This window comes from Coffea arabica, chromosome 11c (genome assembly GCF_036785885.1).
Source record: "Coffea arabica cultivar ET-39 chromosome 11c, Coffea Arabica ET-39 HiFi, whole genome shotgun sequence".
Lineage (NCBI taxonomy): Eukaryota > Viridiplantae > Streptophyta > Magnoliopsida > Gentianales > Rubiaceae > Coffea > Coffea arabica.
In genome coordinates, this window is record NC_092330.1 from 43,424,995 (window position 1) to 43,634,834 (window position 209,840).

The following is a 209,840-nucleotide window of genomic DNA, read 5'->3' on the forward strand; positions in this document are numbered from 1 at the left end:
GTATTTGAGTCGCTCGCGAGCCGCGAAACACCCCTGACCCCTACTTTGTGATTGGTGGACTCGAGATGGGCTGGGGTTTTTGCTCTCCTTGGTGGGTTGCTTTGCTTATTTTCCTTTTTTTTTTTCTGTGTGTGTATTTTGCATTTTGTTTTTTCATTAAAATGCTTTCAGGTAATAATATGTTTTTTTTTTTCTGTGCCCTTGTGAGCAATAATCGATAATGTTGTCAATTGTATAAAACATCGTACAAATAGGGTCATGGAGTTAAATGAATGATAATGATAAATTTTTTTTTATATACATCAAATCGTTATAATAAAATTTTATACAAAAATTCCTAAAAATAGGAATCAAAACGAAAATCTTGCAATGGATTGCCTAATGATCTTCCTCTTTTTTTTTTACGGTAATGATAACATATCTGTAATCTAATTTATTCTAATTTAGGGAAGGAGAGTTTAAAGAAACTGTGTATAAATGTCACAGAGAAGACATTTCACTATGTCATATCAATGTTGATTGATTCTATACACCTAATTAATAAGAATATACAGTGGAAAATAAAAATTATAAGGTGGAGGCCTGAGAGTTAAAATCGAGTCCCTAGCTTGTGTAGCAAAAGAATTGCCGTATGTTGATGTCATATATGTGTGACTAATTATCTGGAGGGCCATTTGGTGCCGGAAATGGGTACTGCCATATTGGCGGTGGTGGAGCGGATGGGTTATGGCCTATGGGCATAGTTATTAAAATCAACCCCAGCATCAACTTGGCAAGATGATCCCGTTGGCCAATGGTTCAACTCACTGGTTAAAAAATATATATATAAAATGATTAAATAAACATATAAATTATAATATAAGTACAGAAATTTTTAAATGTTAACAAGTTATAACCTATTCATATTTTTGTTCATCTAATTTTCGAATCGCTTTTCAATTTTGCTCATCTAATTGTCAAAAAGATGACAATAACAATGTTGGTATGGTTGATCAAATTAAAAAATTGGGTAAAAAGGTAATTTCAAAATCTGTTGGGTTCATAAAAAATCGACAGTTTAGCAGGTCATTGATTCGACCGTCCAAGTCAAACGGTTCAAAGCGAGTCATCTGTGATTTCGATCCAATTGCTAAACCAGTCCGGTTCATGGTGGATCCACCGGATCGAGCCGAATTTAATACCTATGGTTATGGGGAAATGTGTGCGAGTTTGAGCAGTGCATATTACATGATGAAGCTAGAGCTACAGCTAGAGCAACGGAGAGGGAGAAAGATGGGGGGGGGGGGGGGAGAGATTAAAATTGGAAGAGAAAGATTATACACTCAAAACCACACAACCGAATGAGCTTTTGCTTAAGTTTTATGTATGTAATAAGAAATGCTGCTTTATCCTATAAAATGTTGCTACATAGTGTGAGTACTATTTTATTTTTAAATAATCGCGTTCCATATCATTGACACTGAATTTTAATTTTTTTTTATGTTCCAGCTTTACCTAAATGTAGAACATCTATCTAACTAATTCACAGGGTCGACTGCTTTGGACAAGCACAGATAAACACTAGAGTTGTAGTTGTTGACGTCCAAAAATGAAGAGAGGGGTAACCACCGATAAACCCCAGATGGTTACCGCTATGTGGTCATGTGCGCACGTGACTGGATTGGATTCTCGCCTCAAGAAGAATAATTTAAGGCGCATCCACTGCTCCTTAAATTATTCTTCTTGAGGCGAGAATCCAATCCAGTCACGTAAGAAATGTTTATTTTATGTCCCAGCAAGGCGTTGAGATAATTGAAGCGAAAGACAAAAGAAGCGACATTCTCCACCACCAATCACCGTTAAAGAATGTTTGCCTAATGCTTCCAATTTCCAAATCGAAGCCCTGCGCTAGTCATCATATATCTTCGAGGCTAGCATTTCCGGCCTCTAAAAATCTGCAATTGGAACCAAGCTGTGTCTTGTCATTGTCCAACCATCTGTTCAGGGACGTTCCTCTTCTTCATTATTTTTCTTTTTTCTTTTAGTTCATTATGGAGTGAAAAAAGGGTGTACTTGAGATGTAGCAAAAGTATTACTACTATTTACACCGGCACTGGAGAGAAGGAACATCCAAATCCAAATGATTATAATCCTGTTTCACAGGACACTTTCCCAAGATAACAACAAAATTAGTTGCTAGGTGAACTATGCACTGCAATCAGGATATTGAGCACATACATTCCACTCTCCAAGTTTTATATAACTGAGAACCTGATATACTCGATATGTTCCACTATTGCCATCATGAAGCGGCTTTGATTTGTAAAAAGGTTTTGGTTTCCCTTTTTCCCTTTCCTCAACGTATATGTGATCAATTTCCATGACCATAGCCCATTGAATTGCTTCGAGTGCGAATGTTTCTACGATCATAAACGGGATTTCCAGGGTCCAATGGCTTTATCACCATAGCTTCCCGCCGCCTGTCCTGCTGCACTGCTCCAAACACAATCTCATTGGTTTTCTCGGGACTTTGCTCAAAGTAGGTGTGGGGGGCTGATGAATGATGCTGATGACGGTGTTGCTGTTTCTGCATCTGCTGCAGAGGCTGCTGCTGAAAGTTTCCATCCCAGCCACTATAGAAAGCATGGCTTTCTCGGAGCTGCTGCATCTTATTTTCAGAATCCTTTGACATGAATGCATAGGTTTTCCTCGGAGTAGGGGTTCTGGCTTCAATTGATGGGGGCTCATCTTCATCTGGTACTTCGTAGCTGTCTTGTACAGGCCAACCTTGTGAATACTTCTGCTGCTGTTCTTGTGGTTGAGACTGATAATTCCATGATTTTCTTTGGAACCAAGGAAATAGTCCACCCAAAATTTCTAAGGCAGATGCTCCAGTTTGTCCCAGCAGCCTCCCTAGGGATCCAAAAAAACTTTCTTCTTGCTTGTCCTCTTCGTCTTCAGTTGGAATCAGTGGTGGCCTTACTGATGACTTCACTGGCATTTGATATGGATTTTCAGAGCTTGGTTTCAGCAAGCTCTCATCCTTCTAAGGAAAAATGACAGATTCAGAAAATGGATAATACAGGATTTTGGCACCAAAGACAAACTATTAGCAAACATGTTTGTGATCTCCAAGTGCTCATTTTATCAGACACAAGGTTTATGAGATAAGTGAGCGTAGGAATTCCCAGGGGCACGACAAATGGGATACATAATACACTTGCATGATTTAGAACAAGATTGATGCATGTTGGTATATGGTCCGGATTTCTTTCCAAGTGTTCAGAGAATTTCAATTTTCATATATCTATTTCTTCTAGGAAATAGATACCAAATGATAACTTCAACATGAAAAGTTAAAGAGTTTCAGGACAACAGCGTCAAGAGTCTTGCAACTTACATTCTGAGAAGACACTATGGTACCAACTCGACGTTGCAGCAGTGCTAGCATGTATCCAAAGAAGCCAGCCGCCACAAGCACTGCAATACCTGCAATCCATTGAACTTTGTCATGATAAATCTGTCAGTTGTTGAACACTACAGATTAAAAATGCTACAGGAAATTTACCTAAAGGAAAGCCACTTCCATACTGATATGCACAATCATCAAAATGAAGATGAATCTCACGGATTGCCTGATTTCCTCTGTCTATAACTAGGAGGGAGCAGCTGCTTCCTATATAGACCACATCAAAATCATTAGAAAATTTTGCATCCTCACTTGGTCCATCTATATGCCCCCCTCCACGAGCCTTTTTCCCTCCGGCAATTGTTGTAATTCCTGCGAAAAGAAGTACCAGTTAGATGCTTCCATATTTCACACCCATGAGCTCACAAGATCTCTGTTCCAAGAGGGACTACTGTTACCAAATGCTACACATCTAGAAATTAAGCAGGCCAACTTGTTACCAAATAAAATAAAATGGGGTGATGTATGCCCTGCACTTTATGACTAAAATCAATGAGAATTTCAGTGATGCTCAATGGCATCTTTAATATTAGGTCTTTTCAAAGCTTAATGAAAAGATTGCCAGATTACCGGAGTCACTTATCTTCCTGATTGCCATATTGTCAGTATCAGCAATGTAAATGTTTCCCCTGTCATCAAGGGTAAGCCCCTTCGGATGGTTCAACCTTGCTTCCCTTAGTCTCCCATCTATATGTCCTGAATAACCTTCAGCAGATCCAGCAACCAGCTTTGGTCTGCTATCTGAAATTTATCCACATGTATTAGAAGTCGTTCTTAATCAGCACAATAGCACAAATCACTTCACATCTAGGTAGTACATGGAATGCTAAAAGTTTAAAAATAAAAAATGGAAGTTTTCACAGATGTTGGATGATGGCAACATTACGATAGCTAATCACTAATCAACATGAGGGAGGTCAGAAGATCTTGTTCCATCATATGAAGGAAAATATGCACCAGCAATGAGCTATCAACATAAAAAGCTTATCAATGACCGCTTGTAGTAAAGAACTTTTTCATGCGAGTCCTGCAGTTGCCAATCAAAGGACGATTCAAGTAAGTTGGACTACCATTAATTGTGTGGTTGTGTGAGCAAATAATCATTGTTACGACCATAAAGTAGGATTCATCCTCCAACATGGATAACAAGTTAACTAAAAGCGCAAGAAGACAATGTAAGCATTAGCCGAAACAGAGAATTTTCAAGATTATGGAAGGAAGCTTACACAGTGATAGTGAGGAAGAGATCCTGTACAGATTACTATTAGCAGAGTCCAATATCAGAAGCTCTCCACTGGGCAATACTTCCAGAGAGTACGGCTCAATACCCAGCTTACTTCCATCAAACACAGTTTCCACCGTGTACCCACTCTCAAATTTCATCATCGGACGGCCAGAAATTGCTGTAACATCAGAATTCTGGTGAGACCCACAACCCCGGATGAAAACCTTCCCCAGAGAAGAAAAACGAAAAAGAAAAACAAATCCAAGCAAATCCAGTGCAGTGGTTTTCAGAAGAAAAATAACAAAGAGATCTGTACCTGTCTTAGTGGTAGCTTTCAGTGACTTCACCCATTTCATCAGCATTGAAATTGCATTCGAGAGAAACCCATTTACTATTCCTGCCCAAAATTAGCATTCCAGCATCAAAACCAAAGAAGCAAAAAGCCACCACAAAATTACTAAATTACAAACACATTTTCACACCCATTTATGCCTGCAAACATATACTAATTCAAGAGAAATTTTCAAGTCATTCAGGGCCTCTTCTTCTGGACTCCCCGTCCCCATTCCCCTTCGCAAGTACATATAAAACAATATGAAGAAAGGATATTTTGAGCTGAAAAACAGAAACAGATCAAAATGCAGGAAGCTTGTCGAACCCAAAAAGGAAAAAAAAAATAAAAGAAAAGAGAATTTACTCACTGGCTGGTGAAGAAGAAGAAGCTGAAGCAGAAGCAGAAGCAAAAGAACCAGAAAGCAGCAAAAAAGCGAGGATCGAAAGCGTAACATTTCTACCCATGAGTCTCGCTCAGACCGGAAAAATGATTGGTAAAAAAGCAGAGAAGTTGGGATATTCCAGCTTAGGAGAAGAATGTGGGTACTGAAGCTGAAGCCCTAGTATCAAGAATGTGGTTTTAGTGAAAAAGAGGAGAAACCAGAGAGCAGAGCGATGGGGTTTGGTTGTGGGTTCTGAGAATATTTGCTTTTTACTACAGGGAAAAGAAACGGGGAAAAAGTGTACGGGGGGATTTTGAGGGAAAGGAGGAGGAGTGAAGTGAAGGGGGAAACAAATGAATGAAAGAGACAAAAGAGAGGGAGAAAGGGCGGTGGGCTAGTACAAGAGAAGGAAGGGTGCCAGTGCAAGTGGGAGAACAGAATCATATGCTGTGAATCTGTGAAATGCGCCATGCATCATCATCACCTTTACTCTACTCTCTGTCCGTGCGTGCCTGTGTGTGTGTGTGAAAAACCAACCTAGATTTGCATACCTAAAACCAAAAATACTTCTCTACTGAAGTTTTTAGAATGTGCGCTTTAAAAAATCAAAAAAAAGGAAAAAAAAAAAAAAAAAAAAAAGAACTTATTGCTCTCTCTTGTACGCACTAGCCATTGCTTTACCTTGTCCTGCTTGCTATGCTCCCACGCTAACCGGACCACACTTTCTGTTCGTTATTATTATTAATTTTTTTTTTGGTTGAAAAATCCTGCCACACTTTTATGTGGGCTTAGAAAATTGCCAATGCATGCTCGGGCTTAGAAGAACCGCAGGCAAATCTTGTGATAGAACTGTTTTGGAATTTCAACTTGCTTTGATGTTCTTTTGCTAGAGATGCTGCATATACGCGCATTAAGGTTGAGAAGTCATATAGATTCGAATATTCAAAAATGGGAGACTACTTTATCAGTTCTCTAATCTAATGGTATTAAAAGAAGGGAGAACTTTAAGGAGGACTCGAGACTCGACGAGCTAAAAGGGGCAACCAAAAAAAAAAAAAAAAGTGGCCTCTTTTTTTTTTTTTAGTACTATTTCCTTATTTAGACCAATTAATCCAAACAGGGCCTTAGCAAATCCCGCTAGTAAGTATAATATTGTTGTTGCCACGATGCCTCCACACTAGTGGAACTCCTGAACCATTTTAATTTTTCATTAGGTTTGGACCATATTGAATAATAGGAGGAGGAAGTTATTTCGTTCCTAAAGGTTTGTGATCGAAATTTGACAAATATATATATATATATATATATAAAAGGTTCATATTGCATTTTGCGTGTCGTTTTCCGCATCATCATACGTGAAATTCATAAAATTTTATTTTATAATTATATATTATCGAAAGAAAATTATATCGTATTCATACAAAGAATACTTCTCGTACATTGTACATAAAATCAGCTTGAACAAGTTTCCTAACCATTCGGGCCCGTGTCCGATTGAATAGGCCCAACTTTCACCTGCCTCTGCATTTGATTTGACACGGAGAGGCTGTGTTGGGAAAGAAACAGCGTAAGATGACAGCGTTGCATTACCAATTTACCATGCTCCGTCGCCCCGCACGTAGAAAATGAGAGTTCTGCCAAACGCATTTCTTGTGGTTTTGCTAGCAATTCTTAATTAGAGAATTAAGCAAATTTAATTAAATTAATAATGTAACTAAGTTAGAGAGTTAATAAATGTAAATGTTCACATTTATATAACAAATTATCTTTATTATCTGTTAATATGTCGAGACACTTGTTAAAAAAAAAAAACCCCGTATTAAACACAGAATCAACAGAAAAGGATAATCTTTCTTGCATCATTGATAATTTTGTCGTGACATATCCTATGGACCTACTTGTTTTCTGGATTTGTATAAACCTTCTAAGTATCCTCAACGCATCTTTCTAAAGTTGATTATTATCTTGGATGGTTTTTCGCTGTATGTCGCAGAAATTAGGTCCATTTTGCAATGACATTACTCTAAAACTAAATATAGTTTTTTTTAAAAACATGTTTTCCACTTTGTTTCTTCTCCCTCTTTTTATATCGAATATATAAATTTACAAAAAAATGTTATACTTTTTTTGTTTTTTTGAAATATGCAATCCAAACAAACTGTATTGTAGTCTACCACTGCTATTTCGCAACTCGCAACTGAATTTGGAGGCAACTGAACGATGACCTCTTATGAATTCTTTGAAAGTGCGTAAGATCCAAGTGTTATATATATATATATATATATCTTTATGAACAAAAAAAAACTCAATTTTTCTTAGTAACTATTGAACCTAATTTCCTTGAGCCAAAAAAAAAAAAAACTGTATTTGGACTAATTCTCTAGGGCCCCAGCCGGCTTATTTCCCACGAGGACGAGGCCCATGTCCAGGTAATTGACATGAACCTTCCCTAGGCCGAAATGAATGAAATGTGCTCCATTCTCAAGCAAGGTGACCAAAGGGACGGACTGTGGGCCTCCTACCACAACAGAACACCGCATTTCTATTTCCTAGGCTGATCCGTTCGAATATAAAGATTCGGGTTTCCAACCGAACTTAAGATCCAAGAAAAACCATTAAATCTCAGGGAAGGAGAACAGTTTATGGATTTTGCAAGTATCATTCTGGTGAATGGGGAGGCAAGTTCCCCTTCATCTGCACAATAGTAAATTTCTTGTATATTATAGCTTAGAGTGTCGCTTTTTTAAATTTAAAAAGAAGATATGTTAAGAGGCCAAAAGCTACCTTGAAACTTTTCTGCTTGAAAATGGTTCTGACATAATCAGCAGACTTCGAATGGGGTGGATGGAACCTCATAGCATATTGTAGGTTTTCTATTTAGTTTCTGCCCAAAACCGACTAAAGTTTGTCGACAAGCTACTTTTAGAAACAAATTCACCTCATTTCATTTGTGCCTTCGGAAGATTTTTTATTTTTACCGTAACACCTGAACAGCGACAACAAGAACTCAGCAGCTCTATATGACAATTAATGGTGGAAAGAACACTTCATATATAAGCAAGACAGGTTTCTATACAAATAATGCAGAGCCTTCTGACCTATTCGGCACCGCCCATGAAAATTCACAGAGCTATACTAGGTACATCTGGTCCGATAGATGCTCCTGCCCTAAATTGTTATCATACTCGCACCAGGCAAAACGTGCAGTTGAGGGTCTACCGTTTGTATCAGAAAAAATTGTCAAAAGCAACCTGAAATTCTGCGGTATTCCTAGGTTTTGGAGTTGAGGCAGTAGCAAGACCTTTGAGCAATCTCAAAACGTCAACAGTGTCGTCAAGGTAATACTTGGCCTTGCTGGGCTTTTGCCCAACAGTACAAGCAAAGATCTCAGGAGCTGAAGGGAGGGAAGGACCTGAGACAATGGTTAATATGCTCTCAAACATGTCTTCATCCGATCTATCATCTCCAATGCACATTACAAACTCTGGTGGCTTCCCTTGATTCACCAACATGCTGAGAATCTTCTCCGCAACTAAGCCCTTGGTCACTCCCTGAAGGCAGAGTGAAATTGGTCAATTAGTATCTGTTCGCAGCGCAGAAGGAATTCACTGACTTTGACAACGGATATTGACCTTTTAAGAATTATTCCTTAAGAACTTCAGAAGAACTCCACTCACTTAACAACGGTTATGTGGGTTATGTGTTGTCCTTTTCTTTTTCACATTTAACTCAATCTCAGAATGCACATGACCCATTATTGTGATTGGGTGGGCGGCTGCATGAGAGAGAGAGAGAGAGAGAGAGAGAGAGACAACTGTCATACCTGTGGCTTGACTTCGACAATATGCTGGCCCCTCTTCACGACTGCAGGTTCATTTGCAAGGACATTTTCCAAATGATCCAACAGTTCCTTAGCCTGGCATGACCCAAAGTCTGGACCAGCTTCCTGATGATGCCACACCAATGCACTTTCTTTCGTTTCTATGCTTGAGCCATCGGTTGCCTCTGTATATAGTTTCATAATTGGTTCCACAATTTCCTTCCAATCAAGATTAGCCGCCAAAGATTCCCAATCAGAAGATTTGTTCCACCTGCATTCAAAGATATCAATGTACGTCTCATTTCAAATACCACCTAAACTAGGAGTTAAGAACAGAACAATGCGATCTCTACCTTAGAAAATATCCATGCTCAGCAGCTATTCCTAAATTGTTACAAGGAGAAAGCCATTCACCTAAGGAAGTCCTCCCTCTCCCACTAACTATGAATACTGTGTTCTTAGGATCACTGCTCAGAGCATCCAACAATGCAATAACGTCGGGGCTTGGTGCCTCAATAATTGAGGAATGAGGTACAATAGTGCCATCATAGTCCAAGAATATTGCTCTCCTGTTTGTCCGTTTATATGATGAAACAATGTGTTCGTTAGAGAGCTTCCTAAAACTCGGAGAAAGCGAAATAACTCTAAAACCCAGGCCTAAGCCAATGCCCCAGGAGCGCTTATTGTAGTGGTCCTTACATGCCCTCTCCAAGTCCTGCAAGAAGCTACGGGCCCAATAAGCTACATCATGTGAACTCACGTACCGGTAGTGTTTCTCATGGCGGAGTTGCTTTTCTGATTCAGACATGGAAATTGCTGTATTCAGGGCCTCAGCCACTGCTTCAATATCCCATGGATTCACCCTAATTGCTCCACTAAGAGAAGGTGAACAGCCAATAAACTCAGACACAACAAGCATGCTTGTCCGAGGAGATTCCATTTTGGCACTACCCAAGGCTTCATCCATAGAGGGAGAGCCCTGCCTGCATACTATATACTTGTATGGGACCAAGTTCATCCCATCCCTCACAGCATTTACTATGCAACATTCAGCCATGGCATAATAAGCAGTTTTCTCAAAGCGAGCAACAGGACGATCAATCACAATTACTGGCTCATACCCGGGGTAACCATAAGCTTCATTGATCCTTCTAGCAGTTGAATATGTCTCCTTCTTTGCTTCCTGAACATCTTTCCCAGAGCTCCTAGCAGGATTAACTATCTGAACCAAAACTACTTTGCCATGCAAAGAAGGGTGTTGTTGCAGAAGCTGTTCAAAGGCTAGCAATTTCAAGCTGATGCCTTTGAAAATGTCCATATCATCAACACCAATAATTAACTTTTTCCCATGGAATTGGTCTTCAATCTCTTTGACCTTCTCAAATGTAGACGGAAGATTCAACACAGATTCAAGTCTTCCCATATGAACACCCACAGGCAAAATTTTAATGTACACTGTGCGCCCAAAGTACTCAAGCCCAATGTGTCCGCGTTTAGATTCATAGTCAAGGCCTAGCATTCTACTACAGCATGAGAGAAAATGGCGGGCATAGTCAAATGTATGAAAACCAATCAGATCAGAATTCAGCAATCCTTTCAGAATTTCATCCCGGACGGGCAGAGTTCGGTATATCTCAGAAGAAGGAAAAGGACTGTGGAGGAAAAATCCAAGCTTCACTCGATGGTATCGCTTCCTCAAAAATGTAGGGAGAATCATGAGGTGATAATCATGGACCCAGATAAAATCATCATCAGGATTGACAACTTCCATAACCTTATCTGCAAATAATTTATTTGCACAGACATAGGCCTGCCAAAGCTGACGGTCAAAGCGATCCCCATGATCTGGGCAAATGGGTAGCATGTAATGAAAAAGAGGCCAGAGTTGTTGCTTACAGAAACCATGATAAAACCTTTTCTGAATGTCAAGAGGTAAAAAAGTTGGCAAACATTTAAATTCATCCAGTAGTCTCTGTGCAACTTCTTCCTGTTCACTGGCTTCTACTTCAACCTTCAAAGAACCCACATATATAACCTCAGTATCGGGTGAAAACCCATCCTTCAATTGCAACAGAAGTGAATCCTCATCAAAGTTAAAGGACCATTTTGCAGTCTCGCTGTCCCTTCTAGCATGCAAAGGCAACATATTTGCTACAATTATTTTTCTCTCTCGACAAACTGATGATGTACCATCTGAATCTCCATCATTGCTGCCATAACTATCAGAGATGATTCCAGGGACAGACATCAGCCTTGGAAGAGCTCTAGGAGTTTGAGGGATGTGTGGCAATTCTCCAGATGTGAAGTCCAAAAAGCTTGAACCCGATCTTGATACCATCATTCAGAACAGAATATCCTTCTAAAGGGTCATAAAGCCACTAATTAACACCGAACACCCTGCTCCCAAGTGTCCTCCAATAATTTAGACACAAGCCTTGTCTAACTGCTAAAAAAAAAGCAAAAAAAAAAAAAGAATGATCAACATTGTGCTTTTGCTGTATTAATCTATGATTTATAGATAGAACAGCTCCAAAAGTAATTTGGAAAAAAGAAAAAAGGTGTGATGCTGCAAATTTGAATCTCGTAGTCCCGTCACAGAGATAAAATCAAGCTATCAGCAATAACTTATTCAAGAGTAAATATGTTAAAAATAGAGCAGAATCTACATATTACAAGCATTTATATGGCTGCTTTGAAAGCCACCCAAAGAATGGTGTGGAATAGGTTTAGGTAGCAAAGGCAGAACTTCAAAGAAAGTACCAAAAGAAAAAGCAAAGCAAGCTTAGTTAACTTTAGTGTGCATAATTCATCACAGAAATAGTGGCTAATTACATTTTATACCCCATCCACTGAAGCGAAAAGAAAACAAAAAAGAAAAAGTTCAAACACCAAAAATTCACTAACCAGATCAGGCATCAAAGGAACAAAAAACAAGTTTTACACCTGACAACTACAGCTGATATGAAATTACACTAAATAAGCATAATCGGGATAAATCAACCAAGTATAGCACATATCTTTGGCTAACTTTGCATTAGAGATTGATAAAAACTAAGTAACCATTACATTTGAAATCCCACTTAACCAACACTACAACAAACCAAGCAGAAATTAACAAGGTGGCCAGGTTTTCCAATCATCATGAGCAAAGCCATCCTATACACAGAATAGGTAAAAACATGAAAAGGCAGATATAATCCAGTTAATTTATAACAAGTTCACCATCCTCAAAATTTTATTACTTGAGGAGGAAAAGAATTAAAAGACATCCAAACCTTTTCTGGTCAGGAACCCCTGGCCCTATCAGAGGTCTGGAACAAGATCAGATGACTCATCTTAGGTAGGTACACACAGCCAATGAAGATCAAGGCAAGTCTTACAGAAGGAGACTATGCTATCTAAGCAAGATGGAGCATTATCAAAGAAATTCTAGCAGAAAAAATAGATTATCACTTTTCCTGGTTCTGTAGGAGGTAAGACAGCTTCTAAAAGAAAGTAGACTTCTTGTTTGATGGAACGAGGAAATGGAAGCCTGTGTTGCTTTGTGTACTTTTTAAGCACAAATCAGACATGTGAACTTGCAACATTTAGCGAGTTAATAAAGGATAAAGAGTAATGCTAAAGAAGAAATTCACAAAAATTGAACCTTTTAATGTAACAATTTAACATAATGCAGGTCACACTAACCATTCTCATGCTACTCTAAAGGAAACGAAATCATGTCTCTTGGACAGATAAACATTTCCTACCGAGTATACAACTATTATAATATAGTGTTGCGGTATTTTTCCAAAAGGGAAATTGGAAAGGAATGAGTTTGGCATGGACATTTGCTCACTTAGAGTCTATCCAAACCACTATGTTCAAGACAAAAAGCAATATTGCAAAATATATGTGTTTGTGTGTATACATATATATATGTACATGTATATGTATATGCACTGTACACGCATGCACACATGTATAAGACGAATTACTTAGATGCGATGTGAAAAACTAGTTTCAAACAATGTAGAATTGAACAAAATTTGCAGAAACAAATTTACATTCTGCAAATCATATATGGAAAAATAATTCTGCTCATGGATTGAAAGTGTGTGCATCAACCAGGACCATCTAAAACTCCATTCCATGGGGGAAAAAAAATCTGAAGCATAATCTAGCAAAGAAATGTAGTACCACTTGTAAGCAAAGTATCTTAGGAAGACTTGATAATTGTGGCATAAATTTTAGAATAGAATACAGACTTGAACAATAAAACGTTAGACCCAGTAGTTATAAATCAAACAAATATGCAAACTAGTCATCATATACGTCCCCTGCAACCAACTGAACAATATCACCAGTAAGGTAGGTGTACATAAAATGAGAGGAAACGACTAAATCACATGGTCCACAACAATGACCTTGAACTAAATGCAGCCTAGGGTAAAAATTATCAACTTTACAACATTAAACCTCTGACAATAAGGGTATAAATGTTTCTTCCAAAGCACTTAATGCCTCCGGAAATTTTCATTTCTAAGTTTTCAAATGGATATGAAACTGAAGTTGAATTGTTGTCCCTAGTTTATGTTGTCGTTTCCAGAGCCACCTCATTTGCAACTCTGTCAACAACTAATATATCACGTGAGCCTGAAAGTGACAAATGTATTGATACGTCATTAAAGAAAGAATCCAGCAACCGATGTATCAGAAGTACCATACCATGCATGAGACAAATGCAGTAGAAGAAATGACACGACGGTTTCACATCTCGAAGCTACCTGCTCATTAAGTGCTTTATTGAAGACCACATTTCCCTTACCTTTTCAACATGAAATCCTACGTACTCACAGACCTTCATGACCATATCACAACCATAAGAGATATCTCTAAAAATCCAAGTGCAAGTTTACAACCCATTGATCATCATATCTTTCTATACACTTGAACCAGATATTCATACACATTTCCAAACTTCTGCCAAAGTAGCTCCATTTAAGCTATGCTTTTACAAAAATCTGTTAATACAATCCCTGACCTAGGAAAGGATATAGCCATAAGAACAAATTTACTGGATTGCATTTTCAGAGCCAGCTCCCACAAGAGTCCTGCATTATTAACTCTCTAACGAGCCAGCTCAGTTGCAACGCTGCCAACAACTAATATATCACATAAGCCTGAAAGTGACAAAAGTATCAATACATCATTAAAGAAAGAATCCAGCAACCATTTATCGAGAGTACTGTGCCACGCATGAGAGAAATGCAGTAGAAGAAACGACACGAGGGTCTCACATATCGAAGCTACCTGCTGATTAAGTGCTCCACTGAAAGTCACATTTCTCTTGACTTTTCAACATGAAATCCACTTACTCACAAACCTCCCTGACCATATCATAAACCATAAAAAATATCTCTAGAAATCCAAGCGCAAATCTACAACCCACTAATCATCACATTTTTCTAAACACTTCAACATGATATTCACGCACATTCCCAACCTTCAGCCAGAGTAGCTCCATTTAAGCTATCCTTTTACAAAAATCTGTTGACCTAGAAAAAGGTATCGACATAAGAAAAAATTTAATGTATTACATTTTTGCAGCCAGCTCCCACAAAAGTCCTGCATTACTGACTCTCTGATCAGGAAAGAATCAAATTCAAGGAGATTTTCTTTCACCTTCACAAAAGCTAAAGTTATCACATTTCAACAAATTAGAACCTAAATTTGATAAAGACATCTAACAGTGAACTACCAACCGAAAATAGAAAAGAAAGACAAAAAAAAAGCGAGTGATTTAATAGGAAAATGGTATGCGAAATGTCATAAAATTAAGTCAAAACTATATTCAAGGACATCTCAAAACTTGTCAATTCTAAGTTCTAGAACTGAAATTCTCACCTTAAAAAAGAATTCAGAATTATTGTTTAATAACTCAAGCTGATTCCAACCCTAAAAATTGTTGAATTTCCTGCAAAAACAAAATTCACATCAACAGATTTCAGATTTCAAAATTCATATATCTTTCACTGAGTCGTCACAAGACTGAAAACACGCGAACAAAAATTCCAAACAGAAAAGGAAACCACGAAAAAGACTCTAATTTCATTCAGCTCTCTCGTTTTTCCCAGCATGCAATTCTCTTTCTTTTGCTGCCGCAAATTTCTACGCTCACGGCATAAAAATTCAACCAGAATTATCACGAATTTATATGCCAAGAGAGCCAAGAAAATAAACAAAAGCAGATCAGATATATTAGCAGAATAAAGGAAACCAGTTAACCTGATAACAAGATTCCGACGTCCAGTGGGAGATGAACCTGCTTACGTCAACAACCGGCGGCGAAGATATCTAGAGAGAGAAAGTAAGAGAGAGATAGGTGGAGAGTTTAATATTTTTCTTGAGAAGTGGAGTGGGGAAGGAAAGATATAGCAGTGCAGTAGTTTTTCCGGAGAGAGAGTGAAGTCCTAGTAGTAGAGAGAGAAATGTGGATAATGATAATCTGGAAAAAGTTCTATTATTTTATTTTATTTATTTATTTATTGTCCATTGCCAAGTAAGCGTACAAGCGGTGCAGCGCGTGGAAGTATGTAAGAAAGATGTGAGATTAGAGTCGCCCTGGCTCTGGTTAGTTGGATTTAACCCTGGTTTCGGATCGCACTTTTGTTTCCCTCCCTCTTACATGGTCTTCGTTAACAATTACCATTCCCTTTCCAATTTATTTCTGTCATACCCTCCGTTACATTTTAATTTAACCAAAAAGTCAATTTTGAGAGAAGATTGTTTGAAATAATTACTATAACGCATTTTTTGGATGTGATAAAATATATGTGAGATAAAAATGATGGTTAAAAAGAGAAAAATGTGTGTTAAAAAATGTATTTACAATTCATGCAAATAATTCCTATCGAAACCCATATTTCTAATTCCTCATTTTATGATTCATCTTTATTTTTCCTTTCTAATCATGCATCTTGCATGACAAATTTATGGATGTCATACTCAATCTCTTCAACATTTTTTCTTGTATTGTTGTTTCGTGTTTTGTGATTAGGTTGACGGGGTTCAATAACAAAAAACATATTTGGCGAAAGCCAAAATTGAAACATCTAACGTGAGAAACTATTACCTTGGCCAACATTTGATTTCTCTTGACATCTTGGTTTGAAAAAACAATTTTGTTGATAAATACCAAACAGAACATTATGCTTGTAAAGAGATGCATTTCAATGAGAGAAAAGAAATTGAGCTAATTTTTTTTATTTCTTAAAAAGTTCTCTAATTGAAGTAATGTCTGTTAAGAAAATGAGCACTGCTAATTTCTACTATACTCGTGATCCAAATGAAGTGATTAGTAGTACTTAATAGATGATTGTTACTAACACTGTGCTAAATGGGATAGGGTATTATTAGTAGTTTATCGAGTAGGAGAATCTTGGGGATGTTGCATTGGATAGTGAGTCAGAAATGATTGGAAATAGGAAATCTTAAATTCAAAGCTTAAATAGAAGAGAAAGTAGACGAGCCTCGTGTAAATTTTAGGTCGATCAAAGGGTAGTCCTGTTCAACGAAATCGAAACATTTACTATTTGCCAGAGGAGACACAGCTAGCTTAATAAACAAGGTTATCCTCTAAACAGCATGTTTGGGTCTCGTTTATATAGGTCATGAGCCTATTGATCTCCGTTCCTAACATTATGGAGCTCATCAACAAGGGTGTGTTTGGATTGCAGATTTTCAAAGAAAAATTGTTACGTTTTTCGCGAACACATTTTTCAATCATCTTATTACCTCACATATATCAAATCGTTACAGTAATTTTTCTATAAAAAAATTCAGAAAAATACAATCCAAACAAAATTCTGACGTCTCTATGCGACGGACAGATGTCTCGGGGGAGGTTTGGACCCGAATTGGTAGGAACATACGACACTAACTATATCATTTGGGCCAATTTTTTTTTTTATTACCAAAGCCCAAGAGCTTTTGACAACAGTTTTACTAACCCTTAATCCTGTGAGAACCCCAAAAGCCGGTATCTTTTGAGGTATCATTTGGGCCAATTCAAGAGACATAAATTGCACACTTGCCTTCTACAGCTTATGGCAATTAAAATTTCAAGTGCCCTTTCTTTGAGAGAAAGCAAAATGTCCAGGCAGGAAGGAATTCTTTGCCCGACAGCTAAAGCTTCTTCTTATTCTCTATTTTCTTTATGTAGCTTCAAGCAACACATCAACTTCGTCTCCCTTTTTTTTATTTTTTTTTGGACAACTCAACTACTATCCCCAAGGGATTTTCTTTTTATTGTTATTGTTGGTGGATAAGATATCACGTGAACATTTATCAAGCAGGCATGCATTGATTACATAGGCAGGCATATCCGCCAGAACAACTTCTCCAACTTGCAGAAGCTGGGTGAATTATTTTTCTTCATCGATTCTTACCTTCCTAAGATTTCCATCGACACCAGATCAAGTATGTAGCACATAATTTTAGTTTAGTAGGGGAATTCAAGATAAGATCCTACCCCAATATTGGAGTAAATGAGATACACCTTTTGGGGTATGGACTGAAATTGCATCCAATTAAATTATGCCGTCTGTCCCAAGCTGGCCTCTTGCTTTAGACTACAGTTTAACAAATGTCAGTTCTCATCTGGAAGAATCGAAGCATATTTTGCATTGTACTGCTGCAAATAAGCCCCAAACATGGAAAATGGGATTAGTTGTTTCTGCACAAAATATTTCATGTGTTCGATTCTTGTTACTGTGCGGACTATAGTTTCATTATATTCGTTCTTTCCCTTACTGCGTCTAAGTTCTGCACTTCTTCAGCTATGCCGGTGGCATGTGAAAATATTGTCCTTCTTATTGGAGGACGAAATTTTATTTCCGCGATTTCTTGGTGTTGAGTTTCTATGATATGCGCACAATCACAAGGGATATGCGCACAATCACAATATAATTTATTACTCCCTCCCTTTTTTTTATAACTCACGTTTAAGGTTTTGCACACCAATTAAGAAAAGTTTTTCATTGCTTAAATCTGTACACTACTTTCTTTTTGTACCCTCATTAATTGTCCAATTCACCCATGTTTTCTCTCACTAGAGTACTAAATGGTGCTGTTTTACTAGGCCAAAAGCAATGCAAACTAAGAGTAGTAATTAAGAACCATGTATTGGAAAAGAGAGATAAAAGGGTAAAATTGTGAAAAAATAATTAATACTGTATGGGGATAATAAAACGACAGATAAAAGTACACTAGAGTAAATTTCTTAAACGTCAGTTATAAAAAAAGGGAGGGAGTATTAACATAGGCTGTTGTTTATGGGGCAATTAAGTGAAGCTTAAGCATTGATTAAAAAAATTTTTAAACAAATATAATACACTATATAGCACAAGCACCAAGATTTGCATATTGAGGGCACAAAAGTTTGTACGTGGTAGAGCTAAGGAAAAATGTAATTATTAGTAGAACTTCTCACAAAAACAAAGTTTAGATCTCGTTTAGATTGCAAGTTTTTCAAAAAACTTTTTAAAATATTTTTTTAATTATATATTTATCTCACATGCATAACTTCGTTACACTATTTTTTGCTATAAAAGTTTAGATCTTGTTTAGATTGTGAGTTTTTCTCTTGATGTGTTTTTTGATTATATTTTTACCTCACATACATAACATAACGTCATTGCACTATTTTTGCTACCAAAGCTTCAATCCAAACGGACTCTTAATTGTTTTAAAACCTACTTACAAATTTTTAATTCTAGTATTTCTACAGAGTATAACCAAGGATGGAAGTATTCATAACTATTTTATTCATTTTTGTATTATCAGATATGCCCCAGAGTGGTAGACAGGTTGGCTTTTAATATGCTCAGCAGATGCATTCCAAACTGGGCGTACATTGAATATCTATATCTATATGTATTTAGGAAGGGGTTTTTAGCAGAAACCCTCTCAATGACTTCTAAACTTCTCATTCTTTTTTCTAGATTTTTGTATTTATTTTAATACATAAAATGTAGTTGGTTATAACCCACCTTATCACCCATCAATATTCCCACTATCTCACCCCCACTATCTCACTATCTTAACTCATCCTACAACCACTCCTACAAATTCTCTATTCCCACTATCTCACTCCCATTCTCTCTCAGTTTCTTATTTGTTTTTTATTCTCTATTCATTTTGTAAATTTATTGATTTTGTTTCTTTTATGAGCAGTAGTGGAAGATATTATGTGCAGAAACTCCAGCAAAACTCAATCTTCTTGCGGATAGTTGGAAGTATATTCTTGCCAACTTAATTTTTCAGGTCGGTCCCCTCTACTTTTTAAGTATGTTTTGCTTTTTGTCATGAATGATATTGCATTGATTTTCTGATTATCCATTATTTCTGAAAATTTTGTACAAAATCTTGTCAAAAATCCTTTTGGCAAAATTGCATTCTAGCCTTTCTTTTTTTTTATCATTTTCTCTCTGCATTGACTGCAATAATTTTCACTTCACTTTTAATGGGTGGGCTTTCAAAATTGGTAGAAAGAGAGTTTATTAGCATTCAAATAACTGTTATGTGTTGCATCTTTTTGCGATGTTAAAGAAGGCATGAAACTTCTTGAAGGATGGTATCCTACTTTTTAGCGTTTGAATCACAATATTACCTTCATTTTTTGTATTTTTGTATTTTTGCATCCACTGGATTAGAAAAAACGCGTCATTCTAAGCTTAGATTATGTTCAGCAGTGATGCCAAAGACCTAACGATATCTATATGGAAAAAAAATTCAAGGGACATAATTATATATCATACCAGATATCAGGAAACTAATTGCATAAAGAAAATAATCCTAACTCATATTTCGGCGCTCTACCTGACTTAAGACGGCGATTTTTTTAAAAAATCTGATTTCTCTTGGTATTTGAAAAATTCCGAATTCTAACTGAACTTAAACCAAAAGAATAAATTAAAAATTATAGAGGCTGCCAAATTAAAAGACAATATTGAATTGAATATTAAAAAATGGTTTAAACATAGTAGGGACTACGAACCAAAATCTTTGCAAAACAATTCTGTATCCAAAAAATTAAAAAAAAAACCTATAAAAACAAACTCATTTTCCCCAAAAAAAAAAAAAAGAAAAGAAAAGAAGCCTATAAGAACATACGCCCTTTTCTAAATTTAATAATTTATCTACATTATGAACATATTATAAACTAATACATTCCTTTTTATTTAATATTAAAAATTGATTTTAATATACAAGTGATAGCAGAGGGAATGATACAGTTAGCGACATGTGAAAAAGTCGAAAAGGACAAAAGCAATTAGAGGGATAATTTCGCACAAAATTCGTGGGTCAAAGTGCAATTTGAGGTATAGATGGGAGGCATTTTAGTGCATTTATTGGTTTGTTTTCAATAAGTGGTGGTTGGTTTTGCGGGGTTTGGGGGGTCTACATGTACCAAAATATATTTATATAGGGATTAGTTCATTAACTATGGGTGCTAATAACAATTCTATTGGTGCGTAATTTTCATTTGATTACAACACAATTGTATTAAATTCTATTGATGCTACTTCTATATTAATTATTGTATTTTTTTGTTAACAATTCTCATACAATGTATCACTTACTACGCATAAAATAAATACAAAAACTATTTATTTTTGATTTAATATATATATTTTTTCTAGATCAAATAAATGAAAATATTGCCTCTCTTCAAGTTCGACAGCCATCCGCATCACCAATACTTTTGCGTGATCATGATAAATATGCAGTTTTTTATATCGTCAAAGATCGTGCATTTTCATTTGTAGTACATACTCCACAAAATTCAACATAGTTCATTAAATCATCAATTTTGGCTTTCGTACTAAAAGTGGATTGGTGTGAAGAATGTTCGCACCTTCAAGAAAGATTATCAAATCGAATGCTTAGTATTTGTAAGTATTTCGTTTTAACAACATTCAATTACATTCATTTGTAGAAATATATCATTCCCCTTTTTAATATAAATTTTAATTTTTTTTTCAAGATCCATCTTTCGAAAAAAGACAGTTCTTGAATGATATACACATTCTATTATATTTCAAACTATTGTTAAACAGATATTACATTTAAATTTTGTTGGTTCAATTTTTTCACCTTTATTTGTTCACCATTTTATTTTTTTCAATAATGTCAGCACCGTGCGTAGCACGGGTATTCACACCAGTTATGTACTTAACGAAAAAAAGGTACTACTAAAAGTCTTTGGAATTTAGGCCCCGTCTGGCAAGTGAATTTTTTAGATATTTGTTTCAAACTTTAATGTAACTTACTATAAAAGTTGTAGAAAAAATTTTTAAATATGTAATTTTTGAATATTTTGGTGTGTATAGTTTATAATTTTTAAAATTTTTTTTGAGATTATTGTAATTAAAATTATTAAAAAATTTTATAACTGATAAATTTGACCAAAAACTTGCTTACAAACAAGGCCTTAATGTCAGCTGGTAAAACAAGCTTTTTGATAGGTAGAATAGCAATTATTGCATTATTTGATAATGAGAAAAAAAAATTTAAAAGAGAGTGGGCGCGTATTATTTTGCTCAACTAATTAAATGCCGCCACCACCACTTTTCCCAGCATGGAAGATGCTGGGGTGTAACTGTAAGCGTGACCAAACAAGACACGCCGCAACTCGGCCACCATTTCCTTGCTGGCAACAAATGGATATGGTTGAATTCGAAATTTGGTTGCACCTGTTCCAACATTTAGCCTCGTTTCTTGGCCTCTTTCTAAGTCATGATTATCCACCTAACGGGCAAAAACAGTTCTCACCTCCTATTTCACCCATTGTCTCCTTCGTTTCGTTTTCCTTTGCTTTCTATCATTTTCTCTTTATTATTTATTTTTTTATTTGTTTCTGCCAAAAAAAAAAACTAAGTTCATGTTGGTTGATTTTTTGTTTTGAAAAAAAAAAAGAGCAAAGGATAGGTTAGTCCATTTGCAGACATTCAAACTTACAATGGTTTGATTAGGGCCGTGTTATATTATGCATCATAACATAGATCATAGGTGAACCACACTTTGCACTTCTAATCCTGACTTTAAGCTTGAACCAAGGTGTATCAAAATCTCTATGCACAAAAGCTCAATAAGAATTGAGATGGTAAACAGCCAAGCTAAAGTTTTGATAGTTATGCATGTAATAAGAATTGGTAGGAACAGTTTTGCTAAAAAAAAAAAAATATGGTAGCAATGGAACACCCAATTTCTTACTTCATTTTGAAGTTTCAAAACACGCTTTTTGTTAAGAGAAGAGAAAAATTCAACAAAAATTATCCACTATTTAAGATTAAAAAAAATCATTAGTAACATTTCTGTGTGAACTGGCTTAGTTGCAAAGTATACTGTAACAATTTAATATATGTAAGGTAAAAAGATGATTCAAAAAGTGTCCTCATAAATTTCTTTAATAAATTACTGTCATTTGCATCTTTAATAAATCTCTACGCAATTTTTCAAAAGTAAACTTTCTTTAAGGAAATTGATACTCCCTTCATCCCACTTTGATAGTCTTGTTTTCCTTTTTCATCTGTCCCAAATTGTAGTCCACTTTTCCATTAAGAAATGTAATAATCTTTCAAATTATCTAAAATACCCTTATTAAATATCTTATTATTAATACATTGTTATTAAATACTAACCCACTACATTGAATACATTGAGCTTTTCCAATACTAACCCATTAGCTGTAACTGGTATTAATTGGCACTCTTCGTGATTAGCATAAGGGTATTTTACGAAATTATTAATCTAAATTTATGTTTCCAACCAAATTAATTACACTTTCTTAATCTGTGTGAAAAAAAAAATCAAGACTAACAAAACGCGACGGAGGGAGTATATAAATAACTTTTGATGTGAAACAATCAAATTACAAAATTCAATCTATTAATTGAGACACTAAATAACTACTAAAACTACCAGGTACAATAAACTTACCCTTTTTTCCAAGTGCTAATCTCATGACCGGCAAGAATCATATACTCCAAGTAGACGTTTAATTGTATACTAGTGAAAAATGCACACCCTATGGGTGTCCAAATTAAGAAAAAATCACGTTGCTTTTATTAAAATGAATAGAAGTTTTTTTTTTGCCAAAAAAAAAAAGAAAAAGAAGTTTTGACTTTTCTTGACAGACAAATAAAAAAGAAATAGAAGTTATTGAGTGTGCAAGTTATTAAAAATTACTAAATTATGCAGTTATTCCTAGTAAATCTTTGCCTTTTATAAGGGTAAAATTCAAAAAATAAAAAAATGATACAAAATTTTAACACTCCCCCCTCCCCCCCCCCCCCCCCCCCCCAAAAAACAAAAAAAAATCCCCCTTATGCTTTATATATAGAAAGCTAGTATAGTTTTTCTTAAAGAGGTTTGATTTATTTATTTTTTTGGAAGAAGATAAAGGTCAATGTTGGACCCGTCAGTGGCACAGAAGTAAATTTAACGAGAATGAGGCCATAAAACGAGAACATCCTCCAATGTGGGTAGCTATCATAGCGACATGGATATGGACTCACTCGCACCATTTTCCTCGTCCACCCACTCTGTCTTACGGACACCTCCCACGTGTAAATGACCACTTCCCCAAACCACGACCAATCTACGTGGACCCCCCTTTGCATGCTTCGCCAGTCCCCACTAAACCAATTAGATTAGCCCCTCAATCTTCTTCCCACCAACAAAACGGTGGGTCCGGGTCAGGTTCAAGATAATCCAGTCATGTGTATCCACATCGGCAGGCTCGTGCTTTGCAACATTGTTTTGTCACGTGAGTGTCATGTGACAGTGATTGACTCTCCGTGTGGATTTCTTGGTTTTCTGTTTTTCTTTTTAACATTTTTTTCTCCCTTTCTTTTTGTTTTTAGTACCTTTTTTTTTTAAATGAATTTTGCACAATCCATTTCTGCTTTTTTGTTGACCGCAAGAATCAAATATTTAAGCTATATAAGAAGCTGAAAAATGTTATAACTATCGTATGTTTATTGCCACCAAAATCACTATCTTCTCAAATATAAGAGTTTGGTTTTTTATTTGTTATCATTTTATCAAAGCTAAAATTTTTTGTATCTATACGTTAGATTTGAAAAATTTTTGAATTGTCTCATCAAGTCTCGACATTAGTTTTGAATTTAAACCAATTGGATAGCGGATTTGAGGGAATGGACATGCACGAATATTTATAAAGCAATTCATACAATTGATCAAATATGATGATTTATGATTCATAGTGTAATCTTTTATATTTTATAACTCTATTAAATCTAATAAATTTTACGTGGCATGTTCTATGTATTTTCTGCCATTAGTCCAATTTTTCTTGCCAAAGAAACCATACTGGATGATTTCCATATAGTTTATTAATAATATTGGCTTTTATTTTTATATAAAAAAAAATCACTGTCTTCTCAGAAGCCCAATGGAGTATAGAAGACCTTCCATTAGTGTAAATATATATTTTTATTTTATTAGAGAGTATGAATGCTACAATACACATTTCTTATTTAATTTTTATTTTTATTTTTGCAAATGTGATATACGTGTTATCTTATTTGTGTAAAGAAATATGGTTACTAGTATAAGGAAGAAATTTTTTTTAAAAATATATATAGGGGAAGAACTAAGGATAAAATACAGTACCATTACATTTCCAACTAAATTCCCAAGCCATTTTTCCTTTTTGCTTTTTAATACCTGAAACGGCAAATTTGAAAGCAGTCGAACAGGGTACTACAGGACCGGTGTTATTAATGCGGGAAGATGATCCAACCGTCTGCAATGAATTTCTTGGTTGAGAAGAAATTGGTTCGGTATAGTCTTCGTTTACGTAATTCCTGATTCGCCGATGCCCAGGTTTAGCGTGAACCGAACCTTCAATAGAATTCATATGTGATCATCCAACTTACCCCGTTTAAATATTTAACCTTGATCTTAAAATATTGGTTAAGATCGAGTGGCTAACAGCGTTTACCTTCATAACCATCTTCATGCTGCAGCTTTTGCCATTTCAGTTTACCTAATTGCATCTTGGAAGCTGATCCCAATTTTACAAGTCAAGTGTTCTGGAAAATGCTCATGACGACCTTTAGAATTTGTAATTATGTTACGTTTTAACCAAAAGTGTGGAGCAACAAGAGTCTTAATTGGAAAACAATTATACGTTAGACGTCATTTTTGGGTTAATTTTAGTGATGAGTTGATACGGGAAATGGATAATGGAGTTTGCATTTTGGGTTAATTTAATCGTCATTCACATAGTGTTTTTGGAGTGTAAATAATAAAAATTGGAGTTTAAATGACATTTTCAAAATTTAAAGGAGATGCTAAATTTACATCATTTCATGTGGAAGTTATATCTTGCGCAAGTTTTAATGTTATTACTGCATTAAAGATGTAGATTTCAAATAATGGTGTGAATTTAGTTCCTCCAAAAGTAAATCATGTTTAATTCCACAGAAAATGTCATTATATCCGTTAAACTTAGAATACCAAAATAAAATGGAGAGAAAAACATTTTCTACTTCGTATCTACTTCCACCCCTTAAGCCCTCTTTTGCAATATTAGATAAAATATGGTAAGAGTGGTATCCTCTAGGGTTGTAAACGAGTCGAGTCGAGTATAGTTTTGGCTTAATCGAGTCGAATCTTGACTTAATTTTATTGAACTCGAACTTGAGCTCGAGCTCGAAAAAAAATAAAAAATAATTATTGTATTTTTAAAAAAATGATATTTTTTCTTAATAAATAATAAATATATTAAGGATATATATATAATTTTACTATTAAAATTTAAAAATATAAAAATATATATAGACTTAAAATAAAATATATATATACTTAAAATAAAAAAATTAAATAAATAAATAAATATATATATTTATTTATTTATTTATACTTGAGCTTGCGACAACGAGCTTAATATTTTGAGTTCGAATTCAAGCTCGATTTCGACTCGAGCTAGCTCGAACTCGACTCGAGCGGCTCGGTTTGTTTGTAGCCATAGTATTCCCTACATCTTCACGAATAATCTCTTGCAACTCTTCCTTTATATCATTCCCTCTCATCTCCCATAAACCATATACATGATCTAAAATTATGGAATGATATGATAAGTCATAATTGAATATCAATTACGGGAATTGTTTTTTTTAGAGACAATAGAATTTTCATGAATTTCATATAGCTGACAATAGGGGTGCAAACGAATCGAGTCGAGTCGAGTCGATCTTTGGTCTAATCAAGCCGAGTCTCAAGTTAATTTTATGAAACTCGAACTTCAGCTCGAGCTCAACCAGCTCAAAATGTCAAGTTCGAACTTGACCAACTCAAAATGTCAAGTTCGAACTTGACTAGTTCAAAATGTCAAGTTCGAGCTCAAGTTAACAAAAATAGTTGTTTTATTTTTAAAAAAACAACAAATAATTATTTTATTTTAAAAATGAATAAAATAATAACTTTTAATAAATAATAAAATATTAGGAATATATATGTAATTTTACTATTAAAATAAAAATAATTAATATATATATATATATATATAATCGAACTAGCGAGCGGCTAGCGAACTAATGAGTTTGATATTTTTGAACTCGAATTCGACTTGATTATCTCAAACTCGACTCGAGTTCGATATTGACCGATCTCGACACAAACTCATATTCGAGTCACTCACGATCGGCTCGCAAGCGGTTCGATTCGTTTTCAGCCTTACTGACAACAATATCCTTACTGCTACACAAAGTGGTAATGCCTTGGGGAATAACTTAATAATTAATATTTTTAACAACTCAGTTGGATTGCATTTTTTCAGAATTTTTGGAAGTTTATTTTACACAAAAATTATATTAGAGCACTATTTTGAGATGTAATTATTGTGTAACAAATAACTAAGAAATATGTTAAGACAATATTCTTAAAAGGTGAAAAAATATATTTTTGTAAAAAAAAAAATCCAAACAAGACGACATGTCATTGTCCACGTGTAATTTTGGTGGATTTCAAAATCCATAACCCTAGATATTACTTAACACATAAAACAGAAAACGTCCTTTTTATTGATAAAAAAAAATAAAAAACTCTATACATTTGAACTATAGTAGTAATTATTTGTATGGCAACTTTTTAATGCTAGAAAAATATTCATAACATAGCTCTGTCTCTCTCTCGTAAATTGTCAACTCTTACGTTACTCCTACTCTTGGGAGGAATCAACTAGATCAAAGGGAAACTAGAGTGATTCACGTCGGTCCAAACATAGCCAAATAAAATAAAAATAAAAATAAAAAAAAGTGTGAGTCGGTGCAGAATCCAAATCTAAATCTAAAATAAGAAGAAGGGATGCAAATAGGTCAGATGCAGTGTGTATATTTGGTGGGGCCGACATTATCCACAAACGCCGCATTTCGCGGCAACTTCTTAGAAGGTGGCGTGTGGGCTGATGAAAGGATGGTCATAGGATTGGGCTTCGTCTCTATCCAAAACCAACAAACGGGCCCACTCTTTTTTTGAAACATTGGAATGTTCCGATTTCCAAACGTGGCTTTCAAACACTCTTTTTTTTTCCTTTTTTTTTTTTTCGTTATCTCTCGCGTTCTTTCATCACTTTTTCTTTTTATCCCAAATGTCTCTCCTAACTTGATGACCAAAAGTCAATTATAATGCTTTACCTTACTCTAGTCTTCTTTCTTTTTGAAAAGTCAATTATTTTTCAGGTTATAGCATCAATGACTAGTTCAGGAAGGAAATGATTAGGAATTATCTCTACAAATACTTCACAGAAACTTTGAAGGGGCATACTTCATTTTCACTAAAAATCTATTAGATCCAGGAGTTATTAATTTTTCTTAGCGTTTCCCTTAAAGGTATCTAGTTTCCAAAAGGGAAGCAAGTAATTTTAAAAATCTATATATAAGACTAATATTCGATCAATGCCCTAATTTAAGGGTTTTTTCTCAATTGATTTTTTTGAACTTCTGTCTTTGAAAGTCAGTCGTGTGATGTTTTCAACTGTTTATTTATTCAAAGTTACAAGGTCCCTACTTATTTAATTTGGATTGTGACTTTTTTTCCAAAAAAAAAAAAATCAGAATCAGTTGAGAATATGTCCTAAAGATTCAACTATGTACATTGTTATGAAGCGTCTGATATTTAATACTCTTAAGTCTTAATTTTTTTTTTTTTTTGGGATCATTCTTGAGTCTTAACTCACTGCAAGTTCTGGGCGATGGAAGGAAACATAAGCTTAGTTCTGTTGCAATGAGCAATGACATGCTTGGTAAGTTGACTGTCACGGACACCATCATGCATGAAACAAAGGTAAGTGTGGAGCATGTCGACAAACATAAGAATTAGGAAAAGAAGAGAGAGAGAGAGAGAGGGGTAGAAACTTTCATAATTTCTCCATCTTTGTCTGGTTGACTTCTTTTTTCAGTCGAATCAATTATCAGACATATTGTTGCATTGTTAGTGCACTTGCTTGAAATCGACATTAGAACGTAGGGAAAGTGATTGATAGTTCATCATTCCTTTATGCTAGCTTGACTAGTCTGCTTTCACACCGTGGTGCATTTGGTTATGGTACCTGGTTTCAGTAAATATTGCATGAAAAAAAGATCCATGATTCCATTCCTCCGGAAATATTGAGAGACGGATAGAGTTTGAATTGAAATTACTAAATGACAAGTTATCGAAGCATATTTGTTATCAAACTTAAATGAAGATGAAAAGGATGGCGGTGATACAGAGTATTAACAAGAAAATCAAAATGATGGCTAAAAAAGAAACATGGGTTAAGAAAGATTACATTATGATTCTAATTGTGCAACAAAAAAAAAAAAAAGGAATTTTGGGATATAAAAACTATAATCAAATTTGCCTAAAGACATAGAATGTAGTCTCTAATGTTGCTTTTGGTTGCTCCATGTTGGTATTTTTGATACGTTAGATTATTTTAGCATCAACAAGATTGCATCTATTTATATTGAATTTGGTTAATGACATTGGTCAATTTAGACACTAGATTTAGGCAAAAAAAAGAAACAAAAAATTGAGGATAAACATTAGGTTGAATGCAAATGTTAATTGTCATTATTGATTTGCACAAGAAGCTTTAGGGCAGCAAAGTTGGGCTTTCAAAATTGCGAGAATACGGGGATTAAGTTGAAATAGCTTATTGATTTCGTTAGGATAGTGGTTATGTCGATTGCAGTAGTTGCAATGTGGAAGAAATTCATAAGCAAGTTTTGCCCCCGTCTAACTAACAAAGAGGGTATTCTAGGGTTGTTGAGGACAAATTTAGTATAGTGGATCTATACTGTTATTGAAATGCTAATAGTAGCGAAGCTAGGTATAATTTTTTAAATGAGAGGAGAGCTATCTGTAATAGTTATAAATCTCAGGAGATGTTTTTGAAATTATCCCTTAAATATATTAGCCTGTTTTCATAAACTCATGACTCTTGCAACATGAATTTTTCTGGCAAATTTCTCAGACTTGAATTTAAAGTTTCATTAGACGGCACGGTCCATGCCTGCATTCATGAATGATAACATGCCATGTGAATGATACTTGCGAACAAGGAAAGCTTTGCCTTTGCCATGGGCGGCAAATGGTTGATGCTGCACATAAGTAGATGGAGCCGATTTTGTTGACTTTTCATTTTCCACATCGGAGAGAATCCACAATCAATTTCTTTATCCTTGCCTGATCAAGAAAATGAAGATAAGCTCGCCAGAATTTCAGTCGGCAAGGGGCCAGGCAATTCCTGATTCCCTCTCTCTCTCTCTCTCTGTATATATTATATTTATCACTCTCTCTCTCTCTTTTTTCCTTTTTGGGTTGGATGCTGAAACTCTCCTGCATTTCTAACCAACGGTGGGTCGACTGCAAGTCAACACATTAAGCGAAACCATGTGAGAGACAGACAAGGGTTTTATGACCGACCAGAATCCAGCTAATCCAAAGCTTGCATGCGAGAACTCATGTCTGGTTTTATAATATGGGACTCTTGCATCTCAATGGGGCAGATGCAACTATCTTTAACATACCACAATTTCAAAGAAATGCATAACTGAATACAAAATCATTTGATTTACAAATATTTGACCAAAGCAATCCACATTGTATCGAACAGCTTTTACAAACCACCAACCACCCCTCCCCCCGAATTATGCTTGATTATTTCCCACATTCATCCATGTTCAATTGAATTTTGTTAGTAAAAGAATTGTGTTTCACACTGGCTCACGAGACAGAGAAAAGAGTATTTAATATGTAAATAAGGATCGAAAACCGATAAACTTTTGAGTCAAAATTGGATTCTTAACTTGCATATTGGGTCTTTTTAATGAGCTCTCTAAGAATGCTTCTCTTTAACAAGTGGTATCAGAACTTCTAATTGCGAGTTTGGACTATTTTATTGGTAAGTGAATTCTTCTCGAAGTTGGACTTGTAAAATTCTTTGTGTTTGGACTACTCATTGGCAAGTGAATTTTTCACGGAGTTGGCCAATGAAATTCTCTTCTTGGCGATGGATCAAGATATCAAGGAGTTTGGTTGGTGTTGGATCAAGTGTGCCATGGGTTTGGCAAGGGTTCAAAATCCAGTATGCATGTTGAAGAAAAGTAGATCCATGGTTAGAAGAAGAATTAATCTTGGGTGTTCAGGTGGGCTTGTATTGAATATTAAAGTGGGTTTGAAAAAGAATTTGTAAATTTGGATTCAATGTAAGGGTTTATTCATGAAGGGAAGATTATTAGATACATGAATAAAAGAATTGTGTTCCGTATTGGTTCGAGAAATGAAAAAAAAAGATTAATATGTAAATAAGAACCAGGATTTAACAATTTAAAAATGTTAGGTAAATATTTAACCTCAATAGGAAAATATTAGGAGCGATGCGCAAATGTCACCTGAAAAAAGTGTATATTAGGAGCGATGGGCAAGGTCTGGACCGCACCTAGCTTTTCACTTTTAAACAGGACTAGGTTACTCCAATAAGTGAACACGTTTGCACTATTGGGCTCTTTTACAGACGATTGGATTTTGTTATTGGGCCCAACCTCTAGTGACTTTCCATCACATAAAAGATGGGAAAGATGGAGACTTCCCAATGGATTGTCTATTCGCCGAAAAAAGCTGGCTGCCTTAGAACACAACCCGTAACATTCGTGAGTGGGTCGATATTTTGCCTGACCAACTCACAGTGACCTCAATTTTTGACTAAGTGTGGTTGAGAGCTAGAAGACATGGATGGATGAAGCACCCATCCATGTCTTTCCAACAATTTTGGAACAGTTGCCGTACCAGGCTAGGCAGCCCGCTATGAGGTGTCTCTCAGCGCTTCTGCCTCCCTGCCAGCCCCGAAAACATTTGACCGGGGAAGGAATGACGAGGCAATCGAATTGGCTGTGGCCCAGACTCAGAAAGAATTTTAAACTCTCATGCGTTGACTCGCATCCTTCACCAGTCACGTTTTAATATTTTCTCTCGCCCTTTTCCCGTTTCTATACAATTACAGATATCCTAATTCAAGATTCATGCCTTTGGGTGCAGACATCGCCTCTAATTAAAGAGGCTTTGATAAGTCACGGCCTGGACAAAAACTTTGCTGCATTATATTTTCAAATGGATCCATGAAGGCCGACCGAAGGTGGCTCCAACTGTACTCGTCCTGCCCTTCTTTTATGATGAAACAAATGTCACTCGAAACAACAATCTAACCCCGCAAGTTTCATGTTAAAACAACTCGTTTCTTTGATTTTCTTCTATAACACTTAGAAACACATGTACAGGATGCATCACTGTCCTCTACCATCCAAAATCAGATGTGGTAAACCATTCCCACCTCCAGAGTTGATGCATGAGGCACAGTAAATGCATAGGTAGGGGATCTGCAGTTTTTCCTCAAGAAATCATAGCCGTAGTTTATTGCTAGTTTCTTGATTAAGCTAGATCCTTGTTTTGTTTTCACGTACGAGTGCCCCAGTATGTAAGCTATCCCAGCTTCCCTAGCTTCCATAAGTTCTCTCAACTCCTCACGTGCACTGCTGTCGATCTTTGGGCTCTCGGGTATAACGAACCTTACCTTTTTCCTCAGCTTGGTGACTGGTGGAGATCTTATTTCCCTAGGCTCCGATGTGCCAGCTAAGGAAGTGTTCTCGGATTCATCGAACCGCAAGTGGATCCCGTCTAAATGAGTTGAAGGGCTTCCAACCACAGCCATTTCGTCACATTCCTTTGTCACATCGTCGTCTGTGCAATTTGGACTGGACTTTCCAGTCCGTATGAACTCAGCAATGCTGCATACAAGGTCATTTTCAAACACCAGATCATCCTTGTGAGCATCGCGATAACCATACCGGACAATAACCCGATACATCCGATACTCTTTTGGGCCAATGTGTCCCACAAGGAACCGTTCTTCATGTTTAACATGAGGAATTGGGACAGATTTTACACAAAGAAACACCAGGACCTGATGAAAAGCTGGAAGGTTGGTGACAAAATGCGAGAAAATTGCTGGGATTCCAGATACAAGTTCCGTGTGTATAAGGCCAATGCCACGAACCCTTACAATACCTAGGCTGGGACCCAAGCTCAGTAGCCAGTCAACAGAAACCTTATTTTCAACATCGAACTCGTACTTCTTGAGTGTGCCATAGTGCCAAACACACATCACTATCATGAACAAGAATGAAAGGGCAACGGGTACCCATGCTCCTTCTAAAAACTTGATTAGTGAAGCAGAGAAGTAAAGCGCTTCAACTGTGCCAAAGAACACTACAAAGCATATTGCAAGGATCACATTCCGGTGCCAGCATAACACGATAATCAGAGACATCAAACAGGTTGTGACGAGCATGACTGTTATAACAGCCAAACCTGATTTAAACAAAAGAAAGCTGTGTCATAAAATGAAAAAGAGAAACTTTTCAGTAAAAATGCAGGGTTTCTGAGTTAGCAGGTAATAAATCACTGCTTTAATCAGCACACAGGCATAATAGAAAATCGAAATTCTAGAGACACCTGAAGCTCATGCACTATCTAGCTTACAGCACAACGATCAGACAAGGGTAGGAAGAAGAAGAGGTGGGTGAGCAACCACAACAAGGACTAAGACATCAGATTTCTGTTTCGTGAAGTAGCTTTCTGTGAAGGATAAGAGCAAGGAGCTAAAGAATAAGCACAGCTTGCATCAAGAACAACCTTAAACTTGAATTTTGGCATAATGAACATAAAACGTGAAGTAACTTTCATACCTAACACAAGTGATGAATTTTTTTGCAATGTTGTATGCCACAATTATTTTTTGTTTCTTTGATGGCCATACCTGAAGCGTTACCCAAGCGTTTGGTGTCTCTGAACCCAATGGTAACAGCCAAGCATAATAGCATCAAGGTCCAGTTAATCTCTGGGATGTAAATCTGCCCGTGTATTTTGGATGATGTGTGCACTATTTTGACTCGGGGAAAGCAACCCAGAGCAGAACATTGTTTTATAATAGAAAAGGTTCCTGTTATAATAGCTTGGCTCCCAACAACTGCAGCAAGTATGGCAATTACCAGTACTGGCCACCTTAATTTCTCTGAAAAGAAGATTTTGAGGATAAGTGAGCTAACTAGCCTGTAGAAACTCTATGATATTGACAGCCATGTCTTAAGATCTCAGACTACATACCTGGTACAGAAACGTAAAATCCAATGTGGTAGTCATTCTGAATAATATGATGTTGAGAAAGATAAGCAGCCTGACCCATGTATGCAAGGATTAGTGATGGATACACCATCGTTGTGAAAGCAATCTGCAAAACCACAAGCCTCTATTAAACAATCCTGCACTTTACCACAAAGGTAAAATATCTATACTTGACTATTTTACTCACTAGCTTTGTTGCTTACAACATGTATTGCAGCCAAGAAGTAGTTGATTAACTAACTAAAAAATAGATTGAGAATAATCATGAAAAAGCCAATGCTTCATAAATTTTAGCCAATGAATCTACAAACAATATCTATTTTCTGACAGCAGATTCTTACTCTTTTAATAGTAGAGAAGGGGTAATAAAAGCAAAGAATGCTTCATCAACCAAGAATTTATGATTGATTATACAGTGAAGATGCACAATGCTTTAGCCTGGCACATGAAAGCACAGTTGACATATATAGAAAGCTAAATGAGGTGTAATTACTTCAAGTTGACTCCTCTATAGACTTGGCAATATAAGTGAATCCTCGACAAGAAAGCAAGACTACCTATGCTAAAGTGAAATTACACAATGACTATGACATCCGAAGCAAAACGAAGAAAAAAATATTTAACGTCAAAATCCACAGACTATGAAAGGTTTAGATGTATAAATGTCTAAGCCAAGCAGCCAACCTATACAGAATTATGCTGCCATAAACTGAGTGCCTTGAAGTTATAAATCTTCTATTCTATGAGAGCAGTATACCTGTATTGACAACTGGGAAAAATGTCCTAGATCAGCAAACATAGCTTCTGAACCTGAATAGAGGACAAATGTATTATGTTATTACAGGAAAAAGAAAAGGAGAAGAAAACATAAAGGGACCAACAATAAATTGCAATAACTACACAAATCAGTCAACAAACTTGCCTGTTATGCACAGCAGAATCCCGCCCAATGACATCCAACCTCCTCTTTGGGTTTTCTTCAGGAATTTGTACATGTAATATGGAGACAGTGCTTGATAGACCCGAGGGTTCCAATAAAAGATATTATACAAGCCAATGGAACTGATGCACAAAAGCCATGTTATCACCACAGGCGCAAACAAGAACCCGACCCTGTGGGTGCCATAATGTTGAAGGGCAAACAAGCCTATCAGTATGATACAAGCAACTGGAACTTCTATATCTGCAAAAAGACATAGTTAGGAGGTCGTTTTCCATGTCACTTAATGAAGAATTTTAAGAACATGCATTAGCTTTAAGTGATAAATTAATATCAATTATCTTGACTGTATCACGACTCAGCTCATAAAGAGAGAATCTTGACTAAGAAAGGGCTGGAACATAAGACATCAAAATACTTTTTTGGTAATACATCATCCTCTTTTGTCAGGCCAAATTATGCTTTCTCGAATAAAAGAGTTTGTTGATCTTGCCCATGCCATGAAGCTCCATATATTCAATGTACTTTAAGGAAGCCTGTGCCAGCACTTCCAGAATTTTTGCAGCAACATTAAGCTATGCCTAATGGGAAATGTTACAAAGGCCTTGAAGTCTACAGAATTCAACTGTCACTATGATCAACTTTTTGCAGCATTGTCAATACCAAACATCGAAGGAACGATCAAATGAATATGGTTTTTAATTCCCAACCAGAAACCATGCTTCCCACCTTTTCATGATTTGAGAATACCACGCATCTACTTAAACTCAACGCATGAAGCTCTTAAAAGTGTATTGTCCACCACAAATGAATATTTGGCCGTGTGCTACCCACTAGTAAAAAGTTTTGGCATTTCTTAATGGTGAGGCTCCTAACTCTTAAGATAGCATGTGTTCAAGTTGAGTACATGCTGGTCACAGGCATACCTTTCTCAAATGGTAGTAGGTACCAAAAAACTAGGTGAACATCAGATTTTACCTATTAATGGGTGACTTTTACCCTAGTGTTAATACGCTCTAAGCAATTGCACATTCCGCCTGTGAAGAATATTTTATCATTGATATGCATGTACTTAATAGTTTACTGATATTTTCCTGCTGCAATAAAAGACTTCAGTTGGTTCCCTGTCACTAATTTTTAGAAGTCCTAAGGGTATCCTGTTTCTCTCAAATATCATTGATAAGCATCTACTTAAGAGTTTACTCATATTTTCCTGCTGCAATAAAAGACTTCAGTTGGTTCCCTGTCACTTAATTTTCAGAAGTCCCAAGGGTATCCTGTTTCTCTCAAACTACTTTTTCCTTTCAAAATGAGGGCATGAAAAGAGAAAAGAGAAAAGAGAACTGGCACAAGTTTGGTGATAGTTGATATTTGTAATGAACTCATTTCAACAAAAATTATGACTAGGATCAGAAGTTGTTGTCTTAGTATACGTTCGACGTACAAAAGATAGAGTTCAAAATGATGAATCTTAATGAAGAAATGAATAGTTAGACACCAAAAACATTATTTAAGGCAATACGAATTAATCTTACACTTGTGATGCTCTTTTGCAGTGGCCAGTTCAACACCAGAAACTGCAGAAAAAACTGCACAGAGGAACATACGTGTAAACTCGTTGAAGAAATACAACAAAATAGAATCGCTCAAAATTAAGCAGGGGAAGAACCTTAAAATTAGAAAATACCTGAAATAGCAGGTGTAAGAATACCATCACCAATCACCATACAAGCTCCAATTAGAGCCAATACAAGCAAAAATCTCTGCAGCACTCTATGCTTCTCAAGAGTGGATTTCAGCCTTGCCCCAAAAGTAGTTGGGGCAGGACTTATGATATCTTTCTTGTAGCTTGACAATTCTTCATCAGCCGACTGACAATTAGGCAATGCATTCACTCTGGCATGTCTGCATAGCAGTGAATACAGAGCAAATGTGCCACCTTCACCGTTATCATCAGCTTTGAGCACAATGAAAACATACTTGAGCAAAGGAACTAAAGTCAGTGTCCAGAACACAAAAGACAGAACCCCAAAGATTTCTTCGTTGGTCTCTGAATGCTTAATATCTTCAGCAAAAGTACTCTTGTAAACATACAATGGTGAGGTACTTAAATCTCCATAAACCACACCTAAACTCTGATACGCCAGTGTTAAAACAATTCTCCAAGACTCTTTCTGCAACCAAAAAGAAATTCCCAAATAACCAATCACAAAAAATCCAAATGGGATCCCTTTAAAACCAATAAAAATCCAAATTTTAACTGGAAGGAACTCACCTTGACAGGATTTTGAGACACCCCAGTCTCCAGATCCATGATAAGTCCTCAAATTTTCAAGAAAACCATTTTCTGCAAAGAAACTACTCAGTAGCTAGCCAAAGGCAAAATACCCTCCCTAGTAAGGAACTTTCAAGAGATAAACACACGCTGACACGCACAATATCACACGCCAAATTGTATAACACCAAGACTGTATTTTTTTATTCAGTTAATTAGGACCATGTACTCCAAAGATACAGAGCAGTTGAACAACCCCCTATTTTAACTCGAAGGAAGTAGAAAGCACGAAAAGCCACAAGCAAAAGTGTTTCTGCTCTTAAAGAAACTGGAATCAAAGCATCAAGATTTTAGAATATTTTGCATTTGACGCTGAAAGGAGTTTTCTCTTTGTTGCTTGCTTTGCTTGGTTGCTTGTTGGTTCGTGGGATTTTACAGTTTTTACTTCAATGGTTTGTATCTTTTTTCATGTAAATATTTGTTATTTCTTTATTTTTGGTATGTATATTTGTTTTCTTATTATTTATTTTATACAAGGGATGATCTCAGTCTCGGACCGCTTGGCCCATGAGAGGGAAAGTGGAGGGTGTCAAGCGTCAACGTGTACCATGAAGTGAATTCAAGTAGAGCAGACAATACAGGTATCATCAGATGGTGGAATGGACGGATGGAAATTGGATAGATAGATTAAAAAAAAAAAACAAGCGGAAATAGCAAATGTAGTTTTGGTAGTTAATATGAATAAATCAAGATGTAGAGGCAGAAGTTGAGATGAGAGGGATGCTGTGTGATTTATTTAGTTGACTCTTTGTTGCCAGGAAAGTGATAGGTTGCTTGCTGTTTTATTACTCGCTAAAGTAAACACCATTTTTTTTATAACAGTGCAACTATTAATGTGCTTGTCCACAAGTTATGAAATGGTAAAAAAAAAAAAAAGCATTAAATGTGAAAGACTAGTTTAATGAGGTAACCTAAACAACAAAGAAAAGATAGAGAAGCCAATGGGTAGAGTTGATTCTAATGGTTAAAGTCTCCTTTTTCACAGCACACTTCTAGTACAAACGCCAGTAGGATGGTGAGAGACGCGTGTTACACGATTTGCTTAATTACATTTCGTGGAAAGACTTTAGTAAAGAAATTATGGCTTTTGAATTGATTTGTTTTTTGGACACTGACACTATGTATATTTCTTTACACTGATCGGTCTAAATACATGTTATCATGATTAAAACAAATAATTTATATTTGAATATAAATATTACGTGTCATGTACCCGTAGTTAATCTTTTTCATGTGGATTCTAAATGATGATTATATTCTTAGTTAGTTCGCGTTAGTGTAATTAGGGATATAATCGAGCCAAGTCAAGCTCGAGTATTGCTATACTCGAGTTCGACTCGATCCTTATGTAACTAGGCTCGAGCTCGGTTCGAGGTCGATCGAGCCTAAAAAATTGTAACTCGAGGCTTGACTCGAGAAAATCCCTTTAAACTCGAGACTCGACTCGATAGATCTTGACCTGTAGTCAAGCTGAGTTTAATCAAACTTTTTGACTCGACTCGGAAAATATATAATTCTGTCATTATAGAATTTTATTATAAAGAAGAGTATATTGTTTTTAGTATAAATTATACCCATAACGGTCATTTTATAATTATAATATATATATTATTTAAATTATATATACTATTTTAATATATCCCGATTCGACGAGTAGCTCGACGAACCACAAGCCCCAAAATACTAACTCGAAACTCGACTCAAAAATACATTCGAGTAACTTGAGACTCCGTTCGAATTCGGTCAAATCGAATTCAAGCCAAGCCATTGACCGAGCGACTTGCGAGTAATTCGGCTCGCATACATCCCTACGTGTAATGCAATTTTACATAGACCGGGCAAATCTCGTCCTTAATTTATTAAAATTTGTTTTTCACAAGAAATTCTAAAATGTAAATGATAATACAGAAACTTATTTCATGTCCTCGTGTTTCTTTCCTCCCCTTTTTTAATTTTTTTCCTTTTTCCTTCTAATATCAGGAAAAGTGCAGCACGTTACCCTCAAATCAACAGATAAGGCTTGGATTATTGGCCCCCCCCCCCCCCCCCAAGATGCCAAGGCAAGCTCCGGTCTTTTGTGCGAGATAAAAATAAATAAACAATAATGAACATAATGACCAGTTATTTTCATGTGGGTTGGTCTCTTCCACGAAGTAACTCGAATAATTAATTAGCATTTAAATCTATAAATGCGGTACAGTGAGGATCTGCCGACCTATTTGGTATACTTGCATTATTTCGTCTGTGCAACATTTTTATCAGTATACTAATACTTTAGTTAGGTATGTAGCTGACAAGTTTTTTGTCAAGTTTATCTGTTATAATTTTTTTAACAATTTTAGCTACAGTAATCTTAAAAAAAATTTTAAAATTTTAAAATTATACATTTCAAAATATTCAAAAATTTATACGCTTCAAAAATTTTCCTACAACTTCTACAATAAATTATAGTAAAGTTTTAGACAAACATCCAAAAAATTTATTTGCCAAACGAGGCCATAGTTCTGTTAGGTATGTAGTGCAACTTTAGTTCGAAACATATTTTACAAGTTTATTAATGCTTATCAGCTTTGGCCTTAAAAAAATGCACTCTTTAGTATAAATGCTAGATGACTTAATATATCTATATATATGTATGTAACCAACAAAAGCAATAAACTTGATTGATCAATAGAAGCAATATATTTTATCTATACATACAAAAGCAGTATGGACTTTATTGATCAAGAAATAAGCGTATGCACAAGTTCTTCTTCTCCATATTTTATTCTCCATTAGCGTGTTCGATGCCATCATGCATGTATCTTCCTCCTTCCTTCTTATACAGTCAAATGGAGATTCTGGGAAATGTCACAGAAGATAAAATACTTGATTAGTCAGAAACAATAAGTAGATCACGACTGTCTAACAAATTTTGTAAGACCAAAGGGAGTACAATCATTGAGACAATTATTAAGTGGCTTTCAAGGGTAACATCAAACTCCACGCTTAACTTGTTAGTTTGGATTTTATATATGAATTCAAGGCATGCAAATCAAGGACAGGACCCGATCAGCAGCCATACCATACGTGATCCGGTTCAAGCAATCAAGTAAATAATTGAGTTTGAGTTGGTATATAATCAATTCAAAATCTTACTCATGTCCTCTTATATTCTATACAATGAATGTTAACTATTTATATCAAAACATATGCATTGATTGTATACTCTTTCTGTACTAAATAAGTAGTATGTGTTAATATGAAATATGTAGGTCAGTTATGTATTATGTCATTCTTTTTTTGTTAGGTTTCCGCAAAGAGTGGATCTCGCAGACTAATCTCCTGCCTCCCGCAACTTGTTGGCAGCGAGACTCGAACCAGGGGGGACAACACCCCATCTTCAACAACCCCATTATGTATTATGTCATTGGATAAACTGGCTTCAATCTAAAATCTGAAAAGCAAAAGTAAATAAATAAAAGCTTTAATTAAAATGAAAATGGGCAAACCCTTGATTATGTGTTGGTGAAAAGTTCAACTCCATGTGTAGCCTCGTCTTCGCATTAGAAATTTAGAGTACGCTGTTTACATTTTGCCGGTGTCTCTATTGTTAAATCTGATATGGAATGAATACCTTTGCTAAAAGGAAGACTTTTTTCGATAAAAATCAAAAGAAAACAAAAGAGAAAAGAGAAGGAATACAGCACAGTATTACTTTGTTTGGATAGAGTATTATTTCAAACAATTATTTGAGACAATTACTATAATATTTTTTGTGATATGATGTATGCGAGATAAAAATATGGTTAGTAATATAAAAAAATTAGTTGAGAAATGTGTTTATGATGCAAGCGAAATATTAAATTTGATATCCAAATATACTTCACTTTTTTTTTTTTTTTTGAAGAACTACTGGCACCAGCCACCAAAGGTTGGTGCTTTCTCTTCCGAGTCTGAGTGGTTTTCTACTAATAGCAATATTGACAATTCATTCTTTTCTTGTCAATTTTACTTTCCATTCTTGAATGATGGGTTCACCATCCTTGTTTTAAAGAGGGTCCCCGACATGATACGTATTCTTACAAGTTAGCTCCCACGCAGGGGGTACTTGTATGTATCACAATTATAGAAACAATAGATAAGGTATAAGCCCACAAACACGGAACTTTCAACTTTCGAGGACCTATGACGTAATACGATCAATCTTGTCTGGCTTGTTTTAATGAAGTGAAAACTGACTCCCCTTTTTCTTTTTCGCCACCCCAACGCCATTCCAACAACATTTGTCTCCTCTTTCTTCATCAGCTTACCTTCGCATGATCAGCTACCGGAACATCAATTACATTTGACCAAAATTTCGATAGAACTGATTTATTGGATCTAGTCTTTTGTCAAAGCTGAGGAAACTCAGACTTTTTGGAATAAATAAATCTAATTCTCCGAACAACCTTCAAAAATCGGCAACTTTTTAAGGCGTCCAGGAGACTTATCTACCTATCAACCCAACCCCCCAATGGATCTAGTAGTCCTAGTTTCTTTTTATTGTGCATTTAATGTTTGAAGGGTATGAATAAATGTTAAGCCACTCGATCTATGGAATTTATTCAGGTTGTATTTTGATTGTATTTTTTTAGATTTTTTTGTAGAAAAATTACTGTAACGATTTGATATATGTGAGGTTAAAAGGTGATTGGGAAATGTGTTCACCGAAAACATAGCAATTTTTCTTTGAAAAATCACTGTCCAAACAACGCCTCGAGTTTTTGCCAACAACAGTACTCGAGAATTTTTTTTCCCCCTTGCAAGTTTGTTTGAGAATTTCATAAAACGCTAGTAATTAGTTATTTGACAATGTTCAGAATCAATAAAATATGAAGAGTCGCACGTAAATTTTTTTTAAAATTTCCAATCTAATACAGGATGTGAATTTATAAATGTGTTTCGTCTATCTATTGGTTTCAACAAAGGGCAAAAACAAACAGGAGTTAAAAAAAAAAAAAAAAGTGTTTCCTCTATTTATGTTTGCGCGTCCAACAAAGGGTGATGTGACTACATAGAATGATAGGAACCTACCTTAATTAGGTAATTCAATGTTCAATTACTACTATTAGTCTGGGAGCCGGCCGGCCCAGCCGGGAGGGTTGATTGTTCAAAAGAGCGTGACGTGATATTTAGCGAGTCTGCGGGATTGCTCCTGTTCAAGACATATTTTATGGGGCATCCATTTTATATCTCAACCTATTACATCTGGCCAGCCGTTCTATTTTATCTCAACCTATTACATTGGGCCAGCTTGCTTTTATAATTGTCTTGCCATTCACGGTTATGAGGGATAATATCAGAGAGATTTCTCTTAATATCCCTTAACACATTTAAAATTTTAAAAATATCACTTATCATCAATATTTTTGTTGTTTGTGTAACAAAATTAATAAAAATCCCAAACAACCCCTTTGCTCAGTTTGTTAAATAAAAATATTCCTAAACCACTTTGTTTACTCCGCAAAAAAATCACCACCTAAAAGGTAATCTCTAGTTATACTCCATAAATAAATATATTTATAAATAAATATATTAGCAGCAATTATACACTTAAAACTAATTTCTTATTAATTTTTTTCCCAACATTTTCTCAATGGGTGGTCTAAACCTTTAACTTATACTAAATCATTATGAAAGTCAACTCATGATAAACAGAGAAATCATACCTCACCTTGTCATAATCACAAAAAGAAAAAGGCGATTAATATTCAATTTATTACAATTTACAATAAAGAATCGCACAGTCATCCAGAAAAAAGAGTAAAAAAGAATGTTGGAGAAAGGGAAAATAAGAAAAAAGTGACTTTTGATTCCTTTTCTTTAATTTTTGGGCTCTATTTATTTGATATGTGAATTATGTACGAGTGAGGGTTGTTATAATCATTTTGCAATTATTAGGGAAAATAAGTAATGTTTTTAGATCTAGGGTGGTAAGTAATATTAAAAGAAATCTCCGCCGGGGAGGGGGGGGGGGGTTCTCATATTATCCCAAGTTATAAACTATATTTCCCCATTCATGTGAAACTAAAGGGATTGGTGTAAACTTTTTTTTGTGTCATTTTATGTTCACAAGAAATTACCCTTGAAAACTATCCAGTTCCAACTTCCAACATATCCTTCTTCCAACTATATGTATTTCTTATTTTTTTGCTTACTATTAAATAATTATTTGTGTATACAAGGATTGTTAGATGATCAAAGAGGCAAGTAAAATTAAGATCCCAGATTCCTAGTGTGGGGCGGCCAATTTGAGAACACAAATATCCATCCATGTACTTGTATAATCAAGAGGATGGTACTCCGTGATCATATACAAAATCGCAATATAATTTTCTTGCAGGGCCCATGATTCAGTTTAAGTTCCTTATTTCGTGAATTGAATGTGTTGAAAGCGACGTTCAAAAGGAAAAACCCACCTTCTTGAAGGACCTCTTATTTTTCCTCTGTGAATGAGGTATTGTGGCCAGAAATTGGTGAAGCAAAGATAAGAACGACTTTTTCTTTGTTTTGGTTTCTCTCTTAGTTACCGCGTATGAATTCTGAAGAAACAACAGCTCAAGAAATTCTGAAGATGATGGAGAAAAATGAGTATAAAACAGAAGACGTGGATACAAGTCTTTTCATATTAATTCTTGAGTTTCTACCTTCCATGCAGGAATATCAGAACTAAAATGTAGAGAAATTAACAACATATATCGACTCGTTTGGATTGCATTTTCTTGAATTTTTTTATAAAAAAATTACTGTAGCGATTTAATATTTATAAGAGAAAAAAATAATAGAAAAATGTGATCACAAAAAACGACGTAATTTTTTGATAAAATAAAAAATGGCTGTCCAAACGGGCCGTGGAAAAACAAAAAAAAGTTTCTCCATCTCTGAACATCTTTGTCAACCCCCACTATTTACCGATTTTTTTTTCGGGGGAAATATTTTATCAAAATGATTAGACATCAAAGTCATTGTTTAATTAGGGAGGAAAATTCAACTGCTATCCGCTACGTAAGGTAATCCTAATTAATTTCCACTTTCCTCTAAAATCAACCAATTAAAGAGAGTTGTCTAAGACTGAAGTCACTCGGAAAATATCCTATGGTTTCCCAGAATTACCAACTCGAAATCGCACAACTTTTTCAACAATCGTTTGTTGGTTAGCCACAAGAGAAAATTTATCAACGACGAGGACATGAATCATCTGGAGGAAAAGGAACAAAAAAAAATTAAAAAAGAAAGCTGTGCAGGTGGCACTCATATCATATGGATGCAACAGGCAAATGTAGGAGCCATAAGTTGACGAGTTTTGCTGGAAAGAAAAAGGGTCCACCTTCACGGAAATATGACGCGCCAATGATGGGGTGCGATGCACGAAACCACAGTAAGCGGTGGAAATTGGCGCGTTATGGAGTATCTTTCTGGAGGTCAAATTAATGTCTACACCAAACGAAAGATTGAGAATTTGCACCTTCCTTTCCTTTCTTTACTTTATACGCGCTCTCACCACTCGGTGGATTGTGACAGCTCTTTTCACTTTATAAACAAAAATGTGGCTCGACCGCTTATCACTCCTTTTTATCAGACTGTATTGATTGAGAATTGACTAAGCCCCACGTCGGAAAGAGCAAAACGACGTAGTAGCACAGTAGAAAGCTCCTGATTTCCGATGCTTTTTACTATTTGTGGCCGGCTCTCCCCAACATATCGTAATGCACTACTGTGTTTTTTGATATTGTTATGATTTGGACAGCAGATTATTTAAAACAATTATTATAAAACTTTTTATGACGCAATATCTATAAAATAAAAAAAAAATTTAAAGAGATGTTTATGTTGCATGAAAATGATTTTCCACAAATAATACCCATCCAAACAAGAGACATTAATGTATGCATATCACCATTTTTTCCCCAAGAATAAGAGAATGGGATATTTTCTTCATCTTTAATGCTTTCCTTCTATTGTTGAATTTAGGACAATTAGGGGAATTGTTCGTTTCCTTGGCCACCTTTATCTCTTCTTTCCCCACCTCTCTCTCTCTCTCTCTCAAAACGCGTCATCTATTTGTCCCAATTCCTTCGTAATTCAAACATTGAGTGTGTTTGGATTACACATTATTTCATCTTATTTACATACGCTGATTTACTTGCATCATCAACATATTTTTCAATCATATTTTTATCTCACATACATCAAATCAAAAAAATGATACAGTATATTTTTTATAAAATTATTTCAAATAATTTACCATCCAACCACACTCATTGCTACTTCATGCACTGTGCAAGTTTTGATACAAACCTTGGGTTAATCTTTCACTGTGGGCACTTTAGTTAGATATATATATATTTTTTATTTGGCACTAGGTTGTCATTCTCAAAGATGCACAAGTGGGCTTATCTCTAATTGACTTATCTAATTAACTTAATGTGATAAAAAGAAAATTTGGAGATATGCCAGAAAACCCTATAATAGGAAATTTCGTATCCTCTACACTTCTGCTTGGAATATATTAATGTTACGTTTAAACAAAGTCTCTGGGGAGCATGATGATGGATGGTGTGGCTTCTAACTCGTCTTAAACTATTGGCGGAAAAAGATATCCAATGCATTATTGGTCATGACAGAGACATAATTAGGTGAAGACTGTGTTATTGTTATGCAAGCCCGGTGAGTTTGTGGTGCACGTAACTTGGAAATAGCTAATAATTAATAGCACGGAACATGAAGCATTCCTTTTGGCCATGCACCGTTCGGGAATTGACATGACCACATAAGAGGGTGCAGTTATAGTCAAGTTTTATTTTCTTCATGAGGATCACAGATTATTTGGCCCATGCTAGCTTATGTGATGTGCTATATTTACCAGCTACTTAATCGTTGTCCTTGAAGGTCTTAAAGCATCTTCCTCTGAAAAGAAGGACTGGAAATGTGTTTCCCCTTCCCATCGAGAAATCTAATTCTTTTCCTCTTTGTGGAAAAATAAAACATGTAATAGTCGTCTTGGCTAATATGTTATGACAGAAAATTTACGCCTGGGTGGGTTGAAATAAAAAGTGAACAATCCCATTCAATCGTTAGGTACAACGTTGGAGCCACCAAAGAGCAAAAGTCTATGCTTGGAGCAGTGGCCAAACAAACATTGGACAATTATGGGGATGGCCCGGCGTTTCGTCCGTCGACCTCCATTTCGTTGTTGGCAATTTCTTTTGGCCTGCCTCTCCCTTTCAACAAAAATTTAGGTATACCATGATCCGGCTTTTAGACAAGTTTGGTGATATTTATTTAGAGAAAAGTGAGTATAATAGTACAAGAATGCTTAACTTTAATAATGGAATTGATGGGTTCGGCTTAAGCCTGCTCATATATATATAGGTAAGGATAGGAATTTTTCTTTTGGTTGTGACAATAAAAAAATATGTCTAACAAGATGCGCTTTACGTTCATAGTAGAGAAATTTGGTCATGCATGTTCTAGCTACAAACATGTTATGATGTATCCTGACTTGGAATGACTATAGCTACAAAAAAAAAAAAAAAAAATTAGCAAATTAGTTAGAGTCAAGGAATTAATCACAGAATAGTTAGTAGGATTTTCTAGCCTTTTTTTTTTTTTTTTCCTTAATTGAAGTTGATAGAAAGACTTGGAATGACTATAGCTAGTGGATAAATATGGTGGTAACAATTATGTACACATGGGAAGTATACATAGAGCTCGAGATAGTTGCATAGCACTCCATCTTGTAAGGGTAAACTTGGGATAAAAGTGATGACATAATTTTTTACGCATGAAGTGTAATTTAAGAAGATTAGCTTTCAATTTACACTAAAAAGGCCCTCTCCTCCCTTATACGATATATAGTATAGATAGATGTTAGAAAAAGTATTTTTATAAGCAGTTGTTAGAAATTCGGTACCTGTAAAGTTGAGTTATTATTAAGAATCAGATATTTTGGGCTTAAATTTCGTCTTAAAAAAGAACGCAAAACCTACAATGACGGACGTTGTAAAGCTTGATGTTGCTTATATGTAAAGATGACCAAGACAAAGCAAGTATTTCAGCTAAATATCAATTAACTTGTGATTTAGTTTAAAAAAAAAAAAAGGAAAGAGGAGAACCCGAAATGAATGGAAGGCACGTCCAAAACAATAGGCGGCTTTTCTGAAAAAACAATGAGAACAAGTCCAAATGCCAGCCGACTCGAATGAATGCAGACAAAAAAAAAAAATTCTTGGCTGTTACCTAAAATTTGCGTGCCTGCATGGCATTAGATCACAGCAACCTAAATTTTATGGGGAAGTGGTGGTGCTGCGTGACGAGCCTCAGGAATGTTCTTGTTCATTCTTTACTTGCGCGGACGCCAAAGGAAGTCGATGAACAATGCCAGCAAAAGGCTCATCACACGTGGTGGACTACCTTCACTCCGATCCACCCTTTAGACGGTGGTCCAATCTTGTGACAACGACCCGTTGCTTGTCTCTTTATCTGCTGATGATAGGCCCTCTTCTCTCAGAAAATTCATGATGGTGGGCTGCCGACGAATAGATGCTATTTCCCAATGGCCACAATAATAAGAGGACAAACTGATTCGGGATTATGACGCTTCAAGAAGTCACCCTGTCTGGCAAAGCCCATACCATTAATGGAGCTAAGTCACTCCTTCCTTCAGCAACTTGGGTTACAAATTCAGTCGAATACGAAAACCGCTCCAGCCCCACCCCACCCCCATACCCACAAAAAAAAGAAAAAAAGGGGTCTTACGAATGCAGCAGCTAGAGAATGTCAGTGCTGCTGCCATCTAAGATTTTGGTCTCTTCACGATTTTGAAGGATGCATGATGCATGCACGATCCCTTGTGTTCGCATCTTTGAAGCACCACTCGAATGGGAAGTAATTCACGAAAGAGAAGCCAAAAGAAATCTATGAACCTAATCAGCAGTTATATGCAGAAGCATGAGGCGTATATAAATCAGCAGTTTTCCTGACTACAACATAAGAAAGACGGAAGTTTTGACGACATGCCCCAGCGTGCTTCTTAAGTTTAAGATCATCAATCAAAATGCAACACAGCCACAACCAAAGAATTTGGAAAAGAGGCTACCATCCAGCCCAAAAGTACAGGAAAGCAAGGATGTCTCTTGGGGTGAGTTACGACAATCATGCTTTGCAAACTTGATACACGTAATCTTGCACTCATACCTTGCAGAAGCCAACATTAGTGCGAGGGAACATGCATTTATACAGTTTGGACCCAACAGAGACATTGGCCGTATCAATATAGCAAATAATAGTAAGCAGTATCTCTTCATTGGCCTTGCTCAACTTTCAAACAATACTACACTTTCCAGACAATCTCTCGTGCCTCTAAAAAAAAGAATAGGCACAAAGATTCCAGAAAAGCGTGCCAAATTGAAATCAAATTAAGCTTCGGTAGAGTATCACCATCAGACCATATATGTCATCCCTACTTGCACTATGTTCGTGTGAGGAACTCTCATAGTTGCAGCACCTCCTCTGCAGTTCCTCCTCAGGAACCCATAGAAGTAGTTTATGACAAGTTTCTTGATGAACCAAGAGCTTTTCTTTGCTCTCACATCACCGTGCCCAATCAAGTATGTAAATCCTGAATCAGTGGCTTCCTTAAGGTCCGACAGCTCATACTCTAGACTAGGATCTTCATCTACTGACATGACACTGGCTGGCAGTGCAGGAACAGACTCTTGTGACGACAAAGTTTCTTCTTCTTCCAGCCTCTGGTCATGCATCAATGGGATCCTGAGCTCCCCAATGCCATCGCCATCCTGTGGTCCAGATTCCCTTGACATCATGGAAATTCTATCAAACTCGGGTTCTTGCAGACTGCTCTCCAGTGCAAACTCCTGAGCTTCCTTTCTCAAAAATTTCTCAAGGCTCTCCACAAGAAGCTGCTCAAATGCATTGTGATCATCTTTCCTCACATCTTTATACCCATATCGGGCAACACATCGGAACATATGATAATCTTTTGGACAAACCCTTCGAAACAGAAATCTTTCATCCTGAGGTACAACTGGCACGGGGACATATTTAATGCAGATGAACACAATTGTGGAGTGGATAGCTGGAAGTTCCAGTAAGAACCGCCCAAAAACAGAGGGAATGCCTTGAACGAGTTCATTATAAAGTAATCCAACACCTGGCACTCTTACAGTTCCTAAGGTAGACCCAAGCTCAAGCATGAAGTCCATTGAGATCTTCTCTCGAACCTCACTCTGATACTTCAGTACGCTTCCGTAGTTCCAGGTGTACATTATACAAAGAAAGAAAGTGGCAAAGACAAGTGGAAGCCAACCCCCCTCCATGATCTTGGATAGAACAGCAGACAAGTAAATGAGCTCCACAGTTCCAAATACAAGTGGAAAACATAGGGCCAGGAACAAGTTAGTTTGCCAAATCAGAAGCATCACGAGTGTCACCAAGCTAGTGCTGACAATCATAACACCAACTTCAGCAATGCCTGCAAAGAATAATTGACAATTTAATTTTATAAGACTTGCAAACTACATGTATATACAAACGTGTATGCACATTGGCAACACTGATCGCAACCGTAAAGTGGAAAAACTAGAAGTTAGCTGAAATTTAATGGTTAAAGGCCATGCTGAAATAGAAAAGGCAAACTCAAACGTCAGGTCTATGTAACAGGGTTTTAGTCTGCACTGAAGTATGAAAGATTTTGCGCAAAACTATAGAAGCAGTAAGAACAATGAAAAACTCAGTCATCTGCTGATAGATAACCACTCAGGCTCCAGAAAGGGGATAAGTTGACAATTCAGAGAAGAAACCAGCTGGCAGTCTTCACATCAAAATAAAAAGTCAATGTGCACTTTTAGATCACTTGCAGAAAATGGATGCTTCCACATGATGCTGTGGTTCGGAAAGAAAGCAAATTTTCAAATTCGGATGTTTGTAAACAAGATTTTCTGATTTAAATTTACAAAAATGCTTTAGTAATAATTTTATATGGGCTTTTAGGGAATTTATGTCACTTCAGTCCATAAAACCAACTTTGAGGAGATGAGATAATTGAGTATGAAGAACCAATCTGAAAGCTTAAAAGAAGAAATCTTACCATATGCATTAGCTATATCTGTAGTGCTCCTAAAAGCAGCAACCACAAGTATACACATAATCATCAGAAACCAATTGATTACAGGGATATAAATTTGGCCCATCAGTTTCCTTGAGGTGTGAACTATCTTCAACCTGGGAAAGCATCCAAGAGCCATGGATTGCTTGATGCATGAAAATGAAGCAGATATCATGGCCTGACTGGCAATGATAGCAGCAATTGTGGCTAACACAAAAACTGGCCAGAAAAGACTCTCTGCTTGTTCACAAAAATGGAAATGTTCAAAGGATGGGTACATGAAACAAAAATGGGTATTTAACTATTTGAAAATGAAGAAAGCACTTTGGATGACACTGGGTATATACATCTCAGCAAGCATTACCTGGGACAGAATTATAAAATATCCTATTAGCTGAATCAGGGTGTCTGCTAAGGTAGGCCGCTTGTCCCATATATGCTAGAAGAAGGCAGGGAAATACCACACCCGTGAAAGCAATCTGGAAAAGTCAGTTACATAACAAAAATAATCTATATAAATGCATCCAAAGAAAAGCTTTATAAGCAGTCAAAGGATGATTGAGTTGGGGTTGTGATTACAGAAACCTGTATCGACTGCACAGAGAAATGCCCTAAATCTGCAAACATAGCTTCTGCTCCTGCAATCATTGAGTACAGTATGCAATTAGGAATCAATTTCGGCCAAGTCAGTGCTGTACTTTGAAACCAAAGAAGTAGACAAACACAAACATTCCCTCAGCAGTTAAAACAAAAATTGAAAGAAAAACAAGAATCATGATAACATGTTTGGGCTTTCTTAAACATCCTATTATGTGCTATTACTGAGCAAAACTTAACCTCAATATAGCAGGAGGAAGATGATCTTGAAATAGGAATGGCAGTCATACATGATATAACCATCAAAAGAAGGAACGTTGATCGTTCAGCCAGCTGCTTCATGTGATTAACCATGCTATGGGCGTTATCTTCCTTAAATTACTGATTTTGAAATCAATATCATAGTAATGACTTCTTCTACAATACATTCCTATAAAAGAGTGATTGTGGTTTTGTAGTGAAGCATATAGGATATAGCACTCTTATAGACAGAGAAAATGGAGAGAATACATGTGCACATGCTAACTTGAAAGGAGATCGAGTGGATACATTACTTGAATATTCATTTAACCAGTCACATCAGAAATTACTAATTCAGCTGGATTAGTAAAATACACAAGGTTTGGTCTATTGCACATAAAAAAGAAAAACCACCCACTTAGTCAAGAAAAGGGAGGAAGAACATGAAAGCATGCAAGTAATGGATAGAAAGAGTACTTGAGAATCTCCATTTATAGTTAATTGCACCTCATTAGCTTTTAGAATTCAAATAGGAGGATGAAGGAAGAGATACTAGACAAATACCGCGAAGCAACCAAGGAGAAGGCGAGAGAGACACAAAGGGAAAAGAAGGAAAGGAGAGGATGCATCTAATCTCGTGACTCATCCAAATCTTTCTGTCCTTGCATCATCAGCCTTTTGAGTAGGCAAGTCATATACCGTAAGTCAAACAAAGTACCTCAATGAAGAGAGGATGATTACCAGACAATCCTTTATTTCAATTAGTTGCAGGAATCCTCTAATCAGCTCTACACAGTGATGCTCTCCCCAAACTCACATAATAATACAAACTTTTAAATTACTAACTGCAGTATTTTACTTTTCTTCTTCCTTTGGCCATAGGAATAATCTTAAAACCTTGTGTTCATCAACAATGGTGCATCTACTTCCAGAGTCTTCTTCGACAATGATACAACCATGGAAGGAAGGTTTTCTTACATTACAAACCAAGCAAACTCATAGGTCACTTAAAAACGAATTGCACAAGAGCATTCAGACTCGATTTACCTGTAATGCATAAAACACAACCACCAAGGGCAGACCAGGCCCTACTCGAATTCTTTCTGAAGAAAAGATAGATGTAAGCTGGATTAAATGCCCTTACAACAGTAATGTCATACGTGATCAGGTTGTAGAGTCCAATAGATCCCAAACTAAAGAACCATAAAGAAAGGGCAGGAGCAAATGTTACGCCAACTTTACTTGTCCCAAAACGCTGTATGCTGAATAATGCGATGAGGATAACAATTGAAGTGATAACAAGAGCTCCTGCAAACAGAATCACAAAATCTCAAGAGGGTCAGAAGGATTCACATGTGCAGCCCGCTATGTACTGAGCAGCTGCATCCACGCTTCAAACCTTGGGCACTAATTACCCCCAATTTGCCATATTACTTGCTAAAAGAAGCCTAAAGTAACTAAAATTTTTTAATCCTAAAATAGGTTATCTGTTTGGGCAAAACACGATTATATGGATGGTTTCAATCTATTAAGCTTGGTTGGCTCATTTCATTATCTTGTGCTACAAGCCTACATATAGAGATGATGATCACTATACGTATGCTGTTGCAGACATAAAAAGTGAAAGAATATTAGTCAGTTATCAAATTAAGAAGCTCATTTACCTGTGCCAAATCCCTTGATTTCACCTTGCAGACCACTCACAGCAGACATGACTGCAGAAAAAAGTATTTTTAGGAAACAAACAGAAGGGCTAGCAGCGTTACATGTTATCACAAAATTAAGTTTATTAGTAAGGTGTCAAAAAAGCAAAACATCATTCTAAGCATCCTAATACATCGAACATAGTTGTCAGACTTGTCCTATGGCCAAATCACCAAATAATTTTTTTTTTCATTTCTTTAACAGAACCATTGTATTTTGATCTAAGTCAACTAACTTTTGCTTGGTGCATCATCATTAATGCATTATTTTTTCTCGATATTCAAGAAAAATTAATGTTCATGACTGACCTCAGGAACTTACCTCAGTACCAAACTTTAAATGCATCTTAAATATATCAAGTGAACTTATCCTTACATCACTTCTATTTCAAGGAGTATCATAATCATCTAACCTATGAACTAAATTCCTCACTCCAAAGAATAGCTTTCTGATCTTGGATCCTTCTTCCCCGTTTATTCTTACAGAAGTAAGAGAACTATTGAACCAAGAAAGACCAGGGTACTTGACAATGTAAGTGAGAGATGGTTCCAGAAAAGCGCATGTGTCATGCTAATAGTTAGGCAGTTGGAATTGATCAACATGGATGTTCAATTATTGTGCAACACTGAAGTGTGATTTATTTGACTAATTTATCCGAGAAGGATAATATTTTGCCCACAAGCTAAGCTTACTTGAGGGAAAGTTGGGGTTATGACTCAGTACCTGATATTGCAGGAGTCAAAATGCCATCTCCTATTACCATGGATGTTCCTGTCAGAACCAACAGCAATAGGATGGTTTTCAGCCAGGACTTGTGTTCCAGAGCATCTTTTATATTCAAAGCCCTTTCAAGTTCCGGAGTGGGCAGTTTGAGCTTAAAACTAGAGATGTACTCATCAGCCTGCTGACGATTGGGAAGAAGATTAACTTTTGCATATCTACAGATCAATGAATATAATGCAAATGTTCCTCCTGCCAGTAAATCAAAAATCACAATGAAAAGCCAGGGCTGAAAAGATCAGCAGGTTATACAACAATGAAACGTTTTTATGCAAAAAATACATACCTTCGCCGTTGTCATTGGCCTTCAGCACTATAAAGACATACTTCATTAATGGAATGAGAGCAATGGTGTACATCACTAGTGATAGAGCCCCTAAGACATCAACTTCTGACGTGATGGTCACCTTGCTGAACACATCAGAGAAGACATATAAAGGGCTCGTGCCCATGTCACCATACACCACACCAAGAGTTTGAAATGCCAAGGCAAGAGTTTGCCAAAGAGAAGCATCCTGAATTGTTAAAGCAAAAGATTATTTGGCAAAGGATAGAGTATCTACTTAGGTCATTAACCCTAATAAGAAATGGTCAACAAAAGATAATACTAGAAGAACTTATGTTTACATTTGCATCCTTTAGCTAGTAATTGAACAAATTGCCCCTTTCTAGAGTTCTTACTGGATTTCAACCAATAACTTAAACCGAACAATAAGAACTGAAAAGTTTGAACAGCCAAGTAAATAAAGTAGTTTCGTCTAAGTAAAATATGTAACAAGGCAGCAAGGAGAATGTTGTCCTTTCAGGATGTTTTTGTAGAAGTTCCCTCCAATGTCTGCTGGAAATAAAATTGCAGTACAAGTCCTACAATAGCCTCCAAACTTATAAGTCAATTTTCTGGATTAATTTAATCAGTTGAATATTCAAAGCTAAGCCACCAACTCAAAAGACAATAAACTATTGTCGTTGATATTGGGCTTCGTGTCTAAATTTTGATTAATATGTACAATTCAGGCTATAGAGGTGTACAGCCACCCCAGAAAGTCACTGAGATAGGAGTTGGAACAAGTGTTGCAAAAGTGTTTTACCCCAAGTCCACAGATTATGGCTCCTAATCTGATGAAGGTTGGAAGAAACACATCCTACTACCTTGAATTAGAGATTGGAGATTGGCATGCAAGAGATAAAAGCTTGATGTGGTTACATGTAGGATGATTTGAGCTTTTGGCCACGATATTCCTATTCCTTTTTTGGCATTTAATTATAAAATCAATGCTTCAAAGTTTACCCAAACATAGGACACTTGGCAAGACAGCCACTTCATGTTGCTTAATCTGATATCTACTGTCATGGAGAAATTCTAAATGCCCAGAGATGATCACTTGAAATGTCAGCGGGCTTCTGTACCCAATGCCAATAATGCATCTTACCTCACTAACTGTCACAGAAACCTGTTTAATTTAACACCATATAGATCCTTAACCAAACCAATTCAAGCATGCTCATATATCGCAAAGTTCTTAGCAAAAAGATCAAATTGCATTACATCAGTTGGAAAACAAGTGAAACATTAATTCCAAGTTTGATAGTCATTTCATTTTGTCCTCCCCTCCCAGAAGTGATGCAGTCCTTTTGACAAAATCTTAACTTTGGAAGTAGGAATGACTTTCCTCACTTTTCAAGTGTATCAGCTGAATGCTCAATACAACTCGAGGCCTAAAAGTTAATCCGCAATTTAAGAGACTTCCCCTGCATGTGATTTGCCATGGGGAAAGTAGTATTTGAACGATGATTGATCACAATATCAGTTTGGGACTTGTAATTGCCCCAGTAGGTAGATTTAAGCCAAGACCAGTCACAGAAATTTTAAGCCTGAAACAGCGACTCATAACAGACATAGATTCTGCTGATTGTGGCCTTGTCAAATTATATTGCAAGCAGTACAAAACCTTCATTTCATTTCACATCACAAAAGAATACCAATCCCCACCCAAAACTTTATACATTAGAATAGACTCGAGTATCTTTTCCTAACATGCTTAATTTGAGTTTAATGTTCGGATGCTCCAGTGTCCAAGTACGCTGATGATTCCATTTTACTAATGAAATGCAACTACTCAAAATTAATTGTCAGCACATAGAGAGAAATCTAGAGAACTTAAAATTATGGTGACCTTTTTATGATTGCCATGAGCTCCAGCAATCTCCATAGCTTCAACATCAAAAGAATCAACTCTCTTGGGCTTCTTGACAAGCCTTCTTCTAATAGATCCATACCCTTCTCTAATATCCTGATCCCCACCCAAGGACCAAGGTGGTGACTTGGAGTCCACTTCACTGCCATCCACCCACCTTGACTCCCCACCTCCACTGCTACTAGTACTACGCAACAACCTCACGCTACTACTCTCTTCAATCTCTTCTTTCATGGCTCCTTCTCAAGCTGCTCTGCAATTCCAACCAGCAGACAATGACTTCTAACTATGAAAAATGGCTCAAAATATCACCTTTCAGTCATTTTCCGACATAATCTGCAAAGCTCACTTGCCAGGTTACCCAGCTGTTCAGATAAAGGCTCTCTTAATTGGTTGGTGTAGTTAATCTAGTCAGAATCAAGGCCTTACACGAACCCTTTTGCCCTGAATGTTGCAGCAGGAAGGATGAAAGATCCAAACTTTGATTGGTGCCACCGTGGCGGCAATCTGGGCTCTGTATGGGGTAACTTTTTGGTGGTATTATACCCAGAATGGCTTTGATGACCAATGAATAACAGAATATGTTCGCCATTCTTGGATCCGACGGACGTTAGCATATGCTAATAGCTCACCCAGTCAGCCGCACTAAATGACAAACTGGGACAGAATTCGCAGTAGTGTATTCCACCAATTCTACTTACCAGTCTCTATTATTTATTGGTGAAAATTTGGGAATAATAAATAGTGACTAATGAGCCAGAAAAAGGAGTGGTAATTAGAAGAATTTTTTTCCCTTTTCTCCTTTTATCTTATACATACTATTTACCAGATATTCAATTTGGTAAAAAGAATTTGGGAATTTGGAAATCGATTTTTCAAGATAAATATTCAATTGTCGTCCCAACTTTAGTTGATAAATTAGATATTGGTACTTGGATTTTGGCCGAAAAACTGAAAATTCGGTAATGTCAAAATTCAAAATAGCAATAATAAGTTAAATTATTTGAACCTTCTCTAAAAGAATTGTTACACCAAAATAATGTTCCATGTATTTTTTTTTCCAACAAAATGCAATCAATTTAGCTAGTAATACTTCACTATACTATTAGTTAGTAGTTAGTAGTTATCTAATTACCCATTATGAATTAGTATTTAACATGTACAACTAATATTTCTACCAAATATATATATATATATATAACTAATATATATACCATTATATTATAAAAGTTTTAGAATTTCGACCAATAATCAGTAATTTGATAATGTATATTTAATATCTATTTCCAAATTGTTTTAGCAAAAATTATTATATAACTTGTTTTATAACGTGACGTAGGTGAGATAAAATTTTGTTAAAAAAATTCGACATTGTTTTAGGTCCATTTTCATCAAAATCACTTTAATACGCAGCCATGCATCAATTATGGTTGGACATTTTCTCCTCCCGTCCTAGTCAAATCAATGGCAAATATAATAATTTCTCCAAATATTTTATCTGTGCTTGGTCAGTAATTCATGACGAGTCCTCCGAAAGCAATAGAATTTCTTAACTTGAAATCTAAGAGCAAGTATTCCCATGAACAACGTTCGCCTCATTTAACTACATGAAAAAATTAACAGTACAAGTCATTTGATTATCGGCGATGAAAGCACGGCGAACAGGCCAGAAACAAATGCAGTCACCATTGCCATCAGGGCGACTCTAATGTTCTCATGTGTAGTAGGAAAACTGTGCCATAAGAAGTATTCACCTTCCGACGGTGAAAACTTAAATCGTAAAAAGACTGCTGCTGAGGAGTATCCCAAGGCAATCATATCAACAATTACAAAGACAATAAAAGATGGTTTGTGTCTTAGAACTGCCATGCCTTTATTGGGACCGTCACTATTTTCATAGCCTCTTGGAACAGTAAAACCAGCCGCAAAAGTGACTGTTACATCTAGCGGAGTGAAATTAGCAAAATTGAAGGCATTCTTATCTGCATGGATGTGACTTATGAGATTACAGCCATCCAAATTTTTAGTAGCAGCATAAAGATGGAGAGGAGTATTTCCATCAAGGTCCCCCTCATTGATTGATGAGTTCAGAAGCCCAAACGTTGTCTAAGATGAAGTCCAACAATTGTTTCTGTTCTTTTGCCACAGCAAGATGAAGAATGTTCTGGTTATCGCCATTGCACGTCTCCCAACAATCCGGGCAGTGCGATAAAATTTCTTTTACCACATTTAAATGCCCATACTTCACTGCTACATGTAGGGCAGTCTTGGACGTTTTGGATTTAGTCATGGATTTAACCGTGTAAGACCTGATATAGGCCACAGACTTATCTGCTGAGAGTAGTAATTTTATAACTTCCTCGTGACCAAGTTTTGCAGCAATATGTAATGCAGTCTGTCCATCACGATCTGCCTCCTTCGTGAGATTTGGCAACTTGCCTGATAGCAATTTCACGCATTCTGTGCAATCATCAGATTGAAAATATTTTCTCACTGATTCAAGATTCACTTCTATAACAACTCCATGTTGACTAAGAGAAGAACAATCAAGAATTTCAAAATTGTCAAGGGATTCCTACGCATCTATCCATACAACTATCAGTTGGACTAAAAAAAATTTAACTCATAAAACCACCATTTTTGTTTGTTTTAACTAAGATGATTACTGAACAGAGACTAGAGAGAGTTTAAGACATAATATGCTCTTCAATTTATTCTAAGCTAAGCATTACCTAAGGAGTTCCCCATTGCTGCACGATGCAAAGCCGTTGTAAAATGAGGACCATGATAAGATGGTGACTTACAAGTTCCTAAAATCAGATCCACAATATCGTGATATCCCCTCTCAACAGCAAGATAAAGAGGGCTCTCCCCTGCCTTGTTCCGGGGCTGTGGAAGCTCATCATCTTCTTTTACCAAGAGTTCCACAATGTCATAGCAGTTTGTCCTTACAGCCAAATGCAGGGCTGTGTCTCTATTGTCATTAGGCAGTCTAAGCATCTTTATCCACCCTTCAGAGCTATGTTTATCAGGCTTTTCACCATTTTTTGCGCAATCAATAAGAGCGCGCACGACACCAGAGTACCGGTTTCTAGCAGCTACATGCAGGGCAGTATTGCCTTTTGCATTTTGTTTGCACAGCAAGGAGTGGTTTATTCCAAGAATCTGCTCAACAGCATATGAAGAGTCACAGAATTGTGCTAATATGTGAAGGACTGTATTTTGGTTCGGAGTAAGCTGAGAATCAAGTTGATCTGCACACCGTCTGATAACATCTGAATCACCCGATTGGGCTGCTTTGTATAATTGAGGATCCATCTGCCTTTTCTGAATAAGTAGCTTTTGCACCACCTATTTATTGTCAAAGTAGATCGCAGAAGGGATGGATGACCTGACATGGGAAGCTTTCAAGAAATTTCTTGCATGAAAATTTTCTACGCTATTGAGAAAAGATCGACTAGTAAATGAATGACCACAGTGAATGGAGGACAGAGGCTAATCGAGCTGAGGTGAGTGTGAAACCAAGAAAACCAAGGAAAGCAACCAAAAATGAAAGATTATCAGGAGGGAAATGCCCAGGAAACAAGAAAGAAGAGAAATGACCTCGAAAAAGCCAGGAAATTTTAGTGTTGATGACTTGATGGTGGATCGAGGTCAAAGATGGCAGGCAATTACGATTTTCTGATTTTTTTTTTCTTTTTGTCAGACATTCTTCTATCTTTTACTTCATCTTGACACATGAAATCCACATACTGGGCATGGCCACAGCGAGAAAATTACGTTTGAGTGTACAGTCATTCTTAGCTGAGTAATTTTTAAAAAATATATATATATATATCGTGACATTTTTTTTTATATGTCGCAGGTAAGATAAAAAGGTAATTTAAAATTATGTTAATTATATTAATAAATAAATGTTGATAAATAAACTGCAGTCCAAATAGTTTCCAAGGCAGTAGAACTTTGCCAACTAGCTATGCAGTCCAATCTTGAATTTCCATGATTGATAGTCAACTTTTAAAAGTTTCAAGAATTGGTTGATCAAGGTGCAATAGCTCCTGAAACACACATAGTTAGAGAGAGGCAACTAAGTCACAGCTGACCATATGACTTTGCCAGTTCGAAGCATAGATGTCCCAGCAATATCATTAGACACATCATCAAGTTGCACAAGATTTAAGCGACATTCTGAAAAAGGGAAGGAAAAATCCATGAAACAATTGTCTGCCAGTTAATCATATTTCAAAGCATGGAAAAACAACAAAATCATAAGCCAGAATGTCATATTCCGTCCAAATATTTACCCCATTTGGCAAGTGAGTTTTTTAGGTGTTTGTTTAAAATTTTATTGTAACTTATATTGTAGAAAATTTTTTTGAAGTGTGTAAATTTGTGGATATTTTGAAGTGTATAGTTTAAAAATTTCGAGAAGTTTTTTGAGATTACTAATAATTAGTTGTTAAAAAACTTGTAACGGACAAACTGGGTAAAAAAAGCTTGTTTTCCAAACAAGGCTGCAAAAGGCCTTTTACATGATTCAATTGATAGCAGCGTTTCTCAAAACCAAATCAAACAGAATTGTGCAAATCACTGCAGCTCTACTATCTTCCATCAATAAGAAAGGTACTTTATGCCTAACTAAATGTTTTTTCCTTGTGGAATTCCATATGTGTGATTCTACTTCGGATCAAAACTCAAAGATCTAAATAATCTTATCACCCTTCAATTTATTTATTTCTTTTCCTACCTTTTGACCCCTATTCTATGATATGATAGTAAAAAGGGGAGAGGTTGCAGCTAATGTGAACAATTTGTGTCATTTTATGGACTTCTAAATTTATATTTAAAAAACTAATTTTTACCCTAATCACCTAATTATATTTGCCAACATAATCACTCTAAGTATTGTACCTACTAAATTAACTATGACTTTATTTTGGAAAATATTCCTAATAGATCAAAGTTCTTTAATGAAAATTTTACATATGAAATTTATTTACGTAAAAACATAATTTATATATTTATGGAAAATAAAATTATTTCGAAATTGCACTGGGACAGATTCAAACAGTACAACCGCGTAACCATACCAATTAGCCCAGGGCCCAATAAATTACTGGGCCATCCTGGACTTTATAAGATGGTCCATTTAAAATGGCCCAAAAATTTAACAGTACAAAACCAACACCCATTCTTCATGCTCGAAGCCCAGCTGTACCAAATCAATAAATTCTCTTTTCAACTTCCAGAATTTCGTCTTGTCATTTTCTCTCTCCTAGGGTTTTATAAAGATTTTTCTCCATTTTCCACCATCAACTAGCTAAAGCTGCACTCCCACTCTCTGTCTACCTGTAAGCTGTCTTTCTCTTTTTATCTCTCTGTTTATGAATTCGTAAAAGAGGAACGTAGGAAGCGTTTATCTGATTGTTTGTACGCAAAGATTCCATGGTGTTTTGATTAACGCTTCGATTTTTTTTTTATGAAGAGAAAATGTCGAGGGTATACGTTGGGAATTTGGACCAGCGGGTGACGGAGAGGGATCTTGAGGATGAGTTCCGCTTCTATGGTGTCCTTCGCAGGTAAATTTCACGGTTTTTTTCTAGATCGTCCATTATTTTTGCCTTTTTTTTTTTTAATTCAAGCTTTACAAAAAGGGAGTTGGGTGCCAATGGAATTCTTGCAATAGCCGGTAGTCTAGGGGCAGATGAAATTTGGCTTTATATCAATGGGTGCCTTCAGCGGTTGTGTTAAAATGGTTGGTTATTGTCTGTTGAGGTGTTCGATTAATATTTTGGGACCTTGAGTTGGCCCCCCCCCCCCCCCCCGGGGGGGAGGTTGAGGGGAAGAGAGAGGATACTCAATGCAAGTCTTTCTGCGCAGACACAGGCAAGAATTAGAATATATACAAATTGCAAAGAATGGAAAGAATCCCCTAATGATTGGAATAGAAGGCTTGATTTTTGGTCATTTACAAGAACTACTTGTTAGCCTGTGCTGGCCATATTTTAGATGTATGGATTCGGTTGGTTGATTATGTCTGCACATGATTAGTGCTTATCATGCTAGACGGACTCTCTCCTAGCTGTTCTACAGTAATTCCTTCCCCACCCCTGGCTCCCTGGGTTTCTTCTAGTTTTGTCCTGTTGGTGTTTCACTAATTTATCAATGCTAGATGCTTTTCATGGTTTTAATTGGTGGCTTTTTGTGGTACTTTGTTTGTAAAACGAACCCAGTGTATGGGTTGCTCGAAGACCACCAGGTTATGCTTTTGTTGAGTTTGATGATCGCCGGGATGCTGAAGATGCAATTCGGGCACTGGATGGTAAGCATCCATGCAATTTTTCAAAAATGCACTTCAATATGATTTTGATCCTCCTTTGTGTGTAGAAGTTGTATAATTATGTACAATGTAGAATCTCAACGAGGCCTAGTATGGTTTTACAATCCGGGCTCTTCATGTTTTCTTGTTTCAGTGGAGAATTTAGGTGAGATTTTGTGGTCATGGCACTTTTTGTATTGTCTGAAAAGCATGGAGATTTTTTTAATGCTAAAATTACTCATAATTGTAGGAAAATTGTGCTGTAAGCTTAGTGAATCAACGCTGATGTGGTTCTTTTTTCCCATTCCACTTCCTTGTGGTCTTGAAATTTCAGTAGCATGGCACAGTAGTAAACAAAAAAAATGCCATGTTGCAGTAACAATTGTTTTCCATTCCTTTTGTACAGGGGATTCTAAATTGATTTTTGAATTTTTTGGAGTTTCATTGTTATGCTATTTTGCACTAATATTATGTTTTTTGTGTTTTTTAATTGGCAGCTGTAAACCATAGATCAAGTGGGATGTTTGTTTGTTTTAATTTTCCTACTTGTCAATTTCAGGATTTTCATTGCTTGAGATTCTCCTCTCTCTATCCCCCCCCCCCTTAAATTACCTGTTATGCTTTCTTTTATTGTTCTTTAAAATCTTTTGAAAGTTGTTATTTAGTGAGAATTCGATTTAACAGGTAAAAATGGATGGCGTGTGGAGCTGTCGCACAACTCTAAGGGAGGTGGTGGAGGCCGTGGTGGTCGTGGTCGTGGTCGTGGTGGGGATGATCTGAAGTGCTATGAATGTGGTGAACCTGGTCATTTTGCGCGCGAGTGTCGCTTGCGCATTGGCCCACGAGGATTAGGTAGTGGAAGACGTCGAAGTCCAAGCCCTCGGTATCGCAGGAGTCCAAGTTATGGGAGGAGGTGTGTTTATTAAGTTTTATTAATGTTAAAGTTCATGAGCTGCTCCATTTGTATTTTTGTTTAAGCACACGTTGAATTCTCACTTCCAACTGATTTCTAAAAAGCAATTGTGCTGACTTACTGGAAAAAGGTCTACAGCATTCAGTAATATGTTTTGGTTTTTCTAGCCAACAATTAGCATCCTTTTGGGTTTTAATATCACATATTGTATTGGTCATTCTTGCATAAAATTTGTAAAACTGCATTATCTTTTTTGGCTCAGCGTTGAATTTTAAGATCATTATAATTTTGTTCCGTTTTTTGTTTTGTTTGCGTCATGTATAATTTACATGGGGATGGTGATAGTTGTAAATCAAAGGTTATCAATGGAAAAGTTGGGATGAAGTTTGTGGAATGGCAACTCAAATACGTATAGGGGTTTGTTGTTGCTACTGATTTGTACAACAAGAGTTCTTGCTGCTTATGGCAGGAGTTACAGTCCCAGGAGAAGATCACCAAAGCCCAGAAGCATATCTCCTAGGCGAGGGCGAAGCCCCAGCAGGTCTCCTGATTATCGCCGTGGTCATCGGGATTCACCTCATGGTAACAGGTATGTGAGATTGATTATTAGACATGCTCATAGAATCTTTCTTTGTTTTCTTATCATTATGTAGTCACTAGTAATTTTTTTTTCCCCTTGTGCAGTGTGTCACCTCGTCGTGGCTATAGTAACTACAGCAGATCACCGGCCCATCGTCGTGGTCATCGTGAATCACCCTATGCCAATGGGTATGTCATGTGCTTTGAAATCTACATTATGTGGTTCCACTTGGTCCTAGCTAGATAAATATTACTCTGCTTGAACTGAACTGAAATTTGACCAAGGTTGAGCCAGAGTTGCTGTCTGGTTTGAGGAGCTGCTAATATGAGCCCAGCTTTAATCTAATCGAAGTTTAATGTGTTTTGCAGGGATTGATGACAGAGGAGTATCAGACTACCAGCAGGAGGGATGTGATTTTTCTGCATTTTAGGCTGATAGGCTTGATGAAGAACAAGAATAGTTATAATTTAGTTAATGACTGGTCAATGGATGTCTTCGAACTTGGATTTTGGTTTTGCTTCTGCTGCATATAGATGCCAAAAAGTAATGCTTTGCACTGCACTTTGCCGTCAACTTGCTCTCTTCGGCTTACCAAAATGCTGGAGGTTTATTTATATTGAAAAAAGTTGCTATTAATCCATTTTTAAGTGCTATAGTGATAATTGTGTCCTAAGATGCTTATACTTTTCTTTTTTTGAGGTATGATTTCGGCTAAGACTGCATCGCTCTGCATCGTATCGCCTCTTCTCGCTTCTTAGTCCATGGTTTTCCACGATCTGCTTCTCTGCATTTCTACATCTAATTGCTGTAGTATCTTGAGCTTAAATGAGTTCGACTTCATGATCCGAAACTGCAAGCAATTAAATTTGGTCGATCCAAGTTTTCATGCATTAGAGCTTCATCATGTAAGATCCTTTCCTGCCAGCTGTTGGAGCACTTCGCTGCTTTGTGTTCTCCAAAGACTCGAGCTGCAGAGTCATGTACCACCACATCATGTTGTCATCTGCACTTAAAGTGGCATCAGCTCTCTTTATGCATCCACCTTGAAAATCAGTGAGTGTCCTGTTGTGAGAACAGCCCCACTTAGCTGCTCTTATTTTCCTCTGCTTTGGTTGCTAATCAAGTGCTGTCCTTAACCTACTATTGTGGTATGATACTAAGATATGAGCCAGCTTGTTTGCTCCTACAATTGCTTGTCTGGGGGTCTTCCAGGGTTCTGTTCAGATCCACCTTCTTACCTGTGTCACTCGCCATTTACCGATGCGCTTCCAGTCCCATGATCCTGCATATGCCCGACTCATTGTGCTAGGAAGTTCAATTTTAGTTAAGAAATACTTGTAATATATCAGACCTGTTTTTATGGTGATTTGCATGACTAGGAGCACGAGGTGCTGCTATTCAAGGTGGAATAGCAATTTTGCATTCAACACCTCCTACTCCTGTATTTACATGGCAATTTTGGCCGAGACAAAAGGTCTTTTCTACTGGTAATTGGGTTCTTTACTCCAGCTATTTAATAGCATTTCAACAAATATTTCTCGAAATGACCTGTGGGTAAAGAACAATTGTTGAAATGCTATGGCTTGTGGGTATAGCATTTCTATAGCATTTCAATGGCCTGTGGGTAAAGCATTTCTATGGCTTGTGGGGGTTGTTATCCGGTTGAACAATTGTCCGGAGTTTCAGTGGTGTTTTCAATTTCAAGAATTGTGCGAAACATTTATTATCAAGGATAATTCTTTCCACCAGTGGCTTCTTTCTATTGTATCCGGTACGTATTTGTGTTTTTCTCTTTGTGGTTTATTGGACGAGGAAGGCGGAACAGTACCAGCTTCCAATGAAAGATGCCTCGGAGAGGTGGAATGGTATTTAATATGCCTCGTGTATTTTGTGGTTGGGATAGTCACGGGGTAAGAGTAGTAGGATGTAACTGCATTTACTCCTGCGTCTTTTGCCACCAAATTTAAAAGGCCAACCTTACATTATTATTGCCTGTTGAATGTAAAACAGATGTGTTTCTTAATGGTCTCGCACCAGCTCGAATCTCCTACATTCAGAAAGCAAACCCAGGCTTAGGACAGGAAAGAAAAAAAGAAGGGAAAACTTAAGTTGCGAGAGAAAGGGGGAAGGATTTAGCATACCCAGGCTTAGGACGGGAAAGAAAAGAAGGAAAAACTTTTAAGTTATGAGAGAGAAGGGGAAGGATTGTTTATGTTGTTTGGGAGTTGAAAATTAATGGAATGATTTTGGTCGTGGAATTTTAGAAGTCATAAAATATTTATTCAAGACCTTTTTAAGGATAAAATAGGCATTATGAAAAAATTTGACAAGATTCCTCAAAGTTTCCTTCTATTTCCGTTCAATTTGGGCAAAAAAGTTTTGGCTAATGTAGCATTGCATTTCATCCTCCTGATTTCTGAATCCTTCCATTTCCTTTCTTTTCTTTTTTACTTAAAACTAACAAACAAAAGAAAACTGCCTCTCTCTTGTTTCCCATTCTTTTATGTCCGGACGCCCCAACTCCCAAACGAAATTGTTGAACATCAATGGCTATTTGGCTTTTCAAAATAATAAGTGGAATTTTTAAAGCAAGAACAAAAAAAAAAAAGGATTTCGTACCATTTTTAGGTGGCTGCAAAAATTGAATTTCTTATTACTGCCATAGCTAGTTTGGTCACTGCGAATATCTCGTTGACACCAGAAGCAAAAGTACCCAAACCCACTAGGTAGCAAGGTTTATGTTCAAAAGGGGCTAAGGGTCAGCAAACACTTCCACGGCAATGTGGAATCTGGCTGACTAACTCAGAGAAAACAATCACAGTATTCAAGAAGAAAGAGTTCTTTTTGCTAATATGATAAGTTGTTGTACGTTTTGCACAAAACAGCTAACAAAGTAAAACTCTGTGGGAAGTAAATGTAGAAATTTGCATATACTCCTCCAAATCTCTTCAAAATGTGCTCGATTAACAGATTTTGGTCCCCGAAAACATAATTCCAACCAAATCTGTTCCGACGCCTAACTGATGCCTAGAAGGCAAATTGTGAGATCTGAGGCAACTCCTACTTTAAATGCCGAAAAATCCTTTGTCAATTTGCTTTTGAATCGATGACCTTCTTTGCAAAAGATGGCAAACAGAAAGCTGCAGAATGGATCTTTTTTTTTGTAGAAAGCAGACAGAAGAAATCAAAGAGAGCCACATCATCGTACAAAAAGAAAGAAGCTCAAAGGCAACTTTAATCTAGAATGATACCTCAGAGTTGTAGAACTTCAACGGTTTCATAGTTTTGGAACGGCCATCATTTGCATCAATTGGGTTGATTGGATGCTTGAAATCTACTGGTGGCCCCTCAGTAGAACAGAGCATGAAACCAATCACTCCACTGTAATGGAAATCAATAACAGTGTTAAGAGAGAAAACTTTACAGCAGGAAACAAACTAGAGATTAAATAATATCAAACAGGATAGTCCGTTTCTTTTGAGGACTTTATCAATATACAACACACCAAGTAACAAAGAAATGCAGCCCCAATTGACAGAGCCCTGGCAGTGAGAAATGTACACATGCAAGGCGGAAAGAAAGAAACAATGCCTTGGGTAAGTAGGAACTGTAGTCCATGCATAGTTGACTGATCCCTTGAAGATCTGCCTGCAGTTTGCAACAATATCTTCGATAATGTGCATGTGAAGCCATATACTTTCAGCCTGTGTACATACAACTCCACCAGGACGCAGAGCTTTTGCAACTGACTCAAAGAACGGCTTCTCAAACAACTCTTGTGCTGGGCCTGAATGCCAGAAAACTAACTCACAAAACTATCTCACAAGGAGAACAAGGAAGCAAAGGGCTTTAACAGAACGTTACCAATAGGATCAGAAGAATCTACTATAATCGCATCATAAGTTCCTTCAGGAACAGCCTTCAAAAATGCAACTCCTGTAAGGATAAGCAACAGCCGGTGAAGAAAAGCACTCAACAAAGAGAGGACAAAGATAGAATTTTCTGAATAAGGCAAGAGGAATCGAGATGTACCATCACCAATATGAAGGACTACACGTGGATCCTCAAATCCAACAGCAACATCAGGGAAAAACTGTTTGGATACCTGAATAGCAAAAGAACATACTCACTGCTCCCAAATCCAATCAGAACTAGGCGTTTATAATTTGTTTAAGCAGGGATCACAAATAAATCTTGTTCCGTGAATTTGTTCCAGTAGTAGAAAAATAACCAACTAATGTGATAAATGTGTCCACCATTCTTGAATAAGAATAACTAGCACCTAATTATGCAAAACCAACAACCAAAGGGAATGAAACAAAGAAACTTTACAAAATGGTGAAAAAACAAATAGGGGGAAAAAAAGACATTGAGAAGTAAAGAGGACATAGAGAGGCAATGGAATGAACAAAAGAAGACACCATGACTCACATCAACTACCATCTTATCAATCTCACAGATGTCTATCTGTTCAACAGACGAATGACGAGCAACTTCACGCAGGACACCCCCATCTCCTCCACCAATAACCAAAACCTGTTAACATGCAGATTCAAAAATTAAAATAGTGGACATAAAACTAATCAAAATATTTCCCCACTGCCAATGTGGAGTTTGCCTAGAAACTTGGACATGAAAAGATATAGACAGAGATGCCCCAAGGCAATGGATGCAAAAGATGCGCTGTTTTACATCATTGAGCATATTTTCTCATACTTGTTAGTTACACATCTAAACCACCAACTAAGTTGCAGAAATTTAAGTAAAGGCAACAATTTCTCCAATTTCATCCTCGATAGACAGCATTAAGTAACTTATCCAGTACAAAACCATGTACTTCATCCAGAACTCATAAATACATGGTCTTTATGCAACCACAAGCTTTTTGTGGACCTTTTATTGCCAATTGCCCATTGCCACTGTAGATTTGATCTCATATACAAAATTGAATAGAAACTGAAAGGCACAAGAAACTCCAGTACAACTCCTAGCTTAGGTCGAAACTCATCAAACTGACCTTCTTTGGGCTTGGAATAGAGCAGAGAGGAAGATGCGCAATCATTTCTTGATATGCACATTCATCTCTCTCGGTTAGTTGAATTACTCCATCCAAAACAAGCACCTTCCCGTAGGTTGATGCCTGCAGCAACAGCCAAAGAAAATTTAGGCACAAAGCTTTGCTCAAGATAATCACACTTATAACGGGGACCAGGAGGAGGTTTGTTTGAAATTAGGACATTTTTAAATACCTGAAAGACCATGACATTCTGGTAATCAGATTTTCCCTGGAATAGTATCTTTTCTACCTTTAGCGAGTGTGCCTCTCCTGCAACTCAAAACATTTAATCATTAAAGAGTTCCAAGCTCTTAACATACAATTGTCACAGACCTATTTAAAAAGAAAATAAACCACAGCTCAACTGCTAAGTCTCAACACAGGACTATTACTTACTAAAATAAAAGTACCTTCAGTTATTACCAAAAACAGCAGAGGACTGAATACATGTAACAAAATATTGAAGTTTGTCAAACTTCGCACCGAGGTATGGATTTTGAAAAGGCCCATACGAAAAGAAAAAGGATTTGAAGAAGAAACTAAAGGATAGAAACAATGAGTAGGAAAATGGTACTTCGTAACTGTCAAAAAAACATGGCACATAGACAATGAGATTCTAAAACATTTGGGACCATCTATTTCTCTTTTTTATCTCCTGTGAAAATGGATGCTTCTTTGGGATTGGAATACAACATTAACAGTCAAACAGATAATACACCAAGGATAACCCTTAACACCATATTTATCTGTTGAGCAATTCATAGAACTACTTGCCAAGGTACACGACTAGTTTGATATAGTAGCTAAATTTCTAACAGAAATACAGGAAAGTTTTGACTGTTTGAGACTCAAAAATGAAAAGCATTTTGTTGCTACCAGAGATACATCGTTTCTACGTCCGAATGTAGCTATTTGAGAACCAGTCAACGCAATGATGACAGCCATAGCTTTCCTTTTTTGGCTCCAAAAAAATTTTTTTTTTTCTGAAATAATACCGCAACTATGATGCTTCATTCAACAAAGTGATGACAGCTATAGCTATCTTTTTTCCCCGATTTTTTTTCTGAAATAATACCGCAGCTATGATGCTTACTAGACAATTATTACTCCTCGTTACACTCGCTACCTTCTAAACAGAATAGAACATCAGGTTATCTGAAAAACAATTACCACAATAATGAATACATAAAAACAAGAAAACCTAAACACCCAAAAAAACGGACAACAAAGAAAGCATTTTTACACAACAACTAAACCAAAGACTCATGTTTATGATTCTCCGCACCCATATCAATGAAAAGGGAAAAAACCAACAAAAAACCCTAGTTATAATCAATTAACACAATCTCTCTACAGCTCAAAGACAGACATGCTTAAACAAACAATAGAGAAACCCCATGGTTCAAATCAATTAATCAAACTCTTTCCAGCTCAAAACACGCAACCAACGTGCTAAAATAAATTCAGAACTACGAAAATAAAAGCAATAGGTGAAAATAAAGTAAAGAATAGGCTTAAGAATAAAAAACAGACCAGGCCACATTGGGCTGATCTCAGAAAACCATCCAGGAATAACAGAAGAAACGCCGTCGGGAAGCTGCGCCGCCTCCTCTTGACTATTGCTATTCACAGCATCAGCCATTCCAACAGAAGAAACACCGTTGCCCACTTGTTCTCCTCCTTCTTCACGGGCTCTTTTCACTGGTAATTCAGTCACCAACTGCTCGGCCATTTATTCTGCAGAAGCTATCTGTAAAGAAAGGAGCGCGTTTTTTTTTTTTTTTTTTTTTTTTTTGGGATCCGGTGGGCGGGCGGGTGTGTGGGAGGAGTGATTGGGAAGGAAGTGGCGTGAACGTGACCGCACGCAAAAAATCCCACCACAGTACCTTTTTTCTTTAGAATCTTGTGGTTATTCCCCCTTTTTTTTTTTTTTTTGGGTGGGGGGGGGGGGGGGGATGAAAGATTGCGTAGAATCTGCTTACTCCAAACGCGGTTCTCTCTTTAAAGTTTGGGAATGATGCCAATATTTTGTTTGTGAGTCACATGGAACCATGCTCCATTCAAGATAAACTCTAGTAAAATTTTTAGTCACATTACAAGGTAAATTCTTGAAATTAATAATTTTCCTATTGAGATTTCAATTTTAATTATTTTATCCCCAAACAAAGACTTCGTTCCAAAAAAAAAAATTCTAAATTTTAAAAGGAGAAATGCATAATTAGAGTTGGATTGAATGTAACTGTAAAACTTATTTAAGACAAGTATTTTCTATTTTAGCTACTATTGAAGTTGTGGATAGTGAGTAATTTAAAACAGGTATTTCATAGTAGTAAAGCTGTAATTACCAAATCTATTAATTAGGTCTCGTATGTCTAATGATTTCGATGATTTTTTTATGGGGGGGGGGGGGGGTGTGGGGTCAAGAAGCAGCATGTTCAGAATTGGTGTACTTGTAACACTAGTTTAAGGGAATTTTTTGGTCAAATAGCATGAGTGTGCAATTAGTTTTGTTGTTTCAGGCATACAATACGATTATGTGAATGATGTTTCTTTCAAACAGCATTAGGATGATACTCTATTTGGGGGGGGGGGGGGGGCGGTCAAATTGATTGGGATAGTTGTGTCACGTGAAGGGCTTACTTAATTAGTGATAATCTATTTAAATCTAGGAATTACTCTTGGAATAGTTTATAGTAATTAATTCGACTGCCGATTCTTTAGATTATTTGTGGTCAATCCGGGAATCGACATACTACAACGACTCTCTTAGTTCTATGTTTTACTAGCAGTAGTAGTAGAGTATTATAGAAGGAAGGAAGGAAGGAAGGAAATACTCGATTAGTGGAAAAATTAGTGGGAAAAAAAAAGGCAGAATATAAAATGATAGGGTACTCGATTAGGGTTTGCTTTTCTGGTTGTGTGGGCCCTTGGAGATTTGATTGGATTGGAGGTGGGGATCGATGCTCTTTTGTTGTCAGAGATCCAGAATATCAAGATACCCCGCGTCCGTTGTTTTCCGGTTTGCTCTTACTCAATCAGAATCAGATTTTGGGCTTTGGGCCCACAAGTCCTTTTTTTTTTTTTTTTTTTTTTTTTGTAGAACTGTTTTCTTTTCCTTTTATTTTAACCCGTTGTCCCTTTCTTGAGTTTTACTTGCATCATTTGTTGTCCTTTTGGGTCCATCGTTCATAAAATGCAAGCATGATTTACTATCAATTCTTTTATTTTTTTCTCTTTTTCTTTTTTCATTTATAATTAATTAACGAAGGCGTAACTGCACCACTATATATATATATTTTTTAAAAAAAGTCCCTCTTCCCTTTATTGTTCCTATTCTTTTGCAGAAATTCAGTACGTTGAACTCTGAAATGATCACTGTGTATGTTATTGATTCTTGACTCAAGAAAAAAGAACTCTGAAATGACCACTATTACAATCCCAATTTCATATTATAGGAGATGAATGATGTTCACATTCATCATGTAGAACTTTCCTCGAAAGGGACTCTGCTTTCAGTAAACTTTCCTCTTGTGGTGGCTGGAATTCCACCATGCTCAATCATGAATTTCATTTTGATTGTGATAATCATTGGCTCTGATGCCTGCGTTCTCCTCATCTTTTAACTCTTACATAAACATCATTCATTCCGGCCTCCAAGTTTTCTAGTCAACTTTCTGGTTTCCAATATGCTCCACCACAAAGAACTTTTGTAGCAGTTTATTGGTTATGAATCCTTAATTTCCTTGTAATTATGGAGCTTTAGCTCTGTACCCTGTCTGCATGAATGGAAAAAAGTAACTCGTCTTGGTGACAAAAATATGTGTGGCCGGTGCATGCCCTTCATTATGGTTCTTTGACTGATGCACCTTTTATTTCCGGTGTTGAAACTTTGTACCATCTAATGTAATACATTATTATTTGTGGGTCTAGAATGACATTGAAGAAAAAGGCTTCAATTGACTGTTTTTGGATTGTAAATTATTTGGGACAATACTGTAGTAATTTTTTGATGTGATGTATACGAGATAAAAAGGTGATCGAAAAATGTATTTATTATACAAACAAGTCAGTGTGTGTAAATAAAATGTAAATAATGTGCATTCCAAACACATTATTTAACCTAAAATCCGGACTTCAAATGCTACTTACCTTGCTCCTCCTTCTACCCCAACCTCAAACCCTATTCCCCACCCCACAAAAAAAAAAAAAAAACTACTATTTAGGTCCTTCTTGAAATTTAAATGACACATAAAGAAGCACTTATGATATACTTATTTTTAATAAAAATACTTTTAAGTTATCAAAAATTGGACTATTTAAGTTATGAAAAATTAATTTCTAAAAACTCTAAAAGTATTTGTAGTGTTTAAAGGGGCTAATTGATCAGAATATAGACGAAAAAAAAAAAGGTCAGACAACTACGGTTCTGACATGGCATTTGTATATATCTATGGGTGCCGGGCTGACAACACACCAATTTTTTTTTTATAAGTTGTCAGGTGCCGGGCTGTGTCAGCCCGGCACCTGACACCACTATTTTTTTTTTTAAGTTGTCACAGCTCGGCGCCATCAAAGCATCCCAAACCAAAGATATCCATTTTGTGTTTTGGTTGAGAAAGAGAGAGACCCGAAAAGTTGTGTTGCATGAAGATTAATTTGAATAGGGCACTATATAATCTGATAAAGGTCAACCAAAATAAAAAATTTGACAAAGAAAGTGTCAAAATTGGCATGGAATTGAATCTAGTATGTACCCTTGCAGAGTTCAATATTATTATAACTAAGTATTGACGGATTCCAACTCAAGTTGCATATGTTGCTGCTGATTCAGGAAACGGGGTAGCCGGAAATTATACACAGCAAAAAAAAGAGGTAAATAGGAAAAGTAAACAAAATTACTAGCTGGGCTTATTTTAGTTTAGATCAATGAGAATGGTGCTTGTAACTTTTGCTATAAGTATGAGTCAAAATTTGAATCGGTATAGAAAAAAAAAAAAAAAAAAACACACATTTGACATTCAACTTTTACAAACACGCAAAAGGTGAAAAATTTTTTTTTTTGGGTCAAGGCATCTTGACAAAAATTTTTATAATATTTTGGATTGAGCATTATTTCTCCAATTTTATTTGTTTACAACATCATTACAATTTTCAATACACCTTTTTATCTTCCCAATTACCTTTTTATCTCACATACATCACATCACAAAAAGTGTTATAGTAAAAATATCCCAAATAACTTACAATCCATTTAAATGCATTTGATTGAACCTCTTAAATTTAACTAATTCCACAACTAATTAAACTAATTAATCCACTACACTAATTAAATTAATTGTTTACCAAATAACATAAACTAATTATCAACTAACTTAACAAATAAAGTGAATTGCATTAAACTAATATCACTAGTTTCGAAATTAAGCTATGCTAATTACATTAATTTTATGTATTTATTATATTAGCATGGGTATTATTTCAAATACTTCAATTGCCCCGACTAAATGGTTATCTTAATCAAAACTCAATTGCACAAATTCATTCAATTAATCCATTCAATTAATTAATCTCGCCAAATACATCTAAATTCATTTAATCGGACCTCTTAAAATTAATTAATTCAATTAATTAAACTAATATATCCTATTGGCTAATTAAACTAATCATATACTAAACAACATAAACTAATTCATTTAAATTCATTTAATCGAAATTCATTTAAACTAATTAAACTAATAACATAAACTAACCTCGCCAAATACATCTAAATTCATTTAATCGAACCTCTTAAATTTAACTAATTCCACAATTAATTAAACTAATTAATCGACTAAACTAATTCAAATAATTGTTTACTAAATAACATAAACTAATTATCAACTAATTTGCATAATAAAGTAAATTGTATTAAACTAATAACACTAATATCTATACTTAAGTTATGCTAAATACATCAATTTTAGTTAAACTAATTTAATTAATCCATTAAACAACTAATTAAACTACTCAAACTAATTTTATCATTAAACTAATTCAACTAAATAATCCATTGCAGCTTTTGTTTTTTTGTCCGTGGCTAGCCACAGCTTTTTTTTTTATGCGTAGCTAGCCATGGGATGCTAAGGTGAGATTCCACCAGCTAAGAAGCACCACTTATTAGTCGACATCTCATAAATACAAAAACTCTGCGGCTTCTTAACAATTGAATCAGAAGACAGAAAATTGAATTAGCTTTAAAAAGCTGTCAGGTACCGGGCTGATACAGCCCGGCACCTGACAATGAAGTTTTTTTTCAAAAGCTGTCAGGTGCCGGGCTGACTCTTGGTCAAAAAAATTTTTAAAAAAAATTTGGTGTGTCAGGTGCCGGGCTGACACAGCCCGGCACCCATAAATTTATACAAATCCCATGCCAGAACCGTAGTTGTCTGACCTTTTTTTTTCTCGTCTATATTCTGATCAATTAGCCGTTTAAAGGTGTTATTTTTTATAAACGCAACGCAACCTTAAAAGAGCTTTAGTAGTTTGGAATATGGATCCAAGGTCTCGGTTTGGTTTGAGTTCGTTGTTGTGTGATGAGGAAGTACCGAGGCTCTCTTGGACGCCAAAACAATTAGACGAATGAAAGCCCATAGATGAATCAGTACCAGGCCAGATTAGTGGCCCATATTGATGCATTCCACTTGAAAGATAGTTGATACCAAGAACTTGGGTCATCTCTGACGTAGTTCATCCTTTAGAGGGATCCGTATCGGTCGGAATATGCCCGAGCGAATGTAGAATCATGGTGTACTACTACAGGCTTCGGCCCCTCGGTGACCAAACACCTGAGTTCGGCCACCATCGCCACGCCAATCCCAGATGCTGATAGAATACAATATGGGGATAATTCTGACAATTTCATCGAGCTCCCCTGAAATTTAAAAAATTATACATACCTCCCTTATTATTTCAAATGATAATTTGCCCTTAAATATTTTAATGAAATTTCTTATTTGACAGATTTTTTTTTTGTTAAAATTACGCTGTATTCTTTTTTGGCAATTATTTTATGATTTTTTGTACATGAAGTAATTTTGTTTTCAATTAATTTGTTTAGAAAGTAGATTATTTATCAAATATATTTATTTATATTATTAATACATTTTCTAACCACCTTTTATAAAAAAAATACTATAATATTTTTTCAAAAAATTTACTATCCAAACACATGCACTGTATTTTTTTTTTGAGTCGGAAAGGTATCCCTCCCCCTAATATATCCCTCTAATTTAAATAAAAAGGTCAAAAGAAAGAATTGCAAAACGACGTGGTATCAGACTAAGCGTCGCAGCTATCACTCTTGCACTGCGACATCGATCCGAAGTTCCAAACGCCGTCGTCCGGGAAACACGGTACATTTATCCCGCAGCAAACCTGTATCCGAAAACGCTACTAAAGTAAAAACCAATTTTCGTCTGCTCCAGTTGTCTGGCTCCTCATCATCGGAAACGGACTAAACCTTCCCGTCGCGGAAGTCAGTGGAGTTTCTCTTCTTGCTTCAATTCTTTTAGTCGATAATTTTGAATTTCGAAAATATAAACCCTAGTCCACAAGGCACCCCACCGCACTCGAATTCATCGGCTTCCTTCTGGAAATTGCACTTCTTAATGATAATTTTACTGTAATTTTTGTTTCAAAAATCAGGTTCTTCAATTGGACTTTCAGGCTAGAGCAGCTGATTCAGCTCCGGGAATTTTCTTCCACCGCTCTCCTCATGGTAATTTTCCAAATTAACGAATTCAACTTCTTTATTGGAATCTTAATTTTGATGATTTATGTTGTATATCGTATAATATCATTCTAAAATTAACTTGCTGAAGTAAAGTTTAGGTTTTTATTGTTTTAAGGCTTTTGTGCTTTCTATTGCCAGCTGTTATGACTATGTTTATTGCTTTGTGAATTAATATGTTCGCTTATGGAAAATAGATGGTCGTAGTAGTTTTATGCTTATCTACTGTGTCGTAAATTTCAAAGTGACAATAGATTTATTGGTCGCAGGCTACCCTTGCTGATTCATTCCTGGCAGATCTTGAGGAATTGTCTGATAATGAAGCTGATAGTCTTGTGAGTGCTTTTTTTCTTCACATTTCACGGCTTTCACCATTTATGCTTTCTTTGTTCCTCAAAGATGCATGAATTTTCTGTTGGACGATGACATTTGCCTTGAGTTTTGGGATTTAATTGGGTATGTGCTTTTTCAGAATGAGGATAATGGGGATGCCGAGCAAATGGAAGAAGATGTTGATGGGGACTTGGCAGACATCGAAGCTCTGAATTATGATGACCTGGACAGTGTCTCCAAGCTACAGAAGACACAGCGGTATAATGATATAATGCAGGTTAGCTAAAATTTTTATTTGATCATCATTTCATTTTCGTGTTACAACTCCATTATTACATTTTTTCCCACTTATGGTTGATCTGCATATTGCCTTGGATAAATTAGTTGTTGGTTCTTATGTTGCAGAAAGTTGAAGATGCACTTGAGAAGGGGTCTGACATTTCCAATCAAAGCATTGTTTTGGAGGATGATCCTGAGTATCAGTTGATTGTAGACTGCAATGCATTGTCAGTTGATATTGAGAATGAAATTGTCATAATCCACAATTTTATTCGTGATAAGTATCGCTTGAAGTTTCCAGAACTAGAATCTCTGGTTCATCACCCGATTGATTATGCTCGTGTGGTTAAGAAAATTGGAAATGAGATGGATCTTACCCTTGTTGATCTTGAAGGTCTTCTGCCTTCGGCCATTATCATGGTTATTTCAGTTACTGCATCAACTACCAGTGGAAAGCCACTTCCAGATGAAGTCTTGCAGAAGACAATTGATGCATGTGATAGAGCTCTCACTCTAGATTCAGCCAAGAAAAAGGTCCTTGATTTTGTGGAGAGTCGGATGGGGTATATTGCTCCTAATGTTTCGGCTATTGTTGGAACTGCAGTTGCTGCAAAACTCATGGGAACGGCTGGTGGTCTTTCTGCGCTGGCAAGGATGCCTGCTTGCAATGTCCAGCTTCTTGGTGCCAAGAGGAAGACCTTAGCAGGGTTTTCAACGGCAAATTCCCAAATCCATGTTGGTTATCTTGAGCAAACTGAAATATTTCAGAGTACGCCACCTACCTTGAGAAAACGTGCCTGTCGACTCTTGGCTGCAAAGTCTACCTTGGCAGCACGTATAGACTCTATAAAAGGTGATTCAACTGGGAAAGTGGGAAGATCTTTACGTGATGAAATTCTCAAAAAGATAGAGAAATGGCAAGAACCCCCTCCTGCAAAGCAGCCTAAACCTCTGCCTGTTCCTGATTCTGAGCCCAAGAAAAAGAGAGGTGGTCGAAGGCTGCGGAAGACGAAAGAGAGGTATTGCAGATTTTTTTCTTTCTCTACGGATTAATTAAAGTTAGCTTTCTTCGGTTTGAAAGTTTCAGAGTTAATGTATTTCTTTACTTTGATTCAGATATGCTTTGACAGACATGAGGAAGCTGGCAAATAGGATGGCTTTTGGAGTTCCTGAAGAGAGCTCTTTGGGTAATGATCATCATCCACCTAAAATTCATCGATGAATGCGATTCGAGTCATCTATCTACTTTATAGAGTTGCTATTGTAAATTGCTCGAAGCTGAATGTTCAGTTTTAGACATAAAGTAATGCAAGTGCTTGCTGCCAATCATGGTAGTTTATGTTACAAGCAAATAGATTATACTTCTGATTTCATGCTTGGAATCTTGAAAAAGAGGAGAGGAATCAATGTTCGTAAGTGGTAACTTAGAACAAGGTCATAATGGTTATGCTTTGCCTGTTGGGAAAGCAGTGAAGCTTTGAGATTATGACATCAAAGTGTTTCCCCTTCGTGGTAAAAACGTGCTTATGCAAATATGTGCTGCTATTTGCGTGTCTAATATGTCTGGCTGTTCCATCTATTACCTTATTTTGAAAGACATATAAAAGCAAATCTGTGTTGCTACTTATGTTCAGAAGGTCCATGCATGTATAATTTTTGTGCTACGACTATTCTGTCATGGGATGGAGTCCTTCTCACTGTTTATATTGTCCATGGGAATAGGTGATGGGCTTGGCGAAGGGTATGGAATGCTTGGTCAAGCTGGTAGTGGAAAATTGCGTGTATCAGCTGGTCCTAGCAAGCTTTCTGCAAAAGTAGCTAAGAAGTACGTCTCTTCTTGCCTCTTCATCTGTTTCTGATTCCTCCTAGTGGATCTAAATTGCAGCATTTTTTCCGTCCTTAAAAAATTATTTTCTGCTCATTGGCGATCATTCTGATTTCTACGTGTAGTTTTCGGCCTTATAGTCTTCATATGTTTCTAGGTTCAAGGAAAAGCAGTATGGAAGCAGTGGTGCTACCTCAGGACTTACCTCCAGTTTAGCCTTCACACCTGTGCAGGTTTGATGCATTACTGACTATTTAATCTCCTAGTAACTCTTGAGCCTCACTATTTGTAAAGTAATCAGCATGAATCAAGCAACCAGATGGCTTAGGTACTTTCTTAGGTCTTGAGGGTAGTGTTATCTTTTCTACTCCCATTATTTATCAGTTTCTCATCTGAGCAAAGGCATAAGATTGAACAAATCTAGAAACTTGAAGTCAGAAGAATATGATTCTTCTTTTAAATGGTTGTCCTTTTGTCCATATGGACTTTGGTAAGAATCCTTTAAGAGAGTTCTTTTATCAGTTGCAGTTTATAGTTCTCTATTTAGACCTTTTAAGCATAAGCTGCTTCATGTAGAAAATGAACTGTGAGGTGTGTTGGACTGTTAGTGGCCTTGTGCTATGAGTTGGTGTCGAACTATGATGCAAAGATTCTGTTATGCATGATAGAACTTAGAAGATACAGTGAAGTTACATAAACTTCTCAAACTAAGTCATCTTTTTAACTATTTAAATGGATGAAGTAGCCAATCTGTCTGTTTTGGGGATGTGATATGATTTTGTTTTTGCCTATGGGCTCGAAACAAAATGGTTGTTGTTTTTTTCCCCTTTTTTCTTTTGGGTGGCTGGAACAATTTTTTTGTCCTCGCATATGTAATAAATACATGCCTAGTATTGTTGCTTTCAGTCGATACTTGTCTAGTATTGTTGCTTTAAGTCGATCTTTGTTCTCTTTCTCCTCCTTAGAGGCCCAATGCTCCTTCACCTTTTGTTGAAGATCTTGCTTTTTATGTTTCATAGGGGATTGAGCTTAGCAATCCTCAAGCACTTGCAAATCAGCTTGGAAGTGGAACTCAAAGCACCTATTTCTCGGAAACTGGTACATTTTCAAAGATAAAGCGGACATGAATGAAGCATTTGGAGGCACGCAGTGGTTTCAATATTCAATTTTCCTTTACTTTCATGAGATTCAGACGATGGATGGTGATTTTCTTGGGAGTAAGAGGTTTTATGTAGGCACCACTTCGTGAATACGAGAGGTTCCTAGTATTGGTTGACTGTACATACTTTTTACCTGATGTAACCTTCTCGGGATGCTGATCACATTGTAGGATTATGTTGTTGCACTTGATCATTTATTTGACTAAGTGTGTCCATTTATGTGTTTGAGTTTTGAAGATTTTGGTAATTATCACCGTGTAAAGGTCTGTGACTGAAGAAGATTATTTTACCAGTACGAGGCATAGTTTGCATGGCTGGCAAGACAACCCCTTTTTTTTTTCTTTTGGGTTGAGAACTCAAAAGAAAATTTAGGCCTTGTTTGGATTGTTTGTTTCCGTCAAAAAATATTATCGTTTTCCGTGATCATATTTCCCTATCATCTTTTTTCTTCACATATATCAAATCACTACAGTAATTTTTCCATGAAAAATGACGGAAAATGCAATCTAAACACAACTTTATTTAAATTACAAAATCATCGGGGCAATCTTCTTAAAGAAGTGGCTAATTTGATCCACCTGTGTTAGAATATGAAGGTTTAATGACAAAAACTCCCTTTATGATTTGGCAGAGTTGCAGTTTACTCCTTAAAATAATTACGTGCATGGTGATTTTGGACAGAGAATTTTAGTCTTCCAATTAAAATTCAATAAAAAATATTTTATTGTAAAAAATCAAATCTTGTAATTTGAACATCAAAAGAATCTGGGATAATTTTAGAAGCCTACCCTGAGGTTTCTAATAATTTCACTGAGCTCCTCTGAAGTTTGAAAAATTATACTTATCTCCCTTGATTTGATAGTTTTGGTAACAAAATTTGAAAATAATATTGATTTGGTCAATTTTTTTTAATGAATACCCAAAAATGTCCTTGTGTAATGGGTTTTAATTTATGTTCCTATACAATTATAAGATTATCTAATATCATTATAAAAAAAAGGTGCCAAATTGTTCATGTCCATACCTACTATTTGATAAACAACTATAATAATAATTTTATCATTATGATAGGATACTTTTGATGGTACTTTTTTTATTATGGATTTAGATTTATAAAATAGAAAAGAAAATATTGAAATAATTCATTTAGAGTTTATGAATTTTTCGGGTAGTGAAATTATCATAATTTGGTAGTGATTTTGGGCCTTACTATTAATTTTAGTACTAAAAAATAGAAAACAAAGATCAGCAAAAACATTGGATTACATATAAAATTAATTTGTTAAAAAAATCACTAGTTCGATATTTGGTTACAATAAAAACTAGAAGTAATAGTGGTAGTTCAACAGTTTTATTGGCGACAAATTAAAAAAAAAAGGAATTAGAAGGAAAAAGAATGCAAAAATAATTTTCAAACTCATTCTAAGTATAAACATATCAAATATTTAAGGGTAAAATTATTATTTTAAATGATAAGAGGGGTGTGTGTAATTTTTCAAACCTCGAGAAAGCTAGTAAAATTGTCAAGAACCTCAGGGAGGTTTCTAAAATTATCCCAAAGGGTCTTTCCTTATAAGCTATGTAGAAGGGTATTTTCATCAATTCAGATGTTTTAATTAACATAGGTATAAAAGAGCGAATGCCATGCCTCAAGATTGTGTACTTTTGATGATGTGGCCAAGCGTGATTGGTTGGACAGTGTTCGTCCAACTTCGTTCTCCAATTCGTTTGCTTTCCGTTCTTTCTTTGCTTCGTTTCTTATTTTTTCTTCTTAGTTGTTAGCGGACTAAGACTAAGTACCGTCGTTTTATAATAATATAACGATATAAATAATAATATAATATAAACATAAAGGAATAAAACTAAGACTGGAACTGTACGATAGTACTCAAAACTGATAATGTTAGGGTGAATAGAGTGTGAAGAGTGGTTGTTATGGCGCATTGTAACATTGTAGCAGGTGTGATGTCTTTTCTTTCAATGTCAAACGTTATTTCAATGTCAAACGTTAGGTGGTCAGCTGAATAAAGGGAAACCAAAATGGCAATTTTACCCTGCCTATCTTGTCGCAATTACCCAATGTGCCTTAAAGACTATATTCTATTCAATGGCCTGTTAGTGTCAATTTCTTCTTCCTTGCACACTGTGCAATGCTGACACAGAATGACCTTCGGCTCTTCCTTCTTTGCTTTTGGATGGCTCTTCCTTCTTTGCTTTTGGATGATGATGATTGATGACGACATTCATTGAAGCATTTCCGTCCAGTCTTGGTCAGCCTATCATGAGTCTCCCGTTGGATTTTGGGAGGCCCGCATTATGATCGGTGCTGTTTGAACCAATCTTCTTCGAGCTTATTTCCCTCGCCTTCCTTTGTATTGCTTTGTTGCTGTTTTGCTGCTTATTACAACCTTGCTCGTTCCTCTGCAACTTTTGGCTAGCTGGTGGTACGCATACTTGCTCTCCCTGCATTATGAACTCCCTGTTGTTTTTTCCCCCGTTGCTTTGTTTTTGTTTCTTTCCTCGCGATTCTATATTACGTTTGTATTGCTTTTTGGAATCTTTTTCTTTCTCTTGCTTTCTTTCTCTTGCTTAGAATATCCTCTGCTAGAATCTTTTGCCTTCTCTTTGTTGTACTTTGTCTCGTGTCATGCTTACTTCTCAATTCTGTCTGTTGTTTTAACAGCAAGGGATCCTGTGCGGCTTGTTGTTGCTATTCCATTCGCTGAGGTGTGCCTGTTTGGCCGTTTGCTTGAGGTGTCGTATATTCCCTTCTTCTCCTTTTTCCTTGCCTTTTCTTGCTATCTCCCTGTTCTGTAACTTTGTTTGCTTTTAGTTTGCGCTCGTTTGTTTTGTCTATCACGCATGCAGTTTTTCCCTCTTCTTCCTTTGTTGCATGCTACTGTGCTTGTAGTTTTCTACGGCCACCTTATTCGTTTACTTGTGCACTTCTTTTCTCTACGTTTTTTTTATGCTCACCAGTTGTATGATATTTTGTTGCCTACCATTCATATTTTATCTCTTATTACTAAACTTCGTCCTGCCATTCTTCCTTGCTTAGTTGCTGCTTCTTAGCTTGGTGGCTGCTTATTTAGTAGCTTTTACTACCTTATTCTTGCATGGTTGCTCGCTTACTTAGTATCTGGGATTAGATGGATAGAAACGCCTTGCGCCGAAAAAAATACGCAGAAATGGCACCTGCCAAGAAAGCTGCATTTTTGAGTTCTCTGCGACAAGCTAGAGCTGAGAAGAAAAAACAAAATTATTCTCGCTCTCGCCTTCAAAAGGTTCCTCTTCCTCGTGTGGAATCTACTGTCTGTTTTGCCTATGGTCATGATAGACCTTCTGTTAATGAGGATGAACCTCCTGTCGTTTCTAATATACTAGAAACTCAAGAGTGCTTGCTTCCGGTTGAGAGTGTTGTTACAGGGGGTGGAGAGTTCCGCTGCACTCCTGATGTATCTCATTTGCTCAATACTCATGCTTCGCCTTCTTCTATAAAAAATATGCCTTCCAGATCTGCGCCATCTGTTACTGAAGGTATTATTTAATTAGGTTGTTTTCTGCTGCATTTGCATTTTCCTCTTCCATCTTATTGCTGCTCCTCTGCCTTCCTATTGATTACTATGCACTCTGTGTTGCTAAAAATAAGCTCCCTTTTGTTTGAACCCTGCAATGCTCCTATTTAGTATTTGGAGCCTTACAAGCCTTTCCTATTCAGAATTACATCCTGATGAGTTATGCCCGTTTTAGTTTATAGCAACTGTGTCTTCTTGACCTCATAGTCCTCCCAGCTGCAAATTTTGTTTTCCATATATTGCCTGATTTGCAAAAAAAATGCATCCTCCATCACCGAGTCCTTCCTCAGATTCGACTTTCCTTTAGAACAGTCCTTCTCTCCAATGATCCTTGTTTAGCTCTTTTTTCGCTATAACTTGCAGCCCCACTGCTTTCTTTTTCGCCTCCTGAACACCTTTTCCTGTTGATAACTAAATGTCCATATGCAAAGGTCTACACAGCTTTGCCAATTGTCTTATTGAATCTTATTATCCACAGAAACCTCTTCTTTTTTGACAAGCAATTTTAACCAACCTACATCGGCCTCGGCTCACCACAGAAGGAAAAAAAATAGGAATACTCCTCTTGATCCGACCTTTGCAATTTCTGCACATAGCAAGAATCGTAGTAACTCTCCCACCGTGAGAACAGAAAATGCAGGTTTAGTGTTGCTTCTCGCTTAACTTTGCCTTTGTTTAGGATTCCTTATTGCCTGTTTATACACAGTCTTACCTCAACCTGTTTACAAACCGCATGCAAACAACCACAGGGAGAAAACGGAGGCGTGGTCAGCCAAATCTTTCCCTCGTGAACAATATTCCTGACGAGTCTTTGGCTTTGCCTGATGCTCCTGATTGTGGCCATTGTGGAGCGAAAAGATTCCATTTGGAACCGCCTAATTTTTGCTGCGCAGGAGGAGAAATTTCTATTGTTGCTCCTCCTATGCCTTATGATTTGAAGCGGTTATTCATTGGTAACGATGAGGAGAGCTTCCATTTTAGGAATAATGCTCGCACTTACAACAATAACTTAGGCTTCACATCATTTGCTGCTAAATATGATTCTGAACTGACAAAGAACACCAAAGGTGTTTACACTTTTCGTGTTCAAGGTCAGGTTTATCATTTTCTTAATGGCCTTGTCCGGTCAGACGATAGATCATCTGGAATTCAGCTATACTTCTTCGACACTGATGAAGAATTAGCAAAGAGAGCTGCTACTTCTGATAAGTTGCGAGTAACCACATTAAGACTCCTTATGCGCATTCTTAGCGACAATCCTTATGCTAAGTTCTTCAGAAACCTTAGGCATGTTCCAAACATTAACAACCTGAACATTGTACTTAGTTGTTATCCCGCCCTTGACCAGCGAGTTTATAACCTTCCTTCTGCGTCCCAAGTTGCAGCAATATGGACTGAAAATCAAGATGAATCAGACCATACGGGAGCTCATATTCAAGTCTATACTCATTCAAACAGCAGCTATAGAATTAAACATTACTATGGCTGTTATGATCCATTGCAATACCCTATTTTGTTTCCCCGTGGTGAATGTGGGTGGCACCCTGGAATTAAAAGAGCTCGAAAAAGAAAAAGAAGAGAGGATTCCTGTGAGGAAGATATCGACATTCATCCTTCTTCGGTCGATTCTCCATCAACTTTATTCGCCCGTGAACAAAGAGGCAAGTTATTTGTTCCCGGTTCTAGCCAATTGCTTGTACCCATTCTTTTTACATTATAAGATACCATCAACCTAAATAACTACTCATCATTTTTCTCTAGCTGCTGATCGTTCAAAAAATGAGGAAGACACAGTGTCAGCTAGGGAATACTACTGTTACAGATTTCAGATCAGGGATGATGACGAATCAATGTTGCTGCACACACTTAGACTATTACAACAGTATGCAGTAGATGGTTATGTTAAGATTGAAACGTCTAGACTTGATTTTCATAGAAACCGACAGAACAACATTCGTTCTGAGGTTCTTCAAGGAGTCCTAGACAGTGTTTCTATAGGCCAGACCGATGCTTGTAAAGTTGGCCGCAGAACCATATTACCAGCTTCCTTTATAGGTGGACCACGGGACATGAGGCGTCGATATCTTGATGCAATGTCCCTTGTGCAAAAGTATGGCAAACCGGACATCTTTCTTACTATGACCTGCAACCCAGCATGGAAGGAAATTCAAGATAATCTAGAGTACCATGAAAAACCTCAGGACAGACCGGACCTTCTGGCTAGAGTTTTTAGAGCCAAGTTTGAATTGCTAAAATCAGAACTTGTGACCAAACAAATCTTTGGAGAAGTTGCAGCCTATGTTTATGTGATTGAGTTCCAGAAACGTGGATTCCCACATGCGCATATGCTACTAATTTTGAAGCCTGAATACAAGCTCCTAAATCCAGAATCATATGATAGAGTGGTCTGCGCTGAAATACCTGATCGTTCTAAACATCCTCACCTATATTCGCTTGTTGTGAAGCATATGATTCATGGTCCTTGTGGTGATATGGATAGAACTTGCCCTTGTATGAAAGATGGCCGTTGTAAATATCACTACCCAAAGAGTTTTTGTTGCCAAACGACTCATGCTGAAGATAGTTATCCACAATACAGGAGGAGGGATGATGGTAGAAAAATCACAGTCCGAAGGCATACTCTTGATAACAGATGGGTTGTGTCTTATAGTCCCTATCTGTTAGCTACATTTGACTGCCATATCAATGTAGAAATTTGCTCGACTGTTAAATTGGTGAAGTACATGTATAAGTATGTTTTCAAAGGCCATGACTCAATCAGTTTTAGAGTCGTTTCACACCATGCCTCTGATGACACTGATGAAATAAAGGAATTTCAGCAAGGCAGATGGATTTCACCTCCTGAAGCTTTTTGGCGCATTTTTGAATTTCGCTTAAGTGAAATAACTCCAGCAGTCTATACTCTCCAGATCCACCTTCCAGACCAACAGTTTATTTCTTTCAACAAAAACTCTGATCTATTGCAATTATTGAGGAAAGTTGATTTTTCAAAAACCATGTTAACTGAATTTTTCCATATGAACAAAACAAATGTGGTTGCGCAGAACCTTAAATGTCTTTACAAGGATTTTCCTCAATTTTTTGTTTGGTCTCCTAAATATAAAAGATGGACTGAGAGGAAGCGTCGAAAAGTGATTGGTAGAATGGTTACTGTTAGTCCAGCAGATGGAAAAAGATACTACTTGAGACTTCTTCTGAATCATGTTCATGGCCCAACTTCTTTTGACGATATTTTGACGGTTGCTGATCAGAAGCTGAATTCCTTTAGAGGAGCTGCTTTAGCATTAGGCCTTTTGCAATCTGATACTTACATAGATGATACACTCCAAGAAGCCGTGGCCTTCCAGATGCCATCTTCCTTAAGATTGCTATTTGCCACTTTGCTTGTTCATTGTTCTCCAGTAAATCCTCAGCTCCTGTGGGAAAAATTTCGCCATGACCTCTCTACAGATTATCAGCACGAACACTCATTTTCTGTTCTTACTCCTTCAGAGATCATAACAAGAACGCTACAAGACATTAACAGATCATTGGAGCAGATGGGAAAAAGAATTACTGATTACCAATTAGCTTCAGATGATTTCCATTCTCCTTTCCATAAACGATTGACACAGGAGATCGAAAGCGAAAGAGGATTGCATGTTGCTCCAGAGGATCTCTTACTCTCTCTCAGATTGAACTCTGAACAGAAAAATGCTTATGACCGAATTCTTGCAGCGTGTTTTTCTGCTCAAGGCGAAGCTTTTTTTATTGATGGTCCAGGAGGGACCGGTAAAACATTCTTATACCGATCACTGCTTGCTACATTAAGATCACAGGGTTACATTGCCATTGCTGTAGCCACTTCTGGAATTGCAGCTTCTATTCTTCCTGGAGGGCGAACAGCACACTCAAGATTTAAGATACCACTGGACTTTTCAAAGAATAAAGCTTGTCAACTTAGCAAACAAAGCAGTGTTGCCAAGTTGCTTTTAGAGTGTAAGCTTATTCTTTGGGATGAAGCATCAATGGCTAAGCGAGAAACGATTGAGGCATTTGACGATCTACTTAAAGATATAATGGATTCTAATTTGCCTTTTGGAGGAAAAGTTGTAGTTTTTGGTGGAGACTTTCGCCAAACTTTGCCGGTTATTGAACGAGCAACAAAGCATGCCCTCATAGAATCAAGCTTTCCTAACTCTGTTCTCTGGTCTAAGTTACACAAACTGAAACTCATGCAGAATATGAGAGCCATGTTAGATCCTGCTTTCTCTGAGTTCTTATTAAGAATAGGCGAGGGAAGAGAGCCTGTAGATGCACATGGCCAAATCACTTTACTACCTGATATAGTTATCCCTTATTATGATAAAGATCAATCTTTAAACAGGTTAGCAACTACATACAGTTATACTTTATCTAGCTTATTCTTTATTTTCAGCCCTGTCTTTCATTGATTCTAGCTACTTATAACTCTAAACAGGTTAGTTGAGAGTGTTTTCCCAGATTTGCAGCTATATTCTAAGCATCCTTATAGGATGATAAATAGATGCATCCTTGCTCCCAAAAATAGCTCAGTTGATGAGCTGAATGAGCTATTAATAAACAAATTTCCTGGAAAACTTCAAGTTTATATTAGTTCAGATCGGACTGTTGAGCAGCGGCACCAAGGCGACTATGAAGATTTTCTAAATTCGCAGAATCCAAAAGGACTTCCTCCTCATAAGTTGCTGCTAAAAGAAAGCTGTCCTATTATGCTTTTAAGGAATTTAAATCCTAATGAAGGATTGTGTAATGGGACAAGGTTAATATGTAGAGAGCTTAGCTTGAATATCATTTCTGCAGAAATTGTTTTTGGCATTCATGCTGGCAAAAGAGTCTTCATCCCAAAAATACCTCTTCAGACCTCTGACAACGAAAGGAATGGGATTCCGTTCATAAGAACTCAATTTCCTGTCCGCCTTTGTTTTGCTTTAACCATTAATAAGGCACAGGGACAAACTCTTGACTATGTGGGTCTTTACTTGCGTGAACCTGTTTTTTCCCACGGACAGCTTTACGTTGCACTTTCTAGAGCTAGAACTGCTGCTGACCTTAAAGTTCTTCTTGTTCCTGGAACTTTTGATGAGAAAAAGATTGACTGCAAAACTAGGAACGTTGTCTTTAATGAAATCTTTCATTTGACTCAGCAGTAAAGATTCTGTCTAATTCAAGTATATTTTTGAATGAGGTACACATACATATTTATCTTTCTTTAACAAATATACTCTTACACTTAACCTGTGTACTAATACTTAGTTATGTATATTTTGCTTTCATACAGAATGGCTAACTTGCTGCCTATCCAAGACATTGTCCCTTTCATGAAGAATTGGAGTTGCATCATCACTGTTCAAGAAAAGCAACAGATCACTGACTCAAAGGGAACGCCAACAAAAAAACAAAAATTTATCTTCTATGATACACAGGTTAATGCCCCTTTGTACCCGTTCTCTTTCCTATGGTTGTGATAACAAAATTTCCTGTTTTTTAGCTAATGCTATACTCGCTGCTTCTGTATCCCAGGGATCAAAAGTGGAAGCAATAATCTTCAATGCTGATATTCCTAAAATGAGTCCGCTCTTACGTGTTTACAAAAAATACAAGATCACGAATGCTGAAGTGAAGCCTATCCCAGCAAAATTTCAGACAAGTGAGCTCACTATCCAATGGGTGATCAGCACTAAAACTGTCATTCAAGAAATAAATGATGATCCTACTGAAATCATGCCTGTGAAGTTTACCTATACAAAATTTACTAATTTAGTGCATCATATGGATGAGAAGAATAAATCAGTTGGTAAGTCTCTCGAGAAATTAATATTGCTGTACTTACACTGTTATTAGTACCTCTTCCATGATGGTGGTTCTCTCTTTACAGATGTGCTAGGCGTTGTGATTGCTGCACTAGACATGAAGACGTTGAATAGAAACTCAAAAGAATCAAATGTTCAAAAGTTTGTCCTTCTTGATGAAGAGTGAGCATCTCATTTCTTATCTTAATCGCAAATGTGAATTAAATTATTACCTACTTATTACTTATATTAATAATCATTACAGGTGTCAAACTGTATTGCTATCTTTATGGGATGACTTTCTTACTAATGAAGGACAGCAGCTACTGTCTAACCTCCACAACTATCCTGTCATTATTGCACGCCGAATTAAAGTCAATAATTACAATGGTATTTTTTGCTTTTATACATTGAAATATTTTTTCCCTCACCTTCTTATATATACATTTCACAAAATCAGTTATCATAACACTGATGTTTTTTCTGCAGGTGTTGCATTGGGTACTTGGTTTGATTCTGTCATACTTGTTGATCCACCTGTACAGGAAGCAAGAGAGCTGAAGAACTGGTATATTGTACTCCAATAATCTGTTTCTATCTCATAAAACTTCAACTTCAGATGATTTTCCCTTCTTACACCTTCTCTGTGTTTTTCTCATTGTACAGGGCACTTCGAAATTCTAAAACAATTGCAGATCTTCTTGATAAGAGAGACTACATGAAGTATAATCCTACAATTTCTCTCAGAGTTGATCAAAAAGCTACCTTAATTTGCAATGTTAACCCATCACAGAAGGTCTTAAAACATTCTTTCCCACTTTTCCTTTACAATTTGCTATCGCCATTTTACATTTTTTTTTGTCATGATTGTTAATATTGCAGACAACTTGGGTCAGAGCACGCTTCTACTTTCAACACATATTGCAAAAATACTGGTATATGAGTTGTAAGAATTGCTATCGAGCCACAGCAGCAGATTATGAAGTTGAATTTACCTGCAACTCGTGCAAGGAGAAGCAACCAGCTGTACCCAGGTGATATTTCATAAGTCATCATTGTGTAAATTTTTCTTAATCATGTATAATGATAAATTCTCCAAAATACTAATTCTCTCTGTATTTACTATTCTTCCAGATGTCGCTTTGATGTTGATTTAGTTGACAGCAGTGGATCTATACCAGCTTCCATATTTGGAGAACTGGCTGAGAAGCTTTTAACATTCACCTCTGTTGAAGCAATGCAGCATTTTAATGAGGTTTTATTTTGTCTAAAAAAGTTGTTGACAGATCTATTATAACATTACTGATGCTTTTTCCCCTCTCGTTCTCAGAATGTTGAGCTCCCTCTTGACCTTGTTCATGAACAACTGATATCAAAGACTTTTCTCATTCATATAAAACCAGTCCAAGCACAGCTAGCAGATGCTAGGCAACGTTACACAGTTATATATTACTATGAAGCTGATCATGCTACCAGTTCAGTTCAGGTAGCAAGCGAGGCAAAAGATGATTTGCCACTACTTAATGACCAATCCAGAACGCTGGAACTAGCTGATACAGGTAAGCACGCACATACTGTAAACTTAATTTAAATTTCTTATTCAATTACTTCCTGTTTAAATATTTAGTTTTGCTGCTGGTAATAGTCTTATTTTGCAGTTATATCATGTTTCGCTTTCTATTTAATAAATTTAGAAAAGACACAGGAAAGGTCCATAAGAACAGATCCACATTAACTTTTTTATGTTACGCTCTTTTTCCACCCCCAAATATCTTTCCAGCTCATCTCTAAATTAATTTTGAAATTATATTCTGTTCAATGGTTTTGACGGAGTAGCTATACATATTATTTCTTGCTTTTCTGTTTTATCTTTACTATTGCCTTCTTAGCACAGATGATTGTGCATTACAGTTATATATAATACTGGAAAATCCTATTTTAGTTGTGCTTAAAATATATATGCTTTGTCATTACTTTTCCATTGCACATGCTGTGTGTATCTATTTAGAGTATGCATAGAATGGTGTGGTTGAATTTACAAGTGTCGTTAACACTTACTGTTAAAATTACTCATGTATATCTCAGTTTTGCAGCGAAACCACAAATTTGTATACTGTCATTACCTTCACTGCAGCATTCACTTTTTTGTTGTGCTTACTTTCACTGGTGTATAGAGTTCCAAAAGTCCTTGCTCCCAAATTACATTTTGTTCAGTGCAAGAAATCCTCTTACACAGTTAGCAAAAAAATGACTGTCACAACTGTGTACATTTGTCCAAACTCCTAACTTTGTTGTTTTTTAGCCCATCTCGCCTTCTATTTTATTTGCTATATCAGTTCCAAATTTTCCCTTCTTCTTGCATTTATTTGCCTCAAGTATTTTGTGCAGCATGCATCCAATGAAAAATGATATTCTTTCTTAGTTTTTGTGCCAAGGTCCTGTAGAAAAACGAAACCTTTTTTTTTATGCAGGTTTGTCTCATGTTTTTAATACCTATTCTGTGCTAACCTTATTCTTAGTCCTGGTACAAAGCAAGACACTTGCATCATTCTCACTGGCTTTAAGACTACTTAAGTTTCTTGTATGTTTACCCTTTTACGTTTTAACTACGTGTGCTCTGTTTTCATGTACGGTTACTTATTTGCTATTTCTTAACCAATTCTTTGTTATGTAACTTGTTCCAGAGCAAAATCCTGTGCCTTCAAAGACTCGCATGCGCCTTTCTGACAAATTTGGTGAATTAGACAAGCTGGACGCAGGCACCTCTCCAGATGAACCCACCAGCTCTGCCAAAAAATCAAAGCTAACCTAGAGCAGAGTTATTCATTTTTTGCCTTCGTAAGATAGATGCGCCTTACCAATGGTTTGAACTCCTACATTTTGCCAAGTTCCTTACACAGGACGCTGCCTTTTTTATGAACCCTCTTCTTTTGTACGTATGTATTAGTCAACCAGCTCCTTTGCACGCATCTACTGTCCTCGACAGTCAACTTTATCTACTATTAGTTCTCTACAGGCCTCCTTATTATTCCGTTGCTACTTTCTAAAACTTTCTCATTCATTCAAATTACAGCTTCTATTGCTTACAGCAATAGCTTATCTGGTCACCACTGATATCTCCTAGCTTGCTACAATGTGAATTTTCAGATACACATAAACAATATACTACACTCTCTTTCACAGAACCTTCTTCCAAAAATTAAATCAATTAGAACGCGGAAAAAAAACTTTAAGCAAAAAAAATCTCAAACGTACGCATAAAAACGAAATATACAGATCCCACACATTAACATGAATCTTCTCTCACCCTGCTCCTTTAGCGTGCTAGCAAGAAGCTTCTGATACTTGCCTCCTTCAAACTTAACTTTTGCAATTCTCTCTTTTTTCTGAGCAATTATTGCTCTCTTTCTCTAGAATATCAATCAACCAACCAACCTCTGCATCTTACGAGCTTTGCTAGCCTTTTTACCTAACGACATAGACTCAGAGATCAGACTACAAGAAAAAATATAGATAATAGTCAACATTGCTATTCAAAACTTTAGGTACTTAGCAATTAACTTCAGAAGTACTACCTGCTCAGCATTGGTATAGGTTCCCTCCTCTGAAATATCAGAAGTTCCATCAGCTAACATATGTCGACAGCGCTCGCGTGTCTCATACAACTTATCCCTCACATCAGCAAGTATAACACGATATGGTTCATTTGGTGCAAGGTGTTTCCAGAATCCTACCATGTTAAATTCAATGTTCATAAATCTTGAAGCAGAAAGTTTAATTTTAAGACACACATCCTTCTTATTCATTGTCCAACAACTAGAGACCAAATGATGGTTTGAGCAGTTAAAAAATAGCGACAATGGTTCTGATGCATTTTTTTTTATGCCAATAAAAGGGATGATTATTATTATACTTGAACCTCAAACTCAGTTTCAAAAGGTTGTTTCGCAGAACAAATGGTCCTTATTGAATAAACGCCTACAACAAATTCTGGGAGTTGCTTCCCTACTCACCTATGTAGTGCTTTGCATCTCTGTTGCCTCTTTCCCCAAATATTTCTCCAAGTACACATCTTTCTGGGAGTTGCTTCCCTACTCAGCTATGTAGTGATTTTACACATCTTTCCCTGTTTCCTTTATCTGTTTTTGTCATTTTTCTTATGAAGACTCAAAGGTGGTTCACTATCACAAGTTATTCATGTCAGTCTGCACAAACTTCACATCAGTTGTCTTTCATTCATAAATAAGTTCGTGAACCTACTATTGCTCTCAGCCTCCCCAGACTTCAATTGTATTGACTTTTAACAAATCTCTACTGCCCACTCATTTTTAACTGCTGTTCATTGCTATTTATACCACATCCTACCCCACTATACTTCCTAATATGTATCCCTAACAAGCTCGTTTCCTTTCAACCATCTTCGCCGGTTCTTCCTTTTCTTCTCTATAAAATCTATCATCTAAACTCTTTCTTATTTATACCATTATTCCTAGAATCCTTTTTGCTGCATTTATCCAGCTCGATGGCAATCAACATTCAGGACAATAATTCCTCCAAACAATCACCTAATACTCCCAATGTCACTGAAGGATGCTTTTTGTTCAGATGCAGCCAGCATGAAAAGGTAAAATTTTTTCTCACATGTATAAATATAAGCACCCACAAAGAAACTTCTATTCTGCAACTTCATCTGTTCCGCTTTCAACTTGCAGATTCTCGCCTCCACCTTTCACTATATCTTGAAACTGCACAACAAAACTAGCATCACTATTGTTCAAGGAAATGAAACTTGGAATGTTCAGGTTGCGAACCAAAAATTTGGAGCTGGATGGCCAGAATTTGAAAAAAATAACTTGCTTGACAGAGACAGCTATATCCTCCTACGCCACATTGGCAACTTAAATTTTGACATTATTCAGTTCACAGAGCTTAAAATGCACACTTATCTTAGATGGACAGTTCCTCTTGTTAATATTTTGCAATTGCAATATTCTGCAAATATTCATGGTCAGTATAACTAGTCTGCTTTTCCATACCGAGGGTACATAGACATTTATTCTCCTTCTTAACTCGATCGTTCTCATCTCAGGTGATATCAAGCCACCATATATTCTATATCAGCATGTATCCTCTTCCATCAAACCAGATATAACTCATGACATTATGAATTCTACATCTTTTTACCAGATTTACGACAAAAAGAACAGAGCCAAATTCGTGAGTCTCAACTTTTTGCACATTGTTATTTGTGTGTTTTTATTATGGTTTTTCCTCACTATTTTCCTTTTCCTTCCGTGCTAGAAAATACCAAAGTTCGTTGCCGTTTTTCTAAATGAAAAAAAAACCCCAGAACTCACTCTCAGAGCTGGATATAAACTTTTTCAAGTAAAGATAAAGGGCCGAGAGTTCACCGACAATTGGACTTCCTTTGTTTACCAGCACGATTTGCAGCTGAATGAGAAGTTAGTCTTCATACCTGAAGCAGAAAATTCATTTACCGTCCAAGTTTACAAGACAGATGGATCCGAAAAAATTTTCCCCTGGTATCATAACTACTATGTACATTCTTATCTTTGATCTGTAAACATTCTTATCTTTGATCTGTAATTTGTTAGCTTTATTGACGTACCAATCCAAATGCTATTCATATTATCTTCCTCCATTTTAATCACCAACTTATTTTCATTCTTCATGTCACTACACCTCCTGTCCCTTTTTGCACCTAATCAATTCAATATTCACTTCCCATAAAACTCTCAACCTGTGCAACCTAAATAATTACAAACCCTTACTCCTTCCCATCGACTCTACTTTATCACTTTCATTATTAAATAAGCAAATTTCAATGAAGAATGACAGCGCCGCCTACAAATGCAACTTGGATTCAACTTGCAGCTGATGAATGTGCCTGTGTGCGTTTTTTTTTTAAATGCAGAGGTGCAAATTGGGCCGTGCATTTGTAAGCCTGAGTGTTTTGCTGTATGGAACCCACTAAAGACCTAGAGCTTGAAATCAATTTTAAATATTTTTTTTTGTTTTTGAAAATACGATGATCTGAAAAATACTCTCTCAAATTAACATCATAATAAATATAAATTGAAATAATGATAATAATAATAATAATAATTTGTAATTGAATTACATCTATCAAAAGCTTACAAATTGAAAAATCCAATAAAAATAATTGGACCTCATACTTGAATGCCAAGGCCAGACCAAATTTGGTCATTATGAGCATTGTATAAAACTAAGTGACTAACAATAGCACAAGCGGAAGACAAAGTTCCATCTCTTCGTTTCTTTCGCTCCTCGTATCACGCGATGAGCAATTTGTAGGCCGTTTTAAGTTTCCCCCCTCCCAAGTATGTATATGACGAATTTGTGAGCTGCTTCCTCCTACATCATGGCAGCAATAATTGAACGAATGGCCGCCTATCTTCCATGACAAACTTTCCGGTTTAACTTTCCTTGTTATTTCGGATTTGGCTTTGTCATTTACACTGGACAAATCCTATTCTGAGCATCCTTTCGCATTTGCTTCTTGTAGTATTAATCAGTGGCGCTGCAATGTTGCACTGAAAAAACAGTCCTTACTATCCCTCACGTTCTTTTGTCCACAACTCCATTCAACAATATTAAAAAAAAATATACAAACTCATCAGAATATATCCAAAGCATGTTACCTTCCAAATAAAATATCCAAAATTATTAACACCAGATTAGCAAATTCCCAAAGATATTCAGTCTATACGTTATGCATTTCACAAATTTGTTAGCAACAAAAATACCAAGGCCCAATAATAAACAAAACAAAATGTCACGTAACTATGATTTACCATAGTTCCAGGACCAATATCAAGTCAAACGTTGATTTTTATCTAACCACCATACACCTGCTACTATACAGTCCCAGACTTTCTCCTTTCCTAAACTTGCCTAATGCAATCAAAACACTTTCAAAACCTGGCCACTATACACCTGCCAGCCCTTACCTAAATAGCCACGTCCTCTCCCCTACTCTGCAATTTCAGATTTCACATGTATATCCTCACGAGATTGTCAGACACCAGTGCTCTATCATTTATCTGTTTCCAATAAATACATGAATCACTTACCTCTCTTCTATATCACAATACATCTCTGTCAAAACCATTTACAACCGAATTCATAAATTCTCCTGAACCAGTTTTTTCCTTACCCGCTGAACTCCCTTGCTCTTCAGGTAATCTTTTTTCCCCTCTTTTTCGTTTTTCTCCATTTTATCTGCCGATTTTCCCCTCTTCAAATTATCCTCCTTCTACTTTTCCCAACTCTATGTTTTCCCTTCCTTTATAATTTTTTTATGCGTCCATCTATATAATAATTCTGTGCTGAATTTCATAATCAAGTTTCAGCAAACAAAGCCACTCTGCATCTTCTTCCTTTATATTTGCCCTCCTACTTCTATTCTCTGTTTGACTTTTAAATACGGTAATTACTTATAATCTAACCTTAATTATTCATAATTTTCCCGCAGCCTTTCCCCCCATGGAAAATACTATGGTTCCGCTCTCGACCATTGATCCAGATCTCCAAGATTGGACAACAGTTGTCCAGGTTATTGAAAAAACCCATGTCATCCGTTTCGGTGGACCTCAAACACATTATCGGCAATATGCACTTGCTGATCCACAGGTTTCATTATATTTTTTTAAAAGCATTTTTCCCCTCCTACGTTTAGCTTTTAACAAAAACTAACCATCTTAAAATACAGGGACTTACAGTTAATATGCATGTGCCTGCACAATATCTTCAACAACTAGATAGTCTTCTTTTACCTTTTAAGACATACTACATATCAAATGCCATTGTCCGTCCATCCCTTGCTGATATCCCTGCCGGACACTACTCATACTACTGGGTTGCCGCCAAGCAAACACGCATTCGCCACATTCATCAGCTGCAACGACCTTGTCTTCCACTTTCTTTCCACTTACACCCCTTTGCCATGTTGGACACACTTGCAAATACAAATCGTTTGATAAGTATACAAACCATTCCCAATTTCACTGATTTATTTCGCCCGTAAAAAAATTAACCTTGTTCTACCATTTATTTTACATTGCTTCCTATATCTGACTTCAATAGATATCATGGGGAAAGTTCTGCATGTCCTACCTAGAAGAGAAACAACTGTTCGCGGAAAATTGTCCATCAGTAGAGATTATGTAATTGCTGATCCCAGGTTACCATCCATTTTTAAAATTCACATAATCATCATCCCTTTCAACTATGCTACAACCACAACAATTATCAATCTTTTTTTTATTGCTTATACAGTCTCCGCCCATTGCTTCTCACTCTCTGTAATCAAATTGAAGAAACCAATGGACCTATTATTGCTTCCCAACCTGAAGACTTTCCCGTTCTTATTGCTATCAGGATCAAAGTCACAACCAAAAACTGTAAGCAAACATATTTCTCGCTTCCCTTGATATTTTTATCGCTTTTCCTTCCCTTGCCAACTTTTTCCCCTCACAACAGATCTTAGCTTGTCAACTGAAAGATCATCAGTCATTCTCATAAATCCAGACGTTCAAGAGGCAGTCGACATGCATAGCTGGTAACTTTCCAATGTTTACATCACCTACTTTTACTATTAAATTTCATCACTAATTTTTCTATCCATCAATCAGGTTTTCTGCTAATTCTACCCAACCAACACAGCTTCTATCCACCACGAGTTATGCTAATCCCAATGCCCTCCTTCCGCCTCCCAATGATGATCAAATCATGCATATTGCCACTGCAAAACAAATTGTAACTCTCCCAACTCATCTTTTATTCAATTCTATTCTATTCGCATTTACTTTATCGCTGCTTACATTCAACTCCTATACCTGATTAATAGGAAGTTGGGACGGCATGGATTAAAGGCTCTGCTCAAATAGACCATCAAGATAATAAAATGTACCACATGATATGTCCCAATTGTCATGAACCTCATTACTCTACATCTATAATCCATACATTCTGTCAGCATTGCGAACACGTTGTACACCTGTTGCCCAGGTTCTTCCATTATTTATAAATCCTGAACTTCACGACCCACCAAATTCCATCTTCCTATAACCAGTGCCACTTTTCCCTTTACAGAGCATGTATTTCACTTTCACTTTCGGATGCAACTGGTTCCCTGTATGCCACCGCCATCGATTCTCAAGCTGAAAAATTACTTGGATATTCAACATATGAGCTTTATCATGCATACCAGCAGGTAAATATTCATTCCCTTTATTAGATCTCAAAATTTTTAACCCGCCTTTTCCATTCTAACCATTCACATTGTTCTTCTTTTCTTTGACTTTCAAGCAGAATAATAATACTGCCAGCCTCATTGCACCCAAATTGCACGGACGAACCATTATTTCCTGCATCCAACCTCCTCCTCCTACGACCAGGCTGTCTCAAGAAGCTGCATTCAACATTATAACTTCCTACTTTTTGGATGACCTTCTACACATTCACCGCCTCGACTTCGACAGGCTAAACATTCACGATGACAACTAAATTTGTTCCCCTTTTCCCAGACTCCCGCTAATACTCCTGTATAATATATTCCCCCTTTATACTACTACGTTTCATGCCTGCAGATTAACTAAGCATGTACACCACCGTGCTCTTCTTCTTACCATATCACCTCGGTTATCCCTCTCTCCCTTCCCATTTTCAGTTATAACCATTTACTCTGATGCCGAACAATTAATAACTAAGTTCATCAAGTGTTATAATCTTTATTACACAAGGCAGAAACAAGCTATTTCAATGGAAATTTAATAGCTACCTATCTTATTTCAATCCTTTTTACAATGAATTCTCATTTTCCCACTGATTATCTGTGACTATCACAATACTGCAACACATATAACTACGGCAAACATCCACAAAATATACTTTCCACTTTCCACATCAATTTTTACTATTCAAATCAAAATGCACTCAACACAACCAAGTTTTCCCCACACAAAATCCCTCCTTACCACTTCCTACAAACAATCCTACACATTTTCTGGGCAATCTTTAAACTTATACCGCGCATCGCGCGGTAAACACCTCCTAGTATTCAACCTGATGAGTGTGACTGAAATAGAGGGTACGGTGCGAAGAAATAAGCGACAGAGAATAGACCACACAACTTTGGATCAAATGGTAAGGGAGTTTTTGTCTTTAAGCCAAATATGAACAACGAAAGTTTTGGTTAAACGGTGCTGGTCTGACCATCCGCATCGCATGACATTTTTAATGTTTACGGTCAGATTTGCAAGTCTTCAGTTTTAAAACTGCAGGTTGATTCTCTGATCGTTCTCGGCTGATGGGCTTGATCAAGGGAGGCAACATAATTATAATTATGCGAGATATTATTTTTTTTTATAATAATTATGTGCGATATTATAAACTAAGGTATTTTATAATAATGTTAATGTTGTGATCCAAATTTGAGGCTTGAGCTTAATCCATTAGTTTCTTAGCTGCTAGGCTTGAAGTTGAAGAATTGGAAATCATAAACCGCCATGTAAATGTAGCCTGTGACAATTGTAATTTCATTTGGTCCAGAATTTCCTCTATCATGTTTTATATTAAAAAAAACTATAGAATGTGTTTGGATTGCATTTTTCATGAATTTTTCGTTGGAAAATTACTGTAGCGATTTAATGTATGTGAGGTAAAAAGGTAGTAGGAAAATGTGTTCACGAAAAACAAGATCATTTTTCAGTTTACGGTGTCAGTTTAAATCTTAACAAAAAAAAAGGGGGGGGGGGGAATATAAGTTTAAAATTGTGAAGCAATTATGTTGCCCAACTTTTGACAAGTCATCCCATGTTAAAAGGATTATTCCATGATTACTGGAGAAATGATCTTGTGGAAGATGTAAGATTAGGGGCTCCAAGATTACAACATTACACGACGAGATAACAAGACAAGACCGGTATCTACGTCTTCCTTTTGGAGCTCAGCAAACTGAAATCCCAGTTACCAAACATGACAATGCGGTGCAGGAGTAGCATTTAGTCATTCAACTGTTTTCGTCCACTTGAACAATAGGACAAGAGTTATATTAGTCATCAAAATTCAAAGATAAGCTTTGATCCGCCCCGGGCTTACTGCGTGCTAGCATTCCAACGGTTCTGACCCAATACATAACGACAACAAACAAAGAGCTCATCGTAATGCTGGCACCCTATTCTTGCAATCTTATCTACTTTATTGATTGAAATAAAAGGATAAGCCCACTAATTATCAATCATGCTTCTTTTCATACTTGCTGTCAGCAAAAAGCGTTGCAACCAAACCCAAAATGTTTGGTAAGTCATCCCATCCCACTCAGCTCTTCACCATCGCGTGCAACCAATTTCCATATTCTCGGAGTTTACTATTATTATTATTATTAGCTCCGTCTTGCGTGGGATGTCAATTTTTTATACATATGATGGTTTTATTTGACAAGCAAGTTTCTAGTCAAAATTTTTATCTGTTATAAATTTTTTAACAATTTTAATTACAATAATCTCAAAAGAAAATTTAAATTACACATTTCAAAATATTCAAAAATTTATGTATTTAAAAATTTTTTTTTTACAATTTCTATGATAAATTACAGTAAAGTTTTAGACGGACCCTCGTCGGCAAAAAGCGTTGCAACCAAACCCAAAATGTTTGGTAAGTCATCCCATCCCATTCAGCTCTTCACCATCGTGTGCAACCAATTTCCATATTCTCGGAGTTTACTATTATTATTATTATTAGCTCCGTCTTGCGTGGGATGTCAATTTTTATACATATGATGGTCTCGTTTGACAAACAAGTTTCTAGTCAAAGTTTTTATCTGCTATAAAATTTTTAATAATTTTAATTACAATAATTCAAAAAATATTTTAAAAATTTTAAACTATGCATTTCAAAATATTCAAAAATTTATGTACTTAAAAAAATTTTTCTACAACTTCTACGATAAATTATAGTAAAATTTTAAACGAATAATCAAAAAACTCACGGAGCCCGATATTTGTTAATCAACTTTTTAAATTAAGCATATTAAATTACTATAATATACTCCCTCCGTCCCACTTTGATAGTCTTGTTTTCCTTTTTGGTCTGTCTCAAATTGTAGTCAACTTTCCCATTAAGAAATGTAATGATCTTTCAAATTGTCTACAATACCCTTATTAAATATCTTGTTATTAATACATTGTTATTAAATACTAACCCATTACATTGAATACATTGAGTTTTTCCAATGCACTCTTCGTTATTAGCATAAGGGTATTTTAGAAAATTATTAATCTAAATTTATGTTTCCAATCAAATTAATTACACTTTCTTAATTTGTGTGAAAAAAAAATCAAGACTAAGTAAACGGGACGGAGGGAGTATATTTTTATAAAAACTCTTAGAAAATTGTAATCCAATCATGATCCATTTGACATTTTTTTAATCATTCCTTCTCTCTCATTCATATCTCCTATGTCTATTATATTCATCCTTCCACTGTCCCGGATAAAGAAAAAGATACCAACTCGATACGACTCTTCTCCAGAAAAGAAATTTACAAAAAACCGGAAGAAAATTTTTTTTTTCAAAAAAGGTTGGTGCAGCTACGAATAAGTAGTCTTGACTTCTCAGAGTTTATTTTATTGGATTGAAGGCTAGGAGAAGAATGGCGGCTAAAAGGGTCTCATCGCTTCTGCTCTCTCGTTCTTTTACGTCTTCTCTTGCTTCCCGGCTAACCGGAGGTATTCATTCATACACCTGTCTATGTATGTTCACGCATGTATAGCATTCTATGTACGATCCTCGACAGTATTTGGATGAAACGTGTAAGTATTCAAGTGAAGTTGTGTTGGGAGACGTTAAAGTGAAGTGGATGATTTTTGTCGTTTCATGTGTCTGATCGGTGATCGCCCGTCTATCTCTGTTTTCATCACTTTCCGTTCTTTTCTAGTAATTTGTTTATCCATCACATATGTTTTGTTTTTAGATCTTTTTATCTTCTTTAATCATGTATATGATGAAACCGATCTATGTTGGGATAGACAGGTTCATTGTGACTCTGTACTGTGGTGCACTGTTGAAATTTTTGGTCAAAGATGAGAAGCTAGAAAGGCAAATAGTGAATGACTGACGTATGATGCAGCAGAGCAATTTGTAAATTTTTAGCAGAGTTCTTATTTGGACTGCTTTTGAAATGTGAAATAATTTACTTGGAAAATATATTTCCTGCATTCATTCATGGGGTTCAGTGTATATTCATTTGGATGACTACGTAAAACAGGGATTTTCTGATTGCCTTCCTGTAATATGCAACCTGATCTGGTTTTCTTGTCATGAAATTTACCGGCAAAAAATTAGATGATGTCAGATGCACAAAAGCGACAGTTAACACACGATGATGGATTTTACAATTAGCTGCCAAATATGATGTCGATTTTTGTAAAGGTCTTTTCTTGACAATTGATTACAAACTTAATGCCTTTGTACTGTTTACTCTGTTCTCTCAAGCTAGATTGTGATAATGTGATACTTAGATTCTAATATGCCATTGAGAGTAGCTGTTGCCTGATTCATCTGTTAAACTAAGTCGTTGACTATTTTGCTCAGGAAAAAGTGCTTGCCAAGCAAGAGCAATTTCTCGGTATAGCACTGCTGCTGCTCTCGAGGAGCCAATTAAGCCACCGGTTAATGTGGAATACACTAAGCTTCTCATTAATGGTCAATTTGTTGATGCAGCCTCAGGTGTGATTTTTGTCGCAATGATTGCCATTATGTGTACTCCTCTTCCATCGCCTTTTACTATGTTTTTAGTTTTTGCTTTCTTCTCACTACCAGGGAAGACATTTCCAACTCTGGACCCTAGAACAGGGGAAGTGATTGCGCATGTTGCTGAAGGTGATGCAGAAGATGTCAACAGAGCTGTGGCTGCTGCTCGCAAGGCTTTTGATGAAGGACCCTGGCCCAAGCTGACTGCTTATGTAATCAATTGTCTTCCTCGTTCTTGAATGATTTCAATGGAGAACTATTTTGATTATGTTTATTGCTCGTGGTGCAGGATCGGCAAAGAATATTGCTACGCTTCGCTGATTTAGTCGAGAAGCATAACGACGAAATTGCAGCACTAGAGACTTGGGATAATGGCAAGCCATATGAACAAGCAGCTAAAATTGAAGTTCCTATGTTTGTGCGCCTCATGCGATATTATGCTGGTAGGTACATTGGGCTCTCTGCCAATTTTGTTGTTCTATGTGGCATCGCATGATTTTTAATCTATCTGCTCTTCAGGTTGGGCCGACAAGATTCATGGGATGACCGTTCCTGCTGATGGACCTTATCATGTTCAAACTCTGCATGAACCCATTGGTGTTGCTGGACAAATTATTCCGTGGAACTTCCCTCTCCTAATGTATGCTTGGAAGGTTGGGCCTGCATTAGCATGTGGCAACACCGTTGTGCTCAAGACAGCAGAGCAGACACCATTATCTGCTCTATATGTGACAAAGCTGTTGCATGAGGTAACTGTCAAACCCAGATCTTCGTTAGTGAATGAACAACTGTTCATTTCAAGTAATGTTGCTTTACTTTTCCAATCCTGTGATACGGAACAGAATTTAAGTTTGTTATCTCATTTTTTCATTGCCTCTTTTACAGGCTGGGCTTCCATCAGGTGTTCTGAATGTGGTGTCTGGCTTTGGTCCAACAGCTGGCGCAGCTCTTTGCAGCCATATGGATGTGGACAAGGTAAAATATAGTGTCTCCGTAACTGACTGAGGTTTGCTGCAGATATTTTAAAAGAATGCTTGTATAGCCTAATTTTGAGAGTTACATGCTTTCCTTTATTTTAGTCCCTTAGCTAAACAACTCGAGAGAAAAGATCATTCCACTACCTTTCCGTTGGTGGCTACTGGTATTTCTAGGTGCTACTTAATATCATGGGTGTTAAATGCCTTTGTCTACTGTTTGGATTATAAAGAGTGCAATTATTCTAACTTTGGTCATCCTGTTTATCACTGTTCTTTATACTTTAGTAAGTTTGGTTCCTCTCTACTTTCAGCTTGCCTTCACTGGATCAACAGAAACTGGAAAGATTATTCTTGAATTGTCTGCTAGAAGCAACCTTAAGCCAGTGACTTTGGAACTTGGAGGCAAATCTCCTTTTATTGTTTGTGAGGATGCTGATGTGGACAATGCTGTCGAGCTAGCCCACTTTGCACTTTTCTTTAACCAGGTATCTACTATCTACTACTTCTTGCTCCTCAATCTGGTAGGTCGTGGAAGATAAGTTCTACTGATAGTCTAAGCATGTTCTACTTAATTCTCAGGGACAATGTTGCTGTGCTGGCTCCCGCACATATGTTCATGAACGTGTTTATGATGAATTTGTGGAGAAAGCCACTGCACGTGCATTGAAACGCAGTGTTGGAGATCCATTCAGGCAAGAAATAGAACAAGGTCCTCAGGTAAACTTCTGATTTGCTGTGACGGACATTCACCAACAAAAGACTGATCATTACATATGCTGTCTCTAATTTAACTATTTCTTGGAAGAGTGCAACATAGTTCATTTAATTGCTTTCCTCAGATACATGCAAAGCAGAGATACAGAGAACTGCCAAAATATTGTATTAGAAAGACCAGCAATTATTTTCCTTAATGGCATAAAAATGCAAAAAATTCCTTCTTTTCTTTGTCTTCAACTGAAAAATAAATTCAGCATTTATGTGCCAGGTTGACTCAGAACAGTTTGAGAAAATTTTGAGATATATTAGAGCTGGAGTCGATAGCGGTGCTACCCTTGAAACTGGAGGTGACAGACTGGGTGAAAAGGGGTACTACATTAAGCCTACTGTTTTCTCTAATGTTCAGGTAAGTCTCTTCGGTGGAGAAACCTGTAAATTTGCCACTGGAAGTTTCTGTATGTCATTACATTGATGCTCGCTGCAACGTGTAGGATGACATGCTGATTGCTAAGGAAGAGATTTTTGGTCCTGTTCAAACAATCCTGAAATATAAGTATGTTCAGGGAGAATTTTTGACATTCATTCTGTTATACGAGACAGCCGCAGATAAAATTTCTAATCTCTCCTACATGCATTTTTGCAGGGATCTTGATGAAGTGACAAGGAGGGCAAATAGCAGTCGATATGGTCTGGCTGCGGGGGTCTTTACGCAGAATCTTGACACGGCCAACACACTGATGCGAGCATTGAGAGCTGGGACAGTATGGATCAATTGCTTTGATACATTTGATGCAGCAATTCCTTTTGGTGGGTACAAGATGAGCGGGCAGGGAAGAGAAAAGGGTGAATACAGTCTCAAGAACTACTTGCAAGTGAAGGCTGTCGTTACTCCATTGAAGAATCCAGCATGGTTGTGAAATCCTTCTCGTTTGTTTTCTGTTTCTTGGGGGGAGAAAAAAAGTAAATAAACGGGGGCCATCCAAATCTTGGCGCGCAAGTGCAATGTGGTTGATAATGATGATAGTATCTTAGGTTGCTATTAGCGCTTGAGACATTTGACTATTGGTTCTTTCTCTTGGACGGAAAGTTTGAGTTGAAGTTTTACTCCGTTTTCAAATCTTTTAATGGTCCCGTTTTTGACAAAGAGTTCTGGCTAGGATTGTAATCTATGCAAGCACCTGGGTCAAAAACTCGACTTGAACTCGTATTGATCGAGTTCGAGTCGTTTAATAGATCCTAACGAGTCGAGATTAAGTATCCAATAGTAAGACTCGAAAGCTCGTCAAGTCTTATCGAGTTTTTTAATTTTAATTTTTAATATATTATTATTATGAAATTATTCTTGTGCTCACCAGAGTAGTTAAATTTACGAAATGTTTTAGATTGTATGAAATTTTTTGAAATGTTTTTTCGCTTAGAAATTACCAAAAAAAATGAAATTTCCAAATCTTTTTTATTCGAATTCGATAAAACTCGTTTTGACTCGAATCCATGCAAGTGGAGTTCAAGTTCTATAAGCAATGCATTGGGCGCGAACTTGAGTTCCAATAACACTGTTCGCTCGATCTCGAGTATCCTTCTTGTAAGTCGTGTCAAACTCGAGTATGCCAATACTCAAACTCGACTCAATTACATCTCTAATTCTGACGTTAGTGAATTTTTCTGAGACGTTGGGGCAGTCACCTCCGAAAGGGTCCAAGATTATTGGGCCCGAATGAGGTCACTATGATGTTAGTGAATTTTTCTGGGCCGTCGGGGCAGTCACTAGACTGAGGCCACTAGACGGCCGGAATTGACCCCAGAAATGAGAAAACAAGAAGAATCTGGGCAACTAGCCGGTCAAGCGCGGACTATTCTTTTAGGTTTCTTGTTTCTCACGGGTTAATTTTGGACTCACGTATCTTGTCGGCCCAGTAACTCACGCATCTTGATACATGTGAATTGTTCATTTCTTTTCTTTCTTCTTTCGCATTTGTATTCCTACTTGAACTAAGACTTTCATCCCATATATGAATATGAAAGTTACAGGTGGTTATATTTTAGGTAACTACAAATCAGACTTAAACCTATCATTTCAAGAGTCTCATGAAATCTTTGACGAGAAGGGAAAAATAAAGAGCTAGCAGTTGGATAGTCTATTTTTGCAAGCGTTTGGTGGCCTACCTTCTGGACCGAAAGACATCTCCTAACTTAACTACTAAATCCCTGGACCGAAGCGTCAAGAAAATTTCAAATGACAGCTGGCAATCAGGTCCAAGATAACATACAGAACCAACTTCCATCCCATGGCCCACCGCCTGACCTTTTTAACAATTTCTGGGCCTAGTTACAACCAATGAATGCCATGGCCCATCAAGAGTATCTGACTTTTCTCCCTTCCTTCCCAAGTAGAAAAGGGAACACGGAAAAGAGGAGGTGAGCATAGCATTAGAAATCTTTCTTCAGGACTCACTGCACAAGGAGATAAAGGGGTTTTTTTTTTTTTTTTTTCAATACTCGGTATTTGTCTGGACAGACGAGGATTACATCACCATCGGACCAAACGAGTGCACTACACATCCGTCTGGATTTAGAGAGCCACACCTGTAACAATTAGTGGGAGGCAAGGTTTGAACTCTTGTCTCCCATCCCACCAAGCCTTAAAGGCTTGATGGTAGCCAATTCCTTTATTGGGAGTTGGTTGAGCCTATGAGCTGTTCAGAAATGCATTTTTTTAATACCTTCAATCAATGGCCATATGAATGTTATAAAGAATGTTGTCCCCCCCCCCTCCTCTTCCCCAACCCCCACCACAAAAAAGAAGAGAAGAGAAATGTTGTACAATATTATTAATTTCAAACGAAGAATACAACATCTAGGCCTAAGCTTGTCACTTCTTCCAAGGTTGCATTTGCCACCTTAATTTTACTCTGAACTATGAAAATAAATAAAAATGCAAAGACTGCTATTTGGCAGTGGTGCATTCTGGTGGTAGGACTTTGTATCTGGATTTATCTTGGCAATAGGAGTAAAACATATGCTTTCCTCTTGCCCATTCCAATCCTGTCGTTTGTAGCTGTGACAATTTAGCAAACTCTTGTCCATCCACAGGATCCAGGCTTGATACGCTCCTCTTTGAGCATGCAGCTGAGTTCTCACGAATGCAGCCTTCCATCTCGATTCCTCGCAGCGATGTCGCGAACGGAGCATAGCTGTAATTCACAGGATATTTTCCTCCATGAGTAGCCCATTTTGATCCATCCCAGATTGTTACATAAGCTGACATTGGTTTTGATGGATAGGCTGATGATATTGCCCCATTATGAATTACTTCTCTCACGGGAACGTTATCCACAAGAAATCTGCAGCATCGATTCATCAACCATTTTAGGTTAATATTACTTGTTTACTGTCCTGTTCCGCACAAATGTATTTGATGAAAAAAAGAAGAAGCAAAAGCAGAGAAGTTAAGGGGTCATCTTACACTATGTGATGATTATTCCAGAGGATGCTGTACTCATGGAAAGCTTGTGTTGGATCAAACCAGAGGTAAAATTTCTCTTCCCTTCCTGTGCCGACACTTCCATTGCCGTATAAATTTGTCTGCAGAACCCATTGTCTTCTCTTCTCATGGCCAAGCAATTCGAAATCAATTTCGTCATGGTTGTGAGGGAAAAGGTCTTGATTAGACAGCTGAACATGGAAAATATGTTTGTATCAGACAACAGAACGGCGACACTATCCACATTTACTTATTCTCGTTCAGGAAGTCGAGCTGTCAAGTTTGCCGGCTAAAAACCATTCACAACTAGGATATGAACGAGAAAAGGCAAATTTAGCTGTTGAGCGCTTCTTGTTTGACAGCAAATTGAAGTGTTGAACGTCAAATTTGAAGAAAAGGAGAAAACCAGCAGGGAGTAGGGGATTCTTACATAGAAGGCTGTTACAATCCCAGAGGTAAAGCCAGCAGGGAGTTTCATTGCAGCACTGAAGAAGCCATAGTAGTATCTGTTTTTTGATACTAAACCAGACCCTGTACTTGGAAGAAGCGAGAAATGAGAAACGCGAAGGCAAAAATCATGACAAAATGTTTTTATGGGGACCATTGTTACTAAAAACCGATAAATTCCAATCTCCATGTTCCGTTACCTGAGGATTTGTCCAAAATAAGATCAGCACTGGTCCCGTTGTTCGTAAGATGGACATTTGAACCCCCATAAAACACATTATAACCTTGACTAACTGAAATCCGACGAAATTGGTCCGTAACCCGCTCAACATTTGGAGGTGTATAGACTGGACCTCGCGATGAGACTAGTATCAGCATCCAAAGTTTCAGCAATCCAAAGAAGGCAAATTTCTTGTGCAGACCAGCCATTCTTTGATTCTCGCTGTGGACTAAGAGTTTCGCAAAATTCATCTATTTATTACGCGGGAAGGCGCGAAACAACCTTAATCTCTGCTTAGTTGTTGCAAGCTGGCTGTATCTACCAAGAATCCCATTTTGTCTGTGATGTTTGGGCCATGATGACACTGATTTGGAATTCATGTGGGGTGAATATGACGTGCTTGGAAAGTCTTCTATGGTCCGTCAGCAATCGAGTGGAGGCCAGGTTACAAAGCAGCAACAATAAATGTCCATGGCTGTACAGAGCTGTGAGGCGGCAGTCTAATTGTTGCTTTCGTAAATATGTCAATGTTCTATTATCATACATCAGCACAGGGTTTTCTTTGCCTAAATTCCGTTAATAGTTTGCTCAAAGGAACAATATGATATTACCTACCAAGAACTGCGTAAAAAAGTCGGAAAATGACTGTTGCATCATCATCTAAAACTGCATTCGTCACTTCTCAAACAGCTGTTAATTGGTAAGATCATTAGCTCAAACATATCGCAAGTGGTCCTATTTGATCTCAATTGATGGTGAGTATGATGCCTAACCTGACCTTATTCGTTGGTCTTTTTTGCATAATAGCGTGTTTGGGTCATGATTTTTCCCTAGAAAGAGTTGGTTTCGACTGCTCAAGACTCGATGCCAATTTGAGAAAAACAGAAAATATTGGAAGTAACATGGTGAAGCTATGATGTTATCAAATCATAACTAGATGGAAAGTTTTGGTCAGTTTTTGGCTAAAACAAGAAAGGAACAATGCTTTCACAAGGGCCGAATTAATCCATCAGTACATGATTGACACAAAGCAGCTAAATGATAAAACTAACCGACGTGAAACCACGGTTAGAACAGCCAAAAGGTCATATGATCAAAAGCCCCGGAAGAGTATTCCCAAGGGTCTGAAAGCGTCCTCAATAATTAGGCATTTGCAACGTTAATTAAGTTCGATGGAAGCACTGGCTTGACATGAAGCTAAAGAGACATATAGGTACCAATCAATCGTGCATTAATGACATTCTTGGACCCTAGAGTTTTGTGGCAATTCCGTTAACAAGTGCCAGAAGAGCAAAAGCCCCGGAAAATTGGGGTCGTCTCCATTATCTGGAGATTAGACGTTAATAATTAAGCAGCCATTGTAGCTAGCTAGTCGGCTGCCTAAATTATTGAATCTATACTATAGTATGGAAGCAATAGCAATAATGAATCCATAAGCATAATTAGGAGTTAGGATCTTAAAAAGCTCTAGTATTGCTTCCCGTTTCTTTTTACACCCCCAACATGTACATGGGAGTTGGCACCGCTTTCTTCATTTATTCTTGGACGCGTTTCTCAAAGTTTTGCGAGATCATCCTCCCAGATTCTTACAGGTTACAACCATACTGGAGAATATGACAATTTGAAAAGGAATTTTTTGGAGGAAGAAGCCTGCTAATTATTGGACCATATACGGAGGAAAACTTCTAGAGCTCCATTATGGTACTTTCAATTTACCAAGGCAAAGCAACTGCAGACGGGATTCTCCATCCATTATATCTGTTCAATGCAAAATTATATATAGTTCTACTTATTAATACTGCTAATGAGTCACATAACATTGACCCTTTTTCTTCTCTTAGAGGCTTAGAGCAAGGCAATGCACTTTGTTCACATGTATTGATGACTTCTTAGTGCATTGAATTGGCAATTTATTAATGCTGATACTAAGAAAATAACTAGGATTTACTCCTTTTGAGTAACTATGAGGAAACAGTAGTATGGCGTATCTTTGATGATTTACTCACCACAAATGCTAAAATATGACAAAACTTCGAATCTGCTCATCGTGAGATTGTGGATTAGTAGTAAATGGAGAGATTAATGTGGTGGTGATGTCGTAAATGGTAGTAGTAAACTCTAGTTGTGCTTTGCTTTTCAGGTGGAGCTGTGTTTAAACATGAAAGTTATTTTTGACTGCCTTAAGAATGATACCTTTATTGTTTTTATTTTTTTGTGTGTTTCAATGGATTTTATTCGTCATAGCCCTCAAGTCTTTGTATCTTTTTTATTATTTTTTTCACTTATGGATATTTCAATCTTTCTGTCAAATTAATTCTCTAAGACTGTATAGAGCTTTATCCCAAGAATACACCTACACAGCGAGGCAGCAAAGGCGAGCCTTTTGGATTCCATTTTTTTACAGCACGAATCCACTTCCCCTTCCGACCCCATTGCAAGTTAGGATTTGATCTTTGTCAAAGTTTATGCAACAGCATCCATTCCCAGCTAATGAAAGTAGCTCAAATTCATGTATAGATTTGTGACACTACCTGCTATTTTGTCAAATAATTTTTGACTTGTATCATAGACATATTTTTCAATCTATTTTTTTTAATATTTTTAATTAATTTTTTTTATCTCGCATACATCACATCATAAAATGTGTTACCGTACTTATTCCAAGTAATACTCTATCCAAACACTCTGTCACCAAGATTCAGCCAAACTGTATACTGCCACTTAATTGAGGTACTCTTAGGTGAAAACTTTACAACTAAAAAGTTGTTGACATTGGTGATGAATAATATGCGAGAGCAGACCTTCCTGGTGAAGGTATCCGATGCCAAATTCAGACGACCCCACTGTCAAAAAATTTAATGTAATACGTACAATTGCGACCTCTATCTCAAAGAGTAATAAAATATTACTGCAAGCAAGGTTTGTAAAATCGGGATCCTACATAGGATCGATTTTAATTTCACATGATCGGATCGTAGAATCGTAAGATCCTACCAAAAGCTCTTAATTGCAATAAAAGGTTGCAATTCTTTGATAAATTACAAATATACCACAAATATTTTCATTTACTTATAAAATGGAGTTTCGTATTTCACAAAATTACAAAAAAATTGTAGGATCGTACGATCCTACCGATCCTGCTACGATTCTATGCGATCCTACAAAAATTAATATAATTTGCGACTCTGCATACGATCCGGATTGATTTTGATTATTCGGATCGCGATTTTGACAACTATGACTACAAGTCTTTTGAGAATTGGCGTTTTTGAATGTCCATCTTTTTTTCATTAGCCTATTTTCCAATTCAAAGTTACGCTTTATGCCAGTGGCCGTGGATCGGAATTTTTACCAATTTATTTTCCCAAGGAATCTATTAGTTCTCTATCCATCCATCATCATACATAAAGAAACTACTCTAAAGTTTTATCTACATCAGAAATTAAGCAAACCCAATTGTACAATCCAAAAACAGCTGTGGTGTGATCCTTAGTAGCAGCTAAGTTGCATAAGTTAATCAAGTCCCACATCGGTGTCTGGGGGAGTTTGGGGTTAGGATATTAATCTCCTCAGGAACCACGTAAGTTATCGATTTTTGTGATTTTCTGTGGATTAAAGTTAGTAAACTATTCTAAAAGTCTTTAGGCTTTGGTAAAAAAGCGATTCCTGGCACAAGCTCCAGGCTGTATGTAGTCTATGATGATGATGATATTTTTCCTTCAACACCATTATACAATTCCAATTATAACACAATAGTAACCGAATTATGCAAATTATGGACTTCATTCCTAGCTAATGACGTCATGGGGAACATATTCAAGTTTATTATAGTATGCCATTTTCTTTTGCATTTGTGATAAAACTTATCTAATGTATAGTTTCTTATCACAACAATAGAAATTCAAGTTCTTTTATTTATTTATTTTTTTTTGAAATTATCAAATGAAAACATTCATTAAAATACACCAGATTCCACGTTCATACACTCCCATCCCTAGGTAATAATGGTGCCTCGATATGCATGATGAGATGTCGGCTACACGTCCGTCCCTTCGTGTATCCTCCAGTCCTGCCCCACGAGCTCGAGTTTATCTCGTTATTTTCTTGCCCACAAAAAAGAGTTTTTTTTCCCCATTACATGGCATCCTCTCATTGGCAGAAGAACATCCTCCGAAGCCTCCTCGTCCCATCTCCATGTCAAACCCATCACTCTAAGCCACGTTGTCGGTTGTATTTCCGCGTTAGATCCTCATCAACCGATAAGAGTTCAACACGTGTCCCATTGCAACCTCAAAGAATGACCACCCAATGTATTACTGTATATAAGAGTATCAGCCATACACCAAATCCATCCCCCAACCGAAAAAGTCATAAACTTCCCAAAGTCAAACATAGAAGCTCTTCTCCTTGCTTTCCTTCCTTTGTAGTTTGTACAGGTCGGAATTTTATCAGATTTTCTTTCCCAAAAACAAAATAGTAGTAGAAAATTTGCTACCGTCCTGATCTTAAGCTGTGCACTTCAATGACATATAATTCTGATGTATTCACTCGCCGGATATTGAATTTTCCGGCAATCCGTCCTTGTGAATTTGTATCTTTCTCTAGCCTTCTTACTTCCCTGATCAATTTAGGCCGTACCATTTGTGAATACAAGTCGAAGACTTTTTTCGTTAATATAAAAAATGCGAGAAATGCAATACGTTTTGTCGAAAATCTCCTCATTTTTCTTGAAGAAATCCCATTAGGGATTTCGACATGCGTCACTAATTCTGCTACTCTGAGCTTGTCTGAGCTCCACTTCATCTTGCAAAAAGTTCAGTACCTGTTGGAAGACTGTACAAGAGATGACGCTAGGCTGTGGATGCTGGCGCAGTCGCAGATTACTGCAGATGAATTCCGGGTTCTGATCAGAGCTATGGGAGTGGCCTTGGATGTTCTGCCTTTGGAGGAAATGGAACTTGGTGACGAAGTTAATGGCTTAGTTGAGTTTGTAAAAGATCAGGCTTTGGCACTGAAGTTTGAAACAGAAGTTGATGATCAGAGATTCCTGAGGAAGGTGTTTTGGATATTGGATCATTTTGGGGGTGGAATTGATCCAAAACCAAGTGATGTAAGAAAGGTTCTGGAGTATCTTGGGATTGGAAGTTGGAGTGAATGCAACAGAGAGGTAAAGTTCTTGGAGGATGAGATTGGGTTAGAATCGCAGTCTGAAAAGAAGAGTAACATTAGACTTCTCAACAGCCTAATGGGGTTCATGATCTACTGCCGGTCGATACTGTTCGAATATGTGGATAAGGTGACAAGTAAGCGAACTGATAATCTTGGTAGTTGTGATACCGTCAGATGCTTGAATGCTGATGATTTTCGATGTCCAATTACGTTGGAACTCATGTCTGATCCAGTTACAATAGCTACAGGTCACACGTATGAGCGATCTTCAATTCTGAAATGGTTCAGAGCTGGAAACCGCACCTGTCCCAAGACAGGCCAGAGGCTTCTCTGCACAGATTTTGTGCCCAATGCAGCTCTGAAGCAGCTTATCAAGGGATTTTGCTCAGAAAAAGGCATCCACTTTGCTGATTCAGTTGGGCGTAGTCGTGATGTTACAAAGGCAGTTGTTGCGGGTAGCAAAGTATCTGAGCAGGCCGTGCGATTGCTCGCTAATTTTCTCGTTGGCAGGCTTGTGGGTTGCAATAATCAAGAGCAGAACAGAGCTGCTTATGAGATTCGTTTGCTCACCAAAACAAGCATTTTTAATCGGTCTTGTTTGGTTGAAGCTGGTACAATCCCGCCTCTGTTGAATCTTCTGTTTTCATGTGATCCATCGCTGCAAGAGAATGCCATGGCATCTCTGTTAAATCTTTCAAAGTTTTCGAAAAGCAGGAAAATAATTGTTGAGAATGGAGGTTTGATTTTGATACTTGATGTTTTGAAGTGCGGACTGAAAGTGGAAGCTCGACAGCATGCAGCTGGTGCATTCTTTTACCTTGCTTCAGCTGAAGAATACCGGCAACTAATTGGGGAGATTCCAGATGCAATTCCTTCTCTGGTGGAGCTCGTCAGGGATGGGACAGATCGTGGCAAGAAGAATGCACTTGTCACGATATTCGGCCTCCTTCTATGTCCTGAGAACCACAGGAGAGTGTTTGCTGCTGGATTAGTCCCATTGCTGGTTGATCTGATCAGTTCTTGTGAAAGAGAAGATCTTGTAACAGATTCTCTAGCAGTTTTAGCAAATCTTGCTGATAATCCTGATGGAACTACTTCCATCCTGTCTTCTGGAGCTTTACCAATGATTGTGGAGGTTCTTGGTTCTTCCTCTTCAATGGCTGCAAGAGAATATTGCGTCTCCTTGCTCCTCTCCTTTTGCACCCATGGCGGAGCAGATGCGGTTATTGTTTTAGTGAAGAACCCATCTCTTATGGGAGCGTTATATTCCCAACTCACTGAAGGCACAACTCGTGCCAGCAAGAAGGCCAGTTCACTCATCAAAATCCTACACAATTTCAACGAAAAGAGCACATTTGGCTTCTCAAATCCAGTTCTTCCACAGGAAAGGTTCATTCACGTTTGGTAATCTACGCAACATATTCAATGTTGCATTCTTTTCAAGCCTCTTATCTTGTAAACAGCACTTGGTACATAGTTCCTTGTGTTATTGTTGGTCAGATTGAATAGTGACGTTAGCTCGGTTTTTTCAAGAGCTTGTCACAGAAAGCTTCGGTTTTTTAAGTGAAGCTGGATATTATACACAATTTGTACAAAGAATACTTTCCCTTTCTAATAACATTTACAAATGTATTTGCAGTACGTGAACATGTCAGTCTTTACAAATACGTTTTGTATCTCAATATTTTGCCTGTCCTGAAATTGATTGTCATTTGTCAAGTAAAACAAATCCTCTTGTTTGTGGTGGCTGTGTTTTCCTTTCTAGCTAACTCCTAAGGTCCTTCTTGCTTATTCATCATATTCATCGGAATCTTGAAGTATACAATTTCGAGTCAAGCTGAATCTCATCAAAGCTTGTCCATGCTCATATTTCCATCGATATTAGTGGACCTGCACATATTTTTATGAGAAGTCATGCCTGAGAAAGTCTGTATTGATACTGGGTTTCAATCATTTCCAGACATTAGTTGTAAAATGTTGGTCTAACTGAATTGGCTCTCATTGAGATGTCAAGGGCTTCCTCCAGTCTTCCAACCACATGTTTCATTCTTGGCCTCTGCTGCTTGAGCCCTGTGCATGACAAAGCTAGCTTAAATACGAGCTCAAAAGCTTCAAATGAGTAATCCCCATGAAGTTTGGAATCAGCAAACTCGGTCATATTCCCACCTCTTATGACGCTTTTGGCCTGGCAATTGACAGACATAGTAGAAATATAAACATAAAGCCAACGAAATTATGCAGACATTTAAGTATGAAAAATGACTGCATTTTATCTCGTACCACTTTGTTCAGATGCACAGGCTTCTGCAGGTCCATGTTAATAACTCTTTGCCCTGATAGAAGTTGTAGCAGTACTATCCCAAAACTGTAGACATCGCCTGAGGAATTAACATGGCGGTTTTTTCGGTACTCAGGATCTACATAACCAAATGTTCCCCTTACTTCCGAGCTTACAAACGATTGGCCCATGCTCATAACCTTAGATAACCCAAAGTCCGACAGTTTTGCTTGAAAGTTAGCACAGATGAGAATATTTGTTGGCTGCAAGCGATTACAGTGGATAAGTGAAAACGGTTTTGGAATATAGAGGACAATACCTAGCGAATGTAGAGTTGAAAGTTACCTTAATATCACGGTGAACAATACAACCTCCTGGATATGTGTGGAGAAAGCCAAGGCCCCTACCACAATCTATTGCAATATTTAACCTTTGGATCCAAGACAGAGTTTTTTCTTTTCCTGTTTACCACAATACGCAGAGGAGAAGAATAGATTCAGTGAAGGCCTTTACTTCCCATAAAAAATGCTGCAAGTTGAAATTCACATACCGAATAGCCATTGTGAAAGATTTCCATTGTGACATAGCTCATACACTAGAAAACACTCATCATCTCCATCACAGTGACCTAGCAAGGCAACCAGGTTTGGATGTTTGATGTGGGAGAGGCTTTTAACCTCCCTGACAAATGTATCCATGTGCCCATCGTTGATTATATGCTTGACGGCGATGCGCTGACCATCTGATAGAATGCCTTTATACACCTTTCCTGGTAAAATTGCAAAAGTCCACTTTCATGAAAAAACGTTTGCTGAACGAAGTCCTGATTTACACAGGATCACTGAAGTATTATCAAAAAAAAAAAAAAATGTGAGAGAGAGTCTTCAGATGAACAAATAGAAATTTGATTATGCATAGTAATTAATTAGATTTTTATCGGATCATATTAGTTTTATATTAACCTTTGCTTCTAAAAGATTATCAACTGCTATTAACTTACAGCTATACAGAAGAATCCACTATGCCTTCTATCTGACATTGTATGCCTTAAAGGAATCAAGAAACAGCTATGTTTACAATGTGGATCAAGTCTTTTAGTTTTTCCATTTATGCATCACTTAGAAGTAGTATTTTACTCACCAGCTATGCCTTGGCCAATTAAGTTTAAGTCACTGAGATTATTGGTGGCAGAATAAACCTCTTTTATTGAAATAGTTACGCATCTGGATTCTCCATCGAGTGAATTATCCGAAACTGTCAAATGGAGACAAGGAATTATTATTCACAGCTCTAATCTATACAAAGTAATGTCACCAAAGTTGTTCAAAGGGAGTACCTTCATTTCCTTGGGGAGATCCTTTCGTATTTTTCCTCAACAAAACAAAACATGCAATAGTGACAATGGCTGCAATCCCCACTACCCCACCAATTAGAATCCAAAAATCTGCAACCAGCAGAAGTTTAGAAACAACGCATGATTTCTGTAAATGCATCAAATGATTGAAGTTGACCTCAAATTTAGAATTACCTGTTGTCAACTTTCTTTTCTTTCGACCGTGACTTGCTTGATCATTCAAATCATATGCTGGCAACATTGTATCTTGTCAGTGATAAAAATGAATGCAAAATTATACAAGCAACAAGACTGGGTAAAGAAGATTAAACAGTCAGCGATTACTGGTGAATTTGGCAACTTTAATACCTATATTCGGGCTACCATCTTCAAGACAGTTAGATATTGCCTGGAACCAGTGATCATCATTAATTCTTTGGCTAATCAGAGAAATCAGGACCGCAAATCTGCAATTGTCAGGTTGAGAATTCCTCATCTCATTGCTGCTGTTGGATGATGTATTCATCCCTCTCCAACTCATTGAACACTGGTTGCAATACTGATCTGATCCACCATCTGAACCCACCAGCTTGCAGCTCTCGCGCAAGCTGTTTAATCTGTTTCCAAGCTTTGTATCAATATCAGTTACAGAATAATCAGAGCAGGCCCCAAGTCCATTTGTTAGCTTCTGAATGCCACAGTCAAAAGCATCTGGATCACTATTCTTCATTGATGACAAGCAGTCATTTTGCTCAGTGGAGTTGAGAAAGATTTGTCCACTTTGATTTGCCCGCTGTGCCAATCCATACAAGTATCCCTTAAACGGGATTTCACAGCAATTGTTGGTTAAAAATCCATCCCAGCTTCCGTTTCTACAATTTGAATTCCTCCCAGGTGAGGAATTTTGTATGCCTATAATACAATTACCATCCGGACCCCGAGCAATTGAAGAGACTATTGTACAAGAAAGTACTAGGAGATAAACAAGTAATGCATGTTGACTGAGAGATTTCATTTTGTTCAAGGCTTTAGAGCAGATAGTATTCAACAAATGTTCAGTTGAAGATTCTTGAAATTTGAAGCGTTGCATGTGTTAAACCAACAAACTAATATGAAGATGATGAATTGGGACCGGTGGTTTCATTAATACATAAAAGTTGAAAAAAAAGAGCAACGAGGAGACTAGGTAAAGAAAACTAATTGATTTAATAATGTCCAAGGGTAGAAAGAGCAATAAAAAAAGGACTTGCAAAATATGCAGAAGGCAAATGGCTTGAATATATATGTGCACTAGTTCTAACTTGTTTTACGAGGAATTTGTCATTTTAGAGTATTTTAAAGCATTTGTTATGCATAGTCCAGGAAGTAAAACACATTGATTGAGTCCAACTATAAATATAGCATTTTACATGCTCTAATTTCCGAATGCAGCACAATACCTGGGACAAATTGCCGAACATAGCAAAGGAAAAGCATATGGGAAAACGATGAGAACAATATCTTTGTGCCATTGGTTAGAAAGTAGGAGCTTGCCAGTTACCCCAGTAGATCACAAAATATAAAACAAATTATCATTTATCTATTCTCAATGTAAACAATGGAGACTTCACTCAATTATCATTATCATTTTTCTTTCTTTTTTTTTTTATCCTTTTGGCTGGCTTGGTCATTTTCAACTTTTCTTTTTGATACACATTTGGTAGTAGATGCATGGTAAGAATTGAACAAAGTATTTGCTTTAGGAAGGTCTATGGCACTTAAGTGTGGGGGCGTTTCTCGTCCACGGGTGTAGGTAAGGGTTCGAAACCCCTTGTCTACATTTCTTATCCAAGATTTTTTGAAATATTTTTTCAAATAGTTTAGTTCTTTCCGAATTTTTGTATAATTTAGTTGGGTCCATTTCCATCTCCATCTCCATCTCCATCCCTTACGTACGAGACTACTAGTTGTTGTAAAGACATTATTGTTTTTTTTCGCCTTGGCTCTGAATGAGACCTTTTCTCATAGGGGAATAGAAAAAGATCGGTCATGCAATTGTACAATCATTAGAATATTTCACCCTGCAAATCTTTTCTGGGAAATATTAAGCTGCCCTATAGTAATATCGCCTTGAGGCCCTTGACTGAAGAACAAATTATTACATCTAGTGGGATAAAACAATCTTTCAAGTTTTGGCCTTCTTCTTTCGGCACCAGCTTGATTCTCTTTCTTCTATTAAGCGCAATGATAAGGCTCATCTCTAGTTAGACATACAAACCATAACATTCTTGACTTGGACTGAGACCTATTGCCCAGATACAGCGAAATAAATACAATTTTCGTGATTTGCAGAGTGAATTCTTCTAATCCTATAATATCCCACTAACTGGACTTATCTCTTCTTCTACATGCAACACCGGAGCAAGGAAAGTTGGCAATTGGCAGTGCTTTGCTTGTCTTCGTCTACAGGAATCACATAAAATGGGATTAAAATCCCACAAAATTGGAACCCTGGTCGCATGAACATTTTAAGAAGGGAATCAGACATGAATCTGCAGAAGGGATTGTGTTCCGCAGGAATGATGAACAGATTCTTCACCTGCAATTTCTTACAAAACCTTGAGTAATTCCGGCTAGTAGGCCTCTGTTAGTCTCGCGGACATGAGAGTGAAATTCCAGGAACAGAGCTCAATGTAATGTTTGGCGATCCCGCATTAAAAACGTGTTTAGATGCACAGCCGATCCAAAATGCTGGGCCAATGACAAAGTTCTGAGACGAAGAAGAAAAGTCGATAATTTGATTCTGGAGTCATTCACTCTTTATGCACATCTCACTTTCAACCTTTTACACATTTTTTAGAGAGTACAACAAAATCGTACAAATGTAATCAAACAACTACTTGATTAGACTCGTCTACGTTCTCAAATAAAAATTTTAATGTAGGTGACTTAAACTTTGGTATGAATAGGTGAAAAACAAAATCATATTTATGGCAAAAGAATTGCAAACTTTATTAATTTTTTTTGGTACTAAGATTACAAAGAATTCACAATTATGGGAGTAATAGGTGAGAATTACAACTCAATAATCCTCGAATTGACTTCATTATTCCAAAACAAAACATTCATATCTAGCCTAAAACAATTTGCTAATTAGACGAATTAGGAAAAGGAAAAAGATTAAAAGCTTGCATTTACGTAGACAAATGTAGTGTTAAGCCAAAGCAAGCCGGATGCGCTGCTCAAAACTCAACGACCATGACTGAGGTCAACAGATTCCGTACCATTGAATGATCTTCCCAGCTCGTACAAATCAGGATTCAGGAGACGCCACCGTTTCCTCTGAAATCTCCCCACGACTCCAATTATCTCGCCATTCGGGAAAGGGTAATGTTGACCACCGGCTCCGCCTACCGAATTTCTCTTTAAAAGATCCAAACTCTTAAGTAGCCAAACAGCCCACCGGAGCCCCGGGGAAAGGGGATTTTGTTTTTTCTTTCATTTTTTAACAGCCCTCACAACCTCCAATTCCGATGGTTGTTTCCGGCACGACCACCGCTGCCGCCGGTGGCGACACAGAATCAGCAACCACTCTTTTAATCCCCAAACCACCCTCCGACAATCCCAAAATCCCAGAAGACTCCTTCCATCTAGCTTACATTGTATACTTCACACTAGGGGCGGGCTACCTTCTCCCATGGAACGCTTTCATCACAGCAGTTGATTACTTCATCTACCTCTACCCCGACGCGTCAGTCGACCGAGTTTACGCTATAGTTTACATGATAGTGGGCTTAATTTCCCTGCTTTTGATCATAGCATTCGAGCACAAATCAAGCTCTTTTGTCAGGATCAATGCTGGGCTAGTCCTGTTTGCGCTGGCTTTACTGGCAGTGCCATTAATGGATGTCTGGTATGTGAAGGGGAAAGTTGGCGTGTATGGCGGGTACTATGTGACTGTGTGTTTGGTGGGGCTTTGTGGGATTGCTGATGCATTGGTTCAGGGGAGTATTATTGGATCTGCTGGTGAATTGCCTGAAAGATACATGCAAGCTGTCGTTGCTGGAACTGCTGCTTCTGGTAAGTATTGAACTTTCTTCTTCTTTTTTTGTCAATAATGATTTTTGGTGAACTTGTGAGTTGTGTTCTGGTTTTTGACTTTGTCGGTAAGTGAGATTATTGCACTTTGAGCTATGGCATTGATGTTAAGATTGTAAAGTTGCATCCTTTATTTAGAATTGATTGAATTAGTACATAATCTGATGCAAATGATATGGTGTTTTTGCATTTTGAGAATTGTGATCTGCTATCTGGTCAAGTTCTACTTTTTTTATACTGGTAGCAAATAAACTTGTGTCTTCTATCGAAGTTTAGTTCTTTTGCTAGCATAGATCTATGATAGAACATCACGCAGTTGACTTGTTGAGTTTAACGTAGTACTTTGTGGTTTATGCTGTTCTTGCTAAAGAGTTTGCTGGTTGAATACTATTACGATCTCTTCAAAAGTAGACTTATTTACTAGTGATAGAGTGCTGTAATCAACATGTCTGGACTTTTGACTCTGGTTTTGGCTACAGCTGCATTTGTTGATTTTTGTTTATAGTACTATTTTGTTTCTTACTGTTGATGGTAAATTCTGTGTGGTGCTTTTGAGACGTAAGGTTATGCTGTCTTGAAGCTGTTTAACGTGAAAGCAAATGTTAACTGGAGTAATATGACTATTTGCTTGTTGACATTAAAACCTGTCTGATACTCTGATTCTTTCAGACTTTCACTAGTGAGATATTTTCAATAATCTCCAAATTGTTGACATGGGATGGGAAGTGATATCTCTGAATGCTCCTCCCTCCTTGTTTTCTTTTTTGGTGTATGGTTAAGGAAGTTGCTTACCATGTCACCCGATTATGGATAATTTTTGTTGTTGGTGTCTCTGTGGAATGCACTGGTGTACGGTTTTCATGTATGGAGGCACTCTATAAACATAGGCTGGTGTCAGGTCATGACAGAGGGGAGGGGACTAACTCATTTGTATTGGTAAGGCCATGGATAATAAGGTAAATAGGTAGATGGAGGGTGTCAGTTCAGGACTGAGGGGAGGAGACCAACCCAGTCATTTAGTTTATGGGATAGATAATAAGATAGACAGATAGATAGACTGAAATTTAGAAAATGACCAAAAAAAGGAAGAGCGATGATTTGCTTGAAGAGAAAAGTTATCAACCAGTCCTGTTCTAAATGTTAAGGCCCTTGAAGAGTATATGTTCTTAGAAAAGGAAAGAGTTAACTTGATGAGAGATCCTGGATGTGACATTCCAGATTTGGGCTGTGCTTGGACTTACAGATTAGTAGCAGGTCACTTTTAAAAGTCATATTTGGCAATACAACAATGCGTGAAACAACTACCATTGAGTTCGTTAGTCCGAAAAAGGCAATGAAACAACTAACAATCCATATGGTTTTCAGGAATCATGTCTTCCTGATGGAGCTGGTAAGTAAATGATTCCAGGATGCTTGTCCATGAGCAAATGAAACCTTTTTGAGCAAGTTCTCCCGTGCAAAAAGTGCTGGCATGTCAGGGGCAAATGCAGAATTGGTTCCCAATTTGCCCCTGGTGGTAAAGCTTGGAACTTTGTGAATCACTTGCACTATCAGAGTCTCACTGTTGACCTGGCTTGCATAGTTTCCAAGCCACATGTCAGCGGAGAACTTAATCTATCTTAATCATTTTACTGAAGATCGTACACTAGATCTGTCTACCTTTCTAACGAATCTGTTAGAGGTTAATTCTTAAGCATCTTTTCAGCGCTCTAGCATGCATTGAATTAGCATTGTTTGCTTCAATGGCTTTACTACAGCCAAATGCAAACCATCCATAATTCCGATGAGAAAAATTTGGTATTATTAGCCTAATTTTTTTGAAAAAGTTATAACTCAACCATTTAATTCTTAAACTGTGCAAACAGGTGTCCTTGTATCGTTGCTCAGAATCTTAACCAAAGCTGTATATCCACAAGATTCACATGGGCTCAGAAGCAGTGCAAATCTGTATTTCATTGTTAGCATCGCTGTGATGGTTGTTTGCATTATCCTCTATAATGTGGCCCATAAACTTCCAGTTATAAAGTACTACAATGAATTGAAAACTCAAGCTGTGAATGATGAGGAGGAAGAGAAAGGTGACTTAACTAGAGATCTGTGGAGATCAACTTTATGGGACATTGTTGGGACCATCAAATGGCATGGGTTTGGAATTTGCATCATCTATGTTGTGACGTTGTGCATATTTCCTGGATACATCACAGAGGATGTGCATTCTGTTCTTCTCAAAGACTGGTACCCCATAATCTTGATTACAGGCTACAACGTGTTTGATCTGGTTGGCAAGTGTCTAACTTCATTGTATGTCCTTGAGAATGCGAAGGTTGCAATAGGTGCCTCCTTTGCTAGGTTGCTCTTCTTGCCTCTTTTCTATGGATGTATGCATGGTCCCAAATTCTTTAGAACGGAGTTTCCTGTTACACTACTAACCTGTCTTTTGGGTCTCACAAATGGCTACTTGACCAGCGTACTAATGATTTTGACTCCCAGAACAGTAGTATTGCAACATGCAGAAACTGCAGGGATTGTTCTTGTGTTGTTCTTGGTGGCTGGTCTTGCAATTGGATCTGTTGTGTCTTGGTTTTGGGTCATATGACTTATCAGCCGCTAGTCTTACGTTGCTGTAATCAATATGGAATGCTTCAGCCTGCAGTTTGCCATGTCTTAATCTACTGGTGTTCATATTGGCCTGTAAACTCTGTTCATAGCAGTATCAGGATTCCTTGAACCTGAAGTAGGAATTCGTATTTCTGATGTTTGCATACAATTTCTCAAATATATAATTCTGGTTATCTAACCATTGATGATAAAACCACTCTCTATGCTTTTAGTTTCTTCGTTTCGTCCCATTGATTATTTTTTCTCTCGATTGTGCTGAATTTTAAATTGATTGTAGTTTGCCTATTCAATTTTCAAAAAATGCTCTTGGTTATGGAGGCTGTCTTTTGTATTCGTATTCAGGCTTATCCATTCATATTGACTTTAAACTCTTAAGCTGTAGACGTTTAAAGTGTAAGAGCTTGGCGTCTTCATGCTGAGAACTTTTACCTCCCCCCCGCCCCCCCCCCCCCCCCCCCCAAACAAAAAAAAAAATCCCCAAAACCAACAACAACCAAAAAATGAACCCCTCATCATACTTATCACTTCTGTCACTTTGTTGGGTGAGTTGGATTCGATTCAATTGGTTTGAACTCTGACGTCTCATTTGCCCGATTTTAAACTAAAATTTCACCCTCGGTCTCTGATCTTTGGCAGGCTCGACCTATCACCTGCAATTTTTCTGGCAGATGATATTTTGAGGTTTGTTTTCACTTATTGACCTCCCTTGCATTCTGCATCTTCAAATTTATACGGATCTCATAATGTCATACTTCTGATATTCTTTTTGGTACTAAATAGACAATTGCTCCCTCCTCCTAGATGCGATGAAACATGTTTAGAATCGCATAGCTGTTTTGTATCCTTTGCTCTTAACTCTTGCCAAGTTGGTTCTAGCTTTCTGTAACCAACGTTGTCAACTGTTGAATAGGCGGAACTGACATAGCCTGTTGAATGTGAATCATCAGTTTATGGTTCCTTGAATTAATTTGTCAGCCTGAAGCTCCCGAGTCCCCCCGGATATAATATTGAGTTCTTGTTGGTCCTGTTTTCAGATTTTAGTTGCCTTTTTTTCTTTTCTTGGACCAATTTAGCCAACCGGCACAGTGGTTTTCAACTGATTTTGTAGATGGTATTTTGGATTAAAACTCAGCTTATGCTTTGCAGGAGTTGGTGAATTCTAATTTCCTTCTATATCACGTGCTTATTCTTTGTGTGCGCGCACGCGCGTGCTATATATCAGGGAGTAGGGGTGTGCAAAATCGAAAATTTCCGATGTACCGACCGAATTTGAATTGAATTCGAAATTTTCAAAATCGGTAAATCGGAAATCGGAATCGAATTCAGGTTTTCCGAATTCATATATTTCGAATTTGGTTCGAATTCGGTAATGGAGTTTTTCAAATCGGAATTTGAATTTCGATTTCGATTTTAAATTCATTTTTAATGTATAAATATATTTTTTATACATGTAATATAAAATTTATACTATATAATATTATATTATATTTATATAATATATAAATTTTTCCGAATTCGGTGAAATCGGAATTTACCAAATTCCGAATTGAATTCGGTACGAATTTGAATTCAGAATTGGTGAATTCGAAATCGAATTCGGTCGAATTATCAGGTACCAAAATTTCGAAAAATTCCAAATTCAAACTTTCGAATTATCGATTTCGAATTCGATGCACACCCCTATCACGGAGAAAATCAGCAAAATAGAAGAGTGTCAAGTAAATCTTATACTATATTGCTAGTTAGGTTACTAACTTAGAGTAAAGATTTTTCATGAAGACTCATTAATTATTTGGGTATACGCCAAGCTCAATGCAACTAAACATGATTAATTAATTGATTTGTAGGACATGATGAATCTGTTCGTTGCAAATCAAACAATTCATTTGGATTCTCTACAAAGCTAGTAACAATTGAATTGTTCTATCTATTTAAACTTAAGAACAGCAGCAAAATCTTGTGATCTCTTTTGCCCATTGTGGTTTTCTTCTTATTACCTATTCTGTTCGAATTTCCAAAAATTTTAAAATAATGAGTTGGAAAGACTTGCGATTTGGAAATTATATAATCATGCTTAGTTAGTAGACTATCTAAGCAAGCAACTCGAGTCATGTCATTAATTTATAACTTCTTCTTCATTGAAGATGGGATACCTAATCAATTTTGGGAAATCACATAATAGATGAGGACCTGAATATAAAGTCTACTGAGGTTTGACGGTAAAAATCTATCTTCGTACCTTTGGGCTGGCTGGATGTTTAATCTACGACAGAAATAATGGATTAACAAAAAAACAGGAAAAAAGTGAAAGTGGCGGTGAAAAGATGTTGGGAACAAATTGATAAATCAGAACAATATATAAAGTGCTCGCCGTCTCTTGCCATGGGGCTCCGCTGAACAATTTGTACTTTATTTGAATTTTAAAAGAAAACCAAAAAAGAATCATTTGTACGTCGATTTGATGAGCCTTAACGCACTTAAAACGCAAGTTGTGGACCCCAACGGTTTAACACTTTCCTTCTCAAAATCGTAACCGAAGTTTCTACGGCTGCGACGCTTTAATGGACCCGGACGGACACCGCATGCCATGCCGCTGAAGTCTGATGTCTCTATACCACGAGGAAGTCAGGGGTCCATCCCAAAATTCTCAGACGACTATTTGACCTCTTGTCTCCCCCACCTCCCCGCCTCTCGGTCTCTCTCTCATCCAACTTTCATGGTACCAATATGTAGTGGTATGATTTTACCTCAGTGCCCCTGCTCCTTCTGCATCCAACTTAAGTTACTATATATACATGATGCCCTAAGAGGAGCCTTTCGTTTAATTTCACAATGGGTAATTTTTTTTCTGTGCAATTAATTACAAAATATAATTCAGTTTCAATTTATTGCTCAAAAAATATACTAGTATTAAAGTTAATTCATGCAGTACAGATTAGTAAATTGTCATGTACGTATATTGAAGATAATATTTCTGCTTTCTTAATCTGATTTACGTGACAATCTTTTCAACAAATGTAACGGAAGTTTAGATATTATGTAATCATATTTGGTTGATTACATATGCATCCCTTGTTAATTTGTCACTAGTGTTTTGACCCGTGCTATGCACGGGTTATATTTCAAATCAAAATAATATTTTATATATTTATATATTGTGTTACAAAATAATAAATATATATAATAAAATTTTTAAAGAAATGCATGCTTAATATCTTGAAAAAAATTGTAATTTATAATGATTTACATGATAAAAGAATTGTTAACGCATTTAAGGAGAGAGTTAGGTTGGGTGGTAAGGTGAGAAGAGTTTTCTAAAAAAAAGTCAATTTATCAATATCCAACAAAACATATTACTATGTTATACCCATATATCAAAACTTGTAATACAAAAAAATAAATTATAACCAATTTATTTTCTTCCATTTTTAGAAAAAAAAAAAGATCTTTCTCCTATCTTGTGCCCCTAAATTTGTTGAATGTATTTCGATTAACATTTTTCATAAACTTTAACGTATATTTTAAAGAAAATTCTCCGTACTATGTGTTTTTAGTGTTCTTAAAATTATTAAAAATCACTATCATTTCTCTCTTTTCTTATACGCCAGTTAGTCATCAGATGCCTCCTACGACTTTTATACCTTCTACCATGGTACCACCCTTTCTATTATTATTATTTTTTTGTCATCTCTGTCATATCCCTGCAATCCCTGTAATCCATATTTCTTCTTCAACCTTTCCTGCTACTTTTTAACACCTCACCATTTTCTTCCCTCGCTCCTCCCCCTATACCTAACATATAAATTCATATTCCTACGATTCAATATATTTAACTTTACCTATCATAATAAAAATATAAAATTAAAAATTAATTACAATGGTTGCAATTATTAGTATCTAAAAATGGAAACGAAAAACTGACAATATCTATAATATCCTCAAGTACTACAATCAATTCATATATATATATATATATATATATATATATATATATATATTTTAACATAGCAAATACATATTTATATATGAAGACAGTAATAAGAATACATAAAATAACTAATGATATCAAAAGTTATCATTAGTGTTTGGGTTTTACACTCTTATTCAAATCTAATGTTAAATTACAAATTAAGTAGTATTTTAAGGTTGAATGTTCTACATCTTTCTCTTAAACTATAATATTACTTTTTTAAAATTTTTTGGTAGAACTGGTGTTGTTATTATCATTATTTTTTATCAAAAATGAATATTTCAAAAGGCCAGTGGTACTTTGTTTTTTATTTAGTGATTTCATAATTTAGATTTCATGAATGGTACCATTCTTGATTTTTTAAATCCACGACATTATTTCCTTTTTGTTTTCTATTTAATTTTGCCCTTTTACTTAGGAATGCTAAGTTTAAAGAAAAAATATTATCATTTACTTTTTTACTTTTATTAAGTTTGGCAATATTTTATTTTTATTTACCCTCCCACTAATAAACTTCAAACCAAATTCCTATATAAGCGGAGCTACTACTTTTTTAAATTAGAAAGGCATGGGAGCCACTTCTTACTTAAGAAAATGTTATTTGCACTCAATTTTTTATTATTTGCAATTCCATCACTTATTTTATCATATAGTCTAATTATTGAAACTTATATGATCAAAATGATTATTGGAGTGTGAATAACAAAAATTGAGTGTAAATAATCTTACTTATTTAAATTAATAAGAAAGCATGAATGGATGTTATATTTGTTATCTTTTCTTATGGTCTTATGGAAGTTTTAATTGTTGTAAAATTATAAATAACACAAGGCAATCGAAAACGTGATGGGTTGAAGTTCAACACCCCCTTAACTTTATATTTAGCTGCACTTTACCCTTCAACTTTACATTTAGTTGTACATTTGTGATTTTTTTGAAACGTGATTGTAATTTGCAAAACTCATTTGTAGGGGTGGTTATAGGGTTAGTTTGGGGATAAATATTTTTTAATTATAAAAATGTAACATTGTATTAAAATAGCATACGAATAAGCATTTGTCTTTAAATATGGAGTAAAAAGGATTTAAAGTATAAATAACAAAGTATAAACAGTTTATGAAGTAGATAGTAAAAATGTTTTAAATTTTAAATTTGATTGGTGATAGGGTTAGTTATAACCCACTACTTTTTATGTATTAAAATAAATACAAAAATCTAGAAAAAAGAATGAGAAGTTTAGAAGCCATTTAGAGGGTCTCTGATAAAAACCCCTTCCTCAATACATATAGATATAGATATTCGTGTAAAAATATACTAAAAAAAGTTTCCCAATTTTTAAAATATGATATTTGCAATGCTTTTTTTTTTTTAAATAAATGTAACCGTTCTGTAAGTTTAGGTAGCTGTCTTTTAGTAATTATATATATATATATATATATATATATATATATATATATATATATCTGTTGTTCTTCGACTAGGTCTTATTGTTCATAGTGTACTGCAAAAAAAAAAAAAAATTCTTTATTACCAAAGTTTGCTCTCTAACTAGCTATATCGATATTATTGCCTATTCATTAATTTGAAAATCTTTGTTCTTGTAATGGTATCATCCATGATTTAAAAGAACTCTTTTTGTGCGCTTTTTGATTGCTATATTGATATCAACTGTCTTGCATTAAATCAAATCCTAATCTATAGCCAATTATAACAAATTTTGTCTATTTTTTGTCTTGATTGCAATAGAATTTATAGTAGTTTTTTTTTCCAGATGTGATGGTGATTGGTTACGAGTAAGATAATTGGAGAGAAACTTCAATCAGGATTTCTATATTGAGGTAATTCCATAAAATTTGTGTTAAACTCTATAAATTCTATTGTAAACTAACTTATTGTCTGCAAATGACACGTTCAATTAAAATTAAACACTTATTGCTTTTCAATTGTAAGATGTTTAAAAATAATAAAAGATTAACAAAACATCGAACAACTATTTGTCTATATATATATATATATATATATATTGTTGTGAGGATCTATGTCTTACACTGGTTTTTTCTTGATGTAAAAACAACAATAATATCAAGTTTTGCTTATGGTCAACCTCAAAGGTAGCAAAAAGTATATTTTTGTCAAGTTTTTTATTCTTATATTTAGTAATTAAAGTTTTAGTATGAAATTTGAAATTTGTATTTTCAGAAATTAAATTCAAAATTTTATATATGTCAAAGCAATACGGAAGAAAAGTATAGAATTCCTTAGGTATATGAATTAGGTATTTTTTGGGGGTTTTTTTCTAAATTTTTTTGTAGTGATGTATATGAAAAACTTTTTATTTTTTATGGTTAAGTATTTTAAGGGATATTTTTGAGGATGTATTTAGGAGTATTTTTAGAATTAAAAAAATTTTGTGTTGTTTTGGAAAATTAAAACATTGCAACTCATTACCGCCACCCAAACTCTGCCATCTCCTCTCTTCCTCATCCTCTATTTTTCTCCCTCCTTCCCTTTCTTTCTTTGCCTTCAATAAAACCCTAACCGAAAAATGGGAAAAGAGAAGGATGAGGGTTCTGATAGGAAAGAACATAAGAGAAAGGAGGAGGAGGGGGGATGGGGATGGAGATAAAAAAAAAGAAGAAAGGGAATAAAGAATGAGAGAAAGAAGAAAGAGAAGAGAAAAGGGAAGTGATAGTGATAATAGTGAGAAATAACGGTGATAGATAGCAATGAAGTACTAATTGTGGTACGTGAAGGGTGATGGTAGGTAAAAGTAAAAAAGATATAATTTTATTTATTTATTAAGAGTATTTAATTGTATCTGAGATGTATGTATTTTTAAAATTTTTTATTGAAAATCCCACAAACAAAAACAAATTTTCACAAGTCTCAATCCATGCGGAGTTCAATTGGTATATCACAAAATTGATGGGAGAATTATAGGAAACTCATGTCCATAAAAATGTTGAATCATTTAGTAATTAGTTTTATTGGTTAATTTGTGAAAATAAAAAATAAAAAAATTCAATTCCGGCAGGGAAAATTAAGGAAATCACACGGTGCAACTTTTCCCTGCCTTCCTCGGGATGTAGACATTTTCCCGATTAAAGCAAAATAAGAATCCGTAACCAAAACAAGGACATTTCCGTCATTTCACACACTCATAACCCCAGCACAGCCACCATACCCTGGCGCCTCCCGAGGACCCCACCCCACAACCACGAAAACGTAAAACACTGCACAAGTGTACCAAATTATAAAAAAAAAAAAAAAAAAAACAGAGCATTTGTTCAAGACATTCAACTTTCTCAATTTGGTCTCAATCTCCAGAAACAAAAACCCCTCTCAAATCTTGACCCCTCTTTCCCTCTCTCACTTACTTTCCCTCTCACACACTCACACACTTGTCCCCTCTCACTCTGTAATTTCATTACTGACGTTACACGAACAAAGCTTTCCCCACTTCAGTTTTCCGTCGAAGCTTAACAACCGATCCCCAAAGACCCCTAAAACCCTTTCTTTGATTGTTATACCAAGTTCTTCCTGACAAATTGACTATCGATTGGTCTGCATTTGCCACCAACGTATGATGCCGTGTGGTTTTGTAGCTGGAATTGTTTGTTGGTGGTGCAAAGTGGTTTGTTTTTGCGGTTTTAGCTAGAAATGGACGGGAAATTTGGTGGGTTTGTTATTGATCTTAATGAGACACCGTTGTCTTCTCCTCGCGAAACGATTTTGGATGACAACGACGACGTTGTGATAATTGAACGGCCTCCAGCGCCGGCTGTGGGGCTGGTTGAGGTGGGGAAGAGGAATGGAGCTGCTGCGGCAGCTGGTGGTGGTCCTTCGGTGGTGTGTGTAGGGTGTGGAGATGGGTTTAAAGGTAAGATTGTGGGGAATACTGAGGAGATGAAGAATTGGAAGTGTTTCAAGTGTTTGCTTAGAAATGGCAGCGGAAGCACCCGTGGCCGAGGTAGTGGTGGTGGTGGAGGTGGAGGAGGTAGAAGTGTGGGACTATTGGATATAAATGCCTCGCCTCCGAGGGAGGCGGAGGTGGAGGTAGAGGGGGTTCACGTGGGCCCTGGTGTTGATACGGCAGCTGCCTTGGCGAGGCGAGGTGGCGGGGACAGGAGTCACGGCGACAAGTATGAATTTTTTGTTTGTTACTTTAGCAGTTTTTGATATCTTTAGAGATTAATTCTGGGATTATCAGATAATGAATAAAAGTTTTTGAGCTTAAAGTTTAGGTTTTTGGCGGTTCCTTGTGTGTTGAAATTTTATTCTTTACTCGCTAGTTTTTTGGCGTGGGTGAGTTTGTTGTATCTGATTGGTGTACATTGTTCAATAATTTTTGAAGGGCAGTTGTATTGCTGGAGTGCAACTATATTTCCAGATAATTATGAGTTTATAATGCAATTGGCTCACCTCAAGAATGCAGATTTATTATGTATGTGCCTTGTGATGGATGTTCTTTGCCATTCATGGTAGAGGCCAGTGCATTTTACTCTAATGTGCGCCATTTTATGCTCGCTTTTATAAGTTTTCTGTTTTTGCTTAGATAAAGCTACTAGCTGGCGCTCTGGTGCTATGTAGCGCATAAATATAAAGTCATCCGTAAGTTGTGTACATGTTTGCCTGGACAGATTTTGACAATTAACTTCGGAGATGATATTTTTGGTGCTTTAATTTGTATCACTGTGTGGTTTTCATCTGCCTTAGGTTGCTGCCTTGGTAATGTAGCTATACAAATGAACTGGACTCACTAACAGTAGCAACATTAGCATGTGATTCAGGTGACTTCAGATGGCAGCAGTAATGTCAATAGGAGGATCTACTACAGTTGTTTGTGCCTTCAATCTATTATTTCTTATGGATACAAGTCAGTGGCAATATAAAAGAAGACAATGTTAAGTCAGAGATCTGTTTAGACCCATGGACATGCAATGATATGTGCTGAATAATCAAAGTTAGAATGCCAGATTATTGGCCTTAAACATGAACAGTGAATCTCTATCCATGTTTTCTTGCCTTTTCAATTACCCCTATTTGATTGTCAAAGACCTCTTTTGCATGAATTATCTCTGAGAGCGTTAGGTGATGGACTGTTGGGCTGCATCTGTAATAATTTTGTGAGTGAAGTACCAGTGAGACAAACAAGGGATATGAAACCCTTCTTTAGTTTTATTGGAAAAATGAATTTCATGAATCTGATTATGAAATACATGCGCAATAGCTGTGGTAGTGCCTGTTAAGAAACTAGAGGTTTTTGGCAATGCAAAAATGTAGGTTTGATGATCTTTTCCTATGTATTTGGAGCCTCCTAGGTCAGTGAGATCTGATTTGTTTGAAATAAGAATTGTTGCTTGACCTTTTGCCCTACGTACTCTGACATCAGTTAAGAGGAAGAAGAGTTGCTCAACTCTTAGTTCTTAATAGTAATAGTTTTTAGCTTTGTTTGGTTATTGGAATAGCATCATGGGAAAGTCAATGCTGATAAAAAATAGTTCACCCATATTTTTTCCCTAAGTGTGAGGAGATTCTTCAACGGAGTAAAGATATAAGGTGCTTATTTAATGCTACAAGGATATTGCATATCATCATTAAGTTGTGTTGATGCCAGATGTAATTGTTTGGTATTAAGTGAAAAAAGTTTCTTGATTATCTCATTAATTGAGATGTTTGATCCTTTCCTAATATGTGTCAATTGCCATAGACTGCAGGTTATTGGTCACTCTTCCTATTCTGCCCGTCCAATAAATCTTTTTTCAGCATTTTCAAATATGTTGCCTCCTGAGAAAAGATATCATCTTCAGAAGGCCCCACAGATCCCAGCAGATATTGGTAAATCAGGTACAGGTGATCTTGTGAATCATGGTGGACTTTCTGATACAAACTCGAATAGGAATAGTCCAGGATTCACATGTGAAGGGATACTTCAGGGCAGTCATTCTACATCAACAAATTATCTTCCTCAGAGTCCAAATGACATCTATCTTCAGAGTCTTAGAGAATACGTTGCTGAAAAAAAAGGTGTCTTAGGTGAAGGTTGGCGTGTGGAATTTGAGTTTTGCGATAAAAGGCTGAAAACTTTTGCTGTTTACATTGCCCCAAAAGGAAGTAGGTTTGAATCAATCTCTGATGTTGCAGAACATCTGGGTTTGCCCTCAAATTCTCATCTTCCACAATCTGAGAATGCAGAAAATGGGTTGGTTCCTCTCCAGAATGGATCTCATCTTTATCAAAGAAGGAAGGAATCATCAGGGGACACGAAATCTAGCAACTCTCGACCTCGTTCAAGTATTCCGAAGAGCAGCAGCTTGCTGAGCGTGAACACTTGCCTGGTAATTATACAAGAAGCGCCAAGGGTGGCCTTTTGAGAAGAGGCTACCTTGGGTTCCTCTATGTAGATGTATTGAATGTCTGCATTCACCTTCCTTTAACTCCCTTTCCCGTGACATTAGTGTTAGAAAATGTTCCCCTTGATCTTACATCATCTTCTAGGAAAAAGTTACATGATAAATGCTATTTATTGTCATTCCAGGATGGATTGCCTTTGCAGTTTGAGGACTTTTATCTTATAACAGCAGGCGTCATTGATTCACGTCCAACTTACCACAATGCTAACCAGATCTGGCCTGTAGGTTACAGATCTAGATGGCATGATAAGGTCACTGGGTCCCTCTTTTTATTTGAGGTTAGAGATGGTGGTGATTCTGGACCGGTATTCATGGTTCAAAGATATCCATGCTCGACACAGTCAATCCCTGTTGGTTCAACAGTCCTCACCAGGCCAAAGTTCAGCTCTTGGAATGGGGAAGGCACTGCTGGGAAAGATGATTTGGCAACATTTGGTACTATTGATGACGAGAGTGTTTCAATTCACATGATGCTGACAGAAAGTAGCCCACCTCATCTGGATGCTGATACCTCTTCTAAGAAGATGGGGAGTCAAGGGCTTGATGCTCAGAAGGCAAATCTCTCCTCACCTGATTCTTTTTCTCAAAAATCTGGAGACTTGGTGTCCAATTTACTTGGAGATAGGGACAGCATTGGTGAATTTAATGTGGAAGGAAGATCGATATCTTATGTATGGGACATGGTCTCTGAAACTTTTCTGCATGCTTGCCATGAAGCATATAAGCAAAAAGGCACAATTCGGTTTGGATGTGATCATGAATATTATAGAGGCCAAGTAAAAAATCTGGACAATCCAGATGCTTTATCAAAGTATTCTCATTTTGCTGGCCCTGTTGTCATGCCATATTTAATTCAGAGGGATACTGAGTTTGACTCCACTTGTCAATTGATTGCAAAGTGGTTGGAACAGGAAAGATTTGGACTTAATGAGGAATTTGTGCAGGAGATCATAGAACAGCTTCCAGGTGTTAGTGGCTGTTTAGAATATAAGCCTTTGACTAAACGCAAGCATCATTCAACACAACAAACGGTCAGGAGTGGGTTCCTCCAGGCTAAAAGGAAGAGTGATGCACAAAGTCAGATGGAATCGGATAGTTACTATATAAACTTAATAAGACCCGGAAGGCTGCCAAAGTACTCAGCATTAAGAGGTCAATTTCCTCAAGGCAAGCCACTTTGCTCGAAACTTCCTGCTTATTTGATAGGTGATGCTCTACAGGTAACATGAATTACTGCTATGCTGGATTAGAATAAATTTAGCCTTGTAATTACCTCTGACTAATTCTCTTTTGACTGTCAGACTTGGGAATTCTTTTGGCGTTTCTTTGAAGTTTTAGAGCTGCAAGAAGCTTTCACTTTCCAGGAACTTGAAGCGGAATTGATTAATCCATGGCTTGATGTGCCAAATCTGTCAGAAAAATCAGGCAATGTAATTCGTGGTGCTGGAGATGGCTCTTCTAGAAGGGAGAGTGAAGTCTCACGAGTCAGAGCCTATACTGGTTCTTACAGATGTACTGGCATTGTATTGTCCAAGATTCACAGCTCATTACTGAAAGTGCTTGTAGGCGAGCTGCTTTCAAAAGTTGCTGTGTACGTGGATCCTAAGTTTGATGCTGGAGAACCTAGATCAAGACGAGGCAGGAAAAAAGATGCAGAGTATACAGCTTTGTTCATGAAAATGAAGCTTGATATGATGCCTATCAACAGTCTTACTTGGCCTGAAATTGCACGGAGATTCATTTTGGCAGTGTTATCGATGGAGGGTAACCTTGATTCAGCAGAGATTGCTTGCCGTGAGAGTGGCAAAGTTTTCCATTGCCTGCGAGGTGATGGTGGAACTCTTTGTGGCTCTCTAACAGGGGTTGCAGCATTGGAGGCAGATGCAGTTGTGAGATTGACTTTCTGTGCTTATAGTATTTATGTATTTCTATCATTTGCTTCAATATTACTTTGAGCCGCTCAACTTTCAGTATAGCAAAATTTGTTCAACTGTTCTTTTAGCTTTAGAAAGTGTTATACAACTTGCAATTGTATTGGTTAGTCAAAACACGAACTCCTGAAGCATGTGGTTTTCAGCTTCTTGCAGAGGCAACAAGGCAAATATTTGGTTCACTGACAGCTAAAGGTGAGGCAATGTGCACGGATGCATATAAATCTGATGCAGTGGGTGCTTCAAAAACAGTGGAGATGGATACTGGTGAAGTCCCTGCATGGGCACAAGTGCTTGAGCCTGTGAGAAAGCTTCCCACAAATGTTGGAGCTCGAATTAGGAGGTGTGTCAACGAAGCTTTGCTGCGGAATCCACCTGAATGGGCAAAGAAGATATTGGAGCATTCTATAAGCAAGGAAGTCTACAAAGGAAATGCATCAGGGCCAACAAAGGTGTAGTTTTTTAAAATTAATTAATTTATTGTTATTGTTGTTTAGCGCTAAAAAAGCTGTCTCTCTGTCTTATGTTTAAATTATCTTTGTCTAATCAATTTTAATTTAAAGTGAAAATTTTCTTTCTTCTTCCTCTTTTTTCCAATTCTCTGTGGGGTCTGGTTTCACTTCGATATCTGATGGTCTTATAATGTTTGTTATTCATCATTTACAGAGAGCAGTTATCTCAGTGCTGGATGATGTCAATCGTGAGAAACCACAGCAAAAGCCTGAGAAGAAAGAAAAGATGAAGACCTTTAACAATATGCCTGATCTTATTATGAAACAATGTCGGATTGTGCTAAGGCGAGCTGCAGCAGCAGACGAAGATAGAGTCTTTTGCAATCTGCTGGGAAAAACGTTGTTGAATCCTAATGATAATGACGACGAGGGACTTCTTGGTTATCCTACAATGGTTTCTCGTCCTTTGGATTTTAGGACTATTGATTTGAGATTGGCTGCTGGGGTCTATGGGGGATCTCATGAAGCCTTTGCTGACGATGTTCGAGAGGTAATTTTTTTGGCTCAAGTTTTCCTGTACTGAGCTATACTTGGTTTCGTCTATAATTTTTTAGTATAGATGGAGAACATTTTTGTTGCTGGTTATTTCGAGATGAGTTTTTAATGGGAAATTGCATGTTTTTCAACTTCCACAGATTTCTTCTTGTTTATTACAGTTTTTTTTCCCCCATTGTATTTTGTCATTGTGCTTCACATGTACTTACAAATATGGGAATAGGAATTCTGGAAATTTTTGCTTTTGGATGCAAAAGCAGCAAGGAGCTTAAACAGTTCCTGCCCTTTTGGAAGCAATACAAACTTGATGTAATGTTTACATTGTAAGCAAATGGAAATGTTTTCATGGCCATTCTTCATTCATTATTTTATGTTTCTGGTGAGCATTTCAAGACTTAGCATTTTTTTTCTTTTGACATTTCTATTCTCCCGTTTAAGAGTCTCGTGCTCTAATTATGGTCTAAGCAATTACTTTGCACTTTCAGAAGCACAAATCCGCTTGTGGTTGTGATGGTCTAAAGTATGAATTTTGTTAAAGGAAAAATTGTTGATAACATATAAGAAAATCTTATGGTCGTAAAACTTAGATATGACCATCGGTAGTGTCCTTTGCTTGAGACTTGTTAGCCAGGAATAGTGTAAAATCTTCACCCAGCAAACATAGAAACACGTAATTTCATGCATTGTGGTTTTCTACTTTGCATAAGTTAGTTTCCTGGCATTTTTATGCTTTTTGAGTTTTATAAAATATTATCTTCAGTATATGCAATGGGAATGTGAAGATGGATGATTGTTTTGTTGTTATTCCCAGGTTTGGCATAATATACACACTGCATATAAAGGACAAAGCGATTTGATTGATCTAGCTGAAACATTATCCCAGCAATTTGAAGATCTATATGAGAAAGAGGTTTGTTGTAATTATCTTTTCTATCTCCTTATATTTCTATTTATATTACTCTGACTTGGAAACCTTGACCAATGGAACAGTCTTTGTTTATTTTTGCCTTCTATTGTGTCACTTTAGATAGAAAGAAGCCCCAAGAATACGTTTTTGGGATTACCGCATTAATTATAATTATTAATATTCTAGGTTAAAAGCGGTCTCAATCTGCATTTTTCAACTGCATTATATTTTTCCTTCTTTTAAGTTGCATAATTTGTTGACTGATTTAGGTCTGCGCAAAGCATTTTACTTCTTTGTCTTCTAATTATTTTACATCTTTTCTAGGTTCTCAACCTTATTCAGAAAACTATGGTGCTTGCTGGCATTCAGCCTACAAGCAGTGAATCTGATAATCAGAGAGATGAGATGCTTGCATCTGTGAGTGAGAGCTCACTTCCCAAAGCTCCTTGGGAGGAGGGGATCTGTAAAGTTTGTGGCATGGATAAAGATGATGACAATGTACTATTGTGTGATAGTTGTGATTCTGAGTATCATACTTATTGCTTGAATCCTCCACTTGTAAGAATTCCTGAGGGAAACTGGTATTGCCCTTCTTGTATTGCTGGTCAATCCATGTCTAACAGTGCTCCTTATGGCACTCAAGTTGTAAACCGATATGGAAGAAGAATACACCAGAGGAAATATTTACACCCGATTTTGGAGATGCTGGCTCAACTGGCAAATACCATGGAACTAAAGGACTACTGGGAGTTTAGTGTTGAGGAGGTTAGGCCTTCAGCAACTTGTCTGTACATTCACAATTTTGTCCAGTAAAAACTTGCTGCCTGGGAATAAAGTTTATTTTGATAATGCATTATATCTTCTGTTATTTATGATTGTTTCAGCGTGAATTAGTTTGCATCACATAATGAAGTAGGAGTTAGCTTTCCCTGAGCTTGGTCTTCTTTGTTGATATTACAGAATATGTTGTCTGATTATACATGATGCGCTTTTGTATTCTGGGGCTCATTTTCTCCTTTGCATTTGCTTTTCCTTTCTGCAAATGATGATTTCCTTTTGTAGTTTATGGAATTGTGTCCACTAACCACTGTCTCTGGAAAAATGGAAGGTAGTTGAATTGATACTAGACGAATAAAATCATTCTTAAGGTGACTAGAGACAGCAATGGTGATACAGTGTTCATCACCAGAGGACCTGCTGTCTGCGGGTGTACCTACCCGCTTTCTTTTCTTTTTGGCCTCTTGAAGTTATACATCCTTTGCAATACAGCATTTTTTTTCTGTAATTGTATCATGTTATTGGATTGCATCTATATTTTTGGTCCTCTACTTCTGTAATTTTCTTGAGCTTCTAGTTTTCTGACTTTTCAGTAAGCTGATTATCGTAACAAAGAATTGCTGGTGGCTGAATTCAGATTCTTGACCAGCAGGGTGATCAATTTTATTAATCAAGCTAATTCTGGTCAACTAAATTCAAATATATGGCTTCGATGCTTTAGTTATAGGATGTAGTTCTTTTACTCCAGTTGAATTCACTTTTATTTTTTTCGGCAACTAGCTCACAAATTAGAAGGATTTACAGTTAGCTAGATATCTTTGACTGTTACACCGCACACATCAGAAACATGGCCAGTCGATCTACACTGTAAAAACTCAGACACCACACTTCCCTTGGCATGCAAATAGATGTTGACGTACATTGTTACTACCCAAATTATCCTGGCTAGTTTTGTCTGCTGAGCTTAGGATGGAAGTTTTGCTGCTCTTCTTTGATATCAATTTGCATCCTAGTTTACTTGTGGATCCTTTTTTTTTTTTTTTTCAAACAGTTTGCTTCTGATCTAATATGAGCTGATTAAAGAGTATTTTCCAACTTAATATGAATAAGTCTGTTTTCTCCTTGTTGCAGAGAATTTCGCTTTTGAAGTTCTTGTGTGATGAGGCATTGAATTCAGCCATCATTTGTGACCATATTGAACGAAGCAGCACTAGATTTGGTGATTTACAGCAGAAATTGCGTTCCCTCAATTCTGAACGGAAACTTTTGAAATTCAAGGAAGAAAATTTGGTTGCAAACATGGCAAAGACAAAGGGCCATGTGCAGGGTGGAAGTGGAGAATCGGAGTTGAATGAGATGGCATCTCTGCCTGCTGACGATGGGAAATTTAAGGCACAGTTGACTAATAGCAGCAAGGTTTCACCCTTTGGTAGCTTAATTAAGATGGAGGATGGTCAACAGGCCAAAGATCAAAGTGATTATAGTTCAACAAGCATGTTGGAGAAGCAATATCCTACCGTAAACACTCAAGTTTCAAAGGCTTCTCTTGCAGTTAATCAACTACGAGGTCAGCCTTCTGGAATAGATCTTATTCAATCAAGCTATATTAAAGGATCTAAGTGCAAGAATGAGTTGGCAACGTCTATTCAACAAAAAGATGATCAAAGTGAAGACAATGGTGGGACTAATATTGATGAATCCCAGGAGTTGGGATGTGGTAGTTCCAGTGTTTCAATTCTATCTACAGGTCAGCTAATGCCAGAAAACAAATTGTCTGCCACATCGAGTGAACATGCATTCGTGCATATGCCTTCCTCTCCGGTTCACCAGTGTTCTACCCATGCCAATGATGGTCTTTCACAAGAGTGCGATGCTCAATTGAGCAACCTTAAGAGCGAGATAACTCGTTTGCAGGACTCAATAGATACACTTGAGTCGGAACTCCTCAGGACATCTGTAAGGAAGGAATTCTTGGGAAGGGATGCTGATGGCAGACTCTATTGGGGTTTTGGCAGGCCCAGTGCTTGTCCACAGATATTGGTCAATGCGAGTTTGAAAGCAGAACAGGTGGTTGAACCAAAGAGTTTCTTCCATAACTTTAATTCATGGATGTCTTATAGTGCTGGCACTGATGTTGAAGAACTCATGAATTGGCTGGATGATGGAGACACAAGGGAGAGAGAATTGAAAGAAGCTATTTTACAGTGGCAAGGTAATAAATCCATGGACAGCAGTCATCCTGACAATGATATCCTGGATGGAGGACCGGTCATTTCCAATAACATATCTAGTGCAGGAAAAGCTAGAGATTCTGATTTTCTAGTCACGAAAGCTGTGAGTGCAATGGAAAAATGTTTTGGTCCTTGCTTGGAGATATGGACTAACGATATGCATAATAATCTTCAGAAAAGTAGATCTCCTGACGAAGGTAGAATGTACAGGTGCGAGTGCTTGGAATTGATATGGCCTTCTAGGAACCATTGCTTCTCATGTCACAGGACATTTCCTAATAGTGAAGAACTTACAGAGCATGCTGGTGAAAAATGCAAAACCTTTTCTACTCTTTGTCCAAGTAGCCAGATAAGTGAACAATCCTCAGAGCATAAAAATATGTTGAGGAATGAAAAGTCAGCAGAGAAATGCTCTGGCAGTATGAGCACTAGTTTGACATCTTTGAGCGAGAAATATGGTAATGGATCTAGTTTCCTTGATCATTCACTGGAACCAGAGTGCCCATTTAATTTTCAGGAGATTTTGTCAAAATTCAAAGTTGAAAATTCACTTACAGAATTGGTAAAGGAAATAGGATTAATTGGTTCCAATGGTGTTGTATCCTTTGTGCCTGGTAAATCTCCTTATCTTGATGACGCTTCACTGACCTTGGCCCCAACAACTGATAATGCAATTGGCCTAGGAGATGTACCTTCAGTATCAGAAAGTCAGCAGCAGCAATCTGACCATGGAGCTAATACTGGGGTGAGTGCAAATGAAATTTCAGGTTATCTGCAAGGCAGCAAACTTGACAAGCGTGAGGGCGTAGGAAAACCTGAGTTTGCAAAACCCATGCTTCTAAGTCAAAGGGGTCAATCTGCTTCTACAAAGGAAAGAAACTCAGTGCTTGGCATATATAAGAGATGTGTGATTCGTGAATCCTCATTGATTCCAAAAGTAGGCAAAGCTTCTGAAATTCTTAGGTGTCTGAAAATTAACTTGCTTGACATGGATGCTGCTCTCCCTGATGCTTCTCTCAGGGCATCAAGATCACACTCAAACAGAAGATGTGCCTGGCGAACATTTGTAAAATCTGCCAAGAGCTTATATGAGGTTAGTTGCTAACTTTGGCTTTTAGTCCTGCTAATTCTTTTATTAGCTGATATAACTTTGGATTTTTCTTGTCATCTTTGAGAGACCTAATATAAGCATTGATGAAACTTATGCATGCATGTTAACTGGTATGAAAGGTACACTATGAATTTGTGGTAGCTGTTTGTAACATTATTACCAAAATGTGTCAGTTTAACTGGAACTTTAAAAGAATTCTTTGTTGGATTATGACATCTTTGAAAAAGAAATGGCAAAAGAGTTTTTCTGAACTAATGATGTGGGCATGAGCTTGAATATACCTTCAAGTTGAGATCACTATTTGGAAACAGGAATTTAGATGGGAATAGGTTTAATGTTTGCTTAATCATGTCAAGGTTACTTGGCTAGCCAAGTTGCAGCCCTACAGTGATTTACCTGTATTAGCACAGTGACTGACATGCTTTACCTTGAAATTCTATGTATTTGGATTTGGAATTCCTATTGAAAAGGAGTTGACATTTTATCTTGAATGATGTTGGCCCCCTTTCTATGGTTCGTACTCGTTTATGCTGTTCTTTCATCTTTGAGAATGGGTTACGAAGTAAGTTGTTTGCCCTTGTTCTTGGGTTGCATATACGTACTTGTTTCCTATTTATCCTAATATCCTTGATAAGACAATGAATTGAGTAACGTCTCCTTTGATAAAATGATCAACATAATAATTTTCCTGAGCTCAGACACCACGCATGTCTACAAGTCATGAATGTATTATCTATGTTCTAAAGAAAGTTATTGGCTTCCTTGACCTCGTGGTTTTGAGGGTTTAGCTTTCTTGTCTTCCAGATGGTTCAAGCTACAATCGTACTTGAGGACACAATCAAAACGGAATACCTAAGAAATGACTGGTGGTACTGGTCGTCCCCTTCAGCTGCAGCTAATATTTCAACTCTCTCTGCACTTGCTCTTCGCATATACTCCTTGGATTCTGCAATATTATATGAGAAACCTACTTTGACTCATGACCCAATGGAAACAACTCTTGATTGCAAATCCGAGAAGGAAGCTCTGCAAAGTTCAGGCCCAACTAATAACTTGAAGCCTAGCAATCAGCTGATGCAAAAGATGCCTGATTCAGATTCTGGAGAGAATTCAAAACCAAGGACCAGAGCAAGCAAGCGAAGGAGAGATTCTGGAGTTTAATTTTCGATATGTACCTTCCTCTCTTTAGGAGAGCGAAGGTAGTCTGAGCAGAGTTTATTCCATTGGCATGGTGGACTCCAATGTGCTTAAGCCTCTCTCTATTGGTGTTCGGCAAGGTACTAAGAGCTCTTTATCTGGTCACTGATTTGACTACAATCTGAGAGTAACTGGTTTCTGGTGGATAGCCTGCAAATTATCAGGCATCCTTGTGCAGCTATTCGTTTGTTGCTAATTTATTCTGAGAAGCAAAGAAACTTCATGGCCTTGCTCTCCCTGGTCTGCTGGGTAAAGATGTCTACCACGACAGAGAACTTGGAGCAAGCTCGGACGGATTTTTGCTCAGAATTGTGTTCTGGCTGCCCTTTTACAAGGTAGATCAAGTTTTGCATAGTGGAAGTACAAATTAGGCAAAGCGAGATGTTTTCATATAAACAAAACAGTCAAAGAAACGAGGCATAGGAAACAAGTCAACGTCGTCATGTACATAGATAGGAAACTGAGCAGGTGTAGGTTTGTGTATATATTGAGAGAGATTTCATCATCTTACGTGTCCTATTGAGAGACTGGAACTAATTATTTCGCATTCGCTAATAGAAAGAAGTTTTAGACACATCCCTTTATCTCTATTGTTCTCCCAGGATTAGTTCTGGAAGAGCCGTCGTAGATAGGTTTTGCAGGGGGGGGGGGGGATTCATTTCCTAGCTGAAACTCATTTTTATCTTCTAAATACATAACATCAAAGGAAGGTAAGAGGAACAAAGACAATTTTTTAGCCACAATGTTGAGGTATAATTTCACGTTTCACTGCACAAACACAACATTCTCGAAAGTCTGTCCCAAGGGATGAATTGACAGTAAAAAACCCGCCTGACTGCCCGGAATAATAACAGATTGCCCTCTTTCGGCTGCCACATTCTATCAACCCGCGAGCCAACTCTCTAATGGTCAATGGGAAACAAGGCTGAAACATTATCAGCTTTTTATCAGCTGATTTTATCGAGCCCAGCACGGTCTGTAAGTGTGGAAACACAATTGGGTTTCCTTTTTATAGCGCGCCTCATGGGAATGCGCCCAATCAAATGAATAAACATAAAATTACATCGTGTTGGAACTAACGGCAAAGTGGCTATGCGAGTACGCTTAATGCTTTGCCATATGGTTTTGGTGCTTCAACTCCTTCGGGACCATTCCCTTGCCTTGTGGCTTTGGTCCTTCAACTTCGTTCTTGAAAGGCGTTTTTATCCTATTTTATTTGTTTATAATAATACTGCGAAGAAGATTAGTGTCAAAGACGTCATTTTGTTTGTGACGTACATCATGCAAGGCACAAGAGCTTGTGTCATTCATGGAAGGCGTAGAATAGTTCAGTATGCTTCAGCTAATTCTGTGAAGAAGCAAACCATAGACCAACCGGTAAAAGTACATTATAGCCTTGCTTTAGGAGAAGCTTCCATAGTAGAAAATAAACAAATATGGGGTAAATGTGAATTACATTTAACGACGAAGGCATAGCAGCGGCTAAACAAACATGGAAAAATTGTGAATGCATTTAACAAAGAGGTTACGAAGATACTGGCAACGAGCGTCGGCTTGACATCCCGCCCTTTTATCTTAGCAAGTAGCATATAGATATCGATGTAGAATACCATCTGCCTGCTAGTAGTGCAAGATGGACTTCGAGAATATAACGCTAAACAAAGTCAGTCTGGCAGAAGGGACCATCCTCAAGATTAACAACACGTGCTTTAGCCCATCCTAAATCATGTCCTAGACCGCAAAGCCAGACCCGTTTCTACTCTCTTAATCTCGAATATTAGCATCCTCCACATCTTCAGCACAAACATTTCAGCTTCCTCATCTAATATAGCCTGGAGCCTATTCAACATCTCAGTTGCCTCTACATGTTCCCTGGTGCTGGACATTATGTACTCTACCAATGAGGGCTCTTCCTCTCCCAGAAATTCTGTAATCTTCTTAGAGATCCAAGGTTTCATTCTCTCATGCAACGCATTCTGTCAAAAAAGTTGACATGACAGCAAAACTTCAAAATGCAATCAAATAGGAAAATAATTCACAACTATATTAAAGCTAACACATTAGACGCTCCAAATCTTTTAAATGGCTGAAAACCATAAACTTGAGAACAACATCTTCCATAGGACCTGCCCAAGCCTCGTGGGTAAAATGAATAAAAGATCCAGTTTTCTAGTAGGAAAATAACAAGGAGACTTTAGCAATAAAAAGGATCTTACACTTCTTGCGGTGACTGACTAACAGGATACAAAAAGAAGAATAAACATTGTGGTTTCTAACTTTTCTTTGTTTCTTTCCTGAGCTTTAGGATCAGCACAAAGACTTGAAAGGCCAAGTCACTGTTTTCAAACCGACCAGGTAAAAGCAATATGCAACACACTCAGCAAGCTAATAAAAATGTAACAAATAGTGCATTAGGAGGCATGTTCACCTTATCATAAGTTGCCCAGTTTATCCCATACGAAAATAACTCATCTTTGGTCTTTGGAATCATATCAATCAACTGTTTGGCATCCAAGAGCTTCTGATTATCTGGGGCCTTCACTTTATCAAGTCCAGGTTCTCGTACCCTGTCCCGGTCCAAACTCTCTTTCCTACTCTCTTCTCTGGTGCGTGTAAAATCATCGCCATTTCTGTCCCTATCCCTCTGGCTTGATCTATCATGAGACCTCCTACATTTTTCCTTTTCCAAATCAGGCTTCTCATCCTTAGAATTATTATTTGATATGCGTCTTACAGACTCTGTTGCCACTGCTAAATTAGAAGGTGGTGCTTCAGAAACTAATGAGTGGATAGCCAGCTGTTCCTCTGTTGAGTAATCAATTGGAACTAGAGGTCTCATCTTCTTTTCCTTGTGCATGTCCTCATCCTCATCTTGGTCAAATACAGAAGGAACAGTGGTTCTTTTCCCCGATCCTTGCAGACCAAAGCCCAATTTTCTAGATGGAGCATTGCTATTTTGCCGTGCATCATTTGTAGAAAGAGAAGCCATCAATGACAGATCAGCAATACCATTTTGCACAGTCCCATCACCTAACACTTTAACACAAATCTTGTTATAAAACATCAAAAAAAATTAAATTCAAAAAGTACGAAGAAAATGAGCTAGCTAACTAACCAATACCATTATTCACACCTAAATCATGATCAGAAGTCTGTTCAATGGCCTTATCCTTGCTTCCACAATTGTTTTCTTCAGGTAAAACAGTTCCATCACGTCCATTGCCAGATAAAAGCCTTAATTCCTCCTCCTGTTCTTTCTTCTTCCGCTCTTCCTCAGCCATCCTCTTGGCCTCAGCAACCTCTTCTTCTTCTTTCAATCTATCACCCATGTCTTCTTCCTTTTCCCTTTGTCTCCTCCTCCTTTCCTCCTCACTATCCCTATACTTCTTCTTCTTGCTATAACCATCATCTCTTTCACGCTCTTGATTTGCTATCTCTGATCTGCGCTCCTGTGCCCGGTTCTTCTCCCTCTCTCTTTCTCTCTTCCGCCAGTGTTCTCGCTCTTTTTCTCTAGCTTCCCACTCTTTTTCACGTGCCTTAAACCTACGCTCATCATCCCGTATTCTATATTCTCTCTCCTTCTCTCGCTTAGCTCGTTCTTGTTCACGTTCTCTCTCATACCTTTCTAGTTCTTTCTCCTTTTCTCGCTTGAGTTCTCGGTCACGGTCTCTGCTTCTCCTATCATGCCTTCTTTCACGATCTGGTGAACTTGTTTCAGATCTATCCTGCTCTCCTGATGGTTTGCTTTCACCAGGCATCTCATTTTCGTATTTGTCTTCAACAGCATCTGCAAAATGATTGTGAAGCAATTCAAACATTAAAAATATCATAGATTCATATGACAGACGCAAGTTTAAAATTTTCATGCTATTGTCAACATACGTACCAGCTTTTGTAGTATCTGCATCCATTTCTCCATCCTTTGATCTAGCAGAACCTTCCAAGTTGGAGCTAGATGAACCATCAGCAGCAATCTGAGGAGGTGGTGGAGGTAAAGGTCTGTTTTTCAACCTCTCCTCTATCAGGCCCGTGAGCTTCTCCAAAGCCTCTTGATCACCTTTTCTATCATCATCAGTTACAAGGCCAAAGCTGGAAGCATCCCTATTCTCATCATTCTTTGTGTTATTGTCATCTTTTTCTGAATCTCCTGTAGCAGACTTTGATGATTCCAAAGAGGGCTTTGACGCATCTTTCTGTTTATCAGCAGATAAAACTCCACCTCTCTTTGTGCTCTCGGTACTACTTTCGGTTTCAGTTTCATTGACATTCTTCAAGCTTTCTCGTTTTTTTCGAACAAAATCGTCTAGATAATCCCGAGTTGCTTGATTATAGTTTAACTGAGAGGGCATATCAGATATTAGCAGTGTCATATGTTATCTTATCCAAAGTACTGCTCTATTTCCGGGTTACATTAGGGATGGAAAGAGGAAAAGGGAGAGCTTTCTAACTGGAGTAAGAGCCAGCTGATAACTTCAGAAGCAGGACTTGACAAAAACATCTATGATTACCCTATAGGGGAAAAAAAAAAAGAAGAAGAAGAACAAGCCAATGCAATATTTGTATGTCTATGCATGCTTAGAGGCTAGTGGAAAAACAAATTAATATCACATCCAGGTGTGAGATCTATCTTACAACTTAAGATGTGAAAATCCATCAATTCTAATAGCACAGATTAAACACTACCACGAATTCAAAAGCACACATGAAAAAGATGCTTGATGATTTTTAACACTCATTTTGCCAATCTACCTACCCCTTTTTTTTTTGCCATTGTGTGTGTGTAGAAATAGAGAGAGGGTGTGTGTGTGTGTGTGAGAGAGAGAGAGAGAGAGAAAGTACCATCAACTCCTGTCCATCAATGTTTAATTTACTGAGAAGCCGAATTGCACGAAGAACCCCTTCAGCAGACTCAAATTCACAGAATCCAAAACCTTTAAAAGTTCCATCCGTAGGATTTTGAGGACGTCTCCAACTCTTCACCGGCCCACATAACTTGGAAAATTACATGCACATATACAGATGTCAATGCAAGTATACACGTCAAAACTCAATTGAATAAAAAATGGGAAAGCTGTAGCTTGAGATAATCATAATTTGATTATACAAATGAATCCCATTAATAAGGTCACGTACTTCCAACAGAGAAAGAATGAAGTCGTTTTCCACTGTTGAAGCTATCTTGCCCACATAAAGAGTTGTTTGCTTCTCTGTGGATGCAACACTTGGGACAACAGCCGGCCGAACAACAGCAGGAATGATTGGAGCTCGAGGACCAGCAATGGGAGGACGAGGCAGTGGGGGGAGGACGCCACCTGCAGCCAGTGGACGTGTAGGATATGCTGGTCGAGCCATAGGTGCAAAAGGAGACGGATAACGAAGAATTCCTGCATCAACGAATCAAGATCTATGCAACTCTATCAGAGAATGCTGATAGCTAATAGCAATTTTAAGTTCTGAAAATATATTAAAAATGGGAATAAAAAGACTTTCACAAGTATAATCAAACTTTGTTACCAAACATTACAAGCAATTAGAGATGGCAGCACAGGAATGACAACACTCACCAGCTGAACAGATAACCTGAAGCAAAATCAAGGAGACATTGAATTTATAAATTATGAATGTGAAGCTGGACTTGGCTTATGCTCCCACTTGAAAACAGTAGCGTTCTAAACCTACCCCGTAAAGCAATTGTGCAAAATTTACATTGAGACTGGTTGCGTCATGTTCACATTGATACAATATATTATAACCAACAAATTTTGACCTTCGTTAGTACTAAATATAGCAACCATCTTCAACCTGATGTCATATGCAGTAAACAAAATTCAGAAAATTAAAAACAATTCATATAATTGGAGAGATTGTGATACCTTGGTATCCAGAGGCAAGAAGCAATCAGTTGTTAACATGGTCTGCTGCCGGCAATACATGAATCAAGATCCGAATAAATGAAATAAAGTATCCTTACATCTAAAAGAACTATCCTATTAGAGTAAAGAGAGCAGAACCAGACATTATTGGACAAAAGATATTTGTTGCTAGATGACATCTTTCCATCATGTTCATTTAGATTAACAAGAAACATTTTCTTTCTCCATTTCTACAAATTAATGCCCACACAAGAATCAAAAGAATGAAGCAAATTTTTGTGCATACCAAAAAAGTAGTTGGAGATTGGGATAGTCAGTACACTCTAAAAAAACTCCATGTGAAGCCTTCTTCACCCTTTCTCACCGTAATCAGTCAAGAAACTGTAGGAGAAAACATCCTGTCATCGATACCCCTCATCCAACTAACACCAATCCTACCTTCTCACCAATTTTCAAACCCAGTTTCAATTAACACATATTTACAAATTGAAGCTCACTGCAGAAGTAAATACACGAATACCCATAGACATTAAGAAGCAAAGTAACATCCAGTCAACTAACATCCATAAATATGCAAGTGGCCACCTTATTCTTTTTGCTACTTATTTACAATTATTTACTATTAATTTCCTTAAAACTAATTCAATAAAACCATGCCAGAATCCATAAAAATTTAGCCTTTTCCAGATAGGTCAGTTTCCTACTACTTATTGACAAGTATTGACTTCCGTAACTAATCCAATCAGACCATACCAAATTTGATAAAGCTAGCGCCTATTTGCAGCCAAAACAACTAGAATCAGTTCAGTTACTTCAGTAAGCTAGCAATACATAGGCTCGAATCAGCTTTTTTTTACGCAAAAAGGAATGAAACAATTTGTTGATAAATTGACGTGTGAATTTACCCACCCGGAGGAGGAATGACGCCCTGAGGAGCAGACTGGGGGATAGCCGGGTAACCATTTGGCAGAGGTGCATACGGAGCCCTAATTGGCTGGCCTTGGGGAGCATAAGAAAGCGGCGGAATAACTGGAGGAACAGATGATGCCACCGGAACCTGCCCCGCCCCCGTAACAGATGGCGGCGGCGGCGGCAACATGCCAGGAAGCTGAGGCAGTGCGCTCACACCCGGAGGCGGCACCCCAACGGGTGCCTGATAACCAGGGTTGAGAGGAATTGGCGAGAACTGAGGTAAAGGAGTGGTTGCAGGACGGAAGGAAGGTGCAGTTGGCGGAACAACAGCACCGGGCTGGATCGAAGGCGGAGCTATGAGTGAAGTCTGCGGCGGCGGCGGGGGTGTGGTTTGGTTTGGGTTTGGATTAGGGTTTGGAGGAAGAATTGAGGACTGCTTAGGTACCGATGAATCGAGTTGTGTGTTGGGACTAACGGATTCGGACTGTAAAGAGTTGGACTCTGGTGCTGGTGGCGGCGGTGGTGTTGTGGTTTCTGCTGAGGTAGAAGACAACGGTTCCGCCATTGATACCTAATTGCATTCGACTGGAGCTTTTTCACGTTTATTTTGGAATTTTGTCCCGCAAAACTTTTTTGCTACCGTGTTTATTTGTGCAGCGCCTGCTACTTATTCCTATGTGACGTCGTTCATTCTACTTTGCCACGTGTTTTAGTTTTTGAATTGTTTCGCTACGAATAGGATTATACCTGGCAAAACACATGTATAAGTGCAAGTGTTTGTAGTAGCGCTTTCTAAAGTAGCAGCTCAACCCTGCAAATTAGAAGGCTATTAACTTTAGATTCACTGGATTTGTTTGGATGGGAGTTTACTTGGATGATTTATTTGAGATGATTAGTGTAATACTTTTTGTAATATGATATATGTGAGATAAAAAAGTGATTGAAATTTATGAAACAAATTAATTTGTCTCAAATAATTTCAATTCATTCTGTTGAAAAAAGGGGTTAATTACACTTTGCCTGCCTGAACTTGGGCCCTCGTAACATTTTATCCCCTAAACTCCAAATATATACATTTTACCCCTCATGATCAACTTTTTACTGAATTAAAATGAAGTTATATTTTTTATGACCAAAATATCGCTACCTAATTCTTAAACACACGTAATAAATATCCATTTTTTTAATAGTTGCTAATGTATCCAAACACAATTACAATATACATTTTGATCTTTTAACACTAAAATGAATTAAATAATTCACAATAAAGAAGTCTAAGGAAATCAATGTATTATCTTAATGCTGATAGCAGTACTTATTTTAAATTGAATAAATTTAATTAGTGCATTAGGAATGAAATATATTTGCTTAAATTCTTTTATTGTAGCAATTTTTAATATGTTTTATATGCGATAAAAAATGTATTGAAAAACGTATTTATAAATGTTTTAACTTTTTAAAATGTAGAATTCAAACAAAATATAAAGCAAGATATGAATGTACTATAAAATCACCAAATAACATCTTATTGACTCATGAAAATCTTGTAAAATTTGCAAGGTAAATGAAAATTATTAGAACTAATCCACATACAATTTAAACGAAGAAAGATAAGCGATGAAAAACTTGTGCAGATGTTTTAGAAATTTTTAAATTCTTTTTTTATCAACAATACAAAATTTCAATTCTTTGGTATTATACCATCTTTTATTTTTAATTTTCTAAAACATGCGACCTTGTGTTTTTTCTAATAAGATGTTTCATATTCCAATTAAAAGTATAACACTAGTTTAGAACTAACATGTAAGGGCATTAATGTTATTTTGTTAAAATTTTGGATGGAGAATTTATCATTAATATTTGACTAGTCAATGTGGGGGTAAAGTGTATATATTTAAAAGTTAGGTGGGCAAAGTGTTATAAATAGTCAAGTTCAAGGGGGTAAACTGTAATTAATCTAAAAAAACTTTAGATTCGCAGTGGATAGGAAAATGGCAAATTTTGTCCTTAAACATTTTTCTAGAGTAAATTTAGTTCCTAATTTTTATTCTGTCAATTTAATACATAAACTTAATTTTCAGATCCAATTAAAACCTCTATGGTGGCGCCACCACCTAAAAACATTTTGGGTCCTAATTTAACAATTAAACAAGAGCATTTTGAAAACTTTGAATTATCTCCTCTCTCCACTACCAACCTCTATCACCAACCACCCACCTCCTCCTTCTCATTCCATCTCTCCCTCCCCACCCTCTTTTCCCCACCTTTGAGTTTACATTGTAATTGAGAAAGTAGAAGAAGAAACCTGCAAATGCTGTGAAAGACAAAAAAGTACTGTAATTCTTCTGCTTCCTTCAATAATCATGTTAGTGGGAACGGGACTAGGGAGTAAGGGAGATTCAATTGCCATTCTCGTCGTTTCCTGCTTTTGTTCATTCTTTCCTAATGTAATGCTATCAATTTCCCTACATTTGGCGAAAATTTAAAGAATTGCCAACAAGATATTCTGGAATCTTAAGCTATTTCTACGGTCTAGCCTATCTTCGAAAATTCCTCAAAAAAAAATATAAAGCCTATCTTAGAGAAATGGACTAGGAATATGATTTCTTCTGTTCCATTGGCTTTTTCTAATGTTTCTAATGTCATTATATATTTGGGTTTGGAATTGTAGGTGAGTGGGTTCCCAATATTCTAGCCCTTAAAGCTATTTATGTGATATGTTGAGCAAGTTGATTTCCCTTGCGTCAAAGTCCACCTTCCTCTTGCAATTTGCGGCCTTTGAGACTTAAAACTCCACATTTAGTCCATACCCCAGAGTCTTTGCAGCCTTGCGGACAATGGAGAGATGTTAGGTGAAAGTACTTGATCTCCTTAGACATCACATCTTTGGTGAGTTAATGGTGTAGGTTAATAGGAAAAGGGATGGTTGAGGAAAGTAGCCGACAGGCAGAGGAAGGCAGGCAGTGGTAGCTGTGGCAAGAAGGGATGAGGTAGAATAAGGGTTAAGAAGTTAATTAAAAAATTTAAAAATATCTTAAAAAGATTTTAAATTTAAAAATGTCCCAAATACTAATGATTTTTTTAATTTACTCGGTTTGACTACAATTCATACTTGAAGTTCCCGAAATACACTTATTTGACTATTCAATTGGAAATTCAATCGTTTTTAGATGGTAGCATCGCCACAAAATAATTTAATTGGATTCAAAAATTAAATTTAAGGAGCAAATTGGGCAAAAATAAAAGTGAGAAGACTAAATCGACTGTAGAAAAAAATTTAGGGACGAATGGGCCATTTTCCAAAAAATACGTTTGTCAATGGTTCCATAAATTTAAGTACAGTTCTCATCTTAATGTAACCATAAATCGGCTGAAACAACACTAAAGGTCTGTTTGATAACATAAAAAAAGTACTGAATTTGAACTTTTTCAGACATTCAAATGTTTTGAATGTTGATAAATGAAAATCCATTTGCTGAACTTGTTAAGCAGTGCTAAACTTGTATGTTATTTTTTCATTACAAAATCCTAACTGAATGCTTAATTCTGATAATAATCAATAGACTTTCTTTACTTATCTTATCTTATCTACCAAATCTATCATTGTTTATTAATTATGTTCAAAATTCTTATATAATTAAACAATCTGATATTCTCTATCTAATGATTTTCTATTTCTCTTTTCTCCCTTTTGAATGACTTTCACTTCTTTTCTATACTCCTCATATAATATAATTTATCTTTTATATTAATTTGATTTAAAAATAAATATTGTCATTTTCATACCTAAATTTTAGCTAATTAAATCATAGGTTCTATTTCTTTTTTGGGTGAAAAGATAAAAGGGCAAAATTGTCAAATTTAACTTACTAAGCATTCAGTTATAAATATTTATCAAACAGTATAAATAGGTTTAGCATTAAAATTTGGACATTCATATATTTATTTTCAGTGCTTAAAATTTAGCAAATTAATTATTTCAGTATTCAGATTTCAGAATTCAGACTTCAGAATTCAGATTCAGTTTTATCAAATGGAACCTAAGACACCTAATTAACAATATAATGAAACTTACCTAAAGTAGTCTTTAATCGTGGATGGCTAATGGAAAAGTTTATAGGCCAATGAAATCTAGAAATGTAGAATTAGGAAAGAGGTTGTTGTGAATGTATTTATTGTATTGTTTCTATTCTGGGTAGTTAAAAAGATTGAATTTGGTTATATGTATATAAAATCAAAAATTGATCAGAATGGTTGCAAAAATTGGCATCTGACAATGCAAATAAAAAACTAATAATATCTTATAATACCCTCAACATCCGCACAAGAAATAATAAAATTACACAAAATAATCAATAATATCTAAAGTTATTCTTAGTAGTTGGGTAGAAATGAGATTAGATATATACAAATAGAACTAGACACAGTTTATAATCAAATATTCTATATTTTTCTTTTAAACTATAATGTTACTTATTTTTTACTTTAGTAGGATTGGTGTTGTTTTTATTATTTTTTTATAAAAAGTTTTAAATAAAAATTTTCAAAGGATATATTGTTACTTATTTTAAAAATTTGTTTACTTTTAGTAGGACGGGTGTTGTATTTATTATTTTTATCAAAAATAATGATTTAAAATAAAATTTTGTATTTTGAAGGGTCAACAGGACTCTGTTTTATGAATTTAATGATTTTTTTAAATTTAGGTTTTGGAAATAATATCACCATTATTGATTTTGTAAGTCCATGACCAATGAAGATTATTTATTTTTTGATACAATTCATCCTTTTAGTTAGGTTTACTAAGTACAATTTTTTATTTCTTTTAAATCCATGACCAATGAATTTTTACTTTTAGTATGGATTAGGATATTTCATCTTTATTTACTCTCTCATGAATGAATTTCAAATCAAATTTCTATATCAATGTGGCCATTTCGTATATTTTTAATTCAAAAAACATGAGAGGATATTTATTAGTTAAAAAAAATTCAAAATTTCATAAAAAAAAAAAGAATAAGGAGTTGCAAGCATTATGACTTCATCATCCTAAAAATCCCTTTTGCAATTTATATGGACTCGTGTTAAAGGCACATCTAATGTGTGTGCAATTAGAAAACAATAAAAAATGAATCAATTTTGTATAAGTATTTTTTTTATATACCAAAAAATTTATATAAAATTTTCATGAATGAAATTTGGTTTATATTGCTACAGTATTTTGGTAGTTATAATATTTAGGGTGATTATGAGTAGGTATATTGACAAAATATGATTAGGTGATTGGAATCAAAATAAATTTTATAAGAATAAAATTGAAAGTTCAAAAGATGACAAAAAGTATTTATACCAACTGCCATTGTTCAAGCATTATATTGTATAGATGCTTGAAAACTTACCTACCTCTAGCCTCAAGGATAAAGCAACTCTCTCTCTACCATGCAGGGAAGTATGAGTTTTTCTCCCCTCGTCCTCGCATATCGTCTAATATGAGAGATTACCTGAATGACAATTTATAATTCCTTTAAAGGCTACAGGAGGTGGGCTTATAAAAGTTTGCTGATCTCTTCAAACAAAAGCTTGGAATGACTCTCGACAAGGTTGATGAAATGAATTCTCTTGTTGCCGGTGCAAATTTTTTGCTTATGGTGGGATTCCTAAAGTACAAAGATATGTTAATATGATTAGTATTCTTTTTGCAAGTAACAAAATACAAGTGTATATGCACATACTCGTGCTTTTTGCGTGCCATTTCTTTTCTCAAGTCAATCTGAAGTAAGTGGTTTGTATTGAGGATAAATTCCCTTTTTTATGAGCTCTCTATATGATGTTTTAGCCATGTTTACTTGAGCTTGCACTGTAAGATCTTGGACTTCTTCGATTTGTATCATCATGTGTGGCCTTCTTTATTGACCTCCTTACCTTGAGTGCTGGGACCTAATGGACGCATCAGTTCTGGTGAATGACGAACATATAAATTGTCTTGCATTCTCTTTGAATTGGCAGCCAGCAAAATAGGTTCTCTTGGATTCTGATTCTGATACTAAACATCTGAAGCAATTGTGAAAAGCCTATTTGTGCAGGCATGCTGTTAAACCTATACTATACTAGATTACTCAGCCAATCAAGTACGTAGTACGTACAATTCCATTTTATTTTGAGGTGGAAGAGCCTCGCCGCGAAAAGACAGCAGCTAACATATAGTAGACAGGCCATCTTAAAGATACTTGAGAGACCGAGCTCACACACTTCGAATTGACATTGCATGATTAGGTAGCTTCTAGAAAATGGGAACAAGAGATTTCAGGGTCGAACCGGACTTTGTTAATGCTTCTATTGCTGATCTTTCATGAATGAAAATTATTTTTGAGTTCAAGAAAATAAGAAAATGGTTCCAACCCTCCTTTATTCTTTATGCTTTTTAAATCTCACGTCTCTCTTATTAAAGAAAAATTTTCTCTTTAAAAGGAAGTTTTGTGGAAAATTTTTACATAAAGCTGTTGGGGTTGGCTCTTTGTCTTTGCAATGGTTGTGACGGTAAGTCTTTGGTAAATCCTGTGAAGTTTTAACTATAGTATCAAGCATAATTAATTTGGACTATATACATTTATTCCAAAAAGACGGGCCCATTCTTGGCGGACCAGGACCAGGCCTTAGCCTGCGACAAGCCCCAAACATTTAAAATCACGAAATTCATTTTCTTTCTCCCTCAAATTGCAAGGTAGACCAAAGAACTGCCATTTATTCTGCTGGAGACTGCCACCTGTACCAGTCTACCATTCTTCCCTGTCGATAGAAAATTTTCCACCATTTTTACTCCCTCACGTCCTCCGCGACACTCCTCTACAATCATTCACAGTAGGAAAAAACAAAAAAAAGAAAGAAAGAAGAAGAAACAAACAAATTGCAGAGTAATTGACTATCAAACATTAGATAGAACCTATACATACCGAGCATCCGCGTATGTATAGATGTAAAAATTGGATGCATGGCCGGCGAAGGGGCGAAAAGTGGGGGCCCACTACAGTTGGATTCAAAGGACTGGGACAAACTACTGGGGGAGAGGGAGGGGGCGGGGGCGGGGGCGGAGCCACTGTCTTTGGTGGCGGTGCCCGGGAAATCGCCGCAGGCTAAGGAGATGGATGAAAAAGTAAGTAATGATCAACCAGTCAGTGACTTGCGAAATATGACGGACAAGCAACTCCAACAATCGGCGGATAGGATTAGAAGAATTTTACCGACTTTGTCCTTGACATTGAAAGACGGTGGCGAGAAGCTTAAGCGCAGCCTCCAACTCCATGAGGATGAATTCAAGCGCCGGCGTCTCCTCCCCCTCCAAAAGGTTGAATTTTTATTGGTTTGCTTTTTTTTTTTTTTTTTTTGTACCTCAATTTTGGAGGATTAGTGGAAAATGTATGTGGAAATAAGTGTACATGCGAGTGTATTTCTGCTGAAAAGTCTGAAATTAGGTCCTTGACATTTCACTTTCTATTGTTATCTTTTGAATTTTAGGGGCTCCCTAAGTAGTTTAGTGTTTACTTTTAAAACTTAACTCTTTTTTTATAGAGTCTTAAACAAATCATAAATCACCGGTCCAAAATTTTTCTGAAATTGAAATTGATTTTCATGATTACCAATTTCTAGTCTCAGTACTCTTGGTTCTACCTATATGGTCAGTATGTAAACCAGCACAAATTATACAAAGAGGGCTAGCTGGATTCTTTCCTGTAGTTGTCAGTGTTGTCTAATTTGTGATTTAGAAGACCAATCATATTTGTTGATTGAAATTTTTGGTTTATGATTACGCAGAAAAATCCAGGTCACAACAAGTATATTCATAATAAAATCGAGTTGTATGATGAAATGGCTGTTGTGGTTGGGAAAGATCTGGCCACCGGGTCTTTTGCAAAATCATTTGTTGATCTGGAAACTCCATTTGTTCCTAAGACAAGTATGGAGACAAGTGAAGAGACAAGTGTAGAACAAAAGAATGTGACTAGTGCAAGATCCTCAGATGTGAGAGCAACATCATCGGGAACCCAACAACATCGTAAAAGAAATCGCAGCAATGAAGTCATTGAAAAGATGTCTCAACAACTTGGAGAAGTGGCAGCTGCTTTGAACAAAATTAGTGCAAACAAACTTGATATCAACCAACTACATGATGAGATTATGAAGATAGAAGGTTATAGCGAAGAATTTCTGGACTTGGTATTCGATCATTTGGTGCAAAATGAGAAGCTAGGAAAAGCATTTATGGCGAAGAGTCACAGACTTCGTTTGATTTATCTCGAGAGGTTCAAGAAAGATTGGGGCGTCGAATAAAGTACGTGAACTGAATTATGCAATTGCCTTGTCAGAATAATTGTTTCTTGTATGGCCTGAGTTATAATAGGTTGTGCTTCACGAGTGTACTTGATGCTTCTCTCATGTATTAAGATATTTATTTTTTCCTGTTGTGTTTTAGCACCATTGAACCTTGGAGGTGATCTAGAAGTGGAAAAAAGGAGGGCTGACTGAATACCTTGCCACTTGCCGTGGCCTTGGGAATTGTAGGTGCAGGCCAACTGGATTTGTTCAAAGCTCTAGTCACTAAGTTTTTTCCAGTAAAACGTTCACATGAACATTGGTGACGTGTTGTACAGATGTTTCCTTTTGTAACCATGATTTACTACTTGGGCAACTGATATTTTTGGGACCATTTTTCATTTGGAGATGTGATTTTCGTTTTTGTTGAGCAGTATTTTATATTTTGGCTTATATTTGCTTTCAATTTGCCTTCAATATCATGCCAAATCTAGGCCGAAGATGTTTGGTCCACTCCACTAGCTTGTTCTTGTACATCTTCTCCTTTGTCATTTTCATCCTCAGAAAACTTTTTTTGACCGTCTAAGGATTGCATTGATTTGCTTCCTCTGATCAGAAATTTGCCCCTGGAAAAAAATCTTTAGGCCCCCATCAAAGGAGAGTGCAGATTTGGTAAACTTTGCTTATACTCATCTTTCTAATTTTTCTCTTTCCTTGAGCTAATGGAGAGAAACAAGTGGACCATCTGAGAGCACTATTGTGAATCTCAGAGATGGTATTGTCCCTTTTGGCTATTGTATTGTGTTTCCTAGATGAGGGGTTGCTAGAAACATGATTACTAAAAATAGTGTTCAGCTAGGTTTTCGTTTGATTTTTAACTCTTCTTTTCCAACCAATTCATTAGTATCATTAATAATTCCATTTAAGAATTCATGGTGTAATATGAATAAATATTTTATAGAATTGATAATATGATTATAATGGATAGAAACTAAAATTAACTTGTAATGAAATAAATGTTTTGAGAGTAGAAAAATATTTGCAACATATCAACAAACATATCAGAAAATATTTCATTGACAAACCAAACACTGGAAAATTATGAAAAAAGGAATTTGGAAAATATTTTCACTTAATAACCAAACACCAGAAAATTATGGGGAAGGAAATGATTTTTCAGGAAAATGACTTCGATGGAAAATATTTTCATTTTCTCAAGGAAAATATTTTCAGTCCAACCTAACGGACCCTAAAAGGAAGTTTTGTGGAAAATTTTTACATAAAGCTGTTTGGGTTGGCTCTTTGTCTTTGCAATGCTTGTGGCGGTAAGTCTTTGGTAAATCCTGTGAAGTTTTAACTATATATCAAGTATAATTGGGACTATATACATTTATTCCACAAGGACGGGCCCATTCTTGGCGGACCAGGACCAGGACCAGGCCTTAGCCTGCGACAAGCCCAAAACATTTAAAATCACGAAATTCATTTTCTTTCTCCCTCAAATTGCAAGGTAGACCAAAGAACTGCAATTTATTCTGCTGGTGAGTGCCACCTGTACCAGTCCACCATTCTTCCTCAATAGAAAATTTTCCACCATTTTTACTCCCTCACGTCCTCCGCGACACTTCTCTACAATCATTCACAGTAGGAAAAAACAAAAAAGAAAGAAAGAAAGAAGAAGAAGAAGAAGAAGAAGAAGAAACAAACAAATTGCAGAGTAATTGACTATCAAACATTAGATAGAACCTATACATACAGAGCATCCGCGTATGTATAGATGTAAAAATTGGATGCATGGCCGGCGAAGGGGCGAAAAGTGGGGGCCCACTACAGTTGGATTCAAAGGACTGGGACAAACTACTGGGGGAGGGGGAGGGGGAGGGGGCGGAGCCACTGTCTTTGGTGGTGGTGCCCGGGAAATCGCCGCAGGCTAAGGAGATGGATGAAAACGTAAGTAATAATCAACTAGTCAGTGACTTGCGAAATATGACGGACAAGCAACTCCAACAATCGGCGGATAGGATTAGAAAAATTTTACCGACTTTGTCCTTGACATTGAAAGACGGTGGCGAGAAGCTTAAGCGCAGCCTCCAACTCCATGAGGATGAATTAAGGCGCCGGCGTCTCCTCCCCCTCCAAAAGGTTGAATTTTTATTGGTTTGGTTTTTTTTGTTTTAGTACCTCAATTTTGGAGGATTAGTGGAAAATGTATGTGGAAATAAGTGTACATACGACTGTGTATCAGCTGAAAAGTCTGAAATTAGATGTATTTATTTGGATGCGTGTACCGAGGGTTTAAAGGAGTGATCATGTGATGTGAATCATGGGGTTATGATTAACCAAGTTGATGGTTCATTTATTAGGACTGTTTTGGTTGGTAATTCATTGTTTTCCGATTTTATGCCCAGCAATTGGAAATGTACTTCGAATATCTTCGAATGAGGGTTGAGGATGTTGGCTTTTGTATGTTCTTCTTTTTTTTTTTTTGGGTAGCACCAGAAAGTACTAAAGCCTTGCACTGATGGGCTGTCTCTGACATGGAATGCCTATCCATGTCAGGGAAGGAAACTACAATTCATGGGGCGTGAAATCTAGTGAAGATGTATGTTCGAGGGGGCAAATTTATATTTTTCTCATCAAGTTTTATAGGGGCTTAATCTAATTGAAAATGTTTATTTTTTTAAGTGGGTAAAGGATAGTTTTTAAAAGTTTTGGGGTAACAATTCCACTGAGCCCCCAACATTGTTGCGCCCATGGATATGTTGATATGGAATAGTTGACTTGGATTTGATTATTCTTCATAATCTCCCATTTTTGGCAAAAGCAGATAGGTTGTGAAAAGCAAATGTTGTCTTTTAGTTTCTTTTTGATATAGCATGTGCAGATGTTCTTTTTCAAAAGATTTGTTGTCTTCTAATTTTAGGTGACTTCATGAGAATTGTTTCCACAATGAAATGACTTGCACCGTAGTTTCTAGGAATAGAATATCAGTTGTGTTCTGCAATTGTAAAGCACGCATGTTGTTTTGCATGATATTTGATATTGCGGAAAGCAAATTTTGGATTTTGTTATTCTTTTTTACTTTTTGAACATTGTGCATATGACTGAAGTGCTGGTGGCTTTGTGCATGAATAAGTCTATACATGGCCATACTCTGATTTAAGTTCTGATGTAAGGTTTAAGTTTTTACTTAGTTTGATTGTCATCCTATGACCCATTCTTCGTTCCTCAACTAAGAATGATATTTGACTCCAGTTTTTCATTATTTGCTTCATAGAGCGATGATGGTGGATGCAAGAAGCTGATTCAACATCATGATCAAAATTGTAACGGTAAACATTTCTTTTGTTGGCACTACAATGGATCTGTGTCTGTGGTTGCAGCAATTAAGCTTTTAATCCTTTTGATTCACCTTGAAGTTGTCTTGCAATTATGCTTGCTTTAAGCTTCAAATGAAGGTGACACCCTGAAGTTAAAATTATGTAAATCATCAAAAAGTTATACAAAACAGCACATGCAAAATGAATACGTGTTATTAGGATTACTTTCTTTAGGTGCTGTTTCGCAATCTACTGACAGATAAAATGATAAATGTCGATATGACTCGATTTGCTGCTTCAGTATCAAGTCTCACGGCTGTTTTGCCTCCTGCTGGGGGAAGAACTGGTTTGCTGGGTTTGGGAGGAACTTAGTAGCTTCTCCTCCTCCCCCCCCCCCTCTCTTCCATTACTTTTAGATGTTTGTGTCCTGAAGGATGTGCACATTAATTTGTTCGCTCGACTTGCTATATTGTTTTCATCTCTCTTTTTTGGAGTATTAAACTGAAAAATTGTTTACTTGAAAAGCATTTTCTTTCTGGTGCAAATAGGTGTATCAGATGACCTTCGGGAGCAACCTCCATCATCTTTATCACCTGCACTGTCATTTTCAACATGCTTCTCAAGCAAGTTTGACAGAAAAGTATGGTTTGTACTCTTGAACGTCTTTCTGATTAACATGAATCTTTCTTATTAGCTTTATGATCATTATGTTTGTTTTATAAACATGTGGTGACAGAGGTAGAGGTGTGCTATATCCAAGGGTTGAGGCAAGAGCCTTAAGGCATGCTCGTAGAAGTCCTTAACTTGAATTTTATGGAATTCAAGAAAAAAAAATCATAAATTAAAGAGTTATGGCAATGCTTAAAAAGAATGAACAAACTGTATCAAGGACCAAATAAAAAAAAGGCTGAGTTGAAGGGAGCTGAAATTTGCAAGAAAACCAAAGATTCTTCAATAGTGCGTGGTAAAGTGGAATGTAGGTTGCAGACATTGCAACATTGCTCGTATACAGTTTAGAAAAACAAAATTTAGGTAAAGTATGTGGAAGATTTGGAGATTAAGTCAATTTCTATGGGTGTGCAATGCAAAAAGTTTACCATATGAATCAAACTTTCTCAAATCTTATGTGTACTTTCTTCAGCCATTGCTACCTCTTCTAGCACATGGAAACTTTTGGCAGCAGCAATAACAAATTTTACAAGCCTTTGGAATCCATCAAGGACCTCCGGCATTGATAAAAGAATTGATAAATTTCTAAGGTTGGAAATGTATAAGTTTTCCCCATTGCTATATCAACCCCTAACTCTTTCTTTGGTTATGTCTTGTCAAAATTAACCTTCATTTATTTTTCATTTGTCATTTGGTCTTGAGGCATTAATGGTCCTTGCGTTATTGAGAACCCATGGCCCCCTAATGCTGGCTCACCATCCCTTGGAGGTCTCAAAACAGTTTTTAAACAGTTATTGATAGTTTGAATGCTTTAATTGAGGACAGGCCTACTTATGTTTGAAAGGCTTTTTTTTGATTGTCAAACCTGCTTTTATTGATCCAGCAGACAGATTCAACAACATTCAAAGTTTTCGAAAAAGAACTATCTACATTAAACCCCTGTGGTCGGCAAAAAATGGAAACCCAATTGCCGTCTTTATCCAGCAGTAGACAGAAGAGAGGGTTGTCATCAAAAGAATCACCTTTTCAATCCTTGGGCAGTCCTCTTCTGAATGTTGATAATGTACCCCTATCAAATGGTTATAAAAGGGAGAGGTACTCACCTTCTCCTTGTACTCCTAAAGAAGATTTATCATGCTTGTCTGTTTGTTTATTTAATTTCATGTTATTTTATTTTTGTTTAGCTTCTTCTATCTTTATGCTCGTATGATTTTTACTACATTTACTTATGATTCAACATAATCATTGTTGTAGTTTCTTAGCAATGAGGTATCAAGTTTGTTTTATCATGTTGGTCCACTGTTGGAATTGTTCTCACCAAAACAATTTTTTCTTTTCCAAATAGCTTTTCAGGTCATTATATATGATAGACGATAAGGTTGATTTACAGAAGAAGGGAAAAAAGAAAAAGATGAAGAAGTTCTTGATGTTTAAGTCTGCAGTTATACTTGGTCAACTACATGGTTGCTTCATTGTCTTTTTACATTTGCTCTCTGATACCAGTATGATTTGCACTTCTTAGTATGTTGCAACTTCATATGCTAACTTCTATTCTCTATTAAGAAAGCCAAACTTGTTTTGGTTGCTTGTTAATATAGCAAATTATTGTGTTTGATATCATTGTTTTCTTTACTTGCTTCATTATGGCCAAAAAAATATGCAACATGTGATGTAGAGTCTGCTTTCTGGATCTTCTCCTTCCATTCCAGCATTCCTGCTGTAATTTGTCACCTCTTCAGGAGTAGAATTTATTTATGAAGCTTTTGAATTTCATGCTTGCGCTGCAACATGTGGATTGCTCTAAATGGGAGGATGCAGATTGCTAGATTTGATCCTTCATTGGCTCTTTAAATAAGTGCATCACTTCTTTTTTTTCTTGTTACCTATCCTGTTCCAATTGTTTGATGCTAATTCATCGTATTCTTTTGGTCTGACTCGTCACCTTTGGTTGTTTTTTTTTCCTTCCAAGCCTTGCTTTGCATAAAACAAAAAGTTGGTGACCTGCATAGTCTCCAATCGCTTTTTGTCCTCCTTTTTCCGTATTTGCATGATCTTCTGCTTAGCAGAGTAAAAAACAAAGGAATGTGCAGATATGTGTGCTTTGACTAATCCAATAACTTATCTCTTAGGAGAAGGTCTGCTCGACTCCAGGCTTCAAATAGCCCAAAGCGCATCAAGGTAAAGTTACTTCTGATTTTTTCCTCTTTGGGGGAAATTTTTTGCTCGTCTACAATATAAGCCATACACTATCAGAGGCTGTGGCTTGCCTTTGAGGCTGCAGCAGGAGAAGGAATCTTTTGGTGATTGCCTCTAGTAGGTGGTTAAATGACAACCATGCTCAGCTGTAGATTTACTTGCACTTGCAGTAATAAGGAAGATCAGACATAAAGTAGCATTAGGGGGATTCAATTTATTGGCCACAAAATGTCATGGTCAGAAACTAATTGGAATGCTAAGATGACAAATCCTGCGAAACAATACATCTTTAGACTGCTGGATTAGAAGAAATGTTATGGGTTTATGTAGGACGCTTCAGGTGCTATACCAATGCTCAAATAATATGAGATGATGTGTCCAAATTTTGAAGTTATTACATAAATGGTGAGATTAGGTTGTATACGAAGAAAATTCTATATTCTTCCATATGATATTAATCATACAAGTACCAGGCACTCTATCTAGCAAACAGTGTTGGATTCAGGATCTCCTGTTCTATTTCTATTCCATTATGTCAATTTTAAGCTCTTTGGTTTTGGTTTTCCATTTTATTGGCGTTGTAGTTGAAAAAAATGTTGTCTTCAGACAAGTGATTTTTTTTCCCTTGCTTGGGAGAAGTGATCCTTCATCTTAAAGCATGCCATGTACTTTACTGCAATATTTATGCTCCAATACCCTTTGGATCTTGTACAGGAGACAGTTGTACTTGTTGATGAGGAACTTGAGGTTGAAGAAACCGCAGCTCAAACAAATAAACTGAATCAATGGTAGTGATTGAATATTTATGTGGTTTACCTTTATACGCTTGTTTGATCACAATTACTGATTCCAGTTACTCTGTTTCAGCAAGAACACCAGGATATATTATCCTTCCAGGTATAGCTTAGGCAATTGCAGCCTTGAAATCTAATTGTAATTTTGAAGAAGCATTTCTTTTGAACCTGTTTGAATTAAGCTTTGTTCTACATATGCGGAAATAGGGATGATCCTGTATCTGTTGAAACAATCTGCTACTCGGACCTGGATTGTCTCGCTCCTCAGGCATATTTGTCATCAACTATTATGAATTTTTACATACGGTAAGTTAAATAGAGTACACAGATGGAAAGTTTGATGCCATGGTCACTTGCAAACAATGCAGGGTACCGTGGGCCAGGTTCAGGAATTTGATACAAAAGGATTGGATTCAGAAAGAGGTCACCTCTACTTTAAATGGATTTTTTTCTTTGGTTGGGGATTGGGTGAGCTGGGAAGGTTTTGGGATCGAATTTCTCTATCATCTTGTGTTTGCAAAATTCTTGACGCTTCCTAGACATGAGTGAACCTTCCACTTCATTCTGGGTTGAGAAATTATATATATGTATATACATACATACACACATATACACACATGTATATATACATATACATATACCTACATATGTATGTATGTATATCTTCTGAAATTTTCTTGTTCTTCTGGAATTTCTGAAAAATGAAGAAGTCATGTTTCTTTTTGATGGGCAGGTATCTGCAGGTGGAGGGGCTGACATCTAAAGCAACTGAAAGTGAATCATGCAATTACCATTTTTTTAATACCTACTTCTATGAAAAACTGAAAGAGGCTTTAGGTGAAAAGGTATTGTCTTTTTCACCACAGAAAAGTTTGAGAAGATGTCTCCCTCTGTAAGCTAAAGCTTGTTCTGTTCATAGCATGATATATGCTGATCTTGCATTTTGCCTTTCACAACAAGGGAAATGTTTTTCCTAAATGTTTGAAATCCATGTAAAAATGATCATATAGTTTTATGGTAGCTTAGGTTCTTTGCTCTGTATGACATGCCCTTGTTTAGCTGCTGGTAATAGGACATTGATGGAGCCTTATTCTTGATTTGATTTATTCATTCTGTAAGTTTAAGCTAGAGAGTGGGGAGGGTTGGGTTGGGTGGTAAGGTGGGAGGGATTGTAAGTAGGAGGCCCTAGGTTCAAGACCTCCCACTTACCAAAAAAAGAAAAAAGCTAGAGAATCATAGGTCAGAAATGTATTGGGGAACTTCACCAGAATGGATAATGCATGGTCCTTCTTAACACTTGATTTTTCAGCATAAACATTTGGTTTTGCCAAAAAAAGACATTTTAGGTTTTCCTTTTATATTTGTTTAAGTTAGGCCCAAAAAAGAAAAAAAAAAAAAAAAATATATATATATATATATATATAGCCATTCCAGACGTAGCTACCTTTTTTGGCTTAATTTTTTTGATAAGCTAATGAGTGATTGAATATTTTTAGTCTCCGTTCCAAAAGGTTAGGCTTATATGAGATCACGTGTATTAGCTGCAGTAGTATTCCTTATCCTCTATGGCATCTTTCCATCTAGCTTTTGTGATTAATTTGTCTATCCTCACACAATATGGCAGGACATCGAAAATTCATTTGCCAAGTTGAGGCGCTGGTGGAAACGCATTTACATATTTGAGAAGGCATATGTACTCATACCCATACATGAAAAGTAAGGTGTTTCTGCTACAAATGTGGTCACTTTCTATTTAGTGGTGTCATTTCTTGATTCGCTTGCGACACAATAAGAGGCTTTGTGGAGTGATCTTAAATCATGGTCTTTGCACTTTGATTTTCATCTCTTAAATGTTATATTCTTATTAAGAGGTTTTGACCTTCTAATATTGGATCCTGAGGTCCAGCATGCTTGTATCTCATTTTTCTGCTTCTTCTGCTGGGAAGAAGGGGAAGCTTTATCTCAATAAACAGTTTTTCAGTTGTAATCAATTAGGTGAATGCTTACAACAGTGAGATCACCTCAACTCATATTTGTCATGGTTGATGGCACTATGAAGTAGAGACAGTGACATTCTTTTTGTATATGTTTTAAAAAAAAAGCAGAAATCATTGAAGGATGGTTTAGCTTTGTTGTATGCAATGGTCATTAGGGTGAAATGTCATAGGATTTTATTTATGTATTTATTTATTTTTGGTTAAACGGAGAAAATGGAGAGTTTTTATGCAAAGCAAGCATCTCTTATGGGCAATTCAAGTCTGTTTTGACAACAAAATGGTGCTGAGGTTATCATAGTTGCCTCATATTGCATAAAGGGTTGTTTCATGCATTGAAATGTTGAAAAATAGAATTTGGTAGAAAGCATTTTTACGAGGCTCGGACACCTATACCTTTTCGTAGGACAGGTTTTCTTTCTTCTTGACAATTTAAATGTCGATTTATATTCATAGTGCGTACGAAGAGGTAAGTTTGATCTAGCTGCTTTTCCTTACTGGGGCTCTTTGTTATCCTAATCTATACGTGAAAGGTTTTGAACAGCTTGTGCTCTCTGTTAAAGAGTGGATAAACTTTTGTTCTCCTGAACTCTACCCTGCACAAGCAATTTTCTCCTGAAGTAATACTTCTCAGTTTCTAGATGCCTCATGCTTTAGTAGTAAAATATTATCTCCCATAATTAACATAGTGCATGCTAAAAACATGGTTGCGATGTGGTTAAAAAATTGTTTAAGCTAGCTGCCTGAATCTTACTTGGTCTTGCTAACAAACGAAATTGACCTTATCCTGCAATACTTTTCCAAATCAATATATGGTCCCTTTGCTGCCTAAATCTTCTGTGTCTTTTGCTTAATAAGAAGTTATTATAGGGATACACTTTATCCAGCTTTGATCCACCCCATTTGACTACATAGCTCTCCACGTTCATTCTAGTTAGGTTTATTTGCATCACTCAAGTATTCGGGCTTTCTTGTTACCTTGTGTGGTTTTTGCTGTTCGACTCACCATAATTTTTACCAGTAGATCTTCTCATTTCTTTTCTTTTTTTTTTAATACAGTCTTCACTGGAGCTTGGTGATTATATGTATACCGGATGTGGAAGATCGTTCAGGACCAATCATGCTTCATTTGGATTCGCTAGGGCTTCACTCTAGCCGTTCAATTTTTTCTAACATAAAAAGGTGATGAAGACATAAGATTGTGATTTAAAAACATGTTCTGTTTCATTGTCTCGATACCAAACAAGGTTTCTTAAATAGTTCTTTTGATTAGATTTGTCACGTTCTGCTAGGTTATTATCATAAATGCAAAAGAATGAGTCGTGAAGTTTTGAATGTCATTAATACCCAAAATCAGTATGACTAGCAATATAATTGTTGCTGTGGTATTATTCAAATCATGCTTTGCAGCTTTCTAATAGAGGAGTGGAAATTTTTGAGAAAAAGAGAAGTCCCATTGGATCTTCCTATAGCAGACACTGTATGGGAGAATCTTTCTAATAGAATTGATGAGAGAATAGTCCAGGTAAGTCTTTGCGTAACTAAATTGCCCATACAGCGGTTTCATGCTTGCTGTTGTCGAAATTTTTTTGTCATCCTGAATAACGAGAAAAGTTTGAATGCTGGCATTTGTCCTTCCAACTTCTTTTGTTGTTATGATTCTTGAAAGCAGGTCCCACAACAAGGGAATGATTATGATTGTGGCCTCTTTGTTCTATTCTTTATGAAACGATTCATTGAAGAGGCTCCAGACAGGCTGAAGAAGAAGGATTTGGCAAGGGTACGTATCTTCTTCTCCATTGAACATACTTTAGATATGTTTAATATGTCACTCTTATTTGATTTCCTTTTACTACTAGTTATTTTTTCTCTTCGTCTATATTACGAATGTAAATCTTCTTGCACAATATGGTATCTTGTATGATGTTGTTAATTTGCAGTTTGGAAAGAAATGGTTCAACCCTGAAGAAGCCTCAAGTTTGAGGCAAAGTATTCGGAGTCTGTTGAAAGAAAAATTCAAGAATGCCAATGATGAGGAACAGCTTTTGGATCTGGGGCTGTAGCTTTTGCTGTAAATATCTGTTTGAAATGACAGAATTGTCACATAGATTTCGACGTCTATCAGCGGCTATTATTCTGCTGTTAATTCAAAGGATACATGAACAAGGTTAATTCTGCAGAGAAGACCTCGTTCTTCCATTTCACATAGACTGGATTAAAGGATGGGATACTAAATTAGCTGTTATGCAATCTTGAAGAGCTCTTTGTACAGGAAATGAACTTCTGTTTTGTAGCTCGCTTATGTCAGGCTAGGAAGATACACTGTTAGTTGTCTGGTATGTAATACCAATTGTGGAAAAAACATGTTCTAATTGACCTTGGTATCCGGATCCTCATCCAATTATCCGTACACTCAAATTTACAATAACTTTACGACTTTTGAATATTCTGCTGTTTGTATTGACAATCCTTTTGTCAAATAGGAACATCTTTCAAATGAATCTGATATTAGGCAAGATTTTGGCAGTTTTAGCCAGTTGGTGGGCTAAACTTGATTTCTAAGAAGAGCTTTAACGGGAATTTTGGATATCTACGTTTTTACTACAGCTCAGTTGATTTTCCTTCAATTTTGAAAAGGTCATCAGGATTTTTTTGCCCCCCCCCCCCCATGGCTTATCTACGTTCAAACTTATAACTTCCCTGTGGTTTAGTCTTCCATACCAAGTAGGGACTCAATCCAGTGGCACGTCTGATTGCTAGAGAGTAGTTGTCCAAAGTGGTATTTGTTAAGGGTATTAATTGAGCTTTAGTAAACTTATATTCGGCTCACAAATTATATAGATTTTTGGGCTTTGGGTTTTGAGATCAAATTAGAAGACTCAAATTTAGCTTACACTATTATATAAATTTCAAATTCATTCAAACTCATAATTAAATATGATATATTTTATAATTATGAATTACAATAAATTTATATATAATTGTTAACAATTTACGTCATGATGTGTATAATTATAATCTATGTACACACACTGTCATATGCGGGCTGAGTTTTAATCGGATTTGAACTTAGCATAATTCAAGCCCAATTCACATTTGATTTGGGCCTAATAGTTAGACCCAAATTTTGTCTAATCCAATTAAAGTATAGGTCTAAATAGCTTTTTCTAGATCAAGTTTGGCTGGCCCGATCTCATTGATAGGCTTAGTCTTTGTTTGGAAAATCCCATTCAATTAGTTAATTGATAGACAATAGAGCAAGCAGTACGCTGGTTTAAGGTTCAAGGTTTAAGGTTTAAGGTTCGCTCACGTTGGAAGGTTGACTTGAAGATTCTAAACGTGAATAAATAGCATTATTATATTTTGCTACAATACATGAGGAAGATGCAACTTGGTAGTAACTCACTTTTTTTTATCGCAGTGCGAGTAGATTTTCAATAGTAGTAGTATTACTCTTTTTTTTTTTTTTCGAAACGATAGTAGTAGTATTACTTGCTGCTCCTCCGTACTTACAGAAGAATAGAGAACACAAGAAATTGTGGACCACAAATGTGGTGTATTTGGGAAATGAAACAATAGTGAGGTATACTATACTCTATATCAACAGCAGCGGAAACGAGCGTGTTCGCACCATGATTTATTGATTGATGCTCGTGAAAGGGTGTAGCACTTACAAATAAGTTGGACTAGTTAAGCATCTCGTTGCATGGTGGTGTTCCCAATTATATAGACTAGAATACTGATTAAAACGGTCGTGTTTTGTAGAGTGGCTTATAAGGATGGCAACGGGGTTTTATAGAGTGGCTTGTAAGGATGGCAACGGGGCGGCGGACCTCTCCCTCGTCCCCCTTCCCGTTGCCTACAAATTCTCCCCTGCCCTCATCTCGTCCCCCATCCCCCGCTTCCCTCGCCCCGTCCCCGCCCCGCTCCACTTCCCTTATGGGTACTCCCGCAGAACTAATAAAAATTTGTTATATAATTTTATTATAATTAAATTTTAGTAAATAATTAAGTACTAAAATATCAACACATCACCAAATTATTATTCATTGTAATTTTACAATTGAAACTTATAAAAATAATTAAACAAAAGTTATTTAAATACAATCCAACATGATGAAATAAATACAACTAAAGTAGTCAAGTTTTCACTTTTGATACAAATACAATCACTAATTCATTATTGTACTTGTGTTTTTTTTTTGTGAGAAAAAATGTTATTTGTATTAAGTGTAATTAGGGATTTAGTATAATTGTATTAGTAAATTTAGTATAACCAATTAATAATTTGTACTAGTATACATATATAATTATTAGTATAATTGATAATATCGATTATATTACATATACTAATATACATTATATAATACATATAACTAATAATATCATTATCATAAGTTTGTAACTAATTAAATTATATATTATATATATAATTATATACATATATATATTTTATATATTTACTTTTTAAAGGGGGTGGCGGTAGGGGTGGGCGCGGGTCGGGTACCCGCACCATTTACCATTTGGCTGACCCGACCCGCATTTTACAGGTCAGCCATTCTTTGACCCTTACCCGCCCCGCATATTAGCGGGTACCCTATAATCGGGTATCCGCTGAGATAGGGTCGGGTCAACGGGTACCCGTCCCGCCCCATTTATCATTTAATTAAAAAAAATAATTTATACCAATTTAATTTTATATTTTACACATTTATCTAAGATTTAATAAATTTTTTTCTAAAAAAAAGTTTCCCACCAAGAAACAAGCATGTGAAGAAAATATAAAATTAAAAGAATTCAAAATCAATAAAAGTTTGAAATAAGTAGCACAATTTTTAATATATATGCTCCACATTAATTAAACTTTTTTCTATAAAATATAAGATCATGCCCTCTACAAATGAATCTTGTAAATAAACTATAGTTTCTCATATTTGTAATGCAATTTGTTCAATAAAATTCCTTGTTTAGTTCTTATTATTTTATAGTGTATGTATAAAAATAAAAATAAAATAAAAAATATATATATGCAGGGCGGATCGGGTACCCGCGTGTTTTTAATTATGTGACCTTAACCCGCCCCACATCTTACCGGGTACCCGACTCTTTTTTGACCCGCTCAAATAATAAAAATCGAATATTCTAATTTTCGGATCGGATCGAATCGGATATGACGGGTTTTCAAGTTAGCGGATAATTTTGTCCACCTCTAGGTGGCGGGACGGGAGTACACTCCCTTGCCCCCCGCCCTGTTAGCCCCCCGCCCTATTAGGCCCCCCACGGGGCGGGTGCCCGCAGTTACCCGCCCCCATTGTCGTCCTTGGGCTTGAGCTAGTAAAGGGTGATATATCATGTATGTTGTCATCTCGGATTCCCCTGAAATTAAGTGCTCGAGTGGCACCCATAAGATTAATCCTCAAAAGGTTAGCTAAACCTCAAAATAATAGTAGTATGTGGTAAATTTTTACATTAAATTCAAGTTTGTAATGTTGATTTGTTTTTCATTAATTGTTTCAAACTTTTTATTTTTTGGCGATGCTATATAGATTTAGTTTGTCAAGTAAATTATGGTCTCGTAATACTAGTCTTATTGTGAAAGTTTTTGCTAATAGGGTATGCAAAAATTGAAATGTGTTAGTCATGGGTTCCTCTGGCATTATTTGATCTCTTGCATTAGTTGGCATTTTAAAATCGCATACTAAATTGATTATGTTTTGTGTTTGGACCGGAGATTATTCGTCCAAATTTATTTGTTTACATCATCATTACAATTTTCAATACACTTTTTTATCTCACATACATCACATCACAAAAAGTGCTACAATAGTTATTCCAAATAATATTTCAAATAATCTTCTATCCAAACACTTATGACCCTTTTTCTCACTACATTTATTATTGACTGTTTTTATTATCTAATGAACTATTAGATATAAAAAAAACAATTAAAAATGTTAATTTGTAATAATCTGTTTTCATTATCTACTAATAAACTGTTGATTTCGTCGTGAAAAGATTGATTGACTTCCTGATATATATATATATATATAAAATTCCCCTCTTGGAACCAATGTTGAAGACAAATTGGATCTCTGTTTGATTGATTGATTGCCTGATCAAAAAAATGTCAGCCTAATTTGAGATTTCTTTCGAACCCATCTCGAGTAAACCCATTTGAATCTTGTGTTACTACATCCACTTCAACTATAGCGCGTGAGGAGAAACAGAATAATTTGGCGGCGTCACTTCACCACCACTCCAAAGCTTTCTGCACCTATATATTATATTATGTGCGGGAAACGAGTCTATTAGTAGTCTGTAACTGTCCACTTCCTTTCTTCTGTCATCTCAATCAAACGCAACGCCTTCTTTCAGTTTTCTTCTTCTCTCGAGCCTCCTCCTCTGCCCATAAATTGTTCACCCGTTCTCTCACTCCTTCAACCCCGCCACTCGCCCTTTCTCTCTCTAGAAAGTTCCTGACTGAGAGTTTGGAGTAAGAAAATATGAAAGCTTCCTTGAAAGGAGAGGACATTCCCAGCCACGTCACAGCTTCGGCCGGTGATGATCGCCGGTTTCTCAAATCCGTCCAGGATAACGTCCACGGAAACATGTACCTCGATCCGGTAATGAATTTATTACCGAATTTCCTTTTTCAATTCTTTTGTGAAATTTCATCTGGAGCTCTGTTTTTCTTTTTTCCGCATGCAACGAACTCTAATATAGCTCTGTCTTTTTCTTCTTGTTATATTTTTCTTTTCTCTTCTTTTTTGTTTTTTTGATGAAGTCGTTACTTTCGATAAGGCTTGATTTCGTTAGCGGACCGGCACTGTGTTTACGTATTTTGATAGCGAAAACGAGATTGCAAATTTTTTTTGTAAGAATATGAGACTTTATCTGCTGTTTTATGTATATGTATTCGATGTTTCGGAGTTAAATTCGTTTTCTTCTTCTTATGAATAAAGAAGCGTATACGAGTTCATTCTGTTCGTTCTTGGAGAGTTCTATAATTCGCTTGGACAGGACAGTTTGTTTGAGGTTTGAGAAGTTAATTTCAGCAGACTGATTTTTCCTCTTGTTAATTTATTTACTACCGACTGCCTCAGAAAGATAGGATTCATTGTTAGCTGAGAATTGTAATATTATGTATTTGAATGACCTATTCCTTGAAATAAAATACTTTTGGTGTCGTATTTGTGAATCGAGTTTGTAAATGTCATTATTAGCTATCATTTCTTCTAATCGTACTTTTCTTTAACGTACTTATTAGTTTACTCGGGCACCAAAAACATTCTTTAATTAGGCTGTGCGTAGGTTAAATTTTTTTCTGTCTGAAGAAATTACGTCATTTCAAGGCACTGTTGAGTTGAAAATGGTATTTGCTTCTGCATAATATAATTTTTAGTTGTTTTACTTCTTTACCGGAGCAGGAATCAACTAATAATCTTTTATTGCGGACAGAATTTTGAAGGATACAAGTGTTTGACTGTTTTTTTTTTTTTTGAATTGTGTATTTTGGTGATCTTGTAGCTCTCTTTGAAGTTTATCGATACTGAACAGTTTCAGAGGCAAGTTTGATTTACTTTAGAAGCTATGCTGTTTCTATTATTTGACTGCAGTACGCATTTGACTTTTGGAAGTAACTATTTTGTGATTATTGTACGCACAGGCTTCGTGATTTGAAGCAGCTCGGTAAGTCAGGCATCCTTGCTAGTTATTGGATCATTAGTATGAAATTGAGGTTAGCGCTGTATAAGTTGTTGAGTAAGCCGGACTTGAAATTGATCAATGAGCTAAAAAGAGAGGAATTTCTCTTTTGGAAGGAAGTATTCACATTAATCTCTACCATTTACCTTTTCCTTTTGCCATTTACTTTACCTGAGGCTTCTTTACGTGATTGGAATTCGGATTTGCACTATTACTGTTTAGAACATAAATGCCATATAAATTTTGATAGGGAAGGGCTTCTTTTTATGATCTTTATTAGTTTCTTATGAATATGTGTTTCTTACCATCAGAAAGCACGTTGATGCCACGATCTTTTAAGCTGTATGCATATGGAAGCAGCTCGGGACATTATTTTATAACTTCCTTGATGGTCAAGAAATGTCTATTTTCTGCTCTCTTGTTGCAACACAGAACATTTATCAATTTCATTCCCTTGAAAGTTGGTATTGATATGTGTACAGAGATCACATGTATAGATGCTTGTTTTCATGTCCAATAGATGTTGACTTGAATTTGTCCCTTCTTTCTTGGTTAGAACTTTTGGATGTACAAGTCATCAAACTGTATAGGCCCAGGGATGTGATTTTGATCTCTAGTTGCACTAGCCTCTATTCTGGACTTTGATGAACTGTATACTCTGTTTTTTGGAATACACAGCTCTGCACTCTCCCACATAAAGCCAATGCTTCCATTTCATACCACTAGTTTTACTTGCATTTGGAAAACGAATATTCATAAAGGACAAAAATGTATTGTGGCTGGAAAATTTTAACCAAAAGGCATATGTTTATGTTTTGGAAACCTTAACTGTAGAATCTTATCGACTATAATTGGTTGCGCTTTTGTTGATTCAACAAATATACTTTGAAAAGCAATCATTTAAACTATTCAGTAAAGATTTTCGGTTATCCTCAATTATGGATCCCTTTGATTGGATGCTATTGATGGCTGAATGTTAAGCTAGGGAGCACAAGTCATGTACTTAAAATTCTCTACTGCTGCTAGGAACTTGATTTCTTGACCCTTTCTTGTTTATCTGTATCATCTTCGTACATACCACTTATAGCCTGTAAGAAAATAGTCTTTTCATTTAGATATCCATCCAGAGGCTAAAACTTCTTGAATTTGTCTAAATATATTGCAAGCATAATTAGGCAAAGCAGCTTATCAGAAACATCTTCCCTACTTCTGTTAACAATTGGATTTCCAAGATTTAAGTTAGCAATATGTTCCTTTGCAGCATAAAAAACAAAAAACAAAAAACTGAACAAAAATTTTGAAGGTAGTTGAATCCTTCTGCTGATAATAATGACTTGCAGAGTCATGATTTTGATGGTTCGAGTCAATTTTATCTGAATATTTCCTACGTCTTGTCACATCATAATTGGGCATATACTATGTCCTACCACTTTCATTGCTGGATGTGTTTGGAATTCAAGTTGAGATAGTGGGTTATTTTCATTTGTTTCAGGTATGACATACTTGGTTTATCCAGGGGCTGTCCACTCTCGTTTTGAGCATTCGCTTGGGGTTTATTGGCTTGCTAACAAAGCAATGGATAAACTTAAAAGATATCAAGTAGAAATTTTCTCTATCCCATCATTCACATTGTGGTTCTTTGCTATGTCCTACTAGATTTACATTCACTTCATATGTAGGGCTTGGAGCTTGGTATCGAACAGATTGATGTTCAGACAGTAAAATTAGCTGGTTAGTAAGGTGCTTATTGTAAACACCCCATATCCTTGTCTTCGTTCACCCAATTGGAATTTTTCCCCATATCCAGGATTACTGCATGATGTGGGACATGGGCCATTCAGCCACATGTTTGAGCGAGAGTTTCTTCCACGAGTTGTCAATGGCTTAAAATGGTGCTCATTTCCCCCTCCCTTCCATTCAAGATAGAATTTCTGCACTGAATTGAAAATTTATTGTGTCTCTGAAATTGCCTCTATGGCTGTATCATCCCTTCTCGTTAGAGTGGTGCATATTCATCTTTTTAAAAGTCCCTTTTACAGTGATTTACCTTCTGATGAGCTGAATAGCGTAAAAGTTAACCTTGGATATGTTACATTTTGTATCTATGTTTGTACAGTTTTTAGTTCTTCTGCTTGCTGTGGTAATATATGCCTTTTTGGCATGGAAATGGCCGTTAATAGATGCTCCATTTGTTACACAAAGTCAGTGTTGCTTGACAGCATGTGGTAACCTTATTTTAGGCATTTTAGCCTTTTCAATCACAGTGTTCTTCAGCCTGGTCTGGTTACAATGCCTGTCTGTTTGGTCTAGTTTTAGATGAGGACTTTTAAGTGATGCTTATGATCATATGGAACAACTCCTTTATGCAAGTGAAAATCTTGCAGGTCACATGAAGATATGTCTTTGAAGATGACAGATTACATTGTTGATGAGCATAACATTGATATTGATCCTGAAAATCTTAAAAAAGTCAAGGTTTGAGAAATGTCATTTTAATTTTGTTATGTTCCTCTTTACTATATTAGATGCTCTATCTGCATTAATCATATGTGACTTAATTTTGAAGTTTTGAGCTTCAAAAATTTGTATCAGATGTGACATATTCTAAACTCTGGAAACTTTCTTCCATCAATTAATTTACCTAACTTCCATTGAATTTGGGTAACTACTTTCAGGACGTCTTTCTGCCTGATAGTAGTCATAATGTTCTTTTTGGCCTCTTTAATTAATAGTGATGGGTATTTATATGTATGAGCTGTTCCATGAAATCTGCTTATTTATGACTGTATACTGTGTCAGGTTTTGTTTTGCTATTTTTATGACATGGTATTTTTTCACTCTATTTCAGGACATGATAGATGCCTCTGAGCGCTCCACCTCAACAGTAAGTCTTTGACAGGGGAAAGATTTCCATGGATGTAGCTTTGACAGTGCTTATTAACAATAGCATGTGCATCATTCTTAGTGATTGCTTTTATCAAAAGTAATCTGCTTTGTAGAGCTTTAAAGAGAAGAGTTTTCTATATGACATTGTTGCTAATGGACGAAATGGAATAGATGTTGACAAGTATGTTTTCCATCTTGAGTTCTATTTTCTGGAGCAACTGCTGATCCTACCAGCATTTTGAGAATATTGAATTATCTGAATTGTTTGTTTGACAGATTTGATTACATATCTCGTGACTCCCGTGCTTGTGGCCTAGGGTGCAATTTTCAGTTTCAGAGGTATCGCAAAGATTTAGACACCATTCTTAGTTCATTTTTCTCTGTTTTCTTTCTTCAGTTTTGACGTAATATAATGGTTTAGATGGTACTTCATATAAAACTGGAGTTGGGGCTTACTGGACAGCAATCTGGTTTTGTTTCCCTTTGACCGTTCTTTACTTGTAGGAGTTCTATTTGATAAAAACCAGTACTCAAGCCTTTCTAACCCCTAAGATTTACTTTGCGAATTTCAGGCTTTTTGAAAATATGCGAGTGATAGATGATGAGATTTGCTATCGAGCTAAGGAATGTGGGTGATACTAGATCTTTTTGCTGACTAATTTATGTAACAGTTCATGTGGTCTTTGGCTGAAATTTTTTCCTCTGTGATCAGATCTTACAGTCCACAAGTTATTCTCTTCAAGGGCCGATTTGCATCGGACTGTCTATATGCATCCAAAAGTGAAGGTGCCAAATATCTTGGTTGTCTAAATGTCAAAGTGTGGCATGTCAGTCAAAGTATTCATATCTGAATTCTGATCTACTCTTTTTATTCTGTTTTTCAGGCAATAGAACTTATGTGTGTTGATGCCATGATAAAAGCAAATGATTATCTTCAGATTGCATCGTTCATTGATGATCCTGCTCAGTATTGGAAGGTCACTTGAGTTGCTCGATCCTTGCATTAACCTTAGATTGTGGTGGCTTATGTTCAAAATTTGAGGCAAGTTGCTCTGATCATTGAATTGCAGTTAGATGACACAATACTGAAAACCATTGAAACTTCTTCCCACCAAGAATTGAAGGAATCCAGGGATTTGATCCTTCGCGTCAGGAGAAGGGATCTTTATCAGGTATAAATGTGTGAAGCATGTAGCCTTGGAATAAAGTCTTCTGTACTAAATCCTGTGCCTCTTCATAATGTCAAGTTCTGGAACTGCTGATCCATGTTTCTACATTTGACAGTTTTGTAACCAGTTTGCTGTTCCAAAGGACAAATTGGATCACTTTAAAGTAGCAACTCCTCAAGATATAGTTTGTTCCCAGGTAATTCTTTGCTACTTGATTACCTTTCAGTCTTCGGGATAAAACAGTGAAAATCCCTAAAGGATATTCTTTAATCCAGAGATCCTGTGGTATTACATTGAAAGAGGAAGATATAATTGTGACAAATGTGAAGATTGACCTGACTCGAGGAAGGGAAAATCCACTTGAAAGGTACATTGAGGAGTATTTCAATGTTGGATTGCATGACTTGATGATGGATCTATGAAGTTGACCTCAATTTACAATTTTTTTTCTTCTGTTCTCATGTGCTATGATCTTCCCCAGCATCAAATTTTTCGAGGTAATGCTACCCCCTTTTGCATCCCCAATGAAATGAAACTTGATGAATTTGACTTTTTACCTTTATTAAGCTACTTCCACCGCTACTTTAGTATGTCCACTATTTGGGTAATCATAGTTACTGGTCATCTATGTGGTAATACTTGTGTTTTGCTTCTATTCACATAATTAAGTAGTTCCAAAGCCACCATACTCATTATTATACACGACATATAAAAGATTGGCAGGGTGGATTACTGAAACCTCTTGGGATAACGAATTTATGTAAATTAAATCTGGATGTGTTGATTATAATTGACCAAAATTCAGTTCTTGACATACAAAATGCGTTTATTATCTTGAGGAGCTGAACAGGTTGAAAACTAGCGTCTTTTTTTCTGGTACTTTTATCTCAAAAAAAAAAAAGAAAAAAAAAACCACTGACGTTATGAATGCCTCCGCTGACCTGCCAAAGGGAACCACCAATGACATTATCTAACCGATTCTACCTCTTTTCAAACTGTGCTACATTCTCTGCAGAGGTGTTGTCTTTTAAAGCTGTATTTGTTGTCCCAGGACTTTGCAAGCACTGAGAAATTCTCTATTAAGGATGACCGGATCAGTCACTTGCTGCCTGCTTGCTATCAAGACATGATAGTGAGGGTGTACGCCAAAAAACCTGAACTGGTCTGTGTCGAAATCACCTTCTCTTCCTTCTTTCTAGTCTTTGGACGACGTCTTCTGTGGTTGTTTGAATCCAAGAGATATGCCTAATGCCTGGAGTCCTTTTGTATCAAATTCAGGTCGAAGCAGTTTCAGAGGCATTTGAAAACTTTCAGATGCGGACCTATGGGATGAAAACCCAAGTACATGGAACTCCCAACTCAAAGAAGAAACGCCAAAGGAGCTGAGGTTCTCAGTTTTGACTAATTCATGTGCACTACACGCTCCGCAGTATTTTAAATGGTGGATCATCAGTGTAGATAGTATGTCAAGGTAAGTAGGTGTACAAGTGCTCGTGATTTCTTACAAATGTCAAATGCACAGCCCCACGTGCAACAACTGTAATGTCTCTTTAAAGAGTACGTATTCTTCAGCAAGTTTTATTGCTGCTCGCATTAGTGCTAACTGCTAAAAAGGATGCGATTGGTTGACTTTGGTTCAGACAGTTGGACCAAACATTCCTCGTTTAACACCTCACAGCGCAAGGGGATGTCTTTTATGATTTATCACTGAGATACGCAGAGATATATCACTGAGTCTTATCTTCCATTCAATTGCTCTTTTGTTAGTCAAAGTACCAAAAAGTGTTTCTTCTATTGCTTTTCGTATCTTTGATTTTGCGAGGATACCACTTCCTAACTTCTCTTGATGGATTGCCAACCGCTTACTCTTTAGTTTAATACAGTGAATGATCGTAGACTGCCGTAAGGTTGAAGAGTTTGGACGAAGGTTATAAACTATTTGACTTATCTTATGTTACAAATGACGAAGATCAGTTTCCCCTACTCTGTGTCATCACTGTCATGCCACATCGTCAAACGTAGTTGTGGGAAATGTTTTGCTGCCATAGTCCCTTGTAGTGACATGCAACCGGTTTTAGCTGGTTTCAGTTTGTTGGAATGAGTGCAATTAGTAACCCAAACAAAAAGGAAAAGAGAATGAATTAGTACAATTAGGAATCAGTCCCATGATGGAAAAGGAGACTGCAGTTGTAATCACTCCTCTGATAGGGATGTTATTGTAGGGACATTCTAAGGAATATCGTATGCCATGGGTTACACCTACGTTCTCATCCTGATTTATCCTTCGAAATTATTAAAAATACTAAATTTCTGGAAGTGACGAATTAGCAACTTCTTTGGTGGTTTCGTTTGCTCAAGATCAATTACTCTGTATGATGGGAAAAAAAACATGCAAATTGATGGGAAAAGAATCGTTCCTGTAACTTGAACTTTGCAAATTGTTTACCTTAAAATATGGATGGTTATTATATTTGATTTGGCAGAAATTAGAAGCTGCCAAGCCATTATAAAGATTTCGAACTCCAATTTGCGGTCATCACGTCATTGTATTAGGGGTTTGCTTGCCTATGTGACTCCCTAAGTAGGGTTTCAAGTGTTACTTTTTTGGGAAAATTGAAAATTTATTCAGAAAGTATCTAAATACAAGGGAAGGCAATAAATACGGTCTATAATTTGATATTGTAAATTAGGGAGTCCATAACATATCCATTACCAATATTCAATCTTGAGATACGATAGAACATGTCTAGGATATTTTCCAATTGGATTTCACAACACAAACCCACAAGAAGAAATAAAATCTATAATTGAAGGATATTCTCGATATTCTCCATTTTTCGAATCAGAAAAGCAAAAATTTTTTTGATATAAAATCGAAAGAAAGAATTTTGCTTGATCAAGAAGGCGCTTGGCTGCACATATTACGAGTACAGTTTACTGCTAATACCTAAATAAGGAGGAAAATAACAGATAAAATTATTATTATTTGTGCGCAGGAAGAGATTTGTGAAAATGGAGGACTCCATGACGATACACACAATTTTATCAGTTGGAGAAGATGGAGAACATCATGAAGATCCCTTCCAACGCTTACCAGACGACTTGATAATATTCCATATTTTTGGAAAAATCTGTGAGGCCAAGGAACTATTGAAGTATTCATTGGTTTCCAAGCATTTTTCTTCCCTGGTTTACAAAACCGAAACTATTTCCTTCAAGGTCCCTCGTCGCCATATGCATAAGCTACTCAGTGATCCCAATCTCATGACCCAGCACCCTCTCTCTTTGCCCCAAAAAATCCTCAAATCGGCAACCTCTCCTCTGGTGTTCGTGGTCCGTGGAGTAGTGTCTTGCTGCATGAACATGAATACGTCCAGGCGGCGGTCTACATCCATGGATCTTGAACTTTTGGTCGATTTCATCGCCAAAAATCTAGGGAAGTTCAAGTCCATGAGATCACTGGATTTGGAAATCGATTATCCCGGGTACGACAACTTCAGGAACGATGCACTGGTCAAGTGGAAGTTTGACTCCAAATCCTCTAGCTTTATATTACTGGTTGCCAATCGACTTCTTGAATTAGATGCTAATAATGCTCATCTTGATGACGATTTTGACTACGAGGATGTTGTTTCTGGTGATCTGGTTATGTACATCGGAACTAGCTTTCATAGACACATGGCGGTGATCGTCTCTTTTTGGACTTCAATGATGGAAAAGTTGGCACCATTCTTTACAGAATCGCTTCAAAATGTTGCTGTCACAGATTCAAAGAAGCAAGGTAGGGCTGAGATCGGAGGAAGTGATCTTGCTCGGATGAGGAAATCGAAGAAGTATGTTGCCAGGGATAGAGGGTTGAAGGTGAGCTTCTGGTATGCGCCGGTGATTAAACTGCCCTCTCCCGGCTCAGCTGTGAAGATGGTTACTCTTGTTATTTGCAAACCCAATGGAAGTTCGAATCAGGATGATCACTTAGTAGTTGAAGAAGCTTTTCGTGGGGAGGATAAAATTTACGCTGGAGCTGCAATGGAAATGCTCAAGAAGAAACCTAATCACGAGGGTCTTTTGTGCCAGTAGAAATTTGATTTCTGTTCTCTTTCTTTTAGGAGTTCTAAATTCGCAGCATCTATTATACTAATTTTGCTTTGTTTGGATTGGGCTTTATTTCTCAAAATTTATTTGCTTACATCATCATTACAATTTCCAATACACCTTTTTACCTTCCCAATTACCTATTTATCTCACATACATCACATCACAAAAAGTGCTAGAGTAAAAATATCTCTAATAATTCACAATCCAAACAGAATATTTAGGCCATCAAGGTTGACGTTTTAACTCCTCTTTTCGAGCTGCAATTTCATAAGTGGTAATTTTATTTTATTTTATTTTATTTTTGGTGGAGGCAAACCAAAGTAATGCATGTTTGTTTGTGATCCTACTTAGTTGTTCCCCTTTGGTCTATTGCAATACGCCAGCCGTAGACTTATGGTCTTCAAATTTGTTATTTAGGCTTCTTTGTGCTTTGGAAGAAAAGACAAAAGGAGCGCCTCTGTCATTGAAGAGAGCTTAACAAAACTAGAATTTAAAAAATCACACATTATTCTTTTCTGCCATACCCCTCCTTTCTATATCTACATACACTTTGCACAAGTTTCAAATGACACAAATTATCAATGCATCGAGAGTTTGAATTTAAAATGAAACTAGAAATAGAGGGAAGCGTGGGTTTAGTCTTCAATTTATCTTGGATAGCTAAATTTTTGGTTGATAGTACTTAAAACTTATGAGTAGCACAAAAGCTGAATAAACAAATGGCCTGCAATAGGCTTAAAAGTGAAACAAGAAGTCATGCATGCAAATATAGCGTCCGCAGTCAAAAATGAGAAGTCGGGTCTTTCTGGGTCGAGCAAACACGGGCGGCGCACTATACCTAAGCCCAGAAATTGAGGGGGCTATGTTTGCAAGTGAAAAATAGAAATGTATGGGTTCCCCTTCTTGGAGTTCTCAAGTTGATTGATTGAACATTTTAACCCAAGCAGCAGTAGCTCATATTGAAGCTTCCAATGCAGCTTGAAATTGGGCAGGCACCCTAAGCAAGGGGGCATGGATTTCACCAGGCTTCCCAAGCTGACCACAGGCTGCCATCTGATCATCCCCTCTACTCCATCGCAGGAAAGCTATACACCCCGCTTCGGCAAGAACATTACGAAATTGAATCATCTTGTCCTCTTTGGTTGGTTTAAACCGGGATCCACAATGAGGATTGAAAGAAATGAGGTTAATCTTACAAGGAATGCCCTGTACAAGATCGATTAATCTCTTGGCGTCCTCGGTACTGCCAATAGAGATGTGTTGCGATGTAAATCTGGTTAGGAGAAGATCCCAATTGTATGAAAAGGACTCGAAAAATGAAAATTCCAGCAGCTGGAAAACATGCTCCATTTAAAACACAACCCGCAAAAGACAGTTATCAAACAGTACAAAGACAGCAGCAGGAAAACTATTTACCTGTCGTTCACTCCTGCAAGCATTACATATTCGAATAATACTTTATAGTTCTGCCTAGCGCAAAGCTCTTCTCGAAGGGTTTCAAGAAGCAATCCCAACTTATATTTGCGATTGATTGGCATGATCCAATTTCTGACCTGCAAAACATGTTCATTATTGCAAATAACAGCATCCATAGCATGACTATTCAGCAAAATAAGACTTGGAATACCTCATCAGTTGTAGCATTCAGGCTAACTGCTAATGCACAATTTGATTCACGAAGGAACCGCTTTAGCTGGGGAACAAGCCCGCTGGTTGAAACTGTAACCTTGCGAGGACTGAAATGAAGTCCTTGCTCGTCTACCATTATTTCTGAGGCCTTTAAGACATTTTCAAAGTTGTGAAGTGGTTCTCCCATCCCCTGCATATATCAGTTTATTTAAATAATAACTAGTAATTCAGAAGAGGCTATTGTTGCCTCACATGGTGGGAAAATGTTTCAAAACAAACATTAATAAGGTAAGGCAGGTAAACTTTGAGGTCAGGAATGCATAAAATAAGTTCCCCAAGGCAAACAACTCGCCCACCTATAGGCAGGGAACAAATTTCGTAAGTTGACAACAAATATACGCCTACCATAAAAACCACATTGGTTATTGAGCCTACTTCACTTGACAGCAAGCGGCGAGCCAAAACAGCCTGCTCCACAATCTCAGCTGTAGATAAATTTCTCTGCAAACCCATCCTACAAGATTTCTTGAACAATTTGAAACATCCTTATCAACAGTAATTACATAACAAGGATACAATAAAGATGAAAGAGCTTGCCTGCCCGTGTAGCAGAACTGGCAATTCATTGCACATCCCACTTGACTAGAAACACAGACAGTGGTCCTACCCCTTTCACAAGGTATTACAACAGTTTCTATAATCAACCCATCTTCCAACGCGAATAAGATCTGTTAACTCCTGTGAAACTTCACGTGAGTGAGATGAGTCTCGAGAAATTTAACACAATCAGAAAGCAGCCTATGTGTATATTACAGAAGAAGCATACAAATTGGCTAGACTATTTCTACCTTCCTAGTGCCATCAGATGCAGTATGGATATCTTTTAGAGACAGCGGCTTAAAATCAGCATGTTCACCTAACATTTTCTTAAAGTCCTTGTTCAAACCTGTCAAAAGTATCAGCATAAATGCCAATAGGAAAGCAAAGCAGAGTCTGCACACACACACACACAAAAAAAAACATAGAGGCCTTCAAAATTCCGATTTTATAATGCAAAAGACCAAAAGTAGAAATTATAAAACAAACTCGAGGAACAGTAGGCCAAATTAACAGTTACAAAAGTAACTCAAGGAACAGAAAAAAAAAAAAGGAAAGAAAACCTTCTAGTTCCTCGTAACAGCTTGCCCAGACATTATTTCCATATAGGCGCTTCCATAGCATCAAAGCCTGACCTGGCCTATATCCATGTGATTGAACCCATTTCTGGTAAATTACGTTGAAAATAAGCACAAGTAGAAATTATAGCAAGAGATTGGCACAATGGTCGATACTACATTCCCATTGAAATGCAGAAGCAGGAGAGGGATTGATCATTTAGTAGTCAATTACACTTTTGAATAAACAATACCCTCAAAATAAAGCAAAGACAGGCAAACGCAAGCAGTCATGAAGTGTAGTCACCCATACTAAGCCTAGGACCTACCATACACCAGGAATCATATGTCAGTTGCGCATCAGGAAGAGCATTCTATTTTTCAATCTTAGAAGCAAACAGTACTACCCACTCAAGCTTCACCACTGATTTTGTTAGTTACACCTTCAGCACCCTAATGCATATCACATCTTCATTCAAGGAGACCAGAGATATCAACGTGCTAACGGACCAGTCAAACACCAAAAACTAAAAGATGCTTATGATCCATTGAAGGCCTGTTTGAGCACGAATTTGAGTATCCAAATACTATGGTTTTGCCGAGAAAGGCAAAAAGCTAACCACAGAGCTCTGATGTAAACATTATTGATAAATCAACAGGCATTTCAAATCAGAGAGCACCACTGCTATAAGATTAATTTCTTTCCCCATTTAGGACATTTTAATCCCTATTTCTTGCTCAATTGAAATCACGTGCTTGCACGACACTTACCCAGAGGAAACATCAAATCCTAAAAGCTTAAGAGTAAGCTACAAATCCCATCTTTTTAGCCTTTCTATTCTCATTTTTTTGCTACCAAAGCTATAGATGCTACTCAACCTCACCAAAATTCCATCTTTATCTAAACACCAACCATACTTCACTCATCCTAACTAGATTCATCGCCGCCGCCACCATTTGTAAAAGTTGTTAACTACAGTCAAAAGCAAATTAAAATTTAAAATATGAAAAAAAATACACTAAAATACAGAATTCAACAGCTGGTTAAGTCGAAGCTAAAGTATTTGCACATACTTCAACTTCAGGATACGTCAATCCCTTCAATATCACCTTTGATCCCTTCTTGGGACTTTCAGCTTTCTTCTCATCGTCCCCTACTAACATTTCCCCATAAACAAAAGGAAAAAGCATTAAATAATCAGAAATTCAATCTTTAATCATACAAGAACAACCTATATTGAAAAGGGTTGTACCGGGAGAAGTAAAAAGGTCATCTTGGTGAAGGGTAGAGGGTAAAGTGGCGGCAGAGGAGTGAGTTGAGAAAGATATACAGCGTGAAGATGGACCTAAAAATTTTGTAAGAAAGGGGAAGGATAGAGGTGGGCTTGCAAGGAAATTGGTGAAGGAAGAGTGAAACTGAGTGGCAGCCAAATGAAGCAAAGAACGGCGGGCAGATAACATCCCAACTCGCCGCATCCACACACTGCCGCTCAGCTCCATGCCTTGTTTACGCTACAGAAGCAAGCAGAGGCCTTTCGCAGCCTACGTGTGCTAATTTTACATGTTTGCAAAATTTCTCTTAGGCTAAGTTTGGGAGTTTAGGATAGAAAAGTGAAGAAGGGAAAACTTAAGTTACGAAAGAAGAGAAGGGATTGTTATGTTATTTGGGAGTTTTAAAAATTAGTGGAATGATTTTGAATATAAAAATTATTAAATATTTGTTCAAAATATTTTTAAGAATAAAATAGATATTTTAAAAAACTTTCATAAGTTTCCTCCAACTTTATCTCCATTTCTCTCCAATTTGGACGGAAAAATTTTACTTACTATTTATCCTCTTGAATCCTTTTATTTCTCTTCTTGTCTTTCCTAATAAAAAGGGTTAATCACATTTTATCCCCTTAAAGAATATTTCATTTCTCAGTTTACCCTTTAACCTTTAATTTTGCTCACTTAACCCCCTTTAGGATAAAATTACCCTTGCATTATTTTGACTTTTCATTTACCTTGTTTTTCTTTCTTTTATTTCTTTTTTTCTTTCTTCTTTATTTGATTCTTCCTCTTTCCCACGAAAATTTTCACCTTAATAATTGAAATTAAAAAAGAAAAATTGCAGAGATCTATTTTCTCCTTAAATGATTAAAAACAATATTCAAATCACTTTCCTAAAATACAATTTTTTTAGCCTTTTAATTCTTTTAATTTTGGATTTTCCTCTTTCCTTTCTAGTTTCTCATGTTATTCCCAAGAAAATATCTTAAAATAAAATTGTGACCTGATTAATAATCATCAATTGAAATTTGTGACACGTGGCATTATACAAAAAATCAAAATTAGTTTTTGATGCCTTTTAAACCTTCACCAAAAAATATGCAAGTATTCAAAATAAAAATTTTCGTTGAAATGAAATTTCTATTAGGAAGGATGAAAGAGAGAAGAAAGAGAAAAAGAAATAAAAGAAAAGAAAACAAAGAGTCAGGACAATGTTCACTTTCTCCTCTTTCCCTTTCTTTTCTCTCCAAATCCTCCGCTCCCAAACGAAGTTCAGGACAATTTCAAAACAACAGTTACTTAAAATTGCTGGTCCATCAGAAAGTGAAATAAAAAAGGAAAGTGAATAATTGTTTCCAAAGATACAAAGCTACAAACAAAAGCGTTTGTAGTCCAACGGTTAGGATAATTGCCTTCCAAGCAATAGACCCGGGTTCGACTCCCGGCAAACGCAGATATTTTTTCTGGTTTTGAACCATGATTTGCTTTCTGGTTTAACTCCTTGGGATAGTGCTTCTGAGACAAAAAGTATCGAAATTCAACATTTTGATCTTAAATATGGCAAGCTTGCAATATGCCTAACAACAAAAAGTAGTAGTAGTAGTAGTGTAAATGAAGGATTCTTGCCCATAAATGCTCGCTGAAATTGCAACTTTTGCCTGACACGACTTCTTGTTATAAGATATGGAACTTGCAGAAAAACATATTCCCTTGAATCCTTTTGGCTGACGTAAGAACAACTTGCGTCTCAATTAAACAATAGAATCACCAGTTTCTAATAAACAAATTAATATTTTTGTATCTAAGAAAATATTAACAAATCCTGAAAATTTTGGCAAGTCATCCAAATTGTAAATTGTTTTAGTTAATCTGCTCAATCCACAATCAAGGGTTCTTCATCTTGATCCTCAACTTCCTAGCTATGTGAGCTGCTCTGGGATGCACCGGCCGCTTGCTAGGGTCACTCTGCTCCACCTCTACCCAGTTGATAACTTTTAATATAAGTGACTGGGGAACTTTGGAAGCGTCCATTTCCTTTTCTGCTTTTGATTTCTTCAGGCCTTTTTCCAAAGCTTTCTCTAGAAAATCCATAAACCAGTTTCCTGCTTCTGTCTCTATCTGCCTTCCCAATTTGATTGTATTGGATAGGCTGCTGCTGCCAGAAGCTGCAGCAGCAACAGGTTTCCTGTTTTCATCATTCTCTGACGAACATTTTCTCTCCAAAGACACTTTCTGGCTGAGAATTGATGATCTCAAATGCTTCCCAAGAATTGATTTCTGATCACTTCTTTCTGGAAAGACAGCAATTGATTTGTAAAGTGCAGCTCTTCTTTTAGAGGCAGTTGACTCTGAGTTCCGGGATTGGTCTACATTGTTGTGCATTATTTCATGCAAAATTGGGGTCTTTTCTTCAGAACAATTTTCACCATTTTCTTTTGATTCTACGGTTGGCGCTTGAGCAACTTCACTCGCTGCTTGAATAGACACCATTTCTGCTATTGCTTGAGCAATCTGGTTATGAAACTCGAGAAACTGATCAAAACAGCGTGATGGAGCATCTGGCCTAGCAGATTTGTTCAAGTTTGAAAACATCCTACAAGATTAGTCGGATCAGTATTTAACTACAACTCATAGGGATCAATAAATTCCAATTCAATCAGAAGATAATTATCTCATACTTCAGATATCGAACGAGATTTTCAGTGGCTGAAGCATCTCTTAGTGCTTGAAGTGCTATCTTCTGGGCCGCCTCCCTTTGTTGCGTAGCTTCCTGATAGGCATATATCAGTGGCAATGTTAGTACATAACGCCCTGTATAAAATAGAGCACGTTTTGAGTAATGGAGATGCTTGAATTAGGAAGTTTACCTTCCCGAGCATGCTAAGCTTTCCGGGCAAATTCATGGGAAGACTGGTACTATTGGAGGATGAATCATGAGACTGTGATTGTGCCGGTACAGAAATTTTCTGTGCATCTCCACCAACATGGGGAAAAGCTGCTTGTCTTGCATTCCTTAAATTTGGGGGCGGAGTTGAACTTTTCTTTTCCTAAGGTAGAACAATGAGTATCGAAAAAATTAAACAAAAGAGAGAGATATTAGGCCTTCTGCAATCTGTCATGCAACTAAGCAAAGAAGAATAATGTACCTACAGCTGAGTTGAAGGGACTTTTTGGTATCCTCTGTTCTCTATCGCAGACGCTTTTGCTCCTGGGAAATTTTAGCATTGAAGGGGTAAAACAGCTTTTTCGAACCAACGAAGGGGTTTCTCCTTTTGAATCCATCATTTTGGACAACAGGGCACCACCAACAGATGATCTAACGGCTGAATTGGCAGTTCCATCCTTCGCTCTGCCTCGAATTACCGGGGACATTGGAAAATTGCCCCCAGATTTAACAGAATTGGGCTTGTCTTTCACTGGTGTACATTGATCGAAATCCAAAGGCACTGGCTTTAAAACCAGGGGTGAAGAAGCAGCTGCATCTGTCCCATTTGGCCCTGTACCCCAAGACCCTCTTCTTGGAGCAGACAATTTAGGATTGATTTTCTGCTCAATTTTCTCTCCCTTCTCTCTTAACCCCATTAAAGGTTCAGGAGTGCCAACTAATGGATGTCTTCCGGGCACTAATTTCGCACCTTTGACAATGGGAACAGGTGATCCAGGCTCCAATTTATCGACATAGATAAACTGCCCCAGCTGCATCTTGTTACTCAGAACAAGGTCATCTTGATCAAAAGGTAGACTAACATAAATCGAATGTGAAGAATCTGAAACCTTGATGAAAAACCCGTGCTTGGGCCAAAGATTCTTCTCATCAAGATCTGCAGGGACGATATCAGTAACCTGCAAAAGTGAACTCCTATGCTCATTCGTGGGCTTGACCCCTGAATTCATCCCATTTAGTAGCTTCAACAAAATTCCTGGGGCTAATGTAGCCATAATTTCTTCAAGAAATCAAGCCCAAAAGAGTAAAGAGCAGTAAAATTCTCAAGAAACACAATCGCTGAGCAGCTGTGAATTGATTTCCTGATTAAAATTTTAGCATAAACTGTAAAAATTCAAGAATGGCCCTGAAGAGAATAAAAAGTGGAACAATGAAGAAAGTAACTTCAATATAATTCATAGACAATAAAATAAAATATAAAAAAAAAAAGAAAGAAAGAAAGAAGGAAAACCAAGGTTAGGTAGAATTAAAGAGAGCTTCAAGGGAGAAGTAATTCTGGGTTTTACTCAATTCGCAAGAATCCCGTGAGTAGAAGAAGGGTTTTGAATGAGCGAGTTAATGATGAAGTGAGGAATGAAGAAGAGGAAGGATAGGGTGGCTAACGGGCAAGTACGCGGCAGAAGGGGCCAATATTTTTTAAATTTTGCTTTTCTGAACGTTGGGATAACGGTCGCATGTCGCTGGCGTGTCACGCTTACACGTCATTCTGGTTTTGAAATAAGGGAATGAGTTGTGGATATTCTACTTTTGCTTTTTGCTCTGTGGGATCACCTATTACCTTCCTTTTGATTAATATATAGGGAAAGCAATTTTGCTGCGGATTTCTACTAATGACACTTTAATTTCTTTCTCTTTTTTTTTTTCTTTTGTTCATGAATCATCTCATTTGGCCCCTAAAATATGCAAATCTCCTGGAGCAGCAGAGCTCTTCATGAGCTATTTTTGTTTAGGATAATTCTTCAGGGCATTTCAAAAGTCTTTTTTTTTTTTTTTTTTGGTAGCTGTCTTGGAATATATACTGTGACAATTCATCAGCGTTGTCTTTGAAATGGCTCAATGGAAATTCCAAAATGGTTGAACTATTACTTTCAATCATTGAGAAGGGTTTGGATTTAGTACATGGCCTATTAGATGGGATGATAATTCGTTAGATTCGGTTAATCTTTTATGTTAGGGGGGAAATAGATTCTCTAATCCGATTGAAGTCTGTTTGGATTGTAAGTTATTTGGGATTATTTGAGATATTTTTACTGTAGCACTTTTTGTGATGTGATGTATGTGAGATAAAAAGATATTGGGAAGATAAAAAGGTGTATTGGAAATTGTAAAGATGATGTAAGCAAATAAAATTGGGGAAATATGAAGCAATCCAAACAAACCAATGTCAGATAAGTTCTTCCTACATAGTTGACGCCATAACAATTAGGATTAATATTTTACACGCTAGCAAATTTACATATGTATACAAAATAAAATTTAAACTAATATTAGGTGGCGTGCATTTCAGAATGTTAATGTATTATACACTGTCAGTGTGCACAAAATTAATCCTAACGATTAATGTCTAAAGTTTTTTTTTTTTTTTGAAATTAACGCATAGAGGTTCAGTTGCATGGTTTTTCAAGCCCAATTTGGCCATCAACCCAGCAAAGGATCGGCTCAGCCGGTTAATGGTTTAACTGGGATTTCAACTGGTTGAACCGACGAATTCTATGATACGATGAAATAGTAGCAATTAGATAAACGGTCCATTAAACACCGGAAAGCCTTGTACTCCAGCGCTACTTGCCTAATACTAATAAGTTCGACCATGCTAATCAAGTTAGATGTTACGTGTTCAAATTACAGCTATCGTGAGGCCGAGTCAGCCCTAGCGGCTAGCGGGAACCAAAAAATGAAAAGTTAGGATCGAGTGCTGCATGTCATGGAGCTAATCTTACCGTTTTCATTATGCCTTTTTCCGAAAAAGTAAAGTAGACTTTTCCGCCTAAACGCAATAATGAATCGTTACGGGTTTGTTTGGATAGGATATTATTTGAAATAATTATTGTAGCATTTTTTATAATACGATGCATGTGAGATAAAAAGATGGTTGAAAATATAAAATGACGGGTTAAAAAATGTGTTTATGATACAAACGAAATATTATTTAGAATAAATTTACTATCCAAACAAACCCGTACGTTATTTCGCTTTAACTTGTTTTTATCATTTATGAGCTGCTGCTGGTTTATTAAACGCCAGATTGAACTTTACCGGGAAACACCGCAGGAGCAAAAGCTTCATTCAATTAAACTGAGCAAAGCTGCCGATCACCTCACGAGCTCGGATGTGGCAAATACTTTTGTAGGTCCAGACTTGTCGATCTTCATTCAATTTCGACTATTACTGTTTATCATATTATCATACATCATTATGGTCACGTAAAAAACTCTACGTAGTTTACAAATGAGACAGTAGACTAAACTTACACAGCTATTTTCCCTTGAATACAGGCATGGATTCCAAAAGGATGACAATCAGATAATAGCGCAAGAAGCATGCTCTTTCCATATGTTACAACATGTAGTGATATCATCAAACCACTTAAAGATCAGAAACGAGACGATTCGGCTGCACCAAGCTTTGAAGCTCTATTCAAGCTACAAGGTTCAAAAGTTGAAAAATTACAGAAGTTGAACGCACATTGTGGGCTGCTTGCTTGAGAGAATGAGAGTCTAAATGGAAAAAGATAACCTAGCTTGTACGGTACCAATGTGTTGTTCCATTAATTCTGGGAAATTAAGAAAATTTGTGGAGATTATATATATATATATATATATATGAAAGTAGTTATTTTAATCAGAATTGTTTCTCACTCCTACATGACATGCTCAATTGAAGAGAATTAATGGGTTATGGGTCATTTGGATTTTACCCATATTAAATCTTATTTGGATTATTATATGTTTAAAAAATTATCTCTAATTTTAAAATAACTTTAAAAAAATAATTAATCTTATTTTAATGATATTATTTTGAACAACAACTAATCTTTTCTTAATGATTCTGCTTTCTATCAAATTATTACATATAAAACTATAGTAAAACCTTTTTCAACAATTATTAAAATCTTACATATCCCAAATTATTTCTTTTAACCACTATACCTTTGATTAGTATTCAAATTGTTCATCATTTCTTCCCTGAATTTTGAATTAATTCAGTGTAAAAAAAGAGAATTAACTATTACACTGACAGATTTACCAATATTGTTGAAAAATGAATATTTATTGATGAAGAAAAATGAAGTACTGGATTTTTTTCTACTTAATTAAATATGAATATATAATTCTAGATTTATGGTCATTGTAAAAATTTAAATTATCTAAAAGAATATTTGTAAAAAAGGAATATCTATCAGGTTTTTGACGGGGGTACATGATTTGATATATACTATCATATTATAGTAAAATTATGTAACAAAATTTTAAAAATTAGTAAATAATTGAACGTCTAAAATAAATTAATTTTTTAAAATTAATATAGATGAATATGTAGTATTGTTGTTAATTTTTGTATTTAAATTATTTATATTTGTATAAATTTACAAAAAAAAAAAAAAAAGATTGTACCAAGGCACGAGCAAATTTCTAATTCTAATTCTATTATGGGCTCATTGAACAGGCTGCAAATCCTCAGTCGCGAAGCCTCGCAGTTGCAATTCAGTCGCTTCGCTGAGACTCTTCCACGTGGAACCTTCACCTGACCAATGTCTTTTATTTCCCGATTAAAATCGGGTTTGTTTGGATTGCTTCATATTTCCCCAATTTTATTTGCTTACATCATCTTTACAATTTTCAATACACCTTTTTATCTTCCCAATATTTTTTTATCTCACATACATCACATCACAAAAAGTGCTACAGTAAAAATATCCCAAATAATCCCAAATAACTTACAATCCAAACAGACTTATGTTAATACGGCTTGGCTCACAATAAAATTTTACGTAGAAAGGAAGGAAACAACAAAATTTAGATTTGAGTTAAAAGCTAATGGATTTAGTGGTTAAGGCTTTTTTTTTCCCCCGGTAATCGAAATTAATCTACTTTACATCTATTTTTACTCCTACTTCTATTATAGTCTATTTTAAGGGAGAAAGCTCAATTAGATCAATAAAAAAATCGATGAAAATTAAACTATCATCGAATCAAACGAATTCACTATGCGGAGTTAAGGTTTAAGGTCACTGCTCCTTGGCAGTTGATGGTTGATGCGTGGCATTTCGTGTAATCAGATAGTTGTTCGTAGAATTTCTTCTTGGATGGCCTTTGTACAAAATTGTAAACAGTAAAAAAAAGGATGATTATAGACACAGAGAATAACCATTCATTAGGATTTGTTTGGATTGGCGTTTATTTTCTCAAATATATTTACTTATATCATCATTGTAATTTTTAATATATTTTTTTACCTTTTTAATTATCTTTTTATCTCACAGATATCGCATCACAAAAAATGATACATTAAAAATATTTCAAATAACTTGCCATCCAAACAAATCATCGTTGGGACACGAAACTTTGTCCGGCTAAAATAAATCAGCGTGGAAGAGTCTCAGTGGACCGACCGAACTGCTTTCGACTGAGGATTTGAAGCCGATTGGACAGGGTGTGTACATTTTGTACAGTTCCATCTTATGGCGGTCTCCTCAAGCAGCGGCACCATTATTAGGAGGATTTTTCAGTACTCAAATCGTCGTGATTGACATACCCTAAAAAGGTTATTCGAAATCACACGAGCTACCCCAGGAGGGGCCATTTACCTTTTGGAGTGTAGTCTGCTTGAAAATGACGCTGCCGAAAAAACAAGTAAAATCAGATATTAGTACTCTGATATGTAATTGCTTTCACAATGTTGATGGAGACGAGAGAATTTAATTGAATTTCGATATTTGGTTTATGCGCGTCAAATTTCATAAAGGAGGTTGTTTCTCAAAGGGCCTCAAGGACCTATTTGAAAGTTTACCATCTTCATAAGGTAAAAGCATAGTTCTTTGAACTTTGAGGATAGGCGCTTCTTTTGAATTAATTTTTTTTTTTTTTTGGTTTATTGTCTCTATCTACACCTATTTCTACTCTAACATATATTATGAGTGATCCAACAGGATCATAGAAAATCGATAGAAACTTCTACTCTAATCTATATTAGGGGGTGACCCAACAGAATTATGAAAAATTGACGAGAGCTAAATTACCATCTGATCAAATGGGTGCAAGAGACACTCATATAAATCTAATAAAAATTATATTAAATAATAATTTTTAATAAAAAATAAATTTTGAATTATTGACGTCCGTCCGAGGACGTGATTCCTGCATGCAAAGTATGCAACGACCCCGGCTCCGGACCATCCCCCAAAGTCCACTGTCAAGCCAGCTGCATTTTGTAACAGTTGACGTTGCCGCCACCCAAGAAATCAGACAATGCGGCGCCTTTGGTAGTATTGGATCCAGGTCTTGATTGGAGACTCCCAGTGACTCACGATTCAAAGAATCTGATGCGTGCCCTCTTATTTGTTGATGAGATGTCTATGTGACGATTATGAATGAAATCTGGTCCTTATAGGCGGAAAAAATAAACATACCTTGCCTATCATGCGAAAAAAGAAAAAACAATTTCTCTGTCAGCAATTCTGAGACTCTGGAGTCGTTTCGACCATGGGTAGTGTGTGGTACATGAGTTTGTTTGTATAGAAATTTATTTGAAACAATTACTATTTTTGTGATATGATATCTGTGAAATAAAAATATAATTAAAATTTATAAAGTAAATTATTTTTTTTCAAATCTTCTCAATCCAAACACACCCCATGTTCGGTCTAGTCTCATGTTACAGATATCCAGGCTGGATCCGTGTTTCTACAACTATCAATTATAGTGACACGGATAACATATGTACTGTGGACATCAGGATACATGATGTAGAGTGGATTTCACTGTGAAGTAGTTAAGCTCTTTAGCTTGTCTGTGATGGACATGGGTCCAGATGTTTCATTGGTAATAGAAATGAAATTTTGCCGTTTGAAAAAAAAAAAAAAAAAAAAAGAAGATAACTTATGTACTGACCCCTCCCAAAAAAAATAAAAAAAAATTGTAGCATTAAAATAATAAATAGATATATGAATATGAAAATTTGTAAAATGATAATAAATATTGACAGTCATTGTAAATTTTGTCCGACAAACTATCTATTCCATCCAATTTAAGAACATACCAATTGCCATTTTGAATTACACTATGTAATCACTACTTTGATTGTAGAGACCCTAGACAAGGGTTACCATGGTATCTAACACCAATTAATTAATAGCAGTATAACAATCATTGCGAAATATTTGTTTGGATTGTGTTTTATTTGGAATATTTTTACTGTAGCACTTTTTGTGATGTGATGTGTGTGAGATAAAAAGGTAATTGGAAAGATAAAAAGGTGTATTGGAAATTGTAATGATGGTGTAAGCAGATAAAATTGGGGAAATAAAACACAATCCAAACAAACCCGTAATGCTAGAAAAGGCAAAAATAACAAAATTATAGCCAAAACTGTCCTGAGTTTACATTAAATATGGTGGGTCTGTAAGATTAGATGTTTTTTGAAATTGTTTTTCAGAAACTTCACTATAACATTTTATTGTATGCGAAAAAAATTCATTGTACATGTATTTTTGGGTGCTTTTAAAATTTAAAATTTTGTTGGGGTAATTTAAAAAATTTGTTAAGTGCCCCTATATCACCTCTTACCACCACCGTACACATATTTTTGGGTGCTTTGCTTTCTTTTAAAACTGTACTACTCATCACCTCCTACCATCATAATCACTGTCCCTCCTTTCTCCTCTATCTCCCCCTCCCTAGCATCCAATTTGATCGTTGGAGACTAGCGGGAAGGGAGGGGATGCAGGAGAAGGGCAGAGAGGGGCGAGAGTTGGAGGCGATGGTAGACAGTGGTGGGCGAAAAAAGAAAGAAGTGATAAGAATTATTTTATTTTATATATTTTTTCTTAGATGTATTTAATATTATGTGGATTATGTATTTTTGGAGTATGTTCTTTAACAAAATTGTCCACATAAGGATTGCACGATATAATTGACAAAACACCAATGCTTGGTATACAAGATTCTTCTTATGCCATCCATAATTAATTTGGAAGGAATTTGTAATACTGGATGCTTATGTAAAGGCTGAATCGAAATACGCAGAATAAAGAAGTGCATAGGAAATGTATTAGGCATTTTAAAATTAACTAAATTGATACAGAATCTATTTTTTTTTAAAAAAAAAAACTTACATGTTGACGAAGAAAATGTTTCTCCTACAAGTGATCCAAAAAAAAAAAAAATCCTTAAAGCTTTTTCAAAATGACTCTTTTGGAACTTAAACTGTTAAACGTAACATAAGATGAAAAGGGCAAAAATCATGAACCTGTACGTGCCGCGTGTATAATCCAAAACGCGTATTAGTATAGTATACTCCAAAGGGACAGCTTTAGAAACCTTCTTTGAGTTTTATTATTTCACCTAGCACCCTCATTATCTTGAATATTGCACTTACCTCCCTTATTACTACAAAAATCACACTAGCCCGCACATCAAAATTCAACTCAAATATAAGAGGACCTAACAAACTTAAAAATAAAAAGGAAATGAAATAAAAGTCACCTTCTCTCTAAGCTTCTCTCTCTCTCTCTCTCTCTCTCTGCTGTTTTTTTTTTTTTAAAGTTCTCTCTCTATTGTTCTTGTCTTGTTATAGTTATCATTGATGTAGTTTGTACTCATCTACGTCATTATTTAATTTTTTTCTAATCAATAAAAAGTTAGTTCTTGCTCAAGAAAAGAAAAAGATTTACGTCAGCACTATACTTATTTATTTATTATGGTTTGTTCTTTGTTGTTTTCTTTTCTTGTTTTGCTTTGTTGCTGATAGATTGTGATTATTGTGATAGTAAATGAGATTATGCCACATAGTGGTGTTGTGGTGATACTAGTTCTAACACTTGAAAAGAAAGGTATCATAGTTGTTTCTTTTTTCTTCACTTTTTTTTAACAAAAGGGTAGTTTTGAATTTTCATTCAAAATTTATGCTATTTATAAGCTTTTATTTCACAAACAACAAAAGTAGGGGAGATAAGTGTAATGTTCAAAACAAGAGAAGTATTAGCTGAAATTATCATACACTTCATGGGAGGCAGTGGTAGGGCTAGGATATTATTCCAACGGGGGCACAATATAAAATGAAAATATTTTAGTTCTACAATTAGAATTAGACAAGAAGATCCACATGCAAAGTAATAGCAAGGAGAACCATGGATATTCACTAAATAACAAAAGATGAAAGCACTAACTTTCACGTATTGGAAATCTCGGCAGTGAGCTAAACTCTTACTAATAGAATTGGATTTGTAATTTTAGATCGTCAAACTAATGGATTGTGATTTTGGCTTTATTATTCTACAAAGAGTTACCATACATACACATATACACTTTTGGGGCCAAAAGAAAGCTTTAAAAATATCTACTACTCAAAATTAATTTTTTTCCCTCAATAGGGGCCCATATATAAATTTCTAGAGTCAAAACATTTTTTTTTTGGTGAAATTTCTATACCAAAATTTTTTTTGTTTGGATAGTGTATTATTTGAAATATTATTTGGAATAATTACTGTAGCACTTTTTGTGATATGATGTATGTGAGATAAAAAGGTGATTGGGAATATAAAAAGGTAGGTTGGGAAATGTGTTTGTGATGTAAGCGAAATATTATTTGGAATAATTTTGATATCCAAACACTTTCGGCTAGGGGAGACACGTGCCCCTACGCACTATCCCTACTCTGAAACTATTTAACCCATTGTGTAGATATCCTTCATTTGGATGGCACGGATTAGACTTTTGACGAAAGTTTTTTTGGTTTGCCAGCCTTGTTTGGAAGTCAAGTTTTTTGTCAAGTTTGTCTACTATAAATTTTTTAAAAAACTTTAATTACAGTAATTTTAAAAAAATTTTCAAAATTTTTAAACTATAAATTTCAAAATATTTAAAAAAAAACACACTTCAAAAAGTTTTTTAAAAACTTCTACAGTAAGTTACAGTAAAGTTTTAGACAAATACAAAAAAAACTCACCTTTCAAACGGAAAATTTTATACAAAGCCATTTACAAGAAACCAATCCATAAGAGAATAAGTGTATTTTCAAAGGGAGGGAGGAGTGAGCTGAGTGATCTTGAGATAAATTCAAAAGTTATGATGAAAAATCAAAATCATTCCACAAAAAGGATTGTTTTGGACTTTTAGTGTCCTGTACCAACAAGGAAAGCGTTCACATTCTCTGAATGTGATGTCTCCTTAGATTCCTGAGTTCACATTTTACGGATGCGAGCTCAGGAGTGTTTAATTTAGTGAGAATTAGTTGGTAAATGTGAACTCGAAAGGATAATAGAGTTGGGAATTCTGCAAATGCAATTTGAAGCTCTCCAACTGCATGGTTCCTAATTATCGGGTTTGTAGCTGGACTCGCAGCTTTTGTTTTGCAGAATTCATATTGTACTCCATTTCATGTCCAAGGTTATTATTTGATTTGTATTAACATCAAACTTGTTAGAAAATTAGCTTAATTTCTTTTAAACAGGTTTTTGATTTTATGTGAAAATAATTAGTTTTCTAATTGGTTTAGTTATTTGAAATAGTCTAAGTTCTTTCCTATTCTGCATAAGTCTACAAATTAGAACTAGTTTCCTATATTATTTGGATTTTGCCCAAATAATACTCTCTATAAATAGGTAAGTTAGTATACTATGCAAGAGGCACATAAGAGGCATAAAAGGTGACATGTAAACTTATACATGGAGTGTGTGAGAAGGTTCTTGAGAGATAAGAAATGGTATATAATAGTTGAATTTGGATTCAAGTTGTATTATTGTATAGAATTTTTTTCTAACAATAAAAAACGGTAATGTGGTGAAACCGAACCACATTAAATATTGTATGTTATTTATTTTTCTTGCTTGTAACTTGTTCATCATTAAATTATTGTGTTCTTGATATCTCAATAATTGTGTGTTATGTGCTTATATCATAACAAGGCTACAAGGCATGTATCAACAACTTATACTTTATTGACATCTATTTATTTAGAAATCCTCTAATAAAGTAAAACTCAAATTTGCTCATTTCTTTCGCTGTCGAAGAATAAATAAGAAAATTTGCAATTTGATAAATCAATGAACCATTTGATAAACAAAAGAAAAATTGTAATTTACTTTCAACTGACTTTTTATACATTACGATGCAACTATTCAATAGTTTTTATTTTTTTTCACTTTTCTCAATTGTTTTGGAAAATGAATTAAAAAGATACAGAAACAAGCAATCACAATGTTTTTATGAAAAATAAAATAATAAAAAAGAAAGCAAGAGAGTTCGCATCTAAGATTTTCATTTTTGCCTTGTTTTGATTTAAGAATTTTCATCTTCAAAATCAATCTACCGGATATTCATCCGGCCATCTTAATAACACTACTAATTGGATGGGTCACGAGTGACCTCAGCTAGTGATCGCGCTGAATTGCGTAATAATTCCATCAATCGCAGGTCCACCAACAAGTGGAGATGGTTAATAGGCAACTTGATTTCTCTAGGAGATTGTAAACATATATTGTTGAGGTTGTTATACACCGACCGTGCTGGATGAATGATAATTATGAAAAATTTAAATTTAAAATTTAACTTTTACATATATGCTGTAAATTAAACGATAATAGTGTATATATTATTAATATATATAAGATTTACTTTTATTATATGTAATAATATTTATAAATTTGTGTGTACGAGTAAAATATATCCAAACAACAAAGCTCTAAGTATACTTCTAAATTATTCAAAACATGCAATAATTATACTACCGCACAAATATCATAAACTTAAGGGTAAATCACATATAATTTCCCTATAGTTTCGTCTATTATCACATAATCCTTTTAATGTTTCAAAATGTCCACTTCACCCTCCTATGATTTTATGTAAAGTAAAAATTTGATAAGAAATAACTCATATAATATTATTAGTTGAAATAATCAATAGTGCTCTTATTTAAATGCTAAATCAATCGATGACTTAGCTATCTTATATCAAAGTGTAAGAGATTAGTGGATAAATGCAAAATTACGGGGGAGTAAATTGAATACTTATACAAAACATAAGGAGGTTACATGTGCTTTTAGAGCGCATTTAGTATATACACCGTAAATGATTATGTATTCCGTTCATTTTTCATTTTACATAAAATCATAGGGGGATTATGTGGCTATTTTGAAAGTTTAGCGGGTCATCTGATATTATATAAAATTACAGGGGGTTATAAGTAGTTTACCGTAAAGTTAACTGCCGCAAAGCTATTCATTTAGTTTGTCATTTGATCACACAAGTCATGGACATTTGGTTGACTTGAATTGTGTTGCAGTTCCCAAGAAGCAGGCTGTTAGGCAGACAGCAGCACCGGCCTATATATAGTACACCTTAGAGACATGGGAGTTTCTCACATACAATTCAATTGAAATAAAAGAGAGTAGGGTAACGAACAACAACAAATATGCAGGCAGGCAATTTGAAGCCAAGAATTCCTCGGGGGGTAACAGAGAGACATCGAAGACAGCAAATGAAGAATTTGTACTCAAAACTTGCTTCCCTTCTCCTTCCTCCAGCCTCCGAGGTAAATCCTTACTCAATCATCCTATTAATTCGATTTTCTTGAGGTTCGTGAAGACGAAGCATTAAGGTGTTTTAGGATGCATCTACTGTCAAATGCAGGTGAATTTACCATTACCTGCTTTATTGGACTATTCACTCACTCACGTGAAGAACCTTAAAGAAAGGATCCAAGAGCTCGAAGCAAAGAAGGAGAAGTTCAAAGGTCAGATTGGTAGTTCAACAGCAGATTTTGTGCTGCAAGCAGTGAAAATAATTGAAAAGGGTCCAATTCTAGAGGTGAATTTAGAAACCGGCCTGCACAAGCGCTTCATACTGCCTGAAGTCATCAGCATCCTCGAAGCAGGAGGTGCTCAAGTACTAAGTGCCAGCTATGCAACGTTGACCGACAGGGTCTTATATACCATTTCTTCTGAGGTTCGTCTCTTTTGGCTCTCTTGTGTGCGTGCGTGCGTGTTTTGCAGCATGTCTGGTGCTATATTACACGATCAGTTCGGCTGCCGACCAAATCAGCACAGCGACATTAATAGTCAGCTAGTAGAAAAGGCCTGGCGGGGATTTTTTTGGTTTCTCATGTAGTTTAAACTTTAAAGAGGAGGGGGGGGGGGGGGGAACTAAATAGGAGATGGTTGTATTTATTAAACTCTCCAGAATGAATGGCGAATTCCTAAACGTCGTCACATACTCCTTTATCTTACAAAAAAAAATGAAGTGATTTACTCTCCAACATCTCAAGTAATCTTCTTGATCGTGATCCTCCACCTCGTCTTGTACCTTTAACTAAAGTGCAAGACTATAACCACACAATAGTGTAAACAAAACGAAAATTAAATTGCTTGACTTCAAGCATAAAAGATTACAGCCGAAATGACGAGACTATATTAGGGGACTACATATTGTTTGAGAAAAAAATTGCCGAGGATTTCTCAACCAGAAAGCCCCTAGAAATCATGCAACATGGTCGATATGTGCTGCTGAAATAAGTAGCGCACACAAGTCGCATTCGGGTACATTCAACACTCATATATGACTGTTGATTTTGCAGGCATCCTCTCCGAGAATTGGAATAGAGACTTCAAGACTGCATGAGAGGTTGAAAGCACTGGCTGGTACAGGATGTTTCTTCTGCAGCCTTTGAAGGGAACTAAGCCTGGGGCGATATGAGTGACGATATAATAAATTTAAGAGGCCATCTTGGCTAGCAGTACTGCATATATATTTTCGCTTATACATATGTACTAGATAGCTTCTTTCTCTACTTTTTCTCTTTTATCAAAGTACGCTTCTGTCAGAATCTCCACCGATCGCCTGTACATATTTTTAACGGAATTGTTCTGTGGTACTGATCAGGTAAAAAATAAGAGTTCTCTTTCTGTCATGATACTCAGTGTCAATCTCAAATCTTTTAAATTTGTAAGCAAGGAAGGGAGCATAATTAGACGTTTAACCGATCGAGCCATCTTCCTAATTAAGTTTTCATGATAGCAACTGACGATTGCTTACTTGCAAGAACCTTTCCCATCGGAAATAGAGGTCGAGGGACCACGCTAGCTCCTTTCTATTACATATATAATGGAAAGAGATCCGGTCTTTTCTTTACACCTCAATAAAATTAATGCAGAAATTATTTTAAAAAATTAACACTATTCATAATATTAATTTCATCACATACGTGTACTATTAGTTATACATATAAATTTGTACGAAATTGATTAAAGTTTTGCCATCTGATTAATTATTATAATTTTTGTTACAATTCTGACCCTTTTTTGGCGTTCAAATATTTCGTATAAATCGAATGCCAAAATATTTTCAAAAGAATATCATTTTTAGTATATTAATTTAGAGATCAAAAGAAAATAACTAGATGATTTTATATCATTCTAGTCATTTAGGTATAAAGAAATGAAGCTATCGATAGAGATAGATCCCGTGAAGGGGATCCCAACCCAAGCCGAGAGCCGGACGCATGATATCTGCTTTCATAGAAAACAAAAAACGAGTGGAGCTCATTTTTGCAACATTTAGTCGCACCTGTAATTAGTAAAGATTTCCTAAAATATGATTTGATAAGGTTTGGTAACTATCAGTATGATCAGGTACAAATTTGGAATCAAAGTTTGAATCCATAATCAAATTTTGATCTAAACTTATTTTTAACTCGTGACACACAGCATCTCCAGGTACTTTAGTTTAGCCCTTCGCATAGCTCATTATATGTACTAGTATAATGATGAAACAATCTATTTTTCTGAAGTACATGGATATAGATCTGATTGATATTACTTTTTTTTTTTTTCCTCCCCTGAAACGGTAGAAAATTTTAGATTGATATTATGATTGGCTTTGGAAAATGATGAAATTAGAGGAGATCTGCGGGCATATCATGTCTGGTCTGGGGGCCTGTCGTCAATCAACTCTTTGGAGCAACAGGCTACCGATTTGCCCGGTAAATCCTCATTTCCTTGTGCTTAGGTGAATTGTCTTCTGGATGTCCCCTCACTTGTTAGGAGATCCTCACTTCTTTGTTAAAACGTTAGAAGTTTCTTGAGTTCCATTTGCTTACGGATTTTCTGGTGGTGTATACTGCCAAGTCTGAGTCAGTTGGCGAGTGTATATATATACTATTACAGGAAAGAGGGAAGGTATTAGTTCAAAGACGAAAAGAAAGTGTCCACGAACAACAAAAGGGTATGAACACAACAATGCCGCCCGTTTAACAGAGAACGAACCTTGGAACAAAAAAGGCAAAGACGATAAAAGACACCGGACCGGAAAGGGATGCGGCTGCGCCGAAAGGCGGGCAAGTTTCTGAGCAGTATTTCTAATTTAACGCGTGCACGAAACGCCTCAAGACCCAACATACGGCCTGCTTTGCTTGGACGAGGAGAATTCGAGGTTGACTTGACATGCCAAGTTTTAATTTAAACAACAGTCATATCCTAATTTCCAAAAAAAGAAAAAAAAAACACAAAAACAAAAAAAGGGTAAAGGAAGGCTCTTTACTTTTCCATCCCTATAGTAGTGAGACATTTCGTTAACTTGGTGCTTTAATAATGTAGTAACCATAACTAGGAGAACAAAACTCCCAAACGAAGAATTACGTACTTTTGCTGAAAATGATAGGGCTTTTTGTTCAAAGGTAGTAGTAGACACCCGTTAGTATATTTGAACCAAATCCAACCTATCATCAATGTACATACGTACTAATAGTTATTGTTTTACCATATGTCTACACATTTTTTTTTTTGCTTAATTAATTTTACATTTTTAAAAATTAACATATGAATTTCATACGAGACAGTCATTATATTAAATACTCTTCTTGTAGGCTTTTTGTAACCTTAACTCCCCGAAATTTCACCCAGTCTACTATATATATATATATATATATATATACATACATCATACCACATGGCATCCTTCATAATACACCACTAGTATCATATTATTAATCACAAACTAAACTAGCCTCAATTACTTATAGTAAAGTAATGGTATAGTATTCTTATTGGTATTTAGACGAACGTAAGATGAATTTGTTCACTTGTCCGAGTTTGAATAGCAGCCGATGTTGCAGTTTTAGTATATGTTAAAAATCGTAGGAATTGGTGTAACAATCGATCCGTAAAACGTGTTACATATATTTTTTGGTGCATCGTTTTGTTATACACCCATAATTGGTCAATGATGCATTTGGGACAACCGTTTAATTCCTACCTCGCCAAATCCGACAGCCACTAATCTGGTCCGTTGATTTAGCTAGCCCAACACGCCGCAATGCCCTGGCTTTCGTTTCAAAATCAAACATTAGAAATTAATGTTCCTAACGCACGCGGGTCGTGGGATGCCTGGCAGGGACTAATGAGACATAGAGTACAATTGTAGCACTTGGGATCCTCGGTGACATGTTTTTTTATACCAATCCAATGCCACCTATAGTATTACGCCAAGTGTCCTGTTATTATTTATACTTTAATTTTCTAATAATTCAACTTGATTTGGTTTAACACAAGTGTAAATAATAACAGGACACTTGGCACAATATTATAGGTGGCATTGGGTTGGCATAGAAAACATGTCACCGAGAATCCCAAGTGCATTTGTAGTACTATAATTTAAGAAAATCTGCAGGGCATGCGCCGGGCTAATTAACCAAACAGAAAAAATTATTATTCCCTTCTCCGTTCCACTTTGATAGTTAATTCTATTTTTTTTTTCCACATTAGTCGTCTTGAAGTCTCCAAATTCCACATTAGTCTTAATACTCGTGATTCACACCATACGTTCCTACACCCCGCTCCTCCCAAGTCGGCAGTGAGGCGTCATCTTTTTTTCCTCTTTTTAAACGTAAGGTCATTTCTTTCTTTCTTTTCTTAGTAAGGAATATTCTTGACTTTTTTTTCCCCACGTTATTTTAATTGATTTGATGATTAATCAGTCTTTTTTTTTAATCTCTTTGTTCATTTGCTCCTTCTGTATATAAATTTCTAATTGTCCAAAAAGCTAAAATACAAGATTAATTAAAGAGTAGCTTTAATTCCTGTGATTAAACTCTAGCTATAATCACTTTCTTAATCAATTTTTATAAAAATCGGCTGCGCAAAGAAGAACGAAGTTGAGTGCCTGTAGTTATTTCTGCTAAATTATCCTTCTTTTACGAAAAGTAGAGAGACCCAGGCTATGCAATCAAGACGCACGAGTGAAATTTGAAAAAGGAGCCGTATATACTTGATTTTTCTAGTCTAGATATCTCTATATGTGTGTGTGTGTTGAACTGCGGTTTGGATTGATGTTTGAACTAGACTAAAAAGTGATTCTTCTTTTGACTCACAGCCTAAGCGACTCAAAGGCTAAAATGGGTGGGTGCATGTTTTTTGTGTCAATATTTTCAAAATTGTAATACCCAAACTTAAAAAAACAAGATTATAGGGGCATGTAAAGGCAAATATTGAAAGCTTCAAATGAAGCTTTAGAACCCTAATGGGAGGATTAGAAACAAACCTTGCCATGATAACACGCTTAACTTCAAATCAAAATGGTGACCGTAATAATAGAACAAATGGATTTTAGTACTATATTAAAAACACGTAAATGATTTTGTTTCGGATAAAATATATAGGGCTGAATTCACAATTATGTAATCAACACAAAAAACTTACAACTCAAAAATACTATTAATCCACACTTAGTGGTGGCACGACTACTAGCACAAGAATGAACTTTCACTTTGTACAAAGATTTACTAACTTTCCTGCTCAATGAGTCCTTTTGGCATGCATAATGATAAAAGGTAGAACACGCGTTATGTCGAATACTTTTTGTCATCATCACGGATGGCTGATTTTTTCAATAGCCACGAACCATCTAATCTAATTGCTCTAAGAATGAGAGAGAACTTCACTGTCAACGTCCTCAATATTGTGCGGGTGTTTCCAACTTGGTTGGCTTGCAGTTTCTTGAGTGTTCTCCAAAAATGTTATGCACACTAGAGGCGGACTCTTTTATACATCGAATAACGGTGCTTCCTCCTATATAAACATACAATTCATTATCCAACTTCAATTCTTCTCCAGTACTAAAACTAATTAGCTCTGTTTTGAGTGATTAGCAATCATGCAGGCCCCAGTCACAAGTAACCCAAACAAGAAAAAGAAAAGGCACTGCACTGTCAAAGGACTAAAGATGCAGCCTGAAGGTGTCTCATGCAAAATCGGTCGGAGAGTGAAGGAGAAGCTTCGAAGGCTGCACTTCAAGAATCTCTACTCGCGACTTGCTTCTCTCCTCCCACCTCTTGCCTCCCAGGTCTGCATTTCAGTCAAAAGATTTTTTTTTTTTTTTTTTTAAATTTGAACTTACTGCGAGTTCATAGTAATGTAAACAATTGGCGAAATAAAATTCCAGTTTTCGAGTCTTTTAATTTGAGTATCTTAAGAAGCAGATTGTGACAAGCTGTATCCTAATTGATAAATCCTAAAGTAGAAAAAAAAAACCACCTGCCAAGTCGTTTTTCTCTGGTTAATCTGATAGAATTCTTGGCAAAATCAGCTTAATTATTTCACTTAATTGATCTTTGTGTGACTACAGGCATTTTGAGGTGTTGTGTTTACTATTAAATGTTGCAGGAGAAATTGACTTTACCTGCTCTAGTGGAGCAATCTTTTGTTTATCTGAAAGATCTTAAGAAAAGGATAGATGAGCTGAACGCAAAAAAGGAA

The 209,840-nt window shown here is 36.5% G+C and overlaps 22 protein-coding genes, 1 long non-coding RNA gene, 1 other non-coding gene and 1 pseudogene across 46 annotated transcripts in view; 14 read left to right on the forward strand and 11 right to left on the reverse strand.

Annotated features, from left to right (window-relative positions):
- Positions 1 to 2,093: 2,093 nt before the first annotated feature.
- LOC113717258 (uncharacterized) lies at positions 2,094 to 5,835 on the reverse strand. Of its 3 annotated transcripts, none has more exons than XM_027242005.2 (7): positions 5,375 to 5,835; positions 4,990 to 5,070; positions 4,675 to 4,851; positions 4,019 to 4,189; positions 3,548 to 3,760; positions 3,380 to 3,468; positions 2,094 to 3,022 (listed from the first exon to the last, which is right to left on the reverse strand). In XM_027242005.2, the coding sequence occupies exons 1-7, from the start codon at positions 5,469 to 5,471 to the stop codon at positions 2,351 to 2,353; spliced, it is 1,500 nt and encodes a 499-aa protein (XP_027097806.1). In that variant the 5' UTR covers positions 5,472 to 5,835; the 3' UTR covers positions 2,094 to 2,350. The 3 variants fall into 3 exon arrangements, with proteins under 3 accessions (XP_027097806.1, XP_071927463.1, XP_027097805.1); XM_072071362.1 differs by having other exon boundaries at positions 2,094 to 3,025; positions 4,990 to 5,064; positions 5,375 to 5,833; XM_027242004.2 differs by having other exon boundaries at positions 2,094 to 3,025; positions 5,375 to 5,833.
- Positions 5,836 to 8,420: 2,585 nt separating this feature from the next.
- Positions 8,421 to 15,661, reverse strand: LOC113717382 (probable alpha,alpha-trehalose-phosphate synthase [UDP-forming] 9). 3 transcript variants are annotated; one of them, XM_072069878.1, is made up of 6 exons: positions 15,477 to 15,661; positions 15,096 to 15,165; positions 14,502 to 14,746; positions 9,563 to 11,655; positions 9,213 to 9,480; positions 8,421 to 8,940 (listed from the first exon to the last, which is right to left on the reverse strand). In XM_072069878.1, exons 4-6 carry the CDS (start codon positions 11,548 to 11,550, stop codon positions 8,617 to 8,619), a joined length of 2,580 nt encoding a protein of 859 aa, XP_071925979.1. In that variant the 5' UTR covers positions 11,551 to 11,655; positions 14,502 to 14,746; positions 15,096 to 15,165; positions 15,477 to 15,661; the 3' UTR covers positions 8,421 to 8,616. The 3 variants fall into 3 exon arrangements, with proteins under 3 accessions (XP_071925979.1, XP_027098005.1, XP_027098004.1); XM_027242204.2 differs by lacking the exon at positions 14,502 to 14,746 and having other exon boundaries at positions 9,563 to 11,652; XM_027242203.2 differs by lacking the exon at positions 14,502 to 14,746.
- A 16,181-nt stretch (positions 15,662 to 31,842) lies between these two features.
- On the reverse strand, positions 31,843 to 37,859 carry LOC113717149 (potassium transporter 6-like). Its single transcript, XM_027241816.2, has 8 exons — positions 37,160 to 37,859; positions 36,572 to 37,058; positions 36,420 to 36,473; positions 34,867 to 35,127; positions 34,702 to 34,754; positions 33,927 to 34,050; positions 33,580 to 33,834; positions 31,843 to 33,131 (listed from the first exon to the last, which is right to left on the reverse strand). Exons 1-8 carry the CDS (start codon positions 37,196 to 37,198, stop codon positions 32,071 to 32,073), a joined length of 2,334 nt encoding a protein of 777 aa, XP_027097617.2. The 5' UTR covers positions 37,199 to 37,859; the 3' UTR covers positions 31,843 to 32,070.
- Positions 37,490 to 37,991, forward strand: LOC140016815 (uncharacterized). The gene is made up of 2 exons (XR_011823068.1): positions 37,490 to 37,611; positions 37,697 to 37,991. It is a non-coding gene; the product is annotated as an uncharacterized lncRNA (long non-coding RNA).
- A 10,461-nt stretch (positions 37,992 to 48,452) lies between these two features.
- Positions 48,453 to 56,565, reverse strand: LOC113716732 (putative potassium transporter 12). 3 transcript variants are annotated; one of them, XM_027241144.2, is made up of 9 exons: positions 55,862 to 56,565; positions 53,974 to 54,202; positions 53,631 to 53,879; positions 52,868 to 52,918; positions 52,364 to 52,511; positions 50,952 to 51,004; positions 50,731 to 50,805; positions 50,349 to 50,603; positions 48,453 to 49,733 (listed from the first exon to the last, which is right to left on the reverse strand). In XM_027241144.2, exons 1-9 carry the CDS (start codon positions 56,114 to 56,116, stop codon positions 48,682 to 48,684), a joined length of 2,367 nt encoding a protein of 788 aa, XP_027096945.2. In that variant the 5' UTR covers positions 56,117 to 56,565; the 3' UTR covers positions 48,453 to 48,681. The 3 variants fall into 3 exon arrangements, with proteins under 3 accessions (XP_027096945.2, XP_027096944.2, XP_027096946.1); XM_027241143.2 differs by having other exon boundaries at positions 50,731 to 50,845; positions 52,251 to 52,511; XM_027241145.2 differs by lacking the exon at positions 55,862 to 56,565 and having other exon boundaries at positions 50,731 to 50,845; positions 52,251 to 52,511; positions 53,631 to 53,808; positions 53,974 to 54,140.
- An 897-nt stretch (positions 56,566 to 57,462) lies between these two features.
- On the reverse strand, positions 57,463 to 59,518 carry LOC113716603 (protein ACCELERATED CELL DEATH 6-like; annotated as a pseudogene).
- A 1,579-nt stretch (positions 59,519 to 61,097) lies between these two features.
- LOC113717151 (serine/arginine-rich splicing factor RSZ21-like) lies at positions 61,098 to 64,334 on the forward strand. Its single transcript, XM_027241819.2, has 7 exons — positions 61,098 to 61,233; positions 61,368 to 61,461; positions 62,116 to 62,204; positions 62,886 to 63,114; positions 63,584 to 63,703; positions 63,799 to 63,882; positions 64,063 to 64,334. The coding sequence occupies exons 2-7, from the start codon at positions 61,373 to 61,375 to the stop codon at positions 64,067 to 64,069; spliced, it is 618 nt and encodes a 205-aa protein (XP_027097620.1). The 5' UTR covers positions 61,098 to 61,233; positions 61,368 to 61,372; the 3' UTR covers positions 64,070 to 64,334.
- Positions 64,335 to 66,517: 2,183 nt separating this feature from the next.
- LOC113717018 (spermidine synthase-like) lies at positions 66,518 to 70,631 on the reverse strand. The gene is made up of 9 exons (XM_027241646.2): positions 70,284 to 70,631; positions 68,944 to 69,020; positions 68,712 to 68,834; positions 68,126 to 68,230; positions 67,727 to 67,799; positions 67,559 to 67,630; positions 67,286 to 67,481; positions 66,946 to 67,075; positions 66,518 to 66,847 (listed from the first exon to the last, which is right to left on the reverse strand). Exons 1-9 carry the CDS (start codon positions 70,480 to 70,482, stop codon positions 66,782 to 66,784), a joined length of 1,041 nt encoding a protein of 346 aa, XP_027097447.1. The 5' UTR covers positions 70,483 to 70,631; the 3' UTR covers positions 66,518 to 66,781.
- Positions 70,632 to 76,126: 5,495 nt separating this feature from the next.
- On the forward strand, positions 76,127 to 80,441 carry LOC113717072 (U4/U6 small nuclear ribonucleoprotein Prp31 homolog). The gene is made up of 9 exons (XM_027241721.2): positions 76,127 to 76,263; positions 76,434 to 76,506; positions 76,788 to 76,853; positions 76,991 to 77,128; positions 77,257 to 78,149; positions 78,247 to 78,317; positions 78,853 to 78,955; positions 79,113 to 79,188; positions 79,975 to 80,441. Exons 2-9 carry the CDS (start codon positions 76,504 to 76,506, stop codon positions 80,080 to 80,082), a joined length of 1,458 nt encoding a protein of 485 aa, XP_027097522.2. The 5' UTR covers positions 76,127 to 76,263; positions 76,434 to 76,503; the 3' UTR covers positions 80,083 to 80,441.
- An 8,718-nt stretch (positions 80,442 to 89,159) lies between these two features.
- LOC140016611 (replication protein A 70 kDa DNA-binding subunit B-like) lies at positions 89,160 to 92,333 on the forward strand. The gene is made up of 9 exons (XM_072070174.1): positions 89,160 to 89,526; positions 89,608 to 89,704; positions 89,787 to 89,911; positions 90,011 to 90,089; positions 90,188 to 90,317; positions 90,404 to 90,555; positions 90,656 to 90,776; positions 90,852 to 91,080; positions 92,206 to 92,333. The coding sequence occupies exons 1-9, from the start codon at positions 89,160 to 89,162 to the stop codon at positions 92,331 to 92,333; spliced, it is 1,428 nt and encodes a 475-aa protein (XP_071926275.1).
- Positions 92,334 to 102,068: 9,735 nt separating this feature from the next.
- LOC140016788 (benzaldehyde dehydrogenase, mitochondrial) lies at positions 102,069 to 106,126 on the forward strand. The gene is made up of 11 exons (XM_072070625.1): positions 102,069 to 102,291; positions 103,157 to 103,291; positions 103,385 to 103,527; positions 103,605 to 103,758; positions 103,835 to 104,064; positions 104,201 to 104,290; positions 104,604 to 104,777; positions 104,872 to 105,009; positions 105,278 to 105,415; positions 105,501 to 105,562; positions 105,653 to 106,126. The coding sequence occupies exons 1-11, from the start codon at positions 102,216 to 102,218 to the stop codon at positions 105,924 to 105,926; spliced, it is 1,614 nt and encodes a 537-aa protein (XP_071926726.1). The 5' UTR covers positions 102,069 to 102,215; the 3' UTR covers positions 105,927 to 106,126.
- A 1,687-nt stretch (positions 106,127 to 107,813) lies between these two features.
- On the reverse strand, positions 107,814 to 109,641 carry LOC113718214 (probable xyloglucan endotransglucosylase/hydrolase protein 33). Its single transcript, XM_027243130.2, has 4 exons — positions 109,138 to 109,641; positions 108,921 to 109,021; positions 108,473 to 108,681; positions 107,814 to 108,350 (listed from the first exon to the last, which is right to left on the reverse strand). Exons 1-4 carry the CDS (start codon positions 109,406 to 109,408, stop codon positions 107,954 to 107,956), a joined length of 978 nt encoding a protein of 325 aa, XP_027098931.2. The 5' UTR covers positions 109,409 to 109,641; the 3' UTR covers positions 107,814 to 107,953.
- Positions 109,642 to 113,679: 4,038 nt separating this feature from the next.
- LOC140016612 (U-box domain-containing protein 19-like) lies at positions 113,680 to 115,734 on the forward strand. Its single transcript, XM_072070176.1, has one exon. It carries the CDS (start codon positions 113,680 to 113,682, stop codon positions 115,732 to 115,734), a length of 2,055 nt encoding a protein of 684 aa, XP_071926277.1.
- A 282-nt stretch (positions 115,735 to 116,016) lies between these two features.
- LOC140016933 (putative receptor-like protein kinase At5g39000) lies at positions 116,017 to 119,057 on the reverse strand. The gene is made up of 8 exons (XM_072071216.1): positions 118,307 to 119,057; positions 118,133 to 118,189; positions 117,941 to 118,048; positions 117,745 to 117,858; positions 117,155 to 117,373; positions 116,950 to 117,065; positions 116,607 to 116,867; positions 116,017 to 116,511 (listed from the first exon to the last, which is right to left on the reverse strand). The coding sequence occupies exons 1-8, from the start codon at positions 119,025 to 119,027 to the stop codon at positions 116,290 to 116,292; spliced, it is 1,818 nt and encodes a 605-aa protein (XP_071927317.1). The 5' UTR covers positions 119,028 to 119,057; the 3' UTR covers positions 116,017 to 116,289.
- Positions 119,058 to 121,126: 2,069 nt separating this feature from the next.
- LOC113717377 (equilibrative nucleotide transporter 1-like) lies at positions 121,127 to 124,826 on the forward strand. The gene is made up of 2 exons (XM_027242197.2): positions 121,127 to 121,996; positions 123,880 to 124,826. The coding sequence occupies exons 1-2, from the start codon at positions 121,450 to 121,452 to the stop codon at positions 124,608 to 124,610; spliced, it is 1,278 nt and encodes a 425-aa protein (XP_027097998.1). The 5' UTR covers positions 121,127 to 121,449; the 3' UTR covers positions 124,611 to 124,826.
- Positions 124,827 to 131,872: 7,046 nt separating this feature from the next.
- Positions 131,873 to 144,751, forward strand: LOC113716692 (methyl-CpG-binding domain-containing protein 9). 3 transcript variants are annotated; one of them, XR_011822787.1, is made up of 11 exons: positions 131,873 to 132,745; positions 134,314 to 134,941; positions 135,142 to 136,236; positions 136,318 to 136,905; positions 137,094 to 137,399; positions 137,614 to 137,949; positions 138,766 to 138,864; positions 139,186 to 139,626; positions 140,770 to 142,962; positions 143,785 to 144,257; positions 144,327 to 144,751. XR_011822787.1 is itself a non-coding variant. In XM_027241087.2 (10 exons), the coding sequence occupies exons 1-10, from the start codon at positions 132,264 to 132,266 to the stop codon at positions 144,139 to 144,141; spliced, it is 6,525 nt and encodes a 2,174-aa protein (XP_027096888.2). In that variant the 5' UTR covers positions 131,873 to 132,263; the 3' UTR covers positions 144,142 to 144,751. The 3 variants fall into 3 exon arrangements, 2 of the variants coding, with proteins under 2 accessions (XP_027096888.2, XP_071925996.1); XM_027241087.2 differs by having other exon boundaries at positions 143,785 to 144,751; XM_072069895.1 differs by having other exon boundaries at positions 132,609 to 132,745; positions 134,321 to 134,941; positions 143,785 to 144,751.
- Positions 144,752 to 145,543: 792 nt separating this feature from the next.
- Positions 145,544 to 151,609, reverse strand: LOC113717276 (RNA-binding motif protein 25). Of its 8 annotated transcripts, XM_072070854.1 has the most exons (9): positions 150,960 to 151,098; positions 150,051 to 150,431; positions 149,742 to 149,757; positions 149,311 to 149,561; positions 149,017 to 149,169; positions 148,064 to 148,514; positions 147,293 to 147,964; positions 146,606 to 147,213; positions 145,544 to 146,153 (listed from the first exon to the last, which is right to left on the reverse strand). In XM_072070854.1, the coding sequence occupies exons 2-9, from the start codon at positions 150,108 to 150,110 to the stop codon at positions 145,902 to 145,904; spliced, it is 2,463 nt and encodes an 820-aa protein (XP_071926955.1). In that variant the 5' UTR covers positions 150,111 to 150,431; positions 150,960 to 151,098; the 3' UTR covers positions 145,544 to 145,901. The 8 variants fall into 8 exon arrangements, with proteins under 8 accessions (XP_071926955.1, XP_027097841.2, XP_071926957.1 ...); XM_027242040.2 differs by lacking the exon at positions 149,742 to 149,757 and having other exon boundaries at positions 149,311 to 149,581; positions 150,051 to 150,092; positions 150,960 to 151,089; XM_072070856.1 differs by having other exon boundaries at positions 149,311 to 149,757; positions 150,051 to 150,092; positions 150,960 to 151,089.
- A 6,059-nt stretch (positions 151,610 to 157,668) lies between these two features.
- On the forward strand, positions 157,669 to 170,688 carry LOC113716637 (ubiquitin-like-specific protease 1D). Its single transcript, XM_072070177.1, has 16 exons — positions 157,669 to 158,304; positions 158,772 to 159,281; positions 161,013 to 161,411; positions 162,547 to 162,601; positions 163,138 to 163,229; positions 164,142 to 164,353; positions 165,388 to 165,436; positions 166,169 to 166,242; positions 166,322 to 166,351; positions 166,456 to 166,554; positions 166,982 to 167,093; positions 167,873 to 167,964; positions 169,302 to 169,424; positions 169,653 to 169,767; positions 169,915 to 170,022; positions 170,183 to 170,688. Exons 1-16 carry the CDS (start codon positions 157,951 to 157,953, stop codon positions 170,303 to 170,305), a joined length of 2,547 nt encoding a protein of 848 aa, XP_071926278.1. The 5' UTR covers positions 157,669 to 157,950; the 3' UTR covers positions 170,306 to 170,688.
- Positions 170,689 to 174,532: 3,844 nt separating this feature from the next.
- LOC113717368 (uncharacterized) lies at positions 174,533 to 181,753 on the forward strand. 5 transcript variants are annotated; one of them, XM_027242182.2, is made up of 19 exons: positions 174,535 to 174,865; positions 175,770 to 175,807; positions 175,909 to 175,931; positions 177,439 to 177,545; positions 177,626 to 177,677; positions 177,754 to 177,838; positions 178,331 to 178,421; positions 178,795 to 178,830; positions 178,946 to 179,013; positions 179,109 to 179,171; positions 179,405 to 179,460; positions 179,545 to 179,618; positions 179,717 to 179,809; positions 179,903 to 180,004; positions 180,117 to 180,197; positions 180,277 to 180,368; positions 180,483 to 180,498; positions 181,053 to 181,163; positions 181,280 to 181,753. In XM_027242182.2, exons 1-19 carry the CDS (start codon positions 174,746 to 174,748, stop codon positions 181,385 to 181,387), a joined length of 1,416 nt encoding a protein of 471 aa, XP_027097983.1. In that variant the 5' UTR covers positions 174,535 to 174,745; the 3' UTR covers positions 181,388 to 181,753. The 5 variants fall into 5 exon arrangements, with proteins under 5 accessions (XP_071927094.1, XP_027097984.1, XP_027097983.1 ...); XM_072070994.1 differs by having other exon boundaries at positions 174,777 to 174,865; positions 175,909 to 176,065; XM_072070993.1 differs by lacking the exon at positions 180,483 to 180,498 and having other exon boundaries at positions 174,533 to 174,865.
- Positions 181,754 to 183,013: 1,260 nt separating this feature from the next.
- LOC140016613 (F-box protein AUF2-like) lies at positions 183,014 to 184,078 on the forward strand. The gene has a single exon (XM_072070178.1). It carries the CDS (start codon positions 183,014 to 183,016, stop codon positions 184,076 to 184,078), a length of 1,065 nt encoding a protein of 354 aa, XP_071926279.1.
- A 652-nt stretch (positions 184,079 to 184,730) lies between these two features.
- LOC113717155 (uncharacterized) lies at positions 184,731 to 188,443 on the reverse strand. 4 transcript variants are annotated; one of them, XM_027241825.2, is made up of 9 exons: positions 188,133 to 188,442; positions 187,954 to 188,033; positions 186,886 to 186,988; positions 186,574 to 186,671; positions 186,323 to 186,453; positions 186,131 to 186,239; positions 185,724 to 185,915; positions 185,513 to 185,649; positions 184,731 to 185,369 (listed from the first exon to the last, which is right to left on the reverse strand). In XM_027241825.2, the coding sequence occupies exons 1-9, from the start codon at positions 188,377 to 188,379 to the stop codon at positions 185,051 to 185,053; spliced, it is 1,416 nt and encodes a 471-aa protein (XP_027097626.1). In that variant the 5' UTR covers positions 188,380 to 188,442; the 3' UTR covers positions 184,731 to 185,050. The 4 variants fall into 4 exon arrangements, with proteins under 4 accessions (XP_027097626.1, XP_027097625.1, XP_027097627.1 ...); XM_027241824.2 differs by having other exon boundaries at positions 187,954 to 188,036; XM_027241826.2 differs by having other exon boundaries at positions 184,731 to 185,339; positions 187,954 to 188,036; positions 188,133 to 188,438.
- A 1,089-nt stretch (positions 188,444 to 189,532) lies between these two features.
- TRNAG-UCC (transfer RNA glycine (anticodon UCC)) lies at positions 189,533 to 189,604 on the forward strand. Its single transcript has one exon. It is a non-coding gene; the product is annotated as a tRNA-Gly (tRNA).
- A 180-nt stretch (positions 189,605 to 189,784) lies between these two features.
- Positions 189,785 to 192,477, reverse strand: LOC113716388 (uncharacterized). Its single transcript, XM_027240694.2, has 4 exons — positions 191,302 to 192,477; positions 191,019 to 191,198; positions 190,830 to 190,921; positions 189,785 to 190,744 (listed from the first exon to the last, which is right to left on the reverse strand). Exons 1-4 carry the CDS (start codon positions 192,088 to 192,090, stop codon positions 190,036 to 190,038), a joined length of 1,770 nt encoding a protein of 589 aa, XP_027096495.1. The 5' UTR covers positions 192,091 to 192,477; the 3' UTR covers positions 189,785 to 190,035.
- A 10,990-nt stretch (positions 192,478 to 203,467) lies between these two features.
- Positions 203,468 to 205,000, forward strand: LOC113715581 (transcription factor bHLH167-like). Its single transcript, XM_027239819.2, has 3 exons — positions 203,468 to 203,626; positions 203,725 to 204,039; positions 204,668 to 205,000. The coding sequence occupies exons 1-3, from the start codon at positions 203,507 to 203,509 to the stop codon at positions 204,758 to 204,760; spliced, it is 528 nt and encodes a 175-aa protein (XP_027095620.1). The 5' UTR covers positions 203,468 to 203,506; the 3' UTR covers positions 204,761 to 205,000.
- A 4,092-nt stretch (positions 205,001 to 209,092) lies between these two features.
- The window catches only part of LOC113715800 (transcription factor bHLH168-like), a 2,005-nt gene continuing 1,257 nt past the window's right edge, over positions 209,093 to 209,840 (forward strand). Inside the window, exons 1-2 of the mRNA XM_027240103.2 lie at positions 209,093 to 209,427; positions 209,748 to 209,840. The exon at positions 209,748 to 209,840 is cut by the window's right edge and continues 201 nt beyond it. Coding sequence (XP_027095904.1) covers positions 209,239 to 209,427; positions 209,748 to 209,840 — 282 coding nt within the window. The 5' untranslated portion in view covers positions 209,093 to 209,238. The remainder of the gene's footprint in view (positions 209,428 to 209,747) is intronic.

Bases quoted from the DNA above. Each gene is read 5' to 3' on its own strand.
- LOC113717258 (XM_027242004.2), bottom strand. From the start codon at position 5,471: ATGGGTAGAAATGTTACGCTTTCGATCCTCGCTTTTTTGCTGCTTTCT. The intron at 3,761-4,018 runs GTAATCTGGCAA...TTCTTTTCGCAG, and splicing joins CAGGAAGATAAGTGACTCCG to GAATTACAACAATTGCCGGA. The intron at 3,469-3,547 runs GTAAATTTCCTG...AATGGATTGCAG, and splicing joins TGGAAGTGGCTTTCCTTTAG to GTATTGCAGTGCTTGTGGCG.
- LOC113717382 (XM_027242204.2), bottom strand. From the start codon at position 11,550: ATGATGGTATCAAGATCGGGTTCAAGCTTTTTGGACTTCACATCTGGA. The intron at 9,481-9,562 runs GTAGAGATCGCA...CTTTGAATGCAG, and splicing joins GAGCATGGATATTTTCTAAG to GTGGAACAAATCTTCTGATT. The intron at 8,941-9,212 runs GTATGACAGTTG...CTCTGCCTTCAG, and splicing joins TTGTCGAAGTCAAGCCACAG to GGAGTGACCAAGGGCTTAGT.
- LOC113717149 (XM_027241816.2), bottom strand. From the start codon at position 37,198: ATGGATCTGGAGACTGGGGTGTCTCAAAATCCTGTCAAG. The intron at 36,474-36,571 runs GTATTTTCTAAT...TCCTCTGTGCAG, and splicing joins TCTTACACCTGCTATTTCAG to TTTTTTCTGCAGTTTCTGGT. The intron at 34,755-34,866 runs GCAAGTTTGTTG...TCCTCTATTCAG, and splicing joins GATTCTGCTGTGCATAACAG to GTTCAGAAGCTATGTTTGCT.
- LOC113716732 (XM_027241143.2), bottom strand. From the start codon at position 56,116: ATGAAAGAAGAGATTGAAGAGAGTAGTAGCGTGAGGTTGTTGCGTAGT. The intron at 54,203-55,861 runs GTCACCATAATT...TTAACAATTCAG, and splicing joins CTCATGGCAATCATAAAAAG to GATGCTTCTCTTTGGCAAAC. The intron at 50,846-50,951 runs GTTTCTGTAATC...TGACTTTTCCAG, and splicing joins TCTCTGTGCAGTCGATACAG to ATTGCTTTCACGGGTGTGGT.
- LOC113717151 (XM_027241819.2), top strand. From the start codon at position 61,373: ATGTCGAGGGTATACGTTGGGAATTTGGACCAGCGGGTGACGGAGAGG. The intron at 62,205-62,885 runs GTAAGCATCCAT...TCGATTTAACAG, and splicing joins TGCAATTCGGGCACTGGATG to GTAAAAATGGATGGCGTGTG. The intron at 63,115-63,583 runs GTGTGTTTATTA...TGCTTATGGCAG, and splicing joins AGTCCAAGTTATGGGAGGAG to GAGTTACAGTCCCAGGAGAA.
- LOC113717018 (XM_027241646.2), bottom strand. From the start codon at position 70,482: ATGGCCGAGCAGTTGGTGACTGAATTACCAGTGAAAAGAGCCCGTGAA. The intron at 67,631-67,726 runs GTACATCTCGAT...TTATCCTTACAG, and splicing joins AGTCCTTCATATTGGTGATG to GAGTTGCATTTTTGAAGGCT. The intron at 66,848-66,945 runs GTATCATTCTAG...ACAAAAAAAAAG, and splicing joins TGAAGTTCTACAACTCTGAG to ATCCATTCTGCAGCTTTCTG.
- LOC113717072 (XM_027241721.2), top strand. The intron at 78,150-78,246 runs GTATTGCAGATT...ACTTTGATTCAG, and splicing joins CTGCGGAAGACGAAAGAGAG to ATATGCTTTGACAGACATGA. The intron at 78,318-78,852 runs GTAATGATCATC...CCATGGGAATAG, and splicing joins TCCTGAAGAGAGCTCTTTGG to GTGATGGGCTTGGCGAAGGG.
- LOC140016611 (XM_072070174.1), top strand. From the start codon at position 89,160: ATGCCCCTTTGTACCCGTTCTCTTTCCTATGGTTGTGATAACAAAATT. The intron at 90,318-90,403 runs GTCTTAAAACAT...TTAATATTGCAG, and splicing joins ATGTTAACCCATCACAGAAG to ACAACTTGGGTCAGAGCACG. The intron at 91,081-92,205 runs GTAAGCACGCAC...AACTTGTTCCAG, and splicing joins GCTGGAACTAGCTGATACAG to AGCAAAATCCTGTGCCTTCA.
- LOC140016788 (XM_072070625.1), top strand. From the start codon at position 102,216: ATGGCGGCTAAAAGGGTCTCATCGCTTCTGCTCTCTCGTTCTTTTACG. The intron at 102,292-103,156 runs GTATTCATTCAT...TATTTTGCTCAG, and splicing joins TGCTTCCCGGCTAACCGGAG to GAAAAAGTGCTTGCCAAGCA. The intron at 105,010-105,277 runs GTAAACTTCTGA...TTTATGTGCCAG, and splicing joins AAATAGAACAAGGTCCTCAG to GTTGACTCAGAACAGTTTGA.
- LOC113718214 (XM_027243130.2), bottom strand. From the start codon at position 109,408: ATGAATTTTGCGAAACTCTTAGTCCACAGCGAGAATCAAAGAATGGCT. The intron at 109,022-109,137 runs GTAACGGAACAT...TTCCAAGTACAG, and splicing joins TATTTTGGACAAATCCTCAG to GGTCTGGTTTAGTATCAAAA. The intron at 108,682-108,920 runs GTAAGAATCCCC...TTCCATGTTCAG, and splicing joins GGATTGTAACAGCCTTCTAT to CTGTCTAATCAAGACCTTTT.
- LOC140016612 (XM_072070176.1), top strand. From the start codon at position 113,680: ATGACATATAATTCTGATGTATTCACTCGCCGGATATTGAATTTTCCG.
- LOC140016933 (XM_072071216.1), bottom strand. From the start codon at position 119,027: ATGCAACGCTTCAAATTTCAAGAATCTTCAACTGAACATTTGTTGAAT. The intron at 118,190-118,306 runs GTATTAAAGTTG...CAATGTTGCCAG, and splicing joins AGATGGTAGCCCGAATATAG to CATATGATTTGAATGATCAA. The intron at 117,374-117,744 runs GTGAGTAAAATA...CAATTTTACCAG, and splicing joins AATTGGCCAAGGCATAGCTG to GAAAGGTGTATAAAGGCATT.
- LOC113717377 (XM_027242197.2), top strand. From the start codon at position 121,450: ATGGTTGTTTCCGGCACGACCACCGCTGCCGCCGGTGGCGACACAGAA. The intron at 121,997-123,879 runs GTAAGTATTGAA...CTGTGCAAACAG, and splicing joins TGCTGGAACTGCTGCTTCTG to GTGTCCTTGTATCGTTGCTC.
- LOC113716692 (XM_027241087.2), top strand. From the start codon at position 132,264: ATGGACGGGAAATTTGGTGGGTTTGTTATTGATCTTAATGAGACACCG. The intron at 136,906-137,093 runs GTGAGATTGACT...TGTGGTTTTCAG, and splicing joins CATTGGAGGCAGATGCAGTT to CTTCTTGCAGAGGCAACAAG. The intron at 142,963-143,784 runs GTTAGTTGCTAA...CTTGTCTTCCAG, and splicing joins CTGCCAAGAGCTTATATGAG to ATGGTTCAAGCTACAATCGT.
- LOC113717276 (XM_072070853.1), bottom strand. From the start codon at position 151,527: ATGGCGGAACCGTTGTCTTCTACCTCAGCAGAAACCACAACACCACCG. The intron at 149,562-150,959 runs GTGGGTAAATTC...TCGTTGATGCAG, and splicing joins GGGCGTCATTCCTCCTCCGG to GAATTCTTCGTTATCCGTCT. The intron at 147,214-147,292 runs GTTAGTTAGCTA...TTTGTGTTAAAG, and splicing joins AGGTGTGAATAATGGTATTG to TGTTAGGTGATGGGACTGTG.
- LOC113716637 (XM_072070177.1), top strand. From the start codon at position 157,951: ATGGCCGGCGAAGGGGCGAAAAGTGGGGGCCCACTACAGTTGGATTCA. The intron at 162,602-163,137 runs GTAAACATTTCT...TGGTGCAAATAG, and splicing joins TCATGATCAAAATTGTAACG to GTGTATCAGATGACCTTCGG. The intron at 167,965-169,301 runs GTAAGGTGTTTC...TTTTTAATACAG, and splicing joins CTCATACCCATACATGAAAA to TCTTCACTGGAGCTTGGTGA.
- LOC113717368 (XM_027242182.2), top strand. From the start codon at position 174,746: ATGAAAGCTTCCTTGAAAGGAGAGGACATTCCCAGCCACGTCACAGCT. The intron at 174,866-175,769 runs GTAATGAATTTA...GTGATCTTGTAG, and splicing joins GAAACATGTACCTCGATCCG to CTCTCTTTGAAGTTTATCGA. The intron at 180,005-180,116 runs GTATAAATGTGT...TACATTTGACAG, and splicing joins GGAGAAGGGATCTTTATCAG to TTTTGTAACCAGTTTGCTGT.
- LOC140016613 (XM_072070178.1), top strand. From the start codon at position 183,014: ATGGAGGACTCCATGACGATACACACAATTTTATCAGTTGGAGAAGAT.
- LOC113717155 (XM_027241824.2), bottom strand. From the start codon at position 188,379: ATGGAGCTGAGCGGCAGTGTGTGGATGCGGCGAGTTGGGATGTTATCT. The intron at 188,037-188,132 runs GTACAACCCTTT...GGGAAATGTTAG, and splicing joins TGACCTTTTTACTTCTCCCG to TAGGGGACGATGAGAAGAAA. The intron at 186,454-186,573 runs GTAGAAATAGTC...AGGAGTTAACAG, and splicing joins CATCTGATGGCACTAGGAAG to ATCTTATTCGCGTTGGAAGA.
- LOC113716388 (XM_027240694.2), bottom strand. From the start codon at position 192,090: ATGGCTACATTAGCCCCAGGAATTTTGTTGAAGCTACTAAATGGGATG. The intron at 191,199-191,301 runs GTAGGTACATTA...GTTCTACCTTAG, and splicing joins AAAGTCCCTTCAACTCAGCT to GAAAAGAAAAGTTCAACTCC. The intron at 190,922-191,018 runs GTAAACTTCCTA...TATGCCTATCAG, and splicing joins AGCTTAGCATGCTCGGGAAG to GAAGCTACGCAACAAAGGGA.
- LOC113715581 (XM_027239819.2), top strand. From the start codon at position 203,507: ATGCAGGCAGGCAATTTGAAGCCAAGAATTCCTCGGGGGGTAACAGAG. The intron at 203,627-203,724 runs GTAAATCCTTAC...TGTCAAATGCAG, and splicing joins TCCTTCCTCCAGCCTCCGAG to GTGAATTTACCATTACCTGC. The intron at 204,040-204,667 runs GTTCGTCTCTTT...TTGATTTTGCAG, and splicing joins TATATACCATTTCTTCTGAG to GCATCCTCTCCGAGAATTGG.